General features: G+C 38.4%; 2 protein-coding genes across 5 annotated transcripts; one reads left to right on the top strand and one right to left on the bottom strand.

The window, feature by feature from the left end:
• Window positions 1-537: 537 nt before the first annotated feature.
• Window positions 538-105,094, bottom strand: g (adaptor-related protein complex 3, delta 1 subunit-like garnet). 3 transcript variants are annotated; one of them, XM_083138124.1, is made up of 26 exons: window positions 104,788-105,094; window positions 99,036-99,131; window positions 97,573-97,701; window positions 94,774-94,914; window positions 92,181-92,310; window positions 91,872-92,011; window positions 89,043-89,116; window positions 84,093-84,142; window positions 80,691-80,740; window positions 76,738-76,786; window positions 73,630-73,775; window positions 70,159-70,307; window positions 68,438-68,668; window positions 58,856-59,018; window positions 54,060-54,274; window positions 46,656-46,824; window positions 43,840-43,990; window positions 39,862-39,948; window positions 33,314-33,476; window positions 24,657-24,918; window positions 21,576-21,917; window positions 20,670-20,807; window positions 13,405-13,539; window positions 12,247-12,420; window positions 6,873-6,992; window positions 538-1,613 (listed from the first exon to the last, which is right to left on the bottom strand). In XM_083138124.1, the coding sequence occupies exons 1-26, from the start codon at window positions 104,881-104,883 to the stop codon at window positions 1,506-1,508; spliced, it is 3,708 nt and encodes a 1,235-aa protein (XP_082994250.1). In that variant the 5' UTR covers window positions 104,884-105,094; the 3' UTR covers window positions 538-1,505. The 3 variants fall into 3 exon arrangements, with proteins under 3 accessions (XP_082994250.1, XP_082994252.1, XP_082994251.1); XM_083138126.1 differs by having other exon boundaries at window positions 43,891-43,990; XM_083138125.1 differs by having other exon boundaries at window positions 80,691-80,719.
• A 76,919-nt stretch (window positions 105,095-182,013) lies between these two features.
• LOC146000060 (methionine aminopeptidase 1D, mitochondrial) lies at window positions 182,014-236,284 on the top strand. Of its 2 annotated transcripts, none has more exons than XM_083137386.1 (7): window positions 182,014-182,223; window positions 184,563-184,766; window positions 187,028-187,244; window positions 188,596-188,787; window positions 196,577-196,727; window positions 207,232-207,342; window positions 235,886-236,284. In XM_083137386.1, the coding sequence occupies exons 2-7, from the start codon at window positions 184,627-184,629 to the stop codon at window positions 236,071-236,073; spliced, it is 999 nt and encodes a 332-aa protein (XP_082993512.1). In that variant the 5' UTR covers window positions 182,014-182,223; window positions 184,563-184,626; the 3' UTR covers window positions 236,074-236,284. The 2 variants fall into 2 exon arrangements, with proteins under 2 accessions (XP_082993512.1, XP_082993513.1); XM_083137387.1 differs by lacking the exon at window positions 182,014-182,223 and adding an exon at window positions 182,254-182,271.
• Window positions 236,285-243,793: the final 7,509 nt, after the last annotated feature.

Below are 243,793 nucleotides of genomic sequence, written 5' to 3'. Positions count from 1 at the left end.
AATGAAAAAAAAATTCTATGTGCAATGTAAGAAAAAATATCCACAAAAAGTATTACAAATCAAAGTAGACCTGTTTCAAACAACATTGAAGTAAAAATAAATAAATAAATGATCCGAAAATAATTTACACTTTTCCTGGAATGGCCCCCATGTTAATGGATCTTGAACATTCTTTACATTATAAAGAGCTAAAGTGATTTAGTCGGTAGGGCGTCTGACTTCCACATGGGAGACTTTGGTTCGATTCTCGGGTGGGTGAACTAAGGTAGGTATTGTTTCCGGCTATGTCCCTGCATAAAGCAGTTCTGGTGTTCACCCAGCTTCAAATCAATTTGTACCTGGGGACAACCCTGGGGGTAAAGGCAGGTGGAGTGTGGTGCTGATCACATCACGTCCAAAATGGCAAAGATTGAGTATGTGTGGAGCCCTACCTCAACGTTCCCTAAATGTGCCTTCATGGCACAGTGCTATATGCTTTACCTATCTTCGTATCATAATAATTTCCACAGGAAAAAATCATTACAAGACCTATATGTATATACATTTATTCATCCATGAGGAAAAAAAGTTGTATTTACAATTCCATACTTTTTTTTTAGGTTTTCATTTTTGTTTCCTTATCTTTCACAGAAATTATTTCAGCAACAGCATATCACATTTTTTACATGAGACAAATAATGCAGTTACAATTTATTTCTTGAATCACAAAATAACATCATGCGCAAATGAAATTTGCCAATATGATTTGAACATATCTGGCAAAATAATAATTTTTAAAATATCCCCCAAAATCAAATAATAACTTTAGTTATACTTATAACATCATGAATGAACAATTCCAGTATCAGTTGTGGTTATAGAAAATATGAAAGTACATACATATATAATGACAGTTTTAAGAAAATAAATAAACATGAAAAAAAAAGTCCCACAATACCTGATCTTGTTGCTTGAAATGCTACAATATGTTCCCAATTATCACCCAATGTAATAACAGTGTCTTTTGCAAATTAAAATATTATAAAGTAAATGCTTGCGTTTCAAAATTAATCAAGGAACGCTGACATATTCCCATATGCATCTTACAGAAGAAAAAAACAACTTATTTTCTAAAGTTCAGATCTTAGAACTGTCTTTGTATCTGAAAGTATTATCACTTCACTTTCATGAGTCACTTTTCTCAAGTTCCCTGGAGCAAAAAATTAGCACCCAACAACTTAAAATAAAGCCAATAAGCACCCATGCTAAAAAAAATATTCCTCATCCTCGATATCATTTACATGGTAATTGTTTATAACTATAATGTTTCACCGGTTACCACCAAAGCATGCTAGCAACAGCTACGGTATAACTTCTGCCTCAGCATTGGTCCTGCATCCATCAATTCTTCAGATAGGGAGATATCTAGATGTGAACGCACACACACTGTACAACTGTCTTTCTATTTACATATGATGATTCTGCATTGGTAGACATGTGGCACACGCACTGTTGGAATTTTTATATCACTGTCCTGTTCTTGAATATTGTAACAAAAGGTTTCGTATTTCTTCCATTAATTGAGTTAGGAGTTGTTCATTATTACTTTTCCCATCAACATTTAATTGCAATTCCTATAATGGGAAACAATATTAATAGTACTGTAAGGTGTAACTGTTATACAAGTTTTAATGGTATAAAATGATACTAAGATATGGAATTGAAATTATGTGCAAACTAATTTCAGACTTGTTTTTGTGTCTCCACATTAGCTTTTGAGCATAACTGAATGAAAATACTATGCTAGGACTGAGTTGATACCTGCACTATACTGCCAACAATGACCCGTCGGAACATGCTTACCCGGAGTTGGCCAGGTGCCAGTACGGGATAGGTCCGCCATTTGCCACTATCACAGCCTTCGAGGAAGACTAACCACCAGGTTGCGGTAAATGTCTGCCTGTAGTCGATTCCATTTCTCCTGCAAAATGGCAAACAGCTCGGTGGTGGTGTTTTGGTAAGGTTCGGCCTGGATCGCAACCATCACTTTAACTCATACCACAAATGTTCAGTGGGGTTGAGATCAGGGCGATGAGATGACCAGTCAAGTTTATTCACTCCCATGTCGTCGAATCACTTGGTTATGGACCGGTGCGTGGATCCCTATCGGTCACTTTTTTTTGGCTTCCCGGGTCATGGTTGTAGTTTCCATTTCACTACTACATCACCAACTGTTGCACATAGTATCTTGAGCCTGTCCACAATCTCATGGATGGAATGCCTGAATCGGTGGGCATTGATAATAATAGCCTGTTCACTCATGCCATCCACTCATTTTCAGTGCTGGCAGTGGTATACATGTCTACACTGTTCTTCACGAGTCATTCTAGTGGCTCGCAATGTGTACTGATGACATGTGGGCGATCCTCATTACAGTTCACGGGATTTCCAGTCATTGTTGGCAATATAGTGTATGTGCAGTCAATTTGAGCACAACACTGCATATTTTTAAAGGGCAACTGAACTTTAAAAAGCTTCCACAATTACACCATACATATTACAATAGCTTCTTGGAAAATATATTTTTTCTGAATAACATTTTCTAAATTTTATGCAATGTAGCTTATAGCAAATGTATATTGTAGGTTAGAGAAGAAAAATTTACAGATCTCGTGTTTTGAAAAACCAATGGATAACGTATACACTAGGGCTGGAATGATACTGATGCCAATGTATTGGCCAACAGATGCCAGTGATATTGCTTGAAAAAAAAAAAAAGACTGATATCGGAAGATAGTTTTCTGGTGTTTTCATCTCTCCTAGGGTATGCAAAAATGCCATGATGCTTTCACAGTCTGGAAATTAAACAAAATTGAAAGTTTCCATTTATTTTGCACTGGTATTGTGTCCGGTGCGAGTCTCAGCAACTGGACGGGTCACAGGTGGCGGATAGTGAAACCTCCCTCAGATATGAGGGGAAACCCAAATAAGCAGTCCCGGACAGCAAGGCATGGAGGGTGTCAGGTGGCACGGACATACTCAGCAAATACCACAAATACCCATTGACAGCCTTGTGTCACAGCGAATAAACACCACCATAAAAGTGTTTGCCCCCACTGCCTTGTGGGCCTGGAGGGATCCTGAAATGCTAAGGGAGTTGGAACCATGACAGAAAACAAGGGTGTACCTGGGAACCCAGGTGTAGGCTTAGCTGACAGCTGAAAACATAAAAAAATCGAGATAAGAAGGAAGCAAGTCAGACTGGAAATTGGATACATGGGCTACGAATAGGGACATTGAATATTGGAACACTGAAGGACTGAAGAAATTGTGGATCTAATGTACAGGGCAGGTACTGAAGAGGGCAGGAGAAGTGGGGTTGGATTTGCGGTCAGAAGTGGAATAAGTGAGGAAGTAGAGGGTAAATGACAGAATGTAAGAGGGAAAGTAATAGAAATTATTCAAGGGTATGACTCACAAACAGCATGTACAAGGGAGGAGAAAGAAGAATTTGGGTGATTTTAATGCACAAGTGGAAAGAGACAGGAAAGGGTATACAGAAATACTTGGAGCAGAAGGATAGGGACAGAGGAATGAGGAGGCTACTGGACTTTTGTAAGAGAAACGCACTGTTAGTAGGTAATAGCAAGTTTAAGAAGAAATATGACAGCCATAAAATCACAAGATACAGTTGGAATAATGAACAACATTAAAGTAATACCCAGTGAGAACTTAGACGGTGACCACAGCCTACTAGTAGGAGATGGAAAATAAAAGATAGAAGGGACGAACAAGAGAGAAGGATATGAGTGTGGAAATTGAAGGATAAGATGATAAAATAGAAATATCAAGAAATATTGCGAACAAAAGTGCCAAGAGATGAACCCAAAGGGGTAGAAACAGAATGGATGAGATTTAAAACTGAATTAGTAGAGGCAGCCGCAAAGGTTACATGGAAGGACAAGAAAGAAGAAAGAAACACCATGGTGGAATGAAAGAACTAGAGAAACAGTGAAAAACAAAAAATGATGCATTTAGAAAATGGTTTAAATGTAAATCACAAAATGCATGACAAGAGTACGTGGAAAAGAAGAATGAGGCAAGAACAGTAGTAAAAGAGGAAAGAAGAAAGTGTATGGAAGAATGGGCCAAAGTGCTAGAAGAAGCTGTAGATGGGAACAAGAAAGTATTGTATGGATTCGTGAGAGAAAGGAGAAGCGAAAGAGGAGACAGCTGTAAGCTAAGGGATGAAAGGGGAAACATTGTAGAAGAGGATGAAGAAATAAGGAGAATGTGGAGAAATCCTTTTGAGAAATTGCTGAAAGTGAAAAAAGGAAATGAGTATGAAGAAGTGAAGGAAAAAGAAAACAGGAAGGAAAAATGAATCTCACATGGAAAGAAGTCGAGGAAGCACTGAAGATGGGCAAAGCACCTGGAGTAGATGAAGTGCCAGTGGAAATGATACTAGGAGCTGGAGTGATTGGTGTGCAGTGGCTATACAGTGTGACAAGAGAGAAGTGCCAAGAGATTGGACAAACTGACAAATAGTTCCCATTTTCAAGAAGGGTGACAGAAAGGAATGTAAAAACTCCAAAGGAATAACACAAATATGCCACTCATCAAAGGTGTATGAGAAAATATTAGAGAAAAGAATAATGGAAGTGACAGAGCCGAACATGAGAGAGCAACAGTATGGATTTAGATGAGGCAGGTCAACAGTAGATCTAATATTCACTGTACGGCAAATGCAGGAAAGGCACTACAAGTATGGAAATGATTTGATTATGGCATTCCTAGATATAGAAAAGGCATATGATAGCATGGACAGAACAAAGATTTGGAAGGCTCTAAGAGAGAAAAAAGTCAAGGAAGAGATAGTGTGTAGAGTGCAGAGCACATACAAGGCCAACCAGAGCTGTGTGAAGACACCAATGCTCTTTCCCCAGTGCTCTTCACAATTACAATGGATGCAATTAACGAAGAGGTGGGGAAGAAGATAGGAGAGGAAGAGATGAAGGCCCTGTTGTTCGCATTTGACTTAGTAATATGGGGGAAGAGGGAAGAAGTAGTACAGAGACTGATCCTTAGTTGGAATGACGAAATCAGAAGAGCAGGAATGAAATTCAGTGCAGAAAAGAGTGAGGTGCTAATAACAACAAGAAACAGAGCCAGAAATGAACCAAGAATAAAGATGGACACGGAAGAGTTGAGGGTAGTGGAGAGCTTCCAATTTCTAGAAAGCATAATTGAGAGAAGTGGAATAATAGATGAAGAGGTAAACAGAAGATGACAAATGGGTGGTGGACTATATCAAAGTGTCCGAAGATTAATATGAAACATGGATGTACCTATGAAATGCAAGAAGGGAATATATAACACATATCATGTGTCAATAATTATGTATGGAGCAGACACTTGGACAAAGACAGAGAAAGACAAAAGAAAAATGCAGGCAGTGGAGATGAAATTTTTAAGGAGTATATTGGGGAAGACTAGAAGGGTTTGAATAAGGAATGAGGAGACTACAGATTGTGAGTGGGGTGAAGCTTCAGGACAGGATAGATCAGGCACAGAGAGATGGTTTGGGCACATGATGAGGATGGGTGCAGAAAGACTACCAGTAAGAACTTACAATGCACAAGGAGTGGGAATAAGGCCAAGGGGGAGACCAAGATGTGTGGTGGAAGACCAGGAAAAAATTGAGATGCCTCACTTCTATGCTGACCCAGCCAGAGGCAGGAAACGGCAAAGGGTTATGATGACTGTGTGAAAAATTGAATTCTGTTATTACCAACATGTATTTTAATATTCTGATGTAATACTTGAATATTTTAAGGAAAAACTCTTGGTAAATTAATATATATATTTGGACTGGAATACTGCCACTAAAATTAATAAATATTTTGAACAATTGTTACTGTTTTCAAGCATCAGTATTGGTGGGAATGGGCAAGGATATTTGTTTCTGTGGGAATTTTTAATAGTATCGCCATCAATATGTCCTGCACTGGCCATGCAGTCTAAGATGCAAGCTCCAGCTAAGGGACCTGTGCAGGTTTGAGTCTCCTGGGGAAAGTGTAACAACTTTCCTGAGATTTTGTGCAGTGTATGGGACCGGTGGCCACCCACCATTGTGAGGGAACTGGGGAGCTATAAACGAGTAGTGTAACCCAGTCACAGAAACAATAATGACTCGGGGTTTGTCGTGCCAACTACACGTCATTCTGTAATAGGTTGGATGGTCTCCGACCTATGGTGAGAGGGAGACTGGTAGTTCGTAGGTAGGCACTGGCCTTCTTGGGCTCTTATGCCACAGATTATTGTTAATATTATTGTTATTGGCATCAGTATGCATATGGGCTTAGCCCTAGTGTGAACAAATACTATCTGAAGGGGTCAGGTGTAAAACATGGTAAGTGACATTTTGGCCATTTCTGAGTTCATTAAGAAAAAAAGGTTATTAGAAGCTATACTGTAGATAAATTGTTTTCGTGTTGTGTTTACCAACCTCACAAGTCTTCACTGAGTCCAATGTAAATTTTATAACATGGATATTACCTTGTAACTCAAAAATGACCAAAATGTCACTTACCATGTTTTACACCCGAGCCCTTCATTTAGTTTTCTACCTGAAATTTCAACTTGTTTTATTATGACAGTATTACAGCTTTCATGATAAATTTTGATTTTCTAATTTGTAATATTAAAAGTTAATGATTATTATGGTGCTCCATTGTTTTTAGTGCTATTTGTCTGCCTATTTGGCCAGTTTTAGTGCATAGAAATCCAGGGTCTACACACAGTGTACTTACTAAATTAATACATACTTTCCAAGTGGCAAGATATAGACTAAACCCACAAAGTACTTATGACTTATTTAGTAAGGAACTCACCAGAGCTTTAACAAGGAGGCAGACATGATGCCCCTGCAGGGAATGGCTGTACAGAGATGCAGTCTGGTCCATTTGCTCCACAAGGGTAAAGTGACAGAAGAAACACACTTTGGCAAGCACCTGCAATCACAGTGAGTGACAAGTAGGTTGAATTAAAGAAAAATCCAAATTAGACAATCAATTTATTAAGCAATGAGAAGCCACCTCCTCACTATTTTCAATCTTGCCAGATACTGAAAACTCTCCAAGGTAGTAGCAATTGACACATATGAAGAAAAATTGATGCTAATCTATGCAATATTCAACTTTGGTTCTTTTACACATTCACTCAGAGGTTACCCCTTAAGTGTGAAATTTTCTGAACAAGTTGCTACTAGAAAACATGTGTATTTTTTAAGCAGAATTCCATTTAACAAAATTAACTGCAATAAAACACCAGTATTCGCTTGCCTTCATCTTTTATGCATAAAATTACTTTCATATTCCACAACAAATGTAAATAATACAATAATACGATACATAGCATGTGGCCACGGATGTACTTCAAGTTAATGCACAATATATCTTTCTGGTGTGGAAGTATTTGATAACAATGAAACAAGTGCAACTCAAGTCCACATCACACAAACTTAGTTTTTGAGCAGTATTGCACAAACTACACCACATTGTAGCAGACAACTTTTCTTATGTCTAACATTATTTCTCTTTCTTTCTTCTTTTTCCTCTTCTGCTACTATTTTTGTTTTTACTACAGCTAGCACATTCTCACCTAAGATGATTATTATGTTCTGAATGTCTGGACAAATATATATGCCACCAGCAGTTTAATCTAGTTGAATCAAACACAAGGTGTATACATACGAGGTATGGCTAGAAAAAACCCGGATTGATGTTGCTGTCGACAAACGGCAAGTGCGTCAAGTTCAAGCGGTGCATGAGTGTATAACTTGATATCTTGTATTTCGACTGTGTGATTGCCCAGGATGAACGGCGGTCAGTTCCTCTGTAGCTTGTGGACGAAGTGAACCAACCGTACGTCTGTGTTCTGTCGGAAAAAAAAAATATATGTGAAAGTGGAACAGCGTATCAATGTGAAGTTTCTTATGAAACTCGGAAAATCCGGTACAGAAACTTATGGTTTATTGAAGGAAGTGTACGGAGATGAATGTTTATCACACACTCAAGTGTTTGAGTGGTTTTAAAGATTTATAGAGGGACGAGAAGTGATCGCTGACGACTAGCATCCTGGGCGGTCTTGCACGTCAAAAACAGAATCAAACATTGGAAATGTCGGTGAATTGATTCGAATTGTGTACCCGAAGGTCAAACTGTCAACCAACATTATTTCATTAAGGTGCTGACGAGCCTTCGTGGGTGAGTACGAAGACGACGACCTGATTTGTGGAAAAGCAAGTCATGGATTCCTCATCAGGACAATGCTCCTGCCCATACAGCATTGTCAGCCAAGGCTTTATTGGCCAAGTATGGGTTCCCAGTGTTAGTCCATCCACCCTATTCACCGGATCTTGCTTCGTGTGACTGTTTTTATTCCCAAAAGCAAATCAGCACATAGAATCTGTGAAAACAAAAGCGACGGAGGTCATGAACATGGTTTCAGAAAATGATTTCCAGCACTGCTTCCAGCAATGGAAGATTCATAGGTAGCGGTGTATCGATAGTGCAGGGGAGTACTTTGAAGGGGATAATGTTCGTATTGTACAAAATAACCAATAAAAGATTTTGTAGCAACAGTCCGGTTTTTTTCTAGCCACACCTCGTATATACCTTCCTCACTGCAACAGCACACTGCAGATGGCATACATATAAGTTGTATTCAAGTAATTTCTCCACAACTTTTGATTTCATTCTTCTTTTCATTTATATACACAACGGAGATATGCCATACTTGTATTACAATGAAATACAAGTACCATATTTTACACATGTATAATGCAGACCCTGTTTTTGATGGGGAAAAGTGACAAAAATTTATATCTCGTATATAACGCACAGTACAATCCAGGCTCAAGAAATGGCTTTCTTAGTTGTAGGTCGTAAAGCTGATGCTATGCTGATCAAGAATGACCTGTTGCTATGTGAACCAAGAGGAGAATATCCTTTTGTGTAAACAATGAGTCACCAACCCAAGCAACCTTCTCTCTTCAATGTGTTTAGCATTCCAAAGCTTTCACTCTTAACCACCATATTTATTCTGTAATAGTAGAAAGTGAGATCAAAATCATCTTATGGTTTTGCAGTGCTCAAGAACTTATTTTCTATTATTTCCTGCCCAAAAAAATACCACTGATATGCATCCCATGTGACGGGAGGTGCATGCTCGAATTCTGCCAGAACGGCACTGCTTTTCTTGGGGTCACAGAACATTAAATTGCAAAGTAGAATATTAAATTGCAAAGTGAAAAATCGTGGTAAATGGCCTTTTAGTAGTCAAATCAGGCATTTTTAGAGGCAAACCTGGACATTCAAAAAAACGAAATAAAACTTGCTGGAGCATGTAGTACTACTTGAAGTGTATTTCTCACAAAAAGCCACAAAGAATCCCATTGCAGGTTTCAGATATAATGTCATCAATATGGCTGCCATCACAATTTGTAGTGCAATATTTAAACAGGTATAACTTCTCACAGGATAGAGATAAAACTTTCATTTTTGTATCAGATGAAAGAAAATTGATTGGGCAATTTACTGCATAAAGTATATTATACGTAATGGACACATTGTCTGAAATAAATTAACAAAAATTGAGAAAATTAGATTTTTCATTACCTGTTTTAATGTTTTTTCGTAAGTTAATTAATAATTATAAAGTATTATTGAACATTTTGATGTTATAATTGTAGAGCGTTTTAAGGACTTTACAATGGTACCTGGCCTTTTTCTCTACCATTAACCTTAAAGGAGTTATTTGATTTAATGTAGTGGTTGTTTGATAGCTGATATAAAGCCCTACTAGTGCGGTTTAAATGTAAGGAAAAGTGATACATTATTTCACTTCTGGCAGAGAACATGCCCTTTGGGGAGGGCATAGTACATTCATTTCGGAATGTAAAACACTCAAGACCACAAGTTTTTAAGCTCTCGTTCATCGTTAATGATGCCATCAAAATGGCGGCCATATTTCCATTCCCGAACTCTTGTTACTTCATTAGTTAGTTATCATTCATGGCACCTTATTTTCATGCAAGTTGCAGTTTAAAACTCTATTATGAAAATAAGAAATTTAAAAGACCCACTTTACCATATAACATTAAATATGGTGGTCAATATGGTTGCCAAAATCTAAAAATAATTCATATGATCAGGTTTGGAATCATTCAATGTGTTTTGGAGGTACCAGAATTCAACGGTGGCACCAAAATTGTACCAGACTGAAGCAGATAGCAAAAAATGGAAAGTCATTGGAAAGTCAAACATTTTGACAAACATGCAGTACCGTATTTACTCATGTAAAATGTGCACTTTTTTCCAAAATGTTTGCTCTGCAAAATCTGTGGTGTGTATTATGCACGGAATAATTCAAACAGCCAACATGAAACCATAGAGTCATTCCATGATTTTGTGACACTTGCATTGATTTTTCATGTTTACGTAACCCTATCTATCATATTATATATCGTTGTAAAGCTTACATTCTGCCGTTTCTGAATATGGCAACAGTATTCCATTCAAGATTGACACTAATGTGCAATGCAGTTGAAATAAGCTCATTACAAAATGAAGAAACAATATGATTCTTATGGTACTTTTGATGAAAGAGAAGATAAGGAAAAAGAAAATAATAAATAAAATGTATTACTGGCAAATAATATGGTATGGAGTGTGGATATGTCTTAATGGAAGAAATGTTGTGCTGCTAACTGTTAGTTCAAGGATCCTGAATGTGCCTCATGTAAATGTTACGTTAATCATGGAAAAAGTATATATTTTGAAGTTTTTTTTTGAAAAAGTAAAGAAGGAATGAGCAAAACCACGTACAGCGGTAAAGGTTTAAACGGTCCATAATACAGCCACTGCTCTCATCCCCTCCCACCAGCCCACAGGTGCAACAACCCCAAATGCAAGACCTGCCCCACATGCATCACCTCCCCCACCCTCCAGATCCCTACTGCTGCTGGTGAATTCACCCTTCACCCAAAGGCACCTGCCACTCCATCAACCTGATATACACCCTCATCTGTCAAATTTGTGGTTACTTCTACCTGGGTGAAATCTCAACCACCCTGAACCTCCGCATCAATAAACACAGAGCCTCTACCCAAAACTCAGACTTCACTGTCGCCACTCACACCAACAGCCACACCACCACCTTCAACAACTGTTTCCGTGTAGCCATAATACATCTATTACCTCAGCACACTGACACCTCCACCTACAGGTGATGGGAAAGGGCCTACATATCATGCATGCATGCCACCATAACCCCCAAACTCAACCTAGCCACCCAATAAGCATTTCTCCTCCCTCCCGAACTGGAACCCACCCACCCCACAGTAAGAACTGGTGAAAGGATCTGCTAGTCTGAATCAGTGTTCTATCATTTTTCTCTGGCAACACTACGGATGCCAGCATCAGTATTCTGTGCCTCTACGCTTTTGTTTATTTCGTTCTTTCTATCTAATCTGACAATGAGGTACTAGCCTCGAAATATAAGACTTTTCATTTATTGTGGTAAGTGTTTACTGTCTCCTAAGCCATTCTTGTTTATCCATCCTTCTGGCACTCTTTCTCATTCTATTCCTAGATATATATTTTCCTATATTTTCATCCAACCCAAAATTTGCTCCCTAGCGAGAAATTTCACCATCGAACTGACCCTAACCATGTACAAATCCCAGCTCCATCGTGCTATACAACTCTCAATTTCCATCCAGTCCCTCACCAAAATTCTCCTACTGACCCCAGGGAACAACCACAACCAAATCAACACCCTCAGGCACCTTTCCCAGTCCATTGCCCACAACTTCAACAAGAAACACCTTCAGAAACTATCTATTCTCTGCCGACAAGCCCTGAACACAGGATGCCCCCTCCCAATACATCACCAACCCAAAATGACATGTCCTTTACTACCAGACCCACCCCTGCCTCTACCCACTCCACCCTCACAAACTATCACCAACCGCATCTATCTCACCCACCACACCACTGAAGAGTACCAGTCCTCGGACAAAACATGCTCCCAGCACATCGAGACTCCTGGGTATCTATGTATGTATGTATTAAACATTACCACCACTTTGCAAAATATTCTCCATCTCTTCCATCTCCAACACACACAGCAGTTCATTAAATTAATATTAAATATTGCATCCAAAGCCACAGTAAATCTAAGGAATTAAGAATCGAAAAATACCTGAGAAAAGTCACATTGAAGTTCTTCAATCTGCATAGAGGTTCGGAAAATCAGTTCTCCACCAGACAGGAGGTCAGCAAATGTATCCCTGTGAGCCATTGTGCCCACCATGAACGAAGAACATGGGAAGATGAGCCGGAAGTCCAACTTCTCATGCGTGGGTACGGAATCAGACTGGAAAAGATGGGAAAATTTATGACACACCACATCAGAGGCATTCAGAATGAGGATGAATAATAATTAGATGAAACGGATGAACGGTCACCAACAAACACTGCTGGGGTTCAAACCATGAAGCTTCAGTGGCTAGATGTGATTTTATAGGAATTACAACGTAAGTCAGGATTCAACTGCTTATAAATTTTGATTTGCTTTTACAAATACCCCGCAGATTAATATTTCCGACACCTGACCCAAGACATGGAAGTTTGTATGGTAAGTCTTCCCCCTATTTTTAGTTTGTTTAAATATATTTCATTAAGCGTTACCATACAAAAATAACTCCGATGCAAAACCTTATGCTAGTCTCATTAAATACCATCAACAAATCAAGTTTCAAAAAATTTTTGTTTGAACTTCATTTATAAAGTTCATGTCAGTTGCATGCTTGGGAGAGAGTTGTTCCACACATGCTTAACCCACTTCCATATAACATCCGACTGCTCTGTCTGTCTCGCTTTAATATTTTTCTTGTTACGCATTTAGTCCCCCCAAGCATGTGTTTGACATTAACTTTATAATATTACGTGACTTAGAAGTGCAACAGAACAACACAGTTGAGCTTAGAACAAAGATAAAGTAAGAACATTCAGGTACACAAAAGCACCCATGTGCAGTATAGTTCATAGTGTTGCATAGTGGAACCCCACGTGCCGAATGTAGGGTTAAGTGTTATCATATAAAAAAGAGCTCCACTGGGCTCTATTAAATCCCATGAACAAATCAAGTTTTAAAATTTTGGTTCGAACTTCACTTTAATGAGAATGTGTTTCAGTTTAATAACCACCTTATTTTTGGAAGTGAAATGGTCAAATTGTGTAAAATTGAGCAGTGTGCCTGCCAATGTTGCAAGAATAAGCATAATATTCAACATATCATGAATGAAAGGATCCTAAGTTCAGATTAAAACATGAATTTTTACACTGGCAAAAATCTTACCTCTACCATGTAAGTTAAAGTCCCACGCATTTTCTGAGGCACTGTCACTTCGGACACTGTGAAAGCAAACTGGGCTTCACTCGAACAACCAGGAGGCAACTGGAAGTGCAACTTAATCCCACACTGGTTATTGTACTGAAAGATACACAAGAGATTTTCATTATTAGAAAATGCTTATTGGCAAATTTCGAATTTTTAATGTTTCAATTTGTAATTCTTATCTGCATATGTAGAAATAATACAGAAACTGCACAAAGTTTACAACATCAATATTCACATTAAGGTATTATTGTAACTGTTTTGAACAAATTTAAGCTCCAATGTGGCCAATATGGTTAGTGCTCCCACCTTTGGAGTAAGTTGTTTCTGGTTTGATCACCATTAGGAGCACCAAAAAAATTGTGAAGGCAATTTGGGTAAAGGTAAAGTGCTCCCCCGTGCATAGCACCATCCCATGAAGGTGTATAGGGGGTGTGGGGGTAACGCCCCACACTTTCTTGATCCAGTCGTGAGTGGGGTGATGTGATCAGCATCATGCCCCTGACTGCCTTTACCCCCCAGGGTTTCCCCCAGTTACCCATGTTATTCGACGCTGGGTGGGCGCCGGGGCCGCTTCCATCGTTATTAAAGTTCCCGGATTTGAACTGGCCAGGGATCAAATCCGGGACCTTTAGCATGGTAGTCAGACGCGTTACCGACTGAGCCACCGCAGCCACTGGTGGCAATTTGGGAGCTACTTGAATAGTAGTGGACTCCCAACTTGAAGGCCAGAAAACAGTGGTGATGAGACTCAAAGCATGACCTAATAAAAAGCCATTTATCAGCCTTTGGTCGTCAAAGGACGATGGGCAACCCGCTATCAGCTCCTTTAGCCAACATCGTCATGCACCTGGCTGAAAAAGAGATACTCCACACTCCAGAACTACAACACATCCGATATGGAAGGTACGCGGACGACACAATAGTTGTATACAAAAAGGCAGAAGAACTCAACCTCCTAGTGAACAAACTAAATAACATCCACCCCAGGCTCAACTTCACCGTAGAGCATGAAAAACTTGGTAAATCAACTTCCTGGACATCACCATCAGCCGTGCACTTAACAAATTCACAACCACCGTCTACAGAAAACCGGATGCAGGCAACCAGTACATACATGCTCTCTCTAGCCATCCCCCTAAACAAAAAGCCAATGTGTGGCTAAACTTTTATCGAAGAGCCTTCTCCTACTGTGGCAAAGAAGAGGATCTACGAGAGGAGATAGCCACCATCACAGAAATAGCCCTGAAACATGGCTACACTGAATCACAACTTTCCACTTGGTGCAGTAAGGCGGAAATACAGGTCAGACACCCTAACCTACCACAATCAACCCATCCACAAGCAACCCAGCCACAACCAACCCCCAGCGACCAATACAAATGGTTTGCCTTCCCCTACCATCCCACCACTTCCAACCGCATAGCCAAAGCCCTTCTCCCATTTGGCATCAAAGTAGCGCACAAACCCAACTCCAAAATAACTGATAAACTGAACAAGCACAAACGGTACTTCCTCTCTCCCCTTGACAACCCAGGTGTATATGATGCAGAGTGTGAATGCAAGGCTCATTACATCGGCAGGTCCATCAGATCTGTCAATGAAAGAATCCAACAGCACCTAGCAGATGCGAAAAAAGCCCAACCCACTACTGGTCTTGCTAGACATATCAAATACAATAGCCATAAAATTCAAAAGGTTCGAGTCAAACACACTGCCCACACGCTCATAGACACCAAAATCAAGGAAACGCACGCCATAATGCACTTCCCGCACGAACTAAACATCGATAGCGGGCAAGCGCACCATACTTGGATTCCACTACTGCAGCAGTTATCGCCCGGAAATAGCAGACGATGCACCAAGACGCACAGCGCACCTAGCAGCGCACCTAACGACAACCAGAGAACTACGAACAAAAGACGCACGCCAAGCAACAGCGCAGCAAGTTCCAACGAGGATGGTGGCAGTGGCCACTGAAATTAATCGAAAAAGAAGAAAAAACAGCTTCACGGATAAAAGTGAGTACTAGTTTCTCCATATTTAAAGGACTGTTGTGGCTCAATTTAATTATATTTCATTGGAATTTGAAATCTCGTTCTATTTATCATTGATTTGTAATAATATTTTATTTTAATATCCTCAAATATTTTCACGTCTATCTACTGTCATCAGGATGTTGAATAATACACTAAATGTTGATGAATGGTTACAAAGGCATTAAATCAAATAAGTGTTGTGGATTTGTTTATTTTCTTAATTATGTTAACATGTAGTGGGGAGTATATATTTTATATGGATTGGACAGATTACATTGGTATTCTATTGATACTGGCTAATATAATGTGCATAAAATTAAAGTTATCGTAAAAACTGCCAATTTTATGATCTGATATTTCTACAAATATGTCTAATGTAATGCAAAATTCTGCCCCATTTTTACTTATGAGCATAAAGAAATTATTCATACAAATTTGCAAATTCAGTTTTTTCTTCCAAAATCGACTGGAGCCACCTGGTTCCACACAATAAGGAGGTGAATGAACGATTCAGGTTCTTTGTGGAAAAATTTGCAATTTTATATTGTATCAATAGAATATTGATTATTGGTATTGGTTCTTTATTGATAAAGCAAAAATTTCACGCTAGTACATTATTGATATTATATGACACCATGCATGTTATCGCAATAGATGAATTTCCATCTTAAAAGGGAAACCTAATGTTATGTAATGTGTCTTGGAAGTTTTGAAGACATTTCTAAAGCCGCATTATCTTGAAATTACAAGGTGTCCAAAAATGCTTACCTTCATTACAGACTGTTATTACTTTTCAATGTCGTCACCGATGTCTGGGTTTCTGTTGCAGTTGAGTACGTGTACTCTTCAAGTTTTTATGGCTGTATTATTATTACAGTGGAAAAATACGAAAAAATGTAAAATCGAGGAAATTTTATAACATTTCGTATGTTGGGACCATAAAGATTGAATGTACAATATAGAAAAATGTAAAATCTGGGAATGTAAAATCAGGGTTCCCCTGTATTATGTATCAGTTTCACATTCTGCTGCTAGGAGCACTGCCACTGCCGAGTCTTGTGAAATGACATTGGTCCAGTAGAAGACATAATGCGTTCTGTGGTTGGCTGAGATGAAATCGCCAGCAATAGTGCATCAAAAATTTGGAACCAAGTATGAAACAGCCACTGGATACCAACGACAAACACAGGCATTCAATGTTTCAACAGACTGTGTAAAACATTTGCACAGCCTTCATCACTAAAGAAATCAGTAGTTCAACACGACTAAACAAATGTACAATGGTTCAAGCTTTATGTCAGCTCTAGGTAAAGTTCCAGTCCTTATTTGAAAGAAACTTTACTTCGAAGAAAGTTCCCAAAGATCATTTTCCTTCTGATAACCATATGTCAAGTCCACGTGGAGCCAAGTAAATCCTCCCCTCAAACCTTTCCCACCAATAGCATCCATTTTAGGATATCTTTGGTACTTGTCAAGTCCACGTGGAGTAATTGAAATGTGAATTCAGTTTCTTTAGAAATTTCATAATGTGAGGTAGTGGTTATTTTTGATAGGTTGTGTTATTGTGTTGTGCAACTTTCTCTTTTAAATATATAGTCTGGAGACCTTGGGAGTTCATGTTTCAACACTGACGATAAAAGTGACAACAGCGCTTCTTGGAAAAACTTCTGGCTCAAAACTAGATATGCATCTGACTGGCTTGCTATGTCAAACTAGCATTCGAATTAAGACTTATAACAGTGGCCACCCCCACAAGGGAGAAGGGGGAGGGCCCGAACTGTAGGTCTCAATGGCCTCTCTATATGTCCCTGAAATATTATATAATCCCAGAAATTCAACAAATAGTGTCACTTATTTAAAAAAATCGATATACTAAACAGAAATCTGGTTCACAGTAACATATCACACGACTATGTCTGCGAATAAGCAGAGCGTACTGTATCGAACAGAGGAGCCTGGGTAACTTTACTTATTGGTTCCCTCCGAAATTCAGAATTAACTTACTTGTTTGCAGATGGCCATCAATAGGAAAAAATCCATCTCGTAGCTATAGAGTTACCCATTTGTCGTAAAGGTGGTTTTATGGATGATTTTTAAATGTAACCTCCCACCAAATATTTTTAAGGGGCCTCAAGTCTTTTCATATTCAAATACAAGCTCATATGAGCTAACTTTTCCACAATGTCCACATCTGTTACATGCTATATCAAGGGGGCCCAAGAACTCAGTAGAAGGTGGAGTCTAGGGGGCAATTATCGCTTTGCTCTAAAGGCCAGTACATTCACTTCTCTCTCGAAGGGCTTACAATGTACCATTGTCACCATTGTTTTGTCGTGAAGTTTATTTTTCTTACATAATGAAATTTTGTGTACATGTTGAACCAGTTCTTCTTTTCCAGTGTGTTACTATTTTGTGATGTACAGTGCTCGAAGTGGAAATTCCCAACTGTTAGTATGCTTGCTCAAGTTTGGGAACAGAAGGCACCTTGTATGGATCAACATGACAATGCAGTAGGTGGGGGATGCTTACAAAAATTATCTTAGATGGAGGGGATGCTTCATGAAAAATTTCTTAACTGGAGGATGATAGCATACCACCTTGTCCCATCCACCCACACACACTCTGAGCACTGATTATCTATTTATAAAACAGGTCCTGTTTCATAAAGAAATCTAGAAATGCATGTTTGTTGGCATATCAAACAGAAATGGCAACATTAAAATTATGATTAACAATATCCAGGTTCACTAACATTAAAATCAAACTCTGTGTCCCTGTGGCATCAACCTTTTGGGGGTCAAGTTCTTCCGATCGGCCTTTTAGTGAAAAGAGTCCCATCGCCATTCTATTACCTGTCTTTCAAGACTGGAGTCCACGCTATTTCCTTCTAGTAGATTCCAATAGACCTTGTGATGCTAGATTAACACCGACAATCGAGAGGTGCAGTTGAACCCTCAAAACTAAAATTACTATTAGTAATAGAAGTCACTATTAATAGAAGGCGAATGTGCGCGACTCTTCCGCTGACTTTTGGCCTGGCGCAGTCAGGGGATGGCTTCTTAGGCTTAAGGCACGCCCACCTCAAAGTCTAAAGAGGAGTGTTTACTAATCTTTAAACAATTACCCAAAGAAAGTATTTTTTTGAATATCTGTGTTATACGTAACCTATTTCTTTTAAAAACCTGTATCGAGCAAAAAATACAAAGGACCATGAACAAAATATTTGGCCCCGTGAAGCCTACCTTCATACTCCAAGAAAGAATACTGGCTGCGCCACTGTGTTGAAGTAAAGAAAATATTTCCAATTTCTTCTTCCAGTTATTTGTCAGAGATTTGAACATTCCTGATTTAGTTTCCAGCAACTGCTACTCTCATAGGTAAGTCGATAAAAAATAGGATCGCAAGAGTATTTGGGGTAAAAAGTTAATTTGTTTTACAACTGAAAAAAGGGGCTAGATAACTATTGTACGTCAGTCCCCCTTTGGTATTATCAATGGTGCATGGGTGAATCAAAAAGTAAGTTACATTCGCCTGTAAAAAACAAACAACACATATTAGAAAGAAAAAAAAAATGGACGAAGACGCATGAACATTTAACTTTTTTCAACATAGTCACCAAGGTGTTCCAAGCACTTTTCACATCGTGTGACCAGTTCTTCGATTCCTTGTGTGTAAAAATTCCGTCCAATTTCTTTGAACCACTTTGAGACTGCTTCCTGCACTTCCTCATCTGATGCAAAACGCTGACCCCCTAGGTCTTGTTTGAGAGGACCGAAAAGTTGGTAGTCACAGGGTGCCAAATCGGGGCTATAGGGAGGGTGAGACCCCACTTGAATTTCTGCAGTAAATCCTGTGTGACACCAGCTGCATGGGACGTAGCGTTGTCGTGAAGAACAACAGCCCCATCACTCAATCTTCCGGGCCTTCGATCTTTAATGGCTTTTCTCAGCTTCTTTAAAGTCTCAGTATGTTGTGGCATTGATTGTTGTTCCTCAGGGCACAAACTCAATGTAAACAATGCCTTTGGAATCTAAGAAGATAGTCAGCATGACCTTTCAAACCTTTGGACAGGTTTTGGCTTTTCTTCGTGGTGGCGAATCCTTGTGTCTCCATTTCATGGATGCCCTCTTTGTCTCGGGAGTTTACTGGTGCACCCAGGACTCATCTCCTGTGATGATTTTGCTCAGAAACTGCGGACCATCCGTGGAATAACGTCGAAGAAATGACAGCGCAGCACCAAAACATTGATTTTTGTGCCCGTCGGTTAACAAGTGCGGCACCCAGCAAGAGCACAGTTTAAGATAACCCATCTGATCACGAATCAGCATAGATGCACTACCATAGGATATGTTCAGTTCACTTGCAATCTCTTTAATTTTCACGGGGCAGTTAGCAACAATGATTGCATTCACACACTCCACGTTGTCGATAGTGTTCACAGTTGCAGCTGCCTGACATGTGGTTCGTCGTTCACGTTTGATCTTCCCTCTTTGAACATCTGGCACCATTTTGCCATCATGGGGCGTGACATAGCATTCTCACCATACACCTCGACAATTTGGTGATGGATTTCACTCCGATTATGCCTTTGTGCCCACAAAAATCGGACGACAGAGCGCACCTCAATGTTGGATGCCACCTCAATACAATGCACCATACTCACTCACACTGTGACTACTCACATAGTAAACCAGCTGAAGCACGGCTGCTTCTGGCGTGTGAAGGAAACATTCCAGACAGTGTTGCCACCAAGCGTGAATATTTTCTCTCTTAGTACAGGAACACTCACTTTTTGATTCACCCTAGTATATATACTTTATAATATTCTCGATATTTGTTTCACTAAGAGGCCCCCCAATATTTTACTTGTGGGTGGGTCACAGAAAACTGCGCTATGCCACAAACTTATACCATACTGAAGACTACATTGCACAGGGTTCTATGGAATTGTCTGAAATTACTAGGAACTGATGTACACAGTCGTTATCGAGTGCGCAAACACACCTGCAACAGAATGGCATCAATGAAAAAAATAAGTCTGCAATCAGAGTATTCATTTCGGGACATCTTGTATTGCAGCTCAAAAATCTTCTTTTCTTGCATTAATATGGTTTATATGATATACAATATTTAGCTTCCCAAATGTATCTTACACAAAAAAAGGACATTATGAAAATATTAACTTACCCCTCTAAGTAACGTAATGTTTGGTGTATCTAGGACGCTAAAATCTAGTTGCTTTACTAATGAAGAACTTCGATTGGTAAACACAATGGAAACCACTAACTGGTCCCTTTCATGTGGTAACAGCCTTGTCTCATATACCTAAAAATAAAACAATGTGGTCTTAAAAATTAAGCATCATTAATAAAAAATAATAACTAATTATTGCGTGAATGTGAATTTTGCCCTCTATGTCCATTACCTTTGTGTTTTTATGAACAAAAGTAATACAGATACATTGGGAATACTCTAGCCAACAATGTAATTAAGTTTCATTTTTTAATAAAAATGTTCAGCTGTCAGTCCTCTCCCTTGGGCAAGTTAGGGTTAATCACAAAATCCTTTTTTTCTTCCATATAGCCATGAAGCAAAGTAAGTGAAAATATTGAATTTGATATAATTTCCATGATATTAAGATTCTGGAACAGCATCTGCCCAGCTCATCAAACAAGACATTGGGAAGGAGTGTCCAATATGAACTTGAATTTAAAATTTTGGGTGCGTCACAACTTAGGCCATTTTGCACCAGTCACATTATACTCGGTCCAGTACCTTACCATAACTAAAATAACTGTAATGTTGTGTAACTATAATATTAAAATATTCTGACTTTGGTTAAAAGCTGAGGCTGCAAAGGGGCACTCAGCACACACAAAGGACAAAAACAGGAAAACACACAGAGCCTTGTTAGTGTGCAAAAAGCAGTCCAGGGTGTACTATGTGGAAGTGAGGTTGACAATTGGGTGTACTACATGAAAGGTCACCCCTATGTGTCCAATATGAAGCCAATCCAATAAAGAAAGGCAGGACATCCAAATTAGGTATATATTTCAATATGGTCCCATAGAACCCAATAAAGCAGCTACTTACCATTTGCAGCGTATTATCTTCTGCCAACTTTGTGTACCGCGAAAGCGGTGCAGGAGACGACTGTGGCTCTGTGATGACCTCTTTGGAAGGAGTGGAAATACCTGCAGCTTCTTCGTAACCTTCTTTTATCTTCGCCGGTTCCTTCTTTCTCTCCTTCTTCTCCCTCCCCCTCTTCCTCTCTTTCTTCTTCTTCGGCTTCGATTCCTGCGACTTACTCTCCTCCTCGGTATCACCCACTGAGTCCTTATTCACCGCATTAACCTGAGATACAGTATCTTCTTTCTTTGCATCACCTGCCCCTACATCACTATTGGTCAGCCAAAACTCTATATTGTCCATAGGCTGCAAGGGAATTAACAAGAAACATATTAATACACAAGCAAATGTGGAAACTTGGGATACAACAGTATGCACGTGTAATTGAAAAATAATTTGCATGCAAGGGAAAAAACACTGTTCAATTTTACAATATAGTGCCAATAATTTTGTTTCCAAAGAGGTATTCATTCCAGTTTTCCAGAACTATCTCAAGATAATATTACACAGATAACTAATGTTGAGTGTTCTATCATGAATTTAATCCTCATTATTGAGAATAACTTAGGCCAGACATTGGCATGAAATAATAATAAACAATACAAATATGAGAGAGTTTTGACACTGGGATGAAATATCACGAGATCAATTAAACCACCCACAGATAATTATTATACAGGGTGATTCAAAAGTTGCCATACATAGCATACAAAGTAATTTTGTTCAGAATGCATCTATCGCAACTTTTGAATCACCCTGTACAGTGGACTCTCCTTAATTTGCTTTACTTGTAATTCAAACAGAATCTATTCCCCTTGAAACCATCTTTAATGACATATGATTCAGTTAAATCAAATTTTGGACAATTCAAAATTTTTTTCATGTCCCCTTGAAGTTAAATTAAAAAGAATCCATTGCATTATGCAGTGCGTTCAATTTAAAACAGGACCACACATTGACGACTACATGATGGGCGCATATTTACTTTGTAGTGGCAACCTGATTCCTGTATTGTTCCTTTGAGAAAGTGCTTAGTGGGAAAAATAAATTCAAATATATGAGGGAAAATCGAAAAGTTCTTGCCCCTATTTTATTTTCAGCCAAAATATTAGTGTGATTGAGAAACCGAGATATACATTCAGTGCAATAGGTTTTTCTTGTAATGGCCCAGAGTTAACTCTCGGCTGTTCCGTGGCACGGCGCTGCTGTCAGTTTGCAAAGATGGCTGTAGTACTCAACACATCCACGTCGTATGAGCAGCGAAGTGTTATTCATTTTCTTTGAAGCAAGGGACGAATGCCCATCCAGATCCATAGGGACATGCAGCCGACAAATGGGGACAAGTGTCTCGCTTTGAGAAGTGTGCGGTGGTCGTGTTGTGAGTTCGAAAATGGCCAAGAAGACCTTCATGATCAACCGGCCGAATTCTACAACAGCGGCATCTTCAAACTATTGGTGCAATGGAACAAATGCCTGGACTGCGGTGGTGACTATGTGGAAAAATAGTGCAAGGTGCATAGAACAAATCCTACATTTTGATTTCAATGTATGTTTATTATTTAGACTGAAAAAAAAATGGGGCAAAGATTTTCGGATTTGCCCTCACATTTTACAATAATATTTACTCTCATTCTGTTTCTTCAATGGGTCCTGTTTTAATCTTTTGTTTACCAGCTATCTATATATAGATATCTCTACAAGGTTGTAGTTTTTACGTCATAATGTCGCTATTTTTCACTGGAATTGCTATTTTCTTCTTTTATATTATTGTTAACACACATACTGCACCGTAAAGACTCTTTCCCCATAAAAGGAGGGGGGGGGGATGCCAGGAAAATAGCAACTTCCTTAGAAACTGAATCAGTGGCGCATAGACATGTCTTTTGGGGGTTACAAGTTGTGTTCTATTACTCATATGATAATAATGCAATTATTTTCTTGTTCCAAATATGCCTGCGATCATTTCCATGTGTATTTTGACAATGTCATGTACTTTGTTGTCCAGGGGCGGAGGGGAAAGGGGGCATTTTTCTTCAGAAATTTTGGGATTTTCCGGTTCCTCCCCTCCCCTCGCATCCACGTATACACTCAATGTGCATAAATTGTATGTAGTCCTAATGTATGGTTCATTCCACGTATAACGATATATCATTCGTCTGTCTAAGACAATTAGCCTCCGATCTACAGTCATCTAAATGAAACTCTGCATTTTGCTTAAAACTGGCCCGGTAGACAAGGAGCTTACCTGGCAAAATGGGCTTGGTAAACAAAAGGTTAAATTGAACACCCTATATTATGTTTGAAAAATGTGTGTATCAGACACTTGGTAATAGTTTTAGAACAATGCTTACAAAAACATTATATCACAAGTGTAACACTGCCGGGTGAAATTTAAAGTATTCAAATGTTAATTAACAGGGCTAGCTTGTTGTGGAACTATTATTAAAAACCACCAACAGATGTTGTGGTAACAAAAATTTAAGCAACGCACTTGCTTCTATAAGAGATTATTGCTCTCTGCTAGGTGCCATGCTGCAGTATCAACAGCAAATGACTATAATTGTGTGATTGAAAACATGTTGATGGTAAAAAAATTGAGGGCAAGAAATTTCACAGACAAACTGAACGTTCATGAAACATATATTAATGAAACTGTCTGTATTGAAGGACCTAGTGAATCACCAAATTAAGAAATTGTGCATGTCGTGTAAGACTTATCATTCTCTTCATGTGACCTGAAGTCAGCTGACTGTGAAAGAAGTACATGATATGGCTCTAGCTCAAAGGTTAACTTAGGTTCTTGTGAATTTCATTATTTTTGAACTGTTTACGGTAGTTGAAGTTGCTGAGCAGGCACTGATCAATGATGAAGTCCTAATTAGGATTGCTTACAGTTTCGAGAACATAATGTTACACCACTGGTGTGTCTGTATCACCAACAACCATAATTAACAACTGCTTCCAGGTAGCGCCAATGCAGGGCATCTAGAATATATCTAGCAAGGACTCTAGTATAAGAATGGAAAAACGGAACAAATTAAATACCTCCACGTTACTTTGCTCTTCCATGGCATTAAGCAACTCCTCTGCTGCTTTTTCTTCTTCCTCCACTCCCCTGTTCTCCTTGTCTCCCCTCCCCTTTTTATGGGATTTCTTCTTCTTCTTTTCTCTGTCTTTCTTCTTGTCGCTCTTTTCCTTCTTGTGTTTCTTTGGTGCTTCGACTTCATGATCTCCTGGTGAAGGTGTAGCATCATCATTCACTATTCTGTGTGTTCGAACAGGTAACTTTTCTTCATCTCGAAGTGGCCTGAAAGTGCGTATGAAGTGGCGTTAACATATAAATAACACATCATACATAAATCAACATAAAGTTACACTAGAGATTGTCGTGCACATGCAGAATTATATTTTTCTATATTCAGTTCATACATACTAGGGATATGAAATTTTGGACCAATACTGATACAAAATTTACTGATATTGATATTCTACCTATCTGATAAAAAATCACAAACGATATATGAAGAACCTTAACGGTTCATTGAACTCTTTAATAAATGCAATGAAAAAGAAGTTGCATATTTAGACATTTTGAAATGTAGTGTGTGGAGAGCATGGAGATTATCCATAAAAATTATAACGAAATGCCAGAATTTTGCACTAAGCTGTAAGATATGTATCGATATATCAGATTGGTAAAATAATCAGTATTTTTACCAATAAACCGATATGCCCATATCGGCAGATACTAATAGACTAGTGATTAATCTGTCCCATCCCTAATAAATACGGATATACTAACTATTTTTATTTTACACTAACGTAAATATGCATAGTAACAAGCAACTGATTAGAAATTTTGCTGATACCAATATAAAATTTACAGATACTGATAATGATGCTCTAAATAGCAGACATAAAATTAAAAATGTTCCTTGAATAATTGAATGATTTGTTCACCACTGCAGTGGTCATGCAGAAAAAAAACACTCATCATTGGTAGGGCAGATTATTATTATTTTTACAAATTATATGTTTTATAGCAAGAATGTACTTTTGGAAGTATTCTGATTCACTTAACAAAAAAATATAATTATTTCACTCAACACATTACAGAAGGGAGGGAATTCTAAATCTAGTGCATTGAATTTCGATGTGATGAATTCAAACTAAAATACATCTTTTAGAATCTTCATTTTGTTATTATCTTTCCCAATATTTTCATAACAGATTTTAGAAACACATACTTACATATACAGGGTGTTTCATAAGTTCGTTTACAACGCTTGGGAGGTGATTGTACGAGTAAAAATAAGGTGGAAAGTTCATGTAACGAAATTCCGGAAACGGCTTTGTTGCCGAGTTATTGATGTTTGAAAACGTGGGAAAATGATTTTCCGAAGTGAATAATGGCAAAACGGGTGGAGAGAAGTCGTCGGTGTTGGGCGGTCCACTAAGAAATTTGGTACGCTCTTGTCAAAAAATCACGTGGCAATGTTGCGCAATGTCGGCACAAGGGATTCCCCAAAGGACGCGAACGAAGATGTTGACAGGAGTGGGGTGGGTGTGCGTTCTGCGTGAGCTGGTATCGACGAAAATTGAATGGCACCAAAAAACAAAGAAAATTTTGTGAGCGAAGGGCACCATGATGTAAAAACGAAAGAAATGAACTGTCATAAGATGCATACCCTGAAGGGAACACAGTATGCTTAATGGAGATGTGAAGGGAACCTCATCAGGTTTTCGAAGTGTCCACCATGTACTTCCAAGCAAAGGCGACAACGGCGAATCAAGGATTGTCTAGTGCGACCCAACAACCCCGGCGTTTCTGCAATCGATACTGCAGCTACATTGATACGGGCAACGAGGTCCTCGGCTGACACGACAGGTGTTTCGTAAACGAGGCGTTTCATCTCTCCCCAGAGGAAGAAATCCAGGACAGTGTTGCCACAATCTGTAAGCCCAATTTCCCTTTGCAAGGGGTAAAATTTCCCTTTTTCGCCCATTTTTTCCCTTCATCTAAAGAAAATAATAATAATGATAACAATGACAATAATAATAATAAAATATTGTTGACCCATGTTCGTATGTATGTACAAAATGTTAAACAATTTAACACCAGGGGTCCCAGGTTCGAATCCCGGCCTGGACATGGCTGTTTGTGAGTGTCCATTCATCAATTTCATCATAAATTTACTCATCCCCATCTTCGCAATTAGCCAAAAGTGGCAGAAAAGCGAAGTAAAATAAACCAAATCAATGAACAATAAAGTCAATAACTTTTAAATGTTTTTTTTTTTGGGCTAAACCAAGCCAATTTTTTCGTTTTGCGATGAAAGCTAGAACATTACATTAAAGCTGACAACTGAGGATTTTCTTCAGTAAAAAGCAAAACACATGAACAGAGATTGGATTTAGGGAGGACAATGCCCCTTGTCTTCATCACACCATCAGAAGAAAATGAAAAATATTGTACACAAAATGCTGTTCTAGTAAGATGCAGATGAAACGTCATTTCCTTTAAATATGAAGAGTTTGTGTGGAAAATCACACTTTTTGCCTTTTTAAATTCGGCGCATATGTATACAAGTTTTTTTTTGTTTTTTTTTTAAAAAAATATATGTATATAGTACATACCTGAGCAAATGTTCCACTCTGTATCCTATTTCCATTCTGGTAAATTTCACATATGATGTGGAAACTTATAAAACACAGCAAGTCTATTATTAAAATTTAATCCATTGAGTCTGAGAAATATTGTTGGTCACTTGCACATTGTTGCCCATAACATCTCACATAACACTATTACGAAATTAAGTTTTATATATACACACACACACACACAAAACTCGCTTAAAATGCATTGTAGTTGTCTATATACGTACATTACTTTCAGAAAGCGCAGCACATCACGACTCCGTTCTGCTGTACATGTTTATCTTCAAATGTTCTGGCGTAACTTTAAAGTTTGTGCAATTCACACCTTTAGCCTGGAAAGATGATCGAACAATTGCCACTGCAGACAAAGCCTCGGTTCCAATGCGGTTTCTCTTCTTGTTTTTCACGTCTGTCACTATGCTGAAAATCCTCTCGGCCTCAGCATTAGAATGAAGCAGGCTGAGTACCAGAGATGATAATTTTGCAAGGTTGGGAAACTGCACTATATCTTCAAAAGCCTTCAGCTGGGATATATAATGCCACATTTCATCAACTTCCATTGCACTTATCTTACTTTTTTCTTCTTCGCTGAGGGAATGAGGAAGATCTCTCCATTCAGAGATCACTTTGCATGTGTCAATGTAATCACGAAAGTGATTACTTAGCTGGTTCAAGTCTTGTGCACTTCTTTTAGCACTGAGAGCAACACTTGGATGCAGAAACTGCATTTCTTGGAAGAGAGGATTTGTTATTGGAAGACGGGTCTGAATTTCTGTAGCAGCCACGATGTAGAAATCCAAGCAACGCACTCGAATTTGCTTTGTTCCCTCATCAGGAAGATGTAGTAAAAAGTCTTCGCATTCTTGGCCCAGAAAAACTTCATTCAGCGGCAGAAAATGTCTTGGATCCAAAACATTGCCATCGTAATCACTACTGAATTTCGACTGCAAAAAGTTCTGAGTAAGAGTGCGGAAAAGTTGTCTCGAATTTTCAGCAAGGAGTGGAATAAGGACTTTTCTAGATTGGAAAAGGGCATTGAATGTGTTGAAATAGTTTAAGACATGTTTTAGAAACAACAAATACACTTTAGTGTATTGATTGTTTAGTTCAGCTGAAATAAATTCAGCTGATTTAAGCTTATCTTCGAAAACTGCAACACGAAAGTAGCTTTGCAGAACAGTTCAGTTTTCTAAAATTCTAGTAACACATTGTTGCAAGGAAAGCCACCGCGTTCCAGACAATTTCAAGATTTTTTTTTATTTTCAGAGTCAATATATATTCTTGAAATGCAACAAGTTCTGCGCAACGTTTCGCACTATGAGAAAAGTATGACGCTATGGCACGAAGAAGATCTTCTGGAGTTCGCGGAAGCTTTTCACATGCTTTTCTTGCCACAATCGCCGAAGAATGGCAAATGCAGCGCATGAGAATTAATTTATTGCAGTCCTTTTCGAGCAGAGTCGAGAATGATTTTTTCGATCCGACCATGACACTTGCTCCATCACACGCTAGGCCAATTACATTCTTTACAGGAATATCATTTTGATAGGAGACACATACTGGCCATGACACACATTGTCTTCCCAGACGAAATGTCCGTGCTCTCATCTACTAAAACTGAAAACGGAACTTGTTTTAACACTTCCTTAAGTCTCTCCTTTCCAGGCGAGCTACTACATTTTTTTCAAATCTTCTGCAATTTTGGATTTGCAAAACACGTCTTTCAAGACCGGAACCAAGTGATCAACAACATGAAACACTACGTTATGTCGGCAAAAAAGTAGCAATTTTTATTTCCGCTTCTTTTACCACGTTATCGTGGTCACTCGACTTAGATTTTATTACAAAAGATTTCATGGAGGGTGTACTTCGGAACATTTTCACATTATTGCTATGTTTCTGTCCTTTAGCATGCTTTTCTAATTCACTTTTCCAACAATTTAGCACAACATTACATGCTACGCATTTACACTTGCAGTCATCGTTTTTCACTGGTTGAAGCCAGCCTTTGAATTGCAGATCTTCTTGCCACTCCGCACGGAATTTTTTGACTTGTTTCCGCAGTGTTCTTTCATCTTCCGATAATTCCCCACGATGTTTTCTAACGTATTCTGGAGTTGCAGATCATTTCCTTTGCTTCCCTTGATCTTCCATCGCCCAAGACGGCTACAACCTTCCACCAAACACTCGCACACGAATAACCCAGTGTCCAATGCAGACTGAAGTAAAGATAGTTTGCGACAAAGGGAACATTATGGTTTGCACGTGCAGTGTTTGAGGCAAATTTCAGAGAACCGCGGAAATCTTTACATAAACAATACCTTCAGACTCCCACTCCCAAAGCCGGCACATAAGGGTGAATGGTCAATGACCTCCGGCTCCAAACGGTAGCCAGATGTGGACCAACCCAAATTCCACACTTCCTCTCAGAACAAATTATACGATAAAATAAAATAAAAAGATGATGTTCTCACTTTCAAACTGAAATTCCTTATAATGTTTAATATAATTAATGTTGAGTCTGTCTTAAAATTTCCCTGAAAATTAGCTTTTTTCATCGAATTTCCCTTTTCACTTAAAATTAGCTCCAAATTTCCCTTCAAAAAGGGAAATGTGGCAACACTGATCCAAGGGGGGTAATATCAGGCGATCGAGGTGGCCATGGCACAGGCCCTCCCCTGCCAATGCACTGGTTGTGGAATACGGTATTGAGGAAATGGCGCACATTCCGATAGAAATGTGGGGGTGCACCGTCATGTTGAAACCACAGTCTTTGTCTCAGTGCCAAGAGCACGTCCTCTTAGTAGTTCAGGCAAAATCTCACTGAGAAATGCTTGATAAGTGGGTCCACATAGGCGAACAGGAAGAATGTACGGGCCAATCAAATAGTCATGCAGTATCCCGCACCACACATTCACTGCAAATCTGTGCTGATGATGTGCCACTAGCAGTGCATGTGGATTTTCATGTTCCCACACATGACTGTTTTTACTATTGAACACACCAGTTTTCGTGATGATAGCCTCATAAGTCCATAGTACCGTATTCTGAAAATTGGGGATACTTTCAATTTGATGAACAAACCATTGGCAAAAGTCCTCACGTGGGCCAAAGTCCCGAGGTAAAAGATCTTGCACTTTCTTCAATTTGTACGGGTGCATCCCCTCTTCTGCCAGGACTCGCCACACATTCACATGGGAGGTGTTTTGTTTGTGGGCTAGTGCGCACGTACTGGTGCCTGGATGATCCATCACTGCAGTTAGCACATCTTTAACAAACCGTCGTGTTCGCACACTTCGCGGTCGTCCAACTTCTCGACGAGGTGGCAACACTGAGGTGTGCAATGGTAACATCCTATTGTCCCATACAGACGCCTTGCAGCACAGCTATTACCTCCAGCCTCCCCATAAATCAAATGCATGTCCGCCAGCTCTTGGGACGTGTATGCAGCCATCCCTTACACCAGGCTACAAGTGTTTATGGCCGTTAACACTAGTACACTTCACAGAACACGATGGGCTGTGGCTAAGAATTAACACATAACACTGCTAGGTCAAATGTTTGCCCAACACTACTGTCCAGAACCTCACGTCTTTCCATTCAACCGTGAATGTTTAACAACCTGCTGTTGGCACAGCACCTGAAGCACGAATGGCACAGAAACATGTGCTCCTTCATGAGGAAACCTACACTGTTGGCGGCCCTAGTGGGAAATGTGGTACTTAACGTTAGATCACACGGACACCCATCTGCCCTTCAGGGTATGCAACCTATGACAGATCATTTTTTTCGTTTTTACGTCATGGTGCCCTTCGATCACAAAATTTTCTTTGTTTTTTGGTGCCATTTAACAAATGCCAATTTTCGTCGATACCAGCTCACGCAGAACGCACACCCACCGCACTCCCGTCAACATCTTCGTTCGTGTCCTTTGGGGAATCCCTTGCGCCAACATTGCACAACATTGCCGTGTGAATTTTTGACAAGAGCGTACCAAATTTCTTAGTGCACCAACGAATTCTCTCCACCCGTTTTGCCATTATTCACTTCGGAAAATCATTTTCCCACGTTTTCAAACGTCAATAACTCGGCGTCAAAGCCGTTTCCGGAATTTCGTTACATGAACTTTCCACCTTATTTCCACTCGTACAATCACCTCCCAAGCATTGTAAACGAACTTACGAAACACCCTGTATAGAAAGTTTCTGGTCTGTTGCTGGAAGGTGCACTGGCAGCCAAGTTGTCAAATTGCAGATGCATGCGAAAATATATAATTGGCTCACTATTGTGATCTGCACAAGCAGGGTTAATGAATGTATATAATAAGGTAACAGCAAGAGTCACAAATTGATGGCAATTTAGTATTCTGTGGAAAACATTACATAAATCATAAGTTTTATCCTACAATAGTGTAACATATTCGATAACATATTGGGAAAGGCAATATTCTATGGATCCCTACACATGTATATAGCTTGTGTGTGTATAATGTGCACCCTCCACATGCAAACTGATGACTGACGTGGTAAGATATGCAGCAGAACACAAACGAATACCAGCATGATGAATGGTGTCGAGGATGCAAAGCTGAGAGGAACAGGTGAACGAATAGACAACACATTCATAACAGAGCTTTGATCTGATTAGTGAACAGTACAGACAGAACAGCACCATTCTATCCGCACCCCAAGATGTATGACTTAAAACACATAGAAGGTTGAGAACCCTGAGACAATAGAACTTTAGCTGGCGAAGGTGCGATTGCCAGTTTAATTTCTTATCGAAAATGAGGCCGAGAATCTGGTGAAATTGCCGCAGAATTTAATATAAGCCACAGTTCAGCACACTACATTATCCACGATAACCTCAAGTACAGCAAAGTGTGTACAGTCATGGACATTTCCGGGTTGTAACGATTCCATTGAAACTTAATGGAATCGTTATAACCCACAAGTGTCCGCGACTGTACCAGATGGGTCTCAAGCCAGCTGTCTGATGATTACAAGTGTGCATAGGAGATGAGTTATCAGGACACAAGTCCTGGGTGCACACATTATGAACCAGAGAGGAAGAGACAATCAAAGTGGAAGCACCCATCATCTCCAGCCATAAAAAAATTCAAGATACAGGACTCTGCAGGGTATTTTTGGATGTCAATGACCCTATACTGATGCACTTCCAAAAAAAGGATCAAAGTGTGACAAGTGCTCAATATAATAACATACTAAACACATGGTCATGGAAATAGATGGCTGGGCAGAATTGCACTGGGGCCACATATGGAAAAGCGAGAGTAGGACAAAAGTTACTGGTTCCCACGCAGTGTGGCATCATCAACTGGGCTGCGTTGCTTAGATCGAGCATCAGATCGACCTCTCTCCGGGGCACCTTTGTGTCATTCCTGACCTTTCAAGCAAATACTGTCAGTTTGTATACATGGATTACAAAGACCAACTCTAGAATGAGCTCTTTCATTCTCTTAAACCTCCGAACACACAGAGTCGTGCTTCGACGTGGCAACAGTGCAAACTTGTTACCCACCTAATTTCATCGCCATGCGTTTTGTGAGCAAGTTGAAGCTTGATAGAGGTTGTATATGGACTATATGATTGAAACACTGGTGACTTCTCTCGAAAGCAGTGTTATTGCTTCATGACAACGGCCACCCTGAAATTTGAGGTCTTGAAACATACACTGTACAGTCTAGACTGGGTGCTTTCGGACTTTTCCTTCTGAAAGAACATTTGCAGGGTTAAGTTTTCATATAACAAGGAGCTAATGGAGGTGATGCAAAGTAGATTAAAGGTCACACCAAAAATGTTTATATAAGTATAGGTGGACCAAGTACGTTGCGAAGCAGAGTGGCTCTGTCGAAAAATAAAGCAGAAACAAGTTCTGTAAATACTCATGTAAAAAGGCTATTAATAAAATTCCTGTTATTTTATGACTTTCCCTTGTACAGTAACAACCATATGAGATTAGAGGTACAGTTCATGCCCATGCATTAGCATAGATAAAGTAATGTGATGATAACATGAGCATACTCATCAAGATTAATATCCAAGGCCTTATGAGGATCATCATTAGGCCGTGCATCCTCTTCCTCCCCTTCAGTCACAGATGCCCCTTCTGGCATTTCTCCAATGTCAGTGTTCACCACTTGTGCTGCTTGAATGTCTTCTTCGCTTGACGATGCCACAATGCGACCTGAAATAAAGTACATGTCAGGACTAAAGATTGCTAAATGTTCAATCTGTTAACCACAACTGGAAATTGCTAGAGGAGACCTGACTTCTGTATTTTGTGTCGCCCTAGTTGACTGCGCATTTTTCAAACACTAACTGAGTCATCTGTGTAAGAATAATCTGTGGTGAACTCATTTTTCTATAAAAGATATTTAAAAAAATACTTCATTGTTAATCTACATATATAAAAATGGATGTATGTGTGTGGGTGTGTATGTATGTTTGTTCTGACATAACTTTCAAACGCCTGGAGCAATTTCAACCAAACTTGATACACGTATCACTTGCAATCTGGAAAGAATACTTTGGGGGTAAGACACCCCTGCCTACCCTAGGGATGGGATGGGAAGGGATGACATGTGAAAATAATATAAAACTACCGATATTAAATTCCGCACAACGATAGTGTTTATCGGGTTGTCTAACATTCAGGCTTATATGACTTTGTGTTGCAAAAATGCCAGATATTAGTGTGGAATCCATAGTTTTCGGAATCGCTCCCAATGCCGTTCAACTCCAAGTTCATCACCTATCGGCACTGGGGTGAGAGGGGGTGAAAAATAAAATGCCACAAATGACTTAGATTCATGTTGAATCCATAGTTTTCGGAGTCGTTAAGCTAATTTGTGACATTCACGATCACATTTAAAATTAGTTACATTTTACACTATAGTTAGAATTAATTATTTTCTTGTCTAATACAAGATTGGGATAAATAAATACTTGGGCAATGCTGGGTAATCTGCTAGTATCATATATGTATAGTTTTTTCCAACTGATTTATTACTAAAAAATAATGTAAAAGATTTTGTCATTTTGCTAAAATACAACAAAATTTTTAAATCATTGTAAAAGTTCTGTAACTATGAGGATGTATAAACAACTATAGTGTCGTCCTGGAAAAAATGAAAACAAATTTTCTGTATAAAAGGGGGGAAAGCTCTGTAAACTCTGGGGACTCTCTCCTGGTGATTCAGGGATTATCTGGGGAAATATCTTTTCGCGCTCCTCAGGGTGCCTTTAGTGTATGCCAAGCCAGTTTATTTCTAACCCACATTCCGAAAGGCGTACTTCTCTGCATCACCAAAAGACCAGGTTTTAAACTGCGGTATAACTAATAGGTTTCAGCCTACAATTTATATTGGGTTAATTGTCTGTTTAAAAAAAGTGTATGTATATTGTCGGAAGCTTGAATAAAGCTCTAAAGAAGATATGATAATAATCTTTTATTCCAAATAACAAATCCTACACCACAGACCATGCAGGAGCTTTGTCCTACAAACCCATTGATGGCCCTTGAGACTATATGGACTAACTTAAAGCCCCAAAGGCAGAAGGTGCATGTCAATCTTTTGGAAAGGGGTCTTAATATATATATTAGTGATAATGTGATGCAATACATATCTTTTGCAGGTGATGTGAAACTAGGCTAAAAGTAGAAGAAAGAACAGTCGTTTGTGCCTGTCTGTGTGGAATGACTAGGGTGACCAGATTCATACAAGCCAAAAGGAGGATACGATCACATTGGCAGTAAATATAATAGAATACAAGCAGACATTATCACACAATGAGATAAATATTCCCAAATTGCTATCAATAGCACTGCCATGTGTGTTTCAAATGGGGATGTGCAGAACAGAACTGTTTTGGTTGGAATGGGAAATGTTCACTACTGTACTTTAAAAAAAAAAAGGTCGTGGAAGTTTTTGGTAATTGAAATGTTTGGGTTTAAGTTTTCAAGACACTAGGAGAATCTCGAATTGTGTGCATTATTTCTTCCTGAAGTGACTGTTTTTTACAATTTCTGAAACAAAACTTTCGAAATATCCCCCACTGTTCAGGATCCCGAAAATCGGAGTCATTTCATGAAGTCCGGATTAGGACAGAAAATATTTTCAAAGTTCCAGTAGCAATAGCTCACCCTCCTTTGGTAACACTGTTAAAAGCCTTGCTTCCATGTTAATAAAACATTCTAGTGTGAATATTAGTCTGAAGAAGACCCTGTTAGAGGGTGGAAACATTACCTGTTTAGTGTACATATTTTCTATACAATAAATTCTGCCTTGGTCAGTATTTTAATGTTTTACTCATCCTCCTAGTTTCAAGAATATATCTCTAAGAAGCCAGTTTATCTGATTTTCTGTTTTTCAATTGTAAGATATGTTCTCTTACTTAACTGAATCTGATGTTCAAAATGTAGGACATTTATGATTTTTTTTAAAAATTCCTCCCAGATGCCAGATATTAGCCTGAACTATACAATATGTACAGAAAAAAGAGGATGTTATTCTGACCGTCATTGCGTTTTAGGCAATATGGAGATCTCGTTTTTGAATATCACTTTAAAAAAAATAGTTTTGTCTGGCAATGATCTTCAGGTCTAGTAACATTATAAAACATAAAATTTCACTAAATCAAATCTAATATGAATTACTCATACAAGGGACTTATTTCCATATTTGAAAGGTGCAAGTATGTAGACAATGCTACTTACCAAAGCTGTGATCTCTCTCCTGTTCGTTGTATTTTTGTTAACGTATTTTGGTATGCTCTTCACTGTGGTTTTTATTATATTCAAAACCATAATATATGATTATTTTATTAAGAAAATGTCGTTTTCTTTCAACCAGATCTTGAAACCATGAACTTTTTTCCCCAACCTTATATGCTCTTTCTCCCGTTCCGTGTATTTTGGACCTCTGTTATTTCTTCTGTTGTATTCAAAACTTAACCGTTCATCAAGAGCATCATGTGTGAGATTTCGTAATTTTCTCTTTTCCTCCTCATCATCTAAGAAATTCAGTGCTTTCTCTATTGAAATCACAAAATCTTCCTTGTGTATATAAGCACTACCAACTGAAAATTTCATTCCGAATTGAAAAATTTCTATATACTCATCAGGTACCTCATAAAATCGGACAAGGAAAATAAACCTGTCCTTATCCGAATTAAGGACTATAAAGAAAAAATGGAAGAATGTTTCAAAGTAAACAATTTCACAGAAACCTCTCGAAACCCTATAACTAAAATAATAAATGAGGTAAAGAAAGTAATTGAAACCAGTATCACGATACCAAGAGAAATGAAGAAAAAACTCATTATCAAAAATTCAACCCTGCCGATTGCCTTTGGACTACCAAAAACTCACAAACCGGGAACTCCAATACGACCCATCATTGCAACTTTCACACATCCTGCATACAAACTATCCAAATATTTAGTTGAAAGACTTGCTATAATTAAACAACAAACACCATTCAGTGTTAAAAATGCATTTGAAGTGAAACAGAAACTAAAAAATATTGTTTGGAATAATGAGTATCGTATTGCAAGTTTTGATGTTGAAAATTTATATCCTAGTGTCCCAATAGAAGGTGCCACAGATGCATTACACAGATGGCTTATTGAGATGAAGGTTAACCCAGTAGAATCATGGGAAATGGTTCGATGGTTTACTGTATGTGCAAATTACAATTACTTTATATTTGATGGCAAAATATATCAGCAAAGTAATGGTCTATCAATGGGAAACCCAGTATCCGGAATCATCTCCAGCATTTTCCTTCATTACATAGAATCTCCAATTGTTAATGCCATAGGTGCGGATATCAAACTCTACATCAGATATGTGGATGATGTGCTAATTATCGCTAAAAATGAGAACACCATCATGGACGTATTTAAATTGTTAAATGAATCACATCGTCGCATAAAATTCACTTGTGAACCCATGAATAACAATGTAATTTCTTTCCTTGATCTGCAAATTAAGACAACTAACTCAACAATTCAAACATCAGTCCATAGGAAAAAATTAGCGGGGGAAAAATACATCCATGCCAAATCAGAACATTCGCGTATAACAATGGATAACATATTTTTTAATTTTTTCCTGAGAGCACAAAGACTATGTTCTAATAATGAGGATATCAAAAATGAAGAAGAAAGGCTCTTTAATATAGCAAAAGAAAATGGTTTTCACAGTAACAGAATAAACCAAATCAAAAAACAAGTTGCAAGAAAACTAAAGGAAAAGAGAAATACAGACAAAGATGAAAAATCTGTTGAAAAGAAATTTGTGTGCATTCCATTCCACAAGGGATTCTCACATAAAATTGCAAAAATTTTTAGAAGTTTTAATTTCAAAATTGTTTTTAAATCACCAAGAAGTTTGGAATGTACATTTAATGAATTCAAAATGAGAAACTCTCTACCAGATGTGGAAACCACAGGAATATATAATATAAGTTGTTCATGTTCAAAAGATTATGTGGGACAAACAGCAAGGAAAATGGCAATAAGATGGCACGAACACGATTTGGACATTATAAATCTAAACCCAAGAACAGGTTTGTCAAGTCATATCATCGAAGAGAAGCATTTGATTAAAAAGAGAAGGGTTTTAAAAAGATTAACGGGAAACACAGAGTTGAATGTCTGGGAAGCTTCGTTCATTGCAGAAGAACACTGGAATAAATTAAATAATGAAAATGGTAACATAGATCCAGTATGGAGTTTTCTTTTTCACAAATGGAGTAAGCCACCATCTTTAAAATTTAATGTAACAGAAAACATCAAGAGACTTTGTGAAAACAATGATGAATTTGAATTACCTGATGATATTTTGGATTCATAATTTTTTTTAAAAATCTGAAATAAAAATAAAACAGACTGATTTTTTCACAGTTAAGTTGCTATATTACAACAATGTAACATTGACAACATCCATTATATAACAGATTCTTTTTGTTTAAAAAATTACTAACCATTGTTATAACTGTATCTTTAATCAAAATGAAAATAAATGTCTGATGAAAGGAGCGTGTGTTCTCCTGAAACGTCACAAAGAAAAACTGTTTTCTTATGCTTGTAATAACCGTAAACTACAGGAAAATAATTCTATAATGCAAGCAATGCGTACATACAAGAAAAACCATAATATATGGTATTAAGTTCATCCTAATTGACAATAGTTAGTTTACATAGACGAAACATTGGGTTTGATATGATCTGCATAGCTTACCATTAGTTTAGGAAGTAACCCGTAGAAATTGAGTGTCATGCAAAGGTAATGAGCAATTCTACATACGAGATTTCACTGTACGTTGTAATATTTCTTTATTTTTCACAGCAGGAGATAGTTTTGTAATGATTCTCTTGCAATTGAGTTACTTTCGTGTTTTGGACACAATTCCTTTTGGTGATAACAGTTTTGAAGCTGAGAATAGAAGAAAAGTTGGGATCCAAGATGGAGTCTGAACATAGTGGACATAATACGTGGGAGAATAAAGGAAGAAGAAGGGATCCGGCAAAGTAAGTATGGCGGACTAGATAGATACTTGAGGGGAAGAATGTTGAAAAAAGACGGATAACTTGGAATCCAGTCGGCCATGAACTTACATTGATACACGATGCTATAGAACGTGTATGGCAGTTTTTCCGAAGAATTTTTGGTGTCTGATTACCATCAGATGTGATAACAAGCATCAGATATCGAAACGAGGAAAATGACATGCTTCTTGTGAAAGGACAATGCAGCTGAAAAAATTGTACGGTACCATATCCTTTGCAATAAACCCAGAGCTCTGGTAATGATTTAATAAGATAAAAGGGACTAGGATAAGTGTTTGTGCATGAGATTCGCAGTATAAGGGCTATTAGCGGAAGTAACGTACAAATTTAAGCACGTGCAATATTCATTCCGGACATGGAAAAACAACAACAATGACTCTTTCACCTTCTAATCAAATAATTGTACCCACAATATAGAAAGTATTATACTGGTATGTTAATTCTTGTACATGGTATTATAATAATTAAATAGGTTATATTTTCTTGAATAAGATTGGCCTTATTTAAAAATGCAGTAATTTGTGATTATCTTGATAACAGGTCATTGGTGGTATGAATAGGAACGTTCACCATAATTCGATGAACTGGGTCTTGATACTTATGTTCAACTGAGTTCCTTTAGAGGGGACACTGCCCCATCATTGGTCATGAAATTCACCCCCTTGCTTCAAGTCACTCCATACACCTGTCCCCATCCCTAGGTATACTAGCTAGAAGTGCTACAGACCGTGTTGGCTCGAAAGGTCTCAACCTATGTCAACAACTTAACCTTTTATTGTTGCCAAGGTGAGGCTGATAACGGGATCAACACGCGACTAAATATAAGTGGTATTATTATGTAGCTGTAGATATGATACATGAACACCATGCAGGCATACTTCCCTCATTACATGGAGAGGCCATGTCTGGCTTTCCAGGCCTCTGCTGAACTGACCTGACACCCCATAACCTAAGAGTTCTTATCAAAAACCATAATCTATGATCTATTTGCTAACCTTTTTTTCCTTTCTTTTTCTTCTTCTTTTTCCTCTGCTTACTGGTTTGACTATCCAAATTCATATATCTATCTGATGATACTAGACCTGGAATGAGAGAGAAGTGGTAGCAAAAGAAAAAAATAATGTTCTTTACAAATATACACATCACATTTTCTCGCTCTATTTACCAATATAGCTAGAACATTATACAGGAGTAAGTTTGAAAAATTGCATTGCTAATGGCAGCCACACATATCTCACAGAGCCATCTAGGTCAGAATCAGTTGGTAGTAAGAGCCTTCATTTTGCTTTCAGGTACATGGAAATAGAAAAATTACTTGCTCATTGGTATTTCTGCGAGAGCCACCTTGTATAGTAGTGGCACTAAAATATATTTTTGAAGGACAATAAATTCTTTTACAAGGCTATTAAGGTTCAAATAAACTCTGATAATATTTTGGACTCATTCTCATTACCCCTCATGAAAAGGTGATAAACCTCATGATGCAGGAGAGGAAAACAAGTATGCAAAACTATTTACTTAGGGTTGCAGTTCTAAACTAGTCTCTTTTATTAGTGATTTGAAACAGTGACAAAAGCATAGTTCTTTGTCTTTGGAGCATCTCATGTTCATGCTTTTACAGACAGTTTGCAGTTTCACATCACCATCACAAAGAACTGTTTGCTTTCACAAATCATGTCTACATAGCCATATTTTTCAAGGAAAGAACGAAAACTAAAATTTACAGGAACCTGATACACTCACATTGATAGAACTGGAATTATTTAGTAGGAAATATACATGCTAATAATTTTATAAAAGATAACTCACTACATCATACAGAAAATAAACAATTATATCAATGAGACTACGCGTATGCTATGTATAAAGGAAGGCATTGGGAGCAAACTTGGGAACTATTTTCATTGAAGAAATTAACAATCCAAATGTTTGCACCTCTGGATATAGAGCTGAGTGCATAAGAATTTTACAAGTTTGCAAATTCAGCTGATGCATGGTCCTCGCAAGCAGTGAGTGCACATTTGCTGGGGAGATTCCACCTCATCACCTGGAGGTGCAACATTGGCAATACCAGATCAATCAGGCCAGAATAAATATCCTAAGATTAATGAACTTGCGAGATCATCAAGGAGCACTAAGAGGTGGCAGTTCTGTCAAGAGACATCGAGATGAAGGTCCAGTCCACCAGACAATCAGCAGAGTCCGAGAGACTACAGTCAAGGACACAGATAACCAATCTTGTAAAGAACAACTGTTCGAGAGTAGCTCAGCAGACTTATGAAGCTGCTTCTGCTGCCGAGCACCAATTCCTATAAGCACAACAAACCCTAGTGGTTTTTACTGCTGGTTGCATCCAGCTGAGCTTCACCAGCGACACACCACTCGGAAGCAGCAGCCCACCAACCTAAAATTGCTTGACACCGCTCACCGCAGCAAGGAACCAGGGTGCTACCACCAGACGACCACGATATGCAGAATCATAGCCAAGGACACATCATTGCCAAATACTTTTTTGCTATCTTAATTTCTTCTCACAATTCCAGCCATTCAGGGCACAGATTACCAAGTGAGTTTAAACCTGACTCTACACTTTATTTCTGAAGCTACCTGCAGTGTGACTCGATCTCAGTACATATAACAGGCATGAAAATGCAATAAGTAATTATTTCCTTCACCGATAACAAGATTCATATTCTAACATTCTGTGAAGAAAAATAAACTACCTTCATCTGAGGAGGAAATGTGGATAGAAAACACTTATGTGGACGAGGTTAATTACAACACACAGGAGAAAGGTGAGAAAACTGTGATTCTCAGTATTCTGTGAAAGTTGAACCATCTTACGGTGGTGTTACGTGGGACACACTAAAATCACAGAGATCTGGAAGGCATTCTGTTGTAATTATACTCAATATTAAAGGAACTATAAGATCTATCAAATTTTCTGTCCATGGTAGAGTAGGAATTCACTAAATAAAGGGTGGCTTCTGGGAACCAGGTGCTTAGCTACCACTGTCTACTACTATTGAGACTGAGCCTGTATATAACAATTAGGTCCTTTACTAACTGTAGAATTACTTTTTTGACCCCATGAATTTGACTTTAATAATGTAAACTCCATGATATTCAGCAGGCTCTTAGGTTAGCTCATAGGCTACAGCTTTCCCAGAAAGTAATATGATGACATTCCTCTCGATAAAGGTGCAATTAAAAGCGAGATAAAAGAGAAAGAAGAAAAAAAAGGAAATTCACTCAAGGGATCCCTTTCTAGGTAAACTGTTGCACACTGCTATGTGCCAACAACTGTGCTATTTACAGTTGAAAACTGACTCATAGTTTATCACAAAAAAATAATTAAAATGCATTATGCTATTAAAAAAGCAGTCAAATATTTTCAGGTAGGTTATCGGTAACTAAGGTACTTGAATTTACATAACACAAAAGACCACTCAGGAGATAGAATTTTTTTTGGGAAAGCCACAAGATAACAAAAATAAAATTTCCACCAAAATATATATAGGGTCTTTCATTAAGAGTGATACTTTTTAAAATTTGAAAAAAAAATAAACCACTCAACGTATCAAAGTAAATTGTGCTTTATTTTGAAGCTTAGACATTGCAGTTATGTTCTGAACAAAATATCGTTCAAATGTCCACCACGGCTTTAAACACACTGACGCACACGAAGCTCCAATTGCTAATCACTCTGTCCAACATTAGTGGCGTTATGTCTGCGATAGCCTGACGAATGTTCACCTCCAAATGTTCCAAAGTTCGTGGCTTGTCAGCATAGACCTTGGCTTTGATGTTGCCCCAAAAGAAAAAAAATCCATGGGTGTTAAATCACACGACCGTAGCGGCCAATTCACACATCCACGTCTTGAGAAGATCCGGTCGCCAAACTTCTCCCTCAGCAAATCGAGCGTAGCATCAGCTGTGTGGCACGTAGCGCCATCCTGCTGGAACCACATGTTTTCAATATCTATGGTCTCAAGTTCTGGCCACAGAAATTCGCGTAACATGGATCTGTAGCGGTTGCCAGTGACGGTAACAGTTCTTCTCTCATCATCTCGAGAGAAATAAGGTCCAATGACGCTGCCACGCCATAAACCTCACCACACAGTGAGTCTTTCTGAATGCAATAGCACCTCATGGACCACTTGTGGGTTCTTCTCGCTCCAATAACGACTATTTTGCGTATTGACGAATCCAAGACAACAATGCGCCTCGTCTGAGAAGATGATTTTTCCACTGAAATCAGGATCAGTGGAGCCATTGTGTGCGTCAGTGTGTTCAAAGCCATGGTGGACATTTGAACGATATTTTGTTCAGAACATAACTGCAACGTCTAAGCTTCAAGAAGCACAATTTACTTTGGTACGTTGAGTGGTTTATTTTTTTTTCAAATTTTAAAAAGTATCACTCTTAATGAAAGACCCTTTATTTTAAAACTTTTGTCGGTCAGTGTTTTTGAAAAAGCATGTAGCTGGAACTAGTGCTGTGCACATTTTACACATAAGTGTCTCATCTGCTAAAGGTTAAATCATGGAAACTTAAACAAGAAGAGAGAGAAGCTTAGAGAATCCTTGTTGGGAAACTTAGTGGTACGAATCCCATAGTGTCATCAACCATGGAAGTAAATTGGGAGATAACCTGGAAGGAAATTAGCAGGGATAATGAATATTGGATTGATACTGCCAAGGATAGGAGAGATGGAAGATTTATGTTGCTTGGCAATTCATATATTTGTTTTTGTCATGAAGCTAAATTGAAGTGGCAAATGTGAATCACATATCTGTATTACAAATGAAGCTACTACAATATGTACACAGAATATATGAAAAGTTATGTTATGCACTCAATCTTTACCATTTGATTTTAGATTGGTAATTCTACCATGCTCTGTCATCAATATCTACATAGATCACTAAAATAATGCCAACTCTACACTTACACTGGACATAAGAAATTACCTGGAATTTCTAAAGGAACCGCTAAGTCTATCTTTGTCATTGGTATCTCACCTAGATCTTCACTATTCAACTTATTTAACAATGTAGATTTTGCATCTGACTTTAAGTAATGTGGATTGTTTGCCTGCTCCAACTTCCTGGCTTCAAGACGCTGTCGGGAGAAAATTGTGAAAGACTGTTAATTGGTTTACCATGTACACAAACATGAATTACATTTTTAAGACATGCACACACCATATCCTGGTTTTTAAAACATTTACAGTGCGATTCAGAAGTCCCTCAACACCCTCTATAAAATGTAAAGGAGTTAGGCTGGGTGCAAATGTCATGATAGAAAAATGTTAGGCCTAGGGGGGAACCATATTTGTGTGTTCCAAGCGGATCTCCGCCATATTGAATTCAACTCAACATTTTAAAATGGGAAGGTTGTGATACATCAAATCAGGCTAGAATTTCACTAGAAATGCAATGGTGAAGGTTTATTTGAAGTATCTTTAATCAGTAAAAAGTTATCAATGAATGCTTGTACCCATTTCCTCCTTTTTGAGGAGTCAGAAAAAAAGCATCAAAATGGCTCTAACACGTTAGCATCAAGATCATACTGATGTCTAGGGTGAGAAGTTCACGGGCCATTGCACATGATTTTAATTGGATATATTCACGATGAGTTGAGGATTACAAATCGTTGTACCAAACAATTATAGTGTGACGCTTCCATTGGAATAAAAAGTCCTTCACAGTGACTAATCTAATGTCTATGTTCATGGGGAAGTTAATAAAAAGAATATTCGATACTTGTCATCTGATAACCCACATTGGACAGATCCCAGTCGAATGGTTGGTGCTGGTAACTTAATGGTAAGATGTAGTCTGTGGAACGCAATTTGTTGGCCACTTGCTAAGGGGCTACTTGGATTTGTTTAGCGAAAAGATTTTTCTTTTCATCCTTGCTTATGGAATAGGGTATTTCAGTCCAAAGTGAGTTGGACTGATCAACTCATCTGAGTTGAAACTTTACAATATACACTGGCTGACAAAAAAAGTTAAGCACCCAGAAGGAGTGGTTGGACGTGAATGAAACTACATATGCTGAAAGTCCACGTACCTTTATTGAACTGATTACAATATAGGATGCAAGAGTCAAGGCCGTTGGCAGTTAAAGGTGGAGCCAGGTCAGTATGGTGTAGCACCCCCGCAATGCATGCCCTTATGCGGTTCGGAATAGTGTCAAACAGCCTTTGGATCCTCTCCTGAGGCACGTTCATCCACAGGTGTTGCAGCTGTCCCTCCAGATCCTGCAGGTTGGCACTAGGACGGAATCCCCGTCCAATGTCATCCCACACATGTTCAATGATGGAGAGGTCCGGGGATCGTGCTGGCCACGGGAGGACCTCAACATGTTCTAGACAGTCCATAGACACATGGGTTGTGTGTGGGCGTGCATTATCTTGTTGGAACACTGTCCCAGGGTGCTGTGCCATAAGGGGTAGGACATGTGGACGCAGAATGTCTGTGATGTATCGCTGTGCCGTCAAAGTCTGCCGAAGCACTATTCGAGGTGACCTGAACGCATATCCAATGGCTCCCCACACCATGATGCCAGGGGTCACACCTGTGTGTCTCTCCACAATGTAGGCAGGATGTGCCCTCTGCCCTCGATGCCGCCACACCCGCACACGATGGACATCGGAGGTCATGGAGAAGCGGGACTCATCACTGAACATGATGTGACGCCATTCGTCTTCTGTCCATGCCTCCCGAGCACGGCACCACACCAACCGCAGGCATCGGTGTTGTGGTGTCAACGTCAACCGGGGCATGGGGCGGTAGGACCCGAATCCGGCGGATGCGAGTCGTCGAGACACTGTGCGGGAACTCACAGGATGTTGTAGAGTGTCCAGTACATGTTCCCGGATGACGGGTGCCGAAGTTGTGGGATCCCGCACTGCTTGGAGCACCATACGACGGTCCTCCCTCGGGGTGATGTTCTTGGTCGACCTGAACCTGCACAACGTGCATGGGTGCCCTCATGTACCCGCTGATTCCAACATCGGGCCACTGTGACATCTGAATGGCCCACATGCCAGGCAATTGCCCGATACGACCAACCCGCCTCATGCAGTCCCACAATGCGGACTCTGTCAAATGCTGTCAATTGCTGGATCGGCTGTAACGCGTCTGCGAGGCATCACCGGTGTTTCGTTTTCCTCTCTGAACTTCGTGCTGCACTGTCTGACTCACAGCAGGTGACTGGTCCCACCTTATCAGCAACAGGATGTGACGTCACAAATGCCCTCTGGTGGGCGTTCTACACATTACAGATCCTTGTACATCTAATCATTTCCTCACACATCAATGGTATGCATGTATACCGAAATGGGGTAATCTTCGACCACTCCTTCTGGGTGCTTCACTTTTTTTTGTCAGCCAGTGTATAAATCATACAATTACCCTTTTGTTAATTGTTATTTCCAAAATTCAGGTATATCACCGAGAAGCTCATCAAAAGCATCGACACCGGACGCAGCCACTGCTGATCGCCACATGTATTCCGCCAAATATGATTCCCACTTATGGAACCTAACCTAACCGAATAACTCATGTTTGCGAGGGGAATATAATCTGGAAACCTAAGTACTTCATCAGAGTACATATGTATTACAATAAACATGCTGTTCAGAAGTATATTTAACTTAATCATAATTTTTATGATGCGATAAATATATTTTCTTAAAATTCTGTTAAATTGACTGAAAGGAAAAACTCATGTCTACCTGGTATTAAGACTTTAGAATAGAACTTGCAAAGCCACTCACCTTCTGAAGTTCCTCCTCCGTAGGCTCATACTTATTCACGTTGGCATTGTAATAGTTCTCATTGTTAAACTGCAGCCTGTCTGACTTGATGAACACTTCCGTGCCTTGATACTCATCATCTTCTGAACTCTCCGACGGTGGATCATTTATCCATGCATCCAAATCAAGGCTGTAACCAAAGAAGCACTTCGCTTTTACAGTATTTACAGTGGGTACAATCAAAGTAATCATAAATTTAATATTTACAGAAGTACATACATTAAAAGGCATGTTTCTTGCTAAAGCAAATCTAAAGTTTCAACAGAAAACTATTAGATAAAGTAGAGATGGACCAATTTAAGATTTTGGCTGATACTGTAAAGTGCTGATTTGATATGTGTTGTTGCAGATATTAGGGGCAAACTCAACAAAGGTTACCTTTTTATAAATTGTTGTATCATATACAGTGAAGTCTGTAGGAACTTATGCAACATCTGCCAGAAGTCTACATCGCCTCTAATACTCTGAAATTTGCTTTAGAATAGGAAACATGTTTCGAAACTACCGATTTCCGCAGCTTGCATTTTGCAAGTTCTCCATTAATATCCGCATTGCCTCATATAACCCTGAAAAAGCTCCATGAAGTATTTGAATTATTCATTCAGACACAGTGAAATTTCAGTTATACATTTTATGGGGGACAGAAGGGTAAAAACGTATAACTGAGAAAAACGTATTATTGAAATATAATTAAAATGGTAAAATTAAGTACACAAAGAAAGAAAAAGAGTACTACATATACAACAAAGTTTGCTGTGTTGCACTAATCTGTTCTAAATCGTTATTGTAAATTCACGAGAAATAGACATTGAAGGCACCGGGGAGGTGAAAGGGGTACAAGCAAGGTTTACCAGCTTAAACCAATCAGCGAATTCCATGCAAAAAAACATGCTGAACATTAGAACGTTTATCTCGATCTTATGTTTACTGTAGGGATGGGACCGATTAATCAGTACTCTATCGGTATCGGCCAATATAGGCATATCGGTGTATAGGTTTATTGGTAAAATTACCGATTATTTTACCGATCCAATATATCGATAAATATTTATCAATATATATGCCATTTTGTTGTAAATTTTATGAACAATCTTGATGCCCTACTTTCTAAAAAAAGTAATTGTCTACATATTCAACTTCTTTGCACTGCAGTCACCTCGAAACACACATTTGTTAACACATTGGGGTCTTCACGACAGGCATACCCCGCAGTGCACTTAAAGTCAGCATGACAGGCATAGCCCGCAGTGCACTTAAAGTCAATGTGGACGAACGACGGGCACAGCCCACCCTGCGGTATGCAATCGCTTTGCCGATTGAACTATGGGCTATGTCCGTACTTCGTCTCATGTGTGTGTTCATTCAAGCCCCTCTGTTGTAATTCCGACCCCTAGGTGACTCATGTGCTATTTTTATCTTGCACCTGCGACTGTTTGTTGTCGGGTTGATGTACGTTGCTTTGTTTAGAATGGCATCGTTAGATCCAGACTGCATAGGGGAAATTCTGCATGAGGATTCTGTCTCAGAGTTTGAAGTTAGCGACGATTTTGATGATGCAGATGAATTTGAAGATTTGGAAGGTAGGTTATTTATATTCGTAATAATTAATTGTTGACAATATAAACAGTGTTGCAAACTCTAGTATTTTATGAATGAAGTGAGAAGAGGTAATTTTTGGGGTCTATTCATCTTGCCTCTTGCTAATTCTTCTACATGCACTGATGATTTTTAGTTTTTCTATTTATTATTTTGTACAGTGTATGTCAAATGAAAATTTATTTTATTTATTTAGTTGTTTAATTTTTACAGATGACACAGAACCAACTGATACATCGTCTGGTCCTGTCCTGCAGCCACTTTTTCATACAGAAGCTAATTACCTGTAATCTGTAATTATTTTTTGTTATGTGCTCATAAGAAGTATTCTTATGCAAGATTCAAAAGATGTATTGATAGTTTATGTAGTTAATTATTGAAATTTCCAGATTACGAACTTAAAATATCTTTATATTAACATTTGTTACAATGTTGTACTTTTTTTTTCACAAAACATTGCTGAAAAAAATATTCAAAAATGTCTGAAAATGAAAAGAAAATTTAACAAATTTTTGTTCATTGAAAAGAGGAAGTTTTGTAGATTTAAGAAATGTGTGGTAAGTAAAAACAAATTAAAAATATCTTTTCTATGATTTTTTGAAAAACAACCAAAAACCACAGACCAGAGGTAAAAATGCTGTATAGTGAGGCCAGACCCGAATGTGTTAAGGAGATCAAGGAACATTTCATGTTCTTCAAGTACCATATATATATATATCTAATTTTATATCGGGTAGGTAGAATATCGGTTATCGGTATTGGTAAATTTTATATCGTTACTTTATCGGTATCGGCCAAAATTTCATATCGGCCTATCCCTAGTTTACTGTAACTCTCGTTTTCCGCTTTATACGTTTTCCCAACCCCGCCGATGACAAAATTTGCCAGAAGCCTGTCCCGTATGCTAGTCGACCTCTCCCTCCCTTCTTCCTTGGTTTTGTAGCAGCCCAGTCATTCACCATGCTACCTTTAACTCCTGCCTTACGATTGGGGAACAAGTGAACTATTGCCAAAATGATAGTCATTAAATGCTGCTTTCTCTAGCGTTTTAACACATTCTAAAAGCGTGACTCGGGTGTCTTTGTTGTGCCTCCCCCCACAAAAACGTATGTGGACAATTGAGAACATGGCTCAATCACTATTCCCATTTCTTTATCTACGAAATCGTTCCTAGAAGAAGGGGGGAAGGAGAGAGGGACCGGGGGGGGGGGGGGGAACTTGCTTGGAAAACTTTCCTTTCTTGTTTGTCGGGAGAAAAGAAGTAAGAAAAATTTGCCAATCCCTATTATCTGATATTGGTTTAGGAACAAGTAAAAAAAGTCGCTAATCTCCTCTCACAAGAGATAATTACAGGAAAACCTCGTTAATACGATATTGGTTAATACGAAGTACCCTTTAATCCGAAGTTCTTCCCATTCCCCAGCCGATAAGATAGGATTTATAATGTATTTCAGTACGGATAAATCGAAATACGGATAATTTTTAATACGAAGTTGTTTACAAGACCCTTCCGCAAAACTGGTTTCGCTTAATTCGAAGTAGACACCTGCGTAAGTCGACAAGAGAAGATCAAATGTGGAGAGAGCTTGGACGTTATTTTAACTTGACCTTGACATGTTTCCTTGTCCTAAGAGCTGCTGACAACTCGAGGGAAGTAGCCCGAAATGCCCGCTGAACATTGACATTCTTTGTCAATGTGCATGGGAGGTCAAGCTCTTTCCCCGCTGAATGCGCCACCTTGGAAATATTCACCAGTGCTAGATGAGAAATGCGAGATAAGATCGCACGAATGTTCCAAAAGACAAGACGTGCGGCGCCTGGAAGTCTCACCCATCTGTCTAGCTCTGAGCTCGAGATACAGCAATTTCCCGTGAGCGAGCAACTTTTGGCCTGGTAGCCGACAACTTCCGGTAACCACTATCATTAAAAGCATGTTCTTTGTGCCCTGTAGAACTTCATTAAAAAAAGGGAAACTGTTACAGATAATCAAAGCCGCATAGGCCAACTAAAGATCGTCAACCCGCTTAATGCGTTGTCATCTAGGTTTCCCGCAAAAGTTGACGTCGATCTTACGTATGTTGCAACTCCAGTTTCCCGTTTCATACGTTTCCCAACTGTGCCGGTCATAAAATTTGCCAAAACAGTGTTTTGTTGTCTGCATTACTTCTCCCCTTTTGCTATCAGGAAACGGGGGGGGGGGGGGGGGGTGTCTCCGTTGCTAATTGTTTCGGCCACAATTTTCTTGCTCGTGTGCGCACACTGGCTCCTTTCCTTTGGCGTCTAAAAAAAAAAGAAAACAGTTCTGAATATCTTCTTCAAAACGAACAAAAACCGCATGATAAGTAAAAGAAAAGTGACCCCCTTCCTTCTCCTACAACAGCTCATTATCTGCCACTGGTGTGCATGGTAATGCGATAATTGCAGAATTCAGGTCCCTCTTTCTTGTTTGAATGCAGCTGTCTCGATAGGAAATATTGCCCGTATTATTGTCTGTTGCACAGTAAAAGGTAATACAAGGATCATTTTTTTTTCACACTGCTGATAAAAGTTCGATCTTCGACTGCGTTATCTTTAAAATGCCCATGATTTCCCTTCTACCACCTGCTGCTCTTAACTTCCAGCCGGTCTCATTGTGTTTACACTGCAGCTGGCGCCAGTGTTTAGTCTAGCGTCTGGAAAGCTCTCGCTTGCCGGTAACTGCAATGACTCATCCAGTGCGAAGGAATAAGCGTCATTGTTTTGAATCTCGCAAAGCCATATAATCCCCGCTTTTCTTCAGAACCATTAGCGTGCTGCTGTTAAAAAAAAACAACAAAAAAAAAAAACGCAATGCTCAATGTAGGAATACGAGCGGAAAAGTTTTCGCGGAGCGAGTGTTTGACCTCCAGAATACTCCTGAAACCTACAATAAATTGTCGATTAATCTGAAAATACGCAAGTTTCGTAAAGCTTGTTTTTAGTTCATTTTATGCTGATGAGCTAAGCGGGATTAAATATGCAGTTTGAAGTGGGATCCAAACCAGAGTGATTATCGAGTGCGGCACGTGTCCTAGGATACACATTCCGTGCAAACAGATCGCAAGTTGTGTGTTTACTTTTTCAGAGTGGATTACAATGCAAGTTGAGGAAGAGTTTGAACTGATCCCTGCAAAGGGGGAGGGGGGGGGGGCAAATATGAAGTTAACTGAAGCAAAGAATACGTGACTTTTTTACGATGTCTTTATAACAGCCGAACCAGAACGAAATTTACAGCCCCGATTTTTTTGTTCTTTGCCAGGGAAAGGTTGTGTTCTCTCCCAACAGAATCTTCTCTTACCAGTTAATCCTGTAACGGACAATGTTCTAGTGAACGCACATAAAATCCAATATTCATTCTGTCCGATTATCTCCCGTCTCTTGCTTGCGCTTCCGAGTTTCACTTCTTGCAGTAAACGAGATTGTTTTCCTTTCCCTAGGTCTCCGTGCAAACGGGTTTCTTATCAACTACAATTGTAAGAATTTCCTGGAATAGCAACGACTTTGAACAATTAAAAGAAAATACCGTTTGTTAAAAGACTTTTTGCCACAACATGCATCCCGTGCATAACCGGTTGTATAACTAGGCAGGATAAATGGTGTTAACCGTCTCCTTGGAATCTTTGTGTCCGCGTTAAGCTCCGTGTTCTCATTTTGTGTAACATTTTTTACACTTTCTTTAAAACGTACAATATTATTATATAGTACATATAAAGCTTATTTTCTGAGCTACCACCAAGTATAAAACATCCTTTGTGGGGGGAATTTATACTCTACTTTATTTACACCTGAAAACAGGTGCCATCTTGAAAAGTTTGGATAACTCGAAGTCGTTTAATACGAAGTTGACATTTTTTGGTCCCTTGAACTTCGTATTAACGAGGTTTTCCTGTAATATGCAACTGCTGTGCAGGGCCAGTGGTGTACTCAGGATTTTTGAAAGCTAGGGGTTTAAGTATACTTTTTTTTAGTAGTCAGCCCTAATTTTGCCATCTTTTCCTGCCTACAACGTTCTTTTTTTTTTTTTTTTTTTTTAGGAATACTGGGCCAAGGGGGAGGTGGTTTGATCCCCACCAACCTCCCCTTAGGTATATCCCTGTGCAGGGCTACTCACGAAGGAGAGTTCTTTTTAATGCAGCTATCTGCATAAGAAATATTGCTCATGTGTCCCTTAAAATACAAAAATCCTTCCCCCTTTCTTTCTGTAACTTGGTTCAGGAATAAGCAAGCTGCTGACTAAAAAAAAAACATGAATGCTGAAGTTGAGCTTTTCTTGTTTTCAACAAGTGCTTTTCTTATCTTTAAAACGCACAGAACATTCTATTCCACCACCTGTGCGTTGGTGCCAGTCTGTCTGGAGGGAGGCTGCTACAGGTGCCAGTGTTATGTCTAGCTCTTCCAAAGCAGTCCCTTGCCTAAATCGCTTCTGACAGCAATGCCTCATCCAACAATCATTTTCGTTCTTGTCTTGCCTTCTGATAAACAAACACCGTAACTATTATCTTGCGGATAACACAAGACTAATCCTTTTGAACACTAGAGTTAGTGGCATGCCCAGGATTTTTGAGGGGGTAGGGGGGGTTAAACGTATACATTTCTCTTTTGCCTCCCCAAATGGCATCATGGTAACATTGTCATTTTGTAATCAAGGGGTTCCGGGTTTGATACCCGGTGGAGGCACATAGTGGTTTGGGTCCCACTTTAAACTGTAGGTCCAGTCCCGATTAGCCTTCTGTGCTTAAAGTGGACTTAAAAACGTTTAGCGGACGGAACTTCACGTGCCTGTATTCCCATTGAAGTCAGCACCTTTGCAAGCGTGCGCTTTTCAAACTTGACGGTAGTACAAAAAAGTCGTAGCTTGAGAACTAATTGTCGTAGAGAGAAGGAAATTGGTTTTGTTTTCTTCTTAAACATGTGGCTTTTAGCGGAGGTAAAATTTATACATTCTGCCTCCCAATAATTTGAGTTAACCAAATTTCGACGGAAGCACGACAAAGAACCACCCTATGAGGATAAGTAATGCACGTGCCGAAACTTTGAAAAATAAATAATAAAACAAACTAGGGATTCAGAAATGTTGTGTAATTACGGAATTTCGCTTCTAGCGTCAGGCCTATGGTCGCTGGATGGACCAAAATTTGAGGGAAGCACAACAAAAGACCACTCTATGAGGATATGTAATGCTCGTGTCCCAACTTTGGAAAAATAAAAAAAAAAATAAAAACCCTGTAATTACAGCATTCGGAAATTTTGCGTAATTACTGAATTTTGCTTCTTGCGTCGGCCCTATGGACGCTGCATGGACCAAATTTTGAGGGAAGCACAATCAAAAGACCACTCTATGAGGATATGTAATGTTTGTGGGAAATAGCTATTTCACTTTCATAGTGGTTTTTTTCTTTATTACTAAAGAAATCCAACCTGATGATCTGCATTTACCCCTGTTGATATATACATGTCATATGCAGTGACAGTGAAATCATGCATGGTTTCATGTTGGTAGTCCGAATTATTCCGTGCATAATAAGCACCACAGTTTTTGGAGGCAACAATTTTGGAAAAAGTGAGCATCAAACATGAGTATAGACGATATTATACAAGATGAGTGATGAAATTGATGAAAGATCACCCATGCCTAGGCTGGGATTCGAGTTCAGGTCCGCTGGCATCGTAGCATACTGTGCTACCCACTCTGCTACAGAGGTCGGCTAATGTAGAGAATGCCCAGGAAGATGACACAGAGGTTCCACTTACCCATCTGGCACTTGCACCTTCTTCTGTGCTTTCGGTGCAACTGGATTTAATTCCCCAACAAACAGAGCAGTCACTTCATCTGCCATGCTCTCGCCTTTACTGTGCTGCTTCTGCAGGAACTTGATCAGTTGCAGAGCACCGCTCGCTCTCTCCTGCACCTCCAGATCAGCACTGGAGACAAACTGCGGCATCTTCTCTATTATCAAGTTAGACAGCTGGAAAATAAAAGACAAAATTAGATTTTGAAGCATGTTGACAAGATATAAGCACGTATAAACATGGAAACATTCAAGTCTTACTTGTAAATCCTAAAGTAGTAGTTAAAAACTAGGAATGGGACCGATCAATCGGTACTCTATCGGTATTGGCCGATATAGGCATATCGGTGTATCGGTTTATTGGTAAAATTAGATTATTTTACCGATCCGATATATCAATAAATATCTGATAATTAAGTGCAAAATTCTGCCATTTTGTTGTAATTTTTATTCATAATCTCCATGCCCCACTTTCTAAAAAAGTAAATGTCTAAATATGCAATTTCTTTTGCACTGCAGTCACCTTGAAAGACACATTTATTAAGGACATGAATGAACCTTTCAGGTTCTTCAAGGCCCATTTCTAATTTTATATCGGATCAGTAGAATATTGGTTATCGGTATCAGTAAATTTTATATTGGTACTTTACAGGTATTGACCAAAATTTCATATTGGCACATCCCTATTAAAAACTAATGGTGGCACAGAATAACCCCTACACACAAGGCTATTTGCCACAGTATCTGCCTTGAAAGACTGTTTTGAGTGCAAAATTAAAACAATGATGTACTCTTCTAAAAAAAATCTAATATATCGAACACTATGAACGGTATAGTTTTCAGGGTGGCTACTCTAGGACCATGATAAAATTCAAGTATAATTCCGGTTTTCAAGGTGAACTTTCCAAAAATCAAGCAGATGTTTTCTCTATTTCAACCTTACATATTACCACCTCTCAACATCCACACACAAATATCTTAATAATATAAATGGTCTATGTGATTCCAACATCCAAAAATTATAATTCAATTAACCTTTTGGGTCCCAAGTATCTCGATCGAGATACTCTGTGTCAAGGTCGTAGTTTTACGTTATAACTTTTCTATTTTTGGCTAGAATTTCGATTTTTTTTTAATATTGTTCCTAACACATGTATTTAACAGAAATGTTTTTTTTTTTCATTTTTTTTGTCTTCATGAAAATGGAGGGAAAAAGGAACTTCTCTTTTGCGTCTCCTTTCAAGGTCAAATTTTTGCCAACAAAGGAAGACCGGCTTTGTTGTTCTAAAGCAATGCTTTTCACTCCCACCCGTTAACTGCATTCCAAGGAAGCTTCTTTATCAGTATCCGATGTCAAAATGATAGTTTTCCGTGAGGGTGCAAGCAGGGGTGGGGAGGGGGGACTGGTTGTTGAATCTGCGTTGTGAGAATGGGATTTCGACCGTGAATGTTGTGCGTAAGTGTTGTTTTGTGCCCAAGTGCAAGGACATTTTTTGGGTGGTGACAATTTTTTAATTAATTTTTTGGGGTTTTCTCACTTCCACCTCCATATATACACCAAATTTGCAGAAATTTTGCTTTTGTGTATTTTGACATTTTTTTCAGGGGGGGACACCATTTTTTTTTAAGAAAAGTATTTTTGAGGGGATTTCTCCCCTTTCTCCCTCCATATGTACGCCAAATGTGCATAAATTATATATCGTCTGAATCTGTGATTCATTCTGCGTACAACGGTATATCTTTCATATCTCTTGGGCATTTAGTTTCTGAGCTATAGTCGTTTCAAGGTACCGCTGCATTTTGAAGCTTCAATCATGGCGTGTCGACCATTCCTTTTGGGGGTACAACTCAAGTTACATTGGTCATACGACAACGATGCAAATATTTTCTGTTTCTTACATGCCAGCGATAATTTCTATGTGCATTTTGAACTTTTCATATCCTTTTTTTCGGGGTGGGGAACCAAATTTTTTCCCCCGAAATTTTGGAATTTTGAGAGTTAGCCCCCTCCCCCCTGCCACATATATGCCGAATTTGCATAAATTTCATATAGTCTGAATCTCTGGTTCATTCCGTGTACAACGGTATATCACTCATCTCTCTAGGGCAATTAGTCTCCGATCTACACTCATTTCATTGAAACTCTGCATTTTGCTCAAAATCAGCTCGGGACCGATAGGCTTACTTGTGAAAATGGCCTCGGGACTCAAAAGGTTAAACGGTATACGTAATATAATTAAAATATTTAATTTAAGGTGCTGAGTTTCTATTTACAATCAGAGGAGCAACCACGAATTTTTGTCTGAGCGGGTGGGGAGGAAGTGCTAGGATAAACGTACTACTACTAATAATAATATTATTATTATAACATTATTATTATTATAGATTTGTTTTATTTTACTTCCCTTCTTGTGGCACGTGTAGCTAATTTGCGAAGATGAGGATGAGTGATATGATGAAATTGATGAATGGACAGTCACAAACATCCATCCCAAAGCCAGGATTCGAACCCGCAGAGGTGGTGGTGGTGGTGGTGGTGGTCGTCGTCGTCGTCGTCGTCGTCGTCGTCGTCGTCGTCGTCGTCGTCGTCGTCGTCGTCGTCGTCGTCGTCGTCGTCGTCGTCGTCGTCGTCGTCGTCGTCGTCGTCGTCGTCGTCGTCGTCGTCGTCGTCGTCGTCGTCGTCGTCGTCGTCGTCGTCGTCGTCGTCGTCGTCGTCGTCGTCGTCGTCGTCGTCGTCGTCGTCGTCGTCGTCGTCGTCGTCGTCGTCGTCGTCGTCGTCGTCGTCGTCGTCGTCGTCGTCGTCGTCGTCGTCGTCGTCGTCGTCGTCGTCGTCGTCGTCGTCGTCGTCGTCGTCGTCGTCGTCGTCGTCGTCGTCGTCGTCGTCGTCGTCGTCGTCGTCGTCGTCGTCGTCGTCGTCGTCGTCGTCGTCGTCGTCGTCGTCGTCGTCGTCGTCGTCGTCGTCGTCGTCGTCGTCGTCGTCGTCGTCGTCGTCGTCGTCGTCGTCGTCGTCGTCGTCGTCGTCGTCGTCGTCGTCGTCGTCGTCGTCGTCGTCGTCGTCGTCGTCGTCGTCGTCGTCGTCGTCGTCGTCGTCGTCGTCGTCGTCGTCGTCGTCGTCGTCGTCGTCGTCGTCGTCGTCGTCGTCGTCGTCGTCGTCGTCGTCGTCGTCGTCGTCGTCGTCGTCGTCGTCGTCGTCGTCGTCGTCGTCGTCGTCGTCGTCGTCGTCGTCGTCGTCGTCGTCGTCGTCGTCGTTTAGATAGTTTGGTGCCCAGGGCCAACTCCCGCCACCTCCTAGCTATGGTTATAAACTTGGTAAGACACAGAAAAGCAGGAATTGCGAGCGAAGCGAGCAAGAAAATAATAATAATTTTTATTCGCAAAAAATGTGAATAGGATTTGGATTAGAAAAAGTTGTAGTTTTTCACGTCTACGGAGAAAAATTTAAGTAGAATTCATGCATAATTCTCAGAGCCAATAATTCACGCGTAATTCCCGGTGAGAATAAAGCTATCAGTGATTCAGTAATTACAGTTGATTTGGTTTATTTTACTTCACATTTCTGCTGCTTTGGGCTAATCCCAAAGATGAGGATGAGTGATGACAGAATGAAATTAATGGCCAGTCACAAAGAACATCCATGCCCAGGCCAGTATTCAAACCTGGGACTCCTGGCATCATAACGTGCTGTGCTAACCACTCTGTCATGGAGGATGGCTAGTAATTAGAAGCAAGTATGAAAAGAAATAAACATGAAGCTTATTTTCCATCCCATTCAAACAATGCAAACACTTGTGGGTTGGAAAGAGTACCTTAACATTAGCTGTTATACGATCCACTCTTAAAAAACAAAGAATTGAGAACTTGCTGCTTTCACTTTCTGAGAAAAAGTAATTTTTAAATAAAAACATGCCTCTGAATATATAACAAATGTCACTCTCTTAAAATAAAATTTATCTAAAAAACAAAGAGTAGTTTCAATTCATATCCTGCTTTATTCAGTACAAGAATATTAGGTAGTCCTTATGCAGAACCCATATGTTCATAACTAGAAGAAAATAAAACTACGAAAACTACTATTTTCTTTCCACAGAAAAGTAAATCATACACTGGCCAGGATTTGAACCCAGAGTTTAGTGACAAGATTGTGAATGATCATTCAATGAGCCCACCAAGGAGGGCCACCAAGTTATATATATAACTTACGTATTATATAAGTTTACAACTTGATACAGTGTTTTGGAGTTATCATAATTTATAACTTCCTATGATGATTTAGCTAATGTAAGTATAGCACTGATTAGAGTTCCATCCCAACAAAAGATTACTCATCGTGTAGCTCAGATAAATCCAGTGAAAGTACTGTACAGGGAAAATGCTGTTTGCACATTGCTCTTCCTCTTGCAGGGTCCAGTTAATTTCGAAGTGAGTGATGCAGTACCATCTCCATCCTATTTGTTCTGGTTCCCCACAACTTTTTCAGGAACACACAGACACAGCCTTACATGACTACATGACTAGTCATGTACACTAACACTAATAAAAAAGTGTAATGCTGCATGTGTCTGCATATCTTGGTAGTGTAAGCTTGAAAAAGTTCTTAGAGACCAGGGCAAAGCATTGCAGTAAGAATATCCCAGTCTGCTTAAGCAAACTTTTAAGATGAAGGCAGTGGTTCTTCGAAATTAATCGGACACAACAAGAAGTGCAAGGCAGAAACACTAAACTTTCCCTTCACAAAAGCTGATGTCTACTAAATAGTACCTTTTCTATCCTTTCATCATCCTGCTCTTGCTCGGCTTTGCTCAGAATGCATGCATACAGCTTCATTATGTTCTGCACATAGACTGCTTGAATGTGCCCAGGCAGAACACTCACACGACTCCTCAGCATGGCTTCCAGTGTTGCCTGTGGGCTGCTCAAGTACCTGTTTGGGGAGAAGAAGATTCTTGTGTTAACAGTATTAATATATTACTGGAAAGAGGAACAATGTTCTACTTTAGACACCAAATACTTGCTTCCCTCATAAATGTCACCAGATTTTATTAACTGTGAAAAACTTATAAAATCTTATTCAGGGTGGCCAAAATAAAACTACACCACAAACAAAGGTGGCAATAAGGCAGTTTCATATCATCAGAATGTATTTGTAGTTGTTGTCTTGGAGTAACTGGTTTCGGTTTGTTTGTAAAATTTGTCAAGAGTTCAAAATTCTTAGCTGCAGTTGCAATATTACACACCATAGTTTCAAGCTACATTCCAAAACATTCTGAGGAAAAACAACATGTGGACAAGGCCACTTCCAACATCTGATCTGGGCCGTGGAGCATGTGCCACTCTTGTGACTACATTTGCCCAAGTTTTAACAGTTAAGTTACAGATGTACTTGATCAATGCTTTGTTGGGTATAGTTTCGTTCAGGCCACCCTGTTTATAAGGTTCCTATTCATCAAAAAGGTTGTTTTAAGTCCAATTGATGCTCAGATAGGCTAATCGGGACTAGACCTATAGTCGGAATGAATGTGCTATGTGCCTCTATCAGGGATTTAACCATCGATTATAAGGTTGTAGTCATATCCATTGGGACAGCTCTGGTTCAAACTTGTATTGCCAATACACATTCCATGACATTCCAGGTATTTTTAAATAATTTGACCTGCTGGAAAATATATTATTATTCACGGGACTCCTTGGCTACAAGATAACAACTTTATCACAATGCCATCAGGGAGCCCAATAACAAAATTAAAATTATTAATTAAAATAATTAAAACCAAAGAACTAAAAATCAACAAAATATTGAAAAAGGTGATATCCTTAGTAAGAACAACATAAAACACATCTAATAACTAAAAGTTATTATAGCAGTGACAAAAGTTAAAGCTGTACAATTATGGACACTTCTGGGTTGTAACAATCTCATTGACTTTCAACAGGGATTGATACAAGCCAGAAGTGTCCATGACTGTACAAGTGGTACTCAACCCACACATGGACTGGAGACAGAACAACACACAACCCTACAGATCATACCGGTTGTGGGTGCAGGTTTCATAACTTTATTGGCCTGCACAAATGCACTTTTCTGGAGATGAACAAAGTCTATAAATGTGATGGTTCAAATTGGCAGGAATGGGGCACATTGAATTCTTAACATCCTCCTCCCAACAAAAAAACATTTTACTTACAATACTATATATGTCAGGAAATAATACCTGAGTTATAAATAAAAAATAACTTACCATCAATGTTTATCCATAAAAACCATATAACTTTTTAGTGACGTTGTCTTACATTTCACACCATGCAAATCCTCATAATTAGTACTGAGCCAATACCAATGTACCTGCTTGATCAGAATTCTTGACTTTTTTGTTTTTCGTTACCTTTATTTATATGATCCCTACTTAGGTAAAGTTGGAAATTAGCAATTAACAAAATAAATATTTATTAAAGAAACCCCCTACCAAAATGCTAGTTGAGATGAAAACTGAAGCTGTATTTAACAATTGAATTAGACTTCCTATATCTATTAACACATTGAATCCCAGGGTTTATAAATTGGCAATATCTCAGAAACCTGGGCTTCTTATGTGATTTTCAACAATCTGAAACAATTTATTTTTTGATCTTGCTATACATGTGTTATACATCAAAATAAAGGCAATTTCTTTGCCTACACGATAAAGAAACAATTAGAATCTGTGTATTCTTGCGTGTGCTAGAGATGTTCAACATAGTCCTTGTTTTTCATATAATGAAAAAGTCTAATACTACCCTTAGTATGAAACACATGCGGTGTGCAAGTAAATAACTCATTACAAGTAAATTAATAAGTGTTCCATTTCTTTCGATATTTCAAGTAAACACATTGGTCAAGTGCAAGGGTGCCCATAGGAGTTTTCTCAGGAAGGGGCTCTTCAAGATTCTCAGGGGGCTCTTCAAGATTACATATGTAGGGTGTACTGAAATGGAGCCTGTCAACATAAAAAGTAATGTAGGCATACTCAATTCCATTAGCCAGGAAGGGGAGCTCTAGCTCCCCCTGCCCCATATAGGCACCCATGGTCAAGTGTGCGTATGTGTGTTTGCGAGTGATGATAAAGCACTAAAAATATAGGCCTAGTACTACAATCAATGAAATCAATGTGCTTTCCATTCAATGAGAAGACGGTTCAAATTTCACAAGGGTACAGCACAATGCAGAGGCATACCAAAAGAACTTCAAGGAACATTCTGCACGTGCATGGCCCAGCATCGTAACTCCAAACATTTTAAGTGATATTGCCCGTACTATGTGCGTGCATGGGACACTCGCCATATTCAGGATGCTCGTGCATAGCACGAGCATGGGATTCAATGTGTTAATGCATCCTGGACTGAATTTTGCAGACTAGCGAGGCTCTGGTTTCTGGACTCACAGCCAGTATAATCTTATGTGGGGCTTGATTTGCCGTCCCTATATGCTTGTCATTGTCCATTCATCCAGCTTATCTTACCACCATTCATCCTGTGAGATTAGCCAAAGGGATTAGCCAAAGGAGCAGAAAAGTGAAGTAAAATACACTAAACTAATCAATAAGCCATTGTGCAGGGTGGCTACAAACAAGCAGAAATGAAATTCCCTGACTTTTCCAGGTTTTCCAGGACAAAATTTACATTTTTCCCTGACAATTACAAACTAAACTAAATCGATGTTTTTGCAAATGGAAATAATAAACTCCTACAGATCCAGGTATGGATTTGTTAAGTACCAACATTATCTTCTATGAAATTGACTTAATTTCTCTATTCTCTATGATTTGAATTCAAACTGCAAAATAGTGAATTTGGAAAATTATTACAATTCACAAGCTAGGGAAGGTTTACGGAATTTTGTCATACGCAATAAGTTTAAAATGAAATACTTGATTATTTTTAAAGTTACGACTAAATGAGATAAGGGTGAAGAGTGATTGATTAAGACAGGGTGCGAAATTTCCGGTAGCCAGGTCGCCATTGGCGACCAAAAGTTTGGGGCAGGCGACTAAAATTTCGTTGTTTCAAATATGTGTCAAACATGCCTGAACATCTCAATCCAACGTTCGTACATGGTTTTGGAAAGCGAGCCGATTGAAAACCCCGCATCCACTCAATGCCGACACCATCTAATCGGCACAACAGTTCTGCAACTGTTGGGATGCTACCACTTTGGATGCACATGCAACCAAACCCAACCCATTTTCCCTGCTTTGCTTTTCCTCCACTCGGACTTGAGGTGGGGAGGGGAGGGGTAGAGTGGAGCAGACCGTGGCCCAACCGAGACTCCTTGCTTGTGCACGGAAAACCCCTGTTTTCACAGGTGTGAACTGCTCTCGCGCGTGCCAGTGTCCAGTCTTTGTTGACAAAAGAATGCGATAAATGCACTCGTGAACGTTGGTTGACGTGGTAGTAAATTCGTTCTGTTTACCTATTTTTTTTTTTTTTTTGGTTCGGTGGTAGTTGCCTGTGAGTGAAGTGGTTACAGAGAAATACATACATCAGCCTTCTGATTGATGGATGTGTATGTTCGATACGTGGATGCAAATGATTGGTCACATCAAGGAGGACATTTTAGGAGTAATAGAGCTTCCAAACTCTACTTCTGCTGGCTACTTCACAGTCATAACTGATTATTTAGATAAGACAATAGGTTCAAATAAATACAGAAACAAGTGTTACATTGTAGGCTTGGGTACTGCAGCAAATATGGTCGGGCACAAATCAGGACTTCACCTCTTGAGAGAAATGGCAGAAGTTATAGAAGAAATTCTAAAACTGAGTGATATCCACACTATTAGGTGGCTAGCCAGCAAGAAGTGCTGTAAGAGCTCTCTTGCAATCATGAAAGCTTGAATAGGTGGCCCATGGAAAAGACAATGATGGCGCTAAAGCTAAGGGTTTGCTGAAAAGTTTGAAGCAATTTAAATTTGTTAAGCTTCTGTACTTCCTTTTGGATTTCTACAGGAAATTGAACCCTTTAAGCGTGGCACTATAAAATAAGAATCTTTTGATTGCATCTCTGAAAATAAGAATTGAACACTGGATGACCTACAATCTAATGTTGGACCAAGCAAACAAGATTTCTTGGACCATGTATCCATTTCAGGGAAGATCAGGGATGTGCAGCTCACAAACATTCAAAATGGAGAGCAAGAGTTTCTGACTGTTAGAGGAAACTTAATTAACAATGCGAAGGTGTACATCACAGAAAGATTGCAATCTATATCAACAGATGTAATTGCATCTCTGCATATTTTCGACACTTCGGGTCCACCTCCCAAAGAAAATATTCTTCAGTTTGGGATAGAAGAATTAAAGAAGCTCTACATGTACTTGAACCCGAGCCTTCATAATGAGAAAATGGATGTTCTGTTAGCAGAGTGGACAGAATACAAAATTTTGTTTCCTTCTCTGACTTTGAATCAGATGCTGGAGAAAATTCACAGTGAGGAGTGTTCAACAAGATTCCCCAATTTGCTCTAGATTTTGACATTTTGCACTGTTCTACCAGTGAACACGGTTTCATGTGAGAGAGGTTTCAGCTGTCACAACAGACTGAAGACTACTTAATTACAGGAACTCTCTGAAGATTGAGACACTGGATGATTTGCTCCGAGTTTCTGTAAATGGATCACCCCCCCCCCCCCCCCCCCCGTTAAGAGTTTGACCCAGCAGCTGCGATTGATAAGTGGTACTTCAGTGCAGAACGACAGCGCTACACAAACATTAATTCTTTTTAATACTTGCTCATATTTTTATTACTTATCAATATAAAATAGTGGCGACCAAAGATTTCAGTCTGGCGACTGACTTCAAACTTGAAATTTCATGCCCTGGATTAAGAAATACAATTTGTAATTTATCAGTCTCCTTATACATTCTCGGTATTATATTTTGATATTTCCACTGAGGTTTGGAACCCTCTACTTGCAAGAAACATGAGTGCGGACTCATTTTTCAATGCATAAAGCTTCTCTGTAAAGCAAACAACTTAACTCTTGCATATAAGTGAAACAATTGAATCAAAGAAAATAAAGTGTCATATTTCCTTACATTATCAATGGGATTTCTGCTTCAGTACAGTATATCCAAGTGAAGTACTGTGAAACTGACAACATGCAATAATACCATTATTGCTGACGAAAAGGATATGTAGGTGTTAGAAATTTAACGCAAGGAATTTATAGAATTGCATTGTATAGGTACCTGATTTAGCTAACCACAAATTAAAACAGGAACATTCTAATAATAAAAGCTTCTGAAAGTTCATATACGAGGGGCATCCTGAAAAAAGCTCCAATGGCGCCTATACGCAGCACTAGTGGTCGAAGAGCGACACACACAAATGCAGGCAGGAAGAAGTGGCATGTAGCTGTAATCTGGTACAGTTGCAATGCAGCCCTTTTAGGACAGTTCTAGCTTAAAGATTGCAGCTCTCATACAGTCTCCCACCGACTGTGATGTAGCCTACATTACACGCACAGAATTTGGCACAGAGCCACCAGCAATCGTGTGAGGTTTGCAGACCAGACGTCGTGAGTGATAGTATGGTCAGACGATGGTGGAGACAATTCACGGAAGGCCAATCGAATGTGCACAACCCCATACAGCTGAGTACACACAGGACCTTTGCATCACTTCAGGTGAGAGATCTTGGACCAATCCCTGTTAGCCCTGGCCTTGAAAGTAACAGACTTTCATCTCTTTGTTTAACTGAAGAGGTCTCTGGCAGGGCAAGGATTGATTTGACAGCTACACTGCGGTAGAGATAGTTCCAGTCTTTGCTGTCATGCACATATACCATGGACATACAAAATTTAGTGCCATGCTACGACAAATGCCAGAACAACGGTGGTGATTATGCCGAAAATTAGGATAGGACTCACTGTTACTAATGCAATAAATTACAACTGGCTATTCTTGTTTTATTTATGCCTAATCGGTAGGGACCTTGATGTTTTGTTATTTTTTTTAAATTGGTGTATTTTCTTATTTTTTATTTTTTACTATACGGTGTTATTTTCCCCAGAATTCACATTTTCATTTTAGTGCATTTTCTTGCAAATATCTGCAATTATACCTTCATGGTGTTTTCAAACTACTGTTTCAAATTGTAAGTCACATGGCTTATGCCTCTTCATGAGAGTTTGATATCTTGAAGGTAATTTTGGGAAAGTTATTTTCCATACCACCTTTTTTAATTTTAAGGTAAGGATTTTAGATAATGGAATTTTCTCCGTATATACTGAAGGGTGCATAATGACCATAAGTGGCGACGCACCCAAAAAATTTAAGTCAATCAATCTCACGTGACAGATACCTATATATTATGGCACCAAAAATTGGCATTATCTTTTTTGACTTGTTAGTGTTACGTTTCCCAAAATTCGCAATTTTGTTTTAGAAAATTTATCTGCCAAATATACCAAAACATAATACTCCATTCTGCTTTTAAACTATTATTTTAAATTGTAGATCACATGGTCTACGTATTTTCGTGACAGTTTGATATGTTGGAACAGATTTTTGAGGAAGTAAAGTGTTCCCCTGCACTTTTCCATGAAGGTGTATAGTAGGGGTGTGGAGTTAGGACCCCACAATTTCTTGATCACGGCTAAAGGTAGGGGGTGATGTGATCAGCACCACGCTCCTGGCTCCTTTATACCTCAAAGTTTCCTCAAGGTACCAAGTTCATATGATGCTGGGTGGGTGCCGGAGCAGTTTGAGTACGTGAAAAATATCCCGGTTCTCCCCACAGGGGATCGACCCCGGGTCTCTCGCATATTAGTCAGATGCCCTAACAACTGACAAATGCCGAATGTGCGCACTTAGCTTGGTAATTCAAAACATATCTCGTGCGACAAATACGAAGATGTGACTCCCGTGTGACGGTAGATACGCACTCAATCTCCTGTTAGAACCCTGCCACTTTGCTCTGTGATGCAAATGGTTTTGATAGAAGTTGAAAAAATCGTGGGAAATACATGATTTAATGTGGCTGTCGGAATTATATCATGTACGTATAACTCTATAGTTTACTCTTGAGTAAAATGTTGGAAGACTTGCACGTTCTATGTACACAAACATGGCCTAGAAAAGTCAAGATGTTGGATTTCATGGAATATTTCGTTGTTTTAGGACATTTTTTTTAAAAAAATCGCTAGAAACGCCAACAATTCGCATTATTTCGATATTTAGAATGGGCAAAAAATGTGCCCAGACATCACTGCATATTCCTAAACATAACTTCGCAACAATTAGCATTTTTCACGGTTTTCGCGTTTGCGAAAAATCAATGTCCCTACTAATTGAAATTACTTTCTGGCCACCCCTCGTATAAATCAGTAGATGGAAAGTGAAAATTTAGCAGAGCTGGCAGAGAAAAGTCAATTCTTGAGAAAGTGATTTGCTTTTCTGATTGAATGATTCGAGTAAATATGATATTAAAATATTTACGTATTTATTATTAGTATTTCATTTCATAATATTGGACATTAGCATTACTCAGTGCGAGATTAATGACCATCTCTCATGAGTTTAGCAGACAGGACAGAGAGTGGCGTTAATTTCATTGCAATACTATTGTTGCAGTAAATTTGAGGTTGGGAGCATGCACTTGCCAATTTTTATAACGTTCACCAATGCAGTTTATGTTTCACTTTTTCGTGATAGTATTCAATATACTGTATATCCCATTTGGTTGGATTCTTCTTTATATCTAAGAATAGTGCAATGTCATTGTAAAGTTATGTTAACTTGTGCGAAACCAGTAATGCGTCAGAATGATGAAAGAAAAACCTTCGTAAGCACTGCTACATTAAAAAATTTGAAGTGAGCCAGAAGAGTAATGAAATTCCAGCAGCATATTTGCAGTCTAAAGCTCTTCTTGTTTATGCATGTGATTTTTGTTGGATGTTGCAGTCCATGCAATTTCTGTCCCATGTTGTAGTGAGATACTTTGTCGGGTGGCGATATTCAACAAAAATTGTATGTATCAATGGAACCTATTTGTTTCTATGTTCCTTCAGTTTGCCCAACAAAATGCCTTACTACTACGTCCGACAACTATCGGATGGGGCCACCCGCTCTTATCCCCTCCATCGGTTGACAAGTCCCCTTACTACTCCCATACAGACAAGAAAAAATGATAATTCAATGCATTTTCCACGTAATATTTAGAGGCTTAACCTTTACTCCCCCATGATACCATATGGTATCATCACAGTAAGGTCGTACTCGCCCGATGATACCATATGGTATCATGGTGCTGATTACGAAATGAATGTGCTTTTTGGACCTTCATACTTTTATGTTTGGGTGGAAACTCTGACACAGGTCTGGAGCAAGCCTGGGAAATTCATATTGATGACCAACATCCCCCCTCTCTGCAACATATCCATGCCACATTTCCGAACAGAGTTTCACATTTTTGCGCATTTTTCAACTTGTATGGCACCCAGGAACATGAAACATGTTTCGATCTCTTTTGAAACGTCCATTCTTTGAAGAGAATACTAAGAATTGCGCTTTCTCCCCAAAATAGTGGGAGAAGAGGGGGCAAACTACATATGTTTATGTTTTTTTCCATTGAAATTCGGGGGTCGTGCCCCCCAAACCCCCCTTCCTCGGTTCGGCGTTCTGAATTGTACATGGTTGCATGCTCTGATGTTTTAGCTACATAACAAAACTTATCCGAAGCAGATTGCTCCCATAGTTCCCGAGTTATAACAATTTTTCTCGAAAAATGCAAATTACCTATTTTTCGTAAAAAAAATTAAAAATCACATTTTGGCTTATTATTCAACTTGTATGGCACCCAAGAACATGAAACATGTTTCATTCTCTTGAGAAATGTACATTCTTTGAAAGGAATACTAAAGTTTGCGCCTTCTCCCAAAAAGAAAGCGGGAGAAGAGGGGGGCAAACTCAAGATTTTTATGTTTTTTCCATTGAAATTCGGAGGTTGTGCCCAAGTCCCCTTCATTGGTCTGGCGTTCTGAATTGTACATGGTTGCATGCACTGATTTTAGCTGAAAAACAAAATTTATCCGAAGTAGATTGCTCACATAGTGCCAGAGTTATAACAATTTTCCTCCAAAGAGTGTTCGAATTTGAGGTGTCAAAATAAATAAAAATAAAAAAGTCAATGAAGAGGAAATTCCCTGACTTTTTTTGACACCTCAAATTCCCTGACTTTTCCCGGTTTTCCAGGTTTTCCAGGTCTGTCGCCACCCTGTTGTGATAGCAAAAATTCTTGACCACAAGTATAATTTATGGACTTTTTGACTTTTGCAATAGTGATAGAATATATTAACGAAAACTTACTCTGAAAATTCACCACAAATCCAGGCAGCTGCATACAAAACTTCTGCCATTGACGACCTCTGCGCAGAACCAGTCAGAAGATGTGCATTTTCTAGCAACAGTGCCATCTGGGCTACACCAAAGGCACGTATCGCCTGGACACGGATGGCAACGTCAAGCATTTGCTGTGCCACTAACAGGCCATGTTGGGTTCCTTCCATCCTCGTAAGCTCCACCAGCACACTTACATACCTGAGTAAAAAGGCAAAATGAATTATCATCACTAAATATTTCTAACAATACTGCAAAACACTACACAGCATTGTAAATGGTTACTCTCATGATGAGTCAAATAAATTTCAAGTATCAATTCAGGATAAAAAGAAGCAACAAGTGAAAATATCTCAAGCCATAATAAAATAACGAAATTACCAATCTGATGTTTCTTTCCTGATATACTGGGACTCGAACCTCGGAACTTTTGTGGCAAGATTGAAATTCGACCACTTAACATGCTCAGCCACCAAGTTGGCAGGAAATTATGTGCTATCCTACATAGATCAATATAACACCAAAGTTTTAAACTATTTATTAGGGGTGGATCAATGACATAGAAATAAAATTTGCCAATAAATACATCGAGTGCTCACTGAATTGCAACCATCCCTCCAAACAACAAGGAACGGCCCAGCAGCTGCTCTGATCACATGACCACCCCAACCGGGAGTATTGTGGTGAATGTATAGAGACAACGCTAATGTTAAAATGGGAGGTGGTCAGCATTTAACGTCGTTCCAATAGGGCATGATTGTGGGTGCCCGAGCATCAGGCACCCTAAATTCCCTGATCTTAATCCCATAGAGCATCTGTGGGATGTTGTGGAATTAGCTCTTCGAACCATGCATCCTGCACCGTCAGTTGCCTCGTTACGGGATGCCATCACGAATATATGATGTCATGGAATCCATGCCACATCGTGTCCAGGCCGTCTGCCAAGCTAAAGGTGGACCAACAAAGTATTAGGTAGGTGGTCGCAATTCAGTGAGCACTCAGTGTATATTCAACCAGATCTGATATGAAATTATAAATGTTTCTTGAAGAAAATAAATAGTTTATTAAATCTTAATTAATGTTCACAACCAGATCACTACAATGGGTGATCCACTTCATGCCCAGATAGATTGACAATGAACCTACAGCATAAAGTAGGATGCAAACCATTGTGTAATGTTCCCTACTGGAGGTTCAACCCTGGCCCATGTGATTGACTTTGAAGAAGAAACGAATATCTAGACTTTTACTTCATATAACCAGGGAATATGAAATATATGTTTATATTTTATAAAAATAACAACAAAATGCCAGAATTCTATACGTATTTAGTTTATCAGATCGATCAAGTTATCGGTAATTTTACTGATAAAACTGAAGACCAGTAACATAATGGCTAATGTGTCGTATCCCTGAATGGTTTAGAACTAATATCAAAACACATAATATAATGCGTTATTTTAGATAAACCCATACAACACTAGTTTTAAACCTTTTGTATAAATGATGCTGACAAACACAGTAGAGAAATTAATATACTTCATTTCCATTCCCAAAATGTCTTGCTTGCATCCTGAGGACTGAAGCAATCATAAGTGATAACATCCATTCCTGGGGAAGATAATTTATAAAAATAAGGTATTATAATGCATTTGAAATTATATTATAAAAAAAATATATGAAGTTCATACCATTCAAAATTTGTTATATACTGGTAGTTATTTTGAGAACAAATCTGTATAATTTTGGACAAAAGCTCATCTCTGTATGTTGTTCCTTCTGCTTTATCCATATGGATCATCAGCTTCTTAACAATTTCCATTAAATTCTTCTTTGAAACCTGAAACAAAAGGTTGCAAAACAGTTGTGTCACAGTAATCTCTGTTAAACTGACAAATATTAGAAAAGTTTACAAAAAAGAAACAATTACACACCAATAAATATTAAATCCTGATGATTTTTGTGTTTGTACAGCCGTGCCTTTGATAACACAAGTCTACAAAAAAATATTTTTTCTTTTAGTGTCCAAGGGTTTTTGAATGAATTTAGGATATTTTGGTTGTGCTGAATCTAAAATGAACATTAGTTTTGTTGTCTCTAGTTCTTGAGATACTGGTATCCTCTGATTTTAAGTTTATCTTAATAAGAGCTGTAGATGATAACATGCAATTCTACTTTCTTCTTATTTTAGACTATAAAAATGTTTCTCTAGTTCATCAATTGCATAGAATATATTTATTAAATGTTAGTTTTTCTTTGTTTCATTTTAATTTTATTTCTGTTGTTGCGGGAAATGCTTTCTTCACAAAGAAAAAAGGATCCTGATGCAACCTGCTATATTTGTGGTAAATATTATCTGCATAAACAAAGAAAAAATCACTCACTTTGTAAAGCAAGTATATCTTGCATAGTTTAGAATGCAGGTTGGAGACCAAGATGAGTCTTGGGTTCCCCATAAAGTCTGCAAAACCTGTATTGAATATTTATGACAGTGGAAAAATGGAGAAAGGAAAATCTGAACTTTGGCATGCCTATGGTGTGGAGGAAGAATTAGACCCACCATCACGACTGTTATTTCTGTATTGTGAATATGAAGGGCTTCAATTGCCACACTGAACATAAATGGGAATATTCAGTTTTGGAATTAGTGATGACCTTCACCTCATTGCAAAGACATTCCTATCACTGTTTGCCACATTTCCTGATCTCCCATTGTCAGATGTTGAAGAAGCGCAGGGCTTGGCATGCAACACAGATGGCCGTGGTAGTAGTGGGAGTGAATGTGAAGGAAGCATTTCAACAGTTTGCCCAAGAAGAACTAAATGATCTCATACGAGACTGTAGAATGTCAAAGCACCAGAAATTTAGCATCCAGACTAGAAGAAAAGAACTGTCCAAAACAATAAGCTAAAATAACATTTTGTCGCACAAGAGGGGTGCCCTTGCACTATGGCCTCTTATTGCTAAACCTTGTCTATTAAGAGGAAGTAAACTGTCATTGACACCTTCCCCTCCCCATATTTTTGCCACCTATTGGCACTTGTGGGGCAGACTGCTGCTGGGGACTTCAATGTGATTGTTCTGGTGTCCTACACACAAGAAAATCTCAGAAACTACGTTTTTCTCATCATTAAGCATAATTAGCGATGAGATTTCATGGCTTTTTTTGTTTTTAAAGCAACAGCCATTTCTCCAAAACTAGAGCCAATGTAGAAAAATTGATGTCATATTCAAAATCACAATGGCAAAGTTACCCTATGACTCAAATTTCACTGGCAATAAAAAGTGTGTTTACCAGTGTAATAGATTCTCCTTGTGAACATTTACATCCAACATTTTGCCTTTGTCACCCAATTATGCACCAATTTCTAAACATACATGGGTTATTCAGAAATCAACTTTCGATTGGGTCATAAAAAGCAATAGAGAAAACTGCAGCGAAATGCCATATGTGCAGTAGCCAGCAGTAATGTGTAATCACAGTCCATTTGCTTCAACAGTGCGCAAGTAGAGAGATTAGGTTTCCAAAAGTTCTGTGCACAGTGGGTACCAAAACACCTCAGTGACGATCACCAAGCTCAGAAAATGGCTTCGGCCTTGATGTTCCTTCAGCGTTACCAGGAAGATGGAGACAAATTTTGTCACAGATACATGACTGGGGACTAGACATAGGTAGAGTTCGTGAAAACAGAGACTAAGGAACAGTCAAAACAGTGGATGCACACTCTCTCAAGCCCAAAAAATTCAAGCACACACAATCGAACCAAAAATAATGGCAACTGTTTTTTGGGATTGTAAAGGAATGTTGATGATGGAATTTTGTAACCTGGACCACAATTGCATCAGATGTGTATTGTCGAATGCTGCAGAAGCTTCAACAGTTGATCCAAAACCAATGTCAAGGAATGCTGAGCAAGGGTGTCATTCTCCTGCATGATAATGCAAAGCCCCACACTGTTGCCCACACATGGACTCTTCTGGAGAAGTTCCACTGGGAAAGTTTTGATCATCCACCTTACAGTCCAGTCTTGGCACAGTGATTTCAATCTCTTTCCGAAGATGAAATCCTGGTTAGCTACTCAGCACTTTGAAGACAAGGAGCTAATAGATTCAGTGAAGAACTGGCTGAGGGCCCAGCAGGAGTCGTCATTCTATGATGGCAGACTGCAAAAGCTCATACCACGGTACAAGTGTTTGAATGTGGATGGCGACTATGTAGAAAAATAGTGTCACTATTCAGGTATCTTTTGCACTTAATACATAATTTGTCTCTCATTTTGTGTTTTATTTATAGCCATTTGGAAGTTGATTTCAGAATAGCCCTCGTATATATATGCCTGCAACAACAACCTGTGGTGCAACAGCCTACCTACAGAATGCTGGCCTTACTTCCACAAGGTGGGCGATCATCTAACCAGTTACAGGGTAACATGTGGTCAGCACATCAAACTCACAGTTGTTGTATATTTCAATGACCGGGTTACACTACTCATTCGTAGCTCCACGATGGTGGGTGGCCGTCATTATCATACACTGGCAGAAATCCCAGGAGAAAAGTTGTTATGCTTCCCCCTAGAAGACTAGAACCAGCGTGTGTCCCATAGCCTTTTAGACTGCATGGTCATGGTGTGCAACATTCATGCCTGCAAGCTTTATACTTTTGAAAACATGTAATACATTGAAGCAAGATCCTTGAATCATAATTTGCATAATGCACATATATCTATGCTGCTGTCCATTCCAGGCACACACCAGTTTTTCAAGTTGCAATAATACCTGTAGACTAATAGTCTCATCTAACTTGATATGAGGAAATAATTAAAACTGGCTTATACATACACATGTACACCCCCTCCCTCAACACACACAACGTCATCGCCTTGTAATCAAGGGGTCCCGGGTTCGATACCCGGTGGAGGCACAAGTGGTTCGGATCCCACTTTAAACTGTAGGTCCAGTCCCGATTAGCCTTACTGTGCATAAAGTGGACTTAAAACACCAACTCAAACTCAAACTCAAACTCAACACACACAAGATTTTCAACAACAAAAATGATCATTTCACACACTCCTAAAAAGCATTCTTTTGGAATGTGCACATTGCTTATTAATTTAGTTAAATATGAAAACAGGAAAATGTGATACATTGCAAATAACCCTTACCATTCCATACAGGAGATCCAAGGCACGTAATCTTATTGACTCGTCCTTGTCATCCAAGCACTGGAGAATCAAGTCCTTGTGGGCCTGGACAGACTTTGGATGAGTTTTCAGAATTTTGGACATTGCCAACAAGCCTAGGTATTTTACTGAAAAACAAAATTAATGTATACAGATCTACTGTGTACTTTTAAACAGGATAATCTGCAAATGTTCTGAGGAAGGTAAAGCAAGTGTTAACGTAATACTACAACTGAGGGAAGGCACAAGTTTATGTACAATTTCATTCATTTCTTAACCCTCAATGATGTGTGTGGGGTAATCTATTTTCATGGTCATGCTGGGCCCATTTGATGGGCTTTTGGAACTTTTCCTACCCACACAACTCACTTCATGCACTTTTAGGAACTGTTCCAAACCTGCTGATTTTACTCTGAATAGTAGCAGGTATTTTGATTAACACCCCTTGCTGCTTTTTTTTTTTTGATTAAGTTGATTACTTCTTCCGCTACTTTTCTAATCTTGCCTCTTTAACTTTTAACATTTTTTGTTTCTATGAAAGATGTGTTTCACATTTAACAGACCATATTTTCCTTTTAATATCTCCAAAATGTAATATAAAATTACAGAAGTACTACAGTAGTTGTATTTTTGTAATTTCACAAAATGTTTTCTGCCACTTTTGACTAGCTGTGATGATGAGGAATGGTGATTACTAGGACCCAGATAGTAATGCATTATGCATTTTGCATATGCATATATGAATCGTATATATAAACGTCTTTCATATTTGAGCCAACAACCACCAATAAAATTGTATTTTACAGCTGTGCATTGTCTTCTTAATAAAAGAACTTCCTACTTCCTTCCGTCATTGCTGTTTATTCCCCCCTTTCCTTTACAAAACAAGGAGACAGGATATCTTTTGTCCTTCTCGCAGGACTACTGTTTTTGAGAGAGGAACAACAATGCAATAGATGATCTTGAACTTCACATGTCAGATACTGTTGCCTTAAAATATTGTTCAATTGTAGAGTAAAGCAAGGTTTTTATAAGCATAAAAATATTCTTGCCGAAAGCAGGAGTTTCAAGGTTAAACATTTCAGATATCATGTTGTTATCAAGTGCAATCATGGTCTGTTAGAAATATATTTTGTCATTTAAAAAAACATTAGTGTAAAGTAAACAAGTGTGTATGGAAGAATTCAGAACTGCAACTTTTAAATGTATTACATGTTAAGTCGTAGGAGGTGAAAAAGAGTAAATATCTGTTTACATGTAGGGTTTTAGCTGGAACTGAAAGAAAACATTTTGGTAAGTTTTCCTAAAGTGCATATTTATTTGCACCTTCCTAGTGCATAAATATCCATGGCACTTGTGATGACTACAGGAAATTGATGGATGGACTCTCACAAAGATAAAATCTCCATACCGTATTCATAATTAGGAAAAGAGAGATGCGGTAGTATATAAATACGGAGAAACTAGTACTCACTTTTATCCACGAAGCTGTTTTTTTATTTTTATTTTTATATATATTGGAAGTTTGTCTAAAACACAACTACTTTCAGTTTGAGGATAAATTCTACAATCAATCCGAGGGTCTTGCGATGGGCAATCCGCTATCAGCTCCTTTAGCCAACATTGTCATGCACCTGGCTAAAAAGAGATACTCCACACTCCAAAACTACAATACATCCGATATGGAAGGTACACGGACGACACAATAGTCGTATACAAAAAGACAGAAGAACTCAACCTTCTAGTGAGCAAGCTAAATAGCATCCACCCCAGGCTCAACTTCACCATAGAACAAGAAAAACATGGTAAAATCAACTTCCTGGACATCACCATCAGCCATGCAATTAACAAATTCACAATCACTGTCTACAGAAAACCGGATGCAGGCAACCAGTACATACATGCTCTCTCTAGCCATCCCCCCAAGCAAAAAGCCAATGTGTGGCTGAAATTTTATCAAAGAGCCTTCTCCTACTGTTGCAGAGAAGAGGATCTACGAGAGGAGATAGCCACCATCACTGAAATAGCCCTGAAACATGGCTACACTGAAACACAACTTTCCACTTGGTGCAGTAAAGCGGAAATACAGGTCAGACACCCTAACCAACCACAATCAACCCATCTGCAAGAAACCCAGCCACAATCAACCTCCAGCGGCCAATATAAATGGTTTGCCTTCCTCTACCATCCCACCACTTCTAACCACATATCCAAAGCCCTTCTCCCATATGGCATCAAAGTAGCGAACAAACCCAATTCTAAAATAGCTGATAAACTGAACAAACACAAACGGTACTTCCTCTCCCCCCTTGATAACCCAGGTGTATACGATGCAGAGTGTGAATGCAAGGCACATTACATCGGCAGGTCCATCAGATCTGTCAATGAAAGAATCCAACAGCACCTAGCAGATGCGAAAAAAGCCCAACCCACTACTGGCCTTGCTAAACATATCAAATACAATAGCCATAAAATTCAAAAGGTCAAGTCAAACACACTGCCCACACGCTCGTAGACACCAAAATCAAGGAAACGCACGCCATAATGCACTTCCCGCACGAGCTAAACAAGCGATAGCGGGCAAGCGCACCACACTTGGATTCCCCTACTACAACAGTTATCGGCCAGAAATAGCAGACGACACAGATCAAGATGCACAGTTAACAACAGCGCAAATAACGGCAGCCAGAGAACTACAAACAAAAGACGCACGCCAAGCAACAGTACAGCAAGTTCCAACAAGGATGGTGGCAGTGGCTACTGAAATTAATCGAAAAAGAAAAAACAGCTTCGCGGATAAAAGTGAGTACTAGTTTCTCCGTATATATATCCATACCGTAGTTAAAACCGGAGGCTGTAAAGGGACACTCAGCATACGTAAGGACAAACCCAGGGTAACATGACCCCACAGTGTTGGGTGGCCGTCGCTGCTAGAGCCTCCTTAGCCTGCAAGGTTGAAACTACCGGGTGTGACGTGACAGTGAGGTTGATTTTGGGTGCATTTTCATGTCACCCCTTACATCCCTGTACAAGGTTCTACTCTCTGAAACTCTCGCACAATATTAATTGAAAGTTTTATTCTATACTTACAGTTCTGATCTGAGTCTTCTATAAGTATCCGGAGCTTCTGGACACACAACTAGAGAAGAGAATGAAATGAAAGTTAAGCATAGCCATTAAGAGACACTATGGGCATGTTATGCAATTTACATATCAAACTGAACGGATTTTACCAGGAAAAATATGTGTCAAATAAATTACAAAAATGACATTCCATGAAATTAAATCTCCATTTCCAAAATTCTTATGTCATGTTTACACAAGACTCAAGCTATCATACATATGCATATGCACATTATCAGTAACATGTCAAATACCACAAAATATTCACATTTCATATCATTTAAATGTCAAAAGTATTCTCAAAATTTTCTAGAAAATGTTGTGTATTGCCAATACTTCATAAATTTAAAGTAATATGGACAGTAACAGTTCTGTAAAATTAAAATACAGTGAAACCATGAATTTTAGTGCACTACAAATTTAACCTTTCATGCTGAGCAAAATGTTATAAAAGTCTAATGTATTTTAAATTTTCCACCACTGAAAGATGTACAATCAAGGTTTCACTAATGATATAAAGACTACACAGTTCTGGAAAGTACTTAGTTGGAAAAAATGGAATAAAAAAGCAAATTAATTAAAAACATTACAAACAGCTTTGTAAATTATCATTTTATAAATAAAAGTTAACTGTAAATACTTACAAACTCCAAATAAACATCAATCAAATTAACAATAAAGTTCAGGCACTCCAGATAATGCCCAATTCTATTGATATGTCATCTATTAATATCAGTAATGAGCAATTTATTCTATTCATAATCAGAGGCCTGCACGAGACCCGGAAGAAACCAGTCTAAAAGGTGTCATGCCTAAAATAATATGCAACACACACGTCAAGCTAGGTGTTGGATATTGCGCACAAGTTTCCATGAACAAGAATTCACAGGTCTGGAGGTTTGCCAGGTTTGTCTCTTTACCTGGGACTAAGAAGTCACGTGAAACCCAATGTACTTGCTTCAGTTCGACGAGAGCACCACTGTCAGTGTTGTCAACAGCAATTAAATTTCACTATGCATGGAGACATTTGAATTTGTGTTAGTTGCAGGAAACTTGAGGTTGTATAACTGTCATATTTTGCAACTTCTCAAATTAATATTTTTCCATAAGAATGTGTTCATTATCGTGTCAAACCAAAGATGACATATTCTCCAAATTTGTTTTGAGGGTCTTGAAATATAGATTTGTGTGTTTTTGTTCATTTTATGTCAATTTTCTGATCTTGAAATTGTATATGTTATCTTCGGTTTCATTTTTATGTTTGTTAAAATGTTAGGCCTAGCACTGCTGGCTACTTTCACCCATCTCAAGATACTAACTAACAATCATTACATGTGTTACTATCATTGTGGTCTGTAGAACTAGGTAACTCGCAACAACGTGAGCAAACTACGATTTGTTGAAATAGATGACAATATGCAAAACCCTTTTGTAGTGTAAATACGGATTTCATTATATCTGTTATGTACCACCATGTCTTACTGTTCAGCATCACGTGATGTCATAATGTAATGGTTGAATAAGTACTACATTGTACCTAATCGAGGATAAAATTCTCTTCAGAATGAAATTTACGAAAACAAAACAACTGATCTTTCTGCCGTAGAGGGGATAATGACACTAAGCAAGTCACGAAAGTATAACTTTTGAAAAAGGGAAGGAGTTATCTTGAGCAACAAATTCAGATATTGAATTAGCAAAATTGCACCAGAGAGAAAACCTGTAGCAACATTTTTCAAAGTTTAATGTAGAAAAACCACCAGCCACATAATAATCCAAAAATGTATTTATGACGGCACTTTTTGCGTAACTTGCTTCGTACTCCGTTACAGATATCAGTAATACAAATGTGTTCTACAACAGAAGAAATCTGCAATTTCAAATTGATGAAACGTGATGAACATTCAAGTGCTCCTTTAACAGTTTAGAATCTAATGTTGGCAACAGTGACCGCATGACTCATGTATCTGGAGACTGTGTATAACCGGAATCAGCATTCGATGTACGTAGATAAGCGAGCTGGGTCTTGGAAGTGTGAAGGCCTGCCAGTTACCCATGGGCTTTAGATGCTTGGTGCTTCAACACCCAGGCAAACAGTTCTTACTTGCTGACTTGCCAGGGCAGCAGGCGGGCATAGTAAGCTAAACCAGTCCGGAATGCAGGGCTCTATTTATAACAAAAGAGCCAATTTTCTGTAAATGAATGTAAAACCAGTACCTTTATACATCCTACCACTTAATCACCCACTGCTCCAGACCAGAGTTATTTTATAGGTACGTCTTACCTGTCCATAAGAAAAATATATGAATCTACAAACTTCTAAGAAGAAGAAAACCCAAGTAAAGAGGTAACTTGTGCGTTACGAGGAGAAATAAGTGAGAAAGCATGGGACATCCAGAAATATGTATTTCCTTTCAATCTGCTTGAATGCTTTGAGGTGTCTACAGAAACGTAATTTTGGAATAGCATTCATTCTAAGACATTTATCTCAATAAAAGCAAACTTTGACGTTAATATACAAAGTAGTATTTTACTATTAAGAATTATATGAAGTACTTAGAAAGTATGGAGAACATTGATATTGGAATCCAAACGAAGTGACAGTGATGAAAATGAAAAAGTTAATGATCAAAGAGAAACACACAATTCTGGTTATGCATCACACTATAGTTGTAATTTAATGCTACTTATGATGCTGACGATATCTCGTGTAAAGTTCAATCATTTTTATGATAATAATAGTAGTAGATAATAACTGGATACAATCATGAACCTTCCACACACCTAATCAAGACATGAACATTTTGAACAAACCTCGTACGTGATTTCCAATTGTCTTCATTACTGTCCATGGTCGTCTCTTCATCCTATTAACTAAGAATAAGGTATAAAGGTTGCAAGGGAGGTTAAAACAGATAAAGCTCATATTTAAAAATCTGTCAGTGCATAAACACATATGCAACATCTGTCAATACATAGAGAAAGATGGATTTTTATATCTACACAATTATTATCTTCAATATCTTGCATATAAAACATATTAATAAGCATATAATTTTCTTTGGGATGACTTGAGATGACCGGACCCCTCTCCGATTTTCTTCATATTTGACATACTCAATAATTGAGGCCTCCTAATCACGAATCTGAAGTTAAAATTTGTTGGTCACGTCTAGAAATTGAGAACCTTTGATGCTAGCCTCACGAACCATTGGCGCTGGCCCCACGAACCATTGGCACGTGGTTAGGTTAGTTTGGTTAGGTTAGGCAAACATAGTTAAAATTTGGTGTCGTGGTAATATCAGGAATATGTGGTTGTGAAACAAAAAAAATTGCGAAAATCGACAGTTTCCATTCCGAAAACTAACGACTTATTTTCACTTATTTTGCAATTTCTAGACGTTTCCGACAAATTTAAATTCAGATTCGTGATCAGGAGGCCTCAATTAGTGAGTATGCCAAATATGAAGAAAATCTGAGAGGGGTCCTCTCATCTCAAGTCGTTCCTTTTCTTTTAAAATTAAATCCAAATTCCAATATTTGGAGGTAAGTTGTCAAAAAAAAAATCCAAATAAAATATTAATGCCTAAGCAAAGAACAGCTACAATGGAAATTTCCTAGGCTAAAAACAGAAAATGGAAAACTAAAATAAAAATACTACAGAATTTTTTTTTACAAAATAAAAGATATATAAAGTATAAAAATTAAAGAAAGTAGCAGCATGCCAAAAAAAAATCATAATCTTTAAACCTGCGGTAACATAAATAGTGTTAGTGAAAATAAACTACCAACTAAAATTCACTTACATACATAACCTTCTTCAAAAGCAATTAAGAAATGAGCAACAGGAAAGGAACAGCAATACCCAAGGCAAGTAACAAAAGGAGGACCCATGCACCTAGGCTCAAACGATGTCATACCTGAATTGATGCGCTGTGGTTGGGCATGCCTGAAGATATAGAAATAAGGACTGTAAGTGTGGAAAAGAGAAAAAAAAATAGGTCAGTGACATCACATCCATACATCAAATCACACAATGATAAAAATACTGATAGTCTTAACACACTTTCATAATACACCTTTATTTTATCTAGAAACAACTTTTGGCCAATACGTACAAATCTTGTTGGTTAATAACAACGGCATTAATAAACCATTCAAGACAATGCTACAAAAGCATTTTCCAAAAAGGGAAGTGACTTTTGCCAATATGTTTCATGTAATGTACAGAGTGCATCAAAAAAATTGTTGGTATCTGGAAGTTTTTCTTTTATTATTTTTGCACACATGTGTATAGAAGTACAAATTAATATTAAGGTAAAAGACTTGTATTAACAATATTAGTTTATAAAAACATACCCTGAAAGTGTTTGGTGTGAGCACCCTTTGTCATATATTCACATGTAGGGGTAGATTGATTGATTGATTGAGTTGGTGTTTTAAGTCCACTTTATGCACAGTAAGGCTAATCGGGACTGGACCTACAGTTTAAAGTGGAATCCAAACCACTATGAGCCTCCACCGGGTATCGAACCTGGGACCCCTTGATTACAAGGCAACGACGCTACCACTACGGCATCGGGGGCATGTAGGGGTAGAAAAATACAGGGTGCCCAGTCTCTATGGCACCTGATTTTTCACATTCAGTGCTAAAAATATACATATATATTTTTAATATTTCGAGTTCACTTATGGAAATTTCAATTACCTTTCCCTTTAAAAAAAAATAATGAGTACAGCAGGTGTTTTCATCTTTGTGTGTTTTCTGTACAAAGTGTATCATTAAATCAGATTAATAAACATGCCATTATACACTTTTTTGACTGTTAGCTGAATTTTAAAACCTGTGGCAATATGGCAAAGTCAGCCATATATTGGAATGTAATGCATAGTCATTCATGCTGTTAACAGTTGAGCCATCTTAAGGAACGCCACTCTGGCACAAGAACTACTTATTTTTAATCCAATCTCGTATTAATTAATAAGTAAATCTTTTAAGATCATACTTGCAAATGTGGAGCTTTACATTAGCAGGATTCATGGCTTTTTTAGACCATATTTGTAAGAAAAAAAAAAGAGCTGGCACCTGAATTAGTTTTAGTTTTTTTCTACCCCTGTCAGTGTGGATTAATACTCTCAATGTCCAAGTAGTTTAAGATTTTAAGAAGCTTTTATTTCTAAAGGTTTGTCTCGAAGTAACAGATGTTGCTTCAGTCTGAAAGGAGCCTTAGAAAATGCACCAACTGAAGACAATTGGTTCTCATTTGTAGTCCCTTTCACAACACCCTCTATCACTTTGGATTTGCCTACAGATGATCTGCTGAACACAAATAACTGATTCAGACTTTCACAGCCAAACAGGCTTTGTAAAAAACCAACAATCATTTTGATACATGCTATATAACACTAGGATTAGGACAGATTAAACTATAAACTAATGGTACTAGCCAATATAACCATACTGGTGCGTCATCTTACAAGTAAAATTGCCAATAATTTTAGCATCTGATATTGCAGGAAGCAAAACCAATTCCTTGGCTATTTTTGAAGCACATTTTGAGACCATTCTGTTCAACTTACTATATCTCTGTTTACAGACTGTTTTACAAGTAGAAACATGAAAACAATTGTGTGTAGTGCAGGGAACAACATACAGACATCTTATTTTTAGAACTTGGAATAATGGTGGTTTTTCGTAAAGTGGCTGTGCTGGTGCAAGACAAAAGTCTAGCACAGGTTCATATGAGTGCTAAATTTGAAATTTTTCTATTCACTACAGTTTAATGTGAAGCCTGCAGGGGCTGCCCAAAAAGGAATTTCACGAGTATGTTAACCCATCTTCTTCTAATTTTGCCTGCATCAAGATGAAATGCCAACATTGTATTCCCTGTGAAAGCCCTACTATTTCCATCCAAAATAAAACAACAAAAATGACGAAAAGTACTCTTTATGATTTTTTAAAAACATTTCCATGCATTCAAAAAGCCCACACTTTAATATGATAAGTAAAACCAGCTTTTGCCAAACATCCAATACTATTATTACGTTGTAATTCAAGTATGCCATACCTTCAAATGCATATAAATGAACAAAAATACATAACTAACACCATATATGGGCCAGTTCACCAATGGAGATTAAAACAGTTGACATGTTAAGTTCAAATGAAATTTATACATACAAGCACACCAATAAAGGGCAAAAATCACTTATTTATCCTAATGTGTATATTAACGCCTTTAATGATTTACAGGCCATTCGGTTTAGCTTCAGCTCTAGTCTTCAGCAGCGCAGAAGCCTGCTGTCAGCAAGAGGATGCAAGAGTTCCATTGAGAGCAGAGTTGCTAACTGCCGTAACAATTACCTATATCCATAATCTGACTTCAGAGCTTATTGGTAGGCGTGTTCAGTACTTACTGCATATTTTTATAAAGCGACAGTTTGAGAAGGTGATAGTTCAAGGGAAAGAATGACAGATGATTCTCTTTGTCGGTGAAACCCTCATTGTTTAAGCCCCTCGGTGCTCATCATCTTCCTCTGGGGGGGGGGGGGGGGACAGATTGTGTTACCACTAGGAAGGTGATTGTTGACCTGTGTTGCTTAGGGTGTTTTATTCAACGGAAGCTGAGGTGAAAACTGGAATGAATGTTAGAGAAAGAAAAGTCATTCATAGTCCAAGTTGAGAAATTATCTTAACGTGCATAAGTTTATAAAGAAAGAAGCTGACACTGGTATTGCGTTGAACATGAAACGAGTGCAAAAGCATGTTTCTGCATCTACTGATATGTCAGTAAGTACTTTGAAACGAAAATGATCACCACAAAGTAACTGGGAAGGGATTAGTAACGCCTAACAAACCACGCACAAGAAAGAAATTTAAAAGTGATGTGGACGAATTTGACAAGTGTGTTATTCGTAGAACAATTGACGAATTTCACGATCAGGAAGGACAGCATGCTAGTTTAGATTCGTAAGTATTTTATTTAATGAGACAACAGCATAAAGCTTTGCCAGTTTAATGTCTAGTAGAATTGTAACTTCCGTGTATTGCAACACTGCTCCTATGAGTCACCGACAAAAGGAATCATCTGTCATTCTTTTCCTTGAACTATCACCTTCTCAAACTGTTGCTTTTTAAAAATACGCAGTAAGTACTGAACACGCCTACCAATAAGCTCTGCAGATGACAAACATCTCCTGCTTTGCGCATGCCAGGGCTCAGGCTAAACCAAATGCGCTGTACTTGAGACATTTATTTTGAACACACTGTATTACAAAAGATACATACAAGAGTACACATGACATTGTTCTCTCTCACATACCTGCTATAACCGTGTTGATGCACTCATACAGAAGGGACATGGCTGATGTACTGAAATATCAGAACTTCAATTAATGCTGAGAAATAGTATTTTATGCCAAAACTTGCTCTGAATTAGAACTGAAAGAGGCATTTCATGAAAAAAAATATACTAATAATTAGGGATGTGAACCTTTTGTTTTAATGATAACAGCAAAAAGTTGACAAAAGCAATATAAAAATGTGTAAATATGATTGGGAAGGTTACAGAGGTATACAGGATGGTGCAAAAGTAGGTTGACAGTCTTTGCCTACTTGGCATGTGTCACCTGTCAATCTATTTTTGCACCACTCTGTATTTTCAATGTTTTGGAACTATAAAGCAAATTTGGAAGAATAATGTCCTACTTTCCACATTATTACCATGCTGTACATTTGCCCTTCACCGGAAGGTAATGATTTCAAAAATTCTTCTCCTCTCAAAAAAACTGCTGATGTTCCAAATTCAAAAAAATTACATGTGTTTATAATTCCTTCTAGAGTATTCAAGTGAATCGGCCCGACCCTGTGGCCGAGTGGTTAGCACATCGCGCTGCGACGCCAACGGTCCCGGGTTCGAATCCCGGTCGGGCTTGGTTGTTTGTGAATGTCCATTCATCAATTTCATCATTTCATCACTCATCCCCATCTTCGCAAATTAGCCAAGAGGCACAAAACACGAAGTAAAATAAATCAAATCAAATCAAATTCAAGTGAATCTTTGTGTACTTTACGTTCACTGATTTTTAGTCATCTGTGATAGAAAATAAGCACATAATGCCACAAAACTATCCAAAATATCTAGGCAACATTGAAGGTAAGTCACACGGAGATTTGTTTGAATGATCTAGGAGGAATTCTAAGCAGATGAAATATTTCCTAATTTGGAATAACAAAGGTTTTTTTTTGAAAAAAGCATTTTCAAAACTGATTATGCTACCACAAGCCAAACTTCCAGCACAGCCTTAATACAAAAAAAATACAATCTTTACAAAGAAAATGTGCATGCCCTATCAATATTGTCTTTGAAAGTTAAAAGTGACTTAGGTAAATGAAACTGCAATTTTTGTGTTTTATTAACAATAAGCGAAAAAGTATTATTGTGTAGAATATTATATACCTTTAACAATAGTATGTGGGAAACCATCGATTTTATAATTATGGAACTGGAAAATTAATTTTATTATGTAAAAGTGAGATGTGTGAATACAAATATGTTAAAAGAAAAGGCAATAGTATTCATCTAATTTTCATATGTTGTGTGAGATGAAGTACACATATACCAAACAAATGTACTTGTTCGTTTCTGGCACAGATAATCCTAAAATTTATGATATCTCTATGTTTATCAACATCTCTAACATTAATTTTGAGGGAAGATAAAACAAAAAGTTCACATTCCTAACAATAATCATTAAGTAAAATACTATATAGGTGAATATGAAATCTTTAGATTTCACATTTTCAATTCCACAGCAAGAACTTAAGAACATTCACAGGCAAAATATACAACGTACATACATAAACATCCAAAACTTTATCTACATACATGATGCAAAACGTCTAATATCTCAGCATACTCCACTACAGCACGATAGTAATTTTACAATCTTAATGTGAAAAGTGTAACAAAATATTTTACAGATATCTGAATGACTATTTTTTGAAGACTTAATTAAATTGACTAAATCCATCTTACTTTGTAAAGCATAAAAAATTACCGAAACTTATCAAACTGTACATAGCCAATATTATACAGAGGAACCTGAGGAACAATGTGTGCAAATATTTTACCGTATTTACGCGTGTATAGTGCGCGTGCGTGTATAATGCACACCCTGGTTTTTGATGGGTAGAAGTGACAAAAAATTATATCTCATATACAGGGTGCCCGGAAATTCCCCTTACAAACTTCTAGGGCTAGTAGAGTGGACTGAGTAGACAATATTTGGAATAGGAACCCATGTCCTGAAACGTACCGTTTCCGTGCTACAACCATGACAATGTGTCGGATGTGCCTGTGTTGGTATGCAACCGGGTAGGCAGTACATGATGTCAGAAGATCACCTGATGGCACGTGACGTCTACAAATTGTTGCGTTCCACTGTCGACACAGGTGTTGATCATTGAATACAGTAGTACGTTTCTTTTTTGTTCCCTTGGCATTGTTACCAAATAAATTTGTTTGTATTATGGACTGAGTCACACGTCATTCACTTCTGTACCTTACGTAACACCTCATTTGACATGGTTGTAATAAATGATTACACTTTAGGTCATCAGGTGATCTTCTGACGTCATGTACTGCCTACCCGGTTGCATACCAACACAGGCACATCCGACACATTGTCATGGTTGTAGCACGGAAACAGTACGTTTCCGGACATAGGTTCCTATTCCAAATATTGTCTACTCAGTCCCCTCTACTAGCCCTAGAAGTTTGTAAGGGGAATTTCCGAGCACCCTGTATAATGAGCAGAACAATCCAGTTTCAAGAAATGGCTTTCTTAGTTGTAGGTTGTAAAGCTGTTGCTATGCTGATGAAGAGTGAATGACGTCATACCTATTGAATTGCTCATTCCTTCTTTTTCAAAATATATACTTTTTCTTTCCGTGACTAATGTAACATTTATACGAGGCACATTCAGGACCTTCCAAAGAGCAGTTAGCAGCACAAGATTTCTTCCATTAAGGAATTTACACACTCAATGTATGTCATATTATTTGGCCAGTAATACATTTTAATTATTATTATCTTCTTCCTTAGGTTTTCTTTCATCCAAAGTACCATAAAAATCAGAACGTTTCTTCAGGTTTTGATGAACTTATTTGAATCGCATATCACATTAGTGTCATTATTTTGTATAGAATACTGTTCCCATATTCAGAAACTGCAGGATTCAAGCTTTACAACGATATATAACATGATAGGGTTCCGTAAACATGAAAAATCACTGCAAGTGTCCCAAAATCATGGAACGATCCTGTACGGTTTCATGTTGGCTGTCTGAATTATTCTGTGCATAATACGCACCACAGTTTTTGGGGGCAAAAATTTTGGAAAAAAGTGCGCATTATACATGAGTAAATACGGTACTTCCTATTTTGTGCACAATGAACAGCAGGAATGATACTAAAGCAAATTACTTTTTTCATAAAACTTCCTTGTAAATGTTCTATTAATTTCGGTGGCCCCTGCTACAATATACATGCGAACTTGTGAAACACAATAGAACTTTACAAATACGTTGTGCACAAAAAGTTAGTAGTTTGTATTATTGTATATGTATTAAACTACTGTGTCTTTCACTCTCCGAAACATGAATATGGTGTCGAACGATTTACAAGGAACATGATTCATTCTTGTTGAATTGTATTGGGCTGTACTGTTCGTACTTTTGATTCTGACATTTTGGAGACTACATTGAAATTGAAGAGAATTTCAAAAACTAATTTACATCAAATCTGTTTAAGGGCACAAGCTACAGTTTCCAGGTCCAGCCAGATGCAAAAAACCTGGAACTGCTCCTTCCCCATCGACTTTTCGTCCCAACGAGCTCGAGGAAGAGAGGTCTGTGCACTGGATAGTTGTAGGAGGGAGAGAAAACTTAACATTATGATTATGGGAGTATTATTTTACTTGATCTCTTGAGAATATCAAACTTCCAATGGTACAGAAAAACACAAGAATGGAAAGGCGACAGTTTAAAGATGTTGTTTGGGATGGGATTCTGTAAATACTTAATTATATTTTTTATAGACCGTATATAGCTTAATCATCAACTTTAAAAACTGCTTTCACTTGCAACATGGGGAGAAATTCATACTCTTTTTTGTTGTTTTTTTCAGTAGTAGTGTCCATTATGATGATCTTGAAATAAATGCATACCTGGTGTGAAACTTATCACTCTTTGCCTTAGAAGTTGGCAACGATGTTGGAACCAAATGGGCAAGAGACAAAGAAGAGAAGACCTCATCTTTCCCCTCCCTTACTGCTTCGTCTTGTTTCGCTTGGATTGTTGTGTCAGTTTTAGGAGAAGCATGGACATGTGAGGCACAGACAAGAGGGAGTAGTGAAAGCAGCAATACGTAGTTTTCTGTATCTTTGGCAACTTCAAATATTATAACAGCAGTAAGAATGACATATATCCAATTTATACAGAAGCTACATGAATTTCACTGTATCAGAATTCAGAGACAGGATATTATGCCTTTGGCATGCTAGAGGGAATTCCAGAACACAAAATTTGTTCTGAATACAAAGTTGAAATTCTGTGATTAAAAAATAAATTATTAACATATATGTTTTTTCTGAACAAGATATTGTAGCCAGATTTGTACTCACAAAAGAAGGTATGATTTACAACTATGCCATTCTCACTTTCCCAGATCTTAAAATTTTATTTAAAGGCATAATTTCCAATATCCAAGTATAAAAAGGTTACGCATTGAGCCTAATAATGTGGATGAGCCTGGGCATCGAAGACTTACGTAAAGTTTGTGTTAAGTCCACTTCATACTTAGATAGGCTAATCAGTATAGTTTAAAGTTGGATCCAAACCACCATGCAATATGTCCCCACTAGGGATCGAACCTCGGGCACCTTGAATTCAAGATGATAGTGTTCCCACAATGCAACTGGGAGATCGATCTGACAAATTAATGTGTAAAATCAGAGTTGGAGGTTCTGTTTACCAACTCAACTACACAGTCAGGCTAATAAAACAAGTATTTAATATTTTTCTCTACACAATGTTATTCTCCTTCAATAAACTGTTATTCACAGTGGATTCTAAAGCTACAAATTAACTGCTACGACTAGCTCAAGTATAATGATAATAGAACATGCAACAAGGAAGCAGAAACTAAAACTAGCTAAACAAAGACTGCAGAGATGTCAAGTAGTCATTGAAAAAGCCCAACGGTTGGTTACCTGTGAATGAGGTTTGTGAGTGGTTCTATCAATTTTTTGCCCAGCCTTGGTTCAAGGGGTGTGAGCGCACCAAACTGAAAAAAGGGGGACATCTTATTAGCAAAACTACTTCAAACGAAAAATAGTTCCCTCCACCTCACTGACCAAAAAATTGATAATTTTCCCCCCACTCTCTCTTTCGCACAAGCATTACCTAGTCTCGGCAAAAAATCACAAACAATCCAGCAAAATACAATGGTTCATAATCTGCAAAAATTAAGAACTGTACATAAAAAAAAGTAACTTACAGTAAAACTCCTAGACAGAGCAAAAAAGTAGGCAAGTTAACTAACGAAATAAGCATCTGCAAATCCTCCACGGATGACTGATAAAAAAAATCGGGCTGCCTGCAAATTATCATGGTTAAGAAACAATTTATGGCATAAATAAACTTAAAGTGTGCATAATCTACAAATTCCCACAATTCAGAAATTAGGGGAGTGCTGTGCTAGATATTGTTACCTGCTTATTATATCTATAAGTGGATGACTCAGCTTACGTCCCAATCTAGGTTCAATAAGAGTGAATACAGCAAACTGGAAAGTGCATTACAGTTAATACAACTACACTGTTTAGTGAAACACTCCATACTAAATATTAGGGATGGGCAGATTACACAATGGAAATTATATGTTTATTCCCATAAAAATTAAAACAAAATGGCACAATATTACACAAACTTGTAAGATATTTATGGATATATCGAATTTGGTAAAATTATCGGTAATTTTATCGAAATGCCTATATCGGCTGATAGAGTACCGATTAATCTGCACCATCCCTACTAAATATGGAACAAATTGTTACAAACTGATTTATTATGAAATAGTTAATTCATAAATGTACATAAACAGTGGAATGAAGATTTCATGTTCCCAGAGTTTACAGTTTATAGGTTCTTTAGGCACAGTGCCTTGAAAAACATATAATCAAGGTTTCACTGTTCATGTTTCAGAACACTAATAAATATATTTAATGGTACCATTAATTATCAAGTCGACAATTAGGGCTGAGCTGACACCCTTTAGAACCAACACTGTTACCGATGACTATGCCTTTTAGAATCTTTATAAATGTTAATTCCACTACAACTTTACCAAAAAAATATCATCAGTTTTGCCTAAAATACAAGGGATGAATGAAAAGTAACATCAATGGAGCACCTGCTTTGTACCTTCACGTGCATACAAATGAAAAATAAACAGGAATGAATTATCAAAAGTAGTTGTGGACGAAATTGTGTGAATATTCCCTGGCACATGTGTGTCACGGGCAGTGAAAAAGGTTTACATGTGCTTAAGAGGCTGCAACATACTTACAGATGGTCTTATTTCAAAGTATAGCCGACACGTTGAAACAAACATAGTTTACTTCTCTGACGTCAAGAACCAGTACTGCCATCTACTGATGATTGTTAAAGTTGCAGCTATTACATTTGATTCATCCCTTGTATATCTTTACACATGAGATTATCAGATTAATAAGTAAAAATAAGTCAATTTTAAATACATTGTCGTCCACAATAGTCGTGCAAAACAAATTGAAGTTACACACAATTTACTATTTACACTCAATGACGAGCAGCATTTTACAGACATCATGGGATATACAGACTTTTAAGTACCGAACGGCATTGAATAATTTCATACAATACTTTTACATTCTGACCAAAAGCACAGGTATTGGTTGGTAACAACACTGATGCACCGGCACCAGCAATCATACAGATTTCAACAGAAGTACACATGTAAAAGTGTCATCTAATATAAGAGAAGAATATTAAGGTTTGTGGGAAAGTAGGATTTTTAAAAAAGCACCGATTACTGACGACATTGGAAGGAATGATAAAGGTACATGTTTTCTCACAAAATGAGAGTTTTATATGTGAGAATCTTTTCTAATCTGTTATAAATGTAGGTTTTCCTTTCTTCACAGTCACCATATTTGCTTTTGCAGATGCGATTTTCTCAAGCTAATAGCTCCTACGAAATAAATTTTCCCACAAGAGGTGTAGGTCATTCTTACATGCAATACACAAAATATAAGAAAATATGCTATTTCCTAGTGATGTGACGAATCACACTTCTGATGTTTTAATATTAGCTGAAATGGATTTTGGAACTGGTTTGATTTGATTCTTGCTAGTTAGCGTTGGTCTTCTGGTACTTTTGCCTAATTGCAACAATGAGCATGAATGTTGATATGATAAAGGGACACTAAAATAAACCATACCCAAGACCCCTAACATACTGTGCTAAATATTCTCCCACAAAGGTCGGCATTTTGAAACTGGTATTATAATTTTAAAAAAACTTATATTGGAATATTCAATTCCAGATTTCAAAGATTAATAAAAGGGAATATATAATTTGTAATTAATACAGTTTAGTGTCGCAGTGTTATGTAACACTAGAACTATGGGTTTAAATATTCATAGTATAAATCTTCTTACCTATGTAAAAATCTCAGAGTAGTATATGTATGATACAAAAATGCAGGTTTTTTATAGAATCTATTTTTGGAACTCTGACTATGATGTTGTGTCTATTACAAAAAACATAAATATCGGAATCTGTATGAGCATCAGAATTAGTTCAAAAAATTACCTGCAAGAACAAGTTAATCAGTAAATTCACCGATTTTCTGTTTCGTCACATCACTAGTTTCTGTTACCTTTTATTCATCTATTCTAACGTGTGTGCAACGACTAATCTGGAATATAATGGATTTGCTAAATATCCTGAGGAGCCAAAGAAATAAAAACTATTAGCACTAGAATGGTTAACTTACCAATTTAATAATTTTGATGAGCATCCAATTGTTGGTGGATGTTGTCATTAACTTAAAAAACACTGGTGCTAGACTGAGGTAATTTTTAGGATTTTTCCTTGCTAGCTCACACACAACATTGACGGCAGCCGACTGGACACCTACAAATATGAACAAAGTTTAAAAAAAACTGATAGTGTACTCAGATTTAAATAAAGACACTGCATTTATTCTACTCTGCTCTCATAAAACATGTTCTGTTAGTTTTTCTGCAGTAACCACAAGCAATTCGAAAAGTAACAACGATAACTGTGTGAGGCAATTAGTTACCTGAGTCAGGATCTTCTAGCTTCTCCTTCAGTCTTGGAAATGCTGGCCTTAGGGCCTCTGGGAACCTAAGGAACACTTTATACATCATAAGTACAGCTTTCTTCCGCAGATAAGGCTTTGTAGATGTCAACTGGAAAGGAGATTTGTATGAATAAATCACAAAGAATATGCTAGTACATGGACTAAAGCTAAACTCCATGCAGGCCTGATAACTGCTGCTGCGCTTAAACTTGCAGAACAATTACCAGTGCACATAAAATTGCGTAATTAACGATAATCATTATATTTAAAATAAAGACAATACAGGCGCAAGAAATCTCACCACTTCCATCACCATTTTCTAGTACTTATTTTTGTTACTATGGTTACAGCAAATTGTTTTCTTGTATTTTATACAGCATGATAAGAGGATTATAACAATATATATATATAAAAACAAACATGCATAAGTTAAAGCAACATTAATATAAATAACATTAACATTGAACATAAAGTTTGAGAATTCGGAGAGTCTCAGGCCAGAGTGGCCTTTTTCATTGGTCAGCGCATTGAGTCCCATCCCAGCTGTTTTCTGGTTTTCGAGACCAGACCCTGCTCCTTCTTTTCAAGAAGCTCTTCAATTGTCCTCACGATGCTGGGTCATTGCCGAAATTTTGGAAACTCCCACTGGGAAATGAAGCCAGGACCTCTCGCATCAAAGACGTGAGCACTAACTATTTGGCTATGCAGGAGCCTGCCAGTATATACACAATAAACTTATTACTAGCAAAACAAGAATTATCATTGTATTGTGGCATGAAGGTTCATTGAGGAGTGAGTGAAGTCCAGAGCTGCTTTAGCAGGGACATTGTTAGAAAAATTCCCACCTGAGATCCACTACCCTGGGACCCTGGAAGTCTAAAACCTACAGTATCTTATCTGCATACATCTGAATGATTAAAGAATTTATTTATTGCCAATTCAACGATAGTAAAAACTAGGGATGGGCCGATATGAAATTTTGGCCGATACCAATAATAATACCGATATTCTGCCGATCCGATATAAAATTAGAAATGTTCCATGAAGAACCTGAAATGTTCATTGATCTCCTTAATAAATATGTGTTTCGAGGTGACTGCAGTGCAAAAGAAGTTGAATATTTAGACAATTACTTTTTTAAAAAGTAGGGCATCGAGATTATCCATAAAAATTACAACAAAATGGCAGAATTTTGCACTAAATTATAAGATATTTATCGATAGATCGGATCGGTAAAATAATCTGTAATTTTACCGATAAACCGATATGCCTATATCGGCCGATACCGATAGAGTACCGATTAATCGGTCCCATCCTACTAAATTTCTCAAAATAAGCTGAGAACCCAAACCTGCCAATCAGCTTCTAACTGGGTGATGCATGGTCAGCGTATCAAGTCTCATATCAACTGTTACCTGGCTCTTGAAACCTGAGTCCACTACTACTTCTTTTCAAGAAGATTCCTCAATTTTGGGCCTCTCACAGAAGATTGAAGCTGGAACTGCTTGCACCAAAGGCAAAAGCACTAATAATACGATGACCGACATAAGATGGCTGGACAAGAGGATTCTGAATGAGGCAATGGTTCCAAATGTTTAATGATTTTCGTAAATTTTATAGCGATGGGACAGATTAATCAGTATCCTATCGGTATTGGTCCAATATAGGCACATCAGTGTATCGGTAAATTTACCGATTATTTTACTGATCCGATATATCGATAAATATCTGAAATTTAGTGCAAAATTCTGCCATTTTGTTGTAATTTTTATTGATAATCTCCATGCCATAATTTCTAAAAAAGTAAATGTCTAAATATGCAATTTCTTTTTTACTGCAGTCACCTTGATACACACATTTATTAAGGAGGTGAATGAACCTTTCAGTTCTTCAAGGATCATTTCAAATTTTATATTGGATTGGTAGAATATCGGTTATCGGTAAATTTTATATCATTACTTTATTGGTATTGGCCAAAATTTCAAATCGGCCCATTCCTAAAATTTTATGTGAGTATTAGCAAACCTTATTGAGTTCTGGAAATTATGGTGGAAGTAAACTCTGAGAAAGTAATTAGAACAGTTTAAATTTTAAAGAAGTATTAACTACCAGATCGACTATAATTTAAAACGTATCCACCCAATGAAGAGCTCACTCACTCTATTAACCTTGAACAACAGACATGGACGTCTGCAGGATTTTTTCCAGGGAGGGGCAAGGAAGAATTTTTTTTTCCAGGAGGCAAACAAGGCACATTTTCCGCAATAATAGTGTTGTTCCCTCAAAAAAATTTGCTTAAAATCTAATATATCATCTGAAATATATAATTTTTGGTTGACTTTCATTTCCGGGGGGAGGGGGGGAGCACCACTCCTTCCGGATACCCATGGTAACAGATGTATGTGTGCATTAATGTTTCCCGCACCATGCCGGTGCAGTCTAATGCATCATGCTTAGAGGAGGAGGCATAACAACTTTTCTCCTCAGATTTCCCCCACCCAAATGATAATGAGCTTTACATTTCAAATATAAATGCTGTGATTCAGTTACAGGATGCACGACAAGCACTTACCAAAGTCATGATGTCATTAGCTAAATCACGAGCCAGATCTGGACTGATGAAACATGACAATCCTGACAGAGCTACTCCAGCATCATACTGATTTTGGCTATTAAGGTCCTTTCTCACCATGTTTGTTGTCAACATCAGCAACTGTAAAAAAATCAAAGAACATTTACTCAATGTTTCCTTTTCACCAAAATACGGTAATATAATTCATATTTTAAAATGTTACATGTCAAAATAATCCTCACAAAGTAAAAAAAAAAAAAAACTTCCCTGTGCTTTACACCACAACACGAAGGCCTGTAGGGGGTGTGGAATTAGGGCCCCATAATTTCTTGGTCATGGCCAAAGGTGGGGGTGAGGTGATCAGCACCATGCCCCTGGCTGCCTTTACACCCCAGACTTTCCTCCAGGTACCCACTTTATAAGTCAGATGCTCTAATGACTTAGCTACCGCAGCTCCTCACTAAGGGTATGTAAAATATAGCTTCAAGCTTTCCTGGCTAGATATGATGCAACAATTCTGTTGGGTTATTGAATTTTGGAGTTCTGGGGTTCCATACTTTCAAGAGCTGAGGTCACTTTATTAATCTTCAGAAACTGAGTGTAACTGGTTTTCAAAACCATGCAAACTTTCTGAACTAACCTCCTTGATAATGCAATTTTACCTGGAACATTCCCCAGTTTCTAAACAGTGTAATATATGAATAACATGTTCCAATTCTTAAGAACAGTAAGAAAATGGAAGAATCTGGCATCAAGTTAACAGGATATTTATGGATATATCAAATTGGTAATCCCAATGTATGGGATAAACAATGCATGTCCTGAATCGAAGGGTAAGAACAAGCCTGTTAACATTTTCACTCAGCATTAGATCAAGAAAACACTTACTGCACTTGCTGGCATATAAGTAGAGGCACATATTTTAGGTAAATAAAATAAAATTTTGGTATTGTAGCGGTGAATAATCACATCAAAAGTGCTATATAAAATGACATTTTTGGTTTTAAAATTGTGAATGTAATCCTAAATTTGATTTAAAAACTGCACTTATTCCACAAAATAAACTTATCCCTTCTAATAGCACATTTATGTAGTTACCAGAGTATTAAGTTTATTCCTGTGTAAAGGGGTCTATTTCTGCTTCTCAAATATTTACAGCACAATTAATCAATTTTCCTTGAATTGCATAACTCACAGGATACCTCAGACTTCAGAAAGTGTTGCATCGTTATATAAATTGTCAATTTTGAGTTTAAGAGTATATTGCGCATTTTGCAGTTCATTTCGTGACAAAACAGGGTAGGAAAATGCACCTCACCCCTTTCAGAAACATGAAAAATGAATATTACAGCATGTTATTTCATATTTTCGTCAAAAACAAAATTTGCATGCCTCTACATATAAGACATACTCTTTTACTTAAAAATAGGTCTGAAAAACATTTTCACTGTTCTGAGTTAGACTATTTCTTTCTTGATTCCTTGCGATGTGTGACAAAGAAGATTAAAAATACTTTCTTTACTAGTTTTCGTTGAAAATAGTCCTTCATATTATTTTATATTGGAAATGCTATAAATTGATTATAAATTCAGTGATAAATCTTTTTCCTAAAAAAACGTGTGCAAGAAAGGGGGTGTGTCTTATCAACTGGCAAATATGTAACTTCTAGGAAACTATGCAGAGAGTCCTATTTCACAAGCAAAGATAGCATTCTGTCTATAGACTGTACAATGGAAAGGCTGATCAGAAAACACATTTCACATAATAAACAACATATTTCTACATGTGATATGCCAAAACATATGCAAGCGAAATACAATGGGTTTTTATTCTGTTTACATCTTTGAATTATAGCAATAACGAACATGGGTATTGTTAGAAAAAGTTTTATCAGACTTTGTGTCCAACATGGCATGGTTCTCATTGTAGGCGAATATAATGAAGATGCTACACAGTGTTGGATATGTGTATGGTGTAGGGCTTCAGAAGGAGGACCATCAGGATTTTGTATCCTCATTGCTGAAACATTTTTCTCCTCACATGCCAGTAATTGTTCCACCTTTGATTCTGAATTTACTTGGCTTTGTTATTAAAAATATTTTCTTTACTAGTTAGATTAGGTAAATTATTTGTTGAAAGTAGTCCTTCATATTACTTTATATTTAGGCTGATCCTTTGTCTAATGCCAGCAAAGCCATTTGATTAATTTTCTTTCATTTCGAAAAATTGCTATGATATTCAAAAAATCTGAAAAATTACATATGCTCAGAATGCGTAGAGCATTCAAGTGACTCTTCATGTGATTTACTTTCACTGTAATAATTTCAGGCTACATAAGCCTATTAGACCATTGCAAATATCTAGACAACAGTGAAAGTAGGAATTCCAGATGCAATTCTAAGACGATGTAATTATTCAATATTTGAAATATTATTGCGTGTTTTCAAAGGGAGAGGGAATTTTGAAAACAGCTTCATTGGCGTTAGCCAAAAATCCAGACGAACCTTAAATACAACATTTCTATTCAGGCTCATTTCATTCCAGGGTGATAGTAATGGTATTATTTATCATTCTGTTCCAATATACATTGAATCTGGCTACAATTTTAATGCTCAAGAACGAAATTCTGAATCCTTGTGTTACTTCTGCACCTTTGTCTCTAAATAATATTCTCTAAAGATGGGAGCCATCCAGTTCTCAAGGATCCCTTGAGAACATTGGGCTGCACTATGCTGCCACAATAGCTTTAATTTCTACCAGCAATAATGAAGGTAAGAGTACTTAAAGTTAACTATTTACATCGGTTTCCTGATGAAAACTCTGTGAAGCGGCCAAATAACCTATTCTCTTATAGGTAAATTTTGATGAACTCATCACTTCTATTACATTAAATCCTGCCCAGCTGATGTCGTAGCCTAGCATCTGGAGCTGAAATTAAAAAGATAGAGAGTAGAGTATTAAAAATATAATACAATTACGCAGTGTTTGTGGATATATTGGTTCCTTAGAATTTAATAATTTTACCAAACGACTGATGAGCCTATATGAAATGATACTGACAGTAGTGTTTAACCCTAGCTTGCCCGTGCTGTCCCAGAAACTTACTCACCTGAGGGAGGCCCACACTTTCTTTTATTACTAAATTCGATAAACCATTTTATTATAAAATCACTGCTTCCTTTCTTGATTTTATATGAGCAGTTATTTATTTAAAAATTACACAAATTACAATCATTAATAAAAAATACCAAACATCATTGCACGAGTGTCGCACACATATTTTACCATTCACAAAAGCTCACAAAACCATAATAATTTTTCTTTAATGCTTATTTGTTTATAGAGGTGTAGTTCATTAATTATAATAATTACCAAAATTACCATCCAATTGTACTCTCTCACTGGCATCTGTGTCTCAGATAACATGCATTCAAGATGGCACCTGATAGGGCCACCTAGTGCATCTTGTCACTTATTTACATTATATTTATGTTTTTGTCAACAAAAGTAATACAGAAATATTGAGAACATCCTATGGAATAATGTAATTTATTTAATTTTTTATCAAAATGTTCAGTTCAAAAATCTTAAAAATAGAGGTGGTGGGCCTGACAGCCCTCCCTCCCCCCACTCGGGTAAGCTAGGGTTAATATGTCCCATCCCTAATTTAAAATAACAGAAAGAAAATATACCTAATAACTGTTTAAAATAATACATGAAAATTCATTAAAACATATCCAAAATTGAATTTATGGAATATTTCATAGGAAGAGGAATATGTAAGAGCTGGCAAATAAATAAAAAGAGGAGTTCAAGAAACCATGAACATGTCAAAAAAAAATCACATCTGTGTAATCACATAGGCTATCTTTTAAATACACAATACGTTGCTTTAAGGTTTCTACTTTAAAAATGTTGAGATATACTTTAAAAAGGCTGGAAATTTGTGTAGTCAGGGGAAAACTTAGGTTTTTTCCTGAAAAAGATTTGAAAATGTCATGAGTATCTTCCCTACTTCTCCCAATGGATGGAGAAGGAAAAACAACCCTGACATGGTAAATGTTTGTATGAATAACCAATTTAAAATAGTAACATTAATTTTTCATCTCAACAGCATTTTCTTCCATTTTTTTAGTGCATTATATGAACAATAATTACTGATTCAAGTTAATTAATAAAAATATTTGAAAGGTCAGCATATACACTTAAATTACAACTATAAACAATCAAACCAATCCTTCAAACTTCCAGCGAATACTTACGTATGTGAGTTTGGCCACAGCATTTGCTTTGACGGCAATGTTGTCTTGACGAAGCTCTTGTTTTATTTCTTCTATGCATTGTGCAATATACTTTGCCTGGAAAAGAATTACAGAAATTAATGTTTCAAGAAATTTCAGGAAACCCTTGTGTGATTTAACAATTAATTCGTTACATTATTCCCAGCTTAGCAGCATGTTCCTATGTCAGACTAGCTACTTTTCACGGTTTCTAGTATGTTTATCTGCCTACGTGAGCATCTAATACGAAGATTTTCTCTCCAATGCTCCCATCTCAGACCCAAACACAGCTGCACAATGTGCCCTGACAGTCAGACTTGGATCGTGTTAATTAGAACCAATCCTAAATAGAAATTCTTTGACCGAACCTTGGATCCAATGAGAAAAATGACGTTGTCTCTGACGTCATTTCCTTTTAAGGATCAAATTCAAGGACTTGTTCATGATTTATTTGATCGTGTACAAGGTGCTTAATAGACACCATTCAATGATTACCAGAAGATTACAAAGAATAATGTACTCTCACCAAAAGTGAGTCTGATATCTACAATTTTTTTATGTACATTATCCTATAAATAATTCCATTAAAATGATTTAAATCAGTGATTTTTAAAACATCACCCAATTTAAATCAAACCACCTTGGTATGACACCACAAATATTTCACCAATATATCCTGATGATATTGTCTGTTATGGCAACAACAGCAAGTTTCAGATTTGAAAATTGACAGAGGTCATGAAGGTATGATGACAACAAAGTGAATGAAAACTTTCCAAAATTTGTTAAAATAACTGATCTTGCCCAAGATTTTTTTTATCTTACTCATTTTTATTAGTAGATTTTTTTTTTTTTTAAAATCATATATTCATAATTACTTATATGTTCCAAGTATGATGATTAAGCCACATACATTTACATTTTGGATGACAAGATATTATTTACCTTGTTACAATATTGTAAGACCCAATGCCTCATTTCTGCCAGGAAAACTAAATGTATATTACAAGACGTTCCAGGTGCTTATTGTTCGGCTAAACTGGAAAGAAACCAGGCTCCGTGAATAGCCCACGTGATGAGGTCAGTGGAGTCCTCTCCCCTTCCTTTAGCTTCAGGGACAGTTATTTCCGTCAGGCACCCTCACCCCCTCCTCCCCGACTCAGCTACTGTCAATCGCCGCTCCCCAAACAGAAGCTAAGCAATGGCCTCGAGTCATTCCCCAAAGAACTGAAAGTGTGTCACTTCAACACGGAAGGTCTGCTAAATTCCTTTGACGAATTTAAATACATAATAAACAAATTAAATTTTCAGATCATAGGAATTACCGAAACGTGGCTTAAACCACATATTTCGAATAACACGGTAGCATTAGATAATTATGATATTATCCGTAATGACAGATGTGATAGGACTCGAGGAGGCGTTTGTTTATATATACACAAATCATTACAATGGAAAGCACTCGAATTGTCTATTCAAAAATATAATGACATCGAAGCCTTAGCTGTCGAGGTAACCATACAGAAGGTGAAGGTCGGGATATTAGTCGCATACAAACCTCCTAAAGTTAACTATACATATCTAAGCGATATTGGGGATATCGTGCAATATTTTCATTTGAATTATGCTCATTACATTGCGATTGGTGATCTCAACGTAAATATGTTGAAACAAAATGAACCCAACACGCGATTCTTAAACGACATCATTGCCGAGGCTCACGGTAAGCAAATCATCACAAAGCCCACGAGGGTAACGCCAACGTCAAGGACTTTAATCGACGTTATCATCTGCTCTGATAACCTGAAGGTGACCCACGTCGATCAGAATATAATGTCCGGTATATCAGACCATCACCTAACATACGCCGTGTTTGGAATCAACTGCACCAAAAAATATAACAAATTGGTTCAAGTTTAAGAACTTTAACGAAAGCGAGTTTAACAAAGACGCGGGAAATATTAATTGGGACTTAATATGCAGCAAACACGACGTAAATGAATCCGTTTTTCTCTTGAACAGCAACATTATTGCGTTGGCTGACAAACATTTTCCAGTAAAAACGTTTCGAGTAACTAGACCACCCGCCCCTTGGATATCTGAAAAAGTAAAAGAATTTTGGAAAATACGCGATTACTTTCACCTGAAGTATGTTAACACCGGAGATCAAGACGCGCTTCTCTCTTATAAATATTTTAAAAATCGTGCGAAAAAAGCCGTGAGAAACGCAAAATTCCACCATTATGACCGGGTTCTCAATGAAAAAGTTAAAAACGCTAGAGCATTTTGGCAGACATTAAAATGAGAGGGAGTTGTTACTAATAAGTTTAACCAAAAATTACCCTCAAGTGTACTCAATGCGGATGCAATAAATGACTTTTTTGTAAATTCTGCTTGTCAGCAAACAAACACGACCGAGGTTGAGAAATTAATCGAGTCATATAAAACACGGCAGACAAGCAGAACCTTCAAACTGAAGAAGGTTAATGAGGCTACCGTGTTGAAAGAGGTCAAAAAACTACACTCCAATGCCAAGGGTCATGATGGCATCAGTCTAAAAATGTTGAGACTCTGCATCCCGCATTGCCTAAAGAGCCTAACTCACATCATAAACTGCTCTCTTTCTCAAGGGGTATTTCCCGAAGATTGGAAAAAGGCTGTAGTGACGCCCGTACCGAAAACCACTGTTTCCCTTGATGTTAAAGATCTAAGACCAATAAGCGTACTGCCAATTATGTCTAAAGTTATAGAACGCATAGTAAAAGAACAATTAGTAGACCATCTGATGTTGCATGACCACTATTCTCCACATCAATCAGGCTTCAGGAAACAGCACAGCACGGTAACTACTTTAGTTAGCGTTGTTGATGACATAGCCAAGGGGATGGATAATGGTAAAATTTCGTTTCTGGTACTCCTTGATTACACCAAGGCATTTGACTCCATAAACCACAACCTTTTGGCAGAGAAATTGAAATCTATCGGCATAAGAAATAAGGAATTGTTATGGTTTCGGTCTTATCTAACGAACAGGCAACAATGTGTAAAATTAGTACATGAGAATAAATCGTGCATGTCTAAATGGCTTGATATCAAACAAGGAGTACCACAAGGAAGTATTCTAGGACCTATCCTATTTTCGCTATACATCAAAGATTTTAATGATTCACTAAAACACTGCAAATACCACCAGTATGCGGATGACACACAAATATATATACATACAAACACCATTAAGAAACAGTGCAATGGCCCTAGAAGCATTGCAACAGAACCTAAATTCAATATCTAAATGGTCTGAATGTAATGCACTCAAATTGAATTCATCCAAGTCTTACATTTTAACTTTAGGCACAACGAGTAACCTCAAAAAGTTAGAACAATTACAACTCCCCCTCCCTACACTGAATAATTCCAAAATACAGAAAGTAGAAACAGCACGCAACCTTGGCATAATATTGGACGAGAATCTACAATGGGGTTCTCATGTCACACATATAATTAAAAACTCAATAGCCAAACTGAAATCACTTTTTCCATTAAAACATATGCTAAGCAAAGAAACGAAAACTCACCTAGTCAACACACTTCTAATGCCAAAAATTGATTATGCTTCCCCCGTATTTATAAACATCCACAGTGCTCTAAATTACAAGATACAAAAACTTCAAAACAGTTGCATAAGATTTATACTGAATGTCAAAAGAAGAGAACACATATCCCCGTACTTACAGGAACTTAATTGGTTAAACGTTAAGAATAGGAGAACATTTTTGGCATTGTCTTCATTGTACAGGATCCTGAACAATAAGGAACCAAGATATTTATATGATCAAATTGCTCAGTACAGGAAGAAAGGAAAACAAATTAACCTTCGTCAAAAAACACACTTCACGATTCCTGTACACAGAACAACATTCTATGGGAATTCTTTCATAGTCACCGCAATAAAAGAATGGAATGACCTCCCCCCACCACTGACCTCAGGGGAGCTCCACCCTGCAACATACAAAATAAATCTAAAGCAGCATCTACTGTCCAAACAATAGTGCCTGGCTTTGTCTTTTCTGTAATGAATGGGAATGAGGTATTGGTTGTAGTGATAGCTGTAATAATTGTATTCTAATTGTGGTATTTAACTCTGTACCTTCAGTACATTAATTGTTTACATTATAAGTAGGAATGTTTTTTTAATTTCTTTCTTATTTATTATTATTATTTTTTGTATTTTTATTCTTTCTACTGCAACAAAGATTTTCAAGAAGTGGAAAGTGTCAATTGTAATATGTTTTTTTTTAAAGGGTTTGTTGTAAGAACGGCCCGCGAGGCCGAAACACGCCCTCTCAATAAAGACGATATTATTATTATTATTACTATTACTAGAACAGGCGGAAAGTTTGTGCTGTTGTGGCAATACAGATTTAGGAATATAGAAAAAAATAATACTGTTTAAGCACCTGTACAGTAGTAATTTCTCATTCACTTGTAACTTATATAACAACCAAAGAAGAGTTTGTTGAAGAGCTAGGTAAACAGCTTTGATATAATGAAAATACCACTGCTCCATAATGTAACAGAGTTATGTGTCTTTGGCTGAAAACCAGTGTGGGGAATGCCTTTATGGCTATTGTTGACACCTTTACCTGTGAAGAAACTTGTGGTCAAACAAGCAATTAGGTCTACCGCCGTCCCCTCGTTTGGAAAACCTTCGAACCCTACTCCTTGAAGCAGCCATCGGGGGGAACAGGATTTTGTCAAAAATAATTGTGCACTGTGAATGGGGGCCGGGAGATAACATGGATGAGGTATAGTATAGTCATTGATTGATCCTTCAAAACTACTTTCCAAAATTTATTCACGATTTCAAAGGTTCTGTAGTAATCATTTCTTATGGAAAACAAAGAATAAGCCAAATTTCTACAATTGTATTTTCTGTTCAACTATAACACCAAGTGTATCAGTACTTGTATACCTTTCAGAATACAGTGGTGTTATTTGATCTTCCTTTGAACATTTCATTTTCATAGAACATAGTACTTGTGACTACTGGTACAGTCATGGACAGTTCTGAGTTATAACGATTATATTCAAAACAAATGCTATCGTTACAACCCAAAAGTGTACATGACTGTACAATGATTACTTCTCAAGTGTATAGTCTGACCATCAGGTACGTGTGTGTGTGTGGTAAATGCTCAAGGGAACAAAACTTAAGTGTGTATAGTGAAAGTGAAATGTGCTTGGAGTACACAGACGTGCATGTAAAATATGGGCTAGTCACAATAATTACTTGATATGTGGAAAACTGAAATTATTGTCGTGAAAAAAACGAAATCCCACCTTCAACAATCCTTAGCAATGCAGAATACCTAAGTACCAATGTGAAAAACAAGAAAATAATGAATTTCAGACGTTTGGCGGATACTAAAATTATAATCCCATTACTGACAAATGTACTGAAATCTACCATCAACACATGAAAGCAGCTTAAAATCGAATATGAAACTTCCTTAACATTTCTCAAAACTGCTAACTGCAATCGTAAACTCTTCAAATCTAACAGATTATTTTTCTGAAAGGTCATGTTTGTCGAGTCCAAATCATATGTTTACACCGGCTGGAATTGACGTAGCGATTCAATATGCCACATAAACACGGGAGAGTTCCCTTTATTAAAACACATTTCAAACTTCTAATCTAATACATTCATACGTACAATAACAATAGCATATACCTCATTATCCTTATTGTTTCGAATTCCTCGAACCAAGTCCGTCAAGTTTTTATCAAACATGCGTTCCAAATTTCCTTTCACCTTTCGCAAAGCCATTGTAAAGTTTCCCTAATCCAGTACGATAGGACACAATGTTCTATTGCACACTAGCACATAAAAATGTATGATGATAATGAAAACATCTTTAATTAACAATCACCTCCAAACACCGAACGCTAAACTCACACCCCAAAACATTTTCCGACCCAGACCTTACGCACACACACAATCACACACACACACAGACACTGCTGGTCACATGACAGATAACGTTGTAAGATTTTACCCAGCATTCATGACCTCCAAACATATGACTGATGCTGACAAAGACTACAGCGATGTACAAAGACTTTAAAAGAGACAAGAGAACAACTGGCGCGGTAAGGTGGTCATGTCAGGTAGCCAACCAGTATGTGAATAGAAGGGGAAGTTATATTTAAACCTCGCTGCGCTTGGAAATTGCAGTTCCGTCGGTGGTCAACAGATGGCGAGGCGGTCTACTTTTGCTGTTTCCAGCACAAATCTGGGGGAGAGCTCTTTCCGTGACAGTCAGTCACGTGGGTTCCAAACGTCCTTATTGGTCAGATCTCTTGTACCCCACGAAGCCGGTTACTAATGTCAGGGGCTCCCTTCCAGCTCCGCTGTTAGATTGAGGGGGGAAGGGGGTGGGGGGCTGCGATGCGTACCAGCCACCACAAAACTCTTTCCAATCTTTTCGTGAAGAGTGGCCTAGAGGTTGGCATGAACCTTCCGTCCAAAGCGTTCGCGCAACTTCCGTGCCGTTATCGGTGTTCGGGGCAGTGTTGCCAGGTCAGATTTGAAAAATTCGGGAGATCGTTCCTTGGGAAACCAGAAGATCTGCTACAAAATCCGATGATCTAATAGTAGCGGATGAACGACGTTCTTGGGGGAGGAGGGGTGGCATATTCGTGCTCACGGGGGGGGGGGGGCAAGGGGAGTGGCGCTCATTGTTTACGGTGTAAACGTCACAGATACTTTTGTAACAATGGTGCTAAACCCAGCACCCTGTGTTTGGCGAAAATATTCCGAAGATCTCCATTTCAGGAGTGGACATGTTTCAAACAAAAGAAAGTAAACCGCCCAACATCTTTCATCTCTTCCGCATTTTCGGGATGGAGGGTGTGTGGAAAACACCCTCAAATTTGCCCTTTCTCAGTACCGACACAAGGGGTTTGTGATGCCTCTATTATCGTGAGGAATTTTTATGACAGGAAATGGTAGAAAGTTGTGTTCACAGATGTTCGTTGTCGGTGATTTTCCACAATCTTTCAAGTCGAATGCTAACAAAAACAAATCAATTTGCCTTCTGCTGGTGTTCGGTGTACAGCTATCGATAGGGGTGGGTACGCGTCCTGCACCATAATGAGAAAATGCTTTACGTATGTGAAATGTATTTGGTGAATTAGACAGCATGTCTTCCTCAATAATTCAAGATAGCAACGCTTATGCTAGGGTGCCGCCCATCCTCCCCATATGCTAGAAATACACACACACTCACAAACACATACATGTATAACATAATTTACCCACGCTACGAAGTCAGTGTTTCTACCTCGTAAGGCAAGGACGTTTCACTGTGTTTGTGTCACATCATCCATTTCATCAGTTTTTCATTCATCCATATTGTCGTACTTACCGGTAGAGGCACAAAAGCGACGTAAAATAACTAAAATAGAAATAGAGTTTAGGGTGGGATAAAATACAGCCATCTAAAAATAGTGATGTAGTAAAAGTAATAAAATAATGTCCTAGCACAATTGAGTAGCGTTTACCATAATTCCACAGTTCAAACAGCACTTTTCACGGCTGAGTGGAGTTCCACTCCAACCCTCTCTCCATGTTCAAGTAAGATGAGCAGGAAACGTGTTTTTGAGCTGCCCGTTGGAGATTCCATAGCAATAGTTTATTAAGGATTTCTACCGAGAAATCAATAGCCCTGGCAACGCTGACGTGAGCCAGCTGAATGTTCCTTTCCCCCTGCCCTTTCCCGCACCCGCCGGCGCGATGTGCTTCTGCGCAAGTTTTTTTGCTTGTGGTTCCACTATAGTTTCCTGGCCCGATGCGATACAGAGACACCTATCGACATATCAGGGGACTAGGAATTATTTTCGGCTGTCCTAAACCAGAGGCCAGAGAACCTTCCTCCCTTCACCACCCCCTCCCCTCCTCCGTGACTCCCGCAGTGAGGTTTCCAGGAAAAGGGCACTCACCTGTTTCTTTTCATTCTGGTTCCGGAGGTTAGAATTTCTCCACTGGCAAAGCAATTCGCATTTCACTGCTTGCTGGCTGACTCTTGCATGAAACGAGAAGAGTGGCAGGCTCCAGAGACAGAACCTTCATCACTGAAGTTTTGATTGAATAAATTTGCTTGATTACAGTGGCTACTATAATTTTGTTGAATTTTCTTGTTGAGGTTGGAATTATCAATTGAGAGTAAAGAAGGAGGTAGAGAATATCAGTTGAAAGAAAGTAATTTTTTTGAAGGGGGTGTTTTTTTATACAACATCGATATATAATAATAATAATAATAATAAGGCAAAAATTAGTAACAGTTATATATTTCAACTATTAACGAATAGAGTCCCTATAATAATTAGAGATGGGCAGGAGCGAAACTACCTGGAATTTAAAAAGAGGAAACGTGGACATGCGTAATAACATATGGAAAAACTGAAAAGGAGAAAGACGGACAAAACAATGTAACAAAATGTACAGTAGTAACAAAGATGTCAGGAAACAATAGTTTAATATTGAACTTACACTTTGATGAAGTAATTTTCTTTGTTATGATCTTAATTAAGTCCCTTTGCACAGTTCTCATCGTTGGAGTTCACAGCAGCTTTAATCGGCCAATGTTGATTGATTTTGTTTATTTTACTTCGCCTTTCTGCCACTCTTGGCTAACGATGATATGATGAAATTGATGAAGAGACGCTCACAAAGGACACGTATGTCCAGACCGGATTCGAACCCGGGACCACTGGCGGCGTAGCGAAATGAGATAACCACTCCGCCACGGGGGCCGGCTAATCGGCCAAGGGTGGGGACAAACTCTCAGTGGTGATGTGAATCCCCTGTGGAAATATGTGACCAGTTGCATTTAACAAGTTCTTGCATCACATTAGCCTAGTTGCTCTCTCCTATTGTGATTTTTCCCAATGTTAATTGATTGCTTCCCAAGTGAAATTTCAGTCCAACTAATTATAATATGATCTTCACGATACGCACTATACGTGTTAAAAAATTCCCAGTGAATTGGTCAAAATAAAGGGACAGAATTTCGAGGGGAGGCCCAGCCTCTGTGGACCCACACATGGCTACGCCAATATACGTAAGTAAACCCATGGTACTACAGCCAGGGCAACGACAATGTTATTATAACTTGGAGAGGATGTGTTTTGCGAGCGGAACATCATGGGAATTTAACGAAGTTTCCTTGCGAATCATCAATTATTGATTGATTGATTGATTGATTTAGTTTATTTTACTTCGCGTTTTGTGCCTCTTGGCTAATTTGCGAAGATGGGGATGAGTGATGAAATGATGAAATTGATGAATGGACATTCACAAACAACCAAGCCCGACCAGGATTCGAACCCGGGACCCTTGGCGTCGCAGCGCGATGTGCTAACCACTCGGCCACAGGGTCGGGCGAATCATCAATTATGTATGCATGTGTGTATATATACATGTATTTCCTGACTACAGCGTTGACTCAAAAAATACTACATATCAGGTAAAAACTGTCGAAATGATAAAAAGATTAAACGCTACTTCCCCCCATCCTCGCTGCCTTTTATACATTTTATTCAAATCGGACGCTGTAGGCAGGCACGTATGTAGTATATATTTCGGAGGGAGGTCCTCACCTAATGTCTGAAAATAATAATAATGCTAAGTTAAAATAAGTGCGGTTACATTCAATTAATTAAAGTAGTATTAATTGACATATTCAAATTAATTAATACATTTTTATTATATGAATAGGTAAAAAGGCGGTATAACGATAGTGATATAACATCATCTATTCATTATCTAGCTTACGTGTAGTTAAAGGTCGGCAAAATTTGTAATAAAAATAAATAAACGAACTGTCCTGGCAAGGAAATTAATGTGAAGTAGATAAAGAATTGAATATTTATTGAATATCAAAAAAGAATGTTAGATTCAATTGACGAAAAGTAAAATTCCTGGTAATATTTTATGCATATTATTATACCTAGTAATAAATCTTCTTACTATCATTCAAAGTCGTATGATCCCAATATAATCCTTGCCTTGCCTTCCAATAAGTTCTGCGGAAATAAGTAACCATCTATTAAATAAGTATATTTTCATTATTTAATTATAGTTATTATATTATTTAGTTATTTTCATTATTTTGAACTTAATAAGTCTTTCAAAACACGTTCTCGGCGGTAGGGTTCCATATAAAGTGTCGCTGATTCCAATTCACGGTAAATATGCTCTGCTTCTCTACACCTAAACATACACAAACGGATGGTTTTCCTGTTTTCTTGGTTTCTTGCCTGGGAAAGAGGCAATCATTCAAGCAGTGACAGCTATAGTGCAGGAGGCCTTAGAAAGATCGCTTCGCAGGCTTACAGCAGACGACAATATGGGGGTGTGTCTGCGAGAACCAATCAGGTCCGCGAATGAGCGAGCCCGGTTGCCACAGCTAACTCGCTGCACCCTTCTGGAAGGGTGAATGACCTCTGCCTCTTGCTACCTCTGCCTGTTTGTTCGGCTGAGGAGCAGACGACACGAGAGTATCGGCAATAGTGTGCGAGCGACGTCTGTTGTTAGCCCTACTGCACTATAAGAGACCTTTGTTGACGAGGGGACGGAACCCAGCCGTGCAGAGGATTCAAACACCCGCGCGAAATATCCCTCCCCGTCAGCCTGGGGCAATTTTGAAACAGAGGCATCTAGTGGCCAAGTGGTGAACCGCTTGCGATTTCAGAACAAGCTGGCGGCCGTATCTTTCGCCGTTGATAATACATGAGTTTTTTAAACAACCATTTTTGGCTGTGCAAGTGTCTTTTGAAAGTGAAGCCCTTTCTAGATTGGTCATAAAAGAATTGAGCATTACATTAGTATGCATCATAATGGCCATTTTCGTTTGTGCTACTCGCAAATCGCAAAACCATTCTGTGCTTATTTACGTATTTTCTTATGGGAAATTGGAAAAAAAATAATGCAATTTGTGCACATTTATCAAATTGAAATTGGATAACTCATAGTTTCATAAAGTAAGTTAACATCTACTTCGTGTTTTCCGGCAAATTTTTGCCCTAAAACATTATATTCAACAAAATGCAAAAAAGGCCATGTTAAATTTAAGCGCTTTCCACGGCGACCTTCGCCAAACTCCACCGCCCTCTGAAGGGTGCCCAATGCCCTTGCCTTTCCTGTGTAATTGATAACAGCTTCTCTGAGTGCTTATTTGAAGGCGAAATTGGTAATAATGTAAAATGTAGAGATTTTCAACTGGCGCCTGAATTTTCAAATTCAGTTCTCAAAAAACTTCTTTTCTAATATTTCAAGTTCTCTTATGGAAATTTTCATTATCATTTTTAAAATATCGAGTGCAGCATGTGTTTTCTGTTTTTGCAGTTCTTAAAAATTAAGATCTACTATTGACGAAATGCTATGAACAATACCTCTAGTGTCCTCGATCACTATGAATTAAAAATTCACCATACTCCTAAAACTTGTAAGGTTATTGTTTGTTTTTATTTTCGAAGAGTGTCCGTAATGTCAATTTACCTCGTATGTGGAGTGAGTTGGCCATATGTTCGGGGTCAGTTGAAAATACTTGTAGTTCTACCCTTGATATGGTTTGGAATATTTTATTACAAACAATACACTGCCTTTAAAATTACAGATTACAAAAATGTTATCTAATGAACAGTATAATATGTAAAATAAATGTTTCAAACTAAAGAGAAAAAACGATTACAGTTGGAAGAATTTTCTCATTTTTCTTACCCATTGTTTATTATTTTTATTTTTACATCACAAAAGCAAATGCAATAGGCCGTTATATAATTGTAATATAATATAGCTATATTATTACAAACAATGCTGAGCTATTTTTAATAAAACAATTATATGAAAAACAATTTTCGCAATACGCCTAGAGTAGGCTAAATAATCATCAGTCACATTTTTTCAAAAGTAGATTTTTCTTCTTCCGTTTGTTTTTCGTGAACTTTCGTTTATGTATCAACAGCAGTGTCGGCGATAAGGGGAGCAGTTGCCCCCCCTCCCCCTTTTTGCTACTTTTGCCCTAGCACTATACCAACCCTTACATGCCATGGGAAAGTAAACTGCTCTTGCCCTCCCCCTCCCCCACTTTTGGCACCTTGCCCCCGTAGTTTTGGAACCCAATCACACACTGATCAACAGCTACATTTCCACATAACCTTTGCAATGTAAAATATAATTAGTTTATATAGCCTACATGCGTGTGTGTTAAACATATGCATACATTATAATGATGTTATTTATTGTCAAACAGATAATAATACAATCAGGGAAAAACATCTTTGGGGCAACGACCTGCGGAGTGTGGAGACCGAAAACTTAAAAAGTAGAAGTTTACATCTTCCATTATAAAACTTCCATTGAGGCATTATTAGCTTCTATAAATCGTATCAGTATATTTCGAAATAGGTCTAACAAGCATAAAAAATTAATATTTATGACGACGTTCAAAATCTAAAGAGCGTTATACAGTATTTATTTTCTGTTTGTTAGTTCCTCATTCGAATTTCGACAATTGCATGAGTGTTAGCGATTCTCCCTCATTGGATTCATTGTTATATCTAGAGGGAGAAATACGATGTTAAGGAATCAAAGAGAACGAATTACCTAATTCTGAAACGCTAAGAATTCGAAATATTAAAATTGGGCTTCCATCCCAGATAGCCTAGCGATAAAACGCTTACTTTGATATCGAGGGGTCCCGGTTTCGATCCCCTGTGGATGTAACATTTCATGAAGTGGTTCGGATTCCACTAGAAGCTTTAGCTCTGGTCCCGATTTGCCTCTAATAATAATAATCCATGGCTTGACAGTCCTAGGCCTATCTCCCGACTGCAAGTCTCCCTCTCACAATCCTACCCTAGAGGTCTGGAGTTTATCAACCGGTAATGGGGTGACGTGGGGTCAGCACGTTGAATCCCCAGCCTTATAGGAGATTTCCGAGACCGGATTACGCTACTCACTTGTAGCTCCCCAATTTCCTCGCGATGGTCGGTTGCCACCGGTCCTATACACAGGCCGAGAACCCAGGCGGACTCGAACCCATGTCGGAGTTCAAAGCACAGCGCCTTAGGCCGCACGGCCACGGAGGAGGACCTCTGTGCATATAGTGGACCGTAATACAAATCAAATCTACTAATCATTGCAATACGGTGCGAAATTGCATGCTTGGGCCATTTTCTTTGCTCGCAGTCATAGTCCTACATCTTAATTAATTATCATTTGTGAGGTAAGAAAACAGCTTCTGCAGTACCGTCAGTTGAAGCACATCTAAAACTACTGATTCAATTTTGATTAGTATGTATAATCATAATATATTCTGAAATAAAATTGTTACCTTCGTAATCGAATTGGCGATAGTACTATGAGCGCCTGTATCCCTGGCACAGTATCCGGGATCAGGGACGGCGCTGGAGACACCCTATTGTCCTTTCATTTTTTTTATTGATTTGGCTACGTCAACACTTGAGTTATTTGTACCCATCACATTATACGTGGCCCAGCCCCTTACCGTAACTAAACTCAGCACGTGTCTCTGCCAGGCCTTGGGTTCTGGCTACGGGACGCACGCTGATTTGATTGAGTTAGTATTTAAGTCCACTTTATGCACACTAAGGCTAATCGGGACTGCACCTAGAGTTTAAAGTGGAATCCGAACCACTATGTGCCTGCACCGGGAATCGAACACGGGACCCCTTGATTGCAAGGCGACGACTCTACCACTGCGCCATCGGGAAGGCCTGTTGTCCGTGGAGAAAGAGCTTGCAAAATCTTTGGATTTAAACAAGGTTGCAGCTGCTCATAAGTTTCTTGCTGTGGTTCATTTTCTCATTTTGACAAAAAGGTACTCACTCACTTTACATATAAATTATGATACGTGTAGTATTTATACGTATATCCAGCTTGTTGATAATGAGTAGTTTTTATGGTGTATTTTGTCCTGTTAATATGAATAATAAATCTGTGATATTGTTCCACTCAATAATGACTTATGAATAGAAAACAACGTAATTATTGCATCTTATTTGACATAAAAGATTCGTGCCTGAAAGTACTTTGGAATATGATAGAACAAAATGCAACATCTCAGTGATTTATCTTTGGATCTGAGTGTGAAATATGTTGCTGTAAAATTATGAAGTAGTAAAGTACCTATAAGGAAATACCTTTTAGCCAGTATTAGTTACCCGCCCGAGAATTTGACTCCGAAATCTGTAGTCTTCAAACCTATTTCAGGCAGGCACCGTCACTGCAGCCTTGTACCCTGTGGAGGCTTGTAGTGGTTCGGATTAGGGATGGCCAGATCCGGATCCTAGCGGATCCGAAATCCGGATCCGGTTGGTTCCGGATCCTAAGAATCCGGATCCAAAAAAATTTCGGATCCGGATCCGTGGATCCGGAATTTTCAGATCCGGATCCGGATCCGGTACTTTCGGATCCGGATCCAGAATTTTCGGATCCGGATCCAGAACTTTCGGATCCGGATCCAGAACTTTCGGATCCGGTACTTTCGGATCCGGATCCGGAATTTTCGGATCCGGATCCGTTTTGCCATCCCACATGCGCTTCTTTGGAAAGTAAGAATGTGCTTATAAACATATTGTTACCTGCTAATATACGTATATATATAATATACATACACACATATATGTATATATAGTGTGTGTGCGCGCGTGCGCGATTTGTAATTAATTAATACACTTACAAGGGAGGTCTAAGTCTCTCCCTCCGATTTCCATGAAACTTGCAGGGCCCAAATGAAGAAATACGTGTTTTTTTGTTTCGGCAAAAAATTTGTTCTAGGGGGCAACCACCTCTCAAATGTCAAGATGAGGACAAATTGAAGTGGGGATGTGACCCCTGTGTTCCCCTCCGATTTCCATGAAACGTGGCAGGTGTATAGTAGGGATGGCCAGATCCGGATCCTAGCGGATCCGAAATCCAGATCCAGAACTTTTTTTATTTTAATTTGTAGAACTGTAACTGTAGAACAATTGTATAATTTTTGTATAACATTTCTATCTTGTTATATGTGTTAAAGGTTTCATCCTGGAATGGAATGTCTCACATTTATGTGTGTTTTCATTCCCCCCTCTAATGTCAAGATGAGGAGAAATTGAAGTGGGGATCTGACCCCGAAACCACGTAAATATGGCATAGGAAGAAACAGGGGGGATAGGGCCTCTCTATACACCTGTCAAATTTCATGAGAATCGGAGGGGGACACAGGGGTCAGATCCTTACTTCAATTTGTCCTTATCTTGACATTTGAGGGGATTTTGCCCCCTAAAACAGTTTTTAGCTGAAACAAAAAAAAACACGTAATTCTTCCTTTGGGCCCCTCTATACACCTGCCACGTTTCATGGAAATCGGAGGGGGCACATACCTTAAATGCAAACTTAAATTTGTCCTCATATTGACATTTGAAAGGGGGGGGGGATTGCCCCCTAAAACAGTTTTTTAGCCGAAACAAAAAAAACACGTATTTCTTCATTTGGGCCCGTTTATACACACACCTGCCAAGTATCATGGAAATCGGAGGGGGACACAGGGGTCCGATCCTCACTTCAATTTGTCCTCATCTTGATATTTGAGGGGGTTTTGCCCCCTAAAACTGTTTTTTAGCTGAAACAAAAAAACACGCATTTCTTCCATTGGGCCCCACTATACACCTGCCAAGTATCATGGAAATCGGAGGGGAACACAGGGGTCAGATCCCCACTTCAATTTGTCCTCATCTTGACATTTGAGGGGGTTTTGCCCCCTAAAACAGTTTTTTTAGCTGAAACAAAAAAACACGCATTTCTTCCATTGGGCCCCACTATACACCTGCTAAGTTTCATGGAAATCGGAGGGGGCACATAACTTAAATGCAAACTTAAATTTGTCCTCATATTGACATTTGAAAGGGGGGGGGGTTTGCCCCCTAAAACAGTTTTTTAGCCGAAACAAAAAAAACACGTATTTCTTCATTTGGGCCCGTTTATACACACACCTGCCAAGTATCATGGAAATCGGAGGGGGACACAGGGGTCCGATCCTCACTTCAATTTGTCCTCATCTTGACATTTGAGGGGGTTTTGCCCCCTAAAACTGTTTTTTAGCTGAAACAAAAAAACACGCATTTCTTCCATTGGGCCCCACTATACACCTGCCAAGTTTTATGGAAATCGGAGGGACACAGGGGTCAGATCCTCACTTCAATTTGTCCTCATCTTGACATTTGAGGGGGTTTTGCCCCCTAAAACAGTTTTTTAGCTGAAACAAAAAAACACGTATTTCTTCATTTGGGCCCGTTTATATATACACCTGCCAAGTATCATGGAAATCGGAGGGGGACACAGGGGTCAGATCCTCACTTCAATTTGTCCTCATCTTGACATTTGAGGGGGTTTTGCTCCCTAAAACTGTTTTTTAGCTGAAACAAAAAAACACGTATTTCTTCCATTGGGCCCCACTATACACCTGCCAAGTATCATGGAAATCGGAGGGGGACACAGGGGTCAGATCCTCACTTCAATTTGTCTTCATCCTGACATTTGAGGGGGTTTTGCCCCTTAAAACAGTTTTTTAGCTGAAACAAAAAAACACGTAATTCTTCCTTTGGGCCCCACTATACTGCCAAGTTTCATGGAAATCGGAGGGGGATACTTAGATAACCTCCCTTGTTAGTCTTATACTTTGTAATTATTTAACACTGCATATATTATAATGTTTTATTTTAATTTGTAGAACTGTAACTGTAGAACAATTGTATAATTTTTGTATAACATTTCTATCTTGTTATATGTGTTAAAGGTTTCATCCTGGAATGGAATGTCTCACATTTATGTGTGTTTTCATTTCCAATACATTCGAATGAATACATATTCGTTTCAATGGCATTTACAAAATCACCTCTGACATGTGTGCACGAGTGTGTTAGCCGATGCGTAGCAAAGTATTTTAGGAACAACACTTGAAAAAATTCTTGTAGGACTAACGAAAAATTTCGTTGTAATCGAAGATCATAATACCTTTTAAGGTGTGGTAATATTATAATGGGATTGAGATACGAAACTCTCGGATCCGGATCCGGATCCAGATCCGAATCTTTCTGCTTAGATATTTATATGGATTGCCAACATCAAAATGTCATAATTTTTAATAGAATGCAGCTGCATATGTCATTCTATATTTATAAAAAAACAAATAATTTCTTAAAATTTAATTTTGAGACCAAGAGCATCTTCTTTACCACAGAGGAGTGGTCTGAGTGAGGATCTACATGTATGATGGCAGATGTCCCAGGATCGAACCCATCATTCATCTTAACATTCCTCCTCGTCATAGATAGAAAAACGACTTACTAACAACATGAATAGAAAGATAGGTAGATTGAGACAGAGAGACGAAGCTGTGCGTTGTGTCGTTTCGTCTAGCCTATCCTATATTATCCCTGTAGGTTTTGTGTTGATCCAGTGATAGCTGACAATAGAGGACTGAATGTAGCAATGTATTTTTGATAATTGTTCACATATTTCTTCCCACCATATACTGTTATCAGTTCTTAAATTGGCCACTTTGTTAATCACGACATACTACATTTTTAATTTCATGAATAGATATATCAATAAATTGAAATATCAAATAATGCAATACAAGCACAATGCATTGTTCGTGATTCATTTGGTCGTGTACGCTGCGTGGAATGAGATGTGTCCAATTGTGTGCCCAATGGTGAAGGGGAAGGGGGCTGGTGGGTAACGCCCCCTTTGGCTCAGAATCTAAATACCATTAAATAATGGGAAATGTGGCAAAATATAGGGAAGACTACTGAAAAATAATATACACCTCCAACCCCTTTTAAAAATCCTGTGCACGATACTGGATGCAGAATACCGACGTGGAGTTTCGCGGGTTGTTTAAAAAGAAATCTGACACCCGACAAAGTATGCTCAAGGGATTCTTCTCCGCGGGCAAGTAAGGGCTCTTACTTTTGAGATCACTACCCCCAAACAAGTGTGTTTCTGTCAGAAACAAAATTCGTTAACATTCGAAGAGAAAATAATAAATATACAAAAAATCAGAGGAAATGTAAGGTTTTGATGGTCTATACCTTCTTTTACAATTCAGACCAGGGGCGGCGCCAGAAATTTTCGACCCGGTGGGCAGAAGTTGTATATTGATAGATCATGGTGGGCAGGTATAAATGTAAGGCCATATATACGTGTGTGTATATATATATATATATATATATATATATATATATATATATATATACAATTCATGTAAGACACATATATGTACGACATGCATGCATATGTATCCCCTTCTCTCTTACACTCCTGAGTTCCCTTCTGTTTTCCCTTTCCTTTTCATCTTTTCTATTTTACTCCCTAATGCCTTCTTATATCATTCTTTCTCAGCTTGTTACCTCTTTCTCCCTTTCACTTTCTCTCGTTCCATTCTTCAAATGTTTCTCTTAACTGCCATGCACAATACATCACATGTATGTGTGTTTGGTGTCTTCCCTCTTTCTTTTCTAATCTATTCTCGCATCTTGTTCCACTTCTTTGTCTCCGATGGACACAATTATTTCAAGGAAGTATTTGTGTGCGCGCAGCCATACACTCTAATCACATTTTGGCAGTGGCGATGCTACATAAAGGGCAACTAGGGCACTGCCCCACAACAATTTAGCATAAAAAGTTCATCTGAAGAGACGATCGGTATATACGCGTAACTAAAATTTTTGTTTTTTTCCCTCAACCCTTACGTTGCTGCAACCAGACTTACAGGGTATGCACCCTGTGCGAGGTTAATATATTTATCCGTCCTGTTGGAGAGAGTCCAATCTCGGCTCTGCCCTGAGACGTGACGTCACTGACTGATCCAAACATTTACAGCATAGGCAAGGGACGGTCCCCTCACAATGGAAAAGCGAAAAATTCGCAGCCGTCTCTGGGCAGTGAACGAGGTGCCCTGCCCATTCATGTTTGCCTCGTTCACCGTTCAGTGTTTCCAACGCTTGACAGGCAGTTCAATCGTTCTTCCAGCCTGCAGCAATAAGATAGGAAAAAATCCCTCGAATGCTTTTTTTTCTTCGCCCTTGTTCCGGCGACCTGAAAAGTTGACAACACTTTTTATTGCACAAACTATTCCCCCTTTTTTAAAAAAAGGATCCTCCTTTCTTCTCATTGTAATATGGATTTGGACTTGACTTAGTGTGTGAGTTTCCGTCTGTGCGTATTGGTCGCTTATGAAATAATTAGTTTTTCGCGAGTTTATAGTTACTGTACGTGTTTATTTATTTGTGTAATTGTGTCTGTGTTCCAGCAACTTGACTTGCAGAATATCTTCGTAAGTATAAACGAACTTTTTTGGGGGTACATGGCCAATATAAAGTGTTGTAACTGAACTTAACGCTACATCATCTTCCTACTTAGTCATTGATATTAGTGGATACTTGGTGAATATGACATTGAATCATGTAGAAACTTTAATATCTACGCCTTTCAATTCATTGACAATGGAAGAGAAACTGCAGTGTAACATTTTCCTAATCATTCCAGTATCTACCCAAAGTTTAGTTACTGCAAGCGTATAGGGTTCCGACGTCAGTATTAGAGTTTTTTTTATTCATGTAATTTGTTCCATATGTTGCTGATTTTTCGTATTCCTACGTAGTGAGTATTTAATGCTCTTTGGAGAGATATCTTGATCAGAATGTTAATTTTATTCCAAATTGTTCGAACAATTTACTTACTCCATATCAAGAAACTCCTCTCAAAAACCTTAAAGAGGAATAGGGGTTAACTGCCCCCCTCCCCATCCAAAAGAAAAATGTACCCTGCCTGACTGAAAAGGCACGCGCCGCCCCTGCATTTTGGCCTTCAAGTGTAAAAATACAAGGCACATACCTACTCCACTTTATATATTAGGCGACACTGATAGAAATTGTGATGGTAGACAATGTTGAAGGGTTAAATTACTTTCTCGTAATTTAAATCCGTGTTCCTGATCATAATATTTTCATCATATGAGTTTTTGACTGAAAGTTGGGGGTTAATGATCACTTTTCTTGGCTTATAAGGTTATTACAACTGACAAATGTATCTGAATGTTTGCAGTAACGGCTATCGGGTGCCAAAACTTGGGGGCAAGGACAGTTTACTTTTTTTGGTAGCATTAAGAGGCCATACTGCGGGTAAAACAAGTAGCAAAATGTGGCGGGGGAAACTTCCCCCCTTGCTCCTCCTAATCGTCGCCACCGGATATTTGGATTAAAATTTATGTCTTATTGAGAATGTAAACACACACACACACACACACACACACACACACACACAGGGAAAAACCAATTCTTTGTTCATTCTGCATAAGTATCCCCAGGCTTATGAAAGGCTATTTTGACAAAGTATCCCCCAAAAGTAATAGTCAAGTAACATTGAAAAATCTGTTAGCTAAGTTGTTATTCTGTTTCTGAAGTAAGTCGTTAATCATGCGGGAGAAGTGACACACGTAAGGTTAGATGAATACATGCACTGAGGTAACAAATAGTTTACATTTTGTAGAATGTGATTTTGGACACAAGGAATTCATCGAAATTGATCACTATACCGGTAACTTTTCGAAAGCGCTCAAATGTCAACCTCTATCCTGAGCAGTAGGTGTCGTCCTAATTGCGAACAGTCCTAATTGCGAACACTTCCTGCCTCAACAGGAATACACTCGAAGGGCTGCGTCCTAATTGCGAACACATTTCCTGCCTTGTGGCCTACAACTTTCTCTCAATTTCCTGAGTCCTTTTAACTATATTTTAAAAGAGACTCAGTGCCAGACTTGAGACTGGTCAGTGGCCTGTGGGTCACTGGTGGTGTAAAAGTTGCACCTCAAAATAAAACATGTCAGTTGTAACATTAAATCCAACATGATTAAAGCCTTCGTCGAAGTACATACATTATACATATTATACAAAAAGAGCTTATTTAATTAATAATAGAATTAATGACTTTGTCAATTAATAATGCTGTGAACGTTACCTAGTCAAATTTCAAAACATATGATATTGTTCTTTAAAAATAGGGATATCACCAATCTCCTTGTATTTGTATAATTATATAATTTGACTTTTCTGCCTCAGCCTCTAAGCATTTAATGAGCTCTGCCACTCTTGGATGTGGCCTACCAATACATTGATTTTATGATTCCATCCCTCCACTGCATTATTTGTCCGGTGCCTCCTGTTGAAACAGTTCCACATATCTTTTGGCAGTAAGGGGTTTTCGAGCCACCGGTTCACAAAATAATCGAAGAACATCACAAGCTTGCTCGTAAATAGAAGCCATCCTTCAAGGAATCTTTTAGGTTTAGAAAAGCTAAAGACGCTCACATACGGATGCTCCTCTTTATTTCTTCATCTTCATTGTAAGATGTAGTCATGCGAATTTCTTGAACATTGCTTCAAAGACTTTGTATAAAGTGGAAAAAACAACCGTGAATGTTAATCGTGGTAAAAACCTCTTTTAAAGCAGAAATAGCAGCAACCTCGAAGTCAATATTCACAGTTTCAGGGTTCCACTCTGGTATTTCCCTCAAGATTAATGAAAACAATCGTAAATAAATATAGTTCTTCTTGTCTGGTGGAAACGCAAAGACTAGAGGTATGTACAACATTTGCTTTTATAACACCATTAAGCCTTGTTTCCATGATTATGAAAAACTAAATATGCTGACCAAGGCAGTAATTAATTTTATTAAAAACATAAACTAAACGTAACGTTTCAACCTTCTAGCAAGGTCTTCTTCAGACTCGGTATCAAGTACAAAAGTAACAAGAAACAAAAACAGGGCATTATATATACACACAAACATTACTCCCTCCAGACTATTTAGAAAGTTGTTTGGAACTTTCTAGCAGGTGGCTTTCACTTGCCAACTGTACTTTCACCTAAAAGGCTAAACACAATTACTTCCATATAGAATGTGGTTGGACTCTTTATCTCAGGCTCTTTTTCCTTCATTCTTCTTCCTTCTTCTCTCCTCTTTCTCTCTTGTCCTTTCCACTCTTTCTAACACCTTCTTCCATTCTTTGTTTAACTTCAGTCCCCCATTCCAGTTCATTGTGTCTTCTTCACCTTTCTCTCTATTTCCTTGGCTTCCTTCCATTTTCTTACTAGCATTCTCTTCTCCCTTCATATCTGCTTAGCCTCATCCCACTCTATGCCATGTCCTGTTTCTCTCGTGTGTTTAAATATTACATTTCTCTCTCTCTTAAGTCGTACATCATCCCTATGTTGTTTCAACCTGTCTTTCAGCCTTTTTTCTTCGTTTCTCCTATATACACACTCTGACATTCTTTACATTTCACTTCGTAGATAATCCCTTCCTCTTCCTCTTCTCTGTTTTCTTTTTTCTTTGTTTGCATTCTTCGCTATTCCTAAGATGCTTCTCCCTCCCTTCCTGTAAGTTTTAATTCCCGCTTTCCTAAGCACTTTGCATATCTTTTCTTTGGTCTTCCCCATACTCTTTATTCCAAACCTTCTCTCTTTTTCTTTCTCTTCCAATTCTCCCCTTCCCGTTTTCTTCCTTCTTCTGTTTATGTCCAGTCTATCCTGCTTCTCATAACCATTATTTTCCAGCTGTTTCCATAGGCTATTTATTTTGCCTTCTTTTTCACATTCTTTCATGCATATTTTCTGTATCCTGTCCTCCATATTCTTTATAAAATTTCTTTTTGTCACCTAACTTACATCACTTCTTTTGTGGCAGAATACCCCTGCTGCACACTTCTTCTGATGCCAAGTGGTTTCAGTTTCTTGTCCTGTCTTCCTTTTCATCAATATATCTAGATAGCTTAACTTGTCTTCTTCTTCTATTTCAAGTTCCAATAATATCCCTCTTTCTTCATCTTGTATTTCTTTCTTCTAAAACCGTACTGCTCAAGTCTGCATGTATGGTGTATATCTGAGAAAACTGGTTAGCACAGCTTTTGAACGTTTCATCCATAAAAAAAATGTGTTTGGGTCATCAAAGTCTCTCTTTCTTCGGTGCTGGCAAAGGCCAGAGTTCTCGTGTCTTACCCTTACCTGTTTTTAAAAACAGGTTTTCAGCTCTATGTGTTCGCAATTAGGACGATTCAGACACTGTTCGCAATTAGGACGCAACCGAGCAGTATGCCCTGGAAACTTTAATCTTGCAGGCGAACGAGTCTCTGGCGCCTGGAACCACAGTCAAAATAATAATTTGTGGGGGGGGGGGTGTATTTTCAATGTCTGCGTGTATTTGTTTCCCCCCCTTCGTCCCTTTCATCTAATCACCATTGAACCTCATTGTCGTCATTAGCCAAAATTAGCAGAAAAGTGACTTCACATAGAACAAATCAGTCGAATCAGCAACAACTCACTCTTCCAAAAGTGGAGTTTCATTAGCTCATACCACTTCGAAAATTGAGGTGGTAGATTTAGTTTCACAGTGTTTCATTGTTGGATCAAGGCAGCTAACTCCTTGAACAATAACGTTGTTTTCCGAAAGTCTCAAATATTTGTCTCTGGCAATACACCCTCTTAAATGAACTCGTCTCCTATTGTCATAATATAACACGTTCCCTGCGAATTATTTCTGTATATTTATTTTCTCCAATGGCATAACGTTGTCGCCTTATAATGAAGAGGTTCATCTACTGCCCCTCTCCTGGTGGAAGCACAATGAACACTGGTTCAGACTTCACTTTAAACTGTAGGCAAAGTCCCGATTAGCCTATCTGAGCATAATATTCGACATAAAAACAAATGAACAAGATTTTCTTATGGATACCTCGTGACATACCTTTTCTTCTTTACTTCATCTGCATCTAAAGATTCTGTTTAACTTTTCGGCCAAACCTCTGATGCTTCTAAAGTTTAAACCATTCTCATCGTGATTGATTAGTTCTCTGACGCCCTCAAAACAAAGCTTTCCTTCCAACCACTTCTTATTTTAATTCTACGTAAGTTAATTACAAGAAAAATCGCATGATTACGTAACTGATAGGCAAAATTTATGTGTGGAACTAGGGTTTCTAAATAGAATTAGCCACCCATTATCAATTCAATAATTCTGTTGCTTTTTCCAAGCCCATAACTGTTACATCAAAATTAATATACTTCGGTATTATAGTGGTTATTGTGATTGTTTCTTATTAGTAGAACGAATTTCAAAGTAGACCTAATTAAAAAGTCGAAATAATTTATTGTGTTACTGGAGGAAGCAAAGCTGAGAATTTTATTTGTTTATTTAGAGATTTATTTAATCATACGCAGGCCGAAATTTATACAATGTATATGTGAAGACCCGGAGCTTACAACACCAAGACCCCACCCCCAATCCCCTCCACAGTTTCAGTTATATATTTTCGACAAGCTACATGAGGTGGTTAGTTATACGTATTTCGACATTTTTTCATCACATCCGAAGTACCTATTTTTTTCTATATGTGGTACTTTTCAAAGTGGTTTTCCCCCAGTGAAGGCCCGGAGCTGAAGCCCTCAAGCTCACCCTAAACCCTGATCTCATTTTGACCATACCCTGCATAATTTTGCGCCTCCTAAGCCCACTAGCTGCTTCTAATCATAGAAGTATTCAATTGGTCACAGTTTTCTTGTTTCAAGATCTCTAGTAATTCCTTATTGCTTTCTAATGACAAAGTTAAATCAGCTTTTTATGGGATGATGATATGTGAACATTTTTAGTTGAGATAATATTCGTTAGTAAAATATACATGTAATGAACACCAGATTACACTTATTTATTGCAACATTCACATATCTCCAAGCATGTGTATTTAGTGAATTTGATTGGGTGGGCAATCGGGTGGGCACATGAATTTTTGGGTGGGCGCTTGCCCACCCGTGCCCACCCCTTTCGCCGTCCCTGATTCAGACCATTCAAAAAAGGCGCTTTCCTTTCTTGCGTTAACCGCGATTTGGGGAGTTAAAAAGAACAGCCTTCCGCCTGTTGCCACTCGCTGCAATCACGTGTTGGGAAGAGAGAAGGGAGCGGGGAATGGCCAGGCAAAAGCGTGAATAGGCTTCCGTGGGGGTCAAATAGTTTATTATTTGTGTGCGCCCTTTTTCATTTTGGATAATTATTTTCCGAAAACAGGCATATTGTGTAAGACCCAGGGGTGCCCATTCCCCCCAAGGCCGTGGACGCATCCTCCCCTCCCCAAAGTCGTTCAACAGAATCTCCCCCAAAAGAATTGTTCATCATACCCCCCCCCCCAACACACAAATATATTTTGGATAAAAAGGCAGTAATTGTTGAATGTCTATAATTTGATTTCATTTTTAAATTATTAAATTTTCGAAACACGTAAACTTTATACAACAGTCAGTCGTAACACAGGAACACCACAAAGAAAACACCAGACCCTTTGTTATAGGTCTCGCGCCACAAGTTGAGCTGTGGGGAGAAAGTGTTCGAGCTGACCGCGGAGGCAGTGACAACCCAAGGTACATAGAGATTAGGTAAAGACACCCAAAGATTGCCGATCTTCCACGAACGCGTGACGTCACCGGAGAAGCAGTGAGCTCGGCTGAAGCAGACGGCCCCTAGCATTTTGACTGCTGAGCATGCGCACTCGTCTGGTCCACCTCGAACATCCGGTTACGCTTACGATGCAAAGTGGAGATTCTTTTACAAGGAAATAGGGTGTCAGCTGTGTAGCATATGGTTGCACAGTTCGATCGGGAACATATTTATTGAGTCAAGTATCACATCGTAGGTTTCCGAAGAACGTATAGAAACGAAACCTGTGGATACAAGCAGAACGAGATAGGATTAGTACCCGGAAAGGATTTTTACGACTTGCATTTTGTTACAAGCATGTTGATCGTTTATCTGCGTATTGTGTTGTGGTGAAAACCACGCCTCTTAGTGAGGTTTCAAACCAAAGCGACACGCGACAGCAGTGGTTCGTACCGAAGTGACAAGCGACACAGGCCCATTTAGTCTATAAATAAGCATTTACCGCTCATGGGAAATCAAGTCTCAGGCGGCACAATACACGCCATTGGGAATGTGAGCGGCACGTGCAGCTTGTCGTGTCGCTTCGGTTTGAAAAATTTCATTGATCACTGAGGATTCACTTTATTTTAAGTGGCACCGAGATTACACACCGAAGCGACAAGCAACAGCCCCTTTACTCTAAAGGAAACAATTCACCTTGCATACAAGTACAACAGAGCGAGGCGACACGATGCATGGTACTGAGAAAACAATAGTCCAGTCCAAGCGACACGTGCATTTTCTCGTGGTGAATTGGTTCGAAAGGAAGCTTTCAGACTGCAGCGATACGTGTCTCTTGGAAACCAACATTAAAAAATAAAGAAAACCTTCCGAATTAAAGCGACACGACAAATTGCAGGTGTCGCTTCTCACTTTCATGTCGCTCGTTCTGGGCCGTTTTATCAATGCCGTGCATTGTGTTGCCCCGGCCTGTGCGCAAGCGTGACTGGTGAATGGTTTGCTTTAGATCGAATGCTTCTGTGCGAAATTCCGATATCGCTTGTCGCTTCAGTCTGAAAACTCCTTTGTTGCTTGAAGTAAATTCGTGCGAGTGAAAGTGGCATGCCATATCATAGGTTTTCCCTAAATCCCTCAGGCGACATTGAAAGCACATATAATCACTAGCATTTGTTGTGTCATTACTTATGCAGATTTGTTAGCAAAGATTCACTTAAGCATACTTTATAATATAATAATATCACTATTTTTATTTTTTATAGAATTATCTTTCCCTTACTTTTCCATTTACAAAATAATTGAATATATCTAAACGTTCGTCGTGCGTGTACATGAGATACTTGTATGTACGTAGTGTGCTATACCACTGGCGGCCACAAAGGCACGTCATATTTTAATAATCTGCTCTGCAGTTGATCATCCGACGGATTCTAGACGTCCACTCCTTCATAGTAGAACCAGAACTTTAACAAATACCTTTCTTGACTATCGTCGCACAACTGATGAAAACAAGCGCACATTTCTTACTTCGTATGCCGGTGAATCTGCACTGGCAACAACGGGGACTGGCCTAAACCGGAAGTTCCGGGGGGACCGGGCAAGACCTCACCAATGTTTATGTTTACATTTTTAACACGGTCTATATGGGAGATTCAGAGAGCGAAAGTATACTATTACTTTTAGGAGGGGGGGAATAATAATTGTCATCCTCCAAGATGGTATTGAGGCATCCTTTTAATGATTAGTAACATAATTGAAAACGCGCTACTTTTAAAAGGGGGCAAAGTACATGTGTAAAAATATATTTTAAAAATCCATATTCCTGAAACTTTCTGACCGATGCGCTACAAAGAAAGTTGCGTGGTGTTCTCCTTTAGAATTTCGTCATTTTACAAATCGTAATATAAATTTAAGAAAAACGTGGCACGCTAAAGAAGAATTAAAGAGTTTAAAAAAAATAATTGATTAATAGACTTGTTAGTTTATTTTACTTCGCTTATCCCTAATCGCAAAGATGAGGATGCGTGATGATATCATGAAATTGAAGAAAGGAAAGTAGACCCATGCCCGGGCGGGGATTCGAACCTGGGGGCACTTGGCATCGTAAAGCGTTGTGCTAACCACTTCGCCACGGAGGTCAGCATTACAAGGAAATAAACAGAAAATGGCATCTATGTTTTAATATGCGAGAAACATTTGCGAGGAGGTTATTGAAGTAACCAATAATGATTACAAGACGTTGTGATGAAAATTATTAATATATCTGAAATATCGAGAGTTGACCTTGCAGTCTCTAAATGTATATTTAGGGTTACGCAAAACCTTTACTCAAAATTGCTAGTGTAAATTTATAAGCTATTAAAATTTAAAACTTATTCCTGTTCGAAAAAAGAAACTGCCAAGTCAAATTATCTCGATCTGCAAAGGGGCTTCCAGTGGGAAAACATTGCTATGAAATAGTCCAGAAGAAGGGGCGAAATGTTTTTTTTTTTTTTTTTTAAATGGCTCAAGAATACAAAAATATAAGTGGACATTTGACAAGCTTAGTCTAAAACTTACAACTGAAATCGTACGTGTTGTGTGTGTGTGTGTGGGGGGGGGGGGGGGGGTGGCTACGTGAGGTAACACAGTGGAATATGATTCATAGTAAAGATGGAGGAGTAAATCATATTTTCCCAGGCAATCATGTTTATTATTTCGTTACATACGACACAAAAATGCATATTTTGGCTAAAAGAGCATTCATTCATATATTTATTTTTGTCGTTTTACTGGGGGCAGATAAGAGAGAGAGAGAAATTGTCGAACGAGAATAGGGGGCGTTCCTGCCACCTCCCCCCTGTAGTGTGGTCACTACCTATAGCTATGCTGGAGAAGAATGCACCAATTAATACGCTATTAAATAAAACAGATACCTTTAAAACTTTTAATCAAATTATTTGTGAACTATGATTTAAATTTAGAGAGAGCACATACCTGTTTAATTTAATTTGGATGAGTTAACTTCTGAAGCCTGCCATTTCCGATCCATCTTCCGGTGTAACTGCACTGCCCTTTGAGCCCTAGCTGCTGCGTTCAGGTGGCGGAACGAGCAGAATACTAATTAAAACAAATATGTGACAAATATATATATAAAAACAACGTGTTGAAGCTATTGACGGCGCCAAAGAAAAGACAGAAGAGAAACGTGGAGAGTGCAGTGATATTTTACGGGAAGCAGTCACGTTTATTACACCCTTACATTTACATACAATATTAAAAAGTTCTGCTTTTAGATCTCGCACAAAGCCTTTTTCACAAAAATGGGCAATCCCGCATTTTTTATATCAATCAAGCTGTGATATTTTAGATTTCTTCCGTTAGTTTTCTGATAATAGTTTTCACAGCTTTCCATAGCATTTAGACATGATTTCAGTTGACAAGAACAAAATAATCTTATTTCAAACAGAGAGCAAAAAGAAATCCAACGCGCTTAAGTTAAAACTCCCTTATATTGGAAGCCTGGAGAGAACAAAACAGGGGTTCCTTCGTAACACGATTTCTTGAAAACCATTTTACACATTAGAATCAACTTTGTGATAAATTGGTTAGAAAGGATGAATCTTAACAGCAAAAGTTGTAACTTTTCCCCTGCTACTATATTTTAGAAGATATTCGTTGTCAAATATCTCAATATTTGCATAAGGAACCAGCCTTTTCCGTGCCGAGCGTTTCGACGATGACGTCATGCATCCACGGACAACTGGGCATAGGATCTGCGCCGCCGAACGAGCACCCCCTGCACTGCTGCTGCAACTCCTCCGTGCGAAAAATGCACGAGCGCTTATTCCCCTTTGTTTTTGGGACAGTCTATTCTTTCAAAAAGGGATGTCTTGATTCCTTTTACTTCTTTATGTAAACAATCGGTTACAACTGTAACGTTACCTTTTAAAAAGTAACTTTCCGAACACTGACATATGAATACATTTATTAATAAATTTATTCAAAATTATATTTGCAATCTCAATGATGCTTCGTATCTTCCCAAAACAGACATTATCCTGTAGCATATTATGTAAGCGTAATTCCAAATTTTTCAAGAATGTATGCTCACCCCTACTAATCTAGAGTGGATGCGAGCTACGAATGAGTAGCATAACCTGGTCATGAAAATCTAAACAACTTGGGGTTCATGGTGCTGACCACACACACGGCAACTAGTTGGATGATCGCCGACCTCGTTTGAAGCACATGGGGGACGCTGGTAGTCAGTTGGTAGCCCTGACCTTCAAGGTTGTTGCGTCATGGTTCATTAGTAATATTCACTCAGTTCAACTCCTTGAAGCTAAGTGCAGAAAATTACTTTGTGTGTCACTACCTCTTCAGTAGTGAAGAGGCTAAAGTCGCTAAACCACGCAGGCAAAGCAGCGACATCACAGTTGCCTTAGTAACCAACGAAACAAGGCTCCGTTGGTGTGCATGGATATCGCTTCTCCAGGTTTAGCTCTGCACTTGTGGATGGCTTATACTAATTAGCATGGCAGAAGCTATTGTCGAGGGCGGGCGCTGCGTAACAAACTACAACAGACTACATTGCACAAAGAAGTTTATTTTACCAATATACGTGATGAGGATTATTTAATAAAAACCATTTTGCACATTAAAAATTGGTGAAGTGCCACTGTACCGTACCTACTTCATCTGAATATCCGACACTATTTGCCCCACAATTCACTTCCATATTTACTAAGTTATATACCTGAGCTTGTCAAGTGGAATTTCAAACGAACCTGTTCTGTTTGAATTTGCATTATAGTGATTATTGTTTCTCTTGGTTATTTAATCTAACCTCTAACGAAATGTATATTTTTGACCTGCAGTAATTTCATTCCTTGTTCTTGTATTTCACTATGAATAAATGCAATATTGTTTGGTCATTGGACCACCCCAGCCTTAACATTTACATTGATAGCTTCCAACAATGTACCACTACAACAATGCTAACGTGTTAACCGTCTCCTTAGAGTTTCTCTTGCAAAAATGTCTCAAAGAAAGCTGCCCGAATAAAATATGAGAGGATTAATTGGCAGATTCAATCAACAAGGAAAAGAAAGTAAGTATGGCTTATATAATAATTAAATATATATTGTGCGTTAACCCAAAGTTTAACAATGGGTGATATTCAGGAAACAACTTTCCCTACAATTCATTGCGCAAAATCACGCCGCTCGCCACCATATTTCCGTCAAAGAGATCAGATCTTCGTAGAAATTTCAGCGAAAAACGCAGGCTCGACTAGGTCTCTGACATACCGTGACATTGCTATACCACTGAGCTACCGAGCCGGCCTGGCTTCGCCTGATTTTTCGCTGACGCTTGGAATGTCAGAGACCCGGGTTGAAGTCCTGGTCGAGCCTGCATATTAGCTGAAGTTCCTACGAAGTAGATCTCCTGTGTGTGCCTATTATCTTCATGAAGATCAGATCTTGCATTGAAAATATGCCGGTAAACATTTGTGTATGGTTTTACCCGAAGTGATTCAAAGTGTAGATTATTGACCCTCAAGACTACTACGAAAGATGACCGTCTCATTTTCTGTCTTGTTACAAGTTAATATTATTATGTCCACTCTTGTTTTGCCTATAAAAATTAGAACTTACGTGTACAAGTAAGTACATATAGTATCTAATTTCAGCGCCTGCTAGGTTTCTGTGTGGAATCTTTGGGTAAAACTAAAGTTGCGTGTTTGTATACCGATGAAGGGTAGGTGGGTTTTACTTTTTTATTCAACAAGAACGGAAACACGAAATAGATATTACTCCACGTAAATCAAAGTTTTTAATAATATTGATTTTGTTTAGAAAAATTCCCTTGTTTGGTTGATTGGGTATCTAACGTCATTTGTCCTCTCTGGATTGATAAATGAGATCCAGATGCTGTGTACACGATACATATATGAAGGACAAAGGCAATAAAATACCCAACCCCTGTTGATTTTAAATTGATTTTGATGTTCTCCAAATCACTACAGTTGACAACATTCAAACTCTCTCTCTTTTAAATTTCCATTATGTGCAACCTAGAATTAGTTATGTATCTATCTTTGACAACTTCCAGTAGTGCTACTAGTCTACCGTTAAAATTATTTAAGCATTTATTATAGCTAGAACAAGTAGAAATTGTGGAATTATACACATACAAAAGTATTAATGTCAACATTTCTAGAATATACATTATTTTCATGTATCCTGGATAATGGGAGATCTGAAAAACATGATTCGACAAAAAAAGTTTTTATCACAAATTAAAACTAAATGCATACTAATGCTTCATTTTAAGTATACCGATTGCAGAAAGTCGTGCATTATTAAAAGAATTGCTACATGCAAGAGAAGTTAGCGTTATGCCAATACACGTGTAGATGCAGGCACAAGTCCTGACAAAGTGAGTTGTTACTTGCCAATCGTGTTCATAGGAAATCTATATTCTGTGCCTTGTTCTTGTTCACCAGGAACGTTCACTGAAGCTCTTGAACCGAGAGATGCACAAGTATTGCTCGAAAAAAAATGCACATGGCTATCTTCAGTAATTTTTCTCCTGCATCCTATGAGTTTATTAGTTGTTGAGTTGGTATTAAGTCCACTTTATGCACAGTAAGGCTAATTGGGACTGGACCTACAGTTTAAAGTGGGATCCGAACCACTATGTGCCTCCACTGGGTATCGAACCCGGGACCCCTTGATTACAAGGCGACGACGCTACCACTGCCCCATCAGAGAGGCTCATGAGTTTATTAGAAATAGATCTTAATGTATTCTAGTGCAAAGGTTGTCAGCAGCTTGTTTGACATTTTGCATCAATTCATGAAGCTCTCATTGGGTAAAGCATACAGAAAAAACATGCTGATGGACAAATTGTTTGGTAATGCTTATGCATCCCACTGTACGTCATTGCTCACAACAAAGTATCATTAATTCTTGGTTCCCTTGGATATCTGAACTATATTATTGTTAGAAGGCTACAATACTTAACTGTTTTCATAGAAATCATCATCTTAAAATGAAAGTTGTATTGCCATGAAACTAAGGAAAAGAAATAGATCTCAAAATTCAATCAACGAAAGATACTTGTAAGTATGGCTTACTTGATAATACTTGTAGTAGAACTTGTACATGTTTTTGTTCGCTCACTAAAGTTCAAGAATTCGAAATTTCATTGCCATCAGGAATGTTATTTTGTTGTAATAAGGAGGTGCATGGTAAATGCCTATTCAGTGACATGATAGTTCGTAATAATATTTCGAAGTTTTTCTCCCAGATTGCACAAAAATCTTTATAAATGATATTAATATAACGTATAAAACTACTTCTGAAAAGCATCATAATATGTTTTATCGTAAAATCTTTTGACTTCTCTTTACATTTTGAACCTTAAAATTTAGTCACGTGAATTTAATGTGCATTTTTCAACTAAGACGAATACCAGAGATTATTATTAGAAAATTAAGCATTCAAATGCAATTATACATTTTGTATTTAAGCGATACTCAATTATTAATTGTAGCGTATTCGCACAGCACGCAGCCACTTGACTGAACTAATAACTGATGAACTAAATGTCTATGGATTTTCATTCTCTTTAATGACAAACAAAACATTCTCTCCATGAAAATGAAAGAAATGTGCCCAAAATAATATATTTTTCCATAAAGATTAAAATTTAGACAAGCCGATTTGAATATCATCTTTGTTGGCTTGAAAAGAAAGAAAATGAACCTATTTCCCTAATGTTTCGTACACTATAGTGTGTGAGAGTACCTTTATGCTATAATTTCCTTTAAACCTCGTTAATTTTAACCAGTAAGCATTACCTTCACATGAAAACTCTACAAACTAGGATAAAATTAACATTAAATTTAATTCTTTAATTAGTTGCTGCCATCAACATCGGTAAATTTAAATTACAGACGGTAGTTACACAAATATACATGGTTTATCAATAATCATAACACAGGATGAATCTCAGCATAGTAGTAAAAGATGTCCTCTGTAATCAAGATCCCGGATTCGATTGTTGGAAAAGGTACAGTACAATGGTTCTATTCTTACATTACAGTTCCAACTAGCTTAATTGAGGATAAAGAAATAAACTTTTAGTTAGCTTTACACTGGAAATATTTACAATTATTTGTACATATCTTTTACACACTTTGTACGTATCAGTTGTTACAGCAAGTGCAAGGAGTGAAATGAAATGAACAGGAAATTCCTTTTCTATTTCTCAGGCATTGACACACTTCACCAACCGAAAGATGCTGGATGATGCAAGAAAGTTCAACTTCCTAACCGAGATAAGATGTCAAAGAAGCCAACAACATGGGGGAAGACGTCCCAGCGACAGCACCTGCCAAGAGGAGTGCCTTGTTAGAAGCAAGTAAACTATGATGTTACTGAAAAATTTCTATAATCTATCCCGGGAATCTCTGGAGCAAGGTCGCTCATAACGGCAGAGAAGGGAAAAATGGAGTGCGTGGAGCTGGGCAGAACACGCTGGTAGCTGCACTCACCCCGCCCCCGCCCCCTCTCACGAGTTCATTGGTCGAACCCTCTCCAGCGCAAAGACTTGTTTTAATTCGCTCCCTCCAGAGATTCCCGGAACAGGATATAATACACTTTTTGGGTGCGAATGCTCACTTGCATATGACGCTTCTAGCTATGGATATAAAGATCTGAACATGAGATCAAAGTGGGAACCACAGGAGACCGAGGACGATTCAGGCGTCTGTGAAATCAAGACTTCAGTAAACTAGACACTTTTACTGATCAGCTATTACTTAGACATACCAAGGAATGTGTGATTATTACTAACACATTGCTTAATTATATTTTTAGTCCGTTTTATAAAGCGTGTGCATGCATATTTCTCACCGTGTACTTAGTTTTTGACAGCTGCCTCTTGTGTAGTACCATCACACTCCAGGGCCAGCCGTCGGGTGTGGCCACACGTTAGGCATTATTCGAATTCTAACTGTGAACATTATGGATGTAAGTTGGTTACGAGGGTTAAGTTTGGTGCTATCAGCTTTTTTGAGACCCACTTTCGCGAAGTGTTACCTGGATGTGCCCCGCACCAAACCCAGGCACTAGGTGGCTGAAAGACGAGGGGCATGCAATATACGCGGGACCTACAACCAAAATTTCTCAGAGCTCTGAGAAACTCAGAGATTTTAGTTTGAGTTAGTCTGTTCCTTAGTCTGAAGTACAGGTGTCCTATATAATCATATACAGGGTGATTGTTAATTCGACCTATTCCTGGAAAGGGGTAATACTAGAGCACATTTGCAACAAATTTGACCCTATGCACCGGGGGTCGGAAATCAATGGGTTTCGAGTTATTGCTGTTTGTAGATTTTCGTGACATATTCCGACTTGCGACCAAAAAACTACTAATTGTGAAAAAGCTACTACACCCTGGGCACTTAATCGACACGTTGCTAACAGCTGACGAATGAGTGACTACTGGGAAAAAAATTCATGCCCAAAATTCCCATTCCCACAGAAAGAAACAGTCATTGGAGCACACGTCATGAAGAAATTTGGAAATTATCGTTCAAATCGAAGAGGATTACTCAAAAAAATGGTAACACACTTAGCGTAAAATTACGGAAAAAACTTCCTCGTTTCATAAGATCTCCAAAAAGATACAAATGTTGTCAACTGGCACAAGGGTTGGGGGGAAAATCTGAATAAAATACGGAGAAGGCGCGTTGTAGACCCCCATCATCTGACAATAATTCTGTGGACGGACGAATCCAAATTCGACCGCGATGGTATTATGAATTTTCATAATGCGCATTCTTGGACCCCTAAGGGTCATAACCAAAGAAAATCTAAATAAAAGGCTCACCAGAGAAAATTCTCACTAAATAGGACTTATCCACAATCCTGTGATCAGGCCATTTTTTTCTGCCACTAAACCTAAACGGCGTTACCTACGAAAACTAAGGGAAGAATTGACGACGCTGCTGGAGGATGTGCCGCTCGCCACAAGAAGGGGTATGATTTACCAACATGATGACTGCCCAGCCCACTATTTCCGGGGTGTGCGACAGTGGCTGGACGACAATTATCCCATTCAATGGATTGGTCGAGGCTAGGGATGGCAAAACGGATACGGATCCGGATACGGATCCAAAAGTTACGGATCTGGATCCGGATCCGAAAGTTCCGGATCCGAAAATTCCGGATCCGGGTCCGAAAGTTTTGGATCTGGATCCGAGAGTTTCGTATCTCAATCCCATTATAATATTACCATGTCACGGTATCTAGTGACATGTAAAACGCAGTTCGATACAAATTATTTTTTGTTTATTGATTCATTTTATGCACAAACATGAAAGTGTGAGGTTTGATCTTATTTTGTGGATAAACTTGTATCCGAGCCACACGTGGGGAGTTGGGAGAAGGGTTTTTCTTGAGTGACAGCGGAACTGTCTTTTCGGCTTAGGACATGACATATTTGCACCAACACGGAGATATGGAAAGATTGTTTTCGCCGCTACCGAGCTTGAGTCGCAGCAGGCGTTCTAACCCATGTTCACGGATGACCAGAGATCCCAGCTGGACCCCACGCCTGCAAGTATCGAAGACGCCTCGGTGACCGAGTTCCAAGACAATGGACACAGGTCATTCGCATCCCCTCCAAAAGCGAAGCCAAGCTACTTAGCGTCATTCCCAACGGACGAATTTGAATCTCTCTTAAATACGCGGTGCTACCATTCCATACACAGTTTTTACCCGGATTTCATAGAGAGAGCATCTCCGCGCTACACTCTCGCGTGATCATTGCTTTGTGTCCGTGAACTTTGTTTCCTTACGTACTGTGAGCGACTTGCAGATAGAGTTACCAGTGTGCGCCTTATTTTGGTGAAGATTACGCGGTGATTTGTTTTTGCCAAGCGTGGACTACATAAGGATGGAGGGCTAAAGAAGATAGAGAAGGGAGTCTGTCGACTTCCCTGACCCCGCAACGATGCATCGCCATCTTCCGATGAAGCCAGTCAGCCAACGCCAAAGACGACACCAAAGCCAAACACTGCCCAAAGCCCGTTACCAGAGAGAGAGAGAGAGAAGGACGTTTTCCAGCTCGACGTTCCAACTGAAGCCCGCTACCAGAGAGAGATGATTGCAGATCGACATCCAATTGATGCCCGACACTAGAGATATCCCGACCGGCGCGTGACCACGTACACCCGACGCTAGTGGCAAGAGGAACGCCCGAAGTACTAAGGAGGTGCAAGTACACCAGATCGTCGCAATTATTCTTCGTCGCGATCGACCTCGGAGGACAATTTCGCCACAAAGGAACCGTGTGCAAGTCCCGCGTCCAGGAGAGATGAATGACCACGCCATGTAGCAGAGTCTGGTACAGTATACTTCAGAGGGTCTCATGTACATGTAAACGTGCGTCGTTAGTATCAACACCGTACAGTTAACGCCGAAGCCCCACTTATTCGCAAAGTTACTCAGAAAAACCCAAACCTAATTTCCGCGTCTGATAATTTTTGGTATTGTTATAAAAAAGGGTTATTTCATGTTCAGATGTTCTAATTTAATTGTCTGCATTCAGCGTTAGAAGCTCCATTTCATTTCTTTAATATTTAGTGTAAATTGTCAAAGTGTGCTCCATTTCTTGTGTAACCGACCGCCCCGTCGCGCCATTTAATTTGTCGATAGTTGACTGATGAGTCCCTTTTAATTGTGAAAGCGTAGTTGTTTTTATTGCAAGGTCGTGTGCGTGAAATAGTATTATTTGTTGCATAGTGGTTTTTAAGGTAATTTTTGCTCGCGCCGACGATTGATTAGTGTATTCCGGCAGCTGGAGCCAATTAAGTTTTTGCATCATTATGTAATTGAGTAGTTGTTCTCATGGGACGAGAGAGGCTTGTGTGTAATGCCCCCGTCCGGGAAACTTGTATAATGTCGAGCTTGCGACTCGATGCATACGTTCATTCGAACGAAAGATTTAACCACGCCGACCCAATTGTCTTAGTTAACCGCTTTCCGAGGGCTGGCACTTAAGTTAAATTAAAAGAGCACAGGAGCTGGCAGACAAATGCCCTAAATTCACATAAAGGTTTAAAAATTAAAAGGAATGATATGTTAATGAGATCCGTAATATGTATTTATACTTCATATGTAAAAATACCTCATGTGTGTGAAAGAGAGATAGAGTGAATGTTGGGAGAGCTTGAGGAGGCTTTGTAAACAGTTGTTGATTGCAATATTTTTTGTTGTTACAATATATATTCACTTTTTTACCGTTCGTCAGTGTTGTTATTTGACGTTTTTCAGGTACCAGATATTATGCTATTAGTGTTTTATGATTGTTCGAATCTACATATCAAAGGTAAACAAAACAGTGTAACATTTCAAGGTATTAATCTCCGCCTCGCAATACTATGACAATAAACGACCGTCTCAGTACCGAACTTGAAAACCTGGACCGAGAGTCACGACCGGTCTCCCGTACACATAACGACGTTTGGCCCCGTGCCGGGGTATGATTGACACGTCATTTCGGGGACCGGGAGTGCACTCGTTACATTTGGCGCCGCGAACATGGGACGGCAACTTCTGTCATGCCTTTCCAGGAAAGCCAGGTCGCGAGAGCGGTAGAAATTTCATTGTTGTATACGTCATATATAAAAAATTCTTGTTAGGTTCCTGGTTATTTGTGTGTTTTTCATATTGTATTTCGAGGGTTATTTTCATGTATTTGTCGTATGTTCACGTGTAAGGACACGTTTTTGGGCGTAATTGGTAACAATAGGGCAGATATTTTTTCGGCGAAAGCAGCAAGGGCAGCTGCATAGGGCATTTTTTATGTACTTTTTGTGTATTTTTTTGGTTTTTGGCGTAATTTATGGCATCAGGCTGAGTTGCGGGATAAGGGATTCCCGACGGACCTCCTTTTTCTTTTTATGTATCGATTTGTAATTCACATTTTGTGTGAGCTCGCGTAAGTTTGCTTAACTGTTCCAAAGTGCGACAGAAGATCGAGCAGATATTTAGCGGAAGGCCTACATGAGATTAAGAAATCGCCGTATAGACTGTTTGAGCAAGGGTGACGTCATGATGGTTTGCGAGGCTTGTGGAAAGGAATTTGCTGATTTCGAAATCGACAGCGAGGGGGCCAGACCGGTTTGTCTTCAGTGCAAAGGCCCGTTGGAAATGGAAAGGGAGATACCAAGTGCCCAAGGGGGTACATCGTCACGTGCGGACAGCGACCACAGCAAGGAACAAGTAGATGATGTAGGAAGTGGCAGTGTTGCCAACCAATTCCAGCTGATCCTCCAGATTCTCCAACGAATGCGGACCGAGATGCGGACCATGTTCCAGGGGTTGGAAACCAGGATGCAGACCGAGGTACAAACCATCAGCCAGGAGTTGCAGACCGAAACGCAGACCAACATCCAGGGGTTGGAAACCAGGATGCAGACCGACGTACGAGGGATGGAAGAACGCCTCCAAGGAACAGTTCGCGCCTCCGGAGAAGAAATGACGCAACAACTCCTCCCAACGATCCAAGAATCCGAGGCTCAAATCAAAACCAGGATCGCCGAGACAGACGCTCGCATCATGGATCAAGGAGCCAAGGTGGCAACACTGGCGCAGAGCGTACGTGAACAAGAAGGAGCCTTGCAACACATCGGCCTGCAATGTGCACAGCTGGAGTCTGCCTGCAATCGGAGCAACGATGCCCCCGAGCGACAAGTGCTGCGAGCAGCGAACCCAGCGGAAGGGAATTCCGAGAAGATAAAGGGAATCGAGGAAAAACTGCAACAATTGAACGTAGCCGATGTCCCGGGATCACCGCGAGAGCCGGCAGCTATGACGTCATCGCAGCCAGCTGAAGTTCCTTCGCCTTCAAGAAGCGCGAGTGACGCAAGGCCGACTACAGGTGTCAACCGAGGAAGCGAAGTGGAATCGAGACTACATCTTCCATCGCCGCGACCGTTCGAAGCACAAACTTCAAGCCAGGACGACATATGGTCTAAACCACCGTCGGCGAGAGCTTTGTACCCGTCCGAATGTAAGAAAAACTTCAAGAAGTTCTCCGGGGACGACCGGATATCGCCGTCTGCCCTCGTAGAGGAATTCGAAGCAACCGCCCGGGAGTTAGGACTGACGGATGGAGAGCGATTGCTTGTATTGAAAGGCTGGATGCAAGGTCGAGCAAAGAACTGGCTGGATCAGAATGAAAGACACTTTCATTCGTACTCGGCGTTTAGGGAAGCCTTCCTAACGCACTTTCCACGCTCTATGCAAGTGAAGGGAAAGATCAAGAAGCCGTTTTTCATGTACGACGGGCCGTATTTTTGCAGAGAAATGCAAAAGGTGGAACTGCTCCGACGAAAAGCGCCAAGAGTGGTTAGCGCGATATAAAAGCACAAGCGAGTCTTTGGTTTGAATTCTGATCAGGATGTGAGGTACATTTATCCTATTTTTGTGTAAATTTTTGAGTGTATAATATGTTGATCTATTATGTAAATTGGAGGTATCATTTATATCATGTGTTTTGTGTTATCGAACTGGTTTACTTTTCTTGTACAGGGTGTTAAAAAATTTGTAGTCAAAAATTTCATGCCCCTGAGTAGTAAAAATTTTATTCGCCTACAGAATTTTTTGATCAGAAGGAGGGCGAAATGTCACGGTATCTAGTGACATGTAAAACGCAGTTCGATACAAATTATTTTTTGTTTATTGATTCATTTTATGCACAAACATGAAAGTGTGAGGTTTGATCTTATTTTGTGGATAAACTTGTATCCGAGCCACACGTGGGGAGTTGGGAGAAGGGTTTTTCTTGAGTGACAGCGGAACTGTCTTTTCGGCTTAGGACATGACATATTTGCACCAACACGGAGATATGGAAAGATTGTTTTCGCCGCTACCGAGCTTGAGTCGCAGCAGGCGTTCTAACCCATGTTCACGGATGACCAGAGATCCCAGCTGGACCCCACGCCTGCAAGTATCGAAGACGCCTCGGTGACCGAGTTCCAAGACAATGGACACAGGTCATTCGCATCCCCTCCAAAAGCGAAGCCAAGCTACTTAGCGTCATTCCCAACGGACGAATTTGAATCTCTCTTAAATACGCGGTGCTACCATTCCATACACAGTTTTTACCCGGATTTCATAGAGAGAGCATCTCCGCGCTACACTCTCGCGTGATCATTGCTTTGTGTCCGTGAACTTTGTTTCCTTACGTACTGTGAGCGACTTGCAGATAGAGTTACCAGTGTGCGCCTTATTTTGGTGAAGATTACGCGGTGATTTGTTTTTGCCAAGCGTGGACTACATAAGGATGGAGGGCTAAAGAAGATAGAGAAGGGAGTCTGTCGACTTCCCTGACCCCGCAACGATGCATCGCCATCTTCCGATGAAGCCAGTCAGCCAACGCCAAAGACGACACCAAAGCCAAACACTGCCCAAAGCCCGTTACCAGAGAGAGAGAGAGAGAAGGACGTTTTCCAGCTCGACGTTCCAACTGAAGCCCGCTACCAGAGAGAGATGATTGCAGATCGACATCCAATTGATGCCCGACACTAGAGATATCCCGACCGGCGCGTGACCACGTACACCCGACGCTAGTGGCAAGAGGAACGCCCGAAGTACTAAGGAGGTGCAAGTACACCAGATCGTCGCAATTATTCTTCGTCGCGATCGACCTCGGAGGACAATTTCGCCACAAAGGAACCGTGTGCAAGTCCCGCGTCCAGGAGAGATGAATGACCACGCCATGTAGCAGAGTCTGGTACAGTATACTTCAGAGGGTCTCATGTACATGTAAACGTGCGTCGTTAGTATCAACACCGTACAGTTAACGCCGAAGCCCCACTTATTCGCAAAGTTACTCAGAAAAACCCAAACCTAATTTCCGCGTCTGATAATTTTTGGTATTGTTATAAAAAAGGGTTATTTCATGTTCAGATGTTCTAATTTAATTGTCTGCATTCAGCGTTAGAAGCTCCATTTCATTTCTTTAATATTTAGTGTAAATTGTCAAAGTGTGCTCCATTTCTTGTGTAACCGACCGCCCCGTCGCGCCATTTAATTTGTCGATAGTTGACTGATGAGTCCCTTTTAATTGTGAAAGCGTAGTTGTTTTTATTGCAAGGTCGTGTGCGTGAAATAGTATTATTTGTTGCATAGTGGTTTTTAAGGTAATTTTTGCTCGCGCCGACGATTGATTAGTGTATTCCGGCAGCTGGAGCCAATTAAGTTTTTGCATCATTATGTAATTGAGTAGTTGTTCTCATGGGACGAGAGAGGCTTGTGTGTAATGCCCCCGTCCGGGAAACTTGTATAATGTCGAGCTTGCGACTCGATGCATACGTTCATTCGAACGAAAGATTTAACCACGCCGACCCAATTGTCTTAGTTAACCGCTTTCCGAGGGCTGGCACTTAAGTTAAATTAAAAGAGCACAGGAGCTGGCAGACAAATGCCCTAAATTCACATAAAGGTTTAAAAATTAAAAGGAATGATATGTTAATGAGATCCGTAATATGTATTTATACTTCATATGTAAAAATACCTCATGTGTGTGAAAGAGAGATAGAGTGAATGTTGGGAGAGCTTGAGGAGGCTTTGTAAACAGTTGTTGATTGCAATATTTTTTGTTGTTACAATATATATTCACTTTTTTACCGTTCGTCAGTGTTGTTATTTGACGTTTTTCAGGTACCAGATATTATGCTATTAGTGTTTTATGATTGTTCGAATCTACATATCAAAGGTAAACAAAACAGTGTAACATTTCAAGGTATTAATCTCCGCCTCGCAATACTATGACAATAAACGACCGTCTCAGTACCGAACTTGAAAACCTGGACCGAGAGTCACGACCGGTCTCCCGTACACATAACGACGTTTGGCCCCGTGCCGGGGTATGATTGACACGTCATTTCGGGGACCGGGAGTGCACTCGTTACAACCACACCTTAAAAGGTTTTATGATCTTCGATTACAAATAAATTTTTCATTAGTTAGTCCTTCAAGATTTTTTTTCAAGTCTTGTTCCTAAAATAATTTGCAACGCATCGGCTAACACACTCGTGCACAAAAATAATCTTACTTGTTTAACATAAAATGTCAGAGGTGATTTTGTAAATGCCATTGAAACGAATATGTATTCATTCGAATGTATGAATACATAAATGTGAGACATTCCATTCCAGGATAAAAACCTTTAACACATATAACAAGATAGAAATGTTATACAAAAATTATACAATTGTTCTACAGTTACAGTTGGCAGGTGTATAGTGGGGCCCAATGGAAGAAATAGGTGTTTTTTTTTGTTTCGGCTAAAAATCTGTTCTAGGGAGCAACCTCTCCTCAAATGTCCAGATGAGGACAAATTGAAGTAGGGATCTGACCCCTGGGTTCCCCTCCGATTTCCATGATACTTGGCAGGTGTATAGAGGGGCCCAAAGGAAGAATACGTTTTTTTTTTTGTTTCAGCTGAAAAACGGTTTTAGGGGGCAACCCCCCTCAAATGTCAAGATGAGGACAAATTTAAGTGGGCATTTGACCCTTGTGTCCCCCTCCGATTTCCATGAAACTTGGCAGATTTATAGAGGGGCCCAAAGGAAGAAATACCTCCCCTCAAATGTCAAGATGAGGACAAATTGAAGTGGGGATCTGACCCCTGTGTTCCTCTCCGATTTCCATGAAACTTGGCAGGTGTGTGTATAGAGGTGCCCGAAGGAAGAAATACGAGTTTTTTTTGTATCGGCTAAAAAACGTTTTAGGGGGCAACCCCCCTCAAATGTCAAGATGTGGACAAATTTAAGTGGGCATTTGACCCCTGTGTCCCCCTCCGATTTCCATGAAATTTGGCAGGTGTATAGAGAGGCCCTATGCCCCCTGTTTCTTCCTATGCCATATTTACGTGGTTTCGGGGTCAGATCCCCACTTCAATTTCTCCTCATCTTGACATTTGAGAGGGGGGGCTCTATACTCCTGCCAAGTTTCATGGAGATCGGAGGGGGGGACTTAGACCTCCCTTGTAAGTGTATTAATTAATTACAAATCGCGACACACACTATATATATATATATATATATATATATATATATATATATATATATATGTGTGTGTGTGTGTGTGTGTGTGTGTGTGTGTGTGTATGTATGTATGTATATTACATATATATGTATATTAGCAGGTAACAATATGTTATAAACACATTCTTACTTTCCAAAGAAGTGCACGTGGGATGGCAAAACGGATCCAAAAGTACCGGATCCGGATCCGAAAGTTTTGGATCCGGATCCGAAAAATTTTAGGATCCGGATCCTTAGGATCCCTAACCAACCGGATCCGGATTTCGGATCCGGATCTGGCCATCTCTAGTCGAGGCGCCCGACCCCCTAGCCGGCGAGGAGTCCTGATTTGACGCCATGCGACTTTTACATTTGAGGTCACATGGAAGAGTTAGTCTACAGTACACCAGTGGATTCCCAAGAAGAGTTGAGAGAGAGAATTGTCACAGCTGCCCAATACATAAGAGACAGAATGTCAACGCGAGTGACTGTGTCTGAAGTACGCCGCAGGCTGCATGCTTGCATACGTAACCGGGGAGGCAATTTGAACAGGATTTGTAGTTTTTGTAACAGTTAATTCTGACAACCTGGAATCATGAGAATGGTAAATAACATTATTATTTAACTCATTTTCGTTCCTTTATTTTTCACAACCGACAACTTCTTTTCACTTTACAAAGAGATCTACAACGCACCTTCTCCGCTTTCTATTCAGATTTTCACCCAACCCGTGGGCCAGTTGACAACATTTGTATCTTTTTGGAGATCTTACGAAACGAGGAAGTTTTTTCCGTAATTTTTACGCTAAGTGTGTTACCATTTTTTTGAGTAATCCTCTTCGATTTAAACGATAATTTCCAAATTTCTTCATGACGTGTGCTCCAATGACTGTTTCTTTCTGTGGGTATGGGAATTTTGGGCATGAATTTTTTTCCCAGTAGTCACTCATTCGTCAGCTGTTAGCAACATGTCGATTAAGTACCCAGGGTGTAGTAGTTTTTCCACAATTAGTAGTTTTTTGGTCGCAAGTCGGAATATGTCACGAAAATCTACAAACAGCAATAACTCGAAACCCATTGATTTCCGACCCCCGGTGCATAGGGTCAAATTTGTTGCAAATGTGCTCCAGTATTACCCCTTTCCACGAATAGGTCGAATTACCAATCACCCTGTATACACAATATTACAATTGATGTACATGTTACTTTTGATGACCTAAGAGGAACAAGCAGAAAATGTTTAAGGTTCAAACCATGAATTTACATTGCTTCATATAATATAATATTTTCACTTCATAATGACTTTGATTTGATTGAGTGATTGATTTGCTTTGTTTTACTTCGCTTTTTGTGCAATTTTTGGCTAATTTGCGAAGATGGGGATGATTGATGATGTGATGAAATTGATGAATGGACACTCACAAACATCCATGCCCAGGGCAGGATTCGAACTCCGGACCCCTGGCGTCGTAGCGCGATATATTAACCACTTCGCCACGCCGGCGGGCACACTTCATAATGACATTCTACAATTAAACGAATAGTGTATATGAACTATTTTCGATTGAAATATTTGAACATGGTAGTATATTTTTAGAATGTGATTTGAGGAATTTTAGATATTTAAATGTACCAAAACAATCCATGAAGTCAGGGAAAATAAATTCCTGATAAACCGTACACAAACTACTTTTATTTGATGCGGGGTCCCCTTTAGGTACGTGCCCGAGTTGCCCCTCCCTAGGGCAGCACTTCTATTAACATTTAGCTTCGGTTGTTAAAAAATAACATTACAGCATTTGGTTCTATGTTTCACCTTGTACTTTTCAGAGGCAACACAGTAACTCATGGACGACAGTCAGCGAACACTGTGACGACAATCAGGCTCCAAATGCTGCATGTTGCGAGAAGAAAAGTTATAAATTGTTGGTAAGTACAATTTGTTCAATATTCTCTCTAACATTTAAAATTTTATTTATAATTGATTTTGTAGCAAGCTTAGTACATACATGTTCAATAACTTTGTGAAATATTGTCACGGTATCTAGCGACATGTGAAACGCAGTTCGATATAAATTATTTTTGTTTATCGATTCGTTATATGTTCAAATATAAAAGTGTGAGGTTTGATTTATTTTGTGGATAAATTTGTATCCGAGCCAGACGTCGGGAGTTGGGAGACGGGTTTTTCCTGAGTGACAGCCGCGGCTTACAAAATGACATATTTGCACCAACACGGAGAAAAGGAAGGATTATTTTCGTAAAAATACCTCAGATGTGTGAAAGAGAGATAGAGTGAATGAGTGAGCGTTTGAGGAGGCAACGTAAACAGTTGTTGATTGCAATAATTTTTGTTGTTACAATATATATTCACTTTTACCGTTCGTTAGTGTTGTTATTTGACGTTTTTCAGGTACCGGATATTATGCTATTAGTGTGTTATGATTGTTCGAATCTACATATCAAAGGTAAACAAAACAGTGTAACATTTCAAAGATTTAACCCCGCATCGCAATAGTACGACAATAAACGACCGTCTCAGTACCGAACTTGAAAACCTGGACCGTAAGAGCCACGACCGGTTTCCCGTACACGTAACGACGTTTGGCCGGGGTATGAATGACACGTCATTTCGGGGACCGTGAGTGTACTCGTTACAATATAACAGATATGGTGTAGGCATGTTCAGTGACGGATTAAGGTGGGTGCTATTGATGCAGCATTAGGCCCATTCCCGAAATAGGTCCATTCCTGAAATAGGCCCATTCCTGAAATAGGCCCAGATGAAAACAGACGAGAATTTTCCGAAAGCTGAACAGTTTTCTTTTGCTATATTAACCTGAAAATAAATCTTAGAATGAAATTTGGAGCCCCGATTTCGGACGCCTAGACACAGCTTTGCTTAATACACAGTTACTACTATTCTTTGCGCTGTGACGTAACTATAACGTCGTTGTGTTTATTGTTCACCGAAAATTTCAAGTTAATGCTATCAATTTTACCATCAGGCCTAATTTAGTCTTAATCCGGACCTGGGCATGTTAAAGGAATTTTGAGGACATCAACACAAAAATTCTTTATTTCTTGCACTTGTTTCTTTATCTTCGCTATATGTATTTTAAACATTTATTCCCAACATGTATTTCTTTAATACCATGACTATGCAAATTTCCAATTTAATATTTTAGACCATATTTTGTTGAGGCAACGCGTGACCTGAGGCATGCGTCATGCAAACTCGTTTTCGAAAATTCCTCTCATGTTGAAGAACGGCTACGATAAACCAAATTATATATAAAAAAAACAATACATCTGTTTGGAATTTATTCTAGAAAATTCAAATGAATGCTTGTGTGGTTCTCTTCTGCTGTTGCCTAACGCAAACTGCGTTCCAAGTACAGAGTGAGAATTACCAAATATGTAAATGGCTTCTTGAATAATTGGTTTATGAAAGTTCTGGTTTTTGAACTACAAGTTATTCATTTTTCTCGGGTGCAGCCTGAAAGTTATCGTGTGTGATATCTGAGTTGACGCGTCTTTTATATTTTGAAATAACTAAGGCAAGAGATATGTTGCATCACTTTTCAACATGAAGAGTAAAATATCATCGTTTTGATTACAGTCGTTCTTCTAAAATAATCGTTAATTTAGCTTCGTTTTGTGCTAAATGGTGCATGAAACGTATAAAGAAATTGCTTCATACGATTTCAACGAGCACGACAGACCGTGGCATCTGTAACAAATGCCCCCTTTTAGTGAAAGGAGGGATGTCCCATTAATTTCATGTGAGAGGAAATGTTGCAAGTATTTTATTCCTAATTTACTTAAAATAATAATTGTAATTGTTTTTTAATAATGAATAAGATATTTCGTAAAATCTAAGAAATTCCAGACGAAAAGTAAGAATAATCAATTAAGGGGAAATCTGCACAATGAAGAATACAAGTTGAGCCAAGAAATGATGACGATAACCTAGGAAGCTATGCTCTGGAATCCTCATCTGACCAGGAAAGGTGGATTCACAAGTAGAAAAGAAATTAGAATGTTTAGAATGCTTGGAAGACTATAGGAAAGGCAACATCCAAAGGAGACCGTGCACGAGACATGCACGTTGTATGGTGAAGTGAGAGAAAGGGGGAAATAAAGAAGTACGAATAAGCCTTTGGTGAATATGAATATGTCTACTTAGAAAATGTTGTCAATTTTCTATTTGAAAACAAATTTGTCGATAAATTTTGAAGGTTTCTCTTAGATTTAAATGTCATGTAATGGTTTTACAATATTTTACTTTTAATTCAACAAAAAGATTGCTTTTGATAATGTACATGTTTTTCACAATAAAACGCCATTTTAAACGATTTTGGTTTTATTTCAAACAATATTTATTATGTGGATCATCTCTTCACCTTTAATTAATTCTCAGGTGAGGTGGCTAAACGGATAGTTTTAAGAAATGCTCTAATTTCAATCTGCTAATGTACATTATTTTTCAGTCTTTCACAAACATTAGTAAAATGAATGATATCTCTTTCAGGTTCCACTAAACAAAACAACAACCAAAGAAAAAGAAAAAAGGCACACTCGTTGTCTAAATTTAGAAAACCCTCCCCCGACAAGAGGCCACTTTTGGGTCAAGGAAAAACTGGAGTACATTTCTTAAGGATCGACTTGCGGGTAGGGGAAAGGGGTAGGGTGGGGAGGGTTGAAAGGGGGGAGAACCAGCACTGCGGAGGGGTGAATGGTCCGTGGGGGATGTAACCCAGGCCGGGAGGGACGTAGGCAGCAGCGGGTTGCTGAAAAACCAGTCGTTGGTGAAAACTTCATACTTCCACCCTTTGACGTGCCGCGCTTGAATGGGCGTTCGGGAGATCTTGGTCTCGGTACCGGGGTGGTGTGATGGGCTAGTGGGCGTAGGTGAAAGCTTCTCCTCTTTCGGCGTTTGTGAGAGGCGGGCGAGGCAATCCCTTCTCCCTTCGTAGTTGTAATTCCGTAGGGGAAGGGTTGTAGGGGATGTAGTGGTTACATGGAAACTCTGCTCGACTCGCTCCTCTACACTTCACACTGCTCAGTCTTCTGTCGCCTGGAAGCAGTTCTCTCTCCTTTCCATTTTTTTTTATCTCCTTTCAGTATTCATCCAGTGACTCATGGTCCACTATCAGAAAGCCATTCAAAAGATGGCAACGGTCTCAGACCACTGTATTTTGTGTATTTTACTATCAAGACATATAGGTGAATGATAGGATAGCTAGGACAGACACAATGCAGTGGCGCCAACTTATATTGGCCTGTGGGGCTCGAGCCCAACCAATAATGTGCCTGTTCATTATTTTATTCTAGAAATAAAGTCCTCGCTCTTAAAAGAACATGTCTTATCACATACACTTAAAGAAATCTCACAACTTAATTACTTATTACTGTTATCAAAATACTTCATAATTTGTTACGTCTCCAGTGTGATGCTTTTCCGTGTCCATATCATTTATGCATGCGTCGTTATATTGTAAAGAAAGTAAGGGAGGAAATGGCTTACAACTAGGAATGATACTATAGATCGATAGACACTAAAAATCTCAAAATAGTCAGGCAAAAAAGCACTGCATCCATTGCACACAACCTCTCTAATCAATGAGGGGTTAGAGCTATTGCTCCTCCCTTTAAAGTGATGTGATGCAATTTGATTAGTTGTTGCAGATGCATTCTCCCTCAACTACAGTGCACTCTGATACAAACTAACGCACCATGCGAAAGCACAGAGTGATAAAATTGAGGGACATGGGTTGAAAGAAGAAAAAGATACTCAAAACCCAACCTGAATATGCAGAAATTAAACTGATTTTCATCATTTTCTCATTTTAGGCACTCAAGTAGGCAATTATTTTCGAAATAGACAGTTATTACTAAAATAGGCAAAAATAGCTACTATAAAATTCACGTATTACTTTCAGAATGACCTGAAACGATTTATATATGTAAAAGCTTACATTGTCCTGGCAAAGGACCAAAAGCGGCATTTCAGAGCAAATCCTCAGCTTTATTATGACATATATTCTTGCATAAAAATTAAGCAAATCTACGAGCTCAGTCCATGGTGGCACTGCACTCATGCCTTGTACAGAATTCGAACCTAAGAACTCTTGTCTTTATAACGCAATACACTAACCACTCCATCGCCACAGTCAATGGGCCAGAACACATCGTGTAGGAATCCACGTAAATACGTTGTAGTAGTAACGCACCGCCGTTGACGAAGAAAACTTCGTATAAATTTCTTCTAAACCGGAAGTAGATAAGATAAGAGATAAGGAAGTAGATAAGATAAGGGGGTGGTGTGTTTGTTAATTGGTCTGGGCGGAAATGATAAGTGGATCGAGAGGAGAATAATTGTGTGTGAATTGTGATCAGTGTTGCCAAATGTGAATAAAAAGAGTAGTGTTTCCAACTGGGGTGTATTTCCTCTAAATTTGTATAGATTTGAATAGGTGTGGCTATTTTTGGGGGGCGTTTCCCGTTTGAGACCGTTGATGAGTCTGAGATTCCTGGAAATGGGTGTAAAGGTTTTCTGTCTGAATAGAACATGTCCGAACATGTTTTGGGCGTAGGTTTGGATGAATTTGCAATTTCTGGGTGGTGTAACGGTTCTGTGTGAACATGCCTGAACATGTTTTGGGCGTAGCCTTGTAGTTTTAAGTTTGTTTAACGGAAATGGTGACGTAGGAGGGAAAAGGGTATAAATAGAAAGGAAAGAGGATCTTAGTATTATGTGAGGATGGATGTAAGCGGTACACGTTTGTCTGATAATGGTGTGAATTTCTACGAGATCAGCTACGAAGAGTTCTGGGAACTTGTTCGGTCTTGCGGCGATCTGGACAGCGATCGAACGGTCCTGGATCGGTTGCTGAGTTATTTCCCGTTTATGTATGTAGCGATACCTGAATCTCCCTGGTGTGGATGTCACGTGGTCAACGGCTCAGGAAAAAGAATTCACCGTCGCTGCGAGACTTTGAAGGAGATAGAAGAGAGGAAAAGAAGAGGTGACGAGAGAACAGGATTTCCGAGTCACCGGTGTATCTGCGAACTACGTCGCAGGAAGGAAGAGTTGGGCGAAGCTTTGAAGAAGAGAGTGAAAGAGTGGCTTTCTTTGTTGGCAGACCGAAATTCCGTGTGGTGTTCTGGCTGTGATCGTCCATTGTTATTTAACTTAGAAGGTCATCCTTGTTTCCCTGTGGTTCCTTCCGAAAGTTTCGATTTTCGCAGACGGCTGTTCCCCGACGATCCTGAGGATATTCTGGCTGAACCTTTATCGCCGATAGCGAGGACCCCGTCACCTACAGTATCTGATTTTGAGAATATTCTGGCTGAACCTTCATACCCGATACCAAGGACCCTGTCACCTACAGAACCCGATTTAATTCGTTTTTACCTCGTATGAGAGTGTTTACTCACCACGAGGGGGGTAAATATGTGTTATAAGAGTGGATGTGTCTAATTGTTTAGGGGCGTTTGTTATCATGTTAGTTCAGATAGATGGTGTTTGTGTAGGAATGTGTTATAAGACCGGTGCGGTTGGGACTGTAAATGCAAAGATAGAGAAAATGTGATACTGTTTATTTGCTGGATGGAGAACGGAAGGAAAGAAAAGAAAAAAGTACGTTTCTCCGAAGAGGTGGAGGTGTATGCGATACCGGGGGAGGAGGATCGACGAGGTACGTGGGCACTCGACGCTCTGCGCGAGAGGATGCGCAAGGAACTTCAGGGAGAAGTTATCAGCGAGGAAGAGGAGGGGTAGATAGGTATATAAAGAGTTCCGTTGTGTTTGAATTTCACTATTCACCAGACATCTTCAGCTGTGTACATCATTGGAGATAGTTGTTACCGGAGGAAGCGATAGAACCGCTATTCGAAGGTAAGTATGATGGGTTTGGTGTCCTGGGTGTTGACGTTTTTTGTTGGGGTGATTGGAAAATTATCCCCAGCTGAACCAGTTTCGGATTGTAGTAGTGACGTACCTGCTGCTGAAAGTTTACCGGAATCATCGATACGTCCAGGTGGGAGTACGGAAGAGAAATGGTATGAGGGTAGTTGTATTAGCGAAGTAGAATTTCGACGTAGTTGGGAGGAAAAAAATGCCGGAATATCTGCATTAATATGAACTGTGTTTGCATCATGTTGCCTATGGTAAAAAACTTTTGCTGAAAACAAAAAACATATGTCTTACTTTTTGTTTCTTATTTCCAGATGGCATCCCTACCGTTCGAATTTGACCTCCTACACGCGAATGTGAAAAATGAAGCTGAACGTGGAGGTGAGAGAAGGAATCTATGGAGCAAGACCCATGCGAAGCAGGCTGAGAAGCAGATTGCGTGCTTTGTAGATTTTTGCGAGGAGAATGGTTTAGCTGGAGAGTTGTTGGAAAATCTGGAAGAGGTGTGCAAGGATATGGAGGTTAGGCTCGACAACCTCGTCAAGCTGTTCACGTACATATTCGACAAGAAACAAACAAGTCCGGTGTTTGAGGGATTTATTGAAAATATAAGAAAAGCTACCTATGTACCATCCCACTTCAGCATGAAAGTGTGTTTTGAACTGATGGAAGTTTTCAAAGGTGTGCGGAAGCAGAGAGGTATAGATAAAATGGGGGGTACAGAAGGTGAAATGGAGAAGAGGATGCTAGAGATTTTGAAAAAACGAAAATTGGATAACTAAAAACTAACAATGCTAACACACTCATCATCTTATTCAATTTTTGTTATTTCTATATATGTAATGTGTATAAGTTGTATGTTTATCGTATTGTTATGCATACAGTTTATAAAAGTTGACATGTGTGCAGAGTAACACTGTTTTTTCTGATCCATATATGTATTTTGAATAAATGGAAATAATAAACATATATTGAATATATATAAAAATGATTATGTTAATTATTTACTTGGAATACTTACAAAGTTCTCTCTCTCCATATTCGTGATGGCTTCTATAAGATGTCAGAACAAACACTGTCAGTGTATTCGACAAGTTTCATTTTCCATTCGCAATATCAAAAGGAAATGGGTGGATGTTGATATCTCTGTAAGGAAATGGGTGGATGTTGATATCTCTGTGCGGAAGTGGGTGGATAGCGGTATCATATTCTGCTAACGAGAATGACAAACCATTCGCAGTATGTCACAGAACCTGCTAACACACATAACTCATGGTTAAAGTGTAAAACCGTATACCTTTGTAACCGTACGTTAATGACCGCTAATAACAGTATATATATATATATATATATATATATATATATATCACACACACACACACACATATGTCAGAGTATATATATACACATATACATATACATCTTGACCTTGACCTTGACCTGACCTTGACCTTGACCTTGACATGACCTTGACCTTGACATGATCTTGACCTTGATCTTGACATGACCTTGACATGACCTTGACCTTGGCCGTGACCTTGACCTTGACCTTGACCTTGACCTTGGCCGTGACCTTGACCTTGGCCGTGGCCTTGACCTTGACCTTGACCTTGGCCGTGACCTTGACCTTGACCTTGGCCGTGGCCTTGACCTTGACCTTGAAATGACCTTGAAACTTCAAACCCGGATATCTCGGTAACCGGAAGTGCTAGACCGGAAATAACACCATATTCGGATTCTACGCCTCGAGATCTATCGATTGGACAACTTGACCTTGAAATGACCTTCAAACTTCAAACCCGGATATCTCGGTAACCGAAAATGCTAGACCGCAAATGACACCATATTCGTATTCTACGCCTCAAGCACAATAAATAGATAGACTCAATTATTTCGAGGTAGTTCACAAATCGACCGGAAGAATGCGTGATTGTGTTATCTTGCCTAGTTAGAAGATTGCGAATTATCTCGAGGAAGTGCAAAACCAACCGGAAGCGAATGTGCTATCGTGTCTACATATAAAACCACATTGTCCCCTCCACTAAACAGTCTCAGTGATACGATCGTGGTGGAACCATGTACTGGCAGTTATCCGGTGACGAGTTGCTTGCGCTATTTCGTGATGGGTATTTCAAAACACCCAAACAGCTCCAGGAAGTTTTGTTACATATTGCGCAAAAGATCATCTTGGGAGAGACGATCACCTTAGTAGAGGAGTATGATCGGATGCTGCAAACTGTGACAACGACCGTACCAGAGCTCTCCGGGGAAGAATGGACGTCTTCGAAGGGGACTGCATCTTCCGAATCGCATCAAGGCGCATCCGACCCTCTTTCACCACCAGAAATTGCAGTGGATGGTGCTCCCACACCGGGGATGGAGCCTCGACCAGGACCGTCTTGGAGACCCGATCCCGGACTTTTTGGAGAAGGTGGTGGTGTACCCCCAAATGCCCCGGAACCTGTACCAGGACCTTCATGGAGGCCTGATCCAACGCCTTCGATCGAGAATGTGCCTGACCCTACATCTGAGTCTTCTGGAGGTAAGAAGAGTAGGAAAAGGAAGCATGTGCCTTGGGTGGACCAAACTATTGGTAACATTATATTCCACAATATACAAGAACGTAGTTATCCAAAATTCCGTGCTAAAGGACAACGTGTAGAATTTAGTTTTTCCAAGCAACCCGAAAATGTAGACCCCCAGACCTGGATACGTGAGGGTGTGGAAAATTTACTGCTTTATGTGAAAAAAGGTGCCAAGGATAGTGATCAGATCGGTCTCACACTTTCTAATGTATCCGATGTGACAGTGAAAGATATTTATGTGGGATGGCATAGATGTGATCAGTTGAAACCTGATATGGTTTGGGATATTCTGTCTAAAATACTTCAGAGTGCTAAGACCTTTCACTTTACAGACCGTTTAATGTTAAAAGCTGACCACGTTAACATACCGGTTGGTGGTGGTGGTAAACGTGTGTATTGTCTCCCGAATCACATGGCTTCAACAGTGAAAAGAAGTGTTGTACGTGTGCGAAATAGAGATAAGCCTTTGTGTTTGGTTGAAGCTCTGATTATAGGGAAGGCACATGCAGATCGAGATCCTGCCTATAATGCCTACAGAGCCGGTTTCAAACTGCAAAAACCTGTGTTTGACCTGATGATTAAAGCTGGTGTGAATCTGACAGCCGATGCATGTATCGGAAGTGGGATACCTGAACTCAGAAAATTCCAACAATACCTTAGCGATTATAAGATAATTGTGTACAACAGTCTTCGAGATCCTAAAGACATACTCTTTGAGGGGCAAGTACAAAATGTGTCTAAATGCATCTACCTCTTGTATGATGACGTTCAGCAACATTTTGATGTTATTGTTAATCGTGTTGGGGCATTTGCAGCAACGCAGGAATGTCGCGGGTGTAATGAGTTGATATTTGGTAAACCACACAGTCACGCTTGTAAACAGATATGCTCTATGTGCCGTGCCACACCACCATGTGTGCCCCAATCTAACACCTCCATCACGTGTAAGGTGTGCCATAGAATATTCAAAGATCGTGGATGTTTCACTAGGCATATGTCTACATCGTTTCGAAATGGTACAGTGTGTAGTGAAATTCAGCAGTGTCCAAAATGTTACAGAATCGTATTCACAAGTAACAGACATGAAAAGAAACATGACTGCAATGCAAAATACTGTAAAACGTGCAAAAAGGTAAAACCGATCAACCATCACTGTTACATACCAATTCCGAACCCCCAACAAAGGTCCAAATTTTTGTTGATATTTTACGATTTTGAATGTTACACTGATGTCCCTTATACAGAAAAAAACAATTCTTTTCTTCATGTTCCAAATCTGATCGTGATCCAAACAGCCTGTCATGCATGTTATTTACAACAAGATTTATCAATACCTTGTCGAGTTTGCGGAATACGTCAATATGTATTTTGGGATGACCCAGTCGATACATTTTTATCGTACCTGGAACTGCAACACAAATTCAATAACGTCACTATTTGTGCACACAATGCACGTGGATATGACTCAACATTTCTGTTACGCAGAATGTTGGAAAGAGGAATGGCAGCTAGAATTGTTTTGAATGGAACGAAAATCATGAGCATGAAGTATCAGAATCTACATTTCATCGATAGTTTAAACTACGTTCAATCAAACCTTGCTGGATTTTCCAAACTCTTCGGCTTACCGATGCAGAAAGGATATTATCCACATTTGTGGAATACCTACGAACATCGAAATTATGTAGGAGAAATGCCACCGCCTTCAGCATACGGATATGATCACATGAAATCTGTGGAAGATCAAACTAAATTTATGCTATGGTACGAAAACGAACGCAAGAACAATGTTCCTTTCAACAACAAAGAACAGCTGTTGGAATATTGCATTAAGGACGTGACACTATTGAGGCAGGGTTGTTTAAAATTAAGACAGAATTTTATGGATATTAGCAAAATAGACATCTTCCAAAAGTGTATTACAATAGCATCCGTATGTTCATTAATCTACAGACAGCAGTTCATGCCTAGTGAGAGCATTGGTATAATCCCCCAAGGAGGTTACCACCATGCCGACATAATGTCGAAGGCTGCATTGAAATGGTTAACATATGTCGAGGAGCAAAACAATTTCGCAATCATCCACGGTGGGAGAACCCGTGAGAAATATGTGTTGGGTGCACGCTTCAAAGTAGACGGTTTCCGTGAAGAGACACAAACCTGTTACGAGTTTTTCGGGTGCTGGTTTCATGGCTGTCCACGATGTATATCCACAAACAGGTGTGTATATCCGGAGTTTGACAGAGAAGTGGGAGAGGAGGATGGTAGCAACCAGCAGGAGAAAACCCAAAACAACAATTATGTCGACCGTGTGAACACGGCAGCATTTCGATATGAAACAACATGTCGTAAAATCAGCGCTCTTCAGTCTGAAGGATATAATGTGGTAACTATGTGGGAGTGTGACTTTAAGAAAATATTGGACGCTGACCCACAACTTGATAAATACTTGTCATCACATCCAGTTGTGCAGTGTACACCTCTAAACCCTCGTGATGCATTATATGGTGGTAGAGTGGAGACTGTGAGAACTTATTATAAAATCAAGGAGGGTGAACAGCTGAAATACTATGATTTCACCAGTCTCTACCCCTATGTTAACAAATACTGTGTATACCCAATAGGACACCCTACCATATTCCTTGAAGATTCCATGCCTTCTGTACCGGAGATATTAGCCATGGAAGGTTTTATAAAATGTAAAGTCCTCCCACCTCAAACACTTCTTCACCCTGTATTACCCACAAAAATGAACAAGAAACTCATGTTTGTTTTGTGCAAGGAATGTGGATTACAATTAAAATGTGAAGGTACCTGTCAACATTCTGTAGAACAACGTGCACTTTCAGGAACGTGGGTGATAGCGGAAATGCGTAAAGCATGTTCTCTTGGTTATACCATACTATCGGTATCTGAAGTATGGAAATATGAAACAGCTGTGTATGACCCTGCCACAAAAACGGGGGGGCTGTTTACGGGGTATGTGAACACCTTCCTGAAAATAAAACAGGAAGCAAGTGGATGGCCGATGTGGTGTAAGACGCAAAAGAATAAAGTAACCTATATTCAGCAATATTTTGAGAGGGAGGGGATTTTGCTGGATGAAAATAACATTGAGGTGAACCCCGGTAAACGCACTCTCGCAAAACTGTGCCTGAATTCTTTGTGGGGAAAGTTCAGCCAACGGGAAAACCTCTCACAAACTACAATCATCACTGAATCTAAGGATTTCCTTGATAAGATAACCGATCCGAACATTATTATTGGTGGAGTTATATTTATCAACCAGGACACGGTAGTGGTAAACTGGAAATATGTCACCGAGGTTGCTCCACAAAATGACAAGGTGAGTGTTCCCATCGGTGCATTCACAACCTGCCATGCACGTCTTAAATTATACGAACTTCTGGAAAAGTTAGGCGATAGAGTGTGCTACTGTGACACAGATTCTGTAATCTACATTGATAACCCTTCGATGGAATACCACCCACAATTAGGTGATGCGCTTGGTGAACTGACTGATGAACTAACGGAGTTTGGTTCGGATGCGGTGTGTGAAGAATTTGTCTCAACAGGGCCAAAATGTTACAGTTTGAAAATATGTAAACCTTTTTCTGAACCTGAATATATTTGCAAAGTAAAAGGTATCACGCTGAACGTGTCAAGTTTGACATTGGTGAATTTTCAAACAATGTGTGATATGGTTAAAGATGGAAAAGATGAAGTTGTTGTGGAGAATATTTTCCGAATTAGACGAACAAAAGAATTCCAGGTCATCAGTTCATTGGAAACACGTCTGTATCAACCTGTCTTGGTGAAACGACGTTTTGATGATAAATACCTCTCGTATCCTTTTGGATTCTGTATGAAGTAAATATATTTCTTGTACATACAATTATTGTAAATCTGATTCTGTATAAAATGCCTGTGTTCATTGTGTATAAAGTAAAGTCTTGAACATATATTATAAATGTGCTTATTTGATTCTGAATAAAATATATATTATGTTAACAGAATGAATACCTATCATTTCCCCCACAGAACTCTCAGAGCACAAAACCCGTAAAGTAATTTGTGTAACATAATGTTTCCGAAACTCGTTCATCCTTTTACAATGATGGTCTGTGGAGCATCAGGAAGTGGTAAAACCACCTTCGTAACAAACCTTGTCGTTTCTATTGTTCATCTTGTTGAAGGGCCTATTAAAAACATAGTATGGTGTTACGATCAGGAAAATAGTATTCCGAAAAAAATGTATGACGTAGATTTTCATAAGGGTATTGTTAATTGGGAGTCGTGGAATGGTAAAACTCCGACTCTTATAATTCTGGATGATCTTATGATGGTTGCTCAAGGAGAAAAAGTTGCTGATCTTTTCACAAAGGGTAGTCACCACAAAAATATCTCGGTGGTCTTCATAACGCAAAATCTTTTTCATCAGGGTAAAAATTGCAGGGATATTTCTCTGAACGTGAAACATTTTGTTATATTTAAAAATCCACGTGATATGAACCAATTTACTGTTTTTGCACGGCAACTCCACCCACATCGTATGAAGGAACTCGAAAAAGTATATATAGATGCAACAAAAAAACCTTTCAGTTATTTGTATATTGATCTCTCCCAGTCAACACCGGATCCTCTACGTTATCAGACAGATATTTTTAACGAGAATTACTCGACAGCATATCTTCCTCAGGAATGCTTGAAACATCGAGATGAAGAAAACGAGGAAGAGACGTACCAGTTCACATTCTAAACATAATATTTCCTTCAAGAAACATTCACCCTTTTTACACGTGCTGAAAAATTCTCCATCGAAAGTTCGTAAATCGTTATTGAAGACCGCACCTAAAAAGACAATTCGTTTCATCAGTGAATGCTGTCTCAATGTTTTAAAAGGTAACGTAAAACTTAAACCGTCTGCAAAACGCCGTCTGGCACCTTACAAGACAGTTTTACGTAATCTTGTAAAACCTAAAGTGAATATCGAAAAACGGAGAAACATTCTAGTTCAGAAAGGAGGATTTTTACCTTTGCTTCTGGGTTCATTGCTATCGGGTCTTCTAGGAACCCTTATTCCACATTAAAATGTCATCCGTTTATAAGAAAATGGTTGTTCTGTCGCCAGAACAGCTAGAACGCATTCGAAACACCGAATCGTCTGCGAGTCTGAAATTATCTATTCTGGATAAAAGAATGAACGATATTATGAAAATGAAGGATATATCTGACGATCAAAAATGGCGTCTGTACAGAAAGGAACTGGACGAGTATTTATGGTTGAGTAGAAAATCAAAGGAACCATTACGAATTCCCATCGTTCAAGATAACAACGATTCAACTGTTTCGCCAGATTCATTGTATTTCCCTCCAAACCTGGCAGAAACATTGCCGCACAATACGCGACAGGAATTACGGGATATCATCGACGAATATCAATCCACAGCGCAACGTCTAATAGACGGGCGTCGGGAAACAGAACTTCCGAAACCTAGGACGTTGACATATTCGACATCATCGTCAACGGAAATTCCTGGGCCCTCTCACAGCCAGCAGCAACCCAAGAAAAAGAAGAAGAAGAAGAAGGCGGGTGTTCGCGTTTCCAGAAAAACTAAACTCTTCCTGAGAACACCCGATGCATACAAACTCGTTCCTTTAAGGAGAAGTCGAAGACGCAGAGATCTATCATGGGAGTCCCTAAATTGAAGCACAATAAAATTCTCTCGAAAATATATTACGATCCTAAACATGGTGCGTCATTTTCATCCGTGGATCGTTTATGGAAAGCGGTAAGAGATAAAAATATATCACGTGATGAGGTGAAAAAATGGTTGATGCATCAGGAAACATATACACTCCACAAAGGTGCCCGAAAAAGGTTCCCGCGAAATCACTATAATGTGTGGAACATTGACATGCTCTGGGAAGCCGATCTTAACGATATGACATCAATACAGAAACACAACGACGGCTTCAAATACCTTCTGACGGTTATCGACGTATTTTCAAAGTATGCCTTTGCATTACCTCTGAAAAATAAAACTAGCAATTCGGTAACCGAAGCTTTCAAGAACATTTTCGAGGAGAGTAAAAGGAAGCCTGTCACGCTGCAAACTGATCAGGGGACAGAATTCACAAATTCCACATTTCAGACGTTTCTAAAGAAAGAACAGATACAATTCTCTACTGCCTCTAATCACCCCGTCAAAGCTAGTGTAGTGGAACGTTTTAACAGAACGTTAAAGGAGCGAATGTGGAAATATTTCACCTCGAAACAGACAAGACGTTACATAGATATTCTACCACGACTTCTCGATGGCTACAATAACACTATCCATAGTTCTATAGGAATGGCTCCTCGAGACGTAAACGAGACAAACGTTTATGCAGTGTGGAAACATCTTAACAGATATAACGATCATATTTCACACCCAGCTTCAGATTTGAATGTGGGGGATATGGTACGAATTTTGGTTGTTAAAGGACATTTCGAAAAGGGTTACGAACAGTCGTGGTCTAGAGAAGTCTTCAAAATTCATGCCATCGTTCAACGTACACCTGTGCCAGTTTACGTATTGGACGATTTAAATGGTGAACCTGTAAAAGGAACATTCTACAAGGAGGAAGTTCAGAAAGTTTATTCAGATCCTAACGAAGAGTATAAAATCGATAAAATTTTGAAAACACGCGGTAAAGGTCGAAATTTGGAATATCTCGTTCGCTGGCTCGGTTACCCACCCAGTTTTGACTCATGGATCAAGGCATCTTCGGTAAAACAGCTATCGAACAGATAAATTACATATTTATATCAAAACATGCACCTTCCACGTTTCAGTGAGTTTTTTTAACTCGGTGAGAATGGATGACGATTTCTACGTCTACCTCCCGTCATCTGCATCGGAAAAATATTTTCCAGACAACACGCTGACCCATTTCACAGTAAAACTTGCAAGACGTATCGATCTGATTCCCGAATTATGGGAAGTCGGATTAGCAGAATTACACCATTCAACTCTATACGATAATGTTCTGGAGACCGATTTCGGATCGGTGACTTTTCCTGTTCGAACATACGCAAATGCAAAAGATTTGATTACCACGATTGCAGATTCCCTTCCCGATGATCAAGAAATACGAAAAACCATTCTTAAGGAATTCTGGCATTTTCTAATCGAGCCGCAATGGGGTTCACCTGGATCATCCATTTCCACGGACAACACACTCTACATCAACGAACAGCCGTTCTATTTTCCTGCAGCAAATTATACGGTGGAGGATCTTATCTCTTTTTTAAAAACTAGTCCTGCCAATGTAGCTGTGCCTACTCATCTTCGATTTTACTTTAAAGAAGCATTGGTTAAATATCTGAATGAGGTGGGTCTTTCGCACCCCGAATCGGACGGTCCTGTGGACAATACAGTGACACCAATCGACGTAACGGACGATTATGCTAAATTTCGGTACGATATATTGAAATCTATCTATTCTACACACATAACATCTAATAACACTGTGGATAAAAATCCTTATATATTTATATATTCGGATATTGTAAAACAGAAATTGGTTGGTGAAGAAATGTTACGACTTCTACGTCTTGCTCGAAAACCATGTTTTGAAATCGATACACCCTGTATAGTACCAGTAGCCCATCACACATTCGATCCAATTCATTACGTTCCTCTGGATAAAGGTTCTTTTGAAACGGTAGAAATCGTCTTGAATGATAGAAAAGGAAATTTTATACCTTTAAGAAGCAGCTCCGTTCCCACAATTGCTGTTCTACATTTTCGTAGAAAACGAAAACCTTTTTAAAAAACAACAGAACATCATTTATTTCAGTCTATGTCGAAAACCAGATGAATCATCATGTATTCACAAGTCGATTATTATACTCACCAAATACATGGAGGAATTGGACCCATTTTTCGTTCTAATAGAATCCAGAAAGGGAGAGGTCTGGGTTCTCTTTTTGCAGGACTTTTTAGAATGGTGAAACCTCTTCTCTGGAGTGGCGCAAAAGCAATCGGCAGAGAAGCTTTAAAAACCGGTGCTAATATCATCACCGATATGGCGACAACGCAGCAAACTCCGAAAACCATTGTACGTCAAAGAATACGCGAGGCAGGTCAAAATCTTAAAACTAAAACGCAACAGAAAATCGATTCTCTGGCAGGATCGGGTATAAGAATGAGATCAACAAGAAAAAATACTCATTCGATGTTAAAACACTCGGCCACCCGTACCTCAACACTTCGAAAGAAAGGTGGTACATCTGCAAAACGTCGACAAACCTGCAAACAAGGAAATAAACAGAAAAACACCGTCAAAGATATTTTTGGGTAATAATGGAGAATAACGCTTGCATGATATCACAACTAGATCTGTTCCAGAAAAAACCTATCCAGCAGAATGTTGAAAAAACATACACCGTTACCTACAAACCGATCGTTTCCATCGATAATCAAAACGTAATTCTGTTTGTGCTACCTGCAACGGGAACAGATTTCCTCGATCTCTCATCTTGCTATCTACGTATGGAACTTGAAATGGTCAATCAAGATGGGAGTCGCATGAGCGCTTCTCCAACCGACAATGCAACCACAAAAAACTGCGGAGTCATAAATTATCTCCAGAATACTATGTTTTCGCAATGTAACGTTATGATCAATGGCATATCTGTAACATCTGCTGATAACAATTATGCATATAAATCAATCCTCGAAGTGATCACCAATTACGGTTCCGATGCTGCCAACACACATCTCACGAACGCCTTGTATTACTTGGACACACCAGGACAGCAAGATAAAATTAATGCTGCAAACAAGGGTTTTACTACCAGAAAAGATTTTTTCCAATACATTCCGACAACCGGAAATCCTACAGAAGTAACATCCACAGTGGAAGTTATGGGAAGACTCCACATTGATTTCTTCAATCAACCTAAATACCTCGTCAACGGTGTTGAAGTACGTATCGAACTTATTAAGGCACGTGATTCATTTTACATTTGGGGTGATCAAGATTCACCTACCGTAAAAGTAAGAATATTAAAGGCAGTTCTCGAAATAAATCATGTCATTCCTACTCCTACCACAAGTCTGGCTATAGATAAAGCACTTTCTTACGCTCCAGCTCACTACCCTTTTACGAGAAGCATCATTAAAGCTTACTCTTACGTTACCGGGACACAGCAGATTTCCATCGATAATGTCTTCCAAGGTCCTTTCCCGAACGTTGTACTACTTGCTATGGTGTCCACTTCCAGTTATCTCGGTAGTGCCAAGACAAACCCGTTTGACTTTAGAAGTTTTAATCTATCTTCTTTCCAGCTTGTTAAGAATGGAGAACTCATACCTCACGAACCTTTGAGGATAACAGCAGAAGGAAATGGTGGTTTGGTGACACGTGCCTATCAGACACTCTTTTCGGGTACAGGTATCCACCACGGTAATTTCGGTCATCAGATCACCAGGGAAATGTTCCAAAATGGATCATTTTTTCTGATTTTCGACATTACATCAGATTTTTCAGGGAACGATACACACACCAGTCTTCAGGAACAAGGTACCTTAGGAGTGGAGATGCAGTTTTCTCCTCAACTACCCGAAAATATAACCTGTCTTATTTATGCCGAATTCGACGCTGCAGTGGATATAACAAAAAATAGAGATATCATCGTTCACTAGTGTAGTGTTTATAAATTACATGTACTCCTGTTATCAGCTCGCAGTGTGCTCGGTACAGTCGCGAAGGAAACATCGGAGCTGTGATGGAAAAAACTGACGAACCGTTTTTGAAGATTGAATATCGGAATAGCGACTTTTCGAAAACATTATTCCAGAAAACTCGTACACCTTGGTTTCACGCTTTGGACAACGGTCTCATCCAAGTGACTAAAACCAGGGATATTATCATCAACGATGAATACGTCGCAGATCAGACACGTCCTCACTCGCAACTGCTCATCCAAAAAAATCTTTTGTGGTGTTTACCCCAGAGACCTTCTACCTAGAGCGTTCTGCACCCCTGCCTTGATAATTGCAAACACAGACACTTCCGATTCCCAGGGAACGCACTGGGTTGCATTCTATTTCGATAAGAACAATGTGGCCGAATATTTTGATTCATACGGTTTCCATCCGTATTACCAAGAATTTGTAACATTCTTGAATCGACATTCCTCTGTCTGGACTTACAACAATACCCCCTTACAAGGGATATCTGCCACAACATGCGGACATTACTGCTGCGTATATGCTTATTACAAAGCACGTAACATCACAACCAAGGATTTTATACAAACCTTTCCACCAGTCATCGATAAAGATGAATATATTCGACAACGTTTCCATGACATCTTCAAACGTTTACCGAACTGCAAGTGTCCTAGAGGAACCCAAGTGTGTCGTTCTATCCAAGCAGTACGGGAGTGTACGTAACACGCATGTATAAGACATCTGTGCATTGATGTATCTTGTTCAGTGTCTCCTGGGAAGTTCTAGTGACAACATCATGGAACCTGTTATGAACGTTCCTGTGAACAAACACGAAAAGCTCGTGGAACGTATGACTCGCAAGACCCGCAAACGTCTCCTCCCACTCGAGATCGAGACAACTAATCTCAGCAACAAAAAAACACCCGACAAAAAAATGGATGTGGCAACGGAGAACGATCAAGAAAAAATACCTGACGCAATCAACTTGCCTCAAGACAGCAACGAATGTTCAAAACTACATAACGTGGATGCCTGCACGGATCTTTATCTTGCAAACATATACTTTCTGAACAGTGAAAAAACCAAGTATGTGGCAATAGGTTTCAAGAAAGACTCCCCTTACAACCTTGTGTGGGAATTTTCGCAGCAGGGAAGATCACCCGTATATATGGATTTGGCACAAATTCGTGAACTGTATACTATACAATCTGATCTGCTAACTTACGTCGATACAGGTCGACGATTCAATTATTGGGTTACCGGAAATATTACCATCAATGGAGTAAACTTTTTTGGAAAACGTTGTATTTCTATGTATCGTCATTCTTCACCGGATGCATTCATTTTTACTCCCGATGAACTGCACATATTCCTATGTAAACTGCTGAAACCTTTGAAAAAATTAATGAGGGAACGTTATCAGAAAATACAACCCTACGTGGAGGGTTATGTACATAATATCATGAAGAACATGTATTCGGACAAAAAGGAACCACCCGAAAATCTGCTGAATCCTTTCTACATTCTCTGGTACAATGAACTGATGACCGAAATATATCTCGTCAACGATCGGGGTCACACACTGACATTGTAAATCAACTGTTACTTACCATGCATCCATATTGTATTGTTATTTGTATTGTACACTAGAAATTGTAAACCTTTCTATAAATTTTGTAACCTAGAAATTGTTGTAAACCTTTCTCTATAAATAAAACATTTTAAATATTCAACATCTCTTATTTGTTATATTATTATTACAATAAAAATCATACATTTTCCAGGTATTTTCAACTGCACAGGTTTTCCTCGGGTTTCTACATCGAGTATGGTCTCTGCATTTTTTCCCCATCACATGTATACTGTTCAATTTAGGACATTCAAGATCTTCCATGTTCTGTACAAATACATTCCTGAGTCCTTTTTCCCCGATGCACTTTTCCACAAGTACCACTTTTTCCGTACCTTTAACATACACTGTTCCTTGTGGAAGTACAGAATATAAAAGATCACCTAATTTCTCATAGGGGACCCAACCGTTTTCCCAGTCAAGTCCGTGTTTGAAGTCCCGCAGCCAGTAATTTGTACGGCGGTACTTTTCACTCACTAAATGTAGACCGTACGGGGGTTTCACCAAAAAGTCAAATGTACATTCAAAAGGATATTTCAATACCCCCACTTCTTTCCACACAAATTCACCATCTCTCCCTCGAAGACCCTGAACATCCAGAAAACACACACCCATAGTTCAACAGGTAAACACTGTGATTGTGTCTTCAATGCTGGCTCGGCATATGGCACACTTATCCAATTGAGAAGAACAAACTCCGCAGGATACAAAATGACGGCACGGAAGAATTACAACACTGCAGGGTTTTTCAAAACATATCTTGCACATAAACACAGAATCCACACTTGGGGAGTCTTCCTTCACTGATTCTGGACAGTCACAGTATCTGCAACTTTTCGAATCACGATGTAACGCTGCAACACTTTGTATGTATTTGCAGCTTGGTATCGACTTGTAATGTTCTATAATCGGACAATTTTTACATGTCCATTCGCACACTGTGTACAAACAATGGAAACAGGTCACTCTATCACTAAATCCTGAATAATAAAAACCTGCAGTAACTAATTCTTCTGGAGTCTGCCGTATTCCTATCGGCCACCTTTTATACGTGTGGTATCTATTATTCACTGACACATAATTGACAGTATATCGGCCGTTATGGAACACCCGAGAATGGTAACCGAACACTCTCATATGTCATCCAATGGAAAACAATCTGATACTGTGGGTGACGGTGTTGCAGGTTCTAGCGGTGATAGACATTCATCCAGGTCACAATCGAGATCGTCAGGAAACAATTGTTGACAGATATCTGGTGAACAACTCACTCGGAAACAGGGGTGTCCTGCTAATTTACTCAACAAAGTACGATTGCATGCAGAACACCATACAGAATTTTTCTTCTCCAGCAGAACAAGCCACTCTTTCACTCTACCCTTCAAAGCTTCATGGACACTACGCTCATTCTTCCTGTGGCTCAGTTCGCACATACATTTGTGGCTCGGGAATCCTGCTTCTTCGTCCACTCTTCTTTTCCTCTCGTCTATCTCCCTCAGCGTCTCGCAATATTGGTGAACGCCGTTTCCAGAATCGTCGAACGTGTAACAACCGCACCAGGGAGTTTCACGTACCCCTACGTACATGAACGGGAAATAACCCAACAGGCGGTTCAGGGCAGTGCTGTCACGGTCCAGGTCACCGCAAGAACGGACAATTTCCCAGAACTCTTCGTAACTGTATTCGTAAAAATTCAGTCCTCCACTCAACAATCCTGTACCGCACTCGTCCATTCTCTCACACACCGATCACGCCTCGACCCACTATTTATACCTTCTCCCATCTACGTCATTTCCTCCAAAAGGCAACGCCCCAAACATGTTCATTCCTGTCCTCCATTCATAAGCATGTTCGAGCATGTTCCAGCATGTTCTGCTCGGAAAATAGTGCCAACCATCGAAATTACAAATAACCAACTCCCATCAATCACCTCAACACCCCACACCCTATTCCAATAACAGTATATCGGAAATCAATACACATTTTCACATCTTTCATACAATTTCTTAATAAAAAAAAAAAGACCCAACAGGGATATCGAACCCTGGACCATCCCAACATAACCAATCACAATCAAGGATTTAATCACGTGACACGTTTGTGAAATCTACTCCCATGACGTCATCATCAATAAATCAATCACTGAATCACGTGACTCGGAAATCACCGATCTGAGTTGGCAACACTGCTCTTCCCAATTGGCAACACTGTTCACACTCTGCTCCTCTCAATCCATTTTTTTGGGAAATCAATATATACACATTCCATTTTCACATCTTTCACAACAAAATTTAAATAAAAAACATATACCCCGAACCCCTGGACCATTCACTTTAAACACTAACGCTTTAACAACTCACCTATTCAAATCTATACACATTTAGAGGAAATACACCCCAGTTGGAAACACTACTCTTTTTATTCACATTTGGCAACACTGATCACAATTCACACACAATTATTCTCCTCTCGATCCACTTATCATTTCCGCCCAGACCAATTAACAAACACACCACCCCCTTATCTTATCTACTTCCTTATCTCTTATCTTATCTACTTCCGGTTTAGAAGAAATTTATACGAAGTTTTCTTCGTCAACGGCGGTGCGTTACTACTGTTGTTTCTGCCACGTGAAGTTTTCAAGCAAGAGACGGTATTCAAAACTATAAAAACTCAATATGCTGACCAAGGCAGAAATTTATTTTATTATAAAACATAAACTAAACGTAGCGTTTCAACCATCTAGCAAGGTCTTCTTCAGACTCTGTACCAAGTACAAATGTAACAAGGTACACAACAGGACGATATATATTCACAAAAATACTCCCCCCAGACTATAAGAAAGTAGTTCTGGAACAATCTAGCAGGTGGCTTTCTTTTGTCAAAACTATTTACAATCTAGATATCAAAATCTTCTAAAAAGCACAGACAAACACCTAAACTCCATAAATATTACCTTTATATCTAAAGATTCAAGTTTTAGAATCAGTATGACTAGCATCTTATTGTATGACCTTTACAGTCATTCAATCTAAAATCTTTAAAGGATGACATAAAAAGAAACTTCAAAATACTAAACAATACTAATCAGTAGGAAGCGATTTTCTTCCGGAGGCTCCCTCTCTCCACGCCCCTTACATCAACAAAGCCATATAGTGGCAAACCAACGTAACAATTCTTTAATAAAGGGCCTCCCCGATGACGCAGTGGATGACGTCGCCTTCCAATGAAGGGGTCCCAGGCAGTGATGTTCATCTACGCGTAAACAACGATAGTTTACATTCTACACGTAGACTATTTTATACACGTAGATTAGGTAATCTATGTAAACAACATGGCGAAAGGTGTTAACTTAGCAAAGGGCGCCTTGGAATTAAAAGAAAATTATAATGCGTATCAGTTGCTGATGTGTAAGGATAACTTTTCATACTCTTTCTTCCAAATTCGAACAATTTCTCACATAGGAAGAAACCTAATATAGGAAATATTCTAGTGTTTTATGGGAAAAAGACCATTCTTGGCACGACTGCCATCTGTTGTTGTTTTTTTGCATACCATTTATCTTCATCCATAGTTGATACAGTAGAGCGTCGATTATCCGAAGTAATTGGGGGACATGGGTGTTCGGAAAACTGGTTTGTTCGGATAATCGAACTGTACATGTTTATTTGCCAAAAAGAAGTACTGTACAGTAAATTTATTCATAAAAACAGGCATCTCTTTAAGTATTACAAAGTAACGTACAAAGGCAACTTTAGTAGGAATATATAGTATGTGGTACAGTTTATTAAACAAAAATATGTACATATTACATATGCATTTTGCATGAACAATACACACAGTACACAAAATTAACGTTTAAAAAAATCCTTTATTTTGGTCTGTCTAAGCAAGCCTACACGCTTACGAGCAGCTAAGTCACGTACTTTTTTCATTACAGATATCTGAAAGTGGTCACTTTCATCTTGGGCTTCAAACCATCGCAAGGCAGTATCTAAACAAGTGAACGCCTCTAAGCTGGCGCAGCTGTTGCTGTGAACAGCTTTGATACTGCCGCTACTTCTACAGCCAGTGCCAAACCGACAGAAGTGTGCTGATTGTTGAAACACAGCGACTGGCGGCTTGGCCGGTCAGCAGCGCCTTATGAAGGCCCCATTAGAAGCAATGTTCCGCCAGCGGTGGCTCAGTGCGGCGACTACTGTGGGAAACTTGGTTTGGGAGTGAGGGGGATGATGGACGGTAGGGTGGGGGAGTAACAGGTGCGAGTGAGTACACAGTTCGGTTGACCGACGTTCGGATAATCGACGCTCTACTGTAATAGAAGAGACGAGATATTTTGTTGTAAATAGGGTTCTTTTGATATCGTTAGGAACAAATATAGTTGCAAATGTCACTTTCCTTTCATGAAACCCTTGAAAATTAATTTTAATGCACTTTAGATTGTCTACGTAGTCTATGTAAACTACAACCCAATGTAATCTACGCGTAGATTACGTGTAGACAACGCATGTAGACTTAAACTTATAGTCTACGGCACATCACTGGTCCCAGGCTCGATACCCGGTGGAGGCACATAGTAGGTTCAGTCCCGATTAGCCTTACTGTGCATAAAGTGGACTTAAGACACCAACTCAACCAACCAATTATTTAATAAAGCCACTGCAAATGGTTATACCAGTTTACACAGATAAAGTGAGCTAATATATACTAGGGCTATTTTTCAATAAAGGTATCTATCTTATCGTATCATTTATAGTTACAGAATTCTATACTATAGTTTTTTATATAGGGCAAGTCACGTATTTTTTGTTATTTTACGTCGCTCTTTTCTTTTCTGAGGTTATCGCGACGATGAAGATGAAGTACATACGGACACAAATTCAACACACATGCCTTCTTCAGGATTTAAATCTAAAGTCGTTTTCACGTTCAGAAGACACAACGGCGCTTATGGAGAAACCGCACAGTGTTGCCAATACAGCGCTAGCTCATGTCGGCGGGAAATGATGACCTTCCTTCACAATGAAGGTGTTACATATTTTGTATATATAATGATAATTATATGTAATTATTAATATTAATATTATACTGTGAACGTTACAGTTACCCTTTTTACTATGATCAATTGCGATCACTACACACGCGAGTGTAATGCACGAATATGACACTTCAGAAATCACTTAAAAAAGTAAAAATCACTGAGCGCTTACACAACTGAAAACACTTTTTCGAGAGAGGGAAAAAGTCTAAACAGACCAAAGTAGATCTCTCACTCAAGTAAGGGGAACCTGGCACATGGGTTAGATTTAAGTTGCAACCCAAACAAACAAATGAGTTATGGCCCACGTGAACTGATAAGACGTGAATGACTCAAGCAAGGCATGTCATATTTCTATCTTGAAGCCCCATATTTTGTCACGTGTTGGAAAGCCTTTCAAAGGTTAATATGGTGTCTATGAACTTATGTGTACGTTGGAAACTGAAAGGTGATCTTCATTTCAATATTAATGTCGACAGTAATGTAATAAAAAACAACGTGTATTTGCGACAGCACTAATGTTGCTCACAACAGCAGCATTGGAAATAATTGTCAATTATTAAATTTAAGTACTTTCAATTCTATTATAACAAACTGCATGAAGTTAATATTTTTAATGAATGGAAATAAAATAACAACTCGAAAACTTGGTGGTGATAGCCGGAATGCTGCGGTGAGTCAGCTCAAGATGGCCAGACAACGTCTCCTTACTTTGCGCGCGGTTCGGGTTAAAAAGAAACTCCAAATGCATGGAAGTAATATTTCTGGGAACCTTTGAGTGGTTATAAAAAATAATTTCATTATTTTCTCCACAACTTCGTTCAAGTTCCAAGTTTTTACTTGGAATTACAGAACAAAAAATGGCCAGCGACGACATTTTCTACTGCACGAATATAAAAAATCTCCACATACTTTATTTGAATATTTTTTAATGCAAATATGGTTTAAAGTATTGATACATTCTGAGTACCACCGTCACCTATGACAATTAAAAAACATTGTCAATTTTTTTTAATAATGAATGCTTCAATTTTACGGCATGTTTCAACGTTAGGAATGAAAACAATGTAAATATTGTGTTTTCACAGAAAATTTGCGTTTTTAATTCATCTAAAATTATGTAAGCAAGTGACCAGTTTTTTGTGTTCACCATCGTATTCTCTACAAAATTTCCTGCAAAACTACAGGTACCGATTTTACTTAAGCTAAATTTGTAAATCCAGAAGTTTCACAACAGCGCGCTCGTATTTCCCATAAAAAAAGCATTGCCCATAAGAGCCCATTGTGTCTTCTGAACGTGAAAACGACTTTAGAATAGGCAAATGGTGTAGGCATACAAAAGCAACTGACCACTGAATGTAGACATGAGTCACTGGACCGCGAACACTAATGTCAATTCCATTTTCTTTATTTTCTCTACTCGCTTTACCTTCTATATTTTAGCATAGTTCTTATTAATAATGTGTGTGTGTATGTATCAAGTTGCGTTCACTAATGCATTGCTTATAATCGTAGTTTGTGTTAGTGATATCTCTGCATGCTGATCATTATGAATTGCTGGAATATGTTACTGGGATAAACATCACATATCCATTCCTTCAGTAAGCTCAGGATTCCTGATTTGGTAGCTCATCATGTCTATATTTTTTTTCACAAGGACCAATTTTGTTAATGTAGATATATTATTACACCATTTTAGGGTTCAAAGTTTTGTTTGCTTGTGTGTCTCCTCTCTCCCTCTCTCTATCTCTCTGCCTATCAATCTCCTTCCTCTCTCTCGCTTTAGCTGTATCTTTTTTATCTCTCTCTGTCTCTCTCCCTTTTTCTCAATCTCTCTCTCGCTCGCTTTCTTTTTCTCTCTACCTTTATTTTCTCCTTCTCTCTCTCTCTCCTTCTCCATGTTCCCCAGACGATATTAAATTGGTAAATTTGTCCACTGGGAATTCTCGTTTCGCACATCATATCAGCATATCATTTCTTAAGCTGATCGTACACGATCAAATGAAACACAAATAACACATTGAATTCCAGTCTTAAAGCAAGTGACGCCAGAGCACACGCCTTATTTCTTCTGGAATTCAAAATTACCGCCGAAGTCTTTCTAACTACGAATGGTTAAATAAAGCCCTTCATGACAAACTGTAGACCAATCACAGCACATGTTATTAAAATGGATTATCGAAATAGCATCAAGATGCAGACTGCCATTTATTTATGTTCTCTGGCGAAGAGAAATTTGTGTGGAAAGATGTAACAAGTGGTAGTGACTTGGCGAGAAAGGAAAGTCGAAATCGTGTAATTTCCTTGTCTCTATTTATTTAATCGCAATTATACAACATAGAATAATGTATGCTTCTATAGCAAGGAGTGATGTCATAATAAATTGCATTCAACAACCAGCCGTAAAATATAATATCTCGAGCTGATCATAAATTTCAGTTTAAAAAAACAAAATGAAAAACAACTACCTTATACATTTCTGTGGAAATTATATTTTATGCAGTCATATTTTCATTATGATCATACAGTTTCTCTTGCACTTAGACTATAACACCAAGATACATACATTACGCTTCTTTCGATATAGGGGTGTGTATCGCCTAAGTTGCAAACTGTTGCATTGTGGCTTTGAGCAGCCATGATTGAGGGCAGTTCTTGAAAGCCTATGGAATTGAAGTGGGCAGGTGGGAGATACTAACGCAGACATTCGTGATCTAAAACAAGCAGTGGCGCAGGAACGCTTTTCATTTGGGGGGTACAAAATTCAGCCTCCCATATATATATATATATATATATATATATATATATATATATACACGCGCGCGCATATATATATACTATGCATATACTACTTCAAAGGTACTACCTATAGGTATAATGTGAAGGCATCGGAAATATTCCATTTTAGAACAGCACACGAATTTCCTGTTTTTTTAATTAAAAATTGGCATAAATAATTTTTATTTCTTTTTTTTCCCTTAGTATTTATGGTCATTTTAAAAACAGATTTTAATCAGATAACAATTCCGAAAAATATAAAGCTCTGGACCTTGTTCATGTTCTCATTTTGAATTTAACGAAACGGAATATCAGGAGTTCGAAATGTGAAAATTGCGAACAAAGATACAGCTATTGATTTTTAATCCAGGGTGAGATTAAAGGGGGTGAGGAAGATTCCCCCCTCTCCTCTATCTTCAGCTATCGCATCCAGGAATAATGTTCTCTCACCAACTGGATATACCTAGGTAGAAACCATATTATTGAATATACACTGCTGTTTGTGAAAATTGCAACACCAAGAAGGAAACGTATGATTGAAATGAACTTTATACCATAGATTAGGTACTTGCCAATACACAAATGATTAGAGTTACAGACCTGTATATGATCTCTGACCTTGAGAATTCAGTATGGTATAAACCCCCTATGTGCTGCAAACAGAGCCTCTACACGTCGTGGCATGGAATCAAGGAGGGCCTGGATATGTTCCTGGGGAATCTCCCTCCACGCGGTTTGTATGCGAGTCCACAAAGCATCAACAGTGGTTGCTGGAGGACCATGACGAACAAGTTGCCGACCAACCATATCCCGGACATGTTCGATGGGTGACATGTCAGGCGAACGTGGAGGCCAGTAAAGCAGTGGTAACTGTCATTCTTCGAAGACGGTTTGCACATTCCTCGCCACATGTGGGCGGGCATTGACCTGCTTAAATATGGCATGTGGAGTTTCCTGAAGGAGGGGCAGTGCTTCGGGCTCTAAAACCTCCCTGACGTAGCGGTGGCTGTACAGATTGCCTTCAATACGTAGGAGGGGAGATGGCATGTTGTATCCAATGGCGCCCCAAACCATCACACTTGGCGTTTGTCCGCTATGCCCCTCAACAATGCAGGTTGCCAGATTGCGTTCACCACGGTAGCGTCTAACACCTATGCGGCCATCATTGTAGGACAAGTTTAAGCGGGACTCGTCCGAAAACACTACATTTTGCTACTTAGCATGCCAGCGACGGCATTCACGTGCCCATTGCAGTCTGAGGCGTTTGTGGTTTCTGGACAATGGAAGCCGACGCAATGGCATGCGTGCCACCAGCCCAACCCGCAGCAGACATCGTCGTACCGTCGACGCAGACATCCCCACAACCGTTGTAGTGCTCCAGCGTCGAGCCAACACTGTGGACGAAGCTGTACGGTGCGTTACAGCCATGCGGACAAGATGGCGGTCATCCCGTGCTGTGGTCACATTGCGTGGTCCAGCACCCGTTCGTCGCTGTGTACGACCCTCTTCTATCCACTGACTCCACACACGCATCAATGTCGTAGCAGCATGCCCTGTACGAGCCGAAATGTCACGGTATAACAAACCCGCTTCCCGGAGAACGCTCATTCTGCCCCGTTCGAACACACTCACATGCTGATATTGCAACCTTTGACGTCGACGAGGCATACCAGAACTTGCTTTCACGTTTCCACTTCGTTCGACGTCTCTTCACTGACTGAGCTTGGCGTAACACTGACCTTTCCGGTCACACAAGAGATGGCGCTGCTGGGCCTACATGCATGCCATCTCTCTGCAATCCTAATCACTTATTGCTGGTACACTGTTCTACACATCCTCCGAGTTTGGATTCATTTGGGCCATTATTTCTGGGTGTTGCAATTTTCACAAACAGCAGTGTATCATACTTATAGAGTCCACATCAGTTCAGTTCATTTGATTTTAAAGTCCCATAGCTAAGCATAAAAATATATTTAAACAATTTATGGCAGATGTGTACCACATCCAATGCCTTTTAGAAGCCATGTATTCGGTATTTCCTCAGACATCTATAGGGTGTTGTATTTTTTTAAAAAAATATTGAGTTGAGATGGTTCCCAATCAACTCATAAGAGGTCTAAGTTTGGAATGTTTGTAAAACATTTGACAAATAACTTATTTGTAACATAATTGTTTGTACCTAACGACGTTCTTCAAGCACTGAAAATACTATCATTATATATACAAAACTGGAATCCTTCAGATCTCAGAGCAAGCAAGGAAAAGCCAAACGCTCGAAAGTTGTTTTATTTCTCTAATCTTCGGTGGATAGTATGAAGAGCCTGCCAAGGTTTCTTTTTGTATTTAAATGCATATACATGCATGTTTTAAGGTGACTTGTCAATTCCTCGTTTACGTGAAAAGGTGAACTCTAATGTAAGCAAAAGCATGTGCGCGTCACAGTTAAATATTTTCGCATCAACAAGAAAATACAAAACACATTTCCACCTCGCCAGCCCCCGTGGCGGAGTGATTAACATAGCGTTCTACGACGCCAGAGGTCCCCGGTTCGAATCCCGGCCTGGGCATGGGCGTAATTTGTGAGTGTCCCTTCATCAATTTCATCATACCATCACTCATCCTCATCTTCGCGATTAGCCAGAAGTGGCTGAATTTGAAGTAAAACAAACCAAATCACGCAATCAAACATTCCCATCTTGCTCAAAGACCTTGTGATTTCAATCAAAAATCTACCAACCGAATGTGAAATGTCATAAACCTAACCTTAACTGATTAGAAAAATAATTAGAAGTTTTAAACATACTTTTACTTTCCTTATACGCCCAGTGCATTGCTTTCATGCAGAAAAGTTTGCAAGAAATTGAATGAAGTCTAGTCTAGATAACACAGTGGCCTTGACAAGCCAACTGGCAAACCATAGGACCTGCAGTGAGTCTCATTTATCTCCTGCATTCGTTTGACTAATTTAATTTTCTTCCAGTTTGACTTTAGGGTTTAACTTCAAATGGCGTTGTGTTTGTGTTGCATTCGATATCAAAATTAGCTTTTAAGCGATTAATGTCCAATTCTAAGTACTATATCTAATACTTAGGTAAAAGTAAGTTCTCGTCCTCTGATAAAATCACAAATTGCACCCTGTTCTAATGTCTAGGAAAGGGGAACCTTTCATTTGATCTAGGAATGACATCGAGATGAGACGAGTCGAGAATTGTCACAGCCTCATCTCGTCTCCTGTGTGGTGAGTTTGAGTTTGTTTGAGTTGGTTTATTAAGTCCACTTTATGCACAGTTAGGCTAATCGGGATCCGAACCACTGTGCCACGTGCCTCCACCGGGTATCGAATTGATTACAAGGAGACGACGCTACCACTGCGCCATCGGGGAGGTCCTCCGGTGTGCTGAGGTCCTTCTCGTTCTTGTTTGTGCTTTTCTTTAGTTTCGGTGTTGTTAAAACTTATTCTATGTAATTACTTTATATCCACTTCATGGGCTAATCGGATCTGAATCTGCAGTTTAAAGCTCAATGCATGTTGGACCCTTCAATTACAAGGCGAGATATCTCGTCCTGACCCACGAAATGTTTAGTACAAGCAACACGTACATTGTGTCACCACTCAAAGTTTCACAACGTATATGTCATTAAAGCAAAACTTTACTGAATAACTTTTTTCTGCTATATATCTTGTTTCGATGCTGTGAACCGTCCAAATACGGAATTATATTATAAACAGATTAAACCGGGCAGCACAGGCTCGCAATTGTTACTAATGCATTAACTTTGCAATTACAGTAAACAAAATACACGACATTTTGAAAAAAAGAAGTCGATAAATTTAAACGCTTGGTATGTCTGATAAGACACACAGTAATTTAAATTTATTTTTACCAATTTCTTCAAATATGATACCAGAGTTTCGAACGAGATCATCTCGGACATCAAGTATCGCCTCGCTTTGATTTTGCAGAGATTTATTTCAGTCTCGTTTCGAAATTTGAGAGGAAACACAGACTTTTCTTGTCTCAGTATCATCTCTATGTTCAAAAATCTCTTAATATTTAGGTTTAAGTATAGTTTTCCCTCTTACAAAGTTATGAAGTACAGGAGTACATTGTACCCCCCAATGTCTCCTCTCATTTGTGTAAGTATTTCGTTTCGGAAAATTCTATTTGAAAAATTCAAAAGAAAAGGTCAGTCATATACTCTTCTGATGAAGATTTATATATTATCTTTGAATCAACGCGACCACTTCTTTAGAAAAGTGTACCCCCCCCCCCCTTACGCAAAGGAGCATTCATCTGGAGCGTGATTTTCTGAGAGTAAACTTTATCTGATTCCATCGTTTCACAGAAATTTTACACAATTTTCATCTCCTTAGAGAGGTTTCCAAGAACACAGGTCAATGAACTAACTACATAGTAGCAAGCACAATGTAGTAGAATAAGTTTACAATGGTTTGAATTTCTGTGGTAGCTAAGTAAGATAAATTAGATAATGCTTGTAAGTTATAAACAATATACCTAAACCTTTTTTATTGAGCGAATTGAAAATATGTTCCTTTAACAGTTGCACCTTGCATCTGTCAAATTATCTAAGGGGGTACAGGGGGTACAACGGGATTTTCGGATTTAGGGGGTACAGTACCCCCCCTTCAAAAATTTGATGGGGTACAATGTACCCCTGTACCCCCCTCCCCGTTCCTGCGCCACAGAAAACAAGCGTGCAGTTGGTGCAGATGTAACGAACGCTACGTGGTGGATATTTCCATGCAAATAAAATTACCCGCAAACATGGCGGTTATGCACATCCTGACATCACATGAAACCCACTTATACATCTTTCTTTGGAAAGAAGATTATTTGTTTTGTTGCGGTTGATAGCTAATCTGTTTATTTCTTATTCTTGACGCACACAGTATCATATTTTGGTAAAATGTGAAAATGACAATTTTTTCCTTGATCGTGTGCGGATGAATTTTCAGACCTTTCAAGATGTCCAATAAGAACGCTGTTCGACGACTTTCAATTGTCGATTTTGTTGCTCTGTTTCAATAAATGCGAATCGCTGCGGCCTACTTGGTAGAGCGTCTGACTGCCACACGGGGACCAGGGTTCGATTTCTTGGTGGGTGATCTAAGGTCGCATAAACCGGCTCTGATGCTCACCCAGATCAATAATCAATGGGTGTCTGGGGGGTACAGGCGGCCTGAGCTTGGTGCTGATCATATCACCTCCAAAGTGGCCCTACCCCCACATCCCCTAAATGTGCCTTCAAGGCATGGTGCCATGTGCACGGGGAACTTTATGTAACTAATGTTTCAATACAAATTGAATTGTGTACGGACAGCTTTACACCCGCGGTCCTTCTGCTCATATTTCTTGCTTTCTATCTTGCTCGCATTCCTACCATTCTGCTCTTTTCCTGCTACACTCTGGTTGTATTTCATTATTGCTTATTTTACGCCGCATTGTACTTCTCTGGTTTAATCGCGGCAATGAGGATGGATCATGATTTCACGAAACCACATGTCTTATCAAAGATTCTAGCTTAGGATCTGGCTTCGTAGCGCCAAGCACTCCGCAACGGAGGCAGGCGTTACGTACATTCAGTTTTAAAAGATGAAAGAGGAGACCGGACTGCTTCTATGTTTCTTCCTTGCTTTCTTTTGCCATCTTCTCTGTCTTACTCTCTCTGTACCTCCGTGTTTTGGGATTTTCCACATACATTTTTCTATTCTACCGAAACCATGTTTAACCATGGCAATATCTCTTCCATAATCAATTTCTACTACACCTATGCATCTTTCTTAACTATTTCCAATTTGATTCTGCATCACATAATTTACAAGCATTTTCATTAGTCTCTTTACACGTCATACCTAACAACCACATAGATAACGTGTAAGATTAGCATAGGGGAAAGTCGTGCAGTACCCACCACCGTAATTTTTGTTACCTTTAATGCGACTAGTGTGAACAAATCACAAATTTGAAAACAGTGATTTACAGCAGGGTTTATGCTTAATTCCAGATAGGTTATGATATCTCATGACGTTATTAATAAGAACTCATCATGGGATTATATAAAAATATTACAATTTCCAGGATACAGAAAATTGTCGTCCAGTTCCGACTAGTCGCATCTTTATGAGATTATACGGGCTAAATGATTAACAACTTCAGCTTTCGAGAACAGCCTTTAGTTAACCTACAGCAAATATAAGAAAATCGAGAGATAGGCCACGGTGGATAGATAATGCAGAAAACTAAGACTTATTAAGGCTTAGCTAGATAGCATATGAGTTAAGTGAAATATAGGCCACTGTGGATAGATAATTAAAAATAGAACAAGCAATGCAGAGAACAAAGACTTATTAAGGCTTAGCTAGATAGCATATGAGCTAAGTGATAGATAGGCCACAATGGAAAGATAATTACTAATACAATAAACAATGCAGAATACTAAGACTTATTAAGGCTTATCAAGATAGCATATGAGTTAAGTGAAAGATAGACCACAATGGGTAGATACGTATTAGTAATACAACAAACAATGCAGAATACTAAGACTTATTAAGGCTTAGCTAGATAGCATATGAGGAAAGTGAAAGATAGACCACAATGAATAGATAATTAGTAATACAATAAGCAATGCAGAATACTAAGACTTATTAAGGCTTATCAAGATAGCATATGAGTTAAGTGAAAGTTAGACCACAATGGGTAGATACGTATTAGTAATACAACAAGCAATGCAAAATACTAAGACTTATTAAGGCTTAGCAAGATAACATATGAGGAAAGTGAAAGATTTTCCACAATGGGTAGATACGTATTAGTAATACAACAAGCAATGCAGAAAACTAAGACTTATTAAGGCTTAGCTAGATAACATATGAGTTAAGTGGTGATAGATAGGCCACAATGGATAGATAATTACTATAGTAATACAACAAGCAATGCAGAATACTAAGACTTATTAAGGCTTAGCAAGATAGCATATGAGTTAAGTGATAGATAGGCCACAATGGATAGATAATTACTAATACAACAAGCAATGCAGAAAACTAAGACTTATTAATGCTTAGCTACATAGCATATGAGTTAAGTGAAAGATAGACCACAATGGATAGATAACACTGCTCTAAAAAATGAAACTTTTTGAGAGCTGTTTTCCGGTTAAGAGGTGTTATAAGATATTTCAAGTACGCTGATCACGAATATGTTATTGGTTTTCTTCCATCACGTCAGAATTTTTCACAAAATAGAAATTAAATTTCAGTCGAGACATGGTATTTTCATACGAAAATCAAGCTACAGACATTAGGGAAATATTACACAAGGAATGTAAATCTCACAACAAATAGTCATAAAAAGTATACGAAATGTATAATTTGAATTAGATATTTATCTCATTTCTTCTTTTTCCCTATTTGGAAGCTTCGAAAATTGGATTTTCTCTTGTGAACGGTGTTTGGTTCCTTGCGTGGCAACGTCCAACAGTAATCCGCCATCATTGTTGTACTCCATCTTCCCTGGTATCGGTGCTCCATGTTGCTAATATCTTGATGGAAACGCTCTCTATGTTCCTCACTGACTTCACCTAAGTTAGGAGGAAATCTGTCCAAATGCGAGAACAGGAAATGAATTTTAAGGCTCATGTTGCATCCTAAATTTTTGAACTGGAGCAGCATACGCGTATGAGACACGATGCTCTTGTAATTTTCATGTCTGTTATTACCCAAGAAATTTTCACATACACTTCTGAAAGCTGCCCAAGCTTCCTTTTCCATGTTGTTCATGCATTCTTCGAAATTGGAATCTTGAAATGACTTTCGTATTTGAGGTCCTATGAAAATTCCCTCTTTCAACTTAGCATGTGAGATACTTGGAATTTTTTTGGTGAGGTATTTGAAACACTCTCCATTCCTATCGAGAGACTTAACGAATTGCTTCATGAGACCTAATTTTATATGTGATGGAGGTAATAGTATTCTCGCAGGGTCAACTAGGCTGGGGTTCGCCACATTTTTACTGCCCTGGATGCGTTCGTGTCTTAGAGGCCAATTTTTTTGTGTCCAGTGTTTCTCTCTAACTCTACTGTCCCATTCGCAAATATAACATGGATATTTTGTGTATCCTAGTTGATGTCCCATCAATAAACAAATAACTTTTAGGCACCACACAAAACCCAATTCTGTTCTTCGTAATTTATCTACTGCAAGAGCAGTGACATATTTTGGTAATTCTCCTTGAGGTGTACGGAATATGCTAATGGCACAGAAGGGTATTGGTTTCCATTGTGTAGTAGGACAGCCTTTAAACTTAACTTGTTTCAATCTATGAATAAACTCCAATCCTGTGCAGAATAGCCATTCCCTGTAAGTCTCATCATGAGTTTGGTCACATCATTACAATACACCAAATCTTCTTTGTTCTTCCGCAGAAAAGTATTGAATAAATTCCTGTTCCCGATGCCTAAATAGTGTTGAAGATGTCCCTGCAGCAAGTAAATTTTTCTCTTTCAATCTCGATCCTGAGAATTCAGCAGCTTGTTTTGATAAATTCAAGTCTCTCACCAAATCATTAAGTTCTGGTTGCGTAAAGTAACAATCACTGCTGTGATTAGTTGCCTCCCGCCACACCATATGGACACCAAAAGCCATAGCTTGCTTCTTACCTTTTGTCCAGTTCGTTAAATCTTCTACACAAACTCGGCACACTGTGTGGGGTGCAAATGATTTATCTTGATCCCCTAGTTTAATCCCGAAATAAGCATAATATGCTGCCTTAACAAATTACGTAATTTTTTGCCTTTGCTTCAACACCACGTAACTTCCACAGATGTAGCAAAAATTATCGGGATTGTTTTTTGCACTTTCTACGGTCCATTTTCCCGCATGTGCACTCAATCAACGCCACAACAACAAGAGATGACAACTAATGTCACATTGACGGGAAACTTTTGTCGCGTCCACCAACTATTGCCATCTAGTATTTCGCACTTCATGATGCTGTCTGCTGCTGCCATCTGCTGTGAAATTCATGAACTAAATACACTAACAGGTTATTCTGTGTATGTCGCATGAGCTCGTTATTTCAAAAGTGGTAATGGAAATTTCCACAAACGAAGTTGAAATATTTTTTAAAAATAGTTTTTTGAGAACTGAATTTGAAAATTCAGGAGCCACTTGAAGATGCCTACATTTTACATTCCCAATTTCGCCTTCAAATAAACACTCAAAGAATCTGTTAACAATTGCATAGGAAAGGCAACCTTACTTTCGAGTAAAAGAATCCAAAGAACTTTGCGGTGGCGGAAACGCATCACCCATCCCATCTCTTCACCCCACTCCAAACAGCGGTGCTTGGAAGTGAACCAGCGAAAAAGAAAGCCCTTGCCATTGGTAATAGCCTTGCTGGGATACAAGAGATCTGACCAATAAGGACGTTTGAAACCCACGTGACTGTCACCGAAGGAGCTCTCCCCCCAATTTGTGCTGGAAACAGCAAAAGAAGACGGCCGCGCCATCTATTGACCACCGACGGAACTGCAATTTCCAAGCGCAGCGAGGTTTAAATGTCGCTTCCCCTTCTATAACATAACTATTCTATGGCCTAAGTGTTATGAAAATGAAAAAGGATGACATTGCCGTATCTCAACGAACAAAATATTTTGAGCAACTAAGTAAGATTCTTCAATGATATCCTACCAAAGGATAAAAATAAAAAAATCAACAAATCGCCATTGGACCACTGTGTGTGGTAGCATGGGTAACATCTTATTTTATACAATGTGATCGTCTGGTACAGTGCAAGGATAATCCTTGTGATAATCCCTGGGTCATTGAAAGGTGAAAACATGTGCATTTGTCATGTTAGGTTATATGTGCAGAATAAGTGTATGGATGTAAAATATATGTTAACCTTTATTTGTAATTAGTTACGTAATTGGATGGCTTTTTACGTATTGCAGTACTACAGAAAGTTCAATGTTTCGAAGCAGGGAATTTAAATGCATTTTACTGAACCAGTGCAAGGATTTATGCATTTGTCTTCCAGGGGTTGAACTTTAGACATTTATTTGGTACCAGTTTCATAGATCGGAGACACATTAAAATCGGATATTTTGTGTTTCACATGGTTCGTACTTACCAATTGTGTCTTGTGGAACATAGTTCAAGGTGCCATTATGCTTTCTACACGAAAAAACCCACAATTTTTCACATAGAGAGTAATTTCTTTGACTCCTTTTTTCGCTTCCATAACACAGAATATGGCGGGAAAATCTTGACTACCCTAGTGGGCATGCAGTGTTTCCAACATCCTTCACTGAAAAATACCTACTATTGTGTTCGTCACTTGTGCAAATTGTACATTATGCACGGGTAGCTGACAGATAGCCCCACGAACCATTCACGGATAGCCCACGAACCATTATGCACGGTAGCTGACCGATAGCCCCACGAACCATTTCCAATATGGTTACGTTAGGCAAGCATAGTAAAAAGGGGCGGGGGGGGGGGTTGAAACACTGACAGGGACTTAGGTCATCAAACGTACGTAGCAACCGGTTGTCATAGGGCAAGCAAATGAAAGCAATGGGAATTGTGCGTCAGTGAAATATTTATCTTGAAAAAATACATGATTTCCCGGTCAAATATATGTATTCCACGATAAAGGAAAATAGGCTACCTCTAAGAACGTTGTAAACCTTGGAGAAACTCATTTCCGTAAGTAGTTTCTTGTGTAAAATTGAAGAAATGTGTCTCCGATGTATGAAACTGTTACCATTTATTTTTCCATACTCATATAAGCGAATGAAAATTAGTGTTATTACATTGTTGACAATAAAAACAAAGTGCACTCTTTAAGGTAAATTTATTAAATTTTGTAGACAATTTTATTTTTAAATACAAGTTTGACTTAACGGTTCCAGGGTTCCCGTTCTTTTCCATGAAGTTCAACTACTGAAAATTATAAACATTAATGCAGTAAATGTGAGTCACATATTGTAAAAAATGAGGAAATTTTCTTGTCCTGGTTGTGAATGAATTTAAAAAGAGAGTACCTGGGAATCCCCCTTTCAGTTCAAACATTGACAGGAAATTATGCTTCGAGATCACTTGCAGTTGATGAGTTTTTACTGTAATTTTTTGTATTGCCTCATAGAGGAAGTGTAGGCCTATAATGATTTTGTAGAAGCTGTCATGTGCATTACTTTTCCAAGCCTTGTACAATTATTTCACTTTCTCCCAGCTTCATGCACTCTTCTCTTTTACATGTTAAAATATTACATAGTGTATTGTAGTCAGACCCTTTCGTTGTGTGACATATCTTTCTTTGGAGCGAATTTACAATACCGGAAGGATCTCCAAATTTTTTCATATTCGTTATACTAACTAATTTTGGCCTTGTAATCACGAATCTGAAGTTAAATTGTGGGGATTGGTGAATGGAATATAAGTCGAATTAAGTGGCTTTCGGTTATGTTTTTTTGGAGCTATATGTGCATTGTTTTACGAACTAAATTTTAGCTCTGCTTGCCTAACCTAACCTTACCGAAAATTGTTCCTGTGGATATCAGAGAATGGTTTGCGGGCCAAGAGGACATACATTAACGAAATGTTAATTTTGTAGCACTAGAGCGGCAAGAAGCCATTTTCCTCACATGAATGTTCGAGCACTGTTGCCGTATGTAGAATTATCGCGGTAATTAAGAATGTTATTTTACAACTTGTACACGTGCATGTACAATTTCTGCATGTCACCCCCAAATCTTAACTGCAGATACGTGATCAGGACTCTATAGTGAGTATAAGAAGGTAAAGGTAAAAAAAAAAAAAAAGGTAAAGTGCTCCCCTGTGCATAGCACCACGCCATGAAGGCGTATAGGGGGTGTGGGGGTAATGCCCCACACTTTCTTGATCCGGTCGTGAGTGGGGGTGATGTGATCAGCATCACGGCCCTGACCGCCTTTACCCCCCCCCCCCCCCCCCCCAGGGTTTCCCCCAGGTACCCATGTTATTCGACGCTGGGTGGGAGTATAAGAAGTAGGAAAGAAATTGGAGATCCTTCCGGTATTGTAAATTCTTACCCTTTCTTTCTTTTTTTAATTTTATTTCACTCCCGTTTCAGCAAAATAAGAATTCTAAAGTCAGACATTATGGCAATCACTTTCTGTTATTTCCAGACAACAGGTGTTTCTGTTCTTATACATAGACACTGTGTGCCAACCCTCATGCGAGTAGTTAACCATGCATATCAATAACTATATCATGCAACAGCTGAGAGCAAAGTGTGGATTAGTGAATCGTAAAGGGATTGGTGAATGTCTGCCATCAAAAGGAGCTGTTTCTGCTTGTATCAGAGAGTTCTGGGGTGTAAAGAGAAAAGGGTACGTAATGATGTTTTATTTATTGATATGTACAGTGCAAATTTTGTATTGATGTCTCATTGTTCAATTCACATGTTGCTAAATGCATGTACTACAGTGACAGTGAAGCGAATAGCATGTGCAGTATGTCCTTAAAGCTGGGGATTTGTGCATTATCAAAAATTTCATCTCAACAAAATATTGTTGTGCTGGCACTAGTACATTATAGCCTGCATGATAACTGTCAAGATTTATTTTTGTAGTTTTGATTTAGAATTTTAACCATTTAGCACTTGCGCCTGCATGATCTGCATTAGGACTCACACAGTGTAATTTTTTTTACCCCTAAATTATTTTCGGTAAAAATTTACTATCCTTCGGACACCTCTAATTTTTTCTTTCCTCAATTTTTGACATTCGTACTTGCGTATCTGCTTCGCAAAACATTCCTGAAGGTGTATCAACGTTGTTTTGATGAAATTAATTGCAATTTTTCACATTACCACTACGTCTTTCTCATAGGCATTTTCGCTTGCCTGAGACGAACTAACCTAACCACGCGCCAATGGTTCGCAATTATTTCCAATTTCTAGATCCTGATACTAACACGTCACCAAATTTTAACTATGTTTCCTAACCACGTGCCAATGGTTTGTGGGGCTAGCGCCAATGGTTCGCAATTATTTCCAATTTCTAGATCCTGATACTAACACGACACCAAATTTTAACTATGTTTCCTAACCTAACAGAACTAACCTATCCACGCGCCAATGGTTCTTGAGGCTAGCTATTCTCCGTCGGAGAATTAATTTTCAACAAACAACATGAGTTTCAGCTATGAAACATTCCCACATCACACAAAACACCTTCCCGATGTTCGACAATGCTACAGGAACTTATTACGGTAAGTAGTTTCTTCTGTAAAAATAAATAAATGTGTCTGAAGGATAGTAAACAAGTACCTTATTTTCATTTTAATACACATTACCTGCCTTAATGAATAAGTTTTATTGAAAAAATATGGGCTAAGCACTTGCTTACATTCTTTGGGTTTCCTTCCTTAACTCCCGCTCTACCACTACACAGGGTTGTCACCACACACACACATAAATATAACCCAAGACATCCACTGTTCCATTTTCATTTGATCCACCCTCATAAATAAATTCTATTCCTGCCAGGGAGAGAAAATCAGCAAGTGTAAATTTGTTTTGTATCATAAGAACCTTTATATGCTTAAGACACTTAATTTTTTTCTGGGTGAATTTAGATACAGACCAGGAACCTTAGATTTAGATATGGTCAAGGAACCTTTTTAGTGGATCAATTTGAATATGGTCCAGGAAGCTTTTTTTCCAATTCAATTTAAGTGCGGTCCAGGAAACTTTTTTCAATAAAACAATTCACAACTTGGACCGAATTTAAATTGTACGAGAAACAAGATTATGGTCCTGTTGAGGAACCCAATAGAACCCATTAAAATGTATGGATTCCTGGACCTTTAAAAACCCTTGTTAAGACTTGAGATAGAGAGCTACTAATTTGATGTTGACTGCAAGCTAGTAATTTTGGTCGTGGAGGGATCTTTACGAGGTTAGTTTCTTAAATTACGATGGTAAGTCAGTAAGTAGGTCACAAACGTTTACGAAGAAAATACTATGTGAGATACCAACCTGAAAACAGTTTATATTTTTTAACATAATCTCCACCACTTATCCCATTGCTTTATCAGTTCCTCAAAACCTGCTGCATAAAAGTCTTTTGGCAGCTGTCCCAGCTACAGTTGCATCTCACATTCAACATCTTCATCATCTGCGAATCATTTGAACATCCTTGCGAGAATGTATCGATCCAGCAACAAACACTTCTCACCGTAAACAGGAAACATTTCCTTGTGAATATCCTTTTCAGGAAGTCCTTTTGCCCACAAAAAACTCACAACAGCACACTGCTCGCCATTCCATTGTTGTCTTCTCAGCCCACTCGAATACTTGTGATCAACTCATACAATTATCACCATACTGAACTGTCATGCGGCAATGAATTTCTATCTGTTTCACACCTTCACTATCAAAAATCTCATGATACTTCGCTGCTCCAGCTTGGAGCACTCGTGTAAGGGTACCGCCATCTCGTGTAACTGTTTCCCAGCATCCCGTGTGTTAGGCAGGTGGGGGTGAGGTAGGTGTGCCACCCCCAGCTATGAATAGCTTACAGATCCCTTCACAAAATAAATAAAACATATAAGAATGACGGTTGTTTTTTTTTCCTTCTTAATTTAGGAAAAATTTTGGCAACTATAGTGTAGTAGTACCAAGAAATGTGTCTGAAAGGAAACATGTTCCTCCTCACATCAAGAAGCCACTTTACAGTGAGACATCTTTACCACCTCCTAGCCCTTGGAGACCCGAGATAAAATCCGATCATCAAATTCAAAAGATGAGAGAATCGTGTATACTTGCAAGGAAAATTTTGGACACTGTTGGGCAGGAAATCAAAGTAAGTAAGTCAACTTAATTGTTTTCTCTTGCACCTGCTTCCGTGGCAGAGTGGTTAGCACAGAACACTACAGTGATAGGGGTCCAGGGTTCGAATCCAACCTGAGCATGAGTGTTCTTTGTGAGTGTGTTTTCATCAGTTTCATAATATCATCACTCATCCTCATCTTCACAATTAGCCAAAAGTGGCACAAAAGCAAAGTAAAATAAACCAAATTGTCGTCAAACTATTTTATCTTGTGTGAATTGCTTTTGCTTTATTTTACTGGAAGAACAGCTTTTGTAAGTTATCCTTAAATAGAATACCGAAACTGGAATTCATGTAGGTAAATGTGGCCTCAGTGGCAGAGTGGTTAGCACAGCGTGCTACGATGCCAGGGGTCCTGGGTTCAAAACCGAGCCTGGGAATGGAGGTTTGTGATTGTTCCTTCATCATATCATCACTCATCCTTATCTTTGCGATTAGCCAAAAGTGGTAGAAAAGCTAAGTAAAATAAACCAAATCAATCAATCATGTAGGCAACTAGGTGTCAATTTTGTGTCTGATGCATTTACATGTCACATATTAGTTTCTGGTGTTTTTTAATGAATTCTCTATTTATTTTGTTCATCTTTATCAAAAGCATGTGAATTATATCAAAATGTTATGTAAAAGTGCAATTTTATTAGCATTATCAGTTCTAGATTTTATTTTCCAAAAGTCCTTCCCACATTTAAATTCACTATAACTTTCTAACAGAGATATTTCAGTGAAATAAAGTTTCTAGTGCACAGTAGGCTTTAAAGTTTTACCTGGCAACACTGAACGTTGAGAGGATCAGATGACTGCAAGCAATCAGGTGATTCCAAGATGGTGTCGATTCAGGAGACAGGTGGATTGGCCGCAGAGGACCCACATCATGGCCCGCAAAGTTGCCAGACCTGGCTCCTTGTGACTTTTAGCTGTGGGGATATGTCAAGTTGGAAGTGTATGCGAAAAACCCAAGAGATCTGGATGACCTTAAAGCAAAGATATCTGCAGTCATGCAGGCATTTTGGATTCAGGACGAAATTGCAGGAATGCATCGATGTCAATAGTGCCCATCGGAGGTATGACGATAAGAATGAGAGACATGCAGTGCTGCCAGGTAAAACTTTAAAGACTGCTGTGAAGTACAAACTTTATTTCAGTGAAATTTCTCTGTTCGTTACAAAGTTATAGAGAATTTAAATGTGGGAAGGACTTGTGGAAGACCCTGTATAAGGGACTAATGTATAATAGCTGAATAATGTGTAATTTGTTAAAAATCATTAATAGTACCATTACTTTTATCATGGTCATAAGGTATATTTTTGTAATATATTTTTTATAGGCTGGCATCACTACAGATGAGATTGATATAAAAGTTCACAAACTTGCCATTGAAAATGGGGCATATCCATCACCGCTCAACTATCATGGGTTTCCAAAGTCTACTTGCACATCAGTGAACAACGTTGCATGCCATGGAATTCCTGACGACAGACCTCTTGAGGATGGAGACATCATCAATGTTGATATCACGGTAAGTGTTTGTTAGATTTCTGCATATTCGACAGGGTGAGCGTAAAGTCTCTCTATAGTTTAAGAATGTCACCCTTCAAAAAAGTCGGACCACAGTAAAAGAAAATGTAGTAAATGAAAGTACTTTTATTTCCATTTTAGATCTCATAAATGCGTAAAGGATGAAAATAAAAATAAGGAAAGTAAAGATTCACATATGCAGGGCTCGGGTGTAAAACATGGTAAGTGACATTTTGGTTATTTTTGAGTTACCAAGTAAAATGTGCCATCGTTCAATTTTCGAGAGAAATTGCCATGTCATACAATTTGCATTGGGCTCAGTGAAGTATTGTGAAATTGGTAAACACAACACGAAAACAATTTATCTACAGTATAGCTTCTAATAATGGGAACGGGAACTGTGTGTTCGGAGTGTGTAACAAGAATCCACTTCATCAGGATGCCCACAATTCAAATGAACATTGACGGTCCCCATTGTGGAGTGGTTAGCACATCGTGCTACGATGCCAGGGTCCCGGGTTCAAATCCCAACCTGGGCATGGATGTTTGTGAGTGTCCATTCATCATGCCATCACTCATCTCCATCTTCGTAAATTAGCCAAAACGTGGCACAAAAAGCGAAGTAAAATAATGCAAATCAATCAATGAAATGAACATCTCTTGAGTTGATGCTGCCTGAGTGTTCCATGTTTGTCCATGTACCGTTCTCCATCATCTCTCGACTTGATTGACCCACTCCTGTAACTGGTTTCTATCTTGGCTCTTTCGTAGAGGGATAATTGCAGTGTGGTCATAGACTGACTGAAAAATAACACACATTACTGCTTACAATCATGCATAATGGAATAGGCCTACATCGATACATTCTCTTACCTGCTACGTGCACTTGAAAGTAGGGAGTCATTTTTCACTTACCTTGTTGGGTGTACAAGACATGCAGAAAAATGTACAATATTTACATATTAATAGCGTTATGTCAACAGACAGGTGTACAGTAAGGTTGTTCGCTTTATATCCGACCATTTTCGATTTGGTGCTGCCACCTGGCATATCATGCTGGAACTATGGGTCTGCTGGCGGGAGCAGTGTTGTGTCTGACCTTGTAGGTGCGTGAGTGTTGGTAGCAGTGTTGCCACATGAAGGGAAATTTCCCTTTTTGAAGGGAAATTTGGAGCTAATTTTAAGGGAAAAGGGAAATTCGATTAAAAATAGCAAATTTTCAGGGAAATTTTAAGACAGACTAAACATTAATTATATTAAACATTATAACAGATTCCAGTTTTGAAAATGGCCGAGTCTGCTGCCACGCACGTGTCAGCAGTAAGAATAATCTTCAAATTTGCTCCTGCCACGTAATTCGTCTGCTAAGAGTATGTTACAAATCTTAAGAACAGATTAAGACGAGAGAAATGCAAGTTTATGATTAGTGGGAATGAATGTACAGGTAATTTAGAACCTTTTTCTTTAGAAAGCATTTAGCGATATTATTTTAATGCTAACAGAACCTAACCTAACTACGAGAGCATTTAGGTTTATTATTAGAAGAATGCTGAGGGACATTATCTTAAAACATTTTTGTGAAAGCAATCGCTATGTATGTGTTACAGACGTAATTGCATACATAGCATGACAGACGTAATTGCATACATAGCATGATGAAATCACGATAAAACAAAGACCGAGTCTGCTGCCACGGGCATATCTCTTTTGAATTACAGCAGAAAAAGAACGTGGCAGCAGACACTGCCTTTGAAAATGAGAACTTATTATTTTTATTTTATTTTGTCGTATACTTTGTTCTGAGGGGAAGGGTGGAATTTGGGTTGACCCACATCTGGCTACCGTTTGGGGCCGGAGGTCTTTGGCCATTCACCCTTATGGGAGTGGGAGTCCGAGGGCATTGTTTATTTAAGCTTTCCCCGGTTCTCTGAATTTTGCCTCAAACACTACACGTGCAAACCATAAAGTTATCTTTGTCGCAAACCTATCTTTACTTCAGTCTTCATTGGACACTGGGTGGGTTATTCGTTGTGTGCGAGTGTTTGGTGGAAGGCTGTGCCCGACTTGGACGATGGGACAACAAGGGAAGCAAAGGAAACTATCTGCAACTCCAGAATATATTAGAAAACATCGTGGAGAATTATCGGAAGATGAAAAATCACTGCGGAAACAAGTTAAAAAATTCCGTACAGAATGGCAAGAAGTGACCAACAATGGATTACATTTTAATAAAAAACTTGCTGTGTTTTAGAAGTTTCCACCTAATATGTGAAATTTACCAGAATAGAACATTTGCTCAGGTATGTACTATATATCATTTTTAATAAAATGCGTATATCCATGCGCCGAACTTAACATTTTTATGGGGAAGCAAAAATGTGATTTTCCACACAAACTCTTCATATGTGCGCCTTACTAGAACAGCATTTTGTGTAGAATATTTTTAATTTTCTTCTGATGGTGTGATGAAGACAAGGGGCATTGGCCTCCCTAAATCCAATCTCTGTTTGTGTGTTTTGCTTTTTACTGATGAAAATCTTCAGTTGCCAACTATAACATAGTTTTAGCTTTCATCTCAAAACAAAAAATTTAGCTTGGTTTAGAAATAAAATCTAAATCTTCCAAAAAAACATTTAAAAGTTATTGATTTTATTGTTTATTTATTTGGTTTATTTTACTTCGCTTTTCTGCCAATTTAGGCTAATTGCAAAGATGGGGATGAGTAATGATATGATGAAATTTATGGATGGACACTCACAAACAGCCATGCCCAGGCCGGGATTCGAACCCGGTATCCCTGGCGTCGTAGCATTTAAAAGTTAAATTGATTAACATTTTACACATACATACGAACATGGGTCAACGATAATATTTAATTATTATTATTATTATTAAATAATAATAATAATTCTTTAGATGAAGGGAAAAAATGGGCGGAAAAGGGAAATTTTGTCCTATACTCCTAATCTTGTCCCAATCTTGTCCTATACTCCTAACACTCTCTGCTATCTGCTCTTTCCACTGACATTTTGGTCTCCCCCTTAGCCTTATTCCCACTCGGTGTGCATTGTAAGCTCTTACTGGTAGTTTTTCTGCATCCATCCTCCTCATGTGTCCGAACCATCTCATCTGTGCCTGATTTATCCTGCCCTGAAGCTTCACCACACCCACTGTCTGTTGGATATTGTCATTCCTTATTTTATCCCTTCTAGTCTTCCTCAATATACTCCTTAAAAATTTCATCTCCACTGACTGCATCTTTCTTTCGTCTCTCTCTGTCATTCTCCAAGTCTCTACTCCGTATGTAATTATTGGCTCATAGTATGTGTTATACAGTGGCATGCGGTGATAAATCAGGCAGGGGAACAAGTCACCTGCACTTCCTCCCCATCGCATGGGTGTCTTATTATAATACAATAGATCAAGTAAAATTCAACCCTTATTGAAATGTCAGAAGTGACAAACATGAGGCACTTTAAAATTATATGACAATAATAATTTTAAAGCAAATGTGATATAATATAAAGAAAACATTAAAAATAAAATTGTTGATGCGCAACAAAGAAAAATTTGATATAAATTTGTGAGTCATCAGAGAAAGAAAATAATATTTTGTCGTGACCTGTTTCATCTCTTTATTCGTAGATTAAGTTGACGTTTTTTCATAGAGTTGAGTATTCTTGTAATTCAAACTTTCTCAATCCAATAATGGCACACAGATGGTTGAGTTTTTCATGACGTTCGCTAGATTAGTCAGGGTGGCTACTGTTAGGACCATAATAAAATTCAAGTATAATTCCCGGTTTTCAAAGCGAACTTTACAAAAATTCAAGCAGATGTTTTCTCTATTTCAAACTAAGGTTTTACAGTCTCTCACCACCTACACACATACACACACGAACAAATACTTATATTAACAATATATGGTTTGTGCGATTCCAATGAATCCAATAAGACGTCAAATCGATCGGGGGATCGAGCTGGGCAGTCATCACGCTGATAAATCATGTCACGTCTTGTAGCTAGAGGCACATACTCCAACAACATTGCCATCCCGTTCCTCAAAAAATGTTCATAAGTGATGCCATTTAAGATTTGGGGTAGGAAAAATGGCTCGATCAAATGATTGTTGATTAGGCCCATCCATACTTCTGTCTGAGTGTGCGACAGTGGCTGGATGAAAATTACCCAAAGAAATGGATTGGCCGAGGCGGCCCGATTCCCTGGCCGGCTCGATCCCCTGATTTAAAGCCTTGCGACTTTTACATTTGGAGCCACATGACAAGACACCGGTAAACTCGCAATAAGAGCTCAGGGAGAGGATCTTAACAGCTGGTCAACACATCAAGGACACCATCACATCACGAGTTAAGAGACCAAATGTCCGTAAAAACCTGCCTGCCTGCATTTGTAACGGAGGTGCCCACTTTGAGCAAGACGTGTAATGTTCTTTAATTGTATTGTTTATTAATTCCATTCACATGAAGATGAATTAAATATTATTTCTTGTACACAAATATGAATTTTAGCAACATTTGTACCTTGTTGGATAGCAGATGTCACACGGAAGTAATTTAAGTAATTTGTACGCTTCGTGTCATACCATTTTTGTTATTAATACGTTGCCAAGTAAACTAAGAGTGCATTTTTTTATCATCACTTGTAAGTTTAGACCCACCCGTTACTTACATGTGATTGTTATTTGGGAAAAACTTTTTTTCAACAAACCACTTATTTGTTAGCTATCAGAAAACGCTGAAATAAGATCCATACAATGAGCAGTTTTTTCTCAATTCATCTTTTTTTGTGGAAAATTGTCATTTTTAAAAAAACAATAGAAATTCGATTATCTCGAAAACTACTAATTTTCGGACGGGGTATCATATGGTCAAATTTATTGCAAATTGTCTGTACTTTAACCCCTTTCAGGGAATACATCTAATTACCAGTCACCCTGTATATAATTTAAGGCGTGGATTTTACATTTGTCATTTCACATAGCTAATCGGCAGTGACATGCCCAAGGGGGGGGGGGGGTTGGTAGGGGTTATACCCCCCTTTGGCCCAATATTCCTAAAAAAGGAATGTCAATGGTAGGAAAGTATGACAAAAGGAGGGTGGACTACCGAGAAAAAGTATAGGTAACCCCTCCCTTACAAAAATCCTGGGCACGCCACTGTTACTCGGGACTATAAATACATCTACAAACACAAGTCACATATGTTACGGGAAATAGTAATCTACGAAAAATTGTTAATTCTATAAGAATTTTAAATTTACCTAATCAACTTCAAGATATTTTATCTTGCAATAATCTTCAGTCTATCAGATGGATTGTTCTTCAAAGAACACTAACAAAGCAAATGGATTGAGAGAATTCTGTTTTATTTTCCACGCAGCTTTATTTACCTTCCTCAATAAAAATAAAACCTATACTGTGAAAAACTTGTTTCAGGTCATTAATAAATATGTATAAATTCAATGGAATTGTGATTTTAAAAAGTTGCAATTTTTCATGTCTACAGAGAAAATTTCAAGCAGAATTCACGCACAATTCCCGGAGCCAATAATTCACGCATAATTCCCAGAATTCAAGAAATTCCCGGTGAGTAGCCACCCTGTTAGTAGAAGTTGTTAATGTGACAAAACCCGACCTGTTCCAGACTCCCTTCTCAGGTTTAAACAAGGACAACAATATAATTTGCCACTGGTAGAATATCCAGTTAATAATTTACAGAGTTGTAGTAACTCGTTTGAAAATGCTCTGTGTATGATTTCGTTTTAGTTTTTAATTCAGTTAGAATATGTGTTGGTTTGTTGTATTTTCTGCAAAGTTGAATGAACTAAAGGCTTTCGTCCTCAGCCGGTCGATCATACAACACTCGCAACATTCGCTTCTTGTCCTGCCACTGCATGCCTTGAAACTTTGGTCTTGGGGTTGGTGGAACAGGTGGATGTGAGCTGTTCCCTCGGAAGCTATTTCCCAGCGTTTAGCCAAGGCATTTGGCAGATGCTTAGACTGTAGAAGATTTTTCCAGTTCGTTATGAATGTCAGACGCAAGTTCTCAACGAGATTAGGAAGTTATAGACTTTCTACACTCAAATATATCACTTGTGACGCGATTAAACTTCAGCACATAGCAAAAACTGGAAGAAAAGCGAATCCGCAATATCTCTCTGAGGGAACAGCTAGAGTGTTCAGCTTCCATGGTGCCGTGGGGATCGTTTACCTTCGTGCGTGGTCGGAAATACTCGGCTTCAGACAGTAGAGGGCATGATACTAAGAGACCATGGTAGAGCATGGGGTGAGAACCATGATGCGTTGGGGGTAGATGACATCAACAAACGTCCAGCCATGGTGAAAGATTTTCTTCAGTGTTACTTTTGGAAACGTTGATTTCGAGAGAAAAGTGTTCTTATTATGTTAATATAAATAATTTAAATAGCCCAAAAGTGCAGTAAGCCTGTTCCCTCTGTTCCATGGAGGGACCGCCACTGGTGTTATATATTACCTTCTTGCATTTCATAGGTACATCCCTGTTCCATATTAATCTTCGAATGGTTTGATATAATCCACCACCCATTTGTCGTCTTCTGTTTATCATCTCATCTTTTCTTCCACTTTCCCAATTATGCTTCCTAGATATTTGAAGCTACCATCAGAGCTATCAAATTAACCTGTGGCTGCATTACAATTTTCACAAGTTAGATTTTTGTGTAATCTCTCTTCCATTTTGAATGAGTTCTCTCAATTGCATGGAGATGGCACTTGTGTTCCCATAGGTGGCCAATTTCCATGAGAATTTGGAGTATATGTGTAATGGAAACAAACAAACAGACACAGAAGTGCAATTTTTTCAAATTTGCGGTAAAGCTAGATGATAGCAAGTCTCCTCGGTTGGTACAACTCAGACAAGACTAGTGTAGAAAATCTTTTCAAATAAGTTATTTTATCTTTTATGTGCCAGCCACAATAATTGGTATGCATATTTTGTTTGTGACAGAAATTGAGGGTGATCAGTGCACTTTCAGGTACTTTTAAATGTCAGGAAGCAAATTTTTCTGCCACATTTTGTCAAGAAGAAGGATTCCTGTATAGCCAAATGGTTAAGACTATAGCATTTGGTGCAAGCAGTCCCTGGTGTGAGTACCAGTGTAAGCTGTCAAAATTTCAATGTTAGATCCAGCATTGTGAGAACAAGCGAGGAGCTACATGAAAAGTAATAGGGAGTTCTATTATCTAAAGCCAAAAAGCAGCAGCAATGGGACTCAGAATTGACCACCTGTCATCCAATGAACAAGCCACTTGGTAGGCCCTTGTCCTGAGAGTGCTGTTGTGCCATGGAAGCTTTTAATAGAATCATGAAATAGTGCAAATTACATGTGAAATAAACTCTTAAACTCAAAATGCATAGTTTGTTTGCTGCTGTAATCCTTTTCTGAGTATGGATTATGCAAAATTTTCAGAACTGTGAATAATTCTGTGGTACAGTGTCAGGCGAAATTAATTAACTAGTTTAGGTGCAAAGCACAGGGGAGCACTTTACTTTACTTTACTTCTACAGAGACGATAATTATAAATATGCCTATAGATATAAAGTTTTATTTTATATGTGTATCAAGTACGAAGCTTCAAAATCAAAATTGAGATTTTATTCACCATAACAACACAAAAATGTCATTTTATATACTGAATTTGAACCAGTAATTGACCATTAATATGTGTGTAGCTGTAAAATATATCCTAATTAATTTTTAAAATAACTATCACATCAGTTTCCATATTCTAGGTGTATTTGAATGGCTATCATGGAGATTGTTCATCAACGTACTTGGTTGGCAATGTAGACGATGCAGGCAAAGATCTTGTAGCTGCAACAGAAAAGTGTCTACTCGAGGCCATCAATGTTTGTAAACCAGGTGTCAAATTCTATGAGATAGGTTAGTGCCAATCTTAATAACATTCTTTTTTCCAGTGATAATTTTTGTACTCAAATCATGAGTGTAACTGAGAGTTTATTGTGGGGAGGGGGTTCAACTTGATCAATTCAGTACAAATTATTTATGTATATATGTGAAATTTCAATGTCCAGTGAGAATTCCTGGGAAGTTGAGTTTAAGATTTAGGACATGCCAAACCCCTGCTAATTATGCATTCAACTGAAAATAATATGTAAAAAAGGTAAAAGGTAAAGTGTTCCCCTGTGCATAGCACCACGCCATAAAGGTGTATAGGGGGTGTGGGGGTAACGCCCCACACTTTCTTGATCCGGTCGTGAGTGGGGGTGATGTGATCAGCATCACGCCCCTGACCGCCTTTACCCCCCAGGGTTTCCCCCAGGTACCCATGTTATTCGACGCTGGGAGGGCGCCGGGGCCGCTTCCACCGTTAGAAAAGTTCCCGGATTTGAACCGGCCGGGGATCGAACCCGGGACCTTGAGAATGGTAGTGAGACGCGTTACCGACTGAGCCACCGCGGCCACAGAAAATAATATGTGTATTCTGTAAGTTATGTGCAATTTGTATCAAGTTAGAAACTGCTGAACATTGTGTTTTCGGTCACAACTTAAATATGGTTCATTCTGGAATTATTAATGTTGGTGATTCTGTGTGAATTTTATTCACAAACATTGAAAACTCTTAAGTCATTATTAATCCAATTTCTATTATTAATTTAGACATCCATATCAGTTGTTTTTCTTTGATATTTCCATAGCATGTGGAAAGTATTCCTCAAAGGTTTGTTGTGAAAAACAAAACATCCATCAAACCTTTTTTATAACTGTAGATTGCAGAGTACTGACTTTCAGATCAGGGACGGCGACAGGGGTGGGCACGCCCACCCAAAAATTCCTGTGCCCACCCGATTGCTTACCCAATCAAATTCAATAAGTACATATACTTGGAGATATATATTAATGATTTGATAAATAAGTGCATTCGGGTGTTCATAACATGTATATTTAACTTGTCAATATTATCTATGCTAGAAATGTTCACATATTATCAACCCATAAAAAGCCAATTTTGTCATTAGAAAGTGAAAGTAATTACTAGAGCTATTGAAACAAAAACTTTGATCAAATGAATACTTCCATGTTTAAAAGCAGGTAGTAGGCTTAGGAGGCTCAAAATTATACAGGGTATGATCAAGATTAGAGCAGAATTTAGGTTGAACTTGAGGACAGCAGCTCCGGGCCTCCACATACGTATATAAATCCCATCCTGGGTATGGTTAAAATAATGTTGAAATAAACTAATAAAAACATCATCTTAGTGTTAATTCCTCCAGCAACACATTATATTATTTCGACTTTTTAATTATTATTTGAAAAATTTAATCAAAAAGACTTAGATGGGCAGGCCATGTGGCATGAATGGCAGAGGAAATAATAGTTTACAGGATTCTTGTTGGGAAACCTGATGGTAAGAGACCCGTAGGAAGGCCAAGACGAGGATGGAGGGATAACGTTAAGATGGACCTAAAATAAATCTGCAAGGATGGAAAAGTTTGGATTGATCTTGCCCCGAATAGGGACAGATGGAAGGCTTGTGTTGCTGCAGCCATAAACCTTCAGGTTTAAGTATGCCAGAGAGTATAATATACTTTTAATTAGCTCTGCATTGGAATTCCAGAAGTGTCCCTTTTTTATTTCATTACATTTTTTATATACCTGTTATCTTCAAATATCAATATGGTATGCGAGATAACAACTTTATATTCATTCTACTAGTAAGAAGGAATCACAATAATCACTACAATACTGAAGTGAATAAATTTTAATAAACCAGTTATGTATGGAAAAAGCTATATAATTATTTAATTGCTAGTGAGTGGCTTATCCTATTTAGAAATCATCGCCCCACACATAAATTTTGCCACATTAATCAACCGAAAATATCAACAGAATCTTTAGATGCAGCTGAAGTAAAGAAAAAAAAAGTTATGTCACGAAGTATCCAGAAGTCTATTTTGTTAGTTTGTTTTTAAGGCCACTTTTATGCTCGGATAGGTTAATCGGGACTGAACCTACAGTTTAACGTGTAGTCCAAACCAGTGTGCATTGTGCTTCCACCAGAGGAGGGGGAGTCGAACAGAGGACCTCTTATGCCATTGGGGAAAATATATACAGAAAGAACTTGCACCAAACGTGGCATTTTATCACCACAGAAGATGCGTCCATTTTAAGAGGGTGATTGCCTGAGACAAATATTTGAGACTTTCGGAAAACAACGTCATTGTTCATGGTATTAGCTGCCTTGATCCACTAATGAAACGCTGTTCAATTGAAACTACCACCTCAACTTTCTATGAGCTACGGACTAATGAAACTCCATTTTTGGAAGAGTAAGTTGTGGTTGATTTGTTTTATTTGAAGTCATTTTTCTGCTAATTTTGATAATGACGACGATAAGGTTCAATGGTGATTAGATGAAAGTAAGGAAGGGGCGAAAACAAACAGACACTGACACTCAAAATACAAACCCTCATAAATTATTACTTTGACAGTGGTTCCAAGTGCCAGCGACTTGTTGTCCTGAAAGAATAAAGTTTCCAGGGTATGCTGCACAGGATAGAGGTTGACATTCTAGTGTGTTCGAAATGGTCACGCCATACAACCCAAGTCATCTATGAAAAATAGATGAATTATTACTGGCACGGTGATCAACTTCGATGAATTCCTTGTGTCCTAAATAATTTTGTTACCTCAAAAACTATGTTCACGTAACCATACGTGTATTGCTTCTCCCGCATTAGTAACATGACAGTTCAGAAAACGAATAGCAACTTAGCTAATAATCTCTTCAATTCTGAACAGATTTTTCAATCTTACTTGTTTATTACTTATGAGTGATATTTTGTCAAAATAACCTTTCATTAGCCTAGGAATACTTCATGGACAATGAACAAAGAATTTGTTTTCCCATGTGTGTTTTAAATCATTCCTAATGAGACGTTCATTTTAATCCAAACATTCAGTAGTGGCGATTAGGAGGACTGGGAAGTGGGGGGATGCAGTTCCCCGCCACATTTTGCCACTTTTTTGCCCCCGCACTATGTCCTCTTTATGCTAAGCCTTTTCTACCAAGAAAAAGTATATTGTCCTTGCCCCTCAAATGTTGGCACCCAATCGCTGCTACTACAAACATTCAGATAGATTTCTCACTTGTACAAACCTTGTAAGCTAAGAAAAGTGACCTCCAATGAGTAACAAAACTCTTTCAGTCAAAAACTCATACGATGAAAATACTATGCTCAGGAACATGCATATAAATTACGAGAAACTTCATGATTGTCTACCATCGCACTTTCTATCATTGTCGCCGAATACATAAAATCAAGAATGTGCCTTGTATTTGCAACACAAGCTTATACCTAATTCACATTTATTTCACTGTATTAACATGCATGAAAGAATGTGATTAGAATGTATGGCTGGGGTATGGCTGCACATGGGTAAATACTTCCTTGAAATAATTGTGTCCATCAGAGACAAAGCGAAAGGAAATGGAACAAGATGTGACAATAGATTAGAAAAGAATAAAGAGGAAAACAAGAAAAGGAAAGGGAAAAGAAGTAAGAGGAAAATCGGGAGTGTAAGAGAGAGGTGGATGCATACGTCTTACATACACATATATACTATATATGGTCTTACATTTATACTGCCCACCCTAATGTATCAATAATGAGCTTCTGCCCAACCGGTCAAAAATTTCTGGCGTCGCCCCTGTTTCAGATGTAGGAAACCATGTGATTATGTCAAAGTTAAAAGCAAAGAAAAATATGGTGGAAAGTTTTCCACCTGCAGCATTGCCAGGTCTAGATCGAAGATGTAGTGGTATGGAAACACTTGCTTCTCTCGCCAGGTTCATTGAAAACTGTGAGTGGTAAGGTGGGGGAGTTGTAAAATGAGGGTTGCGGGTGGATTTTAATTTGGTTTATTTTACTTCACCTTTGTGACACTTTTGGCTAATCGTGAAGATAAGGATGAGTGATGAAGTTAATGAACCCAGCACCTCGGGCAACATGACATGCAGAGACTCGCGGTTTGGGGGTAGAGATGGGTTTGGCAGTGAAAGTTACTGGGTGCCTTGTTCAGGCCTGGAGGTGTGGTTGCACTCATGGCTGATACATAGGCCCTCTCCCATCTTAACATACTGAGATGTTGGCAGATTTGGTAAGAGGTGGATGATTGCTACCCGGAAGCGGTCATTGAAAGGGATGTTGTGATGGTTGGTATGCACGGGAATTGTGAAGTCCAAGTTGTGGGTGGAGAAGCTGTGGTTATTGATTCTGGGGTTGAGGACCGTGGATGTTTCCCCCAGGTAAAAAGCAACCACTGATGTGCATGTGAGGATATAGATGATATTTGAGATATGGCAGGTTCCTTTGGGGTGGAGGTGTATTTGCCAGTGGCAGTTTGGATCTGTATGGTAGGTTTTCCGTATAGGACATTTGTGAGCAGGGCGGGGGGAGGATTCGCTGTATGTTTCTGATGTCAGTATCGCTGTAGAGAAGGAAACATAGGGTGTGTTCGATTTTGTTTATGTGGAGGTTGTTTTTCGTGACAAATACAGGGGGGTTGGTGGCAGGTTTCTTGCTGGGGTGTATGAAGCAGCTTGCGATGTTTCTTTTGGTGACCAAAGTGAAAGGATGTCCGTGGTTAACCAGGGCGAGGGTAAACATTTCCAAGTCACTACATTGTATGTGTGTGTGTGTAAAACAAAAAATCAGTATAAATAATGATTTATTGAACTTCCCTCACACAAAATTTGTTAGTGCATGTGTAAAATTTTCTTCTAGTTTGTAAGGTGCACAAGGAACTATTTGTGATAACAATATATTTTAGTCTTGAATTTTGGAAATTTTGCCTTGAAAACCTGAAATTGTACTTGAATTTTATCTTGTTCTTAGAGTAGCCACCCTACTGTGTAACAAGATATTGTATGAATTAGTGATGGATTGATATGAAATTCAGACTCCTGACTCCTCCTGTCAAGGTTCCACCGTATGTTGCCTTTATTTGAATATTTATTTCAAGCAAAGGAATTGCAACTTGATCCATTGTTTCCATAACACTTTCAGTCGATACTGATACTCATATCAATTGCAGTTTATCAGAGATTTTCTTCAAAATGTTCGTAGATTCTCAGACAACAAGAACGTGGAAACAGTTTCCTGTTATAATGTATAATAATAAACAGATAACTGGTATTATACCAACCCAATATAAAATTACTTAAGCGGTTTGTTAACCTTCTTAATTACTACATATATCCAGGTGACTGCAGGGGGTTCCGTCTTTCAAAAGCAAACTTCATATTTATACATTTATAATATTCATAAAATTTGTATCAAAATGACAGAATTTGCACTAAATTATAGGCTGTTTACAGATATGTTGGTAAAATTACCAGTAATCTTACTTCTAAAGTGGAAGCTGCGGTGGTCTAGTCAGTATGGCATCTGACTGCCATGAGGGGGACCCGGGTTTGATTTCCAGGATGGGTGATCTACGGTTGCAATTTTTCCAGCCTTGTCCCTGCAAAATGGCTCTGGGTCTCACCCAGCCTCAAATTGACACATCCTTTCCCATTGCACTAATATTTATTGTTATAATTACCTATCTCGTATAATTTTTTATTGTTATTAATCTTAATCTCTGTTATTTATTTTGTGATTCTTGTGGTATTTAATTTTTAAACCTATCACTGATAATGTCAGGATAGTGACTGAACTGTGTGTATATATATATATATATATATATATATATATATATATATATCTTGTATGAGATGAGCTGTTGCCCTGCTCACAGATCCCATTCCTCCCACTATATGGCTTCTTTATGGATATGCAAGAAGATGTAATTTGACAATCTAACAAACAGTATATATATGTTGTTTTTTTCTTGTGAAAAATAAGTGCATAGTGAACTAAATATATTTTACAAAAAACTCAGAAAGATTACTAAAATCGACTAACAGTTGATAGGGTCAAAAAAAAAGAAGAAGAATTAAGTTCGGGCTTTGAGTTTTAAAGAGTGATAAAGGTGAATTGTAATATGCTGTTCTTTCTTTGAAATCTCGATGGAACTTCGCACATAAGTATTTTTATTTTGCTAAGAAGTAAAACATACTTTCTTTTCTTAATGAAAACTTGATTTTGATTTGGTTTGATCAACGAACGAAGAGAGATATTACCCAATACCCTGAGAGGCATCATGTGAATGCTATGAGTCTTCATGGGATCATTTTTATTGTGTTGTACTTATATAATCATGGTTTTTTGACTGAAAGAATGTGTCAAGATTTTGGCTCAACAACGTGGAGCTCGAAATCTGTTATTTTGTTAGTGGTGTTTATTTTTGTGTGTTCGTGAAGTGTAATTGATTTGTGATTGTGATGGAAATTCTGTGTTAGAAGAATATGGATAAGAAGATGTTGAGAAGTATAAGTAAATCGGAAGCTGAGGAGAATGAATCTCCAGTGCAGTCAGTTCCAGTTACAGCAGACCTGCTTTCTTCATTATGGATTATGTTATCAAGAATTCAGGAAACCATTAGGGAGAAATACCAGAAACCTGGAAACAAAGATGCAAGAAAACTGCAGTGCTCTTGAATCTAGAATTCAGGAAAACATTAGAGGAAACTCCAGCAATCTGGAAGCAAAAATGCAAGAAAACTCCAGAAGTCTGGAAGCTAAGTTCCAGGAGAATGTAGCCATGTTGGAACGCAATTTGCACTTAAAGTTAGAGGAAAGTGGTAGAAATCTGGTAGAAGCGGAAATGCGCTTTGAAGAGAAGTTTTCACAGGGTTACTCGAAGCTCACAGAATCTGCTTTGGAGATGGGACAGAGACTGGAGAATTTGACTGCAAAAATGAAAGAAAATCAACAGAAGATATAAGAAAGCATTCAAACAGAGATCGTTAACTTAAGTCAGACATGTGAAACAAACTCTCTACAAGTGCAAAAAGAAATTGCCCTGTTGCAAGAAGGGAAACTTCCATAAGGATATCACTGAAGAACAGAGCAGTTTCAGAAACGAAGTGTTTGAAAATGTGAATCACCAGTTAACTGTTATCACAGATAAGTTAAGAAGATACAGTTAACAAGAAAGTGAGAGAGAAATTAGCGGAGAATATAAAAAAAACAGAGGGATACAGAAATACTGATGTAGAATTGATGAAAACTGTTGAAACTAAACAAGACAAATTTTCCTCAGGTGTTGGTAATATCTGTAGTGAAATTGCACACCTGAATAGGCTACAGATCCAAATGAAGTCTGATCATCCTCAAATCCACCGTGTAGATGAAGGTCCTGGAAGATCGACATTTTCTCCCTTCTGTTCAGATGAAGCCACAAACCAACAAAGAAATCCCGAAAGGAAAAATAGTTATAAGAAGATGAACGAATCTAGCTCTTCAGATGGTGAATCAACTTCTCGCAGCAGAAGGAACAGAAGAGAGCCTCTTTCACGCATTGTACATACTGGTGTAACTCCTAGGATGGCAGATATAAATTCCATGAGAAAATTCGATGGCAATATTATCGCTACTTCAGCTGAATATATTTAAAGGAATTTATTACTAACCTTGAAATTCTACAGATTTCTCAACATTATAGGCTTGAAATCATTCCACGTTTGTTAAATGGAGAGGCCTATCACTGGTTTTATTCCCATAAGAACGATTTCCGCACTTACTCTGCCGCACTTACTCTGATTTTTGCAGAAAATTCAAGAAGCGTTTTGCTTCAACAAAAGTGAAAGACAGAGAATTGGCATCTGTGAGGACTAGGCGATACAATAAGCAGAATGATAACAATATGGAGGAATATGTTTGGTCTGTGTATTCTGCCTATAGGAATCTAAGTAATCATTACACCGAGCAGGAAATAGTTAATGTAATCATTGGACAACTGCCTTGTAGAGTAAAGCAATTGTGCCTGGCTCATGCTACGAACTACGTGGATCTCTTAGCAGATTTTGTTAAGAGATACGAGCAAGCAGAGGAACAAGATGCATGGTGGTCTACATGGAGACGAGAGAATGACTCTCAACAAAACAGGAAAGATGTTCACAAAACGTCTAGAGTTCGCTTAGTTACCGTCAGCAGCATCAGTTAAAATCACGATGAGAATATCCAGCATTCAGAGGTAATCCTTACGATAGACCATATCCTAACAATGGTTTTTCTTCGCCAAGACAATGTTTGTCTCCACCGAGAGATAGCAAAAATTCTTCCAGGACTCAAATTACGAGCAGTGGCGTGCAGACAGACATTGTTGAGATATATCCCAGCACTGAACAAGAGCGTAGTGTTGAATTAACGAGGAACTTCTGTTGGCACAACGGATCTAATCTGAATCAGGTGCTGGATTTTACCCCTCTCCTAGCATAGAAATGTTCCCTTATGTTAGGCAGTCTCGTGGGGGCAACAAGAGACTTTTCCCATTATGGAGATGAAGATAAGAAACTGATACTTGTAATAAATCACAAGGAAGGGGAATTTAGATGTAAATTAAGGCAAGCCGTTCAATGTAAAAATTCAGTGAGAGCCCCAGAAATTAAGGCACGTATGGCAAATGTAGACATAACCTGTGTAGTCGACACTGCAGCGAAGGTCTCAGTGATGAGTTTAAATGTTTGGGCAAAAATAAAGAAAAATTTACCCGGGGCTACATTGCATCTGTACCTGAAGTTAGACTCGTTGACTTTGCTGGGAAAAGTAACACTAGAGTTGTTGGCAAACGTAGTATTGTGCTGGAATTTGCTGAGAGCGCCATGCCAATGGAAATGTTCATTGTTAAGGGTTTACCATCTGATTTGCTTTTGGATTACTCGTTCCTGCAAAAGTATGAAGCAGAGATCAATCTTAAACATAGATAATTATATTTAAAGGTGGATGGAGAGTCGATTGAAAAGGAGCTAGAAGAGGATAATTCCGTAGATAAGCAGATGAGCATCCGGAAATTTCAAGCTAGCCATTACAAATGAATCCCTTCACCAGAAGATATGAAAAAGAAGATTGTTTCTAGTAAATTACTGAAAATGGGAACGAAGAACCGATTTAAGTTGAAATTTTCAAGATCCATAGGAAGGTGTCTTTGGAGAGACCTGGCACTGGAAACGTTTTAAATGAGTGGGTGGTTACAATATGTTATAGAACGGGAACATATTTGAATAGGCTGCTGAATGTTTATTTGATCTGGTCTTCTTATTTGCATAAAATGTCATCGTCTGTTTAAAATGTACCAGAAGTCCCATGCTGTACAAAAATTGAATACTTCTTCAAGCATCCAGTTTTATCCCAGAACCTGCAAAGAATTGTAAACTGTTATCCAGAGATTGAATCCAAAATCTCCTAGACTGTTGAAAGTTATCCAGTTCGTCGTCGATTTTGATTTTCTTCAGAGGGAGCAATTGACACGTCCTTTTCCATTGCACTAATATTTATTGTTATAATTACCTATCTCGTACAAATGTTTATTGTTATTAATCTTAATCTCAGTTATTTATTTTGTGATTCTTGTGGTATTTATTTTTTAAACCTATCACTGATAATGTCAGGATATTGACTGACCTGTATATACATATCTTGTATGAGCTGTTGCCATGGGAATTAAGATTGTGTTTTGTCTTTAGTTTAAGTTCAGGCTTCGAGTTTTAAAGAGTGATAAAGATGAATTGTAATATGCTGTTCTTTCTTTGAAATCTCGATGGAACTTCGCACATAAGTATTTTTATTTTGCTAAGAAATAAAATATACACTTTCTTTTCTTAGTGAAAACTTGATTTTGATTTGGTTTGAACAATGAACGGAGAGAGATATTACCCAATACCCTGAGAGGCATCATGTGAATGCTACGAGTCTTCATGTGATCATTTTTATTGTGTTGTACTTATATAATCATGTTCTTTTGACTGAAAGAACGTGTCAAAATAAATGGATACGTGAGGTCAACCTTGGGGGGTAAAGTTGTCTGGAGTGTGGTGCTGATCACATCAGCTCCAAAGTAGCTGAGATCGAATAATGTGTGGGACCCTACACTCACATTCCCCTATATATGCCCCATGGTATGGTGCAAAGTGCACAGGGAACTTTACCTACGTTTACTACTAAAGTGATACACTAATAAGCCAGTATCTGCTGCTGCTATTAGAGTACTAATTAATATAAACATATGAATACTCATGATTTATTTGTGCTTCTGACACATAATAAATTAAAATTGTGCCCTTCAGTTAATTCCCAGGATATTTTGTTCCCATGAGAGAATTGCTTGGTATTTTAATCTTGGAAAAGTATTTGTCAGCATTGGTTTATCAAACTCCCAATAGATTCTTTCCATTCTTCCCATTTGCTATGTGTGATTGTTCAGCTTATATAATTTAATGTTATCTTCATTGAATTTATAAATCTAATTTATACCCTCTCCAGGTAACTGTATAGAAGAGCTGGCTAACAAGGATGGTTTTAATGTTGTGCCTGCCTTCACAGGGCACGGAATTGGCAGTTATTTCCACGGAGCTCCAGAGATACTGCATTTCAGTAAGTAGATGCAATTGTTTCTGTCATATATTGAGATCTTAAATAAGGAGCATTGCTTTAGTTTCATAGAGCTTGGCGAATGCTGCAGTTTGATACAAGGGATGGAAAGGTCAATTACTTTGTGTCAAAAAAATATTTACTTGAGAGAATATTTGGAAGGTTAGCTGACTGCAATATATGCCTGGAATGAGGGTGCGAAATCCAATGTAATGACATATGTACAGGGTGATGCATGAAAAAGTAGTCCAGGTCTGATGAATAGCATAAATAAAAACATTCGCACATGTATGAAGAATAAGTATTGAAATTGGTCTGGACCTCCATCATCATTAAGTACATCCAGTTTAAAATAGTAACATCAATGCTGGCTACACTTCAGCTGTACAGTCTTGAGAACCCAATTTTTTTCTAACTGTTGATTTAGAGAAGACCTCATGGATTTGCTGCAAGTGGAAGGTCACATGAAAGGTGACATGCCATGCTGTCCTGCTTGAAGCTACTCTTTCGTTTTCAGTATGATGAGCACAGAATTCACATAAAGTTCTGATGTTGCGGCACTGACAAAAAGTCATGTCCAATGATGCATGTCCCTGACAAAGCAGACAAACCATTACTATTTTGGTCATGTAATGGCTGTTCATGCATTAAGTGAGTTCCAATACCATGTGTTCTGCAAATTTAAGTTGGCAATAAATGAAACTGCAACTCATCACTCATTATGTACTGCAATTGGACGAATGCACCCAAAATGATGCTATTCGGAAGCCACGTGCAGTAATGTATTCATTTGCTTGTCAACATCTTTTAATTCATTCACAACTGTCACATGATTGGCTTCAGGTGTAGACTTTTAACACTGTTGTTTACTTTGGAAGGGGGAGACTAGGGAGAGACAGTGACATGTGGATTATAGTTCAATACAATAAAATCATGTGTGTTACGTAAACAGGTATCTATTTCTTGAATTGGCAATGTTTCAGTTTGGCTCTTTCAAATTATAAAACCCCAAAAGTTTTTTTTTTTTTTTTTTTAATGTTACTAAGGACCATTTTATATTTCAACTATGTTACTAAGATGTGCATGTGTAAAAGATAAACATCAGATACATGGCTTGATAAAAGTACAGGGGGTGTATTGCAATGTCATCAATTGAAGACTAAAATTGGTAAATGCTGTAAGTGCCACAATAATTCAAACACCGTTTTCCATGTTAAACTGTGAAATGTGCCATGCTTTATAATGTGGTAAATGTGAAATTTGGCTGGTAGCCCCTCTAACTAGTTCAAAAGGCATATAAAGAGGTCACTATTGTGCATGTTCTTACAGCCTGATGTGTGGAACGATGCGATTTCCCAACACTTTCGGTTTTGACACTTACAACATTTACCGCTTTCAGTCCTCAATTCATATTATATTTGATTTTCAAGATTCAGGGAATAAAAGTTTGGTAGCAAGTTAATACACTGAAAAAGCACTCACTAATCCATGAAACTTTTTTTCCTAACATCCCACATGAATTAAACACTGACAGCAGTCACATGACATCTGGACACTGCAGACCAGCAAGCAGTAACAGCATACATAGCAGAGTGTCACAAAACAGAAACATGCCAAGCAGTAGCGCATCAAGTTTTCAGTAACACCAGAAAAAATAAAGAAAGTTTCACAGATAACAAAGAAATTACCTTCAGTATGTTAATACATGATTTTATTGTATTGAAGCATAAGGACAACAAATAATGCAAATGTGCATGTGCATTGTGGCAGTGTACAAAATGAATTCAAACAATTTAGAAACTGACGGGAGGACCCAAGGCTACTTTTTGTGTATTTTTGCTTTACTTTTCTGTCACTTTTGGTAAACTGCAACAACGAATATGAATGTTGATTAGAAACACCCATGGCTGGTTTGGAACCTAAACACCAGAACATTTGGTGGTGAGATCACAAGTCAGCCATTCAACCTGCTCTGCCACAAACGCTGAATGCCAAACATTTCTAAGGATAGAGTGTATCACACATATCTTTGCCGTTGTGCACATACCAATTTTCATTTCTCTCCCTCTCTCTTAACATCACGTGTTCTACGCTGCTTGCCAACCTTCGCCATTGTTGCCATATTGTCATTCCATTCCTGGACACACTCGCGCAAACATCATTGAAAACAATTGAATAGCGCTCCAGCTCGCGGTTCACACCGTTCGGCAGGGACGGTAATGTGGCAATATAGCATGCATGACGAAGTGGTTGCTTCTTTTATGCAGTGCTTGTTCATTGGCTAGCTAGTAACTAGTGTTGCCAACTGTAATAATGAAGCACTATTTCTGTCACTGAAGGAGAAGGGCAGTTAACCTTTTGCCGCCCAAGTGTCTCGAACAAGATACCCAAATGTAACCCTCACTGTCCCAAGCATCTCAATCGAGATGCTGTGTCAAGGTCGTAGTTTTTACGTTATAACTTTTCTATTTTTGGCTAGAATTTCGATTTAATTTTTTTATATTGTTCCTAACACATGTATGTAACAGAAATGGTTTTTTGCATTTTTTTTTTGTCTTCATGAAAATGGAGGGGAAAAGGCGGGAAAAGGTACTTCTCTTTTGCGGCTCTTTTCAACGTCTAATTTTTGCCGATAAAGGAAGACAGGCTTTGTTGTTCTAAAGCAATGCTTTTCACTACCGTCTGTTAACTGCATTCGAAGGAAACTTGTTTATCAGTATCGGATGTCAAAATGAGAGTTTTCCGTGAGGGTGCATGCAGGGGGTGCGGGGTGGGGGAGGGGAAGACTGGTTGTTGAATCTGCATTGTGAGAATGGAATTTCGAAGCACGCTGAAGGAAACCTTTTTTTTTTTTAGCACAAGTGTCCACAAGTTGCGGTAGGGGTTACCCTGCATTGTCTAAAAATAGAATTTCAAGCAGCTGCAAGAATCGCCGCTCATTTTTCACTGCGTTCTAGCTTTTCGTCCGTGAATGTTGTGCGTAAGTGTCGTTTTGTGCCCAAGTGCGAGGACATTTTTTGGGTGGTGACAATTTTTTAAAATAATTTTTGGGGGTTTTCTCCCTTCCCCCTCCATATATACGCCAAATTTGCATAAATTTTGTATTTTGTGCATTTTGACCTTTTTTCGGGGGGGGACACCATTTTTTTAAGAAAAGTATTTTTGAGGGGATTCCCCCCTTTCCCCCCATTTATGCCGAATGTGCATAAATTATATATCGTCTGAATCTGTTATTCATTCTGTGTACAACGGTATATCGTTCATATCTCCAGGGCAAATTGTGTCTGAGCTAAAGTCATTTCAAGGTACCGCTGCATTTTGAAGCTTGAATCAGTGGCGTGCCGACCATTCCTTTTGGGGGTACAACTCAAGTTGCATTGGTCATATGATGATAATGCAAATATTTTTGTGTTCCTTACATGTCAGCGATCATTTCCATGTGCATGTCGACACTGTCATGTACTTTGTTCTTGGGGGGAGGGTGGGGGAACCAAATTTTTTTTTTCCGAAATTTTGGAATTTTGAGAGTTAGCCCCCTCGCCCCGCCACATATACGCCAAATTTGCATAAATTTCATATAGTCTGAATCTCTGGTTAATTCCACGTACAACGGTATATCACTCATCTCTCTAGGGCAATTAGTCTCCGATCTACACTCATTTAATTGAAACTCTGCATTTTGCTCAAAATCGGCTCGGTACCGAGAGGCTTACATGTGAAAATGGCCTTGGGCGCCAAAAGGTTAAAGTGACGTTGAGTTTTGTTGGATTCGAAGCACCATATTTTTATTTCATACTAAGTATTTGACCGGTTTGACGTTGTGCGTTAATTGCGTGTGTGTATGTGAATGTGTGTGTTTGTTAATGAACGTTAAATTCCATAATGCCTCCAGTTCTGTCAAAGTTGAAATCAAAACCTTGCATAGCCAAGCTTGGAAAATTCACAAATTGTTCATATTTCATAATTTTGGAATTGTTCAAAAGAAATAAATTATGTGGCTCCATTAGCATTTCAACTCGTGGCTCCGGCACGTGTTCTTGTAGAAATTGCATAGAGGAGGCTGTCATTTTTGCTGCTTAATGTGATGCATATTGTTTTCTGTGTTAAAATTGCCATACTTTGATGGATGACAAGTTCATCATCATAATAATAATAATAATAATAAAAAAAAGACGTGCAGCTTATTGTTGTGGAAGCCAGCATCGTTTGTAAATGTACACAAAGGCAACCGACTGTCGCCGATCACAGAAAGGCAATAATACTGCTTTAGGAGGGGTGTTGTGGTCCAATTGTCGAGGTTTAACACGTTCGCATGTTATTAGTTCCAGGGGCGCCGACTTGTCAAAATTATTGGGGGGGGGGGCTCTGATCACTGAAATAAAAATGAATGACTCACTCCCTCCCTTTTTTAAAAATAAAAATTACGTCTTCGTATAGCAGTTTTTAAGCAGCTATTATATTCCTCATGCAAATGAAATGTAACATGAAAAACGTGTGTCTGCTCATTTGTTTTTTAGATAACAATTAACATTTTTATTTAAAAGTAGGCTATGTATTTAAGTAGTTGTATTTGTGGTATAACCAGGACGAGAAATGATGAGCCCCTCTCAGGCAGATTTGCCTACACTTAAAACTAGCTCAACATGAGCATATGAGCTTTTTGCTCAAGTGTGGAACCCTGTCTAATCCAAGATTTTTGTAAAAATGCCCTCGGGAATTTCCTGTGAAATGATGAGCCCCCTCAGATTGATTTGCCCACACTTACAAAAGTTGCATCAGCCAGATTTTTGTCCATAAGCTTGTTAAAAATAAGCTTTTTTGATATTGTTTTGGATATACCTGAAATTAAGCCAAAAACCCATACCCACCCACACATATTTACTTCTGGTTTAAGTTTAATTGGATACCAGGTTCAATTTGTTTATCTAATATTAAAACAATGCAATATGCAGAGACCCTCTAGAATTGCTCCGTGACTCTCTCATTTCTTACATCATATGTTTGCATGTTTCAAGTGATTCTCCTCTGTGTTAGTGTTTGTTTAGATCAAAGTGATTAATGTGCACAATTCCCGACACGGTAGTATTGAATTTTTGCTTTGCATGTTTCAAGTGATTCTCCTCTGTGTTAGTGTTTGTTTAGATCAAAGTGATTAATGTGCACAATTCCCAACATGGTAGTATTGAATTTTTGCTTTGCATGTTTCAAGTGATTCTCCTCTGCGTCAGTGCTTACAGAAATTTCCGAGTATTGAAGCTTTGCGTGCAAACAAAATTGCATCAGCCAGTATTGTGAGAGTGGCTGAGGAGAACAGATGTGTTGTTACAGTGCTTCTCATACTTACAGGCCTGTTTGGTTTAATATATAATTATTCATATTTCTGGTATATTGAACAATATTTTGTATAAAAAATCTGATATTTGTTACATCCAGCTTGTTTGTTGTAATCCACTTATATTTAGAGTCAGGCTTATATCTGTCCCAGCCTGTTATACAAAAATCAATACATAACACTCAGTGCTAGGTCATTGCCATTCTAGACATGCATGTCTGTGCAGGCATTTGCGGAAGGTCAGTGTGAATCAATATTTATTCTCTTTTTCCACTTGTAGGCTATTGGCTTTACAACCTGTCATAATAAGCATAGAGTTTTGATTTAAAACCCAAAAAATTTTATATAATAAACCGAGGATAAAAATTAATAATATTAACATATTAAATATACACAAGAAATATACAAAGCACACAGCTGAACCCAACTGATATTTTTTATTAAGCATAGAATTTTGATTTGGACCCCAGGAAATCTTATATAATAAACAACAACAAAAATGCCAAATCAAAAATATTGCAATCAGTGTAATAAGAATATATCCAGCCCCAATTGGGCCAGACACCAAAGGAATTGTAACCCAGACAAATGCAGAACTCCCATTAAAATATGTCCTAAATGCAATAGAATATAGCATGGAATATTTCACATATAAACATAAAGGTACTTGCTCTGCACAGTCATCAACATTGCCCTCACAACCATCTACATCTGGTCTGAAAAGAAAGCATGAAGCACCTGTTAATGCTGGACCGGCAAAACAGCCACGCTATGAACCACCTATCCATAGCAGTTTTAATGGCCAATTAAAAGATTATCGGTTTGTATCAGAGCCAAGATGTGGTATTAAGAATTTTTTGAACAGTGTAAATCCTGATGTGCAGGCAATTCTAAATGCACAAAATGGCTCTTATAAGCTGTCCCTCAAATTGTTTACACAATATAAGAAACCAAATGGCACAAAATTTACACAGCCCCACATAACAGAAACTGTACCTGTATATTCAAATGCAAATTCAGACAAAATAATAAGCAGTTTGATAGATCAATTGATTATTAAACACACTGAATTTGCAGCAAAAGAGTCTGGATGGAGCCTATGCGGTTCTCCACACAAGTTATATGTTAATATTTCTGAATTCAGCCCATTACAAGGATCTACATATCTGCCATTACCTGCCAATATTAAAAACAAAACAGCCGTGGTTAATATAAAAAATAATGATGAGAAATGTTTTTTGTGGTGTATTTTAGCTGCTTTGTATCCAGTTTCAAGGCATCCTGAGAGAATAAGTTATTATAAACAATATGAACAGAATTTTGATGAGGCAATGGAGGGTTTAGAATATCCAATGTCTGTTCAGAATATTGATAAATTTGAAAAAAAGGCCAGGGATATTAATGGTAAACAATTATCTATTAATGTATTTATTTGTTCCACTGGCCGTGGCAATTGCTTGATAGCACCTCTCAGAATCAGTACATTTGATGATGAATCTGCTGTTCCGATTGATTTGCTCTTAATTGAAGGGGATGGCACATATCATTACACTCTGATACATAATCTTGAAGCTTTAGTGAGAACACAACTAGACAAATCCAATACAATATTCAAGTTGTGCAGAAGATGTTTAAGTGTATTTGATGGCAGGAAAATGGTAAAAGGGGTTTGTAAAGAGAATGCAGAAATTGCTAAAAACAAGTTAATTGAGCATCTGAAATACTGTAAAATTCATAAACCTGTTCATATGGTGATGCCTAATCCAAGTGAAAATGCAGAATTCAAAAAGTTTGAAGCCTTGTTGGAACACCCAGCATATATAGTCTGTGATTTTGAATCAAACCTCAAACCTCTTGCATTTTGTAGCCCAGATCCTGAAGAATCTTCAATTACACCATACCAGTTACATGAACCTTCCAGCTTTTATTATGTGGTTGTACAGGATGGTGTTGTTAGTAAAAAATATTCATACATGGGACCAGATGCCATCAAAAAATTTGCACATAGAATAGAAAATGAGTGCCATGACATAGCATCTAATATCTTATTAAAATCAAAACCTATGTTGCCTTTAACAGAGAAACAGATTGAAGATTTCAACAAAGCAGAAAAATGCCCGGTATGTGATTCTGAATTTTCAGATACAAAAATCAAGGTGAAACACCATTCTCATACAGATGGTAAATTCAAAATGGCCTTGTGTAATAGCTGTAATATTAAGATCAAGAGACCAAAATTTGTCCCTATATTTTGCCATGGAGCATCCAATTATGATTTCCATCATTTGATCAGATATGAGGGGTTTGACAAGCAGAATTTAAATATTTTAGCTGAAAATGATGAAAAATATATTGCTATTAGCAAAATAATTAAAGTTAATGGTGTTCCTATTCACTTAAGATTTCTTGATTCATACAGAATTTTATCGGCTAGCCTGGCTACACTGGCCACTCAATTATCTGATGATCAATTCAAAATCACATGTACCATGTTTCCAAATCAGGACCTGAAATTAATTAGGCGGAAGGGTGTATATCCATATGATTATGTTACAGATTTTTCTAAATTTGATGAGTGTTCTCTGCCACCACAACAAGAGTTTTACAGCAAAATCAGAGGATCTGGAATCACTGATGATGATTATCACCATGCCCAATTGATGTGGAACAATTTAAAATGCCAGACATTTGGTGATTATCACATGGCTTATTTAAAACTTGATGTGACCCTCTTAGCTGATATACTGCAGGCATTTAGAAAATCTTCCATGCAAAATTATAAGCTGGATCCAATGTATTTTTACAGTGCCCCAGGCCTAGCATGGTCTGCAATGTTTTTAAACACTAAAATGCAATTGGATCTGATCCAGGATCAAGATATGTACTTGTTTATGGAGCAATGTATAAGAGGAGGCATGGTGCAATGCTCTCAGAGATATGCCAGAGCAAATAATAAATATATTCCTGATTATGATCCAGCACTGCCATCAAATTATATACTGTATGTAGATGCCAACAGCCTCTATGGTTATGCTATGATGCAAAAACTGCCATATGCAGGGCTTGAGTGGGTTGAAGATTTCAATATTGAAGATCTTAAGGATTTTGATGACAGTGACTATGGACTCTTCTTAGAGGTTGATCTGACAATTCCTGATGATTTACACAACAAATTTTCTGATCTGCCCCCAATTCCTGAGGTTAAGTGCTCACCTGGCTCTAAACAGAAGAAATTAATGATGACTCTGGAGCCAAAACAGGGTTATGTCTTATATTATAAAAACCTCCAGTTCCTGATGAATCATGGTGTTCAAGTGACCAAAATTGGCAAAGTTTTGAGGTTCAGGCACTTAAAATGGTTGAAATCATATATTGATACAAACACAGAGCTTCGAACATCTGCAAAAAGCCAATTTGATAAGGCCTTGTTTAAATTGATGGTCAATTCTGTATATGGCAAAACTATTGAAAATGTCAGAAAACATACCGATGTTAAAATAATTACTGACCCCAGCCTGAGCAAAAAATTGGTTGCAAAGCCCAATTTCAATTATAGAAGAATTTATGATGAAAATATGGCACTTTTCAACATGAAAAAAACAAAAATTAAGTTTGATAAACCTATTTATGTAGGGGCTGTAATATTGGAATTGGCCAAATTACACATGTTAAAATTGTATTATGATGTGTTGAAACCTTTTTATGGTGATTGTGTAAAATTGATGTACATGGACACAGATAGTTTTGTTCTTGATATTCAAACAGAAGATGTTTATCAAGATATAGCACAGCCTGCATTGCTTGAATATTTTGATACCAGTGAACATTCAAAAATTCACCCCCACAACAAAAAGGTGCCTGGCAAGTTAAAAGATGAGACACTTGGTGATGTTATTGTGGCATTTGCTGGGTTAAGGGCCAAGATGTACAGTTTTGAAACATGTAGTGGTGCTGTTGCCAAAAAAGCCAAGGGCATTGGCAGAGTAACTGTGGAAAAAGAGCTTGAATTTGAGGATTACAAAAATTGCCTCAAATCATGTAGCACAATCAGAACATCAGAATCCAGAATTCAGAGTGTGGATCACTTATTGACTACAAATGTTGTAAGAAAAGTGGCTCTGGACCCACATGATGATAAGAGATGCATTTTATCATGTGGCATACATACTCTACCATGGGGTCATTGTGATTTGAAAAATGGCAATCAATGCCCAATTACAGAGCATGATTTGAAATAAATAAACATGCCTATGAACTTATTTGGGTTTAAAAAACAAGGTATTATGGACCTGCCGACACCACAACCCTCTTCTGATATAATATCTAAACTGAGTGCCTTGTTAATTATTCATCTGAACAGCATACTTACAGATGTTGATGATAAAACAGGCAAAATATTGTACATATTTAACAATAATTTAAATCATTACCAATTACCTGTAGGTGGGCAATTGCAATTTATTACAACTCCTGAGGGTGATGTTAAAATTTCAATAGGGAGAAATATTTATAGAATTAAGCACTCAAACATGATTTCTGGCACTGTTTATACTGTTTCTGCTGGTGACTGCTTATATATTGAGGTCCCTGGATCTTATGACAAGCTTATACCTTTTTTTATAGAATTAAGAATTAGATATTCAATAATAAATAACCGCTAAAACAAAAATGCCCAATGATATATTTGGCCATACAAGACATGAAGATCATAGTGATGAGATTCTGATGCTTGATGTCAGAGTAAAGAAATTAAGAAGTGATTTACAAGCTTTACAAACTACACTCAATGCCAGTCTTCAATTAGAAATTACAAATTTGCAATCACAATGCATGGACCCTCTTCTTAAAATTGATTCTGAACTCAAATTGTTGCTTCAGAAATATACTGATTTGGCCACATTAGATAATTTTCAAAGTTTAGAAGAAGCTGTAGCAGCTCTTCAAGCCAAATTTAAGACCCAGGCTAACAACTCTGAGCAATTGAAACAGCAATTAGAAGAGCAGATAAATAATGTCCAGACACAGCTCCAAACAATTGTCAAAAGCATAAAATCACAAGAAGATTTTGATCTAGTGATTTCCACTCTAAAAGAACAGATTCAGTCACTCCAAATACCTAATCTGGGCCCTCTGAACAATGCCATAGCCGAGGTTAAAGAAAAAATTGAGACACTTGAAAATTTTATGAACAACTTGCCATCTTCTGATGCTTTGAATGCAATAACTCGGAGTGTTGCCAATATTAAGCTGCAACTTGAAACATATGAAGATTTTGGAAAAATTCAAAGTTCCATAACTCATCTTGAAGGTACCATAGCAGCAGTGCAAAGTGATTTGGCAAATGTACTAGAATCTCGCCTGCCTGGCATTGTAGACACTCTTGTTAGTGTCCAGCAACAAATCACAAAGCTTGAAAACCTCAACACTGAATCTGAACTATCTCATTTTCATCACTTGATAGATGATATCCAAACAAAACTTAAAATTTTACAACAATCAACACCCTCTCAGGCTGATATAGCCCTGCTCCAAAATGCTATGCAAAATGTGGCTGATGCTTCTGAATTAAACAATGTGAAATTGGCACTTGAATTTTTGCAAAATACAGTATCAAATTTGCCTACATCACAGGAACTTAAAAATATTAAGAGGGCAGTGAATCGCATATTGAAATCAGAAGATATCAAGAATATCCAGGCAGAGATCAAACAACTCACTCAGACAGTGGCCATTCTACCAACTAATCAACATATTAATGAACTGCATGCCCTGTTTGAGGATATCAGAAGACAGGTCCATGATCTTACTGCTCAAAATTCAAAATTGGCAGTTGTTGAAAATTTACAACAAATTGTAGCTAATATCAAGCAACAGCTAGGGACCATGGAATCCAATCAAGCAAATGCTCTGTCTGTTTTTGCCACCCAGCTACAAGAAATTGTGCAACAATACAAAAAACTTGTTGTGGACATAAAAATCAAGCCAGGCCATGATGATGTTGTTAGGACTATCAATGAGCATCTTGAATCTGTAACAAGTAGATTGCTCACAGCAGAAAAGGAAATAACAGGCATAATTGAAAATCCTAAACATACAGTAATTCTTGAATTGTACAGCATCCCCAACAAAGAATATGATTCACCATTTACACCAGGTGGCAAAATATATATGCTGTCCCCTGCACAATTTTATTACCAATTTTTTGTTGGGGGCACATTGAGACCAATCAAGATCAAATATTGGCTACAACCACAGGCACACCACTACCCCACCTTATCAATAACAAATGCTGATAACAAAGTAAAAATCACCCGTGTAGAATTAGAGGATTTTACAGACACCAATACATTAGAAACAGCATATGTTGAAGATGATGGCTCTCTGGAATTTAAAATACAAATAGGGGACAAATTATATTTAGAAAATCCTGCAGTATCAGCTGCTGAACACCCCATAGTTGCAATATTCTTGTTTACATATTATGTCTAGACAAATTATTGTTGATGAATTACACAGACAGGCCAGACATAATTTTAAGAGACTGCCAGTAGTCACAAAGGGCATAGATGATTTATGGCAGAGCGACTTGATTGAGTTGTCAAGTGGACAGCTGAAAAACTTACACAAAATCAACAAGGGCTACAAGTATCTACTCACTGTAATAAACACATTTTCAAAATTTGCCTGGGCTGTGCCACTCAAATCCAAGACTGGGGCATGTGTTACAGAAGCCATCAGAACAATCATCAATCAGAGTGGAAGATCACCGCGCTATTTGCAAACAGATAATGGCAAAGAATTTTATAATTCAGTGTTTCAACAATTTATTAAAAGCCAGTCAATACAACATTATTCGAGTTACAGTGATCTCAAGGCCTCAATTGTAGAGAGATTCAACAGAACCCTAAAAAATCTTATGTATAAACAATTTACCCTCCAGGGTAATTATAAATGGATTAATATTCTTCCAGAACTTCTACATAAATATAACAACTCGGTCCATTCCACAATCAACATGAAACCCTCTGAAGTAACTTCATCTGATGAGCAAAAATTGATCAGTACTGTTTATTATCCTAGATACCAGCCAACAACAAGAAAGGCCAAATACAGGGTGGGTGATCAAGTAAGAATCAGCAAATATAAGCACTTATTCAAAAGAGGCTTTACAAGAAACTGGAGCACTGAATTATTTACAGTGGTTCAAGTTAAACCTGGGACCCTTAACACATATATAATAAAAGACCACCGAGGAGAAATTCTCAAAGGCAGGTTCTATGAAGAAGAGCTCAGCAAAACTAAACAGCCTGACACATATCTCATAGAAAAAATCATCCGCAGAAAAGGCAACAAGTTATTTGTCAAATGGCTAGGACTCCCAGAACACAGCTGGATCGATGCAAACAAAATAATAATATGAACACCTGGGATGTTATAAAGAGGCTGCCAGAACCTGAACAGCAGAATAAGAGAAATGGCAACTTGCTGCCTGATAATATTAGGTGTCTTATTGTTGGGCCATCTGCTTGTGGTAAAACTACACTAATAGTTGATAATTTTTTATTGGCACCCAACTGGTTAGACTGGAAAAACAGGCACTTGTATGTCTTCTCTAAGAGCTTGGAACAATGAAAATATCAGCAACTGATGAAGCTATATGATGGATTGGATATTGCCACTTTTGAACCAGATGTTAAGCCACTTCATGACTGTCTCGATAATTCTGTTCTTGTGTTTGATGACATTATACTGGATAATCAAAACAAGGTTAGAAATTTCTTTACACAGGGCCGGCACAAAAACATTGATTGCTTCTACCTGGCACAGACTTTTTCAAAAATACCCAAGCAACTGATCCGAGACAACAGCAATTTTATATGTGTGTTTCATCAAGACCATACCAACCTCAAACACATACATGATGAATATGTAGGTGGGGACTTGAGCTACAATGATTTTTCTAAGTTTTGCAGTTGGTGCTGGAACCAGGACAGTTATGGGTTTGTCACAATTGATATGACAAGAACACCTAATACTGGCAAATACAGAAATAAAATCAACAATTTTCTAGACATTGAAACATATATAAATAAACATGAAAAGGCCAATCATTGATGATCTTAAATTAAGAGATTATCTTGTAAAAAGATTTAAGGGATGGAAATCAGAGAACCGAGGAATTTATGAAAACCACAAACAAACAGAACAGCCTATAATTGATGCTATTGGTGAATTAGGTAAGAATATCAAAACTGTTACAGAGCAAAATCAAAATTTGATCACAGAGCTTGTACCTGTAGCTGCTAGGAACATATTAGATTATCCATTCACCCCACTTTCCAGTATTCATACACCTAGTCCTATTGCTCCTAGAAGAATTGAAGCTACTCAGGATCCTATTGAATTGGGTCTTCTTGCTCAAAAATATTTAACCACACCTAAAGACAATAAAGATGAGGTGTTTGGCTTATATGCTGACACAGAGCTTGATGGTAGCATCATACATAGAATTGGCAATTTCAGAGTAACATTTATGGGAGATGATCTGATTGTATATTCAGAATCTCGTCTTGGAGAAAAAGGTGCTTTTGTTAAGTACCCCGGCACACCTGGATTGTGGGAACTGATGACTAGGAAAAGGCCTGGCAGCTATACAGATCAAGATTATGAATATTACAAAGAAATATTAATAAAATCAGATGCTCTATACCAGAACAATGATCCCACACAAAAAAGAGTCAAGTCTAGCAGTGGAGCAAAATACAACAATTTAATCAAGCCCATATGGTCACAGATCAAGACTGGCAGTGGAATCAAACAATACAACACCCTGCCTAAAGAATTTGTGTGGGTTGATGATGTCAGGAAACTTGTAGATAGGTTATTGGTAATAGCTGGGGAGGAAAATGCTGGCAACCACAATTTTTACAATGAAAAAGTTGGAATTATGGACATGATAAGCACAAAATTGTCTAATTTTATAGTGAATGACACTAAGGGGATTGGATATCTTATAAAAATTATTAATACTCTACCACCTAAATTTTGGAATATTTCTGAGGGTCGGGGCTTGGTTAATGACATTATAAACAAACTGCCATTTGAACTACACATTCCAGGCTATCAGTATTGTGGTCCAGGCACAAAATTGGACCATAGATTAAACAGAGGTGATCCTGGTGTTAATCCCCTAGATGCTGCTTGTAGAGACCATGACATAGCATACAACACACATTCTGATCTTGACAAGAGACATGTTGCAGACAAGAAATTAGAAGAGGCTGCATTTGGTAGATTTGTAAGCAAAGATGCTTCTTTAAGTGAAAAAATAGCAGCATTGGGAACCACCATAGCTATGAACACCAAACAAAAACTGGGGTGGGGGTTGTGAATATGTATATAATAAACCTACAATGAAGGCCAAGGGTGTTATGTATCAAATACCTTATGCAGGTCTTAAATCTCTTGGGCCTATTGATAGCCTTTTGACCAAAAAGCAGCGCAAGAAAAAAAATTCTTGTATTGCCAAGGGCCATGGTATGAAATTGTTGCTTAGTACCCCCCAATTAAAAAAATTACAGCAATCAAGGAAAAAATCACATGTGGGGGGAGTTATATTTACCATCCCTGCCATCTTAGCTGCTCTCGGGGCTGTGGGGAGCTTGGCTGGGGGATCAGCCGCCATAGCAAAAACAGTAATAGATGCCAAGAAGAATAAGGCAGAATTAGATGAGCAGAAGCGCCATAACCTGGCCATGGAGGAACAAGGCAAAGGTGTTAAGAGAGCCATGAATAAGTTTAAAAAAAACAAGAGCCGCTTACAAACCAAGATATTGAAGCTTTAATCAAGCCACTGGGCATCAAAAATTTTAGAGGTGTGTACATGTCTGATTCTTTACCAGAACAACCACTCAACAAAGAGTGTGGCATTGTTAATTTGGATAAGTACAAAAATCAGGGCACTCACTGGATCTGCTATCTTAAATATTTAAAAAATGAGGCATTTGTGTTTGATTCATTTGGAGGTGTTCCACCTGAAAATTTAATAAAATATCTAAATTCAGCTAATTTTTATTACAATAATGCCCGTGTTCAAAACTTCAAAGATGTTAATTGTGGACATTTGTCTTTATCTGTTCTTAGATATATGTCTCAAATAAATAAACCATCAATTGAAGATTTTCAAAAAGCCTTGTGGTATCTAAAACATCATGGGGGTATTCCATCTCACCAGCCAAAATTCAATATTGAAACTCAAATTACATGATGACATAGTGTATCCCAAAACAATAGCTCTCAGGGCATTTTATGGCATGTACTTGATCCCTAATATTACACACCACAACAACAAAATTGCAGTAGGGGATGAAAAAATTGTCATCACTCCAGGGCAGTATAATCTGTCCACTCTAAATGCTCAATTACCCAGAGGTATAGTATTAACTCAAAATTCTGTCACTCACAGAGTAGAAATTATATCTGCTACAGAAACAGTGGATCTGGGTACTATAGGAGAGCTGTTAGGATTTGAGAACAACACAAAACTTGAACCAGGCATCAAACACACTGCTATGAATATACCTAAATTCTTGGCCATAGAGAGACTAAATATTCACTGTAATGTGGCAGAGGGTATGATCACCAAATCAAATGGCATAGGCACTCACAAACAAACTGGCATCATTGCAACATTCAAACCTAATTCTGAATTTATGGAGCCCATCATCTACAATCCATCCCCAACATTATATTTTCCTGTGTGTCATAATAGAATAGATTATATTGAATTGATGGTCACTAATGAAAAAGAAGAATTAGTTGATTTTGCTGGAGCCACAACAACTGCAATCATAGAGATTAATATTTAAATAAAAATACATACAAGAAAAAAATGGAAAATATTGAGAGTTATGAGCTACAATCATTCCCCCCAAACAGGAGGACATTTGCAAATTTAAATCAACCCAACACAGAGATTGAGGTTGATCTTGATGTAGGGGATGGCTTTATACACCCTCACAGAGCAGATCTATACATCAAATTTGATGTTGTAAAGCTCGATGGTACAGATTATCCGGCAAATTCAAATATAAGATTGGTAGATAATTTTGTGCCACATCTATTCTCTGAAATTGAGATCAGAAAGCATGGTGTTGTTATAAACAGAGTGGATTATCCCGGCATTACCTCCACAGCTTTGGCCACACTAAAATTATCCAAAACCGAGGCTTCTTACTACAAAATAGGTGGATTTGAGGCTGGTGATAAGATATTATCTAAAAACCACACAGTGCTGTTCCCCATGCGCCTGTTGCCAGGATTCTTCTCAGATTACAAAGATATTATGTGGAAGGGTGGTTTAAGAATCACATTTAGAAGAGCTGCAAATGATAACAATGCTTTGATGAGGTACAGCACATTAAACTCTACAGGGGAAGCTCTGCCTAATACCCTACCTGATGAGGGCAAATGCATTATTCAGACTATGGAGTTAAGAATCCCAGTTGTTGAATATGAGGCCAGTTATGCTCTTAAATACAAAGCTGATATAATAAAAAATCCACAGGTTTCTTTACAATTTTATACATATCAATGTGTACAGAAGCCCGCATCTGGTACCTATTATGAGTTTGATGCTACAAATTCATTCTCCAGTATACAATATGACATGCCAGATTTTGTGGTGGTATTGTTTCAGACTGGAAGACACAATAATCAGGAAAAAAATTCAAGTAAATTTGATAACTGCAACATCAAGAACATATATCTTAAAAATGGCAGAAATGAGGTATTTCCTAGAGAAAATTACAATTTAGACATGTCCAAGGATGATTTCCTCAAATTATATGAGGCATTTTCGGCATTCAAACGGGTCACTACTGGCAATACTGACATGTATTACACACCAGATGAATTCAAAGCACAGAGACCCATGTTTGTAATCAACACTTCAAAAAGGAAACAAGTTGTGGTTAATGACAGGACAAACATTAAAATTATATGTGAATTCCATGAGGCATTACCTGATGACACCATATGTAGTGTTATTCTCATAGGTGAAAAATCTTATGTTTATGATGTAAGAAATGAGAGAGTCACGGAGCAATTCTAGAGGGTCTCTGCATATTGCATTGTTTTAATATTAGATAAACAAATTGAACCTGGTATCCAATTAAACTTAAACCAGAAGTAAATATGTGTGGGTGGGTATGGGTTTTTGGCTTAATTTCAGGTATATCCAAAACAATATCAAAAAAGCTTATTTTTAACAAGCTTATGGACAAAAATCTGGCTGATGCAACTTTTGTAAGTGTGGGCAAATCAATCTGAGGGGGCTCATCATTTCACAGGAAATTCCCGAGGGCATTTTTACAAAAATCTTGGATTAGACAGGGTTCCACACTTGAGCAAAAAGCTCATATGCTCATGTTGAGCTAGTTTTAAGTGTAGGCAAATCTGCCTGAGAGGGGCTCATCATTTCTCGTCCTGGTTATACCACAAATACAACTACTTATTTACATTAAGAGGCCAACGTAACAGTTTTATGCCGGCCTCAGTAGCCGAGCATGTTGGGTGGTCGGCTCAACTCACTTTAATCTGGAGGTCTCGGGTTCGAGTCCCGGCGAGGGCATGGGTGTGTTTTAATGTCCGCAACAGACTTGTAAAGAAAGGACATCTGACGGGTGCAAAGAACTTTAGTGTTGACGTACCCATAAAAATAGCAAATATTTACAGTATTTAACAGTTTTATTTAATTATTTACATAACTGCTAACACAAATTGTAGGCAAATTGTTTTACTTTTTTGTTCTTGCTACAATATTTTACTTTTTAAATTTAATTTTGCAATAATAAATAAACACATAGCACGCCGTACTTCAGCAATAATGCCTTTGATCATAGCCGTTCCCGCTTTCGCAATACAGACTTTTCATAAGCCTTCCTTGCATACTTTACTGCAAGCCAGTGTTAAATAAACTCCAAGACTTTAGCATTATTTTCCCCTTATTCTTTGGACTAGAGGAAGAGATTTTGAGGATAACTAAATATTGTACATATCAATATTGCCTGAAAGTCGTGTTTACGACCTCAAATTGTTCAGAATTCACTAAACAACATACTGGTATAATTGTCATATCACCTCGTTATTTTGAAACTCTTTTTAGTAAAAATGTTAACAATAGTCATAATTATATACTTAGCATATAGTAATAAGTCATGTGTTTTGCTGTCTCCGTTCATAGCCCCCCCCCCCCAAAGTTGATGGTTTAGCAGTCTCAGCCCCCCAAATTCGATGGTCTAGAACATTTCAAATGTGTATTTAAAGTTAAGTTCATGTTGCACAATTCAGAGTAAACTTTACAAGAGAAGCAAAATAATACATTAGATCCTCTTAAGCAAAATTATTTGAGTGGCTCTGCCCCCACATCATTAACATTGGGAGGGCTCGAGTCCTCCCAAGCCCCATGGAGTCAGCACCTATGATTAGTTCTCAAAGCAGTGGTAGTGTCGGTCATGTATTATCTGTCGTTGCAGTTCCGTACCAGTGTAGACTGATTTTGGGAGTGAACAGTTAGAACGCCACCAGTGCATTAATGCAATGAAAAATAATAAAGTGTTTATTTTGTTTGAAATCACTCAAATAAGGAATCACTATGTTTGCAGCATTTTTGGTAATTTTATTTATGTGTTAGTCCATATTTTGCAAATTTTTAGTCCATATGTAGCTACATACAAGTCCATATTTTGCAAATTTTTAGTCCGTATGTAGCTACATACAAAGCCACTTGTTAGTACATATTAATAATCCTAGTCCTGGTATAAAGCATGACGTTTAAAACTCAACGTTAGATAGATCTAAATTCTCTAATTTTCTTGTTGTACGTAACAGCTGTGCATCGGCGCACTCCAGCGATTTTTCTATCTGCTACATTAGCAACACTGCTTCTTGAGTTGTGTCGCACATCGCACGACAGAAATATCTGTGTGTTGGGCTATACCTAGTAGAGTGCTGCAATGAGCATTTTTCGCTCTTCTCTCTCTCTCTCTCTCACACACACACACACACACAGAGAGAAAGAGAGAGGAGTTGCAAATAGTTCGCACGGGCACACAGAATTGATAGTTCTTCCGCTCGAGCGAAAAACGACTGAACAAGCGAAATACACTTGAACTCTTGAACCCTATTAGTAAATTAATATTACATTAATAGTATTTCCGTCATTAGCCTATGGTAGTGGGTCCTCAAATATGGACGAAGTGAAATTGAAAAATAAATTAACATAGTCATCATCTCCATGTTAAAATGCAGTTTTGTATATCTTACTGATATATGTGAAAATGAAATAGATGATTATGGGCTGAAACTGCTTAGACTGACATTTTATGTTTGTGTGATTATTGTCACACTAAAATGATGTTTGATTGAATGTTATAACTGCATTTCATTATTTCACAAAATATTATGATCCTTTTCGGTAAGTGAACAATGATGTACACGTACTTCTTGCACTGTGATACAATATTTGTAATTGCTTTAGGCAGGTCTGTCAGCATGTGTATCCATTTTACGTTTCGGTCTGTAGATATTGCATACTTTCATATGTGCTGTATTTGAGTCTTTACATAATAATATATGGAATTATTGTTTAGAATTGTAATTGCATAGAGTGGTTTCTTTCCATGTATCGGTTTTTGGTTGACAGTGTTGCTTATTAGGTTCTGAAATACGGGATGTTGTCAATCATTCCACTATGAGTGCAGTACCTTCGAGTGTGGGGTATTCAAACGAGTTTGTGTGAGCAAAAGTGGTCCGATGCAGTACTCTAGTACCTAGATTGAAGGTGTATGCATATGTTGGTACTAAAAGTAAATGCAAGTAATACAGAAATAAATCCCCTTATTAAGTCGTTACCACTTGAAAACTACTGCACCTGGAGTAAAAAAAAATATCATTTATTAGAAAAAATTAGTGCACTTCTACTTGATGGTAGAAGAAGCAAGCTGCCATTATTTCAGTGCCCAAGATGTCCGAAACTGTCCATGCTACTGTAAGAATACAAGTGACAGTATGCGGGTGGTTTTCAACATATGCAGCTAGTCTCTATGCTGAATCATTTTTTAACTCCAGGCTTATTTTTTCAGTAATACTTGATACGTTCTTGTAATTAGACGCGTTGTATTATTATACTATTAATATTAACTTAATTAACTTCAGTCAAGTTAGGTTCTGGAACTAAAGGTTCTGCTGTGTGGACTTCATTTACTTCTGATTTATCTCCTACATGAACATTTAAAAGGTCATTAAAGTAGTTCTTCCATCTATTTAGAATATCGCTTGGGTCAGCTAGAAAATCACCGTCTTTATCTTTTATCAAGTTTACTTTAGGTTGCCACCCCTTTCTAAACTCATTTACACCTTTATATAAATCTCTGATATTTTTATTTTTGCTGTTTGTTTCAATTTCGTTAATTTTGCTTTTCAAGTAATCTCTTTTTTTACTTCTAAACGTGCGGTTAACTTCTCGCTTTATTCTATTATAATTGTTTAGATTTTTATCATCAGAGTTATTTAACCACCTAAGTCTAGCCTGATTTCTTATTTCTATTAGATTATGACATTCATTATCAAACCATGGCTTACTTTTTCTCGGTTTATGGTATCCTATACTTTCTTTAGCTGCTGATTCTATTGCATTACGTATGTGCTCCCAATTCTTATTTACGTCTGTTTCATTTATATTTTCATCATCATTTAAATCCTGCAAAGCATCAAATCTATTTGACAGTTTAATTTGGTAATCTTTCTTAATTCTTTCATCAGTAAACTTTCCTGTATCAAATTTTATAACTCTTAGATTTTGTTGCTTTTGATTTATCACTGAGAGTCTTTCTCTTAATTTAGCAATTACTAAATAATGGTCACTGGCACAGTCAGCACCTCTATGTGTACGAACGTCAATTATACTAGTATGCCTTCTCTTATCAATGAGAATATGATCTATCTGATTATGAGTTTTACCATCTGGAGAAGACCAGGTATATTTATGGATATCTTTATGTTTAAAAGTGGTACTTTTCACAATTAAATTCTTTGAGGTTGCAAAAGTAATCAATCTTATACCATTATCATTACTTAATTCATGAAGACTTTCTTTACCAATCGTGGGTTTAAATGTCTCTTCTTTGCCAATCTGTGCATTACAGTCACCTAACAGAATTTTCATATCATACTGAGAAAATTTATCAAAGTCCTGTTCTAACTCTGTATAAAAATCATCCTTAGTATTATCATCTTTATCTTCCGTTGGAGCATGTATGTTTATTAAAATAATTTTACACCACCTACCCTGTAAAACTGCATATGATATCCTATCATTAATAAATTCTACTGTTTTAAGAGCCGAGATAATTCTATTATTTATGAAAAAGCCTGTTCCAAAATTATGATTTTCAGTACCACCATAGAAAAAAGTATAATTTTTAGTTTTACAATTCCCTTCTCCTGGCCACCTAACTTCCTGGACAGCTACTACATCTAATTTATACTTAACTATCTCATTAACTGTACACTGAAATGCCCCAGGCCGGTAAAGGCTCAGAACATTCCAGGTGCCTAATTTAATATCCTTATTCCTAACGTAGATCTTATCCTTAGTCCAGGGACCTCCCAAAGTAGTCCCCACCCGGAGATCCGAACGGGGGACTATTTTACCTCCGGAATATTTTACCTTGGGAACATCCATGGCCTTATATTGCTGTTTCTTGACATGTCTTTTTACAGTGCAGAGTTGTCAGCTCTATGCCTAACCCCCAATATGAATGGAGGAACTACTACACAAGACAAACACAAACACATTAGACAGCATAATTACTACACAAGATGAACACAAACACATTAGACAGCATAATTACTACACAAGATGAACACAAACACATTAGACAGCACAACTACTACACAAGACATACACAAACAGATCACAACTATAACACAATATAAACACAAACACATCACAACTATAACACAATATAAACACAAACACATCACAACTACTATACAATATAAACACAAACAAACCACATACCACAACTACTACACAAGACAAACACAAACAAATTAGACAGCACAACTACTACACAAGACAAAACAAACATACTAGACAGCAGAACTACAACATAAGACACATACATACACACCACCGATACTACACAAGACAAACACAAACACACTAGACAGCACAGCTACTACACAAGACAATCCCAACCACACTAGACAGCACAACTACTACTCAAGACAAACCCACATACAAGTACACCACAACTACTACACAAGACAAACAAACACACTAGACACCACAACTACTACACAAGACAAACCCAAACAAACTACACAGCACAACTACTGCACAAGACACACAAACACATAATGACCACTACACAAGAAAAAACACTAACGCACAACTACTACTACACAAGATTATGAAAAAAAAAATCCTCACAGAAACATAGTCAGTAGTGCAAATTTGAATGCTGAAACATTACTTCGCAAGGCCTGAATGCCAAAAATACATATATATTACATTTTTTTTTTTTAGCATTCATTTCATTACACATGGTATTGTTGATATACTGTTTATTTTCCACCTACTTGATCTTCCCCACACTGGAGCAAAAATTTCAGCTGCCTTGAAAGTATCACCAAGTCGTGCTCGGGAAATTATTTATTGCGAGTTGTAACGTGAAGGGCGGTTTTCTTGTTAATACGTTCTATGTATTTGTTTCCAAGTAACATGTCTAGTAACCGTAACATTTCAGGCATTTTCAAAAACTGTTAGGAAGAGGCCCAATGTTCACGAAGAAATTCTACAGTTCGTTGTTGGGGATAGTGCGGCAGAAAGGATTTTAACGAAGACAAAGTTGCTGTGCACTTCGCGTTTTGTGCTGAAGTGGCCGTGTCATATCATCATTAAAATACTGTAATTGTATCTATTTTGAGAAACAAGTTATATGTAATACAAATTATTTCTGTCATTAAGGGGTAAATTAACGAATCTGAAAGTTTGATTCTTAAATACATTAGATTTGTCACTTATTAGTGAACCTTTTTATACTGAAATACTACAGTAGACTTTATAGTTTTACTACCCAATTATAAAAAAATTGTCTAAAATAGCATTTCTTTTACTAATGACTGTGAAAAACGTGGTGCAAGTGATGCCTAAATCTGCAGATATTTTTTGTGGATTAGCATCCACTTCCCGTATAAATCTTACTTTCTGGTCAAGCGTGTAACTTTTCCTCTTGCTGTTATCCATGGCCAACCAGTAGCAACTATCACTTCTGTGACGTTGCTGTAGCTTGTACAACTCAACTGTATTTTATGAAAACTAGTACGTACAACACCGAATTACGTATAAATGCATTACGTACAAATAAGGTTTAATTAACACCTTTTAAAATTATATTATGCCGGGACCTACAGTAATTTACATATAAAACAGAATTACGCAGAACTGTGTTACGTACAAAGCAGTCTCAAATGTAATTCCATCCATGTATTTAATGGAAACATAATCCAAAGTTAATGGAAAGATGGTCTCCACTTCAAGCGTATACTCTCTGAAAACTTTGGAACTACATCTCGTCCCGACATGTTTGGAAAAAATCTTGTCTTGTTGCTGTCTCGGTAGTAACAATATTTCAGCTCTTTATATATTCCAATTCTTACTCCAACTCTCCTTGGTTACTGTACCACTTCGACAATATTTCATTTTTATAGTTTTTACAAATTTATTTTCTTGAATTGTGAATTAGACAACAAAAATGAAGAAAGGATTTTATTATCAGCAGCTCAAGATAATATTTTCACCCGGAGCAACCCGGAGCAAGGTAGATCTTTGGCGCACCCCCCCCCCCACCCCCCACCACCACTCAGCTTTCCACCTTCCTCCAATAAAGATAACATGAACACGTTACATATTTACTGTTTTAATTAAGAAACATAACAGCCTTATTTTTTAAAAAAAATACTGTTTAAAGAACGCGTTTATTGTAGGTATGTGTTTCTTTAATACAGGCATCAAAATAGTAGCTTAAATTGCTACATGATTTTGCAATGTATGCCTACTTATTATGCATCAGTGACTTCAGTTAATTCTTGTCTAGGAAATACCAACTATTAAAAAATAGACATACTTATGAAATCAGTTGAGTTGAGTTGATTTGGTGTTTTAAGTCCACTTTATGCACAGTAAGGCTAATCGGGACTGGACCTACAGTTTAAAGTGGGATCCGAACCACTTGTGCCTCCACCGGGTATCGAACCTGGGACCCCTTGATTGCAAGGCGACGACGCTACCACTGCGCCATCGGGGAGGCCCTCTTATGAAATCAGAAATAAGGTTTTAGTGTCACTCTCGCTCAAGAGGGTCACCCCAATTTGGTGCCCGAGCAGTCACACCTGGCTTTCATCATGCTTAAGCTACTGGAATAAATATAAATGGATCTAAATATGTCCCTTTGAAGTTGTGTATTCTACAAATAGCTGTTTATAGCTAAATACATGTATCGCTTCTTTCAACGATATTCTCTATTTGTTTCAATTGTATTACTCCATTAAGCCTTGTTTCCATGATATGAAAAACTCAATATGCTGACCAAGGCAGAAATTCATTGTATTACAAAACACAAACCAAACGCAACGCCTCAACCCTCCAGCAAGGTCCTCCCCAGACCCCGCACCAAGTACAAATGCAACAAGGTACAAAACAGGATGATATAAATACATACACAAAAGTATTTTTGTGTATATACTTTTGTGTATATATATCGTCCTATCTTGCACCCTGCTACATTGGTGCAGAGTCTGAAGAAGACCCCGCTAGAAGGCTGAAACGCCACGCCTAGTCTATGTTCCACAACAAAACAAACCTCTGCCTTGGTCAGCATATTGAGTTTTTGTTTCAATTCTTCAAAGATTCCCCTAAAATGAATCCTTCGTGTTCGCTTCCTGATTTTTGCTTGATACTGAGAGTCAGAGCTGGTGCTGGAAGAGGAGGAACTGCGATCCTTCTTCCTTTCTAGACGTTTCCCCTTTGTCCTTTCTTCATAAAGACTGTGCCGGGCCCTGCGAGATTCACGCTCTCTGTAACCTTGTCATCGCCTGAAAGACTAAAGGTAGGTGGAATGGCAGGGGCCACTTCATTAGCTCTTGAATCAGCAGTAACTCGTGGGCAACAGACTTGTTTGTCTTCTCTAGTTTTCTCTCCACCGGCTCTGTCCATCACTTCATTTAGTTCACTGTTCATAGTGGGCAACACTGCACTCTCAGCAACTGCAGACGGGTGACCAGCTGTTCGAGATCCAATTTCTATTTCCGTTTGCCGGGAAACGTGCATACTCTCTAACTGATTTGTAAGTTGTTCTACTTGAGTCTTTATCTCCTCAACATCCTTGCTTCTTTGAGACACAACTACTGAAATCTGAAATATTTTCTTGGACCTCAGCCCGGAACTGTATTTTGTCAGTTTCGGCCTCAGCCAACATGTGTTCTATTGTCAGCTGTTTTTCAATCATCCAATTGCACTTTCCAGTGAATCTCGAGTTAATATCCTCCACATCTGTGCGAACATTTTCCGTGGCTTTATTTACATCGGCTATCAAGCTACGCCGGATTTCTTCAGAGAATCGCGCCCTAGTTTCCTCGTTCTCAGACTTCAGTTGTTGAATCTCACAGGCCATCTCGCCTATTTCAGCTCTTAATACTTTTATAGATTCATCATGCTGCTTACCGATATCATCCTTTAGCAACGCACATTGTCTGAGGATATCTTCCATTAATATGTCAGATTGTCTACAGATATCAGCCTTCAGTGCTTCAGACTGTTTACACATATCAGCCTGCAATGTTTCAGACTGTTTGCAGATATCAGCTTTCAGTGCTTCAGACTGTTTGCAGATATCAGCTTTCAGTGCTTCAGACTGTTTACACATATCAGCCTGCAATGTTTCAGACTGTTTGCAGATATCAGCTTTCAGTGCTTCAGACTGTTTGCTAATATCAGCCTGTAATTTTTCCATACTTTCGACTTGTTGCTTGCTAATTTGCTAATTCCTTCAATCATTGCTTTTAATGCTTTGAACATATTTAATGGATCAGATGAACTATCTGTAGACAATGATTCACAGTCTTTACAAACCAAATCGGTAGACTCGTGGCTTTCAGTTCGAATATCTAGGCCACAACATTCATAATGTAGAAGCTTTGTACATTTCTTGCACGCAAATGTGGTTCTTTCTTTATCAATGTCCCGACAACAATCGGGAACATTAAGTCCTGAACTCGAAGTAAGATTTTTATTTGCGCTACGCAAATGCTTCTTGTCCATATCGAAACAAAATATAACTGTGCTTTTCTATAAATATGAAAGTTCAGTGCTCTTGCACAATTAATCTCAACTTTAAACAATTGTCTTGCCCTTGTACACTACAATATCGAGCCAACACGTTGAGCTGCCACTTGATACATTCTTGTAATTAGACGCGTTGTATTATTATACTATTAATATTAACTTAATACTCAGCGGTGAACGATGAGACTCGGTGAAGTACACAGACTCCTCTCAGGTACAGGGATAGTGTTAGGCAAAGACAATATTCACAGCACAGAGAAATAAAACCACATTACTGCAGTATGTATAAACTGAAAGGTTTTATTCTTTATTTATTGCAATTATAATGCAAATATACTTGAGATGAAAGCGAGGATTTCGCTTTCTCGATGAATTGACTCAACTAAAATGCATAAACTCAATGTGTGGCTATCGGCAAGCCTATGATCACATAGACCTAGCTTGCGCCCCGAACTACCACACCAAGAAATATGCAATGATAACTGAGCCAATATTTGCTCTTTAGTCTTTTATTTCCAAATTAATCCTTAGGCTAGCTTTATTATTTAACGTAGAATGGTTGCAGTATTGTGCATATCATCAATGCATGGCTATCGGCATACCTAAGATCACATAGGCATAGCTTGCACCTCGAACTACCATACCAAGATGTATGCACAACACCGAGGAGTTCTTTTTAAGTTTAAAAGCTTCGTCGATCCGTGGCGAAAAAGTGTGATATTTCTTACGCGATATCCTCGCTTTTATACTATTTCGAGAACACATATTCAAGTACAGATGAATCACTCACTATTTACAAAAAGATTCTACCAACAAAACTGACATCTATGCATGTTTAGAAATACAAATTCGTATAGTGCACTCTCTCAAACAAAGATACATTAAATTACCCATAATGTAGCATAAAATACAATAAACAATAAACGAAAGATATACTTTACAAACAAGGTGCATTATTACATATAATAACAAAGAAATTACGCTTTCCTTCACAAAAATAAATACATTAGTGACATATTTTCTACTGGTGACGTCACATAAAAATGTGGATCATATCATACTAAATAGAAAATATTGAGTGTGAGACTGATTTTTTTTTTAAAAAATAAGGCATAGCCAGGTGGCCCAACTTTCGATAAAGAAAAAAGAGTGTGTTTGAAAATTGGTAGAGGAAATAATAATGAAACAACAATTTACAATGTTAGAAAATTATAATGAAACAACAATTTACAATGTTACATAATAATAACGAAACAACAATTTAAAATGTACCTGTCAATATATGTATTCACAAAATACTAATTTTTGCCAGATTATCATCAAGAACATTAAATTCACATGGAGGAAATCTAGAAATTTTGCCACTTTTAGAACATGACAAATATGGCAAGATTTATGAGAAACACTAAAAAAAAGTATGTAAACTACACTTGTATTAGTTTGCAACTTAATGTATTTAGTATGTAATTTTTATTACAACCATAAGCAATTTCAGGTAACCATAAATGCTTTTTGATGTTATCGCAAAGGTTCTTACATGTATGCCATAGATACATTTGCCTGTGACTTCACTTAAATTTTCCTACATAAATATGAACTAGTCAACAAAAATTAATGACATTCTGGAAAAAATGACATTAAAGTATACTTTTGAAAAAAAAAATGAAAAAATCAACTGTAGCAAAATTTCGAGAGGGCTCTGGGCCTTTTGATCCTATCCCTGGCTATGTCAGTGGTAAGAAAACTTAATTTATAGAACATTACAGACTCAGCTGTTGCCTAAGAAGTGGTTCATTTGATTCCAGCAAACTATAACCCTGGCCGAATGGAAGCAGGAATGACTTTCACGATAGAACCTATCCTCACCCAGGGCTCCAAGGAGATTGTGCTGTTGGAGGATGGATGGACAGCCTGTACCTTGGACAATGCAAGGACAGCACAATTTGAACACACAGTACTTATTACTGAAACAGGTACCGAAATTCTGACATGACCTGTTTTAACTCATCAAGTATAATAACTAGTCACTGTAAATAGATAACCAAATTGTGTAATTTAACTGTTAAATGATGAACTTTGAATTATTACTAACTTGTACAGTTTTGTATGATGATATATTGTAGTAGTTTATAACTACCATATATGTTGATGTGTCACCAACCATGTAATTATGGCTACTTTTTTAACTAAAACGTACAAAATGGATTTTTTAAAATGTAGTTTCATTCTCCTGAATATAAGGTGATCATCCAATTGCTCATGTAACTTGGTGGAGAAAAATAATTTTAAAACCCAGCTTTTATTATGTATAAAATTGGTTACTGTTTTGTGTCTCTTTTGGCACCTAATATATAAAGTTTACATACTCCTACATTGTAATGATAAGATTAATTTTCTTCTCATAAAACTAACTACTTAGGTATATATAGAAGGGAGTTAGTTTTAGGAAAAAGAGATTCATTTCATCATTAAAATGGTAGGTATGTAGAACTAGTTACTTTATCAGAACCTTAATCATTGGGTAGATCCCTACCCAAAGGAGGTTACATGCTGCCCCCTCCTAAAAATAACTGATGAGTTTTCAAAGTTCGCAGTAATTTTGATTTTGTCCTTGCACAAATGAATGGGTTGTTTCTGGAGAGAGGCAAGTCCAGAAGTGTGCAGTCTGCAATATTTGGCAATTTTAGTTTTATAATCATTGTTCATGTTTTAATTCATGTTCCAACTTTTTCATCTTGGTTCAGACACTACTTGCTACGAAGGAAGATTTGTACCACTATAGATTATGCAAGATCATTTAGCTCTCCACCTGCACTGCAAAGTTCTGTGGTCCCTTTTTGCTACCACTGAACAAAAGGATAAAAACTTTGTCTTCTTTCTCTAGCATCAGGGTTATTCTGCAACTAATGTCCATTCTGCCAGTCATAGAATGGTGGCTTAGGATTAGTGAATATAATGTAAACATGAGGTTTCACTTCAAAGCAGAAGCGTTGGTAGATTTGTTTGTTAAAAATTTGCCTGAAGTACTTTTAACAGATACTGTTATTTTCCAAAACACTCAAGAAATTTAGTACAATATTATATACATGATTCTGTCAACTGGATTGCACAGCATGTAGACATCAAGGCGAACAAATTTGATGCTATGAGCTGCTGAAAATGGCATTTTCTATCCTATTTGTATCCAGTCACATTTAATAGTTTCTTGGTTGCCAATGGCAAATAAGATTCTAAAGAGAGAGTGCTAGGGTGAAGTCACTTATCTTAACCGTCTCCTTCAGATAATTCATTTACAGAGTTCGCACTGACCTGAAAATCCTGGAGTACTTGGAGGAATCCGGAAGACAGGCTAGGAGTTAGAAGGTAATTTAAAACCCAGATTTTTTTTTTAAGTGATCAAAACTTGGAAAAGTCAGGGGAATTAGATGATCTTTGCTTGTCAGAATTGGTAGGCGAAAACATATTTAGTTTTTATTCTCAACAATCTTCCTTTCAGGATAATAATATAAAAATGTAATTTTATTTTTCATTTCATTCAAAAAATGTTCAACAAACTTCATTCCTTTCATTAACTTGCAAAGTTGAAGTAGAATTCTTATTTATTAGCAAGTTAAATCATTATATAGTACGAGGGTCACTATTTATATTTTGAACCTAACAATAAAAAAACAGGAATTTGGAATTGAAAACTGCTTTATTGCTTTTCAAAGTATTCTCCTTTATGGTCAATACACTTTTGCATTCGTTCGAACCATTTGTCAAAGCAGTTTTTCCAATCTTCTTGAGACACCTCCATAATATGGTTTTTGAACGCATCAACGGCATCTTCCGCCGACGAAAATCGTTGTCCACGCAATTTATTCTTGACATTCGGGAACAAGAAGAAGTCATTGGGTGCCAAATCAGGACTGTACAGCGGATGACCCATCAATTCGATTTTTTGACTGTTCATAAAGTCGGTTGTTAGACGAGATGTGTGACAGCTGGCATTGTCTTGATGAAGAATGATCCGACGGCGTTTGTTTGTTTTCCATATTTGACCGAAGACCTCTGGCAAACAAATTGTTGTGTACCATTCAGAGTTGACCGTTCTACGTTCCTCTAAAGGCACAGTTGCCACATGACCAGTTTTCCCGGAAAAACAGGCGACCATTTGTTTCGATGTGCTTCGAGCGCGAACAACTTTTGTTGGATTGGGTTTATTTTGAAACACCCATACAGTCGACTGCTGTTTACGTTCCGGCTCATATGCATATATCCATGATTCGTCACCTGTTACAATCTTATATACGTCTTTTGAAGCACCACGATTGTATTTATTGAGCATTTGTTTGCACCAATTGACGCAAGCGTCTTTTTGAGTTTTATGTTAAATTGTGTGGGATCCAACGAGAACATACCTTTCTCACAGCTAAATGATCATGTAATATTTTATATATGCTGGTGAAACTAATGCCTATGGTTGCCTCAATCTCACAGTATGTCACATGACGATCTTGCAGTATTAGGTTTTGCACAGCATCAATGTTTTCTTGAACAACAACTGATTTTGGACGACCTTCGCGAATCTCGTCTGTGAGCGAATGGTGGCCACGATTAAATTCGTTATACCAGCGTTTCACAGTGGCAAAGGATGGGGCTTCATTGCCAAATGTGGAAGTAAGTTGATCGATGCACTCTTGTCTTGATAATCCACGTCGAAAATCGTAAAAAATCATCGCACAAAAATGTTCACAAGTTAATTCCATTTTATTGTTGTCGCACAATCTCCAAGGCAACATGAACAACACAAATGAAGCTATTGACAAAACATTTGAAGTGCGTTATGGTCAATAATGCCAGACGATTCCGTGCAAACGTCAAATCGCGCCTAACTTCAATCAGTGTTGTCAAGGCTCAAAATATAAATAGTGACCCTCGTAGTATGGAAATTATTTAAAAATGCCTGGAAAAGTCGAGGACAGATTTTGCAAAATGGGTCGGTACCTTCATCTATCACTGGACATGCACATGTTGATTATCGTATTTGATTTGTTTACATTAACAAAAAATTATAATTTGTAAGTTTTGTAAGAGATTTTTACAATACAGGATTCATGTATTGAAGATTAGGCACACACATGAGATGTACTTTGAAAGGCAACAGTTGCGGCAGCACTGGCAGAGATGATTCCATGCAGGTAAAACAGCGAAAAATCAGGCGAGGCCAGGCTGGTAGAGCAATGGCACGGTATGCCAGAGACCCAGGTTCGAGTCCTGGTTGAGCCTGCATTTTTCGCTGAAAATTTCTACGTAGGATTCTTGTAGTCTATCCATACAATTTATTCATTCTCTTGACAGAAATGAATGTCAGTGTGAACTGCAAATATTTGTCCTCTACAAACCCTCCCCCAATATAAACACAGTATATATGTATGTATTTGTATGTGTGTGTGTCTGTGTATGTATGTACATATTTACTGCATTACAGCACATGCCATGTCCCTCCAGAGAAAATTTTTAGATCCGTCTATGATCCATCCCCCTCACTAAAAAAATCCTGGGCACTGACCTGTTGTTGGGTATATTCCTGGTATTTTACAAAGTTAGATTTTAGAAATCCAATAAGTAAGGTTGTACTAAGTCATTTTTACTGTTTCTTCCTAGGCCCTTATTATGTCATGCCATGGTGCACATGGCTTGCAGCCAATCACAGCTAAAATTCACTTTTCACTTTGCCTGAATATCCATGTGTAGGGGTTCATATCCCCTTAAATAACCTGCCCCCTTGATACTAAATTTTTTATACAAATAATTTGTATTTGGGCAGAGTAAAGTTTACATGAAATCAATAACATATTCTCAATCCTTCTTCCAGACAACATAAATTGGGAGAAAATCTAGTTTTACGTGGAATGTGAACTGTTCCATTAACCCTGCAACCTCCCCCTCCCAGTTGATTCTCAATCACAATTCATATCTACATATATTGAATTTCAGTGATGTTTAATGCCTTGGGAAAAATATATATACCGGTATTTTGATTTTTAACACCAAATAACAAAAATGTAGTTAATCAATTAGTTTAATGTTAAATTATTTTTATTATACACACATAACATCTAAAAACATGAATAATTTGAACATTGGTTAATACACATGAGTACACACATATTCATGCTTTTACATGTGTATTTTTAGTCAACCTTTTAATCATTCATGTATATTTTATTTAATAGCTCTTACCTTTAGTGGCCGGCTGGTACAAATGTGTACCACCAACTGTATTCAGCTTAGGCCGGCTGGTACACATGTGTACCAGCACTGCGAGACAGTAATTAATTAACACACAATTTCTTGAAAACTAGACACGATATATCCGTCTTATATATATATTCTGTCTTTTTTATCTTTAGTATACATATGAAGGTGACATACTCCAATTACAAAACAATATATCCATTGTTACTATTCTTAACAAGTGAAGGTTGAAAAAGTCCTTATTTTCCCTTCGTTACCCTCATTATTATGGGATAGACTTTTGTAAATGGCTCTAACTTCGAAACTACTGCATCTATTTGAATAAAAAAAAAAAAAATCTACAAGCAAGAATGAGTAAAAAGCAACATTGTAAGCAATGTCTGACAATTAACCTTTAGGAGCCTGATTGTCTCGATCAAGATGCTCTCATCTAACCTCGGGAGCCCGATCATCTCGATCAAGACTGTCTGTCAAGGTCGTAGTTTTTACGTTATAACTTCGCTATTTTTGGCTAGAATTTCGATTTTCTTTTTTTATATTGTTGTTAACACATATATTTAACAGAAATGGTTATTGCACGTTTTTTCTTTTCATGGAAATTGCAGGAAAAAGGCAACTTCTTTTTTGTGTCTTTTTTTCAAGGGAAAAATTTTGCCGACAAAGGAAGGCCGGCTTTGTTGTTCTAAATCAATGCGTTTCCCTCACCCCTGGAAACTGCATTGGAAGGAAGTTTGTATATCAGTACCCGAGGTCAAAAGGAATGTTTTCCGTGTGGGAGCAAGCAGGGTTTGGGAGTTGGGGGAGGGGTTGTTGAAACTGCGTCGTAATAATGTACATTCGAGGTGCACTGAAGAAAAGCCTTTGTTCTTGAGCACAGTGTTTCACAAATGGCTACAAAGATTACCCTGCATTGTTTAAAAATAGAATTTGGAAGTAGCTGCAAGAATTTGCGCGCTTTTGTCACTCCGTTCTAGCTTTTCCTCCTGGAAGATTGTGCGTACGTGAGACTCGTGCCCAAGTGCCAAAGATTTTTTGAGTGAAGTGTGACTCTTCCCAAGACTTTTATCATCATCTTTGCTTCGTTCGTGTGACGTGTGATAGTGTTGTCTGTGCCCCCAAAAGGCTTATAGTCGACCATGGCTGCCCCGAGTGATCTCAGTTCTGATGAAATCTGAGATGAACTGGAGGATATGGATACAGACTCCGATTGGGATGAAGAAGAGCTTGACATTCCCTCTTGATATATCATTAGAATGTGATTCTGATGATATGTCACAAAGACGTTCCCCTTCCCCTCCTCCTGCTCCTGCACCATCCGACTGGCAACGCCCTCCCGAACTGGTAGGACTGCTACCAACCCTTGACCTTTCCTAGGACAGACTGGACTGAAGGCTCACCACATTGACAATGCATCCTCTCCCTTGGACTTTACATGCCAGCGATAATTTCTATGTGCATGTTGACCTTTTCATGTTCTTTGTTTCGGGGGTAGGGGGAACCCCATTTTTTTTTTTAAAAAAAAAAAAAGATTTTTGGGGGATTCCCCCTTCCCCCTCTATATATACGCTGAATGTGCATACATTTTATATCGTCTGAATCTGTGATACATTCCACGTACAATGGTATATCATTCATCACTCTACGGCAATTAGCCTCTGAGCTACAGGCATTTCAAGGTTTTGAAGCTTAATCAGTGGCGTGCTGACCATTCCTTTTGGGGGTACAACTCGCGTTACATTGGTCATATGATAATAATGCAAATATTTTTGTATTCCTTACATGTCAGTGATAATTTCCATGTGCATGTCGACACTGTCATGTACTTTCTTCTTGGGGGAGGGGGAAAATCCCCATTTTTTCCGAAATTTTGAGTGTTCTCCCTCCCCACCACATACCAGGTGTGCTGGTTAATAATTCTTAATTTCGTCGCTGGATGGCGCTGGAAGCAAGGGTTGGTGCACAGTCTCAACTGTTACGTCAGTGTGTTGCCTGCCAAAACACCGTGGATGTGCAACCGAGTGCAAGTGATCGTGATATTGGGTTTCTGTGGGAAACATGTTGACCTTCAAACCAAATAAGGAGCATGTGCGGCACGTCCTGCTTTTCTTGTTCAATCAAAAGAAAAACGCAAGTGAAAGCCATCGTATCCTTGTGGAAACATACGGTGACAATGTCCTAACGCAAGAATGTGCTCGTTGGTTTCGACGATTCAAAAGTGGTGATTTCGACTTGAAAGACAAAGATCACCTGGGCCAGCTGAAAAAATTCCAAGATGCCGAATTGCAAGCACTGTTGGATGAAGACGATACGCAAACGCAACAACAACTGGCAGAGAAGTTAAATGTTGGTCGCCAAACCATATCTGATTGTCTTCATGCCATGGGAAAGATCCAGAAGGCAGGAAAATGGGTCCCACATCATCTGAACGACAGACAAATGGAAAAGCGAAAAACGGTGTGTGAAGTGTTGCTTTCTCAGGATGAAAGAAAGTCTTTCTTGCATCGGATAGTGACTGGGGACGAAAAATGGATCTACTTCGAGAACCCAAAATGCAAGAAGTCATGGGTTGACCCAGGACAACCTTCAACATCGACTGCAAAACCAAATCACTTCGGAAGGAAGACAATGTTGTGCATTTGGTGGGATCAGAAGGGTGTGGTGTACCATGAGCTTCTGAAACCAGGTGAAACAGTGAATGCTGTTTGCTACCGTCAACAACTCATCAATTTGAACCATGCATTGATCGAAAAGTGCCCAGATTGGGCGACAAGACATGGAAAAGTGATTTTGCAGCACGACAACGCCTCATCACACACAGCGAAAGGCATCAGACACACCATTTCTGCACTTGGCTGGGAATTCTTGCCCTACCCTCCATACTCACCAGACTTAGCCCCTTGACTACCACTTACTTTCATCGATGTCTCACTCACTTTCCCAGCAACACTTCAACAATTACGAAGATGTTGAACAATGGCTTGCTGACTGGATCACCTCAAAATGTGAACGATATTTCTGGAAGGGCATCCACAATTTGACGGACAGATGAGCACAATGTATAGCTAGCGATGGCGCATGCTTTGAATAAAGCATTTGTTACCTTTCTCCCCAGATACACTTGTTTTCTTTCGAATCAATTAAGAATTATTAACCGGCACACCTGGTATACGCCGAATTTGCATAAATTTTTATATAGTCTGAATCTCTGGTTCATTCTGCATACAACAGCATATCACTCATCTCTCTAGGGCAATTAGCCTCCGATATACTCTCATTTAATTGAAATTCTGAATTTTGCTCAAAATCGGCTCTGGCATCAAGGGGTTTACATGTGAAAATGGCATTGGGCTCCAAAAGATTAAGGATTCAGGGGCGTTGCAGGGGCAAAGGTCCGATTGCCAAAATTTGCCTCGACCATGTGTTAGCACATGGCAGTAATTAACACACAATTTCTTGAAAACTATCCACTATAT

The sequence above is a fragment of the Lepisma saccharinum genome, chromosome 16, assembly GCF_977018435.1.
Source record: "Lepisma saccharinum chromosome 16, izLepSacc3.1, whole genome shotgun sequence".
NCBI classification, from domain to species: domain Eukaryota; kingdom Metazoa; phylum Arthropoda; class Insecta; order Zygentoma; family Lepismatidae; genus Lepisma; species Lepisma saccharinum.
This window is presented reverse-complemented; position numbering and strand designations above follow the sequence as displayed.

What these genes read in the sequence shown, in the direction of transcription:
- g (XM_083138124.1), bottom strand. Translation starts at nt 104,883, where the DNA reads ATGGCTTTGCGAAAGGTGAAAGGAAATTTGGAACGCATGTTTGATAAA. An exon ending in CTAATGACATCATGACTTTG is followed by an intron (nt 92,311 to 94,773) that starts GTAAGTGCTTGT and finishes TCTCCTTTCCAG; the next exon opens with TTGACATCTACAAAGCCTTA. An exon ending in ACATTACGTTACTTAGAGGG is followed by an intron (nt 13,540 to 20,669) that starts GTAAGTTAATAT and finishes TGTATCTTTCAG; the next exon opens with TACAATAACCAGTGTGGGAT.
- LOC146000060 (XM_083137386.1), top strand. Translation starts at nt 184,627, where the DNA reads ATGCATATCAATAACTATATCATGCAACAGCTGAGAGCAAAGTGTGGA. An exon ending in TGGGGTGTAAAGAGAAAAGG is followed by an intron (nt 184,767 to 187,027) that starts GTACGTAATGAT and finishes TTCTTAATTTAG; the next exon opens with GAAAAATTTTGGCAACTATA. An exon ending in TCATCAATGTTGATATCACG is followed by an intron (nt 188,788 to 196,576) that starts GTAAGTGTTTGT and finishes TCCATATTCTAG; the next exon opens with GTGTATTTGAATGGCTATCA.